This window comes from Engystomops pustulosus, chromosome 1, assembly GCF_040894005.1.
Source record: "Engystomops pustulosus chromosome 1, aEngPut4.maternal, whole genome shotgun sequence".
NCBI classification, from domain to species: Eukaryota; Metazoa; Chordata; class Amphibia; order Anura; family Leptodactylidae; genus Engystomops; species Engystomops pustulosus.
Window position 1 is genome coordinate 160,036,815 of NC_092411.1, and position 265,805 is coordinate 160,302,619.

At 39.8% G+C, this 265,805-nt stretch overlaps 2 protein-coding genes across 2 annotated transcripts; one reads left to right on the forward strand and one right to left on the reverse strand.

Annotated features, from left to right (window-relative positions):
• The first annotated feature begins 15,937 nt into the window (after positions 1–15,937).
• On the forward strand, positions 15,938–223,834 carry PTPRS (protein tyrosine phosphatase receptor type S). The gene is made up of 35 exons (XM_072113236.1): positions 15,938–16,228; positions 54,960–55,098; positions 78,549–78,694; positions 96,960–97,101; positions 100,988–101,176; positions 118,440–118,550; positions 125,497–125,766; positions 126,715–127,296; positions 129,436–129,569; positions 131,673–131,817; positions 139,297–139,602; positions 139,697–139,890; positions 143,119–143,145; positions 151,080–151,197; positions 163,133–163,720; positions 164,284–164,381; positions 164,546–164,799; positions 170,411–170,501; positions 174,572–174,787; positions 178,136–178,296; positions 188,164–188,175; positions 188,455–188,567; positions 198,082–198,123; positions 202,008–202,105; positions 208,460–208,583; positions 210,045–210,220; positions 210,984–211,103; positions 212,614–212,768; positions 213,962–214,247; positions 215,700–215,878; positions 215,954–216,080; positions 219,512–219,637; positions 219,910–220,064; positions 221,105–221,240; positions 221,950–223,834. Exons 2-35 carry the CDS (start codon positions 55,023–55,025, stop codon positions 222,016–222,018), a joined length of 5,766 nt encoding a protein of 1,921 aa, XP_071969337.1. The 5' UTR covers positions 15,938–16,228; positions 54,960–55,022; the 3' UTR covers positions 222,019–223,834.
• A 28,541-nt stretch (positions 223,835–252,375) lies between these two features.
• Positions 252,376–263,165, reverse strand: LOC140065674 (uncharacterized). Its single transcript, XM_072113251.1, has 2 exons — positions 263,030–263,165; positions 252,376–256,232 (listed from the first exon to the last, which is right to left on the reverse strand). The coding sequence occupies exon 2, from the start codon at positions 256,125–256,127 to the stop codon at positions 254,838–254,840; it is 1,290 nt and encodes a 429-aa protein (XP_071969352.1). The 5' UTR covers positions 256,128–256,232; positions 263,030–263,165; the 3' UTR covers positions 252,376–254,837.
• Between the last annotated feature and the right edge of the window lie 2,640 nt (positions 263,166–265,805).

Below are 265,805 nucleotides of genomic sequence, written 5' to 3' on the forward strand. Positions count from 1 at the left end.
ACATTAAAGTCACTTAATGCAAAACAAGAACATCTTTTCCAGTAATGCCATCTACCAACAATTTGTCTGTTATAACCCCATCCACATTATCTGACCACACCCACTTGTTTTGACTCCGCCCATAAAATGGGGCCACTTTCATAGTTTTTCCAGGGCCATTTTAAATTCCCAGTCCGCCCCTGGCGATACCTAATGTGTCTGTGATTTTAACAATTTATTATATTTTATATCAGTTCTAGGGAAAGGGGGGTGATTTGAACTTTTGATATTTTATTATTTTTTTACTTTTTTTTTTCTTTTTTTCCCCACTATTTCTTAGACCCTCTAGGGTACATTAACCCTAGATGGTCTGATCGCTCCTGCCATATACTGCAATACTACTGTATCGCAGTATATGGCATTTCTGCTCACTATACATTACAATGAGCAAGAGGCTACGAAGACCCGAGGCTACCATGGCAACCGATCGCCAAACCCCCCCCCCCCCCCCGATGACGTTCGGGGGAGCGGCGATCGGAGGTAAGATGGCGGCGCCCATGCGCCGCCAAATTTAAAGTGCCGGCGGCAAAGAAAAGGTTAACACCCGCGATCGTTGCAAGCACCGACCGCAGGTGATAGCGATGGGTCTTTGCTGCAATATACAGCAAAGCTCATCTCTGTATGAAGAAGGCTCAGCCCGTGAGCCTTCTTCATACAACCTTCACAGCTCCATGGCGGAGCGTGAAGGGGTTAATAATGAGTTCCTAATCAGTCAACAAACCATCAAGAGAGAAAACTGTCTGACCAGTGGCACACTCAACCTGATGCTGCATCAGCTAATCACCAGTAAGAACACATACCTGGTGGGCTATGTCCAACGATGCCCATAAAGGTTCAGGAAGACTCTAGATTGAGGTGTGACGCAGACCGAGGTCAGGTAAAAGAGGGTGGGAGACCAGGATGGCGGGGTGCATAACATGTAAGCTCCGGGGTTCATAGGAACAGATACTGTTGAGTGGAAACAATAAACAGACCCTAAAGCAGTGGCTGGGGCCTAGGTCGCCCTAAAAGTCCTAACCTCGGAGCCGCAGCCCTAAACAGCTGCCACCCCGACCGCAACCAGTCCCTTGAATCAGGCAAACTATCCCTGGGCTATGGCACCAAGAGAGACAGAGATAATAGTGTGCCCATATAGGGATCAGAGATTCTAAAATTCGAGGTCCGATATGCCCAGAAGTATTAGCACGAGGTCAGGGGTATGATAAATTACCTAATACACAAAGGAATATAATACTTTAAAATAGATTCAAACCATTGTCAACTGAGCCCAATAAACAAAAGTAAAGGCATAGAAAGAACCCTTACCACTAAATCTCATAGCAATAATGAGAGTAGAATGTAACGGATTGTGACTGTGTCCATGCAATCTAAGCCAAATAAGTCAAAGAAATTGCCATTAGTCACCTCATAAGCAATAACCTTATCCAACAAAACTGGATAGACCAATACAGATTTCTTGCCCTGCGTGCCCTATTGATGAGGCCAATCGATGAGCGGCACCATCACCCTCTGTGCGTTGCCTGCTGGTCCGTGGTCCATGTGTGCACTGGCTTCACCAATCACTTCCACATTCCAAACACGCCCCACCCCACCCCACCCCACCCAAGAGGACTCTATGTGAGTCCACATTTAAGAGAATAATAATGATAATGAAAAAACCTATAATAAAGTTAAATACAGTTAAATACAGTGTTTAAACCCAAACACTGATGTGGAGGGAACTGGAAGAAATCTAGAATCCAATGGATGCTGGTGCGAATCGGTGGGTGCAGTATGATAGACCAGGTGTCACACAGAGGGCCATTTTCAAATAAACCATGCAAAACTCAACTGCTCATTGAACCCCAGTCGGGCCACGGTTTTTAGGCGGTAGATCTACTGGACCTCTTTCTGAAGTAATAGGTGGTCGCAGTCACCCCCGTGGTCCAGGGGATCCACCCGATCAATGTTTCTGAACCTCAAGCCAGTGGCATCTCGATTAGGTACCTCGGTAATATGTCTAGCCAAAGGCTTATCACGTCCTTTTCATATGTCACCCAAATGGTCACCAATACGGTGACGAAATTCACGAAATGTATTGCTCACATATACTTTTCCAGATACACACAGAGCCCGTTAAATAACTCCTTTGGAGTGACATTTAGTAAAATTTCGGATAGTGTATATCTGGCCCATGATACTACTGGTGAAAGTTTTAGCACTTGTCATCACTCTACATGCCACGCAAACACTGCATCGAAAAAAAACATTTTATTTCTTTATTGAGCCATCTCGCAGAGGGTCTCTTGTAGTGGCTGTGGACCAATCTATCCTGTATATTACGTCCACGTCTATATGTGATGCTTGGATATTCAGATAAGTATGATGAAAGGTCCATTGTTAAAATGTGCCAATGCCTAGACAACATCACTCTGATCTTATCAGAATCCCCATCATATGTTCCTATGTGGTGTATCTGCGGTGAGCCAATGGGTTTTTTAGAGGGGACCAAGAGCGTGGAAAGTTCAGTTGTGAGAGCCTTCCTATATGCGTAAGATGAAGTCCGGATAGCCACGTTCAATTAGGCGTTTTCTCAGATCGTTTGCCTGTTTGTGGAATTCCTGGGGAGTTGAGCAGTTTCTGCGATTTCACAGGTATTGCCCATAAGGAATTCCCTTTTTGAGGGCTGGAGGATGGTGCAATTCCCATAAAAGAAGGGAATTGGTGGCTGTGGATTTTATATATATAGAGGTCTGAAGGGTACCTTCAGGCAACTTGGAGATCATGACATCAAGGAAGGGGAGGTTCTGGGAATGAATTTCTTAAGTGAAACTTAGGCCAAGATGGTTATCATTAAGGTCAGAAATCTTCTCTTGGAAGGCCTCCACACTTCCTTCCCATATTACGAACATGTCATCCATATAGTGAGGCCAAAGGTTTGCCATATCAATCCCACGGGCCCACTCTCATCACCAGTGAAGAGGCAGATGTGTTCCCACCAGCCCAGGAACAAATTTGCATAGCTGGGGGCGCACACGCTCTCCATTGCCGTGCCCCTGAGCTGGTGGAAGATCCAGTCATCGGTCATTCAGAAATCATGTGTGAGGGAAAACACCAATATTTGAAGGACGAAATCATTATGGGCCCTAAATTGTTTCCCTCTACTTTCCCTACTTTCATGTGGGATTGATGAGTAGAATGTCTCTACATCTACACTCACCAGCCACTTTATTAGGTACACCTGTCCAACTGCTCATTAACACTTAATTTTTAATCAGCCAATCACATGGCGGCAACTCAGTGCATTTAGGCATGTAGACATGGTCAAGACAATCTCCTGCAGTTCAAACCGAGCATCAGTATGGGGAAGAAAGGTGATTTGAGTGCCTTTAAACGTGGCATGGTTGTTGGTGTCAGAAGGGCTGGTCTGAGTATTTCAGAAACTGCTGATCTACTGGGATTTTCACGCTCAACCATCTCTAGGGTTTACAGAGAATGGTCCGAAAAATAAAAAACATCCAGTGAGCGGCAGTTCTGTGGGCGGAAATGCCTTGTTGATGCCAGAGGTCAGAGGAGAATGGGCAGACTGGTTCGGGCTGATAGAAAGGCAACAGTGACTCAAATCGCCACCCGTTACAACCAAGGTAGACAGAAGAGCATCTTTGAATGCACAGTACGTTGAACTTTGAGGCAGATGGGCTACAGCAGCAGAAGACCACACCGGGTGCCACTTTCCTGTTCAGCTAAGAACAGGAAACTGAGGCTACAATTTGCACAAGCTCATCGAAATTGGACAGTAGAAGATTGGAAAAACGTTGCCTGGTCTGATGAGTCTCGATTTCTGCTGTGACATTCGGATGGTAGGGTCAGAATTTGGCGTCAACAACATGAAAGCATGGATCCATCCTGCCTTGTATCAACGGTTCAGGCTGGTGGTGGTGGTGTCATGGTGTGGGGAATATTTTCTTGGCACTCTTTGGGCCCCTTGGTACCAATTGAGCATCGTTGCAACGCCACAGCCTACCTGAGTATTGATGCTGACCATGTCCATCCCTTTATGACCACAATGTACCCAACATCTGATGGCTACTTTCAGCAGGATAATGCGCCATGTCATAAAGCTGGAATCATCTCAGACTGGTTTCTTGAACATGACAATGAGTTCACTGTACTCAAATGGCCTCCACAGTCACCAGATCTCAATCCAATAGAGCATCTTTGGGATGTGGTGGAACAGGAGATTCGCATCATGGATGTGCAGCCGACAAATCTGCGGCAACTGTGTGATGCCATCATGTCAATATGGACCAAAATCTCTGAGGAATGCTTCCAGCACCTTGTTGAATCTATGCCACGAAGAATTGAGGCAGTTCTGAAGGCAAAAGGGTGTCCAACCCGTTACTAGCATGGTGTACCTAATAAAGTGGCCGGTGAGTGTATATTAGACAGGAAACTCCCCAGGGGGACATTAAGACTCTCTACACGTCTCAGAAGGTCTGTAGTGTCGCAAGGCACCCCGCCATCCTGTCTCTCCTATCATCTTTTCACCTGACCTTGGTCTGCATCACCTCAATCTAGAGTATTGCCATACACCTGCACTCCTTTCCTCCTGAACCTTCATGGGCATCGTTGGACATAGCCCACCAGGTATGTGTTCTTACTGGTGATTAGCTGATGCAGCATCAGGTTGAGTGTGCCACTGGTCAGACAGTTTTCTCTCTTGCTGGTTTTTTGACTGATTTTAGTAACTCATTATTAAAAGTTATTAATAGCCGCATTTAGGGGCAGACTGGGAACCGCCCTTGTAAGGGCCGGGAGCTATTCAATGGGGACATGGCGAAGATATAGTAGGGTGAACTAGGAATACGTCACAGTATATCTCCCTACTCCCAACCATGGATGAAGACAGGTAAGAGCACAACCAATCTAGTGCTGTACCTTGCTCCTCTGGATGAAGACTGGTGAGACCAAACCTTTCTTTTAACTTTAATCTTTTCCCCATATCTGCCATTGTACATGCTTTAAGCACTTGCATGCCCTGAAATACTATGCATCTGTCCAGGAGTAATTGTCCTGGTTTATGTTGACTGTCCCCGACTAGGTTCAACATACATTACAACTTTGTGTGTTTGTTTGTTTGTTTGTTCATGTACATGCTGAGACCACTTTTTAAATTTGATTTAATTAAATGCTAAGTTTTATATATTTCTTGAGGGCATTTGCTTTTGTAAACTTGACTACTATTTGTGCCTGGTCAAAGGACTGGTTCCCTGTGATTGACCAATCATTTATTGTGGACTGGTTACTGCTTTGCAGATATACCACTGCTTACAACAGATACAGTCACTTAGTGGTAACTGTTCCTCCCGTGGATGATCAAACAGGGACACCACTAAGCAAATGGTTATAAGGAAAGCAGATTACATGCTGCTGCTGGTTTACTGAGGTAATATTCGCTGACAAGATCCCTTTAATAATTTGGGGGCTTTATATAATAATAGAATCAAATGATGTAAGGGAACTATGCTTAAATTAATAAATAGGAGACACAATGTATAAATATATAATTAAGGGGTTTTATATGCACATTAATAATATAAAGGGATTGATATGTATAATAATAATTAGGACACAGGTTAAAAATGTATTAGTACACTTTGTATATAATAAATGATTATGCAGCGCTGTGTATAAAAAGAATAAGTAGATCGTTATATAACACATTCTTTAGTAGGGGCACTGTATAAAAATAATTAGAAGGGACATTAAATAGGTAATTTAAGGGGGCTATGTATTAAACAATTCACAAAGGAACCATACATTATAGGTGATAGGTATATTAGGTGATTAGGAAATTAATTGGGAGGGAAACTAATAATTTTTAATGGTATAGTTATATATATTATTATTTAGTATATTTTTTTGTATATTAGTATATATTATTTTTTCAGAGACTGTGTTATAGTAAATGTTTGCAGGTAACAATGAAATTTTTGCAAGAGGAACAGCGTATATTTTAAAGCGACAAACTAAAATAAAGTGGCCAGGAGTGGGCTGCACCTGATACAGGAAGAAAAGAAAGTTGATTGGCACTCACTAGGTTCGTTAAAATTCTTTAGCAGCTTTATTCATCCATAGTAGGTACAATACACGTAGAGGCAAATACAAGGATAAGGTGCTGTACATATCTACACTGACGTGTTTCAGACCATTAGGTCCTTAGTCATAGATCTATGATGGGCAGCATAGGAAATAATTAATGGTGGGGGTGCAGCATATGAAATAATTAATGGTGGGGGGGGGGCAGCATAGGAAATAATTAATTATGAGGGGCAGCATAGGCAATAATTAAAGGTGGGGGGCAGCATAGGAAATAATTATGAGGGGCAGCATAAGAAAATAATTAATAGTGGGGGCAGCATATGAAATAATTAATGGTGGAGGGCAGCATAGGAAATAATTAATGGTGGGGGGGCAGCATAGGAAATAATTAATGGTGGGGGCAGCATATGAAATAATTAATTGGAACCGGACATTGACCATCTTATCAACCAAAAGCAGGCTCATACTTCCCATTGAGATGCTGGTAAGTACTTGCTTTTTACTTTAAAAATTTATTTGTGTCTGCTTGGTTCAAAATAAGATATGTGCAGCGTACAGAGGAATTTATTTCTGTTATTTTTTTTCTTAAACTTTGGACGCCCCTCCAATGGTCTGAGAGGGAGCGGGAGCGGCCCCCTATGTAAAAAGTTTGGGGACCCCTGCTTTAACTGATTTGAATGGTCTTTAAAAATCCAGTTCCAGCTTATTTCTTTAACTGCCTGTATCTTTGTTTCTGAAAGATGAGATTCTTATCTTTAAAGGAAATCTACCACCAGGATGGAGGATTATAAACCAAGCACATTGACATACTGGTGTGTGCACCCTCTGACAGGATTCAATCTTCTTTTAGCTTCTTATGCCCTCATTTTTACAATAAAAGGATTTTTTAATTATGGAAATGAGCCTGAGGGGCTCCGGGCTCCATAGGTGTTAATGGAGCCTAGAGTCCCTCATGCTAATTTGCATTATTTTTAAAGCCTTCTTTCTAAAAAACAAGGACACTGGAAGCTCAAAGAAGGAAAATCCTGCCAGTGAGAGCACACACCAGTATGTGTGCTTGATTTACAAATCCATCATCCTGGTGGTTGATATCCTTTAATATGAAACTTAAGCATGTTTCTAGGTACTACAGAACTTAAGACAGAACAGTCTAAAGTGAGACTCTGCTAACAACCTCTAAACTTGACTCATCTCTTCTGTGCTAATTTTTACATCACTTTGCAGCAGAGTTTTTTTTATAGGTAATTGGGTGAGTTTTCACATAAAAGAGGGAGAATTTCATACACTACTTGAGGGGGCTATTATTATGATGAACAACATTCATCATATATGAAACTGATTGCCATGTGTCTTTTACTAAGAACCTAGGCAAATTCATTTTCATAGAATGTGTTGCCTTTCAGGTATTAGCAATTGCAGGGAAAATGTAGAATTACATGGTGATCATCACTTCATTTTAATATGTAAATGACTTGAGTCATGAGTAAATGTCATAAGAGCTGCTGCTTTTTAGTGGAAATCACGGCCTGAGAACAGGTCAACCCCCCCCCCCCCCCCTCTTCTTCCATTAGGTGTTCCTTTACCCTAATTAGGTTATGCAGCAATCGTCATAATGAAAGATTTCTTTTAATCATAAATTTTGATTTATAATTTAGCTTCATATCTCTAACTATCTATGTATTGGCTCACAAATATGTGGGTTGGTGCTGGTAACAGTGTCGCTTTACTCACAAGGAAGTAATGAATTAGTTGGTTACTGAGTACCCACCAGAGGTAGCTGGTGCAATGTTTATAACAGATTCCTAAGAGAAAAACAATTTCTTAAACATTTCTTAAACACGGTCCCCCCGCCCCTCCCCCCTCAAACAAGCGAGCACACACCCCCCCCCCCCGCACAAGCAACAGTCCGAAAGCCCCCCCCCCCCGTACAAGAAACAGTCCGACCGTCGCCCCTCCCCGGCCGAACAAGCACCCGCAACACCTCCACCCCCCCACCAGCTCGAACACCCACCAAAAATGTGCAGTTTGCCTGTGGAGTTTGCAAAGTGCGTCAGATTAATCAATATTGGCATTCGGTCTTCAATAATCTGGTGCCCCCTGCACTTCTTGGGAAGTGTGCACCATTTCTTTTGGTGCACTTTGTTCATGCTGTAGAAGTGTGGCACACGGTCTGACAAAGAACTAACATACCCCTTTAGATGTGCAACACCCTCGCCGATGCAAGGCAGAGGGGTTGTTGCGAATACGTCCCACCATGTAGCTTACAGCCTGTGTAGGGTCTGGTAAGCCCCACAGCATGTCACTACATCACACAGGGGAACACTGCAGCGGTAGAGTCTGCCTGGTAAGGCAGGAGTTAATTGTTTAATGTGATGTAATTCCAGAAACCAATCACGTGTGTTATCCTAATGAATCTGTAAGCTGAGATGCAATTGGAGGAATAGCCAACACCTGACCAGTGGGAGTAACAAAACCCCTGGTCAGGAAACTTCTAGAGTTCAGAAGTGGCTTAGAAGAGTCCAGTGTGAGGAGAGAGTTCACTCTCTCAGATCAGAGTAGAGACTCTGAAGAGTCAGTGCAGCCAGCACACCAGAAGAGAGCAGGAGAGCTCAGCTCCCTGCCTGAGTGTAGTGAGTTAGTCAGTGAGGAAAGGGGTATCATCCTACCTTCAAGGGTGATACCTGAAGCAACCCAGGACAAGCTGAAGCATCCTTCCAGGACACAGCTATCTTCCAGCCTGCCATTGCATCCAGGCTGATGATCCATCCTGTGGCTCCCTCCAACTGCATCTCCAGCATTCTACCATTCTGTTAAGGCACGTTGCTACTGTTCCTGTCGGTTCCAATAAAGAACTGTAAGTTATTTTTGTTCAACGTCTGCCTCGGTCTGGTTCCTGCTACTACGGCTGTCATCATCACGGGCACCCTATCCACTACACAGGGACTCATACTCCAGACCCCAAAGGGTTGCCCCAGGGAGAACCGCTATAGCAGCCTCTCCCTCATCATTTCTTGCCAACACCACCCTGCTGGAGACCTGCCAGGCTGTAGGACAGCCCTCCGGTTCCCCATACCAAGCAACGTGACACGAGCGTGCCTAGGCTGCAACCATCAGCCACTCAGGTACTGCGGGCCCCGGCTGACTCCAGGCCCCAAGAAAAGGCTAGGCCCCGGTGGGGGATGTTGCAGATGCATTTTTTTTTCTTGTTGGACACAGTGCAGTCTTGACACAAAACTGGCGCAGGCACTTTAGAAATACACATGCAAGGAGTTTTGCATGTTCTTTCTAGTGCAAAGACAGAAAACTGGGGCAAACACATGAATAAATGTGGGCCAGTATTTATTCTATTCACTGTCTCTTTGCCAGTTTGCACATTATAATTGCAAGTGCATCTTACCATCACTTGGTTCAGTTTGACTGAAGCCACCCTGCACACTCTTATGGGGCTTACAGTGGGGTCTGTATAACCTGACCTCTCAATAAACAAAACAACACTCAGTGAAGTCCAAGAGAGTGAGGATAGCAAAATGTCTAGCCCCTCCCCCATAATATGCTTCTATAAAGTTCAACTTAAAAACCCACACTCTACTTATGGTGCTCATTTTGCACACCTTTATCATGGAAATAATCACAATATATTGTACACTGCACAAAATTGCTATTATCCTTGTGACTACGCCACCTCCATGCCATATACAGCCTGCGCGGTCTAAGCCTCCTGATGTATCAGCTGCCCCAGTGGGGTCTTGTTTCATACGCAAGAGCGATAACCCCCCTCATATTTTTAAATGTATGCATATGAGATAACTGGTATGAGTTCTTTTTATACAATTTTGAGTGATCAAACTGACTGCCTGAAGCCACCACTATGGGAAGCTCAGTACATAGAAAAGAATACAGCTTCCATTATAATAGCAGTAAAAATCTCTCTGCATTAAACTCTCCCTCCTTAAAATGCAGCAATTAAACTCGAGAAAAGGAGAAGATCCCGGCATCAGCCATCCTTTCATGGTCTGCCTACATGACAGGTACCCCTCTGGACACAATATGACATTAGTAACAAGGGATGACATGTACAGGACACCACCAGGGCTGGCCCTATGGGTAGGCAATGTGGGCATTTGCCCCCTGAAAGAGTATAATCTCTTCTTTCAAATTAAACTAAAATTGTGTTTCTAGGTGCTATTGATCCAAAGATATTCAGGTATAAAAAGAGAATTTCAGGTGCGATTTTTATATATGAAAATCACTTCCGATGGCATTTTAACACTTAATATCTCCATTTTCCTGACACTTAGAAACACAGATTCATATAAAAGAGGAAACTCTCTTCTTTCATAGGAAAAAAGAAGTGAGATTCTAAGTGTCACAGAGCCAGAGATAAAACCCTCTGAAATGTCCCACCCTCCAGATTCTTAGCCAGCAGGCTACAGGGGGAATTTGCTGAACCTCACACAGGGTCAGACTGGGGTACCTAGGGCCCACAGGTGAAAATGTAAGAAAAAGTGATCAAAAGGTGGCACAATCCTCAAAAAAACATCAGCTCTTCTCACAAAAAATTACGCCTAAATCAGCTCTGTACACCAAAAAAGTTAATAAAAGTTAATAGCATCAAAAGATGGCGAAACAATTTTTTTTTTTCGTATACATTGTTTGAATTTTTGAAAATGTATTAAAACAAAAGAAATCCTATATTTACTTGGTATCACTGTGATTATACTAAACCAAAGAATAAAGCAGACGTGTTATTTGGAGTACACAGTTAAAGTCGTAAAAACTGAGCCCACAAGAAAGTGACGCAAATGGGGGTTTTTTTGCCAATTTCACCATGCTTGGAATTTTTTTTCCAGCTTTCCAGTACACAACATTGAATAATAAATAATGTCTCTGATAAGTGAAATTTGTTATGCAGAAAAGAAGATTTTTGAAGGTTCAAAAAAATTAACATAAAAACGCTGCGACGACAAGGAGCTAATTCTTTTATTTACATACACTCACCAGCCACTTTATTAGGTACAACTGTCCAACTGCTCGTTAACACTTAATTTCTAATCAGCCAATCACATGGCGGCAACTCAGTGCATTTAGGCATGTAGACATGGTCAAGACAATCTCCTGCAGTTCAAACCGAGCATCAGTATGGGGAAGAAAGGTGATTTGAGTGCCTTTGAACGTGGCATGGTTGTTGGTGCCAGAAGGGCTGGTCTGAGTATTTTAGAAACTGCTGATCTACTGGGATTTTCACGCACAACCATCTCTAGGGTTTACAGAGAATGGTCCGAAAAAGAAAAAACATCCAGTGAGCGGAAATGCCTTGTTGATGCCAGAGGTCAGAGGAGAATGGGCAGACTGGTTCGAGCTGATAGAAAGGCAACAGTGACTCAAATCGCCACCCGTTACAACCAAGGTAGGCAGAAGAGCATCTCTGAACGCACAGTACGTCGAACTTTGAGGCAGATGGGCTACAGCAGCAGAAGACCACACCGGGTGCCACTCCTTTCAGCTAAGAACAGGAAACTGAGGCTACAATTTGCACAAGCTCATCGAAATTGGACAGTAGAAGATTGGAAAAACGTTGCCTGGTCTGATGAGTCTCGATTTCTGCTGCGACATTCGGATGGTAGGGTCAGAATTTGGCGTCAACAACATGAAAGCATGGATCCATCCTGCCTTGTATCAATGGTTCAGGCTGGTGGTGGTGGTGTCATGGTGTGGGGAATATTTTCTTGGCACTCTTTGGTCCCCTTGGTACCAATTGAGCATCGTTGCAACGCCACAGCCTACCTGAATATTGTTGCTGACCATGTCCATCCCTTTATGACCGCAATGTACCCAACATCTGATGGCTACTTTCAGCAGGATAATGCTCCATGTCATAAAGCTGGAATCATCTCAGACTGGTTTCTTGAACATGACAATGCGTTCACTGTACTCAAATGGCCTCCACAGTCACCAGATCTCAATCCAATAGAGCATCTTTGGGATGTGGTGGAACGGGAGATTCGCAACATGGATGTGCAGCCGACAAATCTGCGGCAACTGTATGATGCCATCATGTCAATATGGACCAAAATCTCTGAGGAATGCTTCCAGCACCTTGTTGAATCTATGCCACGAAGAATTGAGGCAGTTCTGAAGGCAAAAGGGGGTCCAACCCGTTACTAGCATGGTGTACCTAATAAAGTGGCCGGTGAGTGTATACTGCCCATACTGTCCCCACCCCTTTGCTATTCATATACTGTGCCCTCTTCCTCACAGTAATTGTAATCCTGGACACCCTTCAGTATTTTCTGTGCTGCCCCCCCCCCCCTTTGTGTTCCTTACTACCCCATCTCGGGTCTCCCGGTATTTTCCATAATGCCCCTCCGCATCTCCTCCAAGTATTTTCCTTACTGGACTCATCCCTTCCTCTCCCTGTATTGCTCCCCCACTTTGCATTTTCCATCATGCCCCCCTTGCATTGTCTATACTGTCCCCCACAGTACCCCTGTATTTTCCATACTGGCCCCCCCCACCACGGTCACCATGTATTTTTGATACTACACCCCTTTACTTCCCACCTGCCCCCCCCCCTTCCCCTTCCTGTGGTCTGTCTGTATTTCACATGCTGGACCCTCCCCTGTCCCCATCCCATCGGGTACTTTCCATACTGGGCCCCCTCACACTGCATTTTGTATCCTGCCCTTCCCCCTTGCATTTTCTAAATAGGAGGTCTCCCACTCTTGGTCCCCAGCATTTTCTATACTGCCTCCTTCACCTTGGCATTCACATAAAAAAACATACTTACCTATCGCTGACATGTCCTCGCTCTCATCTTCTTGCTGCTGCTGCTGCAGTTGCACTGGCTGACTGGCAAGGCATGTGCGGCAGCGTGATGACATCACCGCGCTGCCGCGCATCCAGGGTCAAAGTGCGGTGTGTGCCGGGGATTTCTCTCCAGCCACGTCTCACTCACACAGATCTCAGCTAACAATGCCAGTCTGTGTAAGCAGCCATAATAGAACTCAAGCAGCCGGTTCCCGGAAGCATTGATTTCTATTACGATCGCCGGCAGAGGCCTCCTATGGACAGGAACGGAGGCCCCGGACATGGTGGCAGGTGTCGGGGCCCACCGGGGGATTTACCGGTCCAACGGTGGGCCAGTTTGCCGCTGACCTTACAGATAATGAAAATATTTACTTTATCTGTTACTACATTTTGATAAGAAATAATATCAACTAATATTCATGTTTTAACCCTCTCCTATCCAGAACTATCTTAGAACACACTCTCTTATAGCCTTTTATTTCGTCATAATTTTTGATAAGATGAACATTCGATCCTCTTCGCCTAATGTCGCTACATATTAACACCGCAACCCAGAAAGTGTCCATAAAGTTATATATGTTATGAGGTTCTCACTCAAATTCTTATGAAGCATGAAGGGTTCTGTTATTGCGCAGCTAATACATTGGCGCACATCTAAAAGTGACTTTTGCTATCTCATTAGCTTGGTTTATGGATATATAGTTATTTATTTGGGTTACCATTGTATAAGGGAGCATAAAATGATAGATCTGTGTGAAGCTCACGAATATACACATGTGGGGTATGTATGATCTTCTCACGTCTTGCTGTTTTAGGAAAGTATATTTTCTTTATATAAGTATCTTCATTTGTACATATTTTAGAGGATATTTAGAATTTTCATGCAATTTTTGCATTTTATTGCTGTTTGCTGCAAAGTTGCATGAAGGTGGTAGTGTGTATGAATTTAAAAGTTATTCTTGTTTACATGGTGATTTCTGGAAAAAAAAGATTTTTACAGAATAGAAGCTTTTTATTTTGTGTGTGATATATATTTTTTAAAAACATTTTGGATAGCAACGAAATATGTCACGGTTTTGTTTTAGCATTTTAGGGAGTGTAAATTCTTGATGTTGTGTATTGTGGTATATATAAATCTGCTTACTTTGTGTTATTATTTTTAAATCTCTATTTGTGCGTAAACCTCCACTTAGATGTAAGTTTTATGTTAAAAATGTGCGTTATCAAGGCATTTTCACTGCACTTTTTGTATAATAATTTGTGTTTGTCACAAACTTACATGAGGGTGGTCAAATGTTAATTGCCAAATGCATAGCCTGGTTGTCTGCTTTCAAAAATATATAGGGTTTACGGGTGCCTTTACTTTTTAATCTGATATATTGATATATTTTGCAGGTTGTCTTAATTTAGTTATATCAGTTTTAGTGATATTATGATGATTTATTCATGTGAACATATCAATATGAGGCATTTGTGAACTCTACACATGTCCATCTATCACATTTAGGAGATGTGAAGGTAAATATTTTCTGTTTTGAGCACATATTTTGCCATCAAATTCAAATTTTAAGTATTTTTAATAAAATGTTTCAGTTCGAATGAAAATTTAATGAAAGCGTCTATGTCTATATACTTCTTTAATGCAATTTTGAAAACGGGGCGGGTGTCTGCTTTCAGAAAATATGTGGTTTGTTGCGGTTTACTCTAATTCTTTTTGCTGTAATTCCCGAGTGAAGATGCTTATCATCTATCTATCTACTATATATAATCTACTTTATCTACTTTATAGTTCTGCATCTAGAAATCTCTATCATCTTTCATATTTATGCATACAGCTTACGATATCATTCCCTGACCCACGAGGCTAACAATCTAATCATCCTACCAGTATGTTTTGAAGTGTGAGGGGAAACCGGAGGACCAGGAGGAAACCCACACAAACTCTAAAAGAACATACAAACTCTTTGCAGATTTTGACCATCGCTGCAAGGCTGTAGTGCTAACCACTGAGCCACTGTGCTGCCCATCAATCTCCCTATCATCTATCTCCTATAAAATTCTCCCATATTACAGTTTGTTTTACCATACTAAAGGAGCCTCTTACTGACTGTGACTGGTCATAAAATAGTTCTATTTTAGATTGGGTGGTAGGTGGATCAATGGGACGTGAGGAGAGCCCTTTTAAGGGCTAATCCTCACGTCCCTGCACTTTTTTGATAACTTTTATTAGATATTTATTCAAATTTACTTATGCGGCTACTGGGGCGTGGAGTAGCCGCATATGAGATTACACGAGGCGGCTACTCCACGCCCCGGTAGCCACTTTACCCCTCCTACTCACCCATCTTCGGCGCGCAGCTCCGCGTAGCTGCGCGCCCTCATCCGGCGATCCTGCCCTCTGCGCATGCGCAGAAGAGCAGGCCCGCGCCTGCGCGGTCACTGCTCCGAAACAGGCGCGGGCCTGCTCTTCTGCGCATGCGCAGACGGCAGGATTGCAGGACGAGGGCGCGCAGCTACGCGCCGAATATGGGTGAGTAGGAGGGGTAAAGTGGCTACCGGGGCGTGGAGTAGCGGCCTCGTGTAACCTCAGATGCGGCTACTCCACGCCCCAGTAGCCGCATAAGTAAATTTGAATAAATATCTAATAAAAGTTATCAAAAAAGTGCAGGGACGTGAGGATTAGCCCTTAAAAGGGCTATCCTCACGTCCCATTGATCCACCTACCACCCAATCTACCTTTATAGGTAGATTTGTGGTGGTAGGTTCCATTTAACTGCAGGGTTCCTATGAGTCAATGCACTTTGCTACAAGCTGCAGGCATATTTCCATATACATGGGCTCACATTTCTGCCTTCTGATAGGGATACATTATGGATCTGAGCCAGGAAGATGACAGCAATGAGCACAGTTGAGCAGGTTACCATCCACAGCATCTCACGACGACGATGCTCAGGTGGCGACGACACAAGGTACCACACTGCTCAATATGCACACGTGGCCACGCCCCCCGGTGACAGAAGCCTTCCTCTCTTCAGTGACAGACACAACTGCACCAGCCGCGTTACTCTCTCGTTCACATAAGCAGCGGTCTGGACCGCTCCCTCACAGACGCCGCCTTTGAAGCTGAAGCTCCGCCTCTCCCGTTATTCTCTGCTGGGTCATCGCCTTCGGCACGGTATTTCCGGTCGGTGACAGCGCCGCGGAGATTGCTCTTCAGATTGATTGATGTGTGGATAGAAGACCCATGCTGCCCCCGCTGCCCCTCTGACAGTCCTCCCGATGCTGCCGGTAAGGAATAATGGTGAGCGAATTCGTGTTTTTCTGAATCCTTTTTCAGTCTGGCTCCATAGACAATAGGTGTGATCCGCTGCGGGGACTTGTTGTGTGCCATCGGGAGCAGCGGATTTCTATATGATCAGAGATGGAGACATAAAGAGAGCTATATTTTTTGTAGAATGAGATTGAATGAAGAGCGATGTGATGATGTCAGAGGGAGTCCAGTCCTAATATATCTTATATAATAATAGATGATGTGCACTGTCACTATTATATGCGGCCTGGCGGAGAGACAGAGAGAACGGTGTGCGGGGTGAGGGAGAGCTCCTATGAGGTAATGTGATAGATTATCACACATCCTATCGCGACATACATCTAGCTCTACATATGAGAGATATGCATTGTGAGGTCATGTTCATATGGATAGGTCATTGTAAAATTGGATCCATTTTATCTGTAATATAAGGAATATATAGCTTGTGAAGTAATAAGGATATCACAATAGGTGGAGGGATTGGTAAAATACATATGTATCATATGAGGAACATAGCTCATAACTGATACCCATCCATTTGTTACATGTAAGGGACTTGAATAATAAGTGTATATAATATATATATATATGTAAATTGTATATAAATGATATCAATATATATGTACAGTTAATGAATTATGTGGTAATCTATATAAAATGGGAGCTAAATAAATTGGGATTATCTCTTTGGAATATGAAGCGATACATATATATGATGTACACGGTGTGAGGTCATGACTTGAGAGGTACGCTGCCTAGAAGGTATGAGGCTTGGCTCTTGTTGTGTATGACATCATTGAAATCAACACGAGGAGGAGAAATTGGTGGATGTGGTGTGCCATTGTTTCTGGGCTTCTGTCAGGCGAGTGTGAAATGCAGCCGAGGAGAAATCCTCTGCCATGTAGGAGAGGATCCTGTACATCACGCCTGGATCCATTAGGCAGAATTACATTTGGCTTTTAATAGACTTTCTCCTTGTGCAGCGGCTAATAACCTTGGCGTTATCCATTTATTATATGTGTGCATCGATGTATGGTATGTGTTATGTCCCAGCTATCATATTTATTAAATGTATGCCCGGATTTATTTGTGAAGCCGATTAAATGCAGTTGCTGATGACGGTTTTGAGAAGAGAACAATGGATTAATTTGATTTGGTTTGTTCTAATTCGCTTGGCTAGGGGAAGATTTTATGACAGAATCTACCTTCTTGTACTCTGGAGTGGTATCCTCATCACCCACTGTGGAAGACCATCTGTTGTTCAGATGGGGGAGGGAAGTGAATGGCTGATAATTCTGGAGAGCCGCATTCCTCCTACCAGTGAAAGGGAGGGGGGAGAGAATGATTGGAAACATCTCCTCCATTGTAGGCCCTAAGCTCAGAGAAATCACTACACCTTCTATAAGAGAGGTGCTCTGCAGCCTCTCCGCACACTATTTCCATAGCTGTAGACTTGGCAACATGTTTATTCTGATGGTGGGTTTTAGTAGTGGTTTTGTCTCGCCTGTTACACAGCTATGGTGTGAATGACAGCATGATTTGTAGTGGGAGCAGCTGGCTTGGCACGAGGCCTTCTTTGTAAGCAGCTATTCCACATGCAAAGACTACTCTGAAATATTAGAGCAGAAATTATTAAAAAAAAAAAAAAAAGCCGCCAGCGGTAGTTCAGCTCACTCACCACCATTGATGCTTCTGCTATTACATAATGAATGGGAAAGGACTAGTGTCTGGATGCGCTGCTCGGCTTTTATTTGTGTTGTGATTATGTATCATGGTGCTGTATGCTGTTACAACTAACAATTCGTTCACATCAGAGTCCTAGAGTCCTTCAGTATATCTTAAATTCGTAAAGTCTTAGATCCTTTTATCTAACTAATCCATCTTAATATCTATCTATATCTATCTTAAAGGAAATTTACCATCAAAATCAAGCATGATATACCAGGAGCACTTTCTCATAGATCCAGGCAATTTCAACTTTTACAATTATGCTAATTAGTCAGAAGTGCTGTGAGGGGCGGTAAAAGAGTGCTGCAGCATTACAGGTTGTTACACTGTGCAAGGAGTACTAAACCCCCACCCCCACCTGGGTGCTAAAACTTCCTGCTATCTATCTATCTATCTATCTATCAATACATCCTAATATGTATTGATGTTTACCTTATTAATGCATTTTATATTTATGAATTCATTAGCACATGATACATAATCATTGTAAAATGGAGATATTTTTATTTATACACAAATTGTTTATATATGTAAATTTGTTATGAAACACTTCCTATATTTATATAAATATGCTATGATGTATTTCCTATAAAAACCAAATTGAATTGCTTGACAATTGTGTATTTACACCAAAAGCCACCCTTGAATAAACCTCTCCTTTTACACTGAAAACTGGAGTGCTGCCTGCCTTGTTTGGATATATCGTTTGTGGGCCCTGCCTGGACCTCCGGGCCCTGCGCCCCTCTCAAGGAGAGTTCTATTTACACAGTGCTGCCTTCCACATTCTGTTACCAATGCATCTTAATACCCATGTATTTATCTATCTTAACCCCTTCAAGACCTTTCTTTTTTTTTAATTGCGTTTCTGTTTTTCACTTCTCTCCTTCCACAGGCCATTAACTTTTAGATTTTTTTTGTTTACAAGGCTATATGAGGGCTCGCGAAACAAATTTTATTTTCTAGTGGTACAATCTCATATTCTGTGCTGTACAATCTCATATACTGGGAAGCTAAAACAGATTCCAAAAACACAATTTCACCATATTCTGATGGGTTTTATTTTTACGGCTTTCAATGTGCAATGATACCTCTGCTTTATTCTTTGGAATAGTGCAATCACAGATACCAAATTTAAATAATTTAGTAATGTGTCAATGCCTTAAAAAAAATTTAAAACACTTCCAAAATGATGCTATTCCACCATTTTATAACTCATTAAAAGTAGAATATTTAGTGATAAAGAGGTTGACATTTGTCAAAATGGAATCAATGAAAACTTGACTAATATATGAAGCTCCGTGCAGCAAAATATATAACACAATTTAAAAACTATATGATTTTTGTATTTTCCTGATTGTTTTAACATCTGAGCAAATGGCACGGTCATACAGTTAAAAATCCCATTGACATCCATTTTATGCCATCCCTTACTGTCAGTTTGGCATGGATCCGTTATTCAGGAAAAGTACTGCAGTACTTTCAGTCAAACAAACGCATGGATAACGGACCCCTGTCTAAATGGAACCTAACGGATGACAAAAAATTTACATTGATGTCCATGGGATTTTTAAGTGATACGTTAAAGCTTTAAACCTTTATTCTTTACTTTTTTGACGGAGGGAAGGAACAGAAAATAGGAACGGTTACAATCTGGTTACATTATCAGGGTATAGGTTTAGTAACACTTAACTTCTGAACATTGACAGATCAGAGATGAGAGATGATGAGATGCGTATAACACACAATGACAGTCTCCAGCACTGCTAATTCGGCTATGTCTCACAGTCAGCCCCATACCTCCCAACTTTTGGGCGAGAGAAATAGGGGCAAAAGCCCCTCCCCCTGTTTTCTAAACCACGCCTATTTTCCCTCTCTTAAAGGGCATGTACCACCAGGATGAAGGATTGTAAACCAAGCACACTGAATTACTGGTGCTTGGTTCTTTTATCTTTTTATGCCACAGTTTTTAAGAAAAAAAGTATTTTAAAATTATCCAAATGAGCCTAAGGAACCATAAGGCCCCATAAGGCTAATTTACCTAACTTTAAAGCCTTTTCTTCTTAAAAACCATGGCATAAAAAGATAAAAAAAGAGAGCATTCTGCTAAAGGCGGCACACAACAGTATATCATGGTGCTTGGTTTACAATCCTTCATCCTGGTGGTAGGTTTCCTTTAAGCATAGTATAATATCGACCTTAATGGTTCCCACATGGTACAATGCCCGTTACTTTGGACAACCCTCCCCCCCCCCAAAATACCCCCTAATACAACTCTGCAACATATAACCCCTCTTTTATTTTATCCTCCTTTTACATTTGGTCTTCTACTTTTATTTATCTATCCAAACTTACACTTAATACGATCTGTACCATCCTCCTCCTGTAGCCTCCTGTCCTCATCCTCCACCTGTAGCCTCCTGTCCTTCAGCCTCCTCCTATAGCATCCTGTCCTCCAGCCTCCTCCTGTAGCCTCCTGTCCTCCAGCCTCTTCCTGTAGCCTTCTGTCCTCCAGCCTCTTCCTGTAGCCTCCTATCCTCCAGCCTCTTCTTGTCCTCCAGCCTCCTCCTGTAGCCTCCTGTCCTCCAGGCTCCTCCTGTGGCCTCTTGTCTTCCAGCTTCCTCCTGTGGCCTCCTGTTCTCCAGCCTCCTCCTCTGGCCTCTTGTCCTCCAGCCTCCTCCTCTGGCCTCCTCCTGTAGCTCCTGTCCTCCAGCCTCATTATGTGGCCTACTTTCCTCTATCCTCTTTCTGTGGCCTCCTGTCCTCCAGACCCCCTGTAGCCCACTGTCTTCCAGCCTACTCCAGTAGCCCCCTGTCCTACAGCCCCCTCATCCTGTGGCGTTCTGTCATCCAGGCTCCTCCTCCTGTCCTCCAGCCTCCTTCTCCTGTCCCCCAGCCTCCTCCAGCATCCGTATCCTGCATTCTCTTGTCCTCCAGCCTCCTACAGTCATCCAGCCTCCTCCTCCTGTCCCCGAGCCTCCTCCTATTCCCCAGCCTCTTTCAACATCCTCCTGCCCCCCAGCCTCCTCCTCCAGCCTCCTGAAGCCCTTCAGCCTCCTCCTCCTGTCCTCCAGCCCCCCTATCCTTTAACCTCCTACTGTCCTCTGGCACCCTCCTCCTGTCCCCCAGCCTCCTCTTCCTCCAGCAGCCTCCTCCTGCAGCCTTCAGCTTCCCCTGTCCTCTATCCTGTTCCTGCCTCCTATTTTTGTGGCCCCATGTCCCCTGGTATTAAAAAAAAACCCTGTTTCTTACCGTACCTCATTTACCCACTGCAGTCACTTCTCCCGGGCTCGACTGACTCGCGGAGGCGGCTGGGCCAGCCGAGAGGTGGAGCTACTTCCTCACATGATTCGTGAAGATTCGCTGATCCCACCTCCTCCTGTTTCTGATGCTCTGCAGCTCTAATGTACAGGAGCAGGCGGGACAATGTGTGAGGGACAGGGGCGAACCCGGAAAATTCTCCCAGCCATCCCCAACTGCGAGACAGAGCCCGAAAACCGGGACTGTCCTGCTGAACCCGGAATGGTTGGGAGGTATGCAGCTCTGGTGTTACTCCTTCCCCTGATATAAAGATCTTATCTTGCCTCTATCTTGTAGATTTGCTATCCTCAGGCTGCTGTTTGCCAGCAGGAAATGTGATAGTCTGTGTGTGTGAGCTCCTCTTGAAATGCAGGGGGGAGGGGCAATGCAGAGATACTGCAGGGAGCAGACAGGAGAAAGTAGTCAGGAGAAGAATAGCTTTCTAGTCCCTACTCATACCAAGTGTACTAAACCATGCACAAGGATTAAATATTTAAAGTATTCAGTGAGGTGTGCGGGTTTCCATCGTACAAAGTGCATATCCCCTATAGGCGGATTCCTAACCATATCAATGGTCTGAACGCACCATATCTAGATATACTGTTGGGGGCTGTTAATAGATGTATTGGTGGGGCGTTGGTAGCTGTATATAAATGTATTGGTAGGGGGTGGACGGCTGCATACAGATGTATTGCTGGGGGGTTGGCAGCTGTATATAGATATATTGCTGGGGGGTTGGCGGCTGTATATATATGTATTTTGCACTGAAAAGAACGTGCTAAGTTCGACACAAGACTGTCACAAAGCCCTTAGTAAATGTGAAATTATTTCTTGTTTTGTTGAGTAGTGTTTCTAGTTCTGATTTGTTTGTTGCTTTTTATGTTTCCCCCCTACTGTCCTATATTTTTTTGACTTTTGTTGCCCTGGGCTTGTCGTTTTTCGATGCTTGTTGTGCATGTTGATTAGGTGTACTTTCAAAATCCGACAGGTCAGTATTAAGAACTGATTCACATTCTTATGAGGAAAAGGTGATCAAAAGGCTTTCACGACTGAATTTATCTTTTTTGGTTTGTATTATTTGAACTTCTAGAGTACTGAGATTTTCTTGTATTTTTTGGTGTGCTTGTTAAAAGTAACTTGATGTAGTATAGGGTTGAGGATGAGCATGGCGCGTATTAGTTTAGTCTTGTAATACATTTAGTTGTTCCTGCTCCTTTTTATTTATTAGAGCCCTATGTTGTAATAAACACCTAAACAAGATTTTGTTCCATTCTTGCTCAAATTCATTATTTTGTTGAATTGAAAGGAATTTCCTAATCCGAAGACCTCTTGGTATCATGTCTTTGAAAACATACACTCACCGGCCACTTTATTAGGTACACCTGTCCAACTGCTCGTTAACACTTAATTTCTAATCAGCCAATCACGTGGCGGCAACTCAGTGCATTTAGGCATGTAGACATGGTCAAGACAATCTCCTGCAGTTCAAACCGAGCATCAGTATGGGGAACAAAGGTGATTTGAGTGCCTTTGAACGTGGTATGGTTGTTGGTGCCAGAAGGGCTGGTCTGTGTATTTCAGAAACTGCTGATCTACTGGGATTTTCACGCACAACCATCTCTAGGGTTTACAGAGAATGGTCCGAAAAAGAAAAAACATCCAGTGAGCGGCAGTTCTGTGGGCGGAAATGCCTTGTTGATGCCAGAGGTCAGAGGAGAATGGGCAGACTGGTTCGAGCTGATAGAAAGGCAACAGTGACTCAAATCGCCACCCGTTACAACCAAGGTAGGCAGAAGAGCATCTCTGAACGCACAGTACGTCAAACTTTGAGGCAGATGGGCTACAGCAGCAGAAGACCACACCGGGTGCCACTCCTTTCAGCTAAGAACAGGAAACAGAGGCACAAGCTCATCGAAATTGGACAGTAGAAGATTGGAAAAACATTGCCTGGTCTGATGAGTCTCGATTTCTGCTGCGACATTCGGATGGTAGGGTCAGAATTTGGCGTCAACAACATGAAAGCATGGATCCATCCTGCCTTGTATCAACGGTTCAGGCTGGTGGTGGTGGTGTCATGGTGTGGGGAATATATTCTTGGCACTCTTTGGGCCCCTTGGTATCAATTGAGCATCGACAATATGTTCACTGTACTCAAATGGCCTCCACAGTCACCAGATCTCAATCCAATAGAGCATCTTTGGGATGTGGTGGAACGGGAGATTCGCATCATGGATGTGCAGCCGACAAATCTGCGGCAACTGTGTGATGCCATCTTGTCAATATGGTCCAAAATCTCTGAGGAATGCTTCCAGCACCTTGTTGAATCTATGCCACGAAGAATTGAGCCAGTGCATGTCCCCCAGAATACAGCCTGCAGCCCCTGTCCCCCAGTATACAGCCTGCCAGCCCCTGTCCCCCAGTATACAGCCTGCCGGCCCCTGTCCCCCAGTATACAGCCTGCCGGCCCCTGTCCCCCAGAATACAGCCTGCCGACCCCTGTCCCCCAGAATACAGCCTGCCGGCCCCTGTCCCCCAGAATACAGCCTGCCGGCCCCTGTCCCCCAGTATAGAGCCTGCCGGCCCCTGTCCCCCAGTATAGAGCCTGCCAGCCCCTGTCACCCAGTATAGAGCCTGCCAGCCCCTGTCACCCAGTATAGAGCCTGCCAGCCCCTGTCACCCAGTATAGAGCCTGCCAGCCCCTGTCACCCAGTATAGAGCCTGCCAGCCACTGTCCCCCAGTATGGAGCCTGCCAGCCCCTGTCACCCAGTATAGAGCCTGCCAGCCCCTGTCACCCAGTATAGAGCCTGCCAGCCCCTGTCACCCAGTATAGAGCCTGCTAGCCCCTGTCACCCAGTATACAGACTGCCAGCCTCTGTCCCCCAGAATACAGCCATCCAGCCCCTGTCACCCAGTATAGAGCCTGCCAGCCCCTGTCACCCAGTATAGAGCCTGCCAGCCCCTGTCACCCAGTATAGAGCCTGCCAGCCCCTGTCACCCAGTATAGAGCCTGCCAGCCCCTGTCACCCAGTATAGAGCCTGCCAGCCCCTGTCACCCAGTATAGAGCCTGCCAGCCCCTGTCACCCAGTATAGAGCCTGCCAGCCCCTGTCACCCAGTATGGAGCCTGCCAGCCACTGTCCCCCAGTATGGAGCCTGCCAGCCACTGTCACCCAGTATAGAGCCTGCCAGCCCCTGTCACCCAGTATAGAGCCTGCCAGCCCCTGTCACCCAGTATAGAGCCTGCCAGCCCCTGTCACCCAGTATAGAGCCTGCCAGCCCCTGTCACGCAGTATACAGCCTGCCAGACCCTGTCACCCAATATGCAGCCTGCCAGCCCCTGTCCCCCAGTATACAGTCCCCCAGTATACGATTTTGTTGTAACCCCTGTAAAACAATTAAAGGGTCAACAAACTTCATAAAAGTTGTTTTACATACGGTGTGGGGTGTAGTTTCGATAATGGGGTAATTTATGGGGTTTTACTATTACTCAATAGCGTGATTTTGTGTTTTTTATGAAAATGGGAGAATCTCACATAAAGTTCAAAGCCCCATAACATCCTACAAAAATGAGAGGACACATAAAAAACCATGTCGACATAAAGCAGATATTCGGAAAATGTTAGTTATCAAGGTTTTTTTATGTTATGTGTTGAAAAAGTAGAACATTTTGAATTTCGAAAAATCAAGAACTTTTCCAAATATTCACCAAGTACCACCAATTTTTTTTTTAACTGACATGAAGTACAAAGTGTCATGAGAATACTATTTCAAAACCACTTGGATTTGTTAAAGAGTTCCAAAGTTATAACCACTTATAGTAACACATGTCAAATTGTTGGTATAGCTATTGTTACTCCATGTCCACTGCAGGTATGCCTTTTGTGGCTGTAACTTGATGGATATTCCCAGCATGACCCATTAACATGGTAGCTACAGGACAGTTTCTAGGTAATCTCATAAACGTGCCTCAATCAATGTGATTAAAATATTTAAAATGCCTCCAAATTAATTATAGCAATTTTAGCTTATCATTCCTCCTCAAATCAAAAATATTGCTTACAGTGCTAGATTATGGTGGTCTACATTGGTCTAGACCAGTGACGGCAAACATTTTACAGACTGAGTGCTCAAACTGCAACCAAATCCAACTTAATTATCACAAAATTGCAACCCAGAAGTTAAAGCAGTAATTTATTGTTGGCTGCTCTGCTTTAGCTTTCAATCATATTGGGGACCTGAGGTTTCCAATACAATTGAATGAAAGAGGGGGAATTTGGATTATTGTTGTGGCTTCCCTCTAGGGCCTACCAAACAGGAGTAATCGCTGGGTCCAGAGCAGGTAGTCCAATGATAATCTAACCCTGTCCTTTCTTTCTCACTGTTCCTGCAGTCCCAGGATGTGACTCTTCAAAAACTCTGTGCTGGAACGACGACCAGGGTGCCCACTGAGAGGGCTCGGAGTGCCAGTGGATCGCCAACACTGGCCTAGACAATTCATTTTAGCATTTACAGTGACACCCCTTTTTAAATAAAATATGTACAGTATTTTTCAAATTACAATGTAGGGCCTTCTGTGAATTATTGTAATAGTGCAGTATATAAATACATCACCCGTGCTACCATACCACAGAAATACAGCACCAGGGCAGAGCTCAATACATAAATGGAACCATACTATGTACAGAACAGAGCACCAGGATTAGGGTTTTGACACATGTATACAGTATCCCAAATGATTTTACGTATTTAAAGAGCACTCTAATTCAAATATATACAGTATTCTCCATAATGAATACAGGCTTATACTGTGACCCCTGTTATGAATATAGATCTGTTACCCCTTATAAAGATCTATATATATTGTGCCCCATTTCAGAGACATATGGATTTACACTATGCCCCATTTCAGAGAGATCTACCGTATATCCTCGCGTAAAAAAATCTGCTGAAAAACCTCACCTTGGCTTATACACGAGTTAGTTAAAAAAAATAAAAACTTAAAGGGGTTACCCGAGTTTACTTATAGTTTAGGGCTGGACTGGGGCTGCTATTTAATAATAATTAACTCCTCCGGCGCCGCTTATGTCCCGCGCTGCGGTCTGTCTGATCCATGCCCTTGTTTGTTTACAGGGGCACAGAAGCCGCGCACAGGGAGCTTCCGGCCGGCGATGTGGCCAGCTCCTCCCATCCATCCCTATCTCTCAGCATTATAAATGCTGGGAGATGGGGTCAGATGGGAGCTTCCGGGCGACCGGAATCTTCCTGTGCGACCTTGTAATCAAACTGGCGTAAACATCAGATGGACCGCGGAGCGGGACATCGGCAGCGCAGGAGGAGGGAAGTACACATTTATTATTTTTAAATAGCCTGCCCCAGCCCTAAATTATTAGTAAACTGGGATAACTCCTTTAATACTCACCCTCCGGCTCCCGGATCCTTGGCGCGGCTCCCGGTCCTCGTCGCGGTTTCCAGCGGCTCCTCTTCTCTCTTCTTTATTCTCTTTCTTCTCTAGCCTGGCAGAGTCGCGTACATGCGATCTCCCGGCCAGTGCACACTATGATGCAGCGGTGTCGCCGCTGATGATGTCATCAGCGGGGACACCGCCGCATCATAATGTGCACCCACCGACAGATCGCATGGATGCGACTCTGCCGGCTATTATAGCAAAGAGAAGAAAGAAAAGAGAAGAGGAGCCGCGCCGAGAATTGGGAGCCGCTCCAAGCATCGGGGGTGAGTGAGTATAGCCGGAGGGTGAGTATTAAGTTTTTTTCAATAAGTTTTCCCAGTTTTTAGTGGTAAAATTAGGGGTCTCTGCTTATACTTGGGTCGACTTATACTCAAGTATTTTCTGTGCCCCCTTACAGAGAAATATAGAAATATACTATGCCCCCTAAGAGAGATATTGTTAAATACTTTGCTTCTTACAGAGAGATATAGCTATGTACTGTGGCAGGCAGATATACATTTATATGGTTTCCTATTATTGGGATCAATCTTTCTAACCTTAATGTGCTCCATTTCATAGACATATACAGATATATAAATGCTGTGCCCAAATACAGAGAAATATACACTGTGCCCCAACACAAAGCTATGAATACTGTGCCACAACATATATAATGTGCCCCAATACAGTGGTATATTCGAGCTTAAGCCGACCCGAGTATAAACCAAGACCCCTAATTTTAACACAAAAAACTGGAAACACCTATTGACTCGAGTATAAGCTGAGGGTGGGAAATGCATTGGTCAAAGCCCCTGTAGTATATAGCCAGCCAGCCCCTGTAGTATATAGCCAGCCAGCCCCTGTAGTATATAGCCAGCCAGTCCTCTGTAGTATATAGCCTGCTATCTCCCTGTAGTATATAGCCTGCCTGCCCCCCTGTAGTATATAGCCTGCCTGCCCCCCTGTAGTATATAGCCTGCCCCCCTGTAGTATATAGCCTGCCTGCCCCCCTGTAGTATATAGCCTGCCTGCCCCCTGTAGTATATAGCCTGCCAGCCCCCCTGTAGTATATAGCCTGCCAGTCCCCTGTAGTATATAGCCTGCCAGCACCCTGTAGTATATAGCCTGCCAGCCCTCTGTAATGTAAAGCCTTCCTGCCACCTGTAGTATATAGCCTGCCAGCCCCCTTTAGTATATAGCCTGCAACCCCCCTTAGTATATAGCCTGCCAGTCCCCTTTAGTATATAGCCTGCCAGTCCCTTTTAGTATATAGCCTGTCTGCCCCCTGTAGTATATAGCCTGCCAGCCCCCTGTAGTATATAGCCTGCCAGCCCCCTGTAGTATATAGCCTGCCAGCCCCCTGTAGTATATAGCCTGCCTGCCCCCTGTAGTATATAGCCTGCCTGCCCCCCTGTAGTATATAGCCTGCCTGCCCCCCTGTAGTATATAGCCTGCCAGCACCCTGTAGTATATAGCCTGCCAGCCCTCTGTAATGTAAAGCCTTCCTGCCACTTGTAGTATATAGCCTGCCAGCCCCCTTTAGTATATAGCCTGCCAGCCCCCTTAGTATATAGCCTGCCAGTCCCCTTTAGTATATAGCCTGACAGTCCCTTTTAGTATATAGCCTGTCTGCCCCCCTGTAGTATATAGCCTTCCTGCCACCTGTAGTATATAGCCTGCCAGCCCCCTGTAGTATATAGCCTGCCAGCCCCCATTAGTATATAGCCTGCCAGCCCCCTATAGTATACAGCCAGCCCGTAAAAAAAATAAACTCCTTACTCAACATTCTCACGGCCCGGGCAACTCCACTTCCATCTTCATGTTTGCTGCAGCTCTTCTTCTATCTCCATGTTTGCGGCAGGTCCACGCAACAGCGCCTCTTCTTTCTTCAGGCTGCTGCGAGGTCCACGATAGCTCTGTGCGCACGGCCCGGCCGTCACGCAACTGTGATGTCAGCCACTGCTGACATCACTGAGTGTGCCGGCTGGGCCGTGTGCGCAGAGCTCTTGCGGACCTGGAGCCGGCCTGAAGTAAGAAGGCGCTGCTGCGCGGACCTGCCGCAAACATGGAGATAGAAGAGGACCATTGGAATGGTGAGTACTGAAAAACTGAAAAACTCAGCTTATACTCGAGTATATAGGGTATATAAAGTCCCCCATTGTAGAATAGCTCTATACTGTGCTCACTTACAGATACATAGAATATATATAATATATATAATCAAAACAGCAATGAAGCAGTACTCCGTTGAATAATGTGAAGTCTATTTATTCCACCATAATAATGCGACGTTTCGTCTCTTCCATCAAGACATTCTCAAGAATGTCCATGTCTTGATGGAAGAGACGAAACGTCACATTATTATGGTGGAATAAATAGACGTCACTTTATTCAACGGAGTGCTGCTTCATTGCTGTTTTGATTCTGGATTTTTTTTCTGTATACACAGTGCTGATCCACATCTTTCCCATTGGTTTACTAATATAAATATATATATATACACTGGCCCTGGGTAGATGAATAAATGTCTTATCATTGGGACTCCTACCGATCATAAGAACAGGGGTCTGTATACTTCTAAATGAATAGCTGTGCATATAATTTGACATATGAGACAGCTGAGTTCTGCTGAGTGGTCACTATTGCCAAAATTTTCAGAGAAAGGGTTAAATTGAATACTTGATTATGGGATATTGGAAAATTGATCCCTCGGAAGACAAATAGGCTAGCCGGCAGGAAATCCATGTTGCTGCATAGTCCTTTGCAGTGAAGCAATACAGAGTTTATTTATGGTTTCATTTTTTTAAGTGCTTTACACGTTTCAACTCTAGATGCCTGGTCCCAATGGTATTCCTTTTATTTCATTCTAGCAATGACAAAAATGTGTGTATTCAACTTCTGTTTCAATAAAGAAATTAATTTTGCACTGGATATATTTACCAATTGATATAATTGATACTGACAATCATTACTCACAGTGTAAGTCTACCTGCAAATGAATGTGTGAATCATGCCTGTAAAAACAGGCGTTTTCCTCCCTTTTTTCCTGCCGCGGTCCTCATGTTGTTCAGCGCAGATCCTCATGCTCCCCTAACACCAGCAAACAGTCTCTGATGAGGGTTGGATAGACTGAAACATCAAAATATTTTTGGATTGCTATATGTACATCAATAAACCTGAATATAACTTTTTAACACATCTTGGAGTGCTGGGTTATTGTTATTTGTTTGTAATTGGATGACCTAAAGCATGTGATGAGTAACTAATGGCCCTACAGCCCCTCCTATGAGCCTCCTGTTGTCTCTTGCTGGTTTCATCTTCCATACGGTTTCTCATGGTTATCAGACAGCATGGCAAATGGAAATAAACCTGGGGTCAAGGCAAAACCTCTGCTAGCTGATAAACATCTGCAGATAGCTAATTAGAGTAAATTAGAGAATTGCTTATTTTCGCTTAGTGCAGACTTCCCTTAGGGACTTCCTGGCAGACATGAGGTGTCTTGCATTAATAACACAGACCTTTGGGACACCCTGCTCCTTAAGGCAGTGTGCCGGGTAGGCTTACAAACTTTTTTTTCTGGAGATAGGAACTATGCATTTTTTTAGTTAAAAGCAGTTTGGGCGCAAGTTAGTTTAATACTATGTTAATACTTGTTAATAGGTTTATTAATGAAAATATGATGAAACAGGTTTCCTGTTTTCAGACCCCTTTTACATTTTTCAATCTTTAAATTCACCCTCTCCCCCTTTAAATTGTTTCATTGCAGTTAATTGGTAAGATCAAAAAAGTTTTATTTTTTCTCAATAATGTACACTCTGAACCCCATCTTGACAGAGAAGAAAAACAGAAATGTAGATATTTTTTGTAATTTATTCAAGAAAAACTGAAATATCACATGGTCATAAGTATTCAGACCCTGTGCTGTGACACATATATTTAACTCATATGCTGTCCATTTCCTTCTGATCCTCCTTGAGATGGTTCTACTCCTTTATTGGAGTCCAGCTGTGTTTTATTAAACTGTTTGGATATGATTAGGAAAGACACACACCTTTCTATATAAGACCTCACAGCACACAGTGCATGGCACACACAAAAATGTGTCTTTTCTTATTTTATTTATTACAAAGATTTTGTACAAAGCCTTCACCATAATACATAGGTACATAGGGGTAAGTCAAGTTAGATCTGGCTTCTCATATGGCTGGTCTGGCTTGGTGAGGCAGTGCCTCATTATATATGTATATTTTTGGTAAGGGTAGACCCTTTCAGATGGCTAATATGGGGCCCAGCCTCTCCTAGCTACGCCCACAGCCTCTTCTAGCCGCTTAGCTGCTTTATGACTTCAGTAAGTTGTGTAGCTGGGCCCCTCTCTCACTGTAGCAGCTGCTACTGCTGCTATGGTGGTAGTTCCACCAGTACTCCTATACTTTGTACTCCTATACTTTGAAGCCGTTGGTGCTGCCTTGTCTCTGACAGAAGGAACTATAACATTTATATTACAGGTGGTCCCCTCTGCCCCCTGTGACCTCTGGTGAAGCTCTCTGAATGCTTTACTTTAGTCCCAGACTGCAATGATCAGCTGTAAGGTGTCTGTAATGAAGCTTTATTGATAATCCTTGGTCCCAATACAGCAAAAAAATTTTAAACCCCAATTGTCAGTGGGGCAAAAAAAATTTTGGTCTGTATCTACAATTATAAAATATACAGTTTCGACTTACATACAAATTCAACTTAAGAACAAACCTCTGGAACCTATCTTGTATGCAACCCGGGGACTGCCTGTATAGGTGACTTTTTTCCCCTGCTTGAGTTGCACCCGGCAGAATAGAGTTAAATCCTTAGAAAATCGCCTGCGTCTGCCTATCCTGTCCCATCTCTGGTTTGTCATGTGGTATGTTGTAATGATAGAATCTGCCTACATATTAAAGGGATTTTAGCTTAGCTTTTCGTAGACGGTGTTCAGCTGACTGAATACTATGCAATTAGCTTGATGCTATAATTCAGTTTCACGCTGTATGTACACAATGCATCTTCAGACTATCCTTTATAGATGTGTGTGTGTAAATAAATACAGCTGCACTGTGCTCAACTGAAATCTGCTTCTAAAGTCAGCGCATGAACCATTAAGTAGTGTTTTATACAAATAAACCTACAAATAAAGTGCCCCACCTAGTTGAAGTTCCCACCTACAAAGAATGGAGAGGTCTGTAATTTTATTTTAGGTACACTTCAACTTTTAGAGACAGAATCAAAATAAAATCCAGAAAATCACATTGTATGATTTTTTAATAATTTATTAGCATTTTATTGCATGAAATAAGTATTTGATTCCCTCCCGCTAGCAAGAATTCTGACTCTCTCAGTGCTGTTAGTTTTTTTTTAAAAAATAAGCTCCTCCCACTCATTTATTAAACTGGTTGTGCAGTGTTCTACCTTATTTTGCACATAGATGCATGTGCAAAGTGTTTGCATATATATTTATAAATTATTTGCGCCAGTTTTTTGTGGTGAGTGAACTGGCTTACTGACAAAATCCTCTGTTTAGTCCAAGGCTATGGTTTGTATGCATTTCAAAACACAAGTGACTTGTCTGTGCCGCACCGTTGTGCTCCTTCACAGAAACAGAGCTCAGTTTGTGTTGAGCTCACATCAGTGGGGGAGGGAGGGGCTTAAAGGAGCAAAAAGGTGGGGGCTGAGGAGGGAGCAGAATAGGCAAGTCATGTGTCGTTTTTTGAAATGCATGCAAACCAAAGCCCAACCCCTGGGACTAAACATAGGATTTTGTCAGGAAGCCAGGTAAGTTAAAACACACAATTATATTGTAATGCTTAGAGAAGGCAGAAGACCTATTTGCAATGCATGTGTAATGGTCTTCTACAACCTGTCTTTAGTGAAAATGAGGTCCTTGGTGACAGGTTCCCTTCAATACCTGCGATCGGTGCTAGCAGTTAGCGTGTTACTGGTGGGTGTTTGCTGTGAGCTCTCTCCATAGACCCGTAGCTGACGTGTGGCGTACTAATACGTAAGGAGTTATAAATAATGTTATTTGTTCCCACTATTAAACAAGGGATACACATGGAGCTGTGGTGATCCATATGGATTTTTGATGTAATATTTGCAGATTTTTCTGTACATGTGTATCCCTACGTGGGATCTAAAAGCAAGCAGACATGTCTTGAAAAATTGGGCTGCATAAACAGGGCACCACTGTTCAATCTCTCTTAGGCCACTCGCCCATAAGTGTTTTTTTCTCATGTGAGTCCAATGTGATCCGTCACTCACACTAAACTCTGACACATATCTGTACATCTTTGCATGCATCACTTTTTCTTACGCAGCCCATCTTTTTACAAAAACACATGCAGATGGATTCAGACTAAAAACCCAGTTCTATCGTAAAATTAAATAATATCATCATGTGATTTAGACAATGTTAACCCCGTATCAATGTGTGACGTAGTAGTACGCCACATGTCGGCTGCAGGTGAATGAAGAGGGCTCATGGGCTGAGCCCTCTCCATAGCCGGTAACTTACCGGATGGTTAACCTATCCATAGCTGCCCTACACATTGTATTTGCCCTACACATTGGCCTATATACAACTGAAGGTTTATAATATCTATATGATCTACATTATCCCTTGCCATCTGTACTTGGTCTCTATCACTGCTCCCAGTGTATATTGTTATTGGACCTGATGAAGAGGACGATTCGCCTGCTACTAAAAATAAAGACCTTGTAATACATTTTTGAGTCCACTTATCCATCCTAGACAGAGGGGAAGTGCGCACATATCTACCTGTGTTTTTTTTAAAACCCTCACATGTATCTGTACATTGTACCGCCAGTGAATTACTGCTGGTTGCAGGGTTGGCATACTGGGGGGGCAGGCTCGCTGCATACAGGGGGGCTGGCTGCATACTGGGGGGGCAGGTTGGCTGTATACTGGGGGGGCTGGCTTAATGCTGAGGGGACTGGCTATATACAAGTGGAATGGCTGACTATATGCAGAGGGGGGCTGGTTGTATACTGGTGGGACTGGCTGGCTGTATACTGGGGGGTGGTTGGCTATATACTGTGGGAGCAGGCTGGTTATATACTGGGGACGCTGTCTGTATACTGGGGGGGGGTGGCTGGCAGTGTTTTATGGAATAGAAGTTATATTCCTGTACCTAGGGGGAAGTATTATAGTAGTTATATTCTTGTACATAGGGACAGTATCATAATAGTTATGTTCTTGTATATAAGGGAAGTATTATAATAGTTATATTCTTGTACATAGGGGCAGTATTATAGTAGTTATATTCTTTTACATAGGGGGCAGTATTATAGTAGTTATATTACTGTACATAGGGGCAGAATTATAGTAGTTATATTCTTGTACATAGGGGACAGTAGTATAGTAGTTATATTCTTGTACATAGAGGGCAGTATTATAGTAGTTATATTCTTGTACATAGGGGACAGTAGTATAGTAGTTATATTCTTGTACATAGGAGGCAGGATTATAATATATTTTATTATTTGTATATATATATGAGGCAGTATTAAGTTGTGTTCTTTTAAAAAAGAAGCTTTATTCCTTTATAAGGGAAGCAGTATGAGTCTCTTTCGCTGCGCTTTACTTTAGACCATCTATAAAGTTTGTGTGGAGTTTGGTAACTCCACCCACATCACATGGTCATGCCTACTTGTTTTGACCCCGCCCACAGAATGGGGCCACTTTTAAATTTTTATCCAGGGCCACTTTAAATTCCCAGTCTCCCCCTGGGTGTGTGTGTATTTGTATGTGTAGCATGTATAGTGTGTGTAGAGTTTATATGGTGCAGTGTTTATATATGTGTAAAGTATATAGTGTGCTTATGTCCGTGCAAAGGATATATGGTATACTTAAATTATGAACGTGGGTCTGGTATCATTGGTCAGCACCACGTGCTTGCGATTATGTCACAGGAGGCAGGTTTAGCCCCTCCATCTTGCTGATTGTAGTTCTTTTGAGAGCTGGAAACCATGGTTGCTATGGGCCAGAAAAGGTACTAAATGAGGACCGAGAGGCAAAATACTTTGAGGAATGATTCCCTATGGGCACCTGAAGCAGAATTATGTTTTTTAGTTTTTTTTTTTGCTCAGAATGACGGGACCTGAATTTACTTCCTGAAACTTGAACAGTGTTGGTCTCATGGAGAGGAATCTACCAGTTGTTGGTGAGGCTCAGGCAGGGCAGATGTGATTACCGTATATACTCGAGTATAAGCCGACCCGAGTATAAGCCGAGACCCCTAATTTTACCACAAAAAAATGGGAAAACCTATTGACTCGAGTATAAGCCGAGGGTGTAGTATACAGCCAGCTAGCCCCCTGTAGTATACAGCCTGTCCCAAGTAGTATACAATCAGCCTGCCCCCATGAGGTATACAGCCTGCCCCCATGAAGTATACAGCCTGCCCCCATGAAGTATACAGCCTGCCCCCATGAAGTATACAGCCTGCCCCCATGAAGTATACAGCCTGCCCCCATGAAGTATACAGCCTGCTCCCATGAAGTATACAGCCTGCCCCCATGAAGTATACAGCCTGCTCCCATGAAGTATACAGCCTGCCCCCATGAAGTATACAGCCTGCTCCCATGAAGTATACAGCCTGCCCCCATGAAGTATACAGCCTGCTCCCATGAAGTATACAGCCTGCCCCCATGAAGTATACAGCCTGCTCCCATGAAGTATACAGCCTGCCCCCATGAAGTATACAGCCTGCCCCCATGAAGTATACAGCCTGCCAGCCTGCCCCCATGAAGTATACAGCCTGCCCCCACAGGGTATACAGCCTGCCCCCACGAAGTATACAGCCTGCCCCCACGAAGTATACAGCCTGCCCCCACGAAGTATACAGCCTGCCCCCAGTATAATAAAAAAATAAACTTAATACTCACCCTCCGACGATACTCACCTTTGATTTGAAGTGGCGGCTCCCGGTCCTCGGCGGCGGCTCCTGGTCCTCGGCGGCAGCTCCCGATCCTCTGCGGCGGCTTCTCTCTTCGATCTTGACGTGCCGGCAGTCGCGTCCATGCGACTTGCCAGCGGGCGCACAGTGCGATGCGGCGGTGTCGCCGCTGATGACGTCATCAGCGGCGACACCGCTACATCATATTGTGCGCCCGCCGGCAAGTCGCATAGACGCGACTGCCGGCACGTCAAGATCGAAGAGAGAAGCCGCCGCAGAGGATCGGGAGCTGCCGCCGAGGACCGGGAGCCGCCGCCGAGGACCGGGAGCCGGATGGTGAGTATTAATTTTTTTTTTTTTTATTACCTCATGTTTTTTTTTTATTAACTCGTGTATAAGCCGAGATTAGGTTTTTCAGCACATTTTTTGTGCTGAAAAACTCGGCTTATACACGAGTATATACGGTATACTACATAGACCTTTCTATACTTCCAATCTCAGGTTTAGTTAAATAATGCATTCCTTTTTTAATATGTCTTGTGTGTATACAAGTGAAAGACTAAACACTCATTTTATGATTGTAATGATTTAAAAATGGAAAAATGTATGATAAGTAACTTGCACCATGTTTTCTTATGGGGTAAAGAGGATTATTATGCTGTTTTTAATAATTAAAGCTGAGCTCTGATTGACTGCCACAGGCAACTAAAACACCTCGGACACTTCTGATAAATCTTCCCCTAGTTCCTATCCCCTAGGGCAGTGATTTTCAACCAGTGTGCCGTGACACATGGTCGGGTGTGCCGCGGGGAAAGTTCCCCAAACTATGGTGCCCCCTGTGTTTTGTTTCCCGGCAATGCGCAGTCACGGCTTCTTACAATGTAGGAGACATGTACAATAACACATGCGCAAACTTTGAACCTCGTGCGACAAAATGACGTCACCGAGGCCGGCGCATCATCCTGAGAGCGGCGAGACTCACGCATTTGCCCACCAATAATGCTGACTATATGAGCTTTTGCCTGAGTATATGAACTGTTGGCAGAATACTCAGCATATGAGCTGGTACTTTTAGTACTCCAGCAGTATACTGCATATAACAATGAGAAATACTATAGTCATGAGGCTGGAGTACTACAAGTACCAGCTCATATGCTGAGTATATGAGCTGGCACTTGTACTCTGGCCTCATGGCCATAGTACTTCTCATTGTACCCCTTTATATTGCAGTATATGAGCCACATAATAATCAGCACTGTATACTAAAAACAGGGAGAAACTGAGAACTGTTGGAGAAGAGCTTTGTGTGTCTTTCCACCATTCCTGCCAGGATATCCCTTTTGTGTTTATCGAAACAGGCCTAGGTTTCACACTGAGTAAAATAAATTTAGAATCTATATTATTAACTATATGTATAATATGACTGTTTTAGTGTCATTTTGTGCTATTTTGTTGGTGTTGTGTCCCAGGATTTTCTAAGTATAAAAAGTGTGCCACGGCTCAAAAAAGGTTGAAAATCACTGCCCTTGGGGATGAGGAGACATAGCAGTGCTGATTGTGTGTGTTATAGGTGAGATAGCAGGGCTGTAGTGTGTCATTGTGTCTTATATCACCAGTAGCCTGATCTAACCACATTGTAACATAGCACACAGCATCTCACTGTACTAAAGAGATCATGAAGTGTCTGCTTAGAGAGTCCCCCCAAGCACTCTGGAATTTTACCATCACTGAGTGATAGGAGCTAAAACAACTATAAAACTGAGTAAAATTGTAACGTAAGGGGGTTAAAAATGTGTAAACATTTTTAACCCCCTTTATTGTGTAAACATCACTAGGGGATTAATTAACATTTGAGAACTTTCTTTCATGGGCAAACCCCTTTAAGACTGGCATTTTGAATGTTTGATTGGCATTTGCTCCACAGTTGGAATGATTCCTTACAAAATCATACCCATTTAGACCAATTCTGCCAGAGACTATAGTGAATATGGCGGGCCAGGGCGTTAGAAAAGGGGCTTTTTCAACATATACTGTCATATAGAGTACAAACAGTATCCTTTTGGCCTCCATTTGGTCAGTATATTCAGTATGCTGCTGGAAATGCAGAATAGAATAATGTAGTAACCTACAAATTTAATCCTGCTGGCTGCTGTAAGGCAAAGTATCCATTTAATAATTGCCTTTGCGAGGCGGATGCCACTGTATAGCATCTATCCCCAGCCTCTTTTAAAGGGACACCTTTGGTGTTCCCTCAGTGATGTAACTCACCATTTATAGAGAGAGTCTCCATAGGGAGACTCCCTGAACAATAGCAGCAACAAATCACCGTCTTTGCTCCTAAGATGACAACCGAAGGCAAAAACGATATATGAACCCAAAATTCGTCAGCTCTATGCCAGTGTTTGGATTTATTCGACTGTTTTCCACACATGGCAAAAATGAGATGTGAAATATGACATCAACGGAGAAAACCTATGGTAGTCGCATCGGGCGCCACTAGTTCATGTAGAATGAGAACAGATACTTCTGTAAAGAATTAGAACTTACTGTAAAATGAAACATAAATTACCTTTGATCTTAATAATAATAATCTTTATAAAGCGCCATGAAATTCCACTATCTTATTACAATGTAATTGTGGTAAAATAATAAACGTACTTGTATAGATGTTTGTTTGCGTTTTGTGAAAATAAATCTTTTGATTTGCCCATACTTTTATCCAAAATCCATATAAAAACTGTTGAGCTATTCTTCTTCTCATGATTGTTGAAAATTGCAGTAGTCATAGGATTGCATATTGCAATAAAACCTGCCTCCGTTTTGTGGAATGTCTGGACAAATAAGTTGCTATAGCAACCGGTATACGTCAGTCTCAGCACTTAGGGGGAGCTGTGTCAGGGGATCGATGAGACTGTTAAAGGAAAACTAACAGCGCTCATTATCAGCTCATGTATCTGCTCTTCCAGCGCCATGTGCATCTGACTTTTCCACTCAGTCTGATGTTTCTAGCATATTTTGTGAAGTGCTTACTACAGTTTGGTGTTATTTTTGTTTCTGCTCTTCTGATTTCAAAGATTATATCAATTTTAGAAACATTCAGAAATTGCTTTTCTTATTATTTGACTATTTTTTTTTAACCCCATATTAAATCTTTCGCTGTTTTAGTTCCTTAATATATGGTAGCTTTTGCAGATTCGAGCAAAGCAGACTGAAAACAGCTAAGGGATTTTTCATTCCCAGTGCTGTTTCTCATATGATGTCTCATGGTAACAAATTAGTGGCATGGTTACTATTACCGCTTTTATTTATTGATTTTTCACATTTAAAGAGACAGCTTTCTTATCTCTAACTTGGTAACACAGTGAAAGTGTTGAAATTGGTGAAAAAATACATTTTTATATAGGTTTTATAATGTTTTCATACATTTACAAAAATAAAAAATTCTTTATTTTGTCATCTTCTAATGCTAATAACTTTTTCATAATTCAGTGTACTGAGCTGTGGTGTAATTTTGTTTGTGAGATGAGATGGCGTTTACTATGCTACAATTTTGAGGGCTGTATGTCTTTTGATCACTTTTTATTAAAGTGCTAACGCTACTTTCCACTGCGGGTTGAAATGCCAGGAATAACCATTATTATATTTTGTTAGATTACACATTTTGGGAAGTGGCGATATTTAACATGTTTATGATTTTCACTGTTTATTTATTTTTATGTCAGGGAAAGGTGGGTGATTTGAATTTTTATGTTTTTTTTTTAATTAATATATTTTATCTTTTTTCTATTATTTCTACTATTTTTCAGACCGCCTAAGGTTCTTTAACCCTAGGTTATCTGATTGATCCCACCATATACTGCCATACTACAGTATGGCAGTATATGGGAATTTTCCACATCATCTATTACAATGTGCAAATCGCACATTGTAATAGATCGGCTAAAACAAGATAGCCTTGATCTTTATATGATTCAAGGCTGTCATGATAACAGATCGACGATCCAAGCCAATATGGCGGCGCCCACCGATCACACTTGTTGCAGGTGGGTGTTTTCTGCAATGTGCAGCAAACAACCTCCCTGTTTGAGAAAGCTCAGCTTGTGAGCCCTCTCCATACACCTGCAGCCAACATGTGACATACAGATACGTCACATGATGGTAAAGGGTTAATGAACAAGCTAGTTTACGCCTTAAAAGAACACTGTCACCAGCTTTTACCCCACTTAACTACCAGTACCCCCTTATGTAGGGTTTGAAATATTCTTTCTTACATTCCCTCAGTTATATTAAAAATCACATGTTTAGTAGATAAAAAGAGCTGAAGAAGCCCTGAGAAGAGTCGCATATAGAGGCAGCTCGCTTGGGTATTGCTTTGGGGGGGGGTTGTATTTTAGTAAATGGGCAAGATTTCATATAAAAGAGGAAATACTAGAAAGGATATTTAATTGCCAAGTTATGTTAGCTATTTTCTTTGCTACATTTTAAGATGCATAGCTTTTATATTTCTCCCAGCCACATAGCTCTCTGATTTTCTTGTTTTTTTCCAATTGCTTCAGTTTGGTACATGATTACAGTACCGCTCAAAGGTTTGGGGTCACTTAGAAATGTCCTTATTTGAAAAAAAGCACATTTTCTTTGAATGAAGCTAACATTAAATTAATAATCAATACACTCTATACATTGTTAATGTGGTAAATGACTATTCTAACTGCAAATGTCTGTTTTTTAATGCAATATTTACATAGGTGTATATAGGCCCATTTCCTACATCCACCACTCCAGTGGTTTAATGGTGCATTGTGTTTGCTAACTATGTTAGAAGGCTTATGGATGTTTAGAAAACCCTTGTTCACGTATGCTAGCACCACTGAAAACAATTTGGCTGATTAGAGAAGGTATAAAACTCACCTTCCTTTGAGCTGGTTTAGAATATGGAGAATCACATTTGTTTGTTCTATGAAACTCTCAAAATGGCCAGAAAAAAAGAACTTTCATGTGAAACGCGACAGTCTATTCTTGTTCTTAGAAATGAAAGCCATTCCATGCGACAAATTGGCAAGAAACGGAAGATTTCCTACACTCCCTTCAAAGGAGAGCACAAACAGGCTCTGACCAGAGTAGAAAGAGAAGTTGGAGGCCCTGTTGCATAATTAAGCAACAAGACTAGTACAATAGAGTCTCTAGTTTGAGAAACCAACACCTCACAGGCCCTGAACTGGCAGCTTCATTAAATAGTACCCGCCAAAGGCTAGTACCAACCTCTACAGTGAAGAGGCGACTCCAGGCTCCTGGCCTTCAGGATAGATTGGCAAAGAAAAAGTCATATCTGAGACTGGCTAATAAAAGGAAAGATTAACAGATTAACACAGACATTGGACAGAGGAAGATTAGAAAAAAGTGTTATGGAAAGACGATTCTAATTTCAAGGTGATTAGATCACACAGAAGAACATTTGTGATACACAGAACAACTGAAAAGATGCTTGAAGATTCCTGACACCATCGTCAAGCATGGTGGAGGTAATTTGATGGTTTGGGGTTGCTTTGGTGATTTGCACAAGGTCAAAAGCAATTTTGAATAAGGAAGGCTATCACTCCATTTTGCAATGCCAAATCATACTCTGTGGACAGCGCTTGGTTGGAGACAATTTCATCCTGCAACAGTACAATGACCCAAAGCACACTTCCACATTGTGTGTGAACTATTTAGGGAAGAAGCAAGCAGCTGGTATTCTTTCTGTAATGGAGTGACCAGCCTAGTCACCAAATCTGAACCCCATTGAGCTGTTGTGGGAGCAGCATGAACATATGGTATGCAAAAAGTGTCCATTGTTCCAATCCAACTTGTGGGAGGGGCTTCTGGAAGCATGGGATGAAATTTCTTCAGATTACCTCAACAAATTAACAGGTAGAATATTTCAAACTTTGTCAATGTCTGGACTATATTTTCTATTCATTTTGCAACTCATTTGAAAAATAAAATTGTGAGTTTTCATAGAAAACACAAAATTGTCTTTTGAGTGGTAGTGTGTATGAATATATTTATGAATGACTTTGTTTTTTACCATAGACTCCCCAAACCGCCAGAAAGAGCTGAGAAATATAAATTAAGATAAACCATCAAATTTAAAGTTTATAGGAGAATTGTTATGCCCATTAATACATGGTGATACAAAAAGCGAATTTATCACAAAATAAGTGTTATATAATTTGCAAAACAAGTTAACCATAAAAAAGCTATATAAATTGGATATTGCAGTAATTGTGGTGAAGGTAAAAGCAACAAAATTTATTGATCAATAAGCGAAAAGATGCCTTAGAATAGGACAGGCGAAACACATGCCCCTTGCAGGGGGAACAAGTATACAACAGTCTAATTAGAAAATACTAAAAATCTTAGACAAAAAATAATGATTTTTTTAACCACTATCAAGAAAGAGTTAATAAAATGTCATTGTAAGTTATTGAAACCCCCCTAAATAATGTACATGAAAAGAGGATCCAAAAAAAAATAAATAATCCCCGATATGTACAAATTATAACAAAATAAACAACGTGACAGTGTAGACCTGCTCTAAATGGTGCTCCTTCCATTCTATGCCCGGCCGTGTGCTCATACAGAAATTTACTGTTTACCAACACGTAAAGGGAATCCACATACTCGGGAGAAATTGGGTATCAAAATTTGCGGTGTTTTTCGTCATTTCATACATTGTGACGATTTAATTTTTGGCCAAAATCAATGTATTGTCTAAAAAAATATTACAGTTTTTAAATTACATCTCCATTCTACACGTTAACACACTTCTTAAAGTTCATTTTTCATACGTTGAGGGGTGTAGTTTGCCAATATGAAGCAGACATTTTAGAAATGTTAGTTATATAGTTACTTGGGTGCTATGACTATCTGTCTAAAAAGCAGAAAATTTTGAACTTTGAAAATAAATATTTTTTAGAAATGTTTACCAAATTTCATAACTCAAATTTCATTTTGCTTACTAAACACAAAAGATATCATCCAAATTTTTCTAATAATTTGAAGTACAATGCCTCACCAGAAAAGAATTTCAAAACATGCTGCATATGTTAAAGCATTACAAAGGTATAACCTCTTAACCCCTTCCCGACGCGCGCCGTACTAGTACGGCGCGCGCCGGGTCCCGGTGCATGGAGAGGGCTCGCGGGCCGAGCCCTCTCCATAGCCGGTAAGTCTTTGCTGCATATTGCAGCAAAGGCTTACCGGTAACACCCGCGATCGGTGCTAGCACCGATCGCGGGTGCTTTCACCGCGATCGCCTCCGGCAATGCTGCCGGAGGCTTCAAAAAGATGGCGCCGCATGGCGGTGATCCGTTGCCATGACAGCATCGGGCCTCACGAAGGCCCGAAGCTGTCTCGTTTTAACCTATTCATTACAATGTGCTATCAGCACATTGTAATGAATGAGGAGTAAAATCCCCATATACTGCCATATTGCAGTATGGCAGTATATGGTAGGATCGATCAGACAACCTAGGGTTAAAGTACCCTAGGGAGTCTGAAAAATAGTTAAAGTAAAAGTAAAAAAAAGTTAAAAAAAATTATATTAAAAAAACCTAAAAATTCAAATCACCCCCCTTTCCCTAGAACTGATATTAATATTAATAAACAGTAAAAATCATAAACACATTAGGTATCTCCGCGTCCGAAAATGTCCGATCTATCAAAATATTATAACGGTTTTTCACTGCGTTTAACCCCGTAACGGAAAATAGCGTCCAAAGTCAAAAATGACATTTTTTTGCCATTTTGGAAAATATAAAAAAATTAATAAAAAGTGATCAAAAGGTAGCACAGTCCTAACAATGATAGCAATGAAAACGCCATCAAAAGTCGCAAAAAATGACACCACCCACAGCTTCGTACACCAAAGTATGAAAAAGTTATTAGCGCCAGAAGATGGCAAAATCCAAAAAAAAATTTTTGTACAGGAGGTTTTAATTTTTTTAAATGTATGAAAACATTATAAAACCTGTACAAATGTGGTATCCCTGTGATCGTAGCAACCCAAAGAATAAAGTAGACATGTCATTTGGGACGCAGAGTGAAAGCTGTGAAATCCAAGCCCACAAGAAAACGTCGCAAATGTGTTTTTTCACCATTTTCACTGCATTTGGAATTTTTTTCCCGCTTCCCAGTACGCGCCATGGAATATTAAATACCGTCACTACGAAGTGCAATTTGTTACGCAGAAAATAAGCCATAACAGAGCTCTTTATGTGGAAAAATAAAAAAGTTATAGATTTTTGAAGGTGGGGTGTGAAAAATGGAAGTGAAAAAACTAAAAAAGGCCAAGTCGTTAAGGGGTTAAAATAACACAGGGCAGATTTAAAAAATCAGGCTTGGTCCTAAAGCCCTAATATGGCTTAGACACAATGGGGTTAAGGGTAAGGCCACAAGCCTTATCCTCCGTGATCGCAGTGACCATAAGAATAAAGTAGACATGTCATTTGGGGGGCACAGTAAAAGCCGTAAAAAAAATCCAAGCCCACAAGAAAACGGCACAACTGCGTTTTTTTCACCCATTTCACTGCAATATAAATTTTTTTCCAGCCTCCCAGTACACTGTATGGAATATTACATACAGTAACTATGAAGAAGAATTTGTGATGCAGAAAACAAGCCCTCACACAGCTCTTTACATGGAATAATAAAAAAGTTGTAGATTTTTGAAGGTGGGGAGTGAAAAATGGAAAGGCAAAAGTGAAATAGGACCGCGGCGGGAAGGGGTCAATATCCTCTGTATTGTTTTACATTTATGTTTTGGTTCACTGTCCATCTGTATTACGAAACACCAACCAATCAGTTTGGCTAGATTTGAGCACACAGGGAGGGAGATGTATCAATCTGTCTACACCAGAAAACTGGACTAATTTGAACCTGAATTACTGTGCGCCACATTTATTGAAGGTTTTGGACCATATGGACCATTTGCCCTACAATGAAAAAGTTTGAAGAAGTAAAAAAAGTTAAAAACACTAAACACTACACATTAAAATACATAAAAAATAATAAAAATATAAGCCCATAAATGTCACTTTTCCATAAAAACACTTAATGAAGTATAAAAAACACAAAAACACCCCACATATTTGGTATTGCCACGTCCATAACAATCCAGAATTGTTACTGGACCCGCATGGTAAACTCTGAAAAAAAAAACGCAAAAAACTTTCTGAGAAAATAATTTTTAATTAATACCTTTAAAAAAATGCTCTAAAAAGTGATTAAAAAGTTCCGCACTCTAAAATAAGACCACTAAAAAGAACAACTCTTCTTGCAAAAAATAAGCCCTTAACCAGAGGTGAAAACCAAAAAAGTTATGCATATGAAAGACGGTGATGCTAAAATTAACAAAATTTTCGACAAATTACTTTTTATTCAGTAAAAATGGGGAAAAAAATTAGAAATCTATATAAATTAGGTATTTTTGTAATAAACTATTTTTATGGTATGGTAAACAGCCAAAAAAAACACAAAAAAATCTTCCTAAAAATTGATGATTTTTATTTCCTCCACCAATGAAGAGTTAATAAAATCTCACCAATTAGCTATAGATGCCCCAAAATTACATACCAGAAAAGTGCATCTATTGGTCCACATTAAAAAAAGAAAAAAATTATAGCCTGTACAATGTGACAATGCAAATCTGCTCTTGATGGCCGTGCGCCCATACAGCAGTATACCACCACATATAGGGTATCGGTGTACTCGGGAGAAATTGGGTATCAAACTTTGTGGATCTTTTTTTTATTTAATTCATTACAAATGTTTAATTTTCCACCCAAAATGAATGTATTGTCAAAAAATATTACAATTTGTAGACTGCACCTCCATTTTGTTTGTTAACCCTTATCTCCTTAAAAGTGCTTTTTCATATGTTGAGGGGTGTAGTTTCCATAATGGGGTAATTTATGAGTCTAGCTATTATTTAGGACTCTCGCAGTCAATTAGAAGTTGAGCAGGTCCATCTAAATAGGGGTTTTGGTGATTTGAGCCTCAAAACATTCTAGTAAAATATGTGGAATCTTAAAAAACATGCCAACATAAAGCAGACATTTGGGAAATGTAAGTTATGAATGTATTTGGGTGCAATGATTATCTGCTTCAAAACTAGAGAATTTAGAACTTTGAAAATAAAGAATTTTACACAATTTTGGCCTAATTTGTTTTTTTTCATAACTAAACACAAAATATATCATCCAAATTTTTAAACTAATTTGAAGTACAATGTGTCACAAGAAAAGGGTGAAACAGGGTGGCTTGTTTCACCCTGCATGGAGATCTCCTTTGACCGCATGTTTTCTTCACATCAAATCTTCCAGATGCAAGGACCAATCCTCAAATCTACTCCAGGCCTTATATCTACTTAAGGCCTCTTTCACATTCGTGTTTTTCTTCACATCATTTATTTTCCACTGAAGCCATTTCGGCTTACGGTCACATACTGTACAGATTGGATGTCTGTTACAGACTTCAGTGAATTTTCACTGATGCCTTACTGCACTATTGTTTTCAATGGGCTTTTTGACACTTCAGTTTTTGTCCACTGATCCAATGTTGTTGATGAACACAAAAAGAAAAGGTTCTAAATTTTCTTCCACTGACTGCTGCGAATGTGAATCCATTGTAATTGAGAATGACATAATAGGGATTGCCTACACCTTCCAATGATCGATATACCTGGAATGCGGGGGCTCAGGACACAGGCTTAAATTTTTGCCCCAATAAAACAACCGATGACTTTCAACTATTCATCGATCTTAATACGTTTATAAAAAAATAACTCAACAAAGGTACTTTCTAACCCAAAAAAACTGAGAATGTCCTAGAAAGAATAGGATCTGATTCAGACCCCTTCCTCCACAAAAATATCAGCAAAAAAATCGACCTTCAATCCAGTATCCCAGAGAGGACATCATATAGAGACCTTCTTCCCTCTAGTGCCTAGCGAACTCAAAAACATTAAATCTTTCCAGCGTTCAGTAGAATTTAGTAGATTAAGAATTTAATCAAAGGAGAATCTTGAAAAAAGCTCCAATCTTGAAAAAACTATCTGGTTGGCAGATAAAGGATGGGGAATTGCTATTCAAAATAGAACAGACTATGTAGCAGAGGCCATGAATATACTTGGGGATCCACAGTATTACAAACTGCTAAAGAAAAACCCCACAGAGTACAATAGATTGAGCAAGGAAGCCTTTGAGACTAAAATACTAAATAAGAAGGAAAAAGGCTTTCTGACAATGACACACCCACCCTTACCGACCTTCTATCATTTGCCAAAAATCCATAAAGACCAAGAACACCCACCGGGCCGTCCTATAATATCCAGAATAGGATCATAACTTGCAATTTCTCCCACTATATGGACCTGTATCTACAGCCCTTAGTGACACGATTACCATCCTATCTGCGTGACTCTAGCAGTAACAATTGGGGTTTGAAATTTACTATGAATATAGACAGGAATAAAATAATTTTTCTAGACTTGGAATTAAAGAAAGTTGAAAACTTTACTGTCCACTTTAAAACTGTGGACAGTAACAGTTTTTTAGAAGTTGGTAGTGCACATTATTCCAAATGGCTGAAAAATATACCTTTCAGTCAATTCCATCGCATCCGCTAAAATTGTACCAACCAGGAAGATTATAAGATACAAGCTTTGATCCTAAAAAAAAGATTTCAAGAAAAAAAGTACCCCAAGAAATTGATAGATGAAGCATAACCCAAGTATGCAGGTAAAAGGAATGTTTGGCAGTTTTAATTGTATTACGACTTATGACCAGGGAAATAATATCGAAACATTGGAACATTTTAAAAAAAGACCCTGCCCTCAGGGATGTTCTCCCCAGTCATCATATGATAACATTCAGAAAAGCTACCACTATCAAAAACGTGATAGCACCGATTAGATTGAGATCTAAGAAAGAAGAAACTAACAAATTTAATAAGACACCCGGAGTTAGAAAATGTAAACAGAAATTGTGCCTGTGCTGTGATACAATAAATTATGGGCTAAATCATTTACATCAAAAACCACCAACAAGACCTTTAAAATCAAAAACAGTATGTCTTGCTCATCGGACTTTGTCGTTTACCTTGTGGACTGTTCGTGCGGCAAACAATATGTGGCTAAATGGGCATCGCCACAAGACCACAATTGTTTTTTTTGAGCACATATTTCTTGAACATGGAGGGGATTTCAATTGCGTTAAGTTAACACCTATAGAACAAATAAATGAAAGAACTGTCAACTGTTTAAAAACAATCAACCGAAGAGAATCCTTTTGGATTTATAAATGAAACACACTAAACCTAAAATGGGCAAAATGAGGTTATTGAATCTGTTTAAGCATAAGTAACTTCTATTCACTTTTGCAGCCTGGCACTTTCCCGTCTTAACTAGCAATGAGTCCTCTGCCTCGACTCCCGCATCATCTTTCTCTAAAACCGCCTTGTTATCCCTCTGTGCGACCGCAGCTTCTGAAGATCGGGATGTTCCTGTGACCTCAGGATGCGTTTGATCGCCTCGCAAAGTTCGTAACTCCGATACATCAATTATGTCCATCTCTTCTAGGTTAGGAATTACCTATATTACCTATATTATGTTTTTGAAATATTTATATTTTTAGCAATTTATGAATGGTTTCCGTTTTTAATGGAACCAGGCTGAACTTTGACCTCTGGTCTCTCACGTAATTACTATCGGGAATTTCCGTTTTCCCGTTTTTTAGGATTGTATATAAAGATGTATTGTTGAATGTCATTTTATGCCTGCTGAAGGCTTCAGATCAACTTTTATACAAATCAACGTTTTTGGTTCATATTTATTGGACCGTTGACTGAATACCAAAGCGCCATTCTACACTATCAGGTCGCGGGTCTCTATACTCTACACCTTCCAATGAAGCAGACTTTGAGTCAATTGTCCAATTACCTTTAAAAACAGGGTGACCCATCTTAACCCCTTAATGACAAGGCCTGGAATGACTGGAGAATTTTTAACAAATTTTCTTGTGTAGTGGTTTAAGGGCCATGACTTTTTTTTTAATGTGTGTAACCTTAAAAAAATGTTGCTGTGTTTTTTTATCATGACACACAGGGCTAGTTAAAACTTAAAAGTTTAAGGATGTTTTGTAATTTTTAGTTTTTTCGGTGTTAAATTTACAAAAAGTGGAAAAAATGTAAAGTATATATATATATGTATATTTTATTTGCATATTAACTCAAATGAGCATTATAAAACCCTATTTTGTGTCAGTTGTTTTGATATATAATATGTATTGTCTCGGGCAAACGGAAACTATGGCAATGTTTTATAGTGTAGATTGGGATTTGTTTGGACATAGGAATGTGTGTTTGTAAATATTTATCACTCTTTGGTGTGTGTGTTGTTACTTTATATCCCCCCCCCCACCTGGGGGACATTTCCACAGTTTCTTTTCTTTTTTAACCTTCAAGAGGACCTGTCACCCCATTTATCGGCACTAGGAGCTGCTTACTAAAGTAAGCAGCTCCTAGTGCTTGAACAAACGCCGGGCGTGACTAGGGGAGGTCCGGGGTAGAGGCAGTGCCTCGGACCGCCCCCTCATGAATACATCGGACTGCTTTGCAAGCTGTCCGATGATTACACTATACCCCGCCGCAGTTTTTGATAGCGTTCCGGAGGTTTCCGGTAACGCTATCACTCTAACACTGCGGCTGCAAGCACTAGGAGCTGCTTACTTTACTAAATGATAAATGGGGTGACAGGTGCTCTTTAACAGTGCCTGGAGTAAGCGTCCCTGGTTTATCATGCTTGACTTTAATGATAGATTTCCTTTAATTTCCCTTCTCCTATAACAGTGTAGATGTGCAAAAATAAAACTCACTGGCCCACATTTACCAACGGCCATGCACCAGTTTCCTGTCGGACTTTGCACATTCTTTTCAGTTCAAACTACTTGCACCAGAAAAATGTCCCCCATTGTGAACTGGAGGGTCACTTTAAGGCCCCTTTCACACTTGGGTTGCAGATCATGTCAGAGTCTGCTCAGGGTACAATCAGGGTTTGGTCAGTGAAAAACTGACATTTTTCTCAGTCAGACCGTACGCCAAATTTATCATGCAAAGTTCGTCAGAATTGTGTTGCAAGCCTTATGTTAAAGGTGCAGCAAAAAAAAAGTTGATGCATTCCGTGGGGGCTGTGGAGGGAGCGCCAGATTCATGAAGAACGTGCGAATCATGAATCTGGCTCAGTCTGCACACTACACAGGCAAACTGCAACTACTGCAGTTTGCACTGTTTTTAGTAAATGTGGGCCACTGTGTAAACCCAGCCTCCTCCTAGACGTGCCTCTGTATGCAGTGCTGGGAAACTGAGGACAGAAGAAGCCGGAGCCGCAGGGTGAAAAGGAGCAGTGGAGGTAAGTGTTTATTATTTTTATCGTGCCTCCCCTGTGGACATCTAATACGGAGGGGAGCACCCCTAAGGCATTTCATTAGGTGTGGAGCACTGCTGGGTCATTTAATTAATAAAGGAGCATCCCTGGTGCATTTCATTGAGGGGAAGCACTGCTGGGGACATCTCATAAATGGGGGAGCACTGCTGGGGGCATTTCATTGGGGGGGGCACTGATGGGGACATTTTATTATGGGGGAGTTTTTCATTGAAGAGCGGAGACTGCTGCCATTTTATAAATGAGCAGCGGCTGCATTTTCCACCCTAGGCTTATACACAAGCCTAAATTTTCAGAGTTTTTTTGTGGTAAAATTAGGTACCCTGGTTTACACTTGATTATATGTGGTATTTATATTTTATTCCTCAGTGTCTGCCAAAAGAAAAGGGGATATTATATGTGTTTGGGGGTTGCTATACAAAAAGGGGTGTTATAATGTCCCCTTTTCTGTAGCCCCCTTCTTATCAAGACATTCAAAGGCGACTTAAGAAAAAGGGGCACTATAGGGGAGTGCTGTAGAAAAGGCGGCAGCTACAGGAAATGCTGCATTTTTGACTGGCTGCTGCAGGAAATTGTGGGTTATGGCCTGATCCCTGGAAAATAATTTTGCTTGCAGATGGTCCTCAAATACCAAAAGATTGGGGAACACTGCTCTAGCCTCCTCCTGTCCACAAGCCTCCTCCTGTGGCCACCTGTCCTATCCTGTGGCCTCTTATTCTCCAGCCTCTTCGGGTCGCCTCCTGTCTGCCAGCCTCCTCTGTGGCCACCTGTCCTCCAGTCCTCCTGCTGCTCCTTGTCCTCCAACCTCCTACTGTGACCTCCAGCCTCCCTCCTCATCACATTTGGCCTCCCTCCTCTTAATATTGTGGCTCCTGTCCTCCATCCTCACTTACTGTGGCTTCTTTCCCCTCCTGGTTATTAAAAAAAAACCTTACTTACCTTTCAATTGTTCCCCCGCAGTCCTTCTTCCTCTTCTCTCTGGGGCTCCGGGGTGACTACGAGGAGGGGGTTGGGCCCTCTGGCGGTAGCCCCTTTCCTTGGATGACCCAGTCCCCTTCTCCTCAGCACCTTGTAGACCCAGGGAGATGGCAAGGTAAGTAAAGTAAGTAAAGTTCTTTTTACTTTACTTAGAGAGGAGGTCCCACCTCCAGGTCTCAGCTCTGCAACCTCTAGTGCAGAGGTGGCGAACCTATAGCACGGGTGCTAAAGGGGGCACTTAGAGCCCTCTCTGTGAGCACCCAGGCAATCACAAAAGAGGACGCAAGGTATCTTCATGGATTCCCAGATAGCCCATGACTTGCTGCACTCAGTGCTATCTGAGACTACAGGAGGAATGGGAAGGGGTCAGCACATCTGCATTATCATTGTAGATCCTGCTCTAGGTCTGAAAATTCTTCCTATTCAGGGAACCTGATTTTGTCACTCCTTCTTTCTACTGCATTGGAGTTCTCAGGATACTGATACGATTGAAAGTTATGACAGAGAAGGGGGAAAGAAGTTACTGCTTAAATTGCCATGTTGGCACTTTGTGATAAATAAGCAGGGTTTGGTTGTAGTTTTGGCACTCATTCTATAAAAGGTTCACCATCACTGTTCTAGTGTTTTAGGAAGGAGACTGGGAGGCGGGACAATACGTGACGGCGGGACAGTGCCCAAAAACCCAGGACTGTTTCGTCAAATCCGGGATGGTTGGGAGTTATGTTTGCATAATGCAGGAGTACACAAACAATGTTTCAATTTATCATACCAAAGAAAAATGCCTCTTATCAACTTTCCTTGCTAATTTTACTCTCACGTTTGTGATCATTTCAGTTTGCCAAATGATAGTTTATTGCATTGTAAACTAAATATCATTAAAATGTTGACATCTTCCATAAGTTTTTTGCCTCTTTTTTCTTGAATGGAAAAAAAGGACATGTATGAGTTTCTTTCCCTTCCTTTCTGTAGATGGGAACTTGATGAAAGTAGAACTGAAGAAATAAGATGCTGAAAGCCAATGTTATATCAAGCCTTATACGCTAGCTTTCTGGCGTAGAAGGCAGGAAAAAGTGGCCAGTCCAGGAAAATGCCATACATTTCATGAGTGTTCTCCTCTTTTGTGCTATGCATACCACTATTTTAAAATGCTTGTGGCAAAGCACTAGGTGGGACAGGGGTCTAGGATGCCCTTGCCAGATAAATTCACTATAACCTGATGCTGCTTATAGAATAACCAACCTGGTGTACGTAGATTTCAATTCCAGCACATAACTGCTTCACTGGGATTACCAAGAGGTCGGAAACTCTAAGTAATTCCAGTGTGTTATATGGCGGCTGTGCCAATGATTAAAGATTGCCGCACAACCCTCCAGTCTTAATACATCGGCCCAAATATGCCCAGTCCTTTTTCTAACCATCGTTATCTACGGACATTTGAGAAACCTCCTTGTGCATTAGATAACTGACAATATTGGCAGGTTCTTTTAATGTGCTGCTACAGCCTGATGCAACATGAAGCTTGTATTGTACAATACAATTCCATAGACTTTTATTGTAAAAATAAATAAAGTAAAAGAATTTGGGATGATTGAGACAAAAATAAGTATCTTAGTGAGTTAAAATTTTCTCACAACTTATTTTGACATCTGAGAATGTCCTTATTTCAATACAAACAGATAACGTCAAATTGCTGAGCCAGTTCAATACTTCCCCTTATTGTTGAGCAATCTGCCAATGTATTACTGAAGGTTACTGACCTAAAGTAGACATCATTCCAATGTCAAAACATGTTGTCTTGTTTAAATAAAACTAAGATATTTGTTCCTTTTATCATTGTACTTTTGTATCAAGGCAGAGTGCTGCAGAAAAAAAGTGAACATCACAATTCGCAAGTATCTACTCAAGGTTCTGCACAATATTTTTTCACCCCAAAAGTCAGTGGCAACAGAATGCATTTTCCTAGCCATCCTGATGCATCCTTAGTTTGTATATTGCAGTTATTTAAACATGTAATGTCTGGTGCGAAGTGACTGGCGCAAGGCAAATGTTGTGCCAATATTTAATAAAGGCTCTAGAACTTTGCCAGGCAATTACAGGCCTGTACACTTAAACTTCCATTGTGGGGAAAGTATTGGAAGGGTTAGTAAAAGACTATGGGGCAAATTTACTTACCCGGTCCATTCGCGTTCCAGCGGCGGCTTCTCCGCTCTGGATTCGGGTCCGGCCGGGATTTAATAAGGTAGTTCTTCCGCCGTCCACCAGGTGGCGCTGCTGCGCTGAAAGTAAACTCATCGCGCCGGAATGCACCGAGCTGGACCAGGTGAAGGTAAGCGGTCCTTATGCGACACATTTTCGGTTTTTAAATGCGGCGGTTTTTCCGAATACGTCGGGTTTTCGTTCGGCCACGCCCCCCGATTTCCGTCGCGCGCATGCCAGCGCCGATGCGCCACAATCCGATCGCGTGCGCCAAAATCCCGGGGCAATTTAAGTACAAGCGGCGCAAAACGGAAATATTCGGGTAACACGTCGGGAAAACGCGAATCGGGCCCTTAATAAATGACCCCCTATATACTGGATTATGTGACATCCAATAGCATAATAAGTGACAGCCAGCATGTGTTTACTAAGAATAGAAGTCGTCAGACTAACCTTATCTGCTTCTATGAAGAGGTGAGCAGACGCCTGGATGGAGGAGCAGCTGTGGATATTGTGTTCTTGGGTTTTGCAAAGGCATTTGACATTGTCCCTCATAGACGCCTGATGTGTAAAATAAGGTATATTGGTTTGGTAGGAATCATTTGCAACTGGATTGAAAACTGGCTGAAGGATCACATCCTGAGAGTTGTGGTTAATGATTCCTATTCTGAATGGTCACCAGTTATGAGTGGTGTACCCCAGGGTTCTGGCCTACTACTATTTAATATATTTATTAATGATATAGAGGTAGGAATTAATAGCACTGTGTCTATTTTTGCAGATGATACCAAGCTGTGTGTCACGGGTGCTCCCGCGATCCCTGTCTCGGATCAAGGGTGCACCCGTGCCTCCCCGGGGGCCGGTGGCCGGCATCTCTTACCTTCCCCGGCTCCCGCGGCATCCTCTGCTGCTCTCGCGGCTCGGTGCGCGCGTCCCTTATGAGCTGGATAAGGTTCAACGAAGAGCCACAAAAATGAGGGTCTCAGGGGTAGGGAGGGTCTCAGTTATGAGCAAAGATTAAAAAAACTAGATTTATTTAGTCTGATTAACTTATATAAATGTATGAATGGTCCATACAATAAATATGGTGGTAAGTTGTTTCAGATAAATCAAATCAAAAGACAAGGGGCCACTGTCTCCATCTGGAGAAATTAAGGTGTAATCACCAGAGGCGACAGGGCCTTTTTACTATGAGAGCTGTCAATCTGTCGAATAGCCTGCCTCAGGCGCTGGTCACAGCAGGGACAGCAGAGAGATTCAAGAAGGGTCTAGATGCCTTTTTACAACAAAATAAAATTGATGGTTATGTTATATAGAATTGTTTCCCATAAATCTCTTCCTTATTCAATCCCTTCCCTTCCTTGGTTGAACTTGATAGACATGTGTTTTTTTTCAACCGTATAAACTATGATACTATGTAGCTTGAGTGCAATATTTACTCACTACCAGGTTTAGGCACCCTTCCAGTAAGTGATTTATTATTTTAACTTTATAGGGGTAGGAAAAAAATGTTACATCTTACATTCACATAGAGATAAAAGGATAAAAATTCAAACTGAAATGAAAATAAGTGCAACACAGATGTTTGTTGTTTTCTGGCCTATTTTTTTTTTTTTTTAAATAAGTTTATTTGAGTGATTTTCCTCTTTTTATTTTCAGTTGCTGCATCCAGTTTGAATTCAGGATTTTGGCTGCACTAAACCAAGGAGAAGTTGAGAGATCATGTGGAATCCCAGCATGGTTATCTTGGTGTGCATCATAAGCCATCTCCTACTCCTTGCCGGACTTATGGCTGACAGTAAGTAAACTGTTGTTTAGCTTTCAAAGCTTACAAATACTTCTTTTAGACAGGCATTATTTAACTCTTATTTAACTTATTTTACTCTTTCACTATAAACATCCCCCCAGTAATTAATATATATATATAACATCCAGTAATATATGCAGCCCCCCAGTAATAAATATATGCAGCCCCCCAGTAATTAATATATACAGCCCCCAGTAATATATATAGCCCTCCATAATATATACAGCCCCCCGTAATATATAATCCCTCAGTAATATATGCAGACCCAGGTAATATATACAGCACCCCAGTAATTAATATATACTGCCCTCTGTAATATATACAGACCCCCAGTAATATATGCTGACCCCCGGTAATTAATATGTAGCCCTCAGCAATTAATACATATAGCCCCCTCCGTAATTCATATATACAGGCCCCAGTAATTTATAAATACAGCCCCTTCATTCTGGAGTATGTGACATCAAATAGTATAATATGTGACAGCCAACATTTGTTTACTAAGGATAGAAGTCAGACTAACCTGATCTGCTTCTTTGAAGAGGTGGGCAGATGCCTGGATGGAGGAGCAGCTGTGGATATTGTGTTCTTGGAGTTTGCAAAGGCATTTGACACTGTCCCTCATAGACGCCTGGTGGGTAAAATAAGGTCTATTGTTTTTGCAGGAATTATTTGCAATTGGATTGAAAACTGGCTGAAATATCATATACAGAGAGCTGTGGTCAATGATTCCTACTCTGAATGGTCACCAGTTATAACTGGTGTACCCCACACATCTAATATTTAATATATTTATTAGTGATATAGAGGTAGGAATGATTAGCACTATGTCTATTTTAGCAGTTGACGCAAAGTTGAGTAGTGTAATACAGTCGATGGAGGATGATCATAGGCTGCAGGGTGACTTGGACAAACTGAGTGTTTGGCAGCTTGGCAAATGAGGTTCAATGTGGATAAATGTAAGGTTATGCCCTCTCCATAGCCGGTGGGCGATTGCTGTATATTGTAGTAAACACCCACAACTAACACCCTCTATCGGTGCTAACATTAAAACGCTGTGTGGGTGCCGCCATATGTGCTTGAATCGTTGCTCCCCGTGACATCTTTGGGTAGCGGCTATTTGTTGCTATGACAGCCTCAGGTCACACAAAGACACAGGCCTGTCTTATTTCACACCATTTATTACAATGTGTGATTTGCACATTGTAATAGATGATGTGGAAAATGTACTGCCATACTGTCAACCTAGGGTTAAAGTATCCTAGGGGGTCTGAAAAGTAGCAAAAAAAAATGTAATTAATAAAACCTAAAAATTCAAATCAACCCCTTTTCCCTAGAATTGATATAAATATAAATAAACAGTAAAAATCATAAGCATGTTAGGTATTGCAGCATCCCAAAATGATCGATCTATCAAAATATAATAATGGTTATTGCCGGCGTTTAACCTGTAATGGAAAATAGTTTCCAAAGTCAAAAATGACACTTTTTTGCCATTTTGAAAAAAAAAATTCTATAAAAAGTGATCAAAAGGCTGTACAGTCCTAAAAATGGTAGCATTGAAAACATCATCAAAAGTCATAAAAAAGTTATTAGCGCCAGAACGTGGAAAATTAAGAATTTTTTTTGTACAGGAGGTGTATGAAAACATAAAAACTTTATATAATTTTGGTATCCTGTGATGGCATCGATCAAAAGAACAAAGTAGACATGTCATTTGGAACCCACAGTGAAAGCCGTAAAATCCAAGACCACGAGAAAATGGCTCAAATGCACCATTTTTCACCAATTTCACAGCATTTGGAATTTTTTTCCCACTTCCCTGTACATGGCAGGGAATTTTAAATAATGTCACTATGTAGTGCAATTTGTTATGCAGAAAACAAGCCATCACACAGGTCTTTGCATGAAAAAAATAAAAAAAATTATAGATTATTGAAGGTGGGGAGTGAAAAACGGAAAAGCAAAAATGAAAAAGGGCCTGGTCGTTAAGGGGTTAAAATGTAATTGTGTGTTTTAAATTACCTCGCTCATTGCCAGAATCCTTTGCTGAGTCCTGGGGGTTGTTTTGGTTCAGATACATTTGAAAAAAACACGTGTTTTGTCTGTGCTACTCACTCCTCAGCTCTCAGCGCCCACCTTCCTGCTCGTGTACAACTCCTCCCTCCTCCACTGATGTCATCTCACCACATGGTGATCTCTATCCCGGTGTGGGTGAAGGAGCAGGAGAGAGGATTTGTACATTTAAAAAAATAAGTTGACCCTGCACTTTTTCTTTTTCCTGCTGTTCCATTTTTGGAAATGTTATATTATGAAAAGGTTTGCAACAAAAGCATTTGGCGTGTCCCGATGAACAAAACTGGTTGCATCCTGTATGGGTTAAAAAAAGTTGAGAGTGAATGTGGGGTTTTCACTGGACTTTGGCCAGAAAAATAAAGGCACACAAAGGGGGCATGCATCTTTAGTGGGAAGTTTTGGATTTGATTGTTTAATCAAACAAGGGTGATGCAGCATCATTCATTACTCTTCAGATCTTCATTACTCTTGCAAGGTTATACCAGCAATCCTGTAAAAAAAAAGTCTAATCTGAAAATATACTAATTAGCTTTGGGTGCTCTTTGAAATAAATAGAGCACCCAAGGCTTACAATTATGCACGCCTTCAGCAAAAATGGTTACCTCATTACTGGTTAATAAATCTTTATTTCACATTACCTGGCTCCCTCTTAGCAGAGTGTGGCAATGCCGGGTTAAGGGGCTGCTGCAGCAGCCTGTGTGCATGTGAAGCAGTCTCCTTATGCATTCTTCTCTCCACACCATACCCCTCCCCTGCCTGCTCAATGATCATGACAGGGATAGGTTAGGTGCCAAGGTAGTGTGGAGTACAGGAAGAATACACGAGGAGACTGAGAAACAGGCAGACAGGGTGCTGCAGCTGCCCCATATCCCCCACCTTCCTTTCCCCCAGGACTCACAACTTTCTGCTGGAAGGGAACCAGGTAATGTAAAGTTTTATAATGTACTGAAATGATTCAAAAGCATTTTTAAAATCAGCACAGAATATTCTATTGGAACCGGTCACCAGCTAAAAATTACAATACTAGTGTCAGGTTCGCTTTAAGACTTAGTGTATGATGTACGGTAAAATTAGAATTGCATGCAGTGATGCATTGAAGAAGTAGTAGTAATACCGGTAGTTTCCCTGCATTAAAATATATTTATGTCTATGTTTTGTTATTTTTTATTGCTGTAAATTTTGAATGCCTCCTTGGCTAGAGACATTGGGGGATATGTTTTAAAGTTTCTGGATACGTCAGTGCAGAGTTCGACAAGACTAGTCCTCTGTTGCTCCAGATTTACCACTGTGTTGATAAATCTGGTACAGTGTAAGGGCACATTCACATGGCCGTCTGCGGGGACGGCAATAGCGGCGCGGCGCAGATGTGGTGCCACACATGTGTGGCACCGATCCAGCCCGCACACTGCAAAAAGATAGAGCATCGGGCATACCGCTGTGTGAATGTACCCTAAGACTGTGAAGTCCTATGTTTGCACGAGGAAAGTGTCACTAGAATACAGAAGTAATGCATGATATTATAACAGCAATCAAGTGATCAAATGTGCAAGTAAACTAGTAGGAAATTACTAATCAGTTAAAATAAGAAATATGAAAAATACACAAAGTATAAAAAGTTTGTCCTTTTCTTCATATGTAATTATTTACTGTGTAGAAAACAAAGTAGGTATTGCCCTGTCCATAACAGCCGAAGATATTGGGGGTCATTTACTAAGGGCCCAAATTGCGGTTTTCTGACGGGTTACGCAAATTTTTCCGTTTTGCACCGATTTTCCCTGTATTGCCGCGGCATTATGGCGCACGCGTTCAGATTGCATGCAAGCCTTTCTATGAAGGGCATAAAAAATATTGCCAAGTCGTCACTTCGGGAGCACATATGCTAAAATGGGGAAGATACAGAGAGGAGACATATTTATTCTATCATGCACTCTGACCTCTTTGCTTAACCCCTTCCCGAAGCAGGACACAATAGTATGGCACTGGCCGAGGTAACTTTCCAACCCTTGGGCACATGATGGTTTCCTTAGGACGTAACCATAACGGAGCACCTAGGGGCACCTGCACCAAGCACATTGCTCAATCGAAGGCCATTGAGGTAGAGATACTTTTCTGTGCATAACCACCAAAGGCGCTAGCCTAGAGATGTAATAGGATTTAAGTATGTTCTGTACCCCTAGTCCTCCTTAATTTAGACTTAATTTAGGGCCCCAAATGAATTTATTTATATCCCTCTGGTAGGACCTCAAACATGAAGGAGGTAAATCAATATGCACAGATTAGAAACAGTAAAATAATCATGGTCGGTGGGTCATCTTCACAGCCCATTCATGACACTATAAGGGCGGCACAATGGTACATGGTACTTTATTTCTTGTGAAAGTTTAGCAAAATGCTAAATGTTAAAAAAGTTAAAAAACAAACAAAATGCTTTTGTCCTAAATAAATTTGAATAAAGTTATTGACATCATGCCTAAGGAGGCTATGGCAGCTTGGGCTGTGTCAAGCTCCAGGGGCAGTGGACCCACTGGACCACCGCGGACGATGACTTTAGCGACACCTGGGACCGGAATCTAAGTGGCACCAGGTTTTCACCAGAACCTGCCGCAAAGCAGGTTGGACTTTCTGCAGTGTGGTACCACCTGGTCATTCCACAGGTGTGACTTTGTCCGCGGTGGCTCCAAGTCGAGGTACAAAGAGGTTAGGCAAAATCGTGGTCGGGGACAAGCAGGAAGTCGAGACAGGCAGCACAGGATCAACGTCAGGAACTAAGTAATATAGTAAATATCTCTGCAGGCAAATTGAAGAGGAAAAGGAATGGCACTCATTGAAGTCTTCTTAGACGTTTATTGCATACTTACAAAAAGACATGACAAAAATGTCATTTAGTCAAGAGGGAGAGGAGGAAAATAAGTACAGGACATCACAAGAAACTTAACACTTAACTGTTAAATTTCTTGTGATGTCCTGTACTTGTTTCTTCCTCTCCCTCTTGACTAAATGATATTTTTTGTCATGTCTTTTTGTAAGCATGCAATAAACGTATAAGAAGACTTCAAGATGGTGAGTGCCATTCCTTTTCTTCTTCGATTTGCCTGTATATGTATCAAGCTTATCATTTATGAGGAATAGAGCACCGCAGAAGCCTTTGTTACTCTCATCTGTCACATTTATGTTACACCATACTCTGAGATACAATCTGAGACTCACTAGCGTCTGATGCAGTAGCCAATCCACATATCCCTCTCTCCTCTATTATAGTAAATATCTCTTCCTGAACACACTCAGCTTTCCCTACATTTGTATATAAACAAATAATACACAGACTCCCCTCCCCCCTTCACCTTATGGCAGCAGGAAATGGCAAACAGGAGAGTGAGAGCAGTGATAAACTGTGCCTATGCAAATCTTCAATCTGTCCCATGTTCTGTCCATTAGATAGATATATATAGATGTACATAAATGTATATACATACCATATATACTCGAGTATAAGCCAACCCGAGTTTAAGTCGAGATCCCTAATTTTACCACCAAAAACTGTGAAAACCTATTGACTCGAGTATAAGCTGAGGGTGGGAAATGCATTGGTCACAGCCTCCCAGTTTATAGCCAGCAATCCCCCTGTAGTATTTAGCCAGCCAACCCCCTGTAGTTTATAGCCAACCCCCTTTAGTATATAGCCAGCCAAGAAAGACTATCTTGATATGGTCTATAGACTATTATCAGACAAAGTAACATACAGGAACATCTTTAATGACCCAACAGATAGATATTTAAACGAGCTAACAGCAATTATATTAGAAGCCCCCCAAAAAATTGGATATCGAAAGATGAATTTAAATACCAACTAAACCCTAAACCGACTATTTCAACTTTTTATGCACTACCCAAAGTGCATAAACAGATGACCCCGGTTCCTGGAAGACCAATAGTCTCCGGAACCAATAATCTAACTCAAGGGATCAGTGAGTACTCAGACCTAATACTCCACCCATTTGTGACAGCTTTACCATCCTACCCTAAAGATAAAAAAAAAACGTTATTTCCAAACTATAGGACATAACATTCATGTCACATACTTTACCTAGCAAGTCTTGACGTCGAGTCCCTCCATAGCAATATCCAACATCACCTTGGCGTTCAAGCAATAACGCATTACCTAAACATGAAAAGGATTCAATATCAAAAACAGTCAGTTCACAATTGCACTTTTACAGTTTCTCCCAACACACAATTATTTTTTTGTTTGATGGTGATCGCGCACCCTCTTACACAAATTTATTTTAAGGGTGGCGGGAAGAGACCATACAACTTTGCAGAATTCACCAAATGTATCCTTTTTTGGGGAAGATATATAGACGAAGTCCTTGTCCTTTGGGAGGGGGACAAAGACATCTTCTACCAATTTGTTCAGATGCGGCCCACGCCAGAAATACACAAAAAACAAATTCACTTTTTGGATCTCACAATCAAAAAAGATGACACAGGTCATCTTCAGACAACTATATATAGAAAGGAAACAGCCTCCTGGAATGGCGGAGTTGGTACCGGGAGCCTCTTAAAAAGGGCATACCGGTAGGCCAATATCTCCGAGCCAGGAGGAACTGTTCAAATGAGGATGAATTCATTAAAGAATGTGGAACACTATATACATGGTTTGTTGCTAGAGGATACCCCAAAAAGGTCCTATATAGGGCCTTCAACAGAGCAAAATCAACAAAACGGAAACACTGTTACAAAATAGACATACCCAATATGAGAAAAGACCAATTAGATGAAAATTTTACAGAAATACTGGCCGTTTTTGACAGCAGACGAGGACATCAGAGAAATTATTTCATCATACCCCAGTATAACATATCGAGGGGGAAAAATCTCAAAGATATGTTAGTTCATAGCCACTATACTGAGAAGAAAATTTGAATTGGTTAACACCTAGAACCACTGGATCCTACCCATGTTGCGCTTGTTCATTCTGCCAATTTATGTCAAAGAAATAGATGTTTTCTGACTCTGAGGGACAAAAAAACTACGAGATTAGAAAATATATCAACTGTAGGTCCACTGGAGTGTTGTATGTGGCACAGTGCAAATGCCCGAAGCTGTATGTGGGTAAAACAGTGCAGGAACTAAGGAGAAGGATATTCTACCACCTAAGCACAATAAGGACGGATAAAGATACCACACTAACAAGACATATGAAATTAGCACATAAAGGAGACCTACAACAACTGAGGTTTTGGGGAATCGCCCAACTTAAAAAGGGTGCGAGACGTGGTAATATAAATATACAACTGGTGCAGATTGAAGCACAATGGATTTACGGTCTCTGAACATTGAGCCCTAGAGGACTCAATGAGGGTTTTACCTTTGTACCCTTTCTCTGGAGAAACAAATACACCACTCCAGAAGACCTAATACAGGGTCCCAATCCCCCCTCTACTTTTGAAGAGACAATAAATCTGATATTTAAAGAACATAGAGATTCAGGATAACAAATGCTGTAGAGGACCCCCAAATTTGGGGTTTATCAGAATAAATAAATACCTGCTTATGCACAGATTCACATTTTTTTCACTTTCTGACTTTTCCTATATAGAAAAATATAACTAAACTGACAACCAAGGGTTGACTATTTGAGAAACTGTAAAAATAGTATGGATACTCAATATCTTGTACAGCAACCGGATGCAAAAACACTATGTGTGTGCGATCCATATGCCTGCATCCACATCCAAGAGTGCAAATTACTTTTTTCTACTGAAAATTTAAATAGGCCTCATCCTCAAGGTGTTAAAACACTTTCCCCACTTCATCAAAACTTGCTTCTGATGCTTACTTGCTAACATTTGTGTCCATAACACTATGTGATAAAATACTGTTAAAACTTTAGAAAATGTCACATATAAAACATAATCCATAGATCATCTTGGAATCATTTTGGCTTCTGCCATAAACCCAGGTTTTCAGGTAGTTCAGATGAGGACGAAGAACATCCTTTGTGCCTTGCAGATATTATACAGTCTCCTTCCTCAGCGATTAAAATCCAAGAAGGGGAAATCAGTCATTAAAAATGACAGACGTTTCAGAGAGATGATATTCCTTGGGATAATAGCCAAAGTAGTCCATTAATGAGTGAATTTTCACAGAACACTACTAACTGTAAGACTTCAGATGAATCATGTTACATTAACAACTGTATAATACATGATATTCCCTCTCAATTCTCCATTCATTGGAGAAGGATGAGTCACATAATTTTCCCAAAAGAACAGGATGAAAACTATTTATTGATAATATTACTGACTGTAATAACAAAAGTTTTGTATGATCAGAAAATATTCACAAATAATTTGACATTGTACAACATATTGAATCCCAATTCAGATTTTTGGATGACAGACTACTCCTTTTACTGTTAACCTCGCAGTCTTTTACTATATCTCTAAAATATGAAGGCATATTGAAAATCCTTCCTGGAGGCGATAGCTTTTGAGGTTCAAAATGGATTCTCCATAGATTCTCCTGTGAGTTGGGTCCTGCACTTTCAGGTCTGTGTTCAGAAGCATTGACAACATTGCAGAAAAAAATATATTGCAGCAATATTTTGAGAGACAATTCTGGTCCTCTTCACTAGGCCAGCACCAAAAGAGAAAACAACAACAAAAGTTATAATAAAAAGTGAGGAAAAAGTATTTAGTCAGGCACCAATTGTGCAAGTTCTCCCACATAAAAAGACTAGTGAGGCCTGTAATTGACATCACAGAGAGACAACATTAGAAAACCTGTGCAAATTTATGGTGGAAAATAAGTATTTGGTCAATACTAACCTTTCATCTCAATACTTTTATGTACACCACGTTTCAAATTGTTATGCAAATGATATTCATCTCTGGTTTTCCTAAATGGTCAATGCAAATGACAGCATAATAAAAGTCATCACTCGTCAGAGTATAAATCAGTTGTTCTTGTGATCATTATTGAACAAACCTCCCAATGATAACAGTTTATTCTTCAAAATAAAAAAAATAAAAAATAAAAATGCACAGTTCCAAATTATTATGCACAGAAGAGTTTCAAAAAATTGTATAGCTTGTAAAGAACTGAAAATGGTCAGTTTTACAGCATTAATGGAAGAGAGCAGCTGCTAAAATGCCTTCAAAAACCAACAAACAGAAATTTGAAGCTGCTGGTGCCTCTGGAATCCCACGAACTTCAAGGTGTAGGATCTGTCAAAGACTTACTGTGGGGCATAAACCGAATATTCGGCCACCCCTAACCAGTGCTCACAAGCAGAAACCAGTGGGCCAAGACATACATGAAGACTAATTTTCAAAAATCTTTATGAGTGTTGTGCATCCCTTAATAGTCAAGATGGATGGATTAGTGGATGGCCACCATGACCAAACAAGCCTGTGTCATCAGCAAGAAGGTCAGCTGGTAGGCACCTTTAGGGTTCCTGAAGGTGTGAAAATGACCTCGACAAAGTTAATAGAGTTTGTGTCTGACCACTTTCTTCCATTTCACAAAAAGAAGAATCTCCCCCTTCAGAGTAAAATCTTTTTCATGCATAACAATACACCATCTCATGCTGCAAAGATACATCTGTGTTATTGGCTGCTATGGGCATAAAAGGAGAGAATCTCATAGTGTAGCCACCAGCTTCTCCTGACCTCAGCCCTATAGAGAACCTTTGGAGTATCATCAAGCAAAAGATCAATGGGGGTGGGAGGCAATTCACATCAAAACAGCAGCTCTGGGAGGCTATTCTGACATCATGCAAAGAAATTCAAGCATAAACTCTCCAAAAACTCACAGGTGCAATGGATGTAAGATTTGTGAAGGTGTTATCAAAAAAGGGTTCTTATGTTAACATGTAACTTGGCCTGTTAGGATGTTTTGGATTGTGTGGAAACAGCACCTTCTTTATCGTCAAAAGTGGCCTTGTCTCCTTCAGTTTTTGGTCGAAGCGGTCCAATAACTCACTATAGTATTGTCCAGTGATCGTTCTTCCTTTTTCTAAAAAAACCACGAGGATGACGCTGTTCGCATCCCAAAAAATCGTCGCCATGACCTTTCTGGCAGATGGGACCGTTGAGAGAAGTGTATCTTTCTAAAAGGGGACAGTGTTGAAAAATAAAAAAAAATATTTTTGATAAAATGGTGTCTTCATTTCTATCATGGGTACTTATTGAACCGCCATCGTAATATGTGTTTGCTATATAAATAAAGCAATTATTATTATTATTCATGTACACGGATGAGTCGTCCTGGTCCCTTTGCAGAGAAACGGCACCAAAGCATCATGTGGCCACCCAATCCTCCGCAGTAGGCATGGTGTTCTTTGAACAGAACTCAGCATTCACTCTCCTCCAAACACGATGAGTTGTTTTTCTACCAAACAGTTCTACTTTGGTTTCTTCTGACCATATGACATTCTTCTAATACTATTCTTGAACATTCAAATGCTCTCTATCAAACTATAGATGGACCTGGATATGTACTGGCTTAAGCAGTGGGACATGACTGGCACTGCATGATCTGAGTCCCTGGTGGTTTAGTGTGTTACTGACTGTAGCCTTTGTTGTGTTGGTCCCAGCTTTCTGCAGGTTATTCACTTGTGTGGTTCTTGGATTTTTACTCACTGTTCTTGTGATCATTTTGACCCCATGGGGTGAGATCTTGCATGGAGCCCCTGATCGAGGGAGATTATCACTAGCCTTGTATGTCTTCCATTTTCTAATTATTGCTCCCACAATTATTTCTTCACACCAAGCTGCTTGCCTATAGCAGATTCAGTCTTCCCCGTCTGGTGGAGGTCTACAATTTTGTTTCTGGTGTCCTTTGACAGCTCTTTGGGCTTTTAGTCACAGTGGAGTTTGGATTATGACTGTGTGAGGTTGTGAACAGGTGTCTTTTATACTGATAACTAGTTTAAACAGGAGCCATTGCTACAGGTAATGAGTGGAGGACAGAGGAGCCTCCTAAAGAACAAGTTACAGGTCTGTGGGAACCAGAAATGCTAGTTTGTAGGTTACAAAATACTTATTTATCAACATATTTTGCAAGAAGGCGATGCAAAAACAATTGGTTTTTCCTCACATTAGGTTTTATTTAGCAAATTTAGTAAAACATAAGAAAAGAGAGTATAGAGAAATATCTAAGTTTGTTATCCCTGTAACTGTATTGACCCGTAGAATAAAACTAACATCTTTATTAAGCTGTATGGTAAACACCAAAAAAGGGCAAAAATCAATTACTGTATAGAATTGCATTGCCTACAAAAGGCAAAAGGGCACTATTGAGGAAACAACTAACGTATATACTCAAGCATAAGCTGGGGTTTTCAGCACAAAAACTGTGCTGAAAAATCCAAACTCAGCTTATACTGAAGTTAATGAAAGAAAAAACTCTGTACTCACCTTTTGCCCCCCCCCCTTCCTCCGGCTCTGACCTTGGCACCCTGCGTGGTCCCGTTGCACACACCATGACGTCAATCGCTTGCTGACAACATAGTCTGCTGATGATGGCACACGAATTATGATGTTGGCAAGCGGCTGATGTCATTGTTTGTGCAACTGGACCGTGTGGGGAGCCGGAGCCAAAGCTGAAGACAGAATAAGACCTGGGGGGGGGGGTGATGGGGTTTCTTCGGAAAGGTGAGTACAGAGTTTTTTTGGGCTGGGCAGGTGGCTATATACGGGGTGGGGGGAGGCACTGGCTATATACGGGGGGAGCAGGCATTGGCTATATACTGGGTGGCAGGTACTGGCTGGCTATATACAAGGGGGAAGGGGCTGCTGGCTGTATACAAGGTGCTACCGGCTTTATACTAGGGGGTAGGGGCTGGCTATATACTGAGGGGCTTCTGGCTATATAATGGGGGGCATGTGACCAATGCATTTCCCACCCTCAGCTTATACTTGAGTCAGTAGGTTTTACCAGTTTCTTGCGTTAAAATTGGGGCCTCGGCTTTACTCAGGTTGACTTATACTCAAGTATATACGGTATATTTTATAGGGCAAAACTGGCAACTGCAAAAATTTGTTTCCAAAAACGTAGAAATTTTGAAAAAAAAACCCTATAATCTCTGTTTGATTTGTAAGCTGTGTAACATTGTATTAAAATAAAAGAACATTTTATAAATGATGAAAACATAAATTTGAAATATATGATATGTCAGCAAGTTTTACCACCCAATCTCAAAAGCAGATAATTTCTAATTTTGAATATGACAAATTTCTAAACAAACTTCAGCTAATTTTTTTTATTATATAAATAAACAGAAAACATCTCAACCAAATTTTACCAGTAAGGCTACATTCACACAGCTGTTGGGGGACGTATATATGGCTGCTGTAAATACGTTCCCCATAGGCTGGTAAAGGGCGCACGGAGCGGTACATGTGTACAAAAGAGGCTGAGCCTTATTGTACAAACAGGCTATTTCCTGAAGAGGTTAAAGGGTGAATATCAACTATTTCAAACTGATCATGGGGCGATATACAGTAGGGGTAAGAAAACATATCTGGCTACAAATGATGTGTTAGAAGCCCTTTTTTGTATGTACAGGTCAGCAGTTAGTGTATCGATCTTAAAGACAACCTGTCACCCCCAAGAAATCACACCCTGTACCTTTTAGATGTCCTTATACATGCTCCACTGATGCCTCTATCCATGGGATTAGATCCACCATTCTTCTAAAAATGACTTTTATCGATGTCTTCTGTTATAGTCATGGAGGTGGGGAGCTGCAGTATACAGTCAAGCTACCCGCCTCCCCCCTGTGAGCAGAGAGCTAATTGTGGCTGTGGGAAGAGAAATCAACAGTGTCAGGAGGAGGATAGCCTGACTGTATACTGCAACTCCCTGCCTCAATGACTGAAACAGAGGACATAAATAAAAGTCTTTTTTACAAGAATGCTGCCTCTTATTCCATAGATAGAGGAATTAGTGGAACATCTATAAAGACATCTAACAGGTGCTGGGTGTTGTTTGTGGAGGGGGGGAGGGGTTCCCTGGTGACAGGTTCTCTTTAAAAGTCATAAAAGGATTAGGCTAAGGAGGTGGCGTAGGTCTACGGTTTATGAAAACTGCTGTTCAGGTCAATCCTACAATACCCATGCTGCAGACTATTACAGGCCTATTAGAGAAATTTGGAAGTTAATATACTCCAAACTTTACTTCTCACAAATCAGAATTTCAGAAAAAGTATTCTATAGATGTACGAGGGCAGTTCTACCCGTGTTAGAAATGAAGGCACCATTTAATTAAAAAAAAAATGTATTATTAAACATAGTCCCCTTTTAGAAACATACACTTCTCCCAATGTTCCTGCCATTTTTTTAACCACTCCACAAAATAGGATTTGTCGAACTCTTCAAAAATTGAACGCTGCCAAATGCAAACTAACCTATCCATCAGTCTGCAATTTGTTTTGCTGTCGTTTGATAGATGGCAGCACACAATGATAACGCCTACTTCCCTCAGGAACGGCCTCTGTTGTCAAACATGTTTACTCATTGAACCGTCCTCGTATAGTTTAAAAACATAAGATAAGAGGAACCTGCAGACGTGTCACCATGAATCCTTAGGTAGCTCGTTATAGGTTGATTTAGTTTGAATAAAGACACAAATGTCTTGTGTTGCAGCTGGCTACATCAATTAAGAAGTTGTGATGATAATTTATAACAAAATAATTATTTAGTGACTGTTTCATGTTTACTGTACTAAATACTAAACTGTCACTAAATAATTTCATTATGCATTATTGTAAAATAATTGATGCAGCCATCCAGATCACAAATGCATTAAGGCCGTGTCACCAGCTAAAATCACATTGCTGATGACAGGTTTCCTTTAACCCCTTAACAACCTTTTTTTCATTTCCATTTTTAACTCCCCACGTTCATTTTTTATTTTTACACGTAAAGAGCTGTTTGATGGCTTGTTTTCTGCGTAAAAAATTGCACTTCAGATTAATGGTATTTATTATTCCATGCCATGTACAGGCTGTCCCCGGGTTACATACAAGATAGGGACTGTAGGTTTGTTCTTAAGTTGAATTTGTATGTAAGTCGGAACTGTATATTTTATCATTGTAATCCCAGCCAGAACTTTTTTGGTCTCTGTGACAATTGGATTTTAAAAAAGTTGGGTTGTCATAAGAATCAGGATTAGTAATAAAGCTTCATTACAGACACCTGTGATAACTGTTACAACTGATTATTGTAGCCTAGGACTAAAGTACAATAAATTACCAATATCCAGAGGTCCGTTTGAAAGTCGAGTGTTCTTAAGTAGGGGACCGCCTGTACTGGGAAGTGGGAAAAAAATTCCAAATGCTGTGAAAATGGTGAAAAAACGCATTTGGGCCCTTTTCTTGTGGGCTTGGATTTTATGGCTTTGACTGTGTGCCCCAAATGACATGTCTACTTTATTCTTTGGGTTGGTACAATTACGGGGATACCAAATTTGTATAGGTTTTATGTTTTCATACATTTACAAAAATTAAAACCTCCTGTACAAAATGTTTTTTTTTTTTTTTGCAATCTTTGGCCACTAATAAATTTTTCATACTTTGGTGTACGGAGCTGTGGCTGGTATTATTTTGTGCACCTTTTGATGATGTTTTTAATGCTACCATTTTTTTGGACTGTGCTACCTTTTAATTAGTTTTTATTTAATCTTTTATATTTTTCAAGATGGCAAAAAATTGCCATTTTCATCGTCGCTATTTTCTGTGAAAAAATGAAAAAATGTTGTTATATTTTGATAGATCGGGCATTTTTGGACCTAATGTGTTTATGATTTTTACTGTTTATTTTTATATCAGTTCTAGGGAAAGGGGGGAGGATTTGAATTTTCATGTTTTCTTATTATAATTCTTTTTTAACTTTTTTTTATTTTTATTATTTTTCAGACTCCCTAGGTTTTCTGATCAATCCTACCATATACTTCCATACTACAGTATGGCAGCATATGGGGATTTTCCACCTCATTAATTAAAATGTGCAAATCGCACATTGTAATGAATGGATTAAAACAAGACAGCCTCGGGCTTTTGGAAGACCCAAAGCTGTCATGGCGAACCAATCGCCACTCTCAAATGCCATCACGTGGAGTGACGATCGTCACCAAGATCTTTTTGAAGCTGCTGGCGTCGATCGCGGGTGTTACAGGTAAGTGTTTGCTGCAATATGCAGCAAAGACTTACCGGCTATGGAAGGGCTCAGCCTGTGAGCCCTCTCCATTTGCCCACACCCGGCGTGCGCCGTAACAGAACGGCGCACGTCGGTAAGGGGTTAAAGCTGAGCTGTAGTTGGTTGCCATGAAAAACTAAAACAGTTTTGCTCTCAGACCCTTCTGATAAATCTCCTTCTATGTCATGCGTGGTAGTTTTCATCATGCTCTTCCATTATTTCTAGATTAAGAAAACTCACAAGCCTGCGTAATTTATTCCTCTATAAATGAGTAAGCATGTTGAATGCTATGCTCACGTATATGGAACCCTATTGGGACTTTCTGGGGCATTTATGAAGAGCTGGCAGAAGTACAAGTCTTTACAAATTTCCCCTTCTGTTCTTTCCCTCCTTCACCTAAGGATCAGTAAAATATGGATGCCAGACAGATTCCAAGTTGAACTAGTATTAGCATAGACTTTTGATTAAAAAAAGTACTATTTCCCCCACTTCAGTACGCAAGAACTATCCTCTTTATATAAGGACAGGAGGTAAGAGTTTTCCTAACTGAGACTTTTAAGGCCTCCTTGTAGGCCTGTAGAAACTTAAAGCCAGTGATCCTTCACTAGGGGATTCTGGCTTAGTTTTTGTTGTGTATCTGTAATGAATGTCAGTGGAGGGGGATTGCAACACAAGAAGACCCTCTCCCCCATTATTCACGAGCCCTATGGGGCCAGACTGTTACCCATCTTACTGATTTAAAAGTTTGATTTATTGCATGGAAAACTTTTACTGGAAAGCCCCTTTAACAGGCTTTTCTTACTTATTTAAACCTCTTCCTTGGAATTTGGCAGCTGGTAAGTCTTGTTGATAGGCAACAGCTGAGGCTACTTTACCCATACTAGACGGGTTAGGTTACAGTTATTTTAAACCATTACTGTGCATATATGAATAACACAGTGCAGCCTCTGCTTTTTCGTTGTCTCTTTTATTTATTATTTATATAAATCTTAAACTATATAGTGACATCATATTCTGCAGCGCTTTACAGATCATAGGTTACATATACAGGCAAAATTGAACATTACAAAATAGTAAAAAATTGATCTGTTTAAAGCAAAAGAGTGAGGGCATTGCTCACAAGAGCTTACATTCTATGAGAAAGAAGAGGTGACACAGGAGGTCAACTGTATAATGATGTTTGGTGAACAGATTGTTAAGTTATTTCTTGATGCACTGGGCAGATTTTAGTCTTCTGCACATGAGTCATGTTGCCATATAATCTATATAGGTTTTGACCAATATTTGTGAAATTAGAAACATACAAAATCGAGAGCACATAAATAATCATGTATTGTGGTTCTGTACAACTAAAGACTTAGGCCACATTCACATGACCGTATTGCAGCCAGATCACGGCCACATTGAGGTCTATGACTCCCGGTCATGGTGTGTTGAGTACACGGTGCCTCACCACGACTGAGATGGGCAGCCGCGGATTATCGGACATGTCATCTTTCAGTGGAGAGAAGCTCTCACTCCCCCTCCATTCTCCACCCGGCCTTGTGAAGGAGCTGTGTAAATGTAGTCTTACCTAGAAACTTGTAATGTAATGTTACATGTCACCTAGAGACAGGCAGCCATTTTATAGGGCACTTAAAAGCTAGATGTGACACATAAGTCCAAGAGACAAACTTCTATGTTATAAAGGACCAAGAGACAGGCATGCCAAAAAGCACCTACAGACAGTGGCATTGTAACTATATCACCATGTTGTCTCTTTTTTTTTTTAACTGCTTTTTGAGTCTCAACTGCAACAAAAAAGTCTCAAAAGTTGTTAAACCCTTTACAACTTCCATAAATCTATATATGTCTTGTTTTCACATACATGCAGATTTTCTAGACATCATGACAGTGACAACAATTAAATCGCCATATCTCCTGTACCCTGGCACCTAGAAACACAATCTATGTGTCATATTAAACGGGAGAATGTTCACTTTAATATCATTGTGTATGAATGCTTCACAGAAGAAGATATTTCTGGTTCACAGAACCAGAGCTATCCCCCAGTAAGTTTTCTATTTACGACTATAAAATTAATTGTGCATATCTCAGTTTCTGTAACACCTAAAAACTAAAAATACACATTCTGTGTGTGTAGTTGAATGTGGGAAAGGGTGATGGAATGATGCTGTACATATGTTTTGGTAAAGGTTTATTGAAAAATAACTTTAATATAAAAAAAATCACAAAAAACATATTTAATAAAGCTAATTTAATAAAGAAAGAATAGGTTATTAACCCTTCCCGACATTTGACGTAATAGTACTGCATCGCGGGAGGTGCGTTCCCGCAAAATGCAGTATTATTACCTGAACGGAGCCGGCGCCAGAAGCTGAAGGTGTCAGCTATATATTATAGCTGACACCTGCCTCTAACACCCGCGATCGGAGATTTCTCCGATAGCGGGTGTTAACCCCTGACAGGACCCGGCTGTAACACACTGAGCATGCGTTACATTACACAGTGTAATACATATGTATTACACTGTGTAATGTGAAGAATAGCTTGAACAAGTGATCAGTGGATCACTTGTTGAAGCTAACCTGTAAAAGTTAATAAAAAATGTTAAAAACATTACATAAAATAATTTTTTAATAAAAATAATTAATTAAATAAAGTCCCCTAAACACAAATATTCCCTATACACATGCAATAAAGTGAAAAATAAACAAAATCGCCAAAAAACCCACATATTTGGTATCGCCACGTCCGTAACAATCCGTACAATAACTCAGAAACATTATTGGACCCGCTTGGTGAACGCCGTAAAAACAAAACCCGAAAAACACGCCAAAAATTTACATTTTTCATAAAATCTCTACACCAAAATGTTCTAAAAAGTGATCACTAAAAGTTATGTGCGCAAAAATGGTACCAGTGAAAAGAACAACTCAACACGTAAAAAATAAGACCTAAACTGGCTCTGTCAACCAAAAAATATTAAAGTTACGTCTCCGAAAAGATGGCAATGCAAAAACAAATGAGATTTCCTCTATATTTATTCCTCTAGTTTTTATCCAGTAAAATTGTAAAAATAAATGAAAAACTATATAAATGAGGTATCACCGTAATCGTAGTGACCTATAGAATGAAGATAATATAATATTTTTAGTGTACGGTGTACGACCCCCAAAAAATACGAAAAGAAAGTAAACCAAAATTGACAATTTTCTTTTCACCCATACATTCAACAGTTAATAAAATCTCATCAATAAGCTAATGACCCACTAAAATGAAGTATTTGTAAAGTGCATCTCATGTCGCAGAAAATAAGCCCTTATATGTCCAAATTGCCAAAAAAATAAAGATTGTGTAGCCAATAAAAAGTGACAATGCATAATCTGCTCTGAATGGCGAAGCTCCCCCCTCAATGCCCTGGCGTGTGCCCATACAGCAGGTTATCACCACATATGGGGTATTGTTATACACGGGAGAGATTGGGTATCAAATTTTGTGGAGCGTTTTGGTATTTTATCCACTGAGAATTTGTACATTTTTTGAAAAACACATTAATTTAGCCAAAAAAAATGTACTTTCAAAATTGCATCCGATTTTGTTTTAACCCCTGTAAAACAATTAAAGGGTTAAAAAACTTCATAAAAGTTGTTTTACGTACGTTGAGGGGTGTAGTTTCTATAATGGGGTAATTTATGGGGTATTACTTTTATTTAGGACTCTCAAAGTGATTTGAAACCTGAGCAGGTCCCTCAATAGCAGGATTTTGCGTTTTTTATGAAAATGTGAAAAATCACACCTAACGTTCAAGGGCCCATAACATCCTACAAAAATAACAGTATGCATAAAAAACCATGACCACATAAATTAGACATTTAGTGAATGTTAGTTATTACATTTTTTGCGGTTATGACTACGTATGGAAAAAGTAGAACATTTTGAAGTTCGAAAATCAAGAATTTTTCCAAATTTTCACCAAATATCTGATTTTCTCATAAATAAATGCAAAACATACCACCAAAATTTTTCAACTAACCTGAAGTACAATGTGTCACGAGAAAACAATCTTTAAATCACTTAGATATGTTAAAGCGTTCCGAAGTTATAACCACTTGTAGTGACACAGGGCAGATTTGAAAAATGGGCCGTGTCAGGAAGGTGAAAAGTGGCTTCAGCGTTAAGGGGTTAATAAAACAATCCTATCAAGTTAGTCTCTTTTGTCATATAAAACAAAGAGAAAATTGTAATGATATGTATAGCTTTTCCAATTATATTGTCATTTGAAGAAGCGCATAACAGAACTTCAAAACGTGGACCTTTATTTTACATGTCCACTTATGAATTTTAAGATATATTAAGTGACATTGGAAAAAGGTAGCATGGAACTTTGTTGGGTGGGTTGAAAAAGTCAAAAGATTTTTGCATAAATATTAAAATGCGCCAAAAAAATAAGAGAAAAACTAATGTAAATGACACTTATGAGTTTTTTATTGTTACATTTTTTTAAATAACAGGAAAAGAAATATCACTCTCATACACATTTAACCCCTTAATGATCACCCTATCGGCTTTTTACGTCGGTCATTAAGGGTACTTCTGGTGCACTGCCTTTCTACGTCTGCCCGGCAGAAAAAGATTTCGAGACATCGGGTCTCGCCAGTGTCGGGCTGTGGCATCACAGCCCAGACGCAGCACTAACACCAGGGATCAGAAAAACTCAGATCCTGGGTATCTAACCCCTTACACGCTGCAGTCAAGCAGGACCACGTCGTGTAAGTGCGACCCCGTGGATCTCCCCCCCCCCCCTAGTTCTTACTGGGGGATCCGATCCATCCTTCCGCAGCCCCGGGGTCCGGTGCCCTGAGGCTGTCAGCTCCTCTTTCCGCCGGGTTCCGCCTCCTGGCAGGACCCGGCTGTAAGTAACTGAGCATGTGCAGCATTGTAAGGGCTTGAACAAGCAATCAGATGATCGAGTTCAAGCCCAAGTCTGGAAACTTTAAAAAAATGTAAAAAAAAAAAAGGGAAAATCATTTTCTAATTAAATAAAGGTCCCCTAACTAACACAAAAAATTTCCCGTAATATACGATTTTTATTCAAATACCCACACAAAAATGTTTCTAAAAAGTGATCAAAAAAAGTTACGTGCCCTAATATGATACAGCTGAAAAGAACAACTCTTTTGGCAAAAATTAAGCCCTCAACTAGATCTGTCAACAGAAAAAGACAGAAGTTATGCCCCTGCAAAGTTGTCGATAGTAAAAAAAAAATGTGATTGTCTCCAATATTGGCTCTGCTCAGTAAAATTGAGCAAAGATAAGAAAAACTATATAAATGAGGTATCACCATAATCGTAATGAACCAGAGAATAAAGATACAATATTATTTTTATGTTATGTCAAGCGTGGGAAAAAAAGTGCTAAAAATTCAAAATGAAAATTGCAAATGGAAAGTCCGGGCAGCACGTGCAAACAATTGTGGGTGCAAGCTAGTTAGGATTGGGTAGACGATCCTCCATGCATAAAAAATAGATAAAAAGCAACACTCCAAACGGTCAAATCAGGAAAACGTGGTCCTTTTTATTTCATGTGCGACAGCGACGTTTCGGCTCGCTTTGAGCCTTTCTCAAGCCAAAATGAAAATTGATAATTTTGTTTGTGTTCCCCCTTGAAATACTTAATAAAATCTCATGAATAAGCTGTAGATCCCCCAAATTAATTATCTATAAAAAAATTACAATTTTACAGCCTCTACAATGTGACAATACAAATCTGCTATGAATGGCACGGCTTTCATTTTATGCCCAGCTGTGTGCCCATACAGCAGTCGACCACCATGTATGGGGTATCACTGCACTCGCGAGAAATTGGGCATCAAACTTTGCGCAGCATTTCATCATTTTATTCATTATGAAACTGTCAGTTTTGGACTAAATGAATGTATTCAAAAGTTTTAAATCACACATCCAGGTTAATAGACTTAATAGAAGTTTACATACCTTTAGGGGTCATGTTTCTAAGGTGGGGTCATTTATGTGGTGTTACTACTATTTAAGCCCTTCAAAGTCACTTGAAAGGTACGTTGTCCCTCAAAATGTGAGTTTTGGCGATTTTAATGAAAATTTTAAAAATCGGACCTAAAGTTCTAAGCCTCATAACATCATAGAAAAAAAGAAGAGGACGCATAAAATAGCATCCTAACATAAAGCCGCAACACCCCGGACCCTGGGGAATAGATCAGGTGCACTCAGACTAGAGCTCACTGAAGGGGCTCAAACCTTATTAACTAAACGGTCAGGTTTGGGTTATAACGAGCCGTGCACCTGTGTGACCATGGTCAGATTTCTGTCCACTAGAAATAAACAATCAATTTTCTATAACAGGACAACAAGCAGAGATCTAGAAAACTGTGAGCAATTGATACAGAAAGTATATAGGAAAATTATATAACTTTTCATTATACAAACATTATAAGGTACTAAAGTTGTATGCGAATGACCTGTGAGATGTCCAATGAATCATTATCATATTCAAGCTGTCCAGCTTATTTATGAGTGGGAGGCACAGCCACACACCCCAGTGTTTGACTGTCAGCCTGTATAATGATGTAATGGCTCCTCCATGTGCTTCTTGGTGCTGGTGGCCATGCCCCCTGCATCGTGTGTGTGTATAGGAGAGATACAACAGCTCCAGGCAGCCATGTTATAGCAGAACATGTCAGGTACTTGTATAGCTGATGTGTCTGTGTCTCACACATGTGTATTAGGAGGGAGAGCAGGTCAGCAGATAAAGCACAGGAACACAGACCTGAGCAGGGTGAGGGGTAACAGGGGTGACGTCACTGCCTCTGACCATGTGAGGTTAAAGAATAGATGATTTTATAATGATTAATGTATGAATTGACTAGATAAAGGCTGTGATGAAACCCTTGTGAGCTGCTCCAACAGGTAGTGGTGACAGAAAAAGTGACACTTAAAGTGTCCTTTAAGCTGAAAACAAGCGTCGTTGATAAGGGGTTAATTCCAGGTGCATTTCATACACATTTGGGGGCTTATTTACTAAGGGTCCTGAGGCCGCATTTCCGTCAGGTTTTCCGACTTTTCAGGGATCGCGTCGCCGGAACAGGGATTTAGAAGGGCATTGGGAGGAGGGCCGTCAGGCGATCCGTTGGATTCGCACAAACCGCAGGATTTAACTTTAAAATTGTGTCGCAAGCCAAGCACTTACATGCACCGGGAAAAGGGTGAACTCCGGCGGACCTGAGCTGGGAAGCGACACATACAGGATATCGGGCGCACGATCTTTGTATATCGAGTTTATCCACGTCGGAAATTCCGGATCAGGGATCACGCAGGCACCGGGTAAGTAAATGTGCATCATGGTGTCATGCACATACACAAACAAAAATAAAACTCAACCATATGAAACAAAAAAAATACCCCTGCCCAATAGCTAAATCTGTCATGTATTATACCTGTAATATTTCAGAGAGTCTACCGCAGTCACTCGGCACAAATTCATCATTGTATTCTCTGTGCTAATACTCCATGTTTAATCCTATTTATACCACTGGTACATAAAGTGGGACTGTTCCATGACCCTGCAACCCTGTACCACTCTTCTGTAGATAGGGAATCTACTGTTCAGATATAAAAAAAAGTGTGCGAATAGAATTCCTGTATTACATTTAAAAAATGTGTGATTTCCTGTTCTATTAACTAAATCATAAGCAAAACATTTTAAAAAACATTCTAGCTCACAAACGTTTAATATAACAGATGATGTTCAGCTACATGGAGTTTTAAAAATGAAAAAGTCTCTTAAAAAGAATACTGGCTTACACAGCTCTTAACCTTGTTTTACCTGCCACTGGAATTATATTACACCTGCTGACAAGTTTCACTTAATAGTTAAACATTTTAGGGTGCAGTTGTATTTTAGGCACATGTTCAGAAACCCTAACACGTCTTATTCAATTGCACTACCTTACATTTTTCCCTAAGATAATTTGTGGCTTCAAATCAACGTGTTTTCCATTACCTGTAGAGTGTGCAAGAGCAATGCTTTTTTAGCTAAATATGTAATTACAAGTATTTCCACTGTAACTTTCAAATACATAATGTTACTAAAGTGCCATTACTTGAATCATGTTTTGTTTCTTCTTAGGTGTCCCAGAGTTTATCAAAAGGCCCACTGATGAAATTGGTGTTTCCGGAGGTGTGGCTTCATTTGTGTGCCAAGCTACTGGTGATCCGAAGCCTAGAGTCACTTGGAACAAGCGAGGCAAGAAAGTAAACTCCCAGCGATTTGAGGTGGGTGTTTTTATCCTTTTTCACTGACACCAAGTTATGCATTATCCACTAGCTAAAAGATAGCTGCTAGACTGGTCATGGCTATTAAATTAGGGCTCCTTATTTAAAAGAAGCAGTGGTTGAATATGTACGCTCATGCTGCATTTAATAGCTGATGCTTTCTGCTGTACCTGGATATTGACTTCAGTCTTATCCAAAGTGAACAGAGCAGTAGGACTCGGGCCAAACCACTGTTATGTTTATTGTGGGGATCTTGCTGATTGGACCCCTAGCTATGTAAATGTATTTTTTTGTTTATTGAAAAATGGTTGCAAAATACAGAAAAAAATTAAGTCTACTCCTGAATGGATTTCCTATAATAGGAAATGGTATACTCCCTCTTCTATTATGGTGTCAGTGTATTTTAACACTTCTGATCCAGCACTTGTTCCAGCACCTTTGCAAAAGCAAACTCTGCCTGAAAATAATTTTGCCATCATTTATTGGCCATAGTGCATAGGTAAGTCATTCTGTAAGATGAGGTAAGGTAGAGATGGGCATTACAGTGTGGTACTTTGGGAGGGACAGCATTGAACCAGGTAAACCAACTGCATACCTCCCAACTTTCCCTGATCAAGCGGGACAGTCCTAATTTTCGGGCTCTGTCCTGTTATCACAGCGGGAGGCATGTGCCGACGGAGCTGGATAAAGTGATAGTTCAGAGAGCCAGCAGCCCCCTGTACTATCACTGTTCCCCTGGTTCTGTTTTTTTGTGGGGGAACTGATGGGGGCACAACAAGAGGGGGAACTGCTTGTGGGGCACAGCAACAGGGGGAGCTTTTAGGGGGCTAAAATAAAAGGGGTAATTGCTTTGGGGGCACTATAAGAGGGGAATCTGCTGGCTGGGCACTATAGTAGGGGATCGCTGCTGGGAGGGACAAAATAAAATGGGAGCTTCTGGGGGGTAAAATAAAAGGAACTGCTCAGGGGGCAAAATTAGAAGGGGATTGTCTGGGGATCAAAATAAGAGGGGGGGGCTGCTGGGGTTGTACAATAACGGCTTGAGGGTGGGCACAATAAGATGGGGGACTTCTTGGGGGCACAGAAGGGGGTTACAGTAAGTGGGTGAGCTGCTGGAGGGCACAATGAGAGGGGGATCTGCTGGGAGACACAATATGAGGGGGCACTGCAAGGGGGGCTTTAGTACTGTATGAGGGGGAGTTACGGACACAATATCAGAGGTGCTACAATGTGAGGGAGCTGAGGGAACACAATGTGAGGGGGAGATAAATTATACAATGTGAGGGTGGAGTAAGGGGTGGAACAAAAGTAGCTTGAGGCAAAAAAAAAAAATGGGAGGTATGCAAGTGTCTAATTTGCATGTGGCATAAAATTTATTTTCAGAAAATAAAAAAAAACATTTCTAACATTTTTGTAAAATTCCTTAAACATTTTTGTTTTTACCTTGTGATGTATGCCTTGATGTTATTTACTTAATTTTCTACTATTATATATATTTGAGTATAAGCCAACCCGAATATAGTATGAGCCTAGGGTGGGAAATGTATTTGTCAGTCTCCAGTACAGTATATAGCTAGCCAGTCCCCTGCCCACCCGTATATAGCCAGCCCCCTGCCCCCCCCCCAGTATATAGCTATTCAGCCCCCTGCCCTCAGTATTCTGCTAGCGAGCCCCCTCCCCCTAGTATGTAGGCAGACCCCTGCCCCCCCCAGTATATAGCTAGCTAGTCACCCCATGCCCTCCTGAATATAGCTATCCAGCCCCTTCCCTCCAGTATATAGCCATCCAACCTGCCCCCAGTATATAGCCACCCAGCCTGTCCCCATTATTTATCCAGCCAGCCCAACCCCAGTATACAGCCAGCCCCAGTATATAAAAAGGAAACTCAATACTCACCTTTTTTGTGCTGAAAAACTCGACTTATATTCAAGTATATACAGCATTTATTTACCCCACTGATGTGACTGTTAATAGAGAATAAGAGTCTGTGGTGGGACAACTCCTTCAATTTCTAACTTAAAATCTATTTCAAATGCCTAGGTATCTTCCTAATTTTATATGGACAAATAAAGTCAAAATGACTAAATGAAGAATCCGCTTAACCCTATATAACCATATATTTTCAAAGTCATTATTTCAGCTCAGAGGAGTTAGAAGAGGGACAAGCTCCTGAGGTCCCAAATGTTAGACCCTCTGCACTTTGTCTAGAAATGGCTACAGCCGGATGTCTGTCCCCCAGCAAAAATGGTGGAGCGCGTGGTGATGGACCGCTGTGTGCCCGCTCTCCCCAACCAGGGTTGCACAGGATAATCCCCACACAGCAGATGATTTAGAGGGTCTGGTGGAGAGATATGTGGTTGAGAACTTTATTGCTGACCCAGCACCCCTGACCTCTCCTTACTAGTGTGCCCAAAGTGACTCTGAAGGCCAGAGGAAGGGAGCCAAGTCCCCTTGTTAAGGACATCCCAAGGTTAAGAATGTACTAAAAATGATGTCCTTACCCACCTTGAGAGAGCTCAAATGCTGTAGATGCCATGTTCCAGGTCATATGGCGGCTCAGTGCCCTCTCAGTGCAGAACCTATGGGCTGTTCGACAGGGAGACAGAGCTCTATGTTTGCACATCCTGCATGAGCCTGGTAATACTCATGACGGCCTGTATATCTCATGAGTTGGTTCCTGGAAAGACTTTGGCCATCACTTGTATACATGGGTATACCAAGGTATGCCCCGTGGCGCACATTGCCTTAAAGACAGATAGGGGTACAATATCCCACCAATCGACTATTGGTCGGAACTGAACTTTGGCATAGGGCAGTACAACAGAAACTCCTAGAGGATGAGGACAGCAGCTTGTACACTGATCCTAAGGTAGTCCCCGAATTTCCTTTTTCTGTCATGTTAGGGGACAGCGAGGAGGAGTCAGCTGTTCAAGATTCTGTCCCAGACCTGGAGGTGTCTAGGGGAAACTTTGGGACAGCCCAACTTAAAGATGAAACCATTAAAAGTGCCTTTATAATAATTCTTTATTTTATGATGTGGTCATTATTGTGGTTCCCCAAGAGCTAGGGGCAGACAAAAGATTTCCTCTCGTTGCCATGAATGAGAATATGTTGTACCGAGTGACCAAAATCTGTGAGGACATAGTGGAACAGCTCCTTGTCTCCAGACAATATAGGCACATGGTCATGGATCTGGCACATCACCGTGTGTTAGGAGGTCATCAGGGAGCAGATAATACAATACAGACAATTGTACTTAGATTCTTCTGCTCAGGATGATTTTGGGAGGTCAGAGATTGCCAGCTGTGTCCTGTCTGCCAAGTAACCTCCCTAGTTGCAAACTTATGCAGCCCACTAATACAATTGCCAATTATGTCAGTACCCTTTGAGAGAGTAGCCAGGGATTTGGTAGGGCCTTTGGTAAAATTGGCTAGGGGTCCCCAGTATGTACTAGTACTAATGGATTATGCCACCATGTACCTAGAGGCAGTGCTCCTGAGAAAGACATCCTCCAAGGTTATTGCCAGAGAATTAGTTCAGATATTTTCTAGAACAGGGCTGCCTAAGGAGATTCTGAACGACCAAGGGTCCCTGTTCATGTCCATGGTAATGCAAGATCTCTGTAAGGTACTGAAGGTTACTCCACTATACGCCTTTGTTTACCACCCACAGACAGATGGGCTGTTGGAATTGTTTAACACTGGAAGGCTACGTTAAAGAAAGTGGTTGAGAAAGATAGTTGGGATTTGGATTACCTGTTACCTTACAGTATTTGTTGTTTTCCATTAGGGAGGTACCTCAAGTCTTTTGAGCTGCTGTTTGGCCAACACCCACAAGGTCTGTTAAACATACCAAAGGAGACATGGGAGAGCGAAGTTACACTCTCATTGAACATATTGTCCCAATTACAGGAATGACACAGGTCATTCCTGTCGTCAAAGAGCATCTCCTCCAGGTTCTGGGGGCACAGGCTAGAGTCTTAGGTCTGAACAGATCGGCACAACAGTTTAGTCTGGGACCACGGGCTCTGGTACCAACGGTGGAGAGCAAATTCTTGGCTAGATGGCCCTTTGATGGCCTATCATGTCTATCATGTTAGCTTGCTTAAGCCCCAGAGGCATCTTGCCTGGTTACTAAACCATAGATCAACACAGAGAATGTGAAGATTGCAGAGACGCCAGGACTAATTAATGTAATCAAACACAAGATCATTACTGATCCTTATGAAAGAGTGAGCTTAAATCCATATAGGATTCCTGAGGCCTGGAGGGCAGTCATTACCAAAAGTGGGTGGTCCAGTCCCATAGTGTTAGTCCCAAAACCCAACAGAGAGTGGTGGCTCTGTAATGATTGTAGCAAATTAAATGAGCTGTCAAAGGTAGATGCATACCCCATGTCTCGGTTAGATGAACTTATTGAGAGGCTTGGTCCAGCCTAGTATATCACTATCCTAGACCTCACCAATGGGTATTGGCAGATTCTAAAGAAGCCAGGAAGAAGACAACCTTTTCCACACCAGAAGGTTCCTTCCAGTACTTGGACAACATAGTGATCTTTAGCCGTGATTGGGAGAGTCACCTTGGTAAAAATCCAAGCTGTCCTGGATGTGCTAAAAAAGTGCAGTTTTACTGTAAATCTATGTAAGTGTGCCATTTGAATGGAAGAAGCCAGATACTTGGGATATATTGTGGGGAGAGTTGAGATTAAGCCTTAGATAAATAAAGTAGAAGCCATCCAGACTGTCCCCGCCCACTAACGAAGAAACAGGCGAGGGCATTTCTCGGTATTGTGGGATATTATAGGAGATTTATTCCCAACTCCCCTGAAATAGCAGTGTCCCTGACCAAGCTAAGAAAGGTAACAAAATCAATCATGATGAAGTACTCCCCAGAGGCTGGAGGGGGTTTCCAGAAGCTTATCGTGGCCCTCTGTAGACAGACAGTATTAATAGCTCCTGATTTTTTGGGTGAGTTTGTGGTGCTAACAGATGCATCTAGGGGTTGTAATATCACAAGTTGTAAATGGGGAAGAACATCTGGTGTGCTATTGATATGTAGAAAGCAGAATGCAACTATTCAATTATTAAACGCTTGGCCATTAAGTGGGGGCTAAATTTGTTCCAATACTACCTCTTTGGTCAAAAATTGAGGCTGTTATCAGTTCATTGCTATTCGAGATAAAAGATAACAATGCCGTGTAACCATAGGCCAAGCATAGGCCAGGCAAGTTTTAAGCTACTGCAGATGCGCTGTCTAGGGTTTATTGCATGATGGCGGTGCCCAGAGCTCTTGTATTGGGTGAGGAGGGGAGGGTGGATTTTGCAATAGGTCATTAATATGAGCTCTGCGCTTTGATTGGTCACTATATGCAATGACTATAAGATAGGTTATATGTGAGGTAATATGATAGATAGAAAATATTTTTTTGTTAAACCATTCTATTTTATTTTCGCTCAGAGCAGTTATTTACTATCCCTGGTAACACCAGGGACTACAGTCAGTATGTTATACAATGGAGGACATAGTCACTATACTTATATTTCAATTAAATTCCACTCATAAAACCTCAGAAATAAAAGCACTAATACCTATTAAACATATATATCAGTTACACGCTTTGCCAGAAATAAAATAAGAATAATGGTGTAGAGAAGTGAATGTTTCAGGATACAGCATCAGTTATAAAGTCCAATACTCAAATATGCTCTTGTACAAATTAACAATAAATGACATATAGAACAAAGGTCAATGCTTGCATTTTGCAGTTAAGTGAACTGAGGCATCTGTCATAGGTTATAATTCTCTTTCATTATAATGTATTGTACAGGTTTTCAATAACAATTGTAGTTTCAGCATACAATATTTTAATATACTCCGACATTAAATCCTTACTGTCAATATCTTTTTAGAACATTGATAATTATATGAATTATTTTTTCATTGATTTCTTGTGCATTGATTTTATTTAATTTATTATATCAACTTCAACTTCTGACTCTTACAATTTATGACAGTTTTGCAATTATCCATTCTTAAAAAAGAAGACCATAAGTGTCAGCACAGTCATAGATATTTTTTTTAATTATCCATTCTTCTATACTGCATTATTTATTACCTTATATACTCGAGTATAAGCCTAGTTTTTCAGCACAAAAAATGTGCTGAAAAACCCAAACTCGGCTTATACTCGAGTCAAAAAAATAAATATATCTAAACCCACCTTTCCGGTGACCCCTGTATATCTTCTGTGCGATCTGTCCGGCAGCGGCGGCAGGCTATATACACTGGGGCAGGGTCTGGCAGGCTCTGGCAGGCTATATACACTGGGGCAGGGTCTGGCAGGCTATATACACTGGGGCAGGGTCTGGCAGGCTATATACACTGGGGCAGGGTCTGGCAGGCTATATACACTGGGGCAGGGGCTGGCTGGCTATATACACTGGGGCAGAGCCTGACTGGCTATATACTGGGGAGGCTGTAACCAATGCATTTCCCACCCTCGGCTTATACTCGAGTCAATAGGTTTTCCCAGTATTTTGTGGTAAAATTAGGGGCCTCGTCTTATACTCGGGTCGGCTTATACTCGAGTATATACGGTATATTCTTCTATGTAGAACATGCTATCAGTTTTTCTTCCTATAACTTATACTACCCCTCTCCTTAAGGGTGCTGTCACACGTCGCGTTTACTGCATGCGTTTAAAAACGCATTGCTACAACTGAAGGGAGATTTGCCTAATTAAACAGCTGTTAACACCCGCGTTTACAAAACGCATGCGATAACCGCAATGTTAACGCATGTGTTAACAATGCATTAACAACCGCATGCGTTAACCGTGATGTTAACGCATGTGTTAACAATGCGTTAACAGCTGTTTAATTAGGCAAATCTCCCTTCAGCTGTAGCAATGCGTTTTTAAATGCATGCAGTAAACATGACGTGTGACCGCACCCTAAGGAAAATATACAAATACATCATATATATCAAATTCATCATGATAAACCAAGGGCACTGACTCATAGATCCTGGCACTGACTGTGGTAATCTTTTTATATTTGTTGCTTCTAAGTTTTAACCCCTTACCGACATGTGACATTTAACCCCTTACCGATCCCTCTCCATAGCCGGTAAGTCTTTGCTGCATATTGCAGCAAAGGCTTACCAGTAACACCCGCGATCGGTGGCGGCACCGATCGTGGGTGTTTTCCTGTGGACCGCAGCCGGCAAAACTGCCGCCAGCTTCAAAAAGATGCGCCGCCATTTTTCCGAGGATCGTCGCTCCCTGTGACCTCAACAGGGAGCGGCGATCCGTCCCCATGGTAGCCTCGGGTCTCACGATTACCCTAAGCTACTTCGGGTTGACCCATTCATTACAATGTGCTGTCAGCACATTGTAATGTACGAGGAGTAAAATCCCCATATACTGCCATATGGCAGTATATGAAAGGATCGTACAGACACGTGTTCTCTTGAGGGATCTCAGACAGCAGGTGTTCTCTTGAGGGATCTCCTCCAAGATCTGGATTAAAGCAGTAGTCAGCTCTTCAACATGTGTTTAATTGCATGTTGGAATGGGGACCAGGTAGGAAAATCCATAGCATCAATGCTTCATCATGGAGGAACTACTGACACACTACAGCCACATGAGGCCTAGCATTGTCATGCATCAGAAGGAACCCTGGGTCCACAGCACGTGCATATGGTCTGACAATGTAAATTTGTGAAATGTAAATATTTTTCTAATTTATCAAAATAAAGAAAAACTGAAATATCACATAATCATAGGTATTCAGATCCTTTTCTCTTTACTGAGTAGAAGAACCTTTTGAGCTAGTACAGCCATGAGTCTTCTTGGGAATGATGCACAAAGTTCTTCACACCTGGATTTGGGGATTCCCTGCCATTCTTCCTTGTAGATCCGCTCCAGTTCCCTCAGGTTGGATGGTGTGAGTTGGTGGACAGCCATTTTAAAGTCTCTCCAGAGATGCTCGTTTGGGTTTAGGTCAGGACTCTGACTGGGCCAAATCATGAATGGCAGTTGTTTTGAAGCCACTACTTTGTTATGTTAGCTGTGTGCTTAAGTTTTCTCCGAAGTAATAAAGTTTTGAGCCTAAAGAAAAGAACATCCTACATATGCATTGCAACGCTGATTTGTGTCTGACTTCAGCTGAAAACTAGCAAAGACAAGTGGTTGGTTTCATTTAACCCCTTAAGGACGCAGGGTTTTTCCTCTCATTTCTCGCTCTCCAACTTCAAAAATCCATAATTTTTTAATTTTTACGTGTATAGACCTGTGTGAGGGCTTATTTTGTGCGTAACAAATTTTACTTTCCCGTAATGTTATTTATTTTTACATGCCGTGTACTGCGAAGCTGAAAAAAATTCCAAATGTGGAAAAATTAAAAAAAAAACGCACATGCGTCACGTTCTTGTGGGCTCAGTTTTTTCGACTTTGACTGTGCACTCAAAATAACACCTCAGCTTTATTCTTTGGTTCGGTGCGATCGTGGTGATAGCAAATTTATATAGGTTTTATTGTGTTTTAATACATTTTCAAACATTTTCAAAAATAGAAAAAACATTTTTGCCATCTTCTGACGCTAATAACTTTTTCATACTTTGGGGTACGGAGCTGTGTGAGGTGTCATTTTTTGCGAAATGAGGCGACTTTTTCATTGCTACCATTTTGAGGTCTGTGTGATATTTTGATCATTTTTTATTTCATTTTTTATGTGATGTAAAAAGGTGTAAAAGTCGCATTTCGGACATTTCCCGCCTCGGAGGTCACCGCCGGCCGTAACCGTTTTTATATTTTGATAGATCGGGCATTTTGGGACGCGGCGATACCTAATATGTTTGTGATTTTTACTGTTTATTATGTTTTATATTTTAATATTTTATTATTTTTTTTTTTTTTTTTAACTTTTTTTTTTTTTTTTCCCCACTATTTCTTAGACCATCTAGGGTACATTAACCATAGATGGTCAGATCGCTCCTACCATATACTGCAATACTTCTGTATTTCAATATATGGCATTTTTGCAGGTCATTCATTACAATGAGCCACTGGCTCATTGTAACGAATCTCCAGAAGCCATGTAGCCTCGTGTCAAAAGAAGACCCGAGGCTACCATGGCAACCGATCGCCGCCCCCTGATGACGTTCGGGGGCGCGGCGATCATAAAAAAGCTGCAAAATGCAAAAACCCCCACCTTTGTGTGAAGAGGACTCAGCCTGTGAGCCCTCTTCATACATTCCTTATACCTCTGCGCCGTAGAGCTACGGCGCAGAGCGTTAAGGGGTTAAAGGGGTTTTCCACCATACACATAAGATTTTTAAAAATGTCCATTGTTGTATACATTATAATACATACCCCATACCTTTTTTTCCTTTTTTACTGGTCTTCTTTGTCCCCCAGAGTAGTACACAGCATTATTTATCTTCTACATTTCCTATCTCAGACACTTTCTGTGTATATTGACTACAAAATCCAGCATGGGTGTGCAGTTCTGCTACCTGTCCTGCTCCTCTACCAGCCAGTTCACACCCACAATTGTCATAGTGTAAAGGCCAGTACCTCCTCCTTCCAAGTCCAACCCTGCTAATGCCTTTGTCTCTTCGAGCTAAATGTTAAGATGTGAAAACACTCCACCCCCTTCACACATACAACATTAATAAACTATATCTCCTAACCTTGTCTCTTCTTCAGCCTTGATCTATTCCAAAATCAAATGCAATCCACCTTAGTTTCTCTTCTCAGTACACATCCCCGTGGTGCCATTACTACATTTTTCTACTCCTTAATTTTTCCTCTCGTCAGTGTACATCGCCATAGTGGTATCACTACACGTCTACTATACCCCACTAGTTCCTTCCATTGGTGCACATCCCATAGTGTCATCACTACACTTTTTCTACACCTCAGTAGTTCCTCCTGTAAGTCCAGTCCCGGGCCATTCTCAGGCAAAATGTCATTGGTGGAGGCAGTGATGTGAAGGAACAGACTAATTATTATACACATGCCTTCCTGAACAGGGCCGATTCTAGAATATTTGCTGCCTGAGGCAGGAGAGTGCCTATTTGGCTAACTGACAAGTCTTTGTGCCTGCACTTTGTTCAATGAATGCTGAAAACTTTACTTACAATTTTTAACATCCCCACAGGCATGCTCACTGGCCCTCTGTGACTGACTACAGATTCTGAGAGTCATTGGCAGCATGTAGGACATTACAGATGACAAGCTTTTCCTTCAGAAAGAGCCATCCATGATGTATCACTGCTGAATTCACAGCCAAACATCCACTTGATTATATAGTCTACTGGAATATTAGAACCCTCTAATTATAACGTTTGGATCACACAATGCAATTGCATTGTGTTTTGAAATCTAGTGTAAGCGTATCAGGTTGAAATGAATCCCCAAGTAATAATGACTAATAATTAGAGATGAGCGAGCACTAAAATGCTCGGGTACTCGTTATTCGAGACGAACTTTTCCCGATGCTCGAGTGCTCGTCTCGAATAACGAGCATTTTTCAAGGGGACCAAGGCTCTACACAGGGAAGCTTGGCCAAACACCTGGGAACCTCAGAAAAGGATGGAAACACCACGGAAATGGACAGGAAACAGCAGGGGCAACATGCATGGATGCCTCTGAGGCTGCTTAATCGCACCATTATGCCAAAATTATGGGGAACAGCATGGCCATGACAGAGTGACCGAATGAGGCTAGATAGCATCTAAAACATGCAATAATTGACCCTGACACTATAGGGGACGGCATGCAGAGGCAGCGGCAGCAGTGGCAGGCTAGAGAGTCTCATGGCGACATACCCTAAATGGACTCAGGTTTCACCAAAGGAGGTGAAATGATTTCCTATGTGAACAAAAGGTTGACGGTATATTTAGTCGATAACACAGCATGGTGGCGACATAGTGACCAAGTTCCATAACGTATCTGGTGAAACACCCGAAAAATTAGCCTGACACAGCTGTTTTGATAAGGGGACGACATGTGGAGGCAGCCATGGAGACGACTTCCATGATTAAGAGCGACAGTATGGGGCATTCATATTGCGTTGCTATGATTGCAACTTCAGGTCTCCAGCATGGCGGCGACAGATGGGCCGAGTTCCACTATGTATCTGGTGAAACACCTGAAAATTCTGCCTGACACAGCTCGTTTGATAAGGGGATGATGTGCTGCATATCCTCTCGTGCTCCAGCATCTGGGGTATAGAGAGTTGAAATGAGACATTGGTGGACGCTGTGGAGGATCGTGGAGGCAAAATGGACAGGAAACAGCAGGGGCAGCATGCATGGATGCCTCTGAGGCTGCCTAATCTTGGGATGGAGCTGGCGGTCCACTGCCAGGCGAGCTTTCGCCTGTCCAAGCCCCTGTCTCTCGGCTCCTCCCCACCCAAAATGGGCCTGGGGGCCAGAAGCGTTTACTTTGAAAAAATTATAATTTTCAAAGCAGGCCGGGTCGTTTGAATATTTCACCTAGGAATAATGGAATAGCATAGTGGTTCTATTTTTAATTGTTTTTACGGTTCCATGATTAAGAGCGACAGTATGGGGCATCCATATTGCGCTGCTATGATTGCAACTTCAGGTCTCCAGCATGGCGGCGACAGATGGGCCGCGTTCCACTATGTATCTGGTTAAACACCTGAAAATTCTGCCTGACACAGCTCGTTTGATAAGGGGACGATGTATGGAGGCAGTGAACTAGTAGTAGATTAAAGGTGCTGCAGTTAAAACTATGTTAGTTGGATCTTGAGATGGAGCTGGCGCTCCGCTGCCAGGCGAGCTTTCGCCAATCCAAGCCCCTGTCTCTAGGCTACTCCCCAAACAGCACTTCTAAGAACCTTTTGTATAAGATCAAGTGTAGTAGCGTTCTTATAAGTTTAGGATATGGCGGGTGAGGGGAATGTAAACAGATGCGCAAGAAGCGCTGAAATAATATTGGTAAATGATAAAAGTTTGCCAGTATATTTTGTGGATTACACAGCAGGGTGGCGACAAAGTTAACAAGTTTGATGTGGAAGCCATGAAAACAACCCAAAATTCTGCCCGACACAGCTCGTTTGATAAGGGGACGATGTATGGAGACAGTGAACTAGTAGTAGATTAAAGGTGCTGCAGTTAAAACTATGTTAGTTGGATCTTGAGATGGAGCTGGCGCTCCGCTGCCAGACAAGCTTTCGCCAATCCAAGCCCCTGTCTCTAGGCTACTCCCCAAACAGCACTTCTAAGAACCTTTTGTATAAGATCAAGTGTAGTAGCGTTCTTATAAGTTTAGGATATGGCGGGTGAGGGGAATGTAAACAGATGCGCAAGAAGCGCTGAAATAATATTGGTAAATGATAAAAGTTTGCCAGTATATTTTGTGGATTACACAGCAGGGTGGCGACAAAGTTAACAAGTTTGATGTGGAATCCATGAAAACAACCCAAAATTCTGCCTGACACAGTTCGTTTGATAAGGAGACAATGTATGGAGGCAGCTATATGGACGACTTTTGGAGGCAGCTATGGCGATGACGTGTGGAGGTAGCAATGGAGACAACGTGTGGAGCCAGCTAAAAAGACTACATGTGGAGGCTGCTATGGAGACAATTTAATTTGGATAGTGCCTGTATGTGGCAGTCCAAAAAAGTTTTCAAACCAGAGGAGCAGGTAGGTGCTCCTCCAGAAAAATAAAATAAATTGAGTGCCTGTATGTGGCAGTCCAAAAAAGTTTTCAAACCAGAGGAGCAGGTAGGTGCTCCTCCAGAAAAATTAAATAAATTGAGTGCCTGTATGTGGCAGTCCAAAAAAGTTTTCAAACCAGAGGAGAAGGTAGGTGGTCCTCTAGAAAAATTAAATAGATTGAGTGCCTGTATGTGGCACGCCCAAAAATTGCTTAAAACAGAGGACCGGGTAGGTGGCCCTCCAGAAAAATTAAATACATAGAGTACTATAGCTAGAGCCAGTTGGCCCTGGCAAAAAATAGCCAGTTTCCTATGCTTTAGTGTACAAAGAGGAGGAGAAGGAGGACAATGAGGAGGAGGAGTGCATACATTATTCAGGTTGAGCTTCTTTCACCTGGTGGAGAATGAAAATGCGGAGAAATCCAGGCTTTATTCATCTTGATAAGCGTCAGCCTGTCAGCGCTGTCAGTCGACAGGCGTGTACGCTTATCGTGATGATGCCACCAGCTGCACTGAAAACCCGCTCGGACAACACGGTAGCGGCAGGGCAGGCAAGAACCTCCAAGGCGTACAGCGCCAGTTCGTGCCACATGTCCAGCTTTGAAACCCAGTAGTTGTAGGGAGCTGTGTGATCATTTAGGACGATGGTATGGTCAGCTACGTACTCCCTCACCATCTTTCTGTAAAGATCAGCCCTACTCTGCCGAGACTGGGGACAGGTGACAGTGTCTTGCTGGGGTGACATAAAACTGGCAAAGGCCTTGTAAAGCGTACCCCTGCCAGTGCTGGACAAGCTGCCTGCTCGCCTACTCTCCCTCGCTACTTGTCCCGCAGAAGTACGCCCTCTGCCGCTAGCGTTGTCAGACGGGAAATACTGTTTCAGCTTGTGCACCAGGGCCTGCTGGTATTCATGCATTCTCACACTCCTTTCCTCTCCAGGGATGAGAGTGGAAAGATTTTGCTTGTACCGTGGGTCCAGGAGAGTGAATACCCAGTAATCGGTGCTGGAATAAATTCTTTGAACGCGAGGGTCATGGGATAGGCAGCCTAGCATGAAATCTGCCATATGTGCCAGAGGCCCAACGCGCAAGAATTCACTCCCCTCACTGGCCTGACTGCCCATTTCCTCCTTCTCCAACTCCTCCAACTCCTCTTCTTCTGCCCATACACGCTGAACAGTGAAGGACTGAACAATGGTCCCCTCTTGTGTCTCGCCAACATTCTCCTCCTCTTCCTCCTCATCCTCATCCTCCTCCACCTCCACCTCCTCCGATATGCGCTGAGAAACAGACCTAAGGGTGCTTTGGCTATCAACAAGGGAATCTTCTTCCCCCGTCTCTTGTGACGAGCGCAAAGCTTCCGACTTCATGCTGACCAGAGAGTTTTTCAACAGGCCAAGCAGCGGGATGGTGAGGCTGATGATGGCGGCATTGCCACTGACCATCTGTGTTGACTCCTCAAAGTTACTCAGCACCTGACAGATATCAGACATCCACGTCCACTCCTCATTGTAGACTTGAGGAAGCTGACTGACCTGACTACCAGTTCTGGTGGAAGTTGACATCTGGCAGTCTACAATCGCTCTGCGCTGCTGGTAAACTCTGGATAACATGGTTAATGTTGAATTCCACCTCGTGGGCACGTCGCACAACAGTCGGTGAGCGGGCAGTTGGAGGCGGCGCTGCGCTGCCCTGAGAGTGGCAGCATCTGTGCTGGACTTCCTGAAATGCGCACAGATGCGGCGCACCTTCGTGAGCAAATCAGACAGATTGGGGTATGTCTTGAGGAAACGCTTAACTATGAGATTTAACACATGGGCCAGGCATGGCACATGTGTCAGTCTGCCGAGTTGCAGAGCCGCCACCAGGTTACGGCCGTTGTCACACACAACCATGCCTGGCTTCAGGTTCAGCGGTGCCAGCCACACATCAGTCTGCGCCGTGATGCCCTGTAATAGCTCTTGGGCGGTGTGCCTTTTATCGCCTAGGCTCAGCAGTTTGAGCACCGCCTGCTGTCGCTTAGCGATGGCACTGCTGCTGTGCCTAGAGCTACCTACTGATGGCGCCATGCCCACGGATGGTAATTCGGAGGAGGTGGAGGAGGGGTGGGAGGAGGAGGAGGCATAGTAGGCCTTTGAGACCTGGACCCAGGTAGGCCCCGCAATCCTCGGCGTCGGCAGTATATGAGCAGCCCCAGGGTCAGACTTGGTCCCAGCCTCCACCAAGTTAACCCAATGTGCCGTCAGCGATATATAGTGGCCCTGCCCGCCAGCACTCGTCCACGTGTCCGTGGTCAGGTGGACCTTGTCAGAAACGGCGTTGGTCAGGGCACGGATGATGTTCTCTGACACGTGCTTGTGCAGGGCTGGGACGGCACATCGGGAAAAGTAGTGGCAGCTGGGGACCGAATACCGAGGGGCGGCCGCCGCCATGAGGTTTCGAAAGGCCTCGGTCTCTACCAGCCTATAGGGCAGCATCTCCAGGCTAAGCAACTTGGAGATGTGGACGTTGAGGGCTTGGGCGTGTGGGTGGGTTGCGCTATACTTCCTTTTGCGCTCCAGCGTCTTGGGTATGGAGAGCTGAACGCTGGTGGATGCTGTGGAGGATCGTGGAGTCGAAGATGGGGTTTTCGCACGGGAGGTGTTTGGGCCGTGGTCCTGGGCAGGGGGCTGACTAGCAGATGACACAGGGGAAGGAGCAGTGGTGTGCCCGGCCGGAGGTGAACGGGCTTGGTGCCATTGAGTGGGGTGTTTAGCATTCATATGCCTGCGCATACTGGTGGTAGTTAAGCTAGTAGTGGTGGAACCCCTGCTGATCCTGGTTTGGCAAAGGTTGCACACCACAGTCCGTCGGTCATCCGGTGTTTCTTTAAAGAACCTCCAGACTTCTGAAAATCTAGCCCTCGCCACGGGAGCTTGACTACGGGCAACATTTGGCGCTGATGCACCAGCTCTGGCCCTGTTTCTCTGTCTGGCCCCACCACTGCCTCTTCCAACCTGTTCTGCTATAGGATTCGCCTCCGTCTCAGAAGCACTGTGTTCACCCGGCCTATCAACCCAGCTTGGGTCTGTCACCTCATCATCCTCCGATCCCTCAGTCTGCTCCCCCCTCGGACTTCCTGCCCTGACAACAACTTCACCACTGTCTGACAACCGTGTCACCTCATCGTCCGACACCTCTTTACACACTTCTTCCACTACGTCAATAATGTCATCATCACCCACAGACTGCGACTGGTGGAAAACCTGGGCATCGGAAAATTGCTCAGCAGCAACCGGACAAGTGGTTTGTGACTGTGGGAAGGGTCCAGAAAACAGTTCCTCAGAGTATGCCGGTTCAAATGCCAAATTTTGCTGGGAGGGGGCAGACGGGGGGGAAGGAGGCTGAGGTGGAGGAGCCGGAGGAGTGCTGATTTCGGTGACATGGGTGGACTGCGTGGAAGACTGACTGGTGGACAAATGGCTAGAAGCATTGTCCGCAATCCACGACATCACCTCTTCGCACTGTTCTGGCCTCAACAGTGCTCTACCACGAGTCCCAGTAACTTGAGACATGATGAACCTAGGGAGTGTAGCTCTGCGGCGTTCCCCTGCTCCCTCATCAGCAGGTGGTGTCTCACCCCGCCCAGGACCACGGCCTCTGACCCCTGCAGTAGTTGGACACCCACGTCCACGCCCTCGTCCTCTACCCCTAGCCCTCGGGTTAAACATTTTCCAAATTAAAGTGTAAACTTTTAATTTATTTTTTTATTTATTTATTTATTTATTTTTTAACAAAACGATGCTATCCTATTGCTACGGCTAGTTTCTAACCTACACTGACAGCACACAACTGGATTTTGTGCTGTGCCTGATGACTTTGAGCTATAAAATGAAATAAAGGTAAAAAAAATAAATAAATCAGCAGACTCTGCCTAATTCTAATCAAACCCTTAATAAATTGTCCCACTTCGGTTTTTGAGGTGGATATGCGTGTCACTAAGAGCTAAACACAACGGTCGCAGGTCTCCCAGCAAATTCCTCACAATATGGTACTAGCTGCACTACTAATGCCAGCAAGCCCAGCCACAAGCAAACAAAAAAAAGGAAAATATAACGCTATTGTAAGCCTAAGTAAGCCGTTGGGGTTCTCCTATGGCTATTTTGTAGCCTACACTGAAAGCACACTGCTTTGCAAGATGAGTTTGAGCTATAAAATGAAATAAAGGTAAAAAAAAAATAAAATCAGCAGACTCTGCCTAATTCTAATCAAACCCCTAATAAATTGTCCCACTTTGGTGTTTGAGGTGGATATGTGTGTCACTAAGAGCTAAACACAACGGTAGCAAGTCCCCCTGCAAATTCCTCACAATATGGTACTAGCTGCACTACTAGTGCCAGCAAGCCCAGCCACAAGCAAATAAAAAAAAAATGTATAACGTTATTCTGTTGGGTTCTTGTAGAGTCACTCCTGCCTAACACTATTCTAATAGAACAGCCTAACGCTTTCCCTGACCAGCAGCAGCTCTCTCCCTAGCGGCATCCAGACACATAATGATCCGAGCAGCACGGGCAGGGGCTAGTCTATTCCAGGGTCACCTGATCTGGCCAGCCAACCACTGCTATCGACGTGTAAGGGTACCACGTCATGCTGGGTGGAGTGCAGAGTCTCCTGGCTTGTGATTGGCTCTGTTTCTGGCCGCCAAAAAGCAAAACGGCGGGAGATGCCATTTTCTCGAGCTGGCGAAGTATTCGTCCGAGCAACGAGCAGTTTCGAGTACGCTAATGCTCGAACGTGCATCAAGCTCGGACGAGTATGTTCGCTCATCTCTACTAATAATGCTTAACAATATAAACACAAGTTACAACTTACAACACATGCTGCGTTTGATTATTCATTTTTCCAGATGCGTTTCCAATGCCTTTCAAAACACATCATCTTAACTAATATATGCTACCCTGATAGTAGCAAAATTTTCATCTCGCCTCATTTGGCCATGTTTCTGAACTCTAGTTGCCTCCTATGATGATGACACTGCTTGGAGGGGTGCGCGTAATCTATGAAGTGTGGATCTCCATTTGCTACCCTTCCCTCACAGGATGTCCTCCTGGGAACGGAATGGCAATGGAAGCTCCAGAAACAACTCAGAAGCCAGAAGGAGAATGTTTATCAGTGTAAGCACAGCATGGATTACACTGTTAAGAATTGTACTAACACTGGTAAACTTTCATTTTGTGACCAACCCATTTTAATGTCCTTTAAAACAGACATAATAACAGGAAATGCAGATGAAGAAAGGGGAGGGAGCAGTTGTTCAGGATCACAATACCTTTATTGAGAAAGCACACAGTATCGTAACATTAGAAAGCTTATATGGATGATATACAGACTAAGAAAGTGACTGTGAGGGAAGTGGGAGTTGAAGAAGCATAAGTACATTTATTTTTTGTTTTTTTTGGAATATTTATTGCTTAACATTTCTATAATTTTCCCATCTATCTTTTTCTGTTCAACACTTGAAATACTTGACCTCATTAAGTCACGTTGTCTTCAAATATTAAGCTCAAGGTTTCCTGGATTCTGTTTCCTTCTAGACAATCGAATTCGATGAGGGAGCTGGTGCAGTTCTACGAATTCAGCCTCTTCGGACGCCCCGAGATGAAAATGTGTATGAATGCGTTGCTCAGAACATTCATGGTGAAGCTACAGTCAGTGCCAAACTTACTGTCTTGCGAGGTACGGAAGCTACACGACTGATACATTTTGTTGTCAACTTTTGTAAATCACACCTCTCTATTAATCACTTGTAATAATGTTTTCATTATAATTTCTCTATCACATACAAACAATTTGAACAATTTCATAGAAAGCCAATAAGGTCATCCTTTCTTTGCTTAACTTGAGAACTGATTGGAGTAGCAGTAGAATTGTATCATGTAATTACAAGCATGGTGAGAATGTGTAACTTCAAAGCATATGCTGCCCTGGATCACATTATATCCTAGGATCCCCACGCTTAATACTGAGCCACTTTGCTGTTCTAATTGTTTTATTTTATATAATTGTGTTTTTATTAAAGAGGTATTCCAGGAATAAGCATAATTTCTATATAAATGGGTCCTTAAAATGTAAGCAAAAATGTAATTAGATGTTATTTAAAATTCTCCTCCGCTTATCAGAAAATTGCTGTTAACGTATACTGTAATGAAGAATTAATGTGATATTGGTCCTTTAATCAGTCCGTTGATTTTCTCTACGTGGAGCAGACACAGGACAGAAGATGGCCCTGGTCACATGTCCACATCACATGCCCTACATCTGCCTGGGCAGGTCATGTGATCACCACTACGTTTGGCTCTAGTCGGTTGGTTGCAGTGCATCCAGTATGGCCAGCGTTGTGGTCAGGGCCGGTTCTAGACAAGGTGGGGCCCTGGGCAAAACTAAAAGTGGGGCCCCAAAATAAAACAATTTTATGACCAGTCACAGCCAGTAAGAGGTCCCTTTAGTATCGTAAAAAAAACTGTAATATGGGCAAATTTTATAGGAGATAGATAGATGATAGGGAGATGATGGTCAGCACCGTGGCTCAGTGGTTAGCACTATAGCCTTGCAGCGCTAGTCAACTTCTGCATAGAGTTTGCATGTTCTCTCTGTGTTTGCGTGGGTTTCCCCCGGGTCCTCCGGTTTCCTCCCACACTCCAAAAAATGACTGGTAGGTTGAATAGATTGGGAGCCCCATGGGGACAGGGACTGATCTGGCAAGCTCTGTGCAGCGCTGCTTAATCTGTGTGCGCTATATAAATAAAGAATTATTCATTATAATCATTATGATAGAAGATAAATATGATTTCTAGATGCATAACTATAATATAGATGATATATATATATATATATACGCCTTCATGCAATTTCGATTCAAACTGAAACATTTTATAAAAAATACTTAAAATTTGACTTTCATGGCAAAAAATGTACTCCGAACAGAAAATATCTCCTAAATGTAATCGATGGACATGTGTACAGTTCACAAATGCCTCATATTTATATGTTCACATGAATAAATAATATCACTAAAACTGAAATAACTAGATATCTGCTTTTCAGCTAGAAATTTTAAGACAGTCACAACTTGCAAAATATAACAATAAAACAGAATAAAAAGTAAAGACGCCATAAAACCTATATAGTTTTGAAAGCAGACAACCAGGCGATGCATTTGGCAATTAACATTCAAAATTTCCTCTAAAATATGTACAAATCCAGATACTTATATAAAGAAAATATACTTTCCTAAAACAGTAAAATGTGAGGAGATCATACATACTCCACATGTGTATATTCACCAAAATATGCAGCAAAGGGAACGTTACATCCACAGGAGACACCAAACTATTTTTGCAGAAAATTGCACTGAGCTTCACATAGATCTATCATTGTACGCTCCCTTACACAATGGTAACCCAAATAATAACTATATAACTGTAAACCCCTCTAATGAGATAACAAAAGTCACGCTTAGATGTATTATCCGACAATGTATTAGCCGCACAATAACAGAACCCTCCGCGCTTCATAAGAATGAGAGTGAGAACGTCATAACATAGGTGTAAATAATGAAGGATGGTGTGATATAAAAAGTTTATTCCAGAACATGTTTGTGTGTTTGGTGTTACATATAACTTTATGGAGATATTCTGGGTCGCAGTGTTAATGTGTCGGCACATTAGGTGAAGAGGATCGAACGTTCATCGTATCAGTCAATTTTCTCAAAAAAAAAAAAACTATCACAAAGTAAAAGGCAGTAAGAGAGCAAGTGTGTTCTTAGATAGTTCTGGATAGGAGAGGGTTAAAAACATGAACATTAGTTGATATTATTCCTTATCAGAATGTAGTAACATATAAAGTGAATATTTCCATTATCTGTGAGGTGCAGCAGCTCCTGTGTGCAGCAAATTCTCCCTGCAGCCTGATGGCTAAGAATCTGGAGGGGGGGGGGCACACTTCTGGGGGCTGTATCTTTGGCTCTGTGACACATAGAGCCTTCACTTTTTTCCTATGAAAGAAGAGAGTCTCCTCTTTTATATGAATCTAAATGTTTCTAAGTGTCAGGAAAACTGAGCTTTTAACTGTTAAACTGCCGTCGGGAGTGATTTTTATATATAAAAATGGCACCTGATATTCTCACTTTAAACCTGAATATCTCTGGAACCATGGCACCTAGAAACACAATTCAAGATTCACTTCAAAGAAGAGATTCTCCTCTTTCAGGGGGCCCTGGGCAATTGCCCACTTTGCCTACCCATAGCGCTGGCCCTGGTTGTGGTGAGATGTTATCTCAGTGCGGCAATGTGCAGTGATGGCAGTTACACATCATTACCATGGTAACAGAGCAGGACAGTCTGAGCATAAGAGGGAGGAGGAGTGACTGAGAACTAAAGGATCATGTGGTAGTTTCCAATGGTGGTCATCTTGGTGATAACTCCACCTACTTTAGAAAGCCCATAAGATTTTGTAAATCATAAAATCAAACTATTTAAGCCCATATTTTGTGACTAAAAATATTGAGTTTTGTTATATTAATTTTTGTATTACATATCAGATGTTCATATTCCCGGAATACCCCTTTAAACATTTTTCAACATAACTACACACTGCATATTGTTCAAAATGTTGAGAACATATATTTCTTTTAGAAACAAATTTGATAGCTCAAGACAACATTCAGTTGCTAGACAATATAAACATTTGGAGGCAAATGATCAGTGCTACTTCATCCTTAGTTCAACAAAGCAAAAAATAAACAGGGAGGGTTCAGCTCATGTCTCGATCACACTCCTCTCTACCTCAGTTCCAGAAACAATCCCACATTTCCCAAATCTTATCAATAAGTGCAATCTGGTTGTTTAATGAGGCTGTCGGGGATTCCATACTGTCTACTAGATCCAGGACGAAGAGAGGCTGCAGTTTTCCAAAACTGCGATATCAAACACCTCGCAGCTGTGAGGATTTGCAAACTTTTCTTAGTAGCTCACTTTCCCGTAGGTTGAGGGGATGTAGTCAACAAGTAGAACATCTACCACAGTAGCGTAGAGTAGAGAAGGGCCGTGCCTCCTGCCAGTAAGGCTCTATCCAGGAACATGACCAAAATATATGCTGCACTACAGAACCAACATACCTCTGGTGTGTCGGGGAACAACCTGTGTACAAGAGAGGTCATATGATACCAGTGCAGCATTATTTTATACTGATTTCCCTTGTATGTGGTGCATAAGGAGTATTTAGCTGCTCTTCGCCCGATCACAAGCCATGTCTTCTGAAGTATAGGTTCTCCAACTATCTGTTCCCCGCCATATATGAGTGTGAGATAAGTGCGTCCCGATCAGGGTGTAACAATACCATGTAGATGTCAAAAATTAGGTCTGAGGTGGCAGACTTGCATATATCTTCAAACAAAGTGGGCTTAGAAACTTCTTCAGAGTTGTGAAGTAGTAGCAAGTGCCTAATGCTTGTGTAGTGGAAGTGAGTTGAGATCGGGCACTAAAGGGGAGGATCCGTCTTTGTCTAAATATTATCTTTGTACTAAGAATCTATTCTAAACTGTTTTTCTCAATATTTAACACAGAGGACCAGCTCCCCCCAGGCTTTCCAAACATTGATATGGGTCCACAGCTCAAAGTTGTAGAACGTACAAGAACAGCTACAATGCTGTGCGCAGCCAGTGGAAATCCAGATCCCGAAATAACCTGGTTCAAAGACTTTCTCCCAGTAGATCCTGGAGCTAGTAAAGGAAGAATCAAACAGCTAAGATCGGGTAAGAGGAATAATAGTACTGGGAATTCACAACATAACTGACAGTATTGTATTCCAAGTAATACATATATATGGTTCTTTCTTTTTAATAACAAATTGGCCCACATTTACTAAACAGTCTGTACCAGTATGGTGGCATAGACTGCACATAAATACATGAGCAAACTGCTTGCTTGCACATGTATTTATGAAGTGTTTCCGTCATGTATTTTGTTGCTGCCGCACTATGTCCGCTGCAACACAATACTGTGCACATAAATGAGTGTACCGGTGTGCATTCGCACCATGCACCACATTTATGTCAGAAGTCTGACATAATTGTGGCGCGCACCTGTTAAACTGAGTGCACCAGAAGAAAACTGTTTCCAGTCTTCATAAGTCGGGTGCACAATACGGAGACAAAATTAATAAATGTGGGCCATTGTATTGTTTTTGTGTGCCCTTTATAAAAATATAAATATATGGTAATATACCACATCTATGGTAATCCTGTGTTATTCATGTCAAACTTTTTATTATGCTCTTTAATTTAATCAACATATCTTTCCCATAACCTACTCAGATCTTTATATGCAGCTTACATTTCCAGTTATGGGGCAGATCTATTAAACTGGCTGCACCAGTTTTTTTGTCTGACTTTGTACTAGAAAGAATGGCCCAGAGTTATCAAAAATAGTTCCAACTGCACTATGTGCACTTTGCCTGTAGAGTGTGTAGAGTATGCCAGATTCATGAAATGTGTTGCATGTTCATGAATCTGTTTCTCCCTGCAATGCTCTGACAGAGTTTGCCAAAAATTTTTTGGTGCTCCTTTAGCATAGGGTGTGCGATACAGTTCTGCATGGTAAATGTGTTGCATGGTCCAACTGTGCACAAGAACTCCCCTTTATGCGCATAATTTTGTGTCACGTCAGGAATAGTGCAGCTGCAACTCAAATATGTATGGAGTACTTTACATGTGCAAACAGTTTGCATTAAAAAGAATGTGCAGACAGAAAACTGCCGCAGGGACTTAAATAAGTCTGGGGCACATTTATTAAGGCTGTGGGCACGGGCGTTTTGTTTGCATTTAACGCATGCATTTTTAAACAGCCGAAGAGGAGATTAACCTAACTACATTGTTGTCAACATTGCGTTTACAAAACACATGTGTTATCATTTTGTCAACACATGCAACGGTTTTGTGGCAGACTTTGCACATTCTTTTAGGTGCAAACTGCTTGCACAGGTATTCAAGAAGTGCCTGCGCCACAATTGTGTCACACGGAACCTTTTTTGGCTTAGCTGCACTAGACTGATTTGGCAAGCTCTGTGCAGTGCTGCGAAATCTGTGTGCGCTGTATAAATAATAATTATTATTATTACAGTATTAGTCATCATGTGACACAAATTAGGGGGTGGTCCAGTGCTCAGTCGGACCACCCGACAGAGTTATCATGTGAAGTCCGCAAGAATTGTGTCGCACACCCTATGTTAAAGGTACACCAGAAAAAAGTTGGTGCACTCTGTCGGTGAAGTGCAGGAAGCGCCAGAAATCCTGAATCTGGTGCACCCGGCACACTACACAAGCAAACTGCATTTAGTTCTACTACTGTAAATGTGCCCCAATGTCTTTGTAACTTGCACGTGTATTTAAGAAGTGTTTGAGCCAATTTCATGTCTGACAAGAAAGTAAAAATGTGCACCTAAAGGGGTGTGCTTGCAACATGTTTAATACAGTGATTCGACACTGTATTTTAAAGGTGCATCTTAAAACAGATGGTGCATACCTCCCAACCAGTGCAGGGTGCGCCTGAAGACCGATAATTGAAGACTGTGTGCTGCAGCTGGATTTAAAAAGTGGAATCAGGTTTTTATTTGCCTCAGTCCTTAAAGGGTTATTCTCATCTGGGCACTTACATTCAGTTTGATAAATCTGACATATATAAACATTTCTTCAATTGGATGTTATTAAAAAAAATGTTCCTGTGTGAAGATAATTTCTCATAAATGTAACCATGTCGTCCCTTAGAAACGAGATGGCTTCCTCGGATACGGCCACGTCTGCTGGAGGGATTGCACAAAGAAACAAAAGGTTATTGTATATAAAATGTCCAGGAGTTACTACATGTCGCACAGCCGTCCTGTGGTAATGATCGCTGAATCCTGGTGGTTTGGCAGGACTCAATACTGCATGTCTGGCCACCGCTGCCAGAGTATGACGTGGTCGTATCCGAGGAAAGTATCTCGTTTCTAAGGGAAAGAATAACTACATTTATGAGAAATTATCTTCACACAGGAACATTTTTTTAATAACATCCAATTGAAGAAATGTTTACATATGGCAAATGAATTTAATTAAATGTAAATGCCCTGATGAGAATACCCCTTTAAGGGCAACATAAAATGAGGTGGTGTGTAGGATTCCTCCAGCAGGCCTTCTGATTAACATGTGTGCCATATTACTTCCAAGTACTAGTTTCTGAATGAAATAGCCACTTTAGAGTAACCTAAATTTTATCAATCACTGGATTAATGTCTTTGTGAAAGCTGACCAGACACATGGTGCCCTATTAAAAATGAATATTTTACAGATAAGCCTAGACTAAGAAGCTTTCTGTAGACTTTTCTTATAGACTGTACAGTGTTTAATAGATCCCCAGACTTTTTTCTCAGTGCTAGTGAATCCAAAGTTGTCTTCCCTGTCCATACAAGATCTATTTCATACATTTGACAGAGGGGAAATGTAGTAATCGATAAATGTGGTCATGGGAGAGCGGCGTCAAGCCTAGTGCTGTGAAGAAGACTGTTATCCAGGATTTATTTAAAGGGGATCACTATACAGCTGGTGAAAAATGACATAGCTCATAGGTGACTCAGATAGGGCACCATGTGAACCATGTCTGCTAGTTCCATTTATTATGGAACACCGGTCAATTTTAAGTTCCTTTAACTGTGAAAATGTTTTAATGAATTTGAATTATTGTTCTGTTTTTTTTACAGCTCTACCCACAACGTATTTTTACTTTTAAATTATATTTTCTCCCAAGGCAAAACCAATGAATGTGAACCATTTACATCTGCAATGTATGCATTTTCTGTGTAGGTGCAAAACCATGCAAGCCCAGTTTAAAATGCAGAAAGGGGGCATTATTGTATGGAGATTCTTCATGTCAATGTGTAATTTCCAGGGCTTTCTTGTGCAAATAAAATGCCTGAAACTGAATCATTTATTAAAATCTGCACCTGCCATCTTTATGCTTGTGTGGGTTAAAATAGGCTAAAATGAAAAAATGTGGAAGATTTGTACACATTCAGAAACTCCTCATTAAATAATATGCAGCATGTTTGTATGGCACCTGTTCGGATGCATCAGGCATTAGCGGGTAAAGGTGCCCATAGTCAGCCATAGTCTTTTGTCTATCCCAAATAAGAGAATGAGCTGATAAGCTGTATGGATCGCAGCTTCTTTACTAGAATTACTAGGGAGACATTTCATTCTCAGGGAAACATTGCAGGTTTGATTAGTTTTTTTAACCAATATTTATAGTCAAAATGAGGATGAAATCGCAGGAAACACAGTGGAAATATAAAAGAATAATGATTCCCATTTTACTTATTTATGTCCACCAATAATAGTGATGTACCGTATATACTCGAGTATAAGCCGACCCGAGTATAAGACGAGGCCCCTAATTTTACCACAAAATACTGGGAAAACCTATTGACTCGAGTATAAGCCGAGGGTGGGAAATGCATTGGTTACAGCCTCCCCAGTATATAGCCAGTCAGGCTCTGCCCCAGTGTATATAGCCAGCCAGCCCCTGCCCCAGTGTATATAGCCTGCCAGACCCTGCCCCAGTGTATATAGCCTGCCAGACCCTGCCCCAGTGTATATAGCCTGCCAGACCCTGCCCCAGTGTATATAGCCTGCCGCCGCTGCCGGACAGATCGCACAGAAGATATACAGGGGTCACCGGAAAGGTGAGTTTAGATATATTTATTTTTTGACTCGAGTATAAGCCGAGTTTGGGTTTTTCAGCACATTTTTTGTGCTGAAAAACTAGGCTTATACTCGAGTATATAAGGTATGCAATTTAAATGGGATATTCTACTTTAAAATTAGTTATAGAATAAGGTAGAAGTGATTAATGGTGGGGTAACCCATATGAACGGAGTGCTGGTGAGTTATTCATTCACTTCACTGAGAGGCCTGGAGATAGCTTGCCCGGTAGTCCGATGGAAGGGAATGGAGTTCTAGTTAGGTATGTGCATTAGCAACTCATTCACATGAGGCACTCCTGGACCCTACTCTCATGATCCCTGGGAGTAACAGTAGGCAGCCTCCTATAAGCCACTTTTCCCTAGGAGATACCAGGGAGATGTCCATAGGAAATACAATCCCTTTCATCTTTATATTATTCAAAATAAAGAGATGGTGTTGATTTACATAAATCAAAATTTCTAATTCGGAAATGTCAAGCACTTTGGACTCCTAATTTTATATTCAGCCATTATTTGTATTCTTATTCTAGGCTTATACAGTGCTCCATTGACGATAGCTATGTTACATTTACCGCCTATTGCTATGTGAAAATATTCATAGACTGAGACATTAAGACTTTCTATTGATCCGTACATTTGGAGCACAAAGAATTTGACCTTTTACAAAAAAGGAAAACATCCTTTTATACAACAAAGATTGAATTATGTAGAAAGTGTTGTGAGATTGGGAGACAGTATAGTCATCCAAAAATCTCTCCTGTAGATATTTTGTAACAATGAACACCATTTGTTTCTTTAATATGGGCAAAATGTAACTGCACAGACATGGTCCTTAAAAGCCAACTTGCCACTAGTATAGTGCAGGGGTGCAGATGTGTGTTTCCAGATTATACCCATATTTATTGGTTTATAACAAGGAACTGTTAATTTTAACAAAAGTAAGGTTTAAAGAAAATAAATCCTTAAAAGCCAGAGTTCCCAGAGCCCCTCCGAGTTGCAGATTCACAAGCTTTCGGACAGGCTTTTAGACTGTCTCCCCCTGTCCCCTGCTCCTGCTTGGCACCCCCCTTCACTCTTGCTGATGTAATCTCACAAAGTGGGAGGGAAAGTGCTCCTTTCACACTGTAACAGCCTATGAAGCTGCAGGATGGAGATGCTCTGGTTATGTCCCCAGAGCCCTTCCAGCTCATTAGCATGATTTATAAAAGTTGATTTTAGAAAGAAGGATAACATGGAAAACAAATATAAGAAGCTTACCACAGCCACAGTGCCTGTCTCTATTAATAAGTGTTCCTGGATTATCAGGCTTGATCTTTATGATAGATTTTCCTTAAGTATGGACAGAGGCTCTCTCTTTATATAAATATACACCCTTTTGAATGACCATCTGACATCTAATCACCTGTGAAAGTGTTATCTCTGCTTGGGTGTTATACAACATGATTCCTATAATGTGGCATCAAGTATCTTCCTTTGGATGTTTTACCTATCTTAAGTGTTTTAACTGTCAAAATTCAACATATCCTAGGTATAAGGGCATTTGGTTGTTGAATTCCAGGGCCAATTAATAATAATAATAATAATTTACATAGCGTCATCATATTCCATACAACATATTCCTATGATTACAAATCATTGGGGACATATACAAATAAAATACTACATTACGGAGTACAAACAGTCATATGGAACAATATAACTTGTAATGGTCTGCTGTTTTCTGTTTTATACTATTACAAAAATAATTTATACAGGCGGTCCCCTACTTAAGGACACTCGACTTACAGACAACCCATAGTTACAGACAGACCCCTCTGACCTCTGGTGAAGTCTCTGAATGCTTTGCTATAGTCCCAGACTGCAATAATCAGCTGTAAAGTGTCTGTATTGATAATCCTTGGTCCCATTACAGCAAAAAATGTTTAACCTCCAATTGTCACTTGGGCCAAAAAATTTTTTATCTGGATCTACAATTATTAAATATACAGTTTCGACTTACATACAAATTCAACTTAAGAACAAACCTCCGGACCCTATCTTGTATGTAACCCGGGGACTGCCTGTATACCAGTTTTCTGTGTTGCAGCTAGTTCTCCAGCATTAAAGTATTATTCAGTATTACCTAAATTCTGCTGCTTCAGAAATCCTAAATTTTTCTTGGTTCTCCTGAGCAAATTCATTGGTCCTAACACTTTAAAATGCCCTTACATTGTATTCCCCCTTCATATTATCTTTGATGACTTTTTGTATTGTAGCCATGTGGTTCTTCCTCATTTTAGACAGATTGCCCCAGGTCCTTCTGTCTGTGTCAATGTATAGGTTGTCATTTTCCTCTTTTCCTGTGCTGTAGAATTCTTTCACTTTCTGTCTTCACATGGCCTTATCGCTTTGGCCCTGTGCCCTGAAAATATCCCTCCTCTATATGTTAACTTTTTATTCTCGGCCTCCCTTGTAACAGTTGTATGCTGCTGCACCACATGCTTTTCAAACCTTCGTTCTGAATTACTATATGCCAGATTAATGGAATCATTATACATACATACACAATGTTTATCTTAGGCTGTTATGAGAAAAATAAAGTAAATCTATCATCAAAATCAAGCATGATAAACCAGAGGCACTTACTCATAGATCTATGCAATGTCACTGTGATAATCATTTTATATGTGTTTTCCATGGCCCCTTCTTTCTAAAATCACCAGAGCCCTTTTGGCTCATTAGGTTAATTTTTAAAGTAGATTTTAGAAGCAGGGAGGCCATGGATAACAATTATAAGAAAATTACCACAGTCACTGTGCCTGGATCTATAATTTATTCCCTCTGGTCTATCATGGTTGATGGTAGATTTTAGTTAAATATTATGGTTTTCTGTATCAAGACATAATAACCAAAAAAACCTGTGGTCCTTAGAAGCCTTTGAATTTATCAAGAGCTGGTGCTTGATGTCCGAGAAGTTTGCCTGATATATTAAGAGGCTTTGTATGCCTGTGTGCCTAGATCGGTTATATGACAGGTTTTTCTTGTCACAGAATTGTACTGTAACCTGCATGAGAAACTGTTGCCTCCGTCCTGCGACCGCCTACTCCATGCCTCTCTCTGCCAATGACTGCATTGTGCCAAGTTCCTAAGGCTGCTAAACATACCTAGATCACCACTTCTCCACCACCAGTGTGGGAGATGTCTGTTCTGATGAGTTGTGTTTAGTTTTAATATAGGTATTCTTTTTTATTCCCGTCTTTTTCAAGAAGTCTTGTAGTCAAGTAGTTTGTTAAGATGCTACTTAGCAAACTTAAGCTGTACTACCATGTTCTTTTTCAGAAGAAATTGCTTTGTCTTCACAACCCTTCCAGACAAGCCATACTTGTTCATTCTTTTTGGACTGCCTCGAGCTTGAACATTTACCATGTTAACTGAGGCTTGTAGAGGGTTGGATGTAGGTCTTTGTATTTTTGCAATTTCTCGGAGCCCTGCATACTGACTTTGGCTTGAAATTACTGGGACATTCAGTTTGGGAATAATTTCAATGCTCCTAAATGTTTTCTACCTTTGAATAACCTTTCTAACTGTAAAATGGACTTACTGTTAACACATTCCTGAATGCAAATGACAAAACTGCCATTGTTAGATCCCAGGACATTTCATTATCAGCACCTTGCTGCTACTTGCCCTCTTAATCCCTATGGAAGCAGTATTTGGGCCTATTTGTTGTTAAATTACGAAATCTGTTGTAGATCATCTCTGGTTATATTTCTTGATTTTTAGACCATCCTAAAACATTTTTTGTTTTTTAGTAGGTCCGGGTATATAATACCATAGAATCTTTTTTTCTGATGACTAAATATATAATGTTTTTAATGCAGTGCTTTTCTTTCTTAGTTGGCATTCTTTTTGAACTGGTAACTAGGGTCTTTCCATTTGTGATAACGCTATAATAGTTCAGACTTTCATTGCTTTTGATGATAAATTTGACTTATTCATTAATAATTTAGGCCTCGTGTCTGGTATGACAACAATCCATAGGTAAATGATGTAATTTTGCCTAAAACAGTAAAGTTGCGCGGTGAGAGTTGAATTGGCAAAATGAAAAATGTTATGCCTTTAGCAGCCAATTACAGTGCAGCTTTTGGTTGTTTAAGACTATGCAATGAAAGAAGTTGTATGATTGGTCGCTGTGGGAAACAAAGGCTTATAGGTTTTTCTTTTGGGCAGCCCCCCTGTTGTACATTTTAAGATTGCTGGTGTAGTTCTAGTTGATGTTTTAAGGTCATGTAATCAATCCTAGGCCTTCTATTACCTTTCAGACAATTTGTGTGTTGGTTTCATTGTGTCTGTGAAACCAACAACAATGGTAAAATAAATGTAGCATCATAAATTCACAGAATGCTTTGTTGTGTAATGTTTATCTGAGGATTTAAAGTACAGAATAACATAAAATGTATGTTCTCTTTTGGCATTGTCGTTTCATTCCTTGTGGTTTAACACAAATTGTAACAAATTGTTAACTTTTTTTTCTTTTCCTTTGTTTCACTCTTTTTAACAGAGACTTTTGGTAAGTTGGTAAATAAACCATAGACCCAACCAAAGCCAATATGCCCTGAACTAATTCTAACAAGCTTTGACAATGCATGCTTCGCCTACAATACTAACACCCTAAATGGCTGCACTACAAAAGCAAAACAACCTCCTCTAACTAACACAATAACACTTAATACATGTGTTAATCTATGCCTTCTACTATTAACTGAAATTGCCCATTTACTATATCAGCTAGAAATCTTTACCACATTTGGTGAAATTTCTTCCTCTTGTTTGGGATGGGAGATTTCAGAATGAAGTAGTACAATTTTACTTTGCTTTCCCCTTAGTTTTTGTGAGTTTGAAACAATCTTATGACCTAGGTACTTAGAGATACTCCATTACTGAAATCTCACTTCAACACATCAGCAAATATAGATATTTTAAATTAATTTATCAGGAATCCTGGAAAATTCCCTGAAGGCCAGCATGACAAAATATCAAAGTGTACTTATCCTGCTCTGGCTCTGTTTTCCCTATAGCACAGCTTTTTCAGTCGTAAGCCGTGAGTGTCCTCCTTATATCTTGAGATATCACTTCCTCTTACATTATAATTTTTAATTCTTTTAAAAATCTATCTGTCATAACTTTGTGTATGTTAGTGGCAGCAGCTTTTCCAAATACAACAGGGCATGGTCTTGCATTTAGCTGTGTGCATTAAGCTACTCCATAGCCCCACCACTTTGATCTGAGCAAGAGCCCTTGCAGACCTCTGGTTAAATACCACAGCAGTTACTCATAGCAGAGGGGAGCGGCTATGGAGTGGAGTAGCGTATAGATGCAAGAACAGTAAAATTACAATAAAATACAGTAGAAAGGCATTGTATTATAATGTATGATGGACAATTTAATATGTTCAAAAAAGTTGTTGAAATATTAAAAAAAAAACATGAAAATAAAATTCAAATCCCCATATTTTTCATATATTCTAATAAATAAACAATTTACATTATGCATAGTTGGTATGTGGTGTGTGAAAACTCCTAAACTAATTTAAAGCAAATGTACTTATAATGTACCATAAACAGGACTACAAATTTTAAATACTCAAAACTCATCATGCCCTTTCCTCTGAAATAAAATCAAAAGAGATGAAAAGGTCAGTCATATACTCCATAAAGCACTACAGCATGTCCCACAAATTGGGGCCTTTACCCAATTCCCCAAACGGAATGTTATATGTCAGATTGTGGTGGTGCATAGATTGCTCTTTTACAATTATTATTGTTTATATATATACATAGTAATCTATATATGTATTGAGCCACAGTATAAAGGTATGAATGTTGTTACCAAAAAATAAACTTTATATAAATACTGTAGTTAAATGATGCCATTACAAAATACAACTTTAGCACTATAAAAATAAGCCCTTCTATAGCTATGGTGACAGACAAAATGTGGCTTGTGATAGATGAGGGGGGAAAACTAAAGCAGAAAACTAAAGGAGCCTGGATGCTGAATGAACTAAGCATTGTTCATGAAAGGGAATAATCTTATGTGTTATAAATGTGTATTAGTCATGTTTTCAAATGTTTGGCTGTAAACACTAGTAGATTTATATAAGAAGTTATGTGAGAGTGTGATATTTTTTACTTATCATAAATATAGATCATAAATATCAGAGGTCCAACATCTGGAAGGGGTGATGGATCTCTGCAAATTTGATATTGATTACCTTTCTTGAGGATGCATACTCATATATCTGGACAATCCATTTACATACTGTTATAGTAAAGATGTCCCCTCAATGCATTAGATCCCTTTCGGCCATCAGTGGCAATAGAAATAGAAATGTGCAACTGTTATTGTATGCAAATTAAAGATTTCTTACATTTTTATTTAGTTTAAAATAACAGTTTTTCCAACATTTTACATTATCATTTACATTTTGAGTATAGTGAACTGCTTACATAGGTGACCAACTTAATACATGCATCTAACTGCAGTCTTTCCTCTTGCCATCCCCAAATAATGCTTTTTATCATCAAATCTACTTACTATACTGTTCATCTATGAGTAAAATGGTATAATATTCCATTTACTAGTAAATAAGATTTGTGATACTTTTTCTGTATCAGATTTTTGCTATGAACAACATACAGTAAGTCCCAGTATATGTGGCCACTGGCTTGTAACAGACCTGCCCATGTGTGTCCGGCCAGGAAGCCAGGCTGAGGACAGCAATAGACTGGAAGTTTTGGAGCCAAGGAAGGCTTTTTGAAATGGAATTCTCCATTTTTGTCTTTATTATGTATTTCGTAATAAATGTGTACATTTTTGTTTTTAAACATAACTGGTTCTGTAATTGATACAAGCCTCCCCATTTTCAAAGATGAAGTAGGTGGTATAGCTGAGTTAAAGGAAATCTACCACCAGGGTGAAGTATTGTACACCAAACACACTGACATGCAGGTGTGTACCCCCTCTGGCAAGAACTTCTCTTTTTTAGCTTGTTTTTCCCTCATTTAAATATTTTTAGAGCCTTTTTTACTTAAAACAGGAGCATAAGCAGCTAAAAGAAGAGCGGATCCTGCCAGAGGGGACACACAACCGCATGTAAGTGTCCTTGGTTTACAATCCTTCACCTTGTGGTAGATTTCTGTTAAAGAAAAAAAAAAGAGAAGATTGGTAGTATATCTCATTGCTGAATCAATTTTATTTTGTGGTAAATCTGAAGGTATGTATCTTGTATATGTGGGGCACACCCCAAATAGAGAGTCCTACTTATCCCCCACTTTAGGATTATGTATTGTCTACATTACAGACAATCTGTACTGCATACCTCTCAAATTGCCATTATCAAAGCATTTAATACCAAGAAAAGAAAAATCATTTCCATGTATAATAAAGGTGTGCCGTGTGTTTCTCAAAAGGTTCTCCCAATCTCCCTTCCTTATGGCAGATCTTCCACCAATTGTGGATGGGCAACCAATTGCTTTTTTTTCTTTATAAAAACAACTGTTCCTTAAAATATAGATGCTCTCTTTAAACTCCTTTATCCTTCTATGCAGTATTTTTCCTTTCAGCCTAATTATTCCCTGCTTTATTAACTATAGCTTTTCCCTATTAGTTTACAATATGCTAACATGAAGGCAAATAACACCGGAAGCATCACATCAGTGACGCAAATGGCTCAATTCCTTTTTCTTTAATTTTAAATAAATAGTTTAATATGAACCCTATTTCGTGGTAGTGGATATTTTGGACTATTTTTTTGTAAAAATGAACAATGCCTTGCAATTTCTGAATTTGGGAAGTTACCTATCCTTTCTAGCTGTGTATCTTGGCCACAAGAAAACAACATTGTTTTTAAAGGGACACTATCATCAATAAAGTGTGGAATGAGTTTTAGAGAAGACTACATTATGAAGATCCTACTTTTCTATGCATGTAAATATTGCTGAAATGGTCCACTGGAATTTTCTAGCATACATGTCAGTGGAGCTAATTGTACCAGAATCTATTGACATTAGGGGAGATTTATTAAACTGTTTCCCACAGAATTCTGTTCTGTAATTTGTGGCAATAAATTTTCTAATATCCTTTTTTACTAAGCAGACCATGGGTCATTTTATATCTATCAGTAGTCTTTATATTATTTCTGTCATTAAGCATATCAAGAACGTTCTGTGAGTTTAGTTGAAAGATGAAAAATGTTCCTAGCCTTTTAACAAACTTTGCATAAGTCAAACATGTACAGTTTGTGTACATGAATAATCCATACATCCTGGCCATTATATGATCCTGGGAGGAGCCTAGCTTACACCTGTGTTGACCAGTATGAAGTATTAAGGTATCAACAACTATGACTTAAGGCGGGTTCACACACCAGTTTTTTAGATGCAGTTTGAAGACAAAAGCAGGTGTGGATCATAAATGTCTATGAAAGAAAAAAGTTGCCACCAGCTCACCTTGGGCTGCACGGATCACTCGGCTGCAAAAGATAAGCAAACCCAAGCTTACATGTTTCCTTAAGAAATATAGTCTTCTTTATTTAGTTCACATTAGGAAAAGGAGTTTAAGAGCAGAAATCAAAACAAAGCTCACTCTCTCTGACGTGTTTCTGGTAAAACACCCCCTAGTCGTAGAAAGTGAGAGGTACATAGGTGGAGAAATTTGAGCTTCAAACTCTAGATAAGTGCCCGTTGATGTCTAAAGTCAGAGGGCGAGCGGAGAGGAGTTAAACTGCTGTTCCTTATGTGGACTAAATAAAGAAGACTATGGGGGACATTTACTAAGAGTAGTGCAAACTGCACTATAAGTGCTCTGCCTGTGTATAATGCTCGGTGCCTCAGATTCATGAAAACCGGGCACCGGAAATCATGAATCTGGAGCTTCCCTGCACCAGCCCAACAGAGTTCACCAACCTTTTTGTGGTGCACCTTTAACATAGGGCTTGTGACACACTTATGTCTGACTTTGCATAATAAAACTGGCACAGGGTCGGAATGAGCTCTGGAATGCCCCCTAATTTGTGTTGCATGGTGCCTAGTACAGTGTGCGCCACAATTGTGTCAAGCGGAACAGGCAATGTCTGACAGAACAGCCCTTAGTAAATGGAAATGTGTAAGTTTGCTGGACATTCTGTTTGTTTGCTTGTGGATCATAATGGTTGAGAACATATTATTGAGAGAAGCTGCTCCTCCTCTTTTTTTCATTCCACTCCTGGTTTGGACATCAAAAACTGCAACAGAAAAACCGGACGTTTGAAGGCAACCTAAGGTCACTTTCGTCAGTATTTCACTTTAGTGTTTGAAAACAAAAACAGGTGGGACCTATAAGGAGAAAACTCGTATCTCGTGTTCTGATCCACCTCCATGTTTTGGCTTAAAAATACCAATGCAAAATTCTGGCAGCCTGAAAGTGGCCTTAGGCACTGGCATGAGAGATGCCCCCTTTATTTTGCAATATCAACAAGGCCTCTGCCTCTGTCTGTGCCTGGCCTACTCCAATTCCACACAGCCCCAACTTATTCCTCATTTCTGTAATACTGTAATAATTTTATTCTATCGTCAGGGCAGATGGATAAGAAAGTCGAAAATATATCACAAATGTTTTTTATATATGTCTTTGCTATTGATTTATGGAAAATATATTAAAAGGCTAGTGACCATTTAATTATGTTATGTTTGTATGTTGTGTAGGTATTTGTGATCAGAGAAGAATCTCACTTTTATCATGATGGTGTCACTTTTAAAAGCATCACAGTATTTTTAAAATTTGTAAACTCAGCACAAAAAAGTAAAATATTGTAAATTAACAAATAATTTAGTAATAATTAAGCAAAATGTATTTTCTCTTGAAATGACATGCTACATTTTATATCTTTTACACCACATTACCAGTTAGCAGTCATTCAGCTTATGTGTTGGTAATGATTTTATATAGTCATTATTATATATTTGAAATAAGACCTGAAAAGGGTCCTGCGCAGCGCTTATCTCTATAAATAAACACAGCCAGCAAATTTTCACATGTGAAAATTCACTGGCTGGAGTGAGGGCGCAGGAGGTGGGGACAGTAATTCTCCACATGCCTGGTCACCTTACCTCCCCCCCCCCCCCCCCCTTCACGCCCCACTGGCGTAAAGGTGCCGGATTTGGGAAAACAATCGCAAGTGTTAGCAATAACCTAGTCAAGGATTGTTGATAAACAAAATAATCTTCAAAGCTGGATGAAAAAGGAGGTGTATAAAGGAAAGATTTCACCCTTCCCAGCTGCTCAGGATTAAAGGAAACTTGTCAGGGTGATTTGGGTCGTTAAGCCGGTCTGTGCTTTGGTATCTCAAATTGCCCTATAAGACTTCAGCCCGTGACCTCTATTAAAAAAAAAAAAAAGCAAATATTTACAGCTGCAGCTTTGCTAAGTTTTCTGCCTACCTAAGCCCCACTACATTCTACCAAGAACTGTGGTTGCTAAGGACAGTCTTTTCCACTCCACAGATCTGAGGGTCAGAAAAGGGTGAGCGGTTGAGGCAATGCCATCTGCTCCTCTCTTTCTGCACAGTGATTACAGGAAGCAGCTCCTTCATGTCTGCTATGTGTGCACTCTGCTTTCACCTTCCAGCTGCTCAGCTTAATAATGTAGTGGGCAAAGAATATCATCCATTAACCTGCTCTGCAAACCACTTCTCTAAAAAGGCTGTACTGTGGTTAGTGAACAGAATGAGGTACAATCAGCACAGCAGTCTTATACACAGGATGACGACTACAGAGGGGAGAGTGAGGGCATCTGCTGAACAGCCTGACACATCCATCTTAGCAGGTAGTGTGTATAGTAGCCATAAGGGTATATTAGATTATAAGTCTATCTTTGTAAAAGTGTATAGCTGGATTTGTATGTACAATCTATGTGTATAGGTCACTGTATCTGTAATGCATGTTAGTATGGATGTGAGGATGTAAAACTTAAATTTTTCAGTTAAGTTGCATATCTGTGTTTTACAGCAGTAATGCTGAGGAGATGATTCAGCCTAGATTCTGTATCCTGATTGCCTAGGGTGCTAGTGGTAGAAAGGAGAGCTCAGTATAATGGGAAGTGAGGGAAGTCATTCTGGATTCAGTGCCCTTGCTGATGTCACACCCAGGAAGTGCCCACCCACTTTAGGAGACGCTGAAGATTTTTTTATTAGTAGGGCTGAAATATCAGGATGAATCTCAGGCTAGGGAGAAGCAAGCATCCTGACATTGTTGGAATTGTTGTCAAAGGCTCTCTCCAGCTGTGTTAAAACTATATTTGGCCAGGTAACTTCGGGGTAATGCATTAAGTTTCTACAAACAAAGATACACATGACCGGCTATATAATTTACTAGAGTTTAGCATTTTAATTTATCACATCAAGCAAAGTGACTGCTTACTGTCGTATAAAGTAACTGGTACTATTGACATTTGCAATGCTGCCAAGAGAACATACATATTGGTTACAAGACCACCAGGGTTTTTCTGCTAGATAAAATAAAGAGAGCCTTTTTGTGGTCTGTATCCTTGGTCAAGAGTGAACCATGTAGTACAGTTCCTACCAGTTCCATCTGTATGTCTTGAGATAACTTTCTAAGCACGCACAGAAGTTCTCCTATCATGGCACACGGTTCTGCCATCTCTGTTGGACACTGTTGTATACAGACACAATTCTTTCTAGTCTGTTACAAAGGAAATCAAATCCGCTCTTTATCCTTAGTGTCTATATATGTCATACTATACCTACTGACTGGTTTCCTCTTACTGTGAATATAGAGCACAATTGATTCAAGATTGTATAGTGTTAAGTAAAATTAAGGCTTTATGTCACAGTCAAATGGCTATATTGTAGATTTACTATAGTCTGATGCAGAAGACAGATTTGAAGAAATGCCAATGGCACCACTTTTCTCTTTCAACAAACTTTTCATTTACTATGATCTATTGACAGTGCTTGGGCGTTCACTGATATTTCTTAAACTTGTTGCATCATTAGCCCATCATTTCTACTAAATATTATGTTTCTGCATTTGTCCAAAATACTATGCAGTCCACAAAATGGCTTCCTTTATTTTATTTAGGTGGAAGGTCTATTCACGTTGTGATTAACACAAATTGAATCGAGTTGAAGATGTGCTTACTTTTTTTTTTTGTGTATGTGGCTTGAAGAATTTCTTCCTGAGTACGGGGCCCTTATTTTTGGCTATCTGCCTGCTAACTAAATATAATTCCTCACCACTGTCACTTTTTTCCTTTGCTTTCATTACAGAAAATACACCAATTCGAGGTAAGGCATTTTGTAACCTGAAAATGCTATTTCCCTTTAAGTTTTGGACTTCCCTTACTCGTTTTAGTCTTCTAACTAGATCTTCTTGTTCCTTGTGTTATCTCAGTATTTTTTATTTTCATCTTGCAGAGCTTACAAATATTTACCTCCTCTAGTTTAGAATAACCCATAAGAAGACTTCTTCTGCTTCTTATGCTTTTAACATCACAATCCAATTTCAATATGAAAAAACATTCACAATTAGCTCATTTCCATTTTCTGAACCTTTATGTATTACTATTGAAAAGTAAACTTTTTGATGTACACTGAGATTTAATTAGTTTCAATAGGCTAAACATGCTACTATTCTTGCTTCTTTTGTCACCAAACCATCCAAAAAGTACATTTATTTGCTTAAGATATTTTTAAACCTCCCTCAACATGATTGCGTGGCTTATCAAGAAAGCTTAAAACACACCCTTTTAGTGTAGTGTTCAAAGACGCACCACGTGTAATATCCAGCCTGGTCCTGTGCTTATGATCTCTAAAGATAAGACACATGTAGTAAATCTGCCCCAATGTGTTTACTGCCAAACTATCCTGATCTAGAGATGGAAAAAGTCAACATGTAGGAAGCAAACAATGCATAAAAAATTCAAGTAGGTTTTCATTGCACCAATTGCAAGAAATACTGTTTCTTCAACGTCTGGATGGGTCTCAAAAGTATGGTCTTAGTGTGAGAGAAAATGTAAAATGAAGTATTTGTTTGTAACATGTTCACTTAAATTACTTATTACTTTCTGTGAATAGGTTCTTCAGTTCTATGGCTGCCGACAACATAAATATGTTCTGACCGCGGGTTTAGCAGAAGGTTCCTCCAACGGTACCTCCCGAGTAGGATAGTAAAATAAAGTACACATAAGACCTGACCGTAATGTTTTTGTTTTTTTTTCTTTTTCTCTTGTTTTTTTTTTTTTAGGTGCCTTACAAATTGAAAATAGTGAGGAGACGGATCAGGGGAAATATGAATGTGTGGCAACAAATAGTGCTGGAGTTCGATATTCATCACCTGCTAATCTTTACGTGAGAGGTAGGGAGCAGCAAAGCTCTGCACACTGGTAATATGTACAATCTGAGGGCTTCACCTGCCCTTCGGTCCCAGAATCATTAATGGATTTACCTCTTTTTTTTGTTTTAGAAATAATAATACATTAATGTGTATCTGTTACTAATTTACTAATTCAATAAAGTAGTTATTTGTAGATATAAACAATTATTGATGACTCCCCTAATACCAGTGTATGACATTTAATAAAACAATACATACATTATTGTGATATTATAAGTGCTACATAAACATGTTAAAGTGTTCATAGGTTTTACAATAATCCACAAGGTGTAATCTTTTCAGATTTGATAAGGTTGCCAGCTATTTAGGTCACCTCAACATTAGGCCTTATACACATGTGCATTTTGTGCGCTTCAAACATGGGGACGTGATTCCCTGTTTGTGGCTTGTATGACATCGGAAGGTTAACACTGCTTACACCATCAATGTCAACAGAAAATGACTACCCAGACTGCAAAGATAGGATAGTAGACTCAGGGCAGTAGACTCAGGCAACACACCACGCCAAGCCCAACACATTTGTGTGAATGAGGCCTTAATTTTATTCCAAATTTAGAGTCCCATTATATTAATAAAGCATTCCAACAGTGGACAATACATTTATAGTTTAGGTATAAAATAAATGTAGGGAATGTTATTTGCAAAGACTCTTGGTAGGTATGAATAACTTATGGTATCGACTTTTCTTGTATGTCAAAATTAAAATAAAGTTTTCTATGTGGGATTATTCTGTAGGAAAAAAAAATAAATATTTCACATAAACATCCTTTATTTGAATATTTGGTCTCATAAAACAAAAAGGACAAAGAAACAGACTGTGAAGGGACAATATTGAATAAAGTAGTTTTATGCAAGTAGTGTCCCATCTTGTGGGGTCTGCTTGTGATGCTTTCACTTACTTCTTGTGGCACAGGGAGGAATCCAATGAGGGCAGATTTCTCATGACTGTGAGACATCTTCCTGTTTGTGGCTTTATTACCTGTATCTCTACCATATGTAAATTGATGAATGTATTTCTAAAATGAGTTACTGGTAAAAGTCTAGCATATATAGTTATCACATAAAAAGTTGTGCTATAGGTGTTGTTATATTGCCTAGATAAAACCAAACTAAAATGTATGTATACATATATGTCTATATGTATGTATATATATTTATTAAAAATAAAAAGGCTAGTTAGATATTGCCAGAAGTTAATTTAGCATGTGTTAGAGGAGCATGGTTATATGTAAGTGGTCAGAAACTGAAAGAATGAAAGAGATGCATTACTGACTTGAGTTGGATAACCTTTCAAGTCAAAATAAAAGGAAATTCATTTGTTAATACTTGAAATATATATTGATGGATTAGTCGCTTTGCAGCTGAAAGCCTGGAGAAGGTCTTTTTTTACTCTCTCTGTGTCTCCCCTATTTTTTCTCTTCTCCTCATGTCATTGTGTTCTGCATCAAACCCCTTAACATCCCTCAGAGCTACGAGAAGGTTGGTGTGTTTTTTTTTGTTTACGTTCTTTACCCACATTTTTACATTCTTAAAAAAAAAAAAAGAAAAATGGAAAAGAATAAAAATTTATTTTAGTGACGGACAGTGCTGCTGTCCATGGGCTTTGGGGATTGAGATGATATTGCATTGTGAGACCTCTCTATGCATCCTTTGGTAATGTTGCTGGGTTTTTGCACTTTTCGTCGTCATGGTTAATGGGTGCTTGGGCATTGAGCCTGATGCATGATAGAAGAATGCAACTATATTTGCATGTATTTTAGTTACTTTATCTCTTTGTGTGTATTTTTTTATTGTGTTTACTCGTTATAAGTTAGCAGATTTGTTTCAGTTTTGTGTGGTATATAATGCATATATTTCTAGAGTTCCTGCCCTATGTCTGGATCAAGCTAACCGTGCATACTAGTTCTTTCAAGTCTTGTAAAAGTATCAATGTAGTTTAAAATAAAATTGAACTTTTTAAAATTTTTACTTACAAGATAGCATGGAATATCATGAATTTGTATTTTTATTTTACTTTTAGTATCCAGTGGCATAATAATAAAAATAAGATTGTAATATATAAAATATTAATAATAATGAATGAAATAACATTATAAAATATAATTAACAGTAAGTTTATTATGTGTAATTGAAATTTTTTGCCATTTCTAATGTTAAAAGTTTTGCACAGGGCAGGAACAAATTACAAAGAAATTTAGCTACGCCTGTATCAGTGCTCTACACTATAATAGTGTTGCTTTGTATTTGCTTTAGAGGCATAGTAGATTACACCTTTTTCAGCTGCTTTAAAGTTGGTAATAATATTGAAATCTCTGCCAATCACACCATTTATGTTAAATTATTCACTTTAAATTTACACAAATCCATAATTGTCAAGCATTGCACAATAAGGTGTAATCTATGCCACAGTTATTTTGTACAGGCTGCACATTATTTTGGCTCCCCTCCCTACATCCCTTTCTTCGGCATTTTGGAATAAGACGGAATGATTCCTGTCTCACCAAAATGGTATTATAATATTTGTCTTCTCCCACCCTGTTTGGAGCCGCCGCTTGCTGACTGTTGGAGTGCAATGAAATAATTGGATTATGTTAGTGCTTCAAATGCTCATATCACTATGTTTTTTTGTAGTTTATTATATTTTTCCATTTATTTCTTTATTTTATCTAAATCGGGGTTTGAAAATCAGTGGTTTTAATATAAAAAAAATACAACCTCAAATGTTATGTATATTAAGAAGCACTCACAGAACATACTTCTAAATATAAACAGTAGAACTGCTATTTAAGTTATTCTACCAACATTTAAAGCAACCATGCAAAATAAGGGTGACCTAAATAACTGCATATCCACTTTCACATGTGCGTTAGCAGGTTCTGTTTCCCGTAACGTTACATGCACAGGATCGTAACTGTTGTTATGATTACAATATACATATAGCAGAAAAAATAAGGTGGATGGCATCATTTTTTTTTCCCCACTATTGATAAAGTAAGAGCATAACAGAAGCCCAAAAGGCACATGTGAACTAAACCGTAAAGAGATAAAACAATCACCGTATTTAGTTATTTTAATACATTGTTCAAAGTGAGCCTTTTACATAGAAAATGTAGTATAAATTTTTCATTTATTTATTTATATTTCTGCTCTTTCTAGAAAAAATTAGGGGCCTCGGCTTATACTTGGGTCGGCTTATACTCAAGTATATATGGTAGTTTATTTATAAAATGTATCCTAACAACAAAAGAGGCTACATAATTGTTATTTAATTGAAAATAAAGCTACTGATCTTTTTATGAGGTCTTCCCTACTATTTATAGAAAACTCTGGATTTGATAGAGTTGTCTCCAGCTCTTTCACACACCCCCCCCCAAACACTCACACACACACTTTGACTCTCTGTTTTTAAAAATAGAGGCTATCTAGTTCAGACGCTACTGTATAGTAGACTGTAATAAATCTCATGAGGGAAAAGTGCTTCTTCCTGCACTTGTTTTTTTTATTATGATCCTTCCTTCTTCAGTCAGGTCTCCACCCATCAGCTCACAGTGCAGACAGAGACTACAAAGGGGAAATGTGTTAGAAAAGAAAAAAAAAATATAATTTAACATGATAACCATTAAAGTCTTAGGAAGGTTTCCCACAAGCAAGTCCGTTCTGACAAAATCACTCAGGGGGAGTAATTAATCAGGAGCATCTGTTGCAACAGATATACTAAGAGGCTTCTGTCTCTTGATATATCTGCCACACTAATGTGACATTTGCACCCATGCTGATGGAGTGTATTGATGGAGGATTTATCTTGAAAAATGAAAATAAGGTTACCAGAAATTGTTTTTTTTTAATTGTTTTTAAAAAATATTTTAGCAATTTTTATGCATACAGTTATCAGAAGGGTGAATTCAATCTCTGACAGCCTTAAAAGTTTGCATTCTATAGTAAATCAGCATGCCTTCTGCCTAAAAAACAATAAAACTGCCCACTCTTTCTCTGTGCCTTGTTGGTAGACTTTGAGTGAGTAGTTTGTGCAGTCATGTCTAGTGTATAACCCATTGTCTGATGATAATCCATTAAAGTCTATAAATATACCTCCCCAAAGAACTTTCTAACAAGCATATCCAACATTAAAATTTTGTGGATCAAGATGTTTGGACAGCTAAGCAAATTTTATTAAAATATTATAGAAGGTCAAGTGTCTTGACAATACCAAGAAAGGGGGTAGTGCACATACAGCACTCTATTATCTTTTATGGGAGAGCCAAGACTTCCATTTTTTGATACTCCCAAAAAAGAAAGATATGTGCAGATTTAATCCTTGAATGGAAATATACAATGCCTAATTTACATCCAATACAGGTTCTTTTTGAAATCAGTAAAACTGGATTTTAGTTTGGAAATTAGTTAAAATGCATATCTCTGTGTGAACATGGTTTTATTTTTGGTCTTTAAAGCGAAGCTGTAACCAGGAATGTAATTTTTAGTTGGTGACAGGTTCCAATAGCTTATGCTATGTTGATTTTAAGAATGCATTGTCAGCATTCCTCCACACTCATCCAGCTCCCCTCGCACCTCCTCTCTTCCTGTCATGTGCATTGAGCAGGCAGGAGAGGGAGGTGGATAGTGTGGAGCTTAGAAAGAATGCATGAGGAGACACGGGCACACAGGCTGCTGCAATCCCCTCTTCCACAGGCATTCACCACATGCTGCTGGCAGTGAGCCAGGTAATGTGAAATAAAGTTTTCTAAAGTAGTGTCAGTATTCAGAATGCTGAGTCATTTTTTAAATCAGCCTAGCATAGGCTATTGGAAACTGTAACCTGCTAACCAGGTGACAGGTGCTCTTTAAATTCATTTTGCTAGTGCTTTCCGTCAGTCTATGTTTACTTTTGCAAAGATGCGGCTTACATTAGCAATTGATTGCTATAGCCCAATACTACCAGTTAGCAAGGTTAGTGATTGCCACTGACTAGAAGTACTATAAGAAGGACAGAGAGCATTAGATCAGTGAGTAGCAGACACATATTGTTTGCACTAGTTTTCGTATATAACCCCAGCACCTTGAATAGAATACCCGTGGGACCCTCAGCTCTGTGAGTGCCTCTTCCCTGGTTAAATGCTTAAAAGTAAAACTAATATCAAGATGATTATTGCCCTGTCTTTCAGACTCCGATGTAAGATATTTATTAGAACCAGTCGTACATTTTTAGATTCAATTGTAACTCTCCTCTTTGTATTTAGTTCTTCTCATGACAACAGAGTATATGCATCACATGCTGCTGTTTGTCTGTAAATGTGTTTGCTGACTAAATTTTGTCAGTCAGCTTTTGTCCCATTCCTACTCTCTGCACTCAGTTATTTGTTGGCCCCATCAGAAGAATTGCACTACTCTGTTCTGTCCGCATGTTACTTTGTTTACTCCACTTTTATTCATTGTATGTTAGGTGTGCCTGAGGATTTGGTGGAGCCTCTGTGACTCTGTTCTTTGGAACAGATTCTATCGTGTCAGAATTCCGTATCTAGGAATTAGTGTAAAATAACATGGACTGTATTTTCCATTAATACCATTTGCTTACACATTTGTTGAGAATTTTCACCTCTCACCTTTATCACCTTTATGGCATGTAATATGCCAAAAACAAAAAAGAACAAATATTCACATATGTTTATATGTGTATATATATGTACATATACTTATATATATGTACATATATATATATATACATTAAAATATAGAAAACTATTTCTTAAGGATTTTTTTCTTTGCCCTGGATAACTGACCTGCCATTGTATTGGACTAATACTTTCAAATATAAGATGATAGTAAATTTATCACAATATTGTGAATATTTACATTTAGGTTTTTTTTTTAGAAACTTTGTTCAAGACATTGCCAAGAACAGAGTCACTAAAACTGGGGCTGCCTCAACCCCTTGATCCATGTTCTAACTCGTGAGGTCTGAAAACTGCATCCACCTATCAGCAAGGGGGATGCACAGAACATGTCACTGTTACTCTCAGCGTTAAGTCCATCACTTTGTTTTACTGCAAATAATCTGTTTAATATCCCACCAGGGCTGGAGGTGTTCATGTTTAACACATTTAGTTACATATGCTGTAATAAACAACTTTAAGTGGGTTCTCTGCCCTTAATCCCCTGATGCCTTTTTCTACACCCAGTATTATTGCGGGCATTTGCTAGTTGCCCTTATGTTATACTCCTCTGCATTTTCTGTCTTTCCCTTCCCTTTTTGTCTTCTCTCCCGTTTTTTTAGTTTTTGTTTTATTTTCTTTATCAATTTTATACCTCTTTTGCATGATGTTTGTGTTTCTGAGAGCTGCATTTATCGATGAAACCGTGTCAGATTCTAAAGAGGCTTCGTTAGGGTTTTTACACCCCAAAACCACAAAAATTTCATTAGAGTTTCTCATCTCTGCTGCTGGTACGCTGTGCATAAAAACAGTAGTTCTACATAATAAACTGTTTTGTATGATACTGGTTATTAAAATGGTTTGGCTATGTTGCCAATGAGAGGCATCCATCATAGCCAACAAATGATTTTTGTTTAAGAACAGTTCTATCAGGGCCGGATTCCTAAAGAGCTTTTATTTTTAGAAAATAAACTCTGTGAAACACATCAGTTTAATTTGGTCTTCATACCCCGTATCTGTTGTTAAAGATGAGAAATTGCTAATAAATTTTTGTGTATTATCTGTGCTGTGATGGGTGTACTCCTGATCTATGGAACCCTTTTGCTATGAATTATGGCTTAATGTTTCTATATCCTCACTTTTTGTTTGTGAAGTAAGTTTTTTTATTTTAAAGTCTTTTTATACACTTTTCAATTTTTACGCTACATAGTTCCTTTTAAAGTCAAGTTCTTTTTGTATCCTTGTTAATTTACCTACAGTTCGTCGTGTTGCTCCTCGCTTCTCCATTCTCCCTGTGAGCCATGAAATTATGCCTGGAGGTAATGTAAATATAACTTGCGTTGCGGTTGGTTCACCCATGCCATATGTCAAGTGGATGATGGGTGCTGAAGACCTAACTCCAGAAGACGACATGCCTGTGGGCCGTAATGTTCTGGAACTTACCAATGTAAAGGAGTCTGCTAATTATACCTGTGTTGCCATGTCAAGTCTTGGGGTTATTGAGTCTGTAGCCCAAATCACAGTGAAATGTAAGTATTGTTCTCTTTAGATGATGCCAGAAATAAACACATATTATCTACAAGCATTGTATTTCTGTAACTATGATTTTTAAAAATGCCAAAAAGCCTTTAAAAAAAATGCTCTAATCATTGGGAGTTTTTTTTTTTTAAATCTGCAGCTCATTCTCCTTCTGACACTGAAGAGGTTATAAGATTTTTTTCTTTAATATACCAATAACAACAGCAGAAGAATGAGCAATTTTATTTGTAGATGCTACATTATAGCTGGCAGTGATCTTAAAGGTTCTTTACTGGCTATAAGATGGGTCGTTACTATGGGATTGATACCAAATGCCCCTTGCCCATTAGCTCATAGTAGCGGTTTCTACAGCACCATTACACACCGGGTGGGGTAGAAAGCAGACAGCTCTGGCCATTGTGAGACCACCATACCTTTCACTGCAAGCTCAGCTACTATTCACTCCCATGCTGTGGCTGATGCTGGATGGTAAATCTGATGGATTTGTATACTGTCTAGTCAGTACTACACCACCAATTAGTTGTTTTCTGATAAGCCCACCCCACATGTCAGACATATCAGAAAACACATAATGAATGTGATTTTCAGCATGTATCCATTCTGCTTCTGGTAGGTTCAGCTTATCTTTCCTGGTGCTTTATGCATATTATTTTTGTTACATTTTCCATTTGACAAACAATATTAAAAAAAGATCATTTTTTTTTTTTAACTCAAATAGTAAGATATTGTATGACCTAGCAAATTTAGGTTTGCGATTCTTTACATTACAGGCGACAGTTAATGTTTCACCACTGTTTTCAGTGTTTTCCTTTGTTTAGTCTTATGGGAGTACAAAAAAACATATTCAGTTGATTTTTTTATTTCAAAAAACAAGTTTGAAATTTTATTTCAAACAAGTTGTTGTTTGATTATTTCTTGTTTGTTTCCTAACATGCTAGCCCTTCCGAAGGCACCGGGAACTCCTGTAGTTACAGAAACCACCGCTACAAGCATAACAATCACATGGGACTCAGGAAATCCTGATCCTATCTCTTACTATATAATAGAGTACAAGTCTAAAACACAAGATGGACCATATCAAATCAAAGAGGACATCACCACTACAAGATACAGTATTGGAGGCTTAAGCCCTAACTCTGAATATGAAATTTGGGTGTCAGCAGTAAATTCTATTGGCCAAGGACCACCTAGCGAATCTGTTGTTACACGTACAGGGGAGCAAGCACCTGCTAGTGCCCCACGAAATGTGCAAGCACGAATGCTTTCCTCCACTACCATGATCATTCAGTGGGAGGAACCTGTGGAGCCTAATGGTCAAATACGAGGATATCGTGTTTATTACACTATGGAGCCTGAGCAGCCAGTGAGCAACTGGCTAAAATATAATGTGGAAGATAATCTTTTAACCACTATAGCAAATCTATTAGAACATGAAACCTACACAGTCAGAGTATTGGCTTTTACTTCTGTGGGAGATGGTCCACTCTCTGATCCAATTCAAGTGAAAACACAGCAAGGAGGTAAGCTGTTACTTTACATACTTAGCATCTGGAAACATTCAAATTTGTTATTGGTGTACTAAGATTTTGCTTATGTATCTGAAATACCTACAATAGAAACAATAAAATAATAATTTAACAAATTCTGTAGAAAAAAAAATACTGGGTATGATCACCAGGCAAGGCCTGGTGGACTTTGCAATGTACTTTGCAAAGGGCTTTGCAATGTTTTTAAGCAACAGATTTTAACTAGCAGGTATTAGAATAGAATAAGTCTTACAAAATGGAGTATTTATAAACAAGTTTTTATGTAATACATATTTTTTAAATATTTTTTTTTTAAAATGTCCCTACCTACAAACATTTTATATTTAATTGTTTTCACTATTTTCACCTTTAGAATTAACCCCTTCAGGGCTCAGCCACTTTTGGCCTTTATTTTTCCACATATGTTGTTGGTTGAGGGCTTGTTTTTTTTTTAAACAAGTAGAAATTTTTGGAAAGGATGACAAAAACAACACTAATTTTGGAGTGTATTAGTTTAATTTTAAAAAATGTTACCGTTTGCAGTATGGCAAAAGTAATATGTTATCTTTATTCCGCAGTACGATTCTGAAAATGATATATACTGTTTGTATGTTTTGTTTTGCTCATATTATACAATAAAAAACACTTTTCTGTAAAAATGATTAGTTTTTGTATTGCCATCTACCTAAAGTCATAACTTTTTAATTTTTCCACTGACAGAACTAGTTAAGGGCTGTTTTTTGCATCATGAGCTGTAATTTTACCTGGTAATTTTTGATCAATTTTTGTATCTTTTTTTAAACAGTAAGGGTGCTTGGGGGCGTGCGGCCAGCATTTTGGAGAGGAGCCAAATTCAATGGAACTAAAGCTCGGGAGCAATGAATCAAAGAGACACAGAGTTGTTTCTGAAACTAGCTCCCAGTTTATTCAAATATGAGGCTTATTATAATCTTACAACAGAGTGGTTACTTCATTAAGTGATTTCACAACCATTGGTCAGTTTCATTGTGAAATGAAGTCAGATAAAAAAAAATTGCAGGTCATAATGACATGAGATGACATATTGGTTGTTAGCTTACAAATGATAAAAAGTAATAATAAAATTAATAATAGCCAGTTCATACTGACCTGGGAGAAACAACTAATTGATTATATCATTTATTACTGGGGAATGACATCAATGTTATTTCCATCAAACATTGATAACAATCTTATATTCCACCAAGCTCATATATATATATAAAGAATTATTATTACAACTGTCGGGCATTGAGGTCTTGCCACAGGGTTAACTCTGGCAGCCTCTAATCGTGGCACAGGGGAGAGCAGTGAGAGCATCTTAGACGCTGCAGATGGCAGTATACGGTAGGTTCAATCAAACAACCTAGGGTTAAGAACCTTAAAAAATAGGTCTGAAAAATAGTAAAAAATAAAAAAGTAAAAAAAATTAATAACTAAAAAAAGACCTGAAATTCAAATCATCCCCTGTCCTAGAACTGATATAAATATAAATAAACAGTGAAAATCATAAACATGTTAGCTCTGCCACGCCCCAAAATGTCTGATTTTTTAAAAATATAATAACTGTTTTTCCCGGCATTAAACCCTGTAGTGGAAAATAGCGCCCAAAGTCGAAAATTCCATTTTTTCATTATTTTGCAACATACAATTATATCCCTGTGATCATACTGACCCAAAGAATAAAGAAGACATGTCAGTGGCCCACAGTAAAAGCTGTAAAATCTAAGCCCACAAGAAAATGGCGCAAATGTGTGTTTTTCACGGCATGGAAAATTAAATACCACCACTATGAAGTGCAATTTCTGAAGCAAAAAACAAGCCCTCAAACAGTTCTTTACATGGAAAAATAAAAAAGTTCTAGATCTTTGATAGTGGGGAAACTTGAATACAAAAAAGGGCCCTTCAGACAGCTCAGGTGTCAACTGGCCAGTGGGAACCAACAACATAACACTTATAATTATTGCACCAGGAAGTACTTTCCATGCATGAAGAGGTATTGTACTTTTTAACAATAACGGTAGCTTTGCTTTGAATGTTCATTTAAAATAATAAAGAATTATAGATATTAACTATGGCATGTTTACTTTGTTTTCTGCACTGAAATATTAACAGTCCCTGGTCAGCCAATGAATTTTAGAGCTGAAGCTAAGTCAGAAACCAGCATTAGCCTGACATGGAGTCCCCCTCGTCAAGACAGCATTGTAAAGTATGAGGTTTGTTATAAAGAAGGAGACCGAGGGAATGAGGTAAGCCATTTTACATAGGAAATATTAGTACAGTATATCTTGTATTGATGTAACAAATATGAACCTTGACAGCTATATTCCATCATAACAAAGTATTCTCTTCTACTATAACAAAATCTTCCTTTAGCCTGGAAGACTGACTGGAAGATTGTAACAACCCCCATAGCATAAGCAAACAGAGTCCTAATAAAATTGCTAGGTACCGTAATTCTCGCATATATCTGGATGCACCTTTGGACCAGATGTGCATGTAAAATGTGAAAAAAAACTCCAGTGAATCCACATGTGATATGTAGGTGAATTACTTCTGGATAGCAGGCCAAATCCAGCTACAGTTTACATAGGATTTCTACTCACTAAAAAAAGAGATCTTCCATGAAGTGATAGGAGAAAATTGACAAGCTATGGATGATAAATTTTGCAGCCAAATATCAATTTTCTTGTGGAAATATGTACCGAATTTTATCATGAAAAAGTGGGAAAACGTATTGACTCGAGTATAAGTCTAGGGGGGAAAATGCAGCCGCTACTTTCTAATAAAATGACCTGTAGTCTCCCCTCATCAATAAAATGTCCAGTCGTCTCCCCTCATAGATGAAATGTACACAACAGCCTCTGCAATTAATAAAATGTCCAGCAGAGTGCCCCCATACTGGTAACGTCCAGTAGAGTGCCCCCATGGATGTAACATCCAGTAGAGTACCCCCTGGATGTTATGTCCAGCAGAGTGCCCCCATAGAGGAACGTCCAACAGAGTGTGACGCTGACCCCTCCAACGCTGACCCCCGGAATTCTTTTCTCTCCACAGCACGTCTTAGGGTTCTTGGCCGGGCCGGCAGATGCACATCTACGCGGGCTGCCGTCACACAAACTATGACGTCAGCAGGTGGCGATATTGCAACGTCATAGTTTGTGTGCCAGCAAATCGCATAGATGTGCATCTGCCGGCCCGCCTTGGAACCCAACAATGTGCTGTGGGTAGAAGAGGATGCCGGGGGTCAGTGCTGGAGGGTGAGTACTATGTTTATTTTTTTATATACCCAAGTATAAGCTAAGTGGGGTGCAAAGTGCAATCTGTGCTCCATGAGGAAAATCAGCTGTGGATCCAGACTGTTTGCATCTAACCTAATAGCAAATCACATCCATCTCTAACAGAGACAACCACTGCTCACCAATCGCCATGGCTCCAGTAGTAGCAGTCAAAACTCTTCTTTTTAGTTAGCCATGTGTTAGCCATGATCTATAGGTTTATACATAAGCATTGAAACTGTTTTCATAAATTCCAATTTTATGCTAACTACAGACTTAAGAACACTCGACTTACATACGACCCCTAGTTACAAACGGATCTCTGGATATTGGTAATTTATTGTACATTAGTCCTAGGCTACAATAAACAGCTATAACAGTTATCACAGGTGTCTGTAATGAAGCTTTAGTGTTAATCCTGATTCTCATGACAACCCAACATTTTTAAAATCCAATTGTCACAGAGATCAAAAAAGTTCTGTCTGGGTTTACAATGATAAAATATACAGTTCCGACTTACATACAAATTCAACTTAAGAGCAAATCTACAGACCCTATCTTGTATGTAACACGGGGACTGCCTGTATGTCTAAAATATTATTTTTAACTATGAAGAAAATTGTAAGGGTATGTTCAAACTTAATTTTTCAGTAAATTGCTTTAAATAGACATAACATTAATGTGATTGTACATTGTCTCTACAAAATAAAGTCACATTGGTGTGTTGCAGTTTTTGTGTATAAGTGCTCAGTCAAAGATTTCTATGTATTCAAAAACACAATTTTTAAATCTATTTCTGTTTACGGTGTGAACATTCCCTAAAGCGTCACATAATTTAAATTAACTTATTATTAACATAAGAGACCTCTACATTACTATTTACTTTTGAAGAAAAAACAACTTGCTGCCCTAAGTCAGTATAATTATGTAACTATTTTATGACTATTTTTTTATCTTAATGTTGTTTATATGGAATTACTGATGTATATTATCTTTTGCTTTGTGCTCCTCAAGTTGACATTCCTTATTTACTGTACAAGAGTAACCGTGTGCTGATACTGTATTTTTTAACAGATCAGAAAAACATTTGATCCTGCAACATCTTATTTAGTAGAAGGCCTAAAACCCAACACGGAGTATATATTTCGCCTTTCTGCTCGCTCTAATCAAGGCCAAGGTGCTTGGACATCGGATGTTAGAGAGCGGACAATGCAGTCTAGTAAGTGTCCTCTTCTTAATCTCTGTGGGAATAGGGTCAACTTTGTGTGGGTAGATGAGACCAAGCATTTTTTTCTGCATTTCAGATTTTATATTTGAGAGCTTTATAAAATAAGTATGTATTTTTTTTAACTAATGTCAAGGCCCTTTCATTAAAGTTTTCGCAGATATTGAGTTTCATCACAGTTTTATTAGTGAAAAATTGATGACTGTCCTTCAGATGACTGTTTTCTGTCAAATTTTTTGTGTTGGCTTTTCATGTCAGTTTTGAATCAGAGTTCCTTCTCACACGCGTTATAAACCTTGGTAATTGATGTATATGGATTACTGAAAAACTGAGAGGACTTGAATAGTGTGCAAGTACAGTCAGATTATTTTCACTGACACACAGACTCGAATAGATCTTTTTTCACACATCTCTCTCTCAAAAAAATCAGAGCATTCTGCAATTTCCTTGCAGCACTGGAAGCGTGTGTGGAAAAAAAAATCTTCCTATTTTCTGTCTTTTTTGAGACTTTTCTTGGCGCCTTTTTGGTGACTTTTTCAAATCTGCACTGAAGTCCACCACACATTAGTTTATCGTCAGTAACACACATTAATATTCCAGATGTGCTAAATGTCGTAATTGTCATTAATAAATTACCAAAGTAGCAGAGGGAAAAAAGACAGGCAAAAGCAAGCCAAAACAAACAGAGATAAGATAAATGACCACCTTTGAGTATAATGGGTCAATGCATCCCTCACAAACTTAAGCAGGAATTGCAACTGAAAAGCTGCCGAGCTATACAGTCACAACCATTACATCTCTTCAGAAAAAAATACACAGAGTAAGCAACATGACCTGAACAGTTGTAACATCTCAGATGTCAATGACATAACCACAGTAGCAATGCTACCTAAAAATGTGTGTGGTTCCACATTAAATTAAAGTACCTTTAAAATCAATATGATTTCCCAGATAATGCACACATCCTGGACGGAAATTGTTATGAGCTGCAGATTGAAAAATCTGCAGCATGTAAAATAAAATCTACCATCAAGCATGATAAACCAAGGACACTTACTCATAGATCCAGGCACAGTGACTCTAGTAATCTTTTTTATATTTGTTATGTATGGCCTCCTTCCTTCTAAAATACCCTAAATACTCAAGTGTAAGCTGAGTTTTTCAGTACAAAAAATGTGCTGAAAAACCCTTACGTATAAGGAGTCAATGAAAAAAAGTCTGTACTCACCTTTTGATGCCCCCCGCAGGTCTTCTGTCTTTCTGTCTTCAGCCACGGCTCTGGCTCCGTCTTCAGCTCCCCTTGAGATCCAGTCGCAAACACCATGACATCAGCTGCCTGCCGACATCAAAGGGTGTGTTCGTGCCATCGGCACACACTATGATTTTAGCAAGCAGGGGGAGTGCATATACTTGGGGGCAGGCACTGGCTCTATACTGGGGGGCATGCACTGGCTATATACTGAGGGGCAGGCACTGGATATATACTGGGGGGCTCTGACTGGCTACATACAAGGGGCCGGCACTGGACGTATACAAGGGGTTTCTGGCTATATACTAGGGGGCTTTTGGCTTTATACAAGGGGCAGGAACTGGCTATATAGAAGGGGGCTGCTGGCTATGTACTGGGGAGACTGTAAGCAATAAATTTCCCACCCTCAGCTTATACTCAAGCCAATAGGTTTTCCCAATTTTTTGCCTTATACTCGGGTCGGCTATATACAGTAAACCATTCAAAATATGCTTATTGACCTGAAGGGTTTTTCAACCAACTTTTATAGATTATGCTAATGAGCCTGAAGGGTTCTGGTTGTTGTTTCCAGAGCCCCTAAGTGCTGTATCTTCACATTCTGTTACAATGAACAGAGCAGGTCTCCCCTCCCCCTGCACTTACTGCACAAGCAGAGGGAGGAAGGAGATATCAGGGGGTTGGTTGAGACATGTTCTGCTTATTGTAACAGTCGGTGACACTGCACCACTGAGCCCTTCAGGCTCATTATCATAATTGTAATTATGATAAAAGTTGAAAAAATGGATGGAACAAAAACCTTGAGGTTCATTGGTATAATTTTCAAAGTTTATTTTAGAAGGTAGGAGGCCATAAATAACAAATATATAAGAAGATTACCTCAGTCACAGAGCCTGGATCTATGAGTAAGCCTCTGGTTTATCATGCTTGATGGTAGATTTTCTTTTACATGTTGCAGATTTTTAAATCTGCAGTTTATATCAATTTCTGTGCAGGATGTGTTCATTAATCTGAAAATCATGTTTTTAAAGGTACTTTAATTTTTAGTACAAGAGAGGTTCTTCAGGTTTGAATTTGTAGGTAAAACATAGCTGATATTTTTTGTTAGCGGCTTTATCAAGCTAAGCTTTCTTAATTTTTTTTAACATATAATTGTCCAAACCTGCACTTTGCATTCGAGATGATGCCTAATAATTTCTAATATCACCATCATTCAATAATTGGGTATAATATAGGTTAAAGATCAAATACAATACAGTGTGACAAGCTGTGCATATATGCAATAAGCCTTGCACCAATGTGTCCATCACATGACTAGAACATCTGACATACTATAAAATGAATCATACAGGGAATTGCATAATATGAAAGATGGATTATTATATAACTTTTTATTATAAAAATAATAAGCTAAAAAGCAGGACACTCTTTTTAATCTCTGGCCTGTTGTTTTCCATATTCAGACAGAACTGTCATAACTGGTTGTACTTGTCTCATGGGTAAGGAGATCAGCCCTTTGACAACAATGTCACTTGTCATTAGGGATGGAAAGCTGAAGAGCTTTTTTGAGTCACATAGCCGCTATGTCATTAATTTCTGTTCCCTTAACATGGCTTAAGCTTTCGTAACATGTGTAGACCACTGCAAAGTTTACCAATATGTGAGTCTGGGTTTATATTCTGAGCTTTAAATCAATGCCAGAGAGCATTGTATTGTGTTTATTCTCATGTTACCATGTTATCCATCCAGGGATTGGAACATCACTGGAGAATGGCTAAGTCTGGGAGTGCTTTGGCCTCCTATGGCCTGACAGATTTGAGTTTATTAATAGATGCATGCCTCCTAAGTTAGGCACATGTTTGTTTTAGTGCAGGAGGAATTGGTTAGACTGGTGAAAGAAGTTATACACTGGTTGCCCAGGACTATGAGAGCCTAGCACCCATGAACAGCAGACTCACAGGATTGCCTAACAATATGTAGAGAATAATGTTTAAAGTGGAGTCAATTTACATTCTGTTTTTAAGGCTATATTCAGACAAAGTTTAATTAAAAGCTCTTAAAGTGAAATTTTGGTACAGTTTTTTGTTTTAGAGGTGAAAAGGTTTTTTTTGTCAGTGTAGTTTTGATGCAGCTTTAACTGCACAGCCTGAATACACTCATAGGCCACAGACTCACCGGAATTACTGCGGACATTCTGTAGTGATTCCGACAAAAAAATCTAATACATCGGCAACATAATTAATATGTAGCATTATTCACAAGCTGCAGATTCTAAATCCTAATATCTTAAATCATTTTGTGTTATTCCCTTCTACTATGCTGTTCTTGCAAATCTATGCTGGTTACATAGCGGCTATTCCATTGCAGCAAACTCACAGTGACTATGCCACATATGCCCCCATTCTTATCTATGGGAGTCCTGGAAATAGCCAAGCACAACCCTCACCTATCTTTGACTTTTGCAATTATGCTCTATGTGCCATACTCCTCTACTCCCAGCATTTCTTTAGACATTGAATGGAGGAGCAGCTGGATGAATACTTTGCTTTGACGCTTCATCTGTTAGGGGGAATGGGACTCACCAGTCAGATTCTTAAGGAATCCAATCAGTTTGGATAGGAGATAACAATTCAATTAGGGTTCATGCTGCTCGCTACTTCTCTGGCCAAACTTCACACACAGGAAATTCCCCCTCAACCATTCATTGAGAAAAGCAATTGATTGGTAGAACGGGCATAAGTGTGGGAAGGAGACACAAGAAGCTCATGAACATGAAACAAAAACTGCATGGGTTCAAAAAGGAAAGTAACATATTGTTTTCCTTTTTTAACACGTAGCCTATCATTTTTTATTTTGATTTCATAGTTTTTCTTTTATGGTTTCATGGTTTCTTTTATGGTTCATAAATATAGTTATGAGTTTCATGATATCGCTACATAGGAATCAGAGAGGCCTTTTTTATGAAGAACATTAATCCTCAGAATAGACAGAAATTAATGGATTAAATGGTGCCATAAAACTATATTGATAATAGTTTCACTCTTAAAAATATAGTATATAATCAAAATAAGATAAAAGCATTCATCAGGACATCATATTGGAATACATTCAGAGCTCAGCCTTTGCCAGCAAAATGCTTTCTTACCATAGCAATTGTTAGTCAGGTGTGGAACTGTCACTTTTTGGGGTTTTGTTCATGTAGTTTTTAGAACCAAAATCCTTAGTATATTTAGTAGAAGAAATTAGTATCTGTCCTAACTCATTTTATTATCCATACCTGGTTTTGGCCTCAAGAACTGCAGTCCCAGAAATGTAAATGCCTCGTGGCTCATCTCCACAATGGTTGTTACACTTCAAGATCACTATACTTTCTGTCACCTTTTAAGGCAAAATGTAATATTTGTTTTGTTCTCTTTTTTTCTGTATACTGATCTCTTTATACTGAAGCAGAAGAAATGATAACTAATACCTCATGTTGAAGGCTAAGAGCAATTCTTTTTTCTATATATCTTCCATCTGACATGGCAAATGAGCATCATCTTCATAAATTGTCTCACTGTAGTCATAGATAAAAATATAATAATACATAGAAATTATGCTTCCCCTCTGACCAACATGAGAAGGTCTTGTTGCTATGACATTGGAATGAAGTAGTCCGTTCTTCCAATATCCAGAAACCCCGTCCCCCCCCCGTCCCCATTATTTGGGCCTTGTTTTTTTCCTGGGGATATCTCCTATTTAAGCAGTAGAATATTTATCAAACTGCGGATGTGGTATGGCCTATCCACTACATTAATCACAATGGAGTCTTGATGCTGTAAATTTTGGTCATTTTAGTTTAATGGATTGGAATGTTGCTGTTACTGTGGTAATAGATTTCCCTGTTTGGCAATAAACCTGAACTTTCACAGACCGTTGCCTTTGTATGAGTTGTTCTTCACTGCATGAGTGGCTGTGGCAGCTGTTCTTTTCGTGTCTTGTCTTTTTTCACCTCTGTAAATCACCCAGCTACTTTAATACCTAGAATATTTCACAATTTAGGCCACCATGTCTTAAGTATTTGTTTTTTTCATAAGTTCAGTTCTGTAACACAATATATGGTTTTAAGCCTTTTATTTTGGGTTGTCATGAATGCATTTTAGGGATGACTGTAAAATATTAATGTTTGTTAACTTTACCCACACTCTGCTTCAGGTCCCTAGAACCGATACTGGTTTTCCTTTAAAGTACTTAAGACAATAAATCATGGTAAATATCAATAATTTAAATAATCATTATACATTAGTTTCAAGCTTTCTAAGGTATCTTTGGTTGGAAAATCCTTTTTGGATGACATCTGGATCATCGAGACACCTCTTGACTGGAAAATGCTGGTGTAGCTTGGTACAGACCCCTTTGTTCTTCCTCTTTAGGTTTTGGTTCACTTATCACTGTTTACCTTGTATGTATGTGTTGTGATGGAAGAGTGTTCTGTCCATTTTGTCTGTTCTTTTTTTCACAAATCATTGCTTAGCTTTACATGCATGCCATTTTCCATCTTCCCTAACACACCTTCCCTTCCATTAGTTTGCTTTATGTGCACTCTGTGCCACTTTAAGAAAACGTCTTTGTCCTCAAGCCTCACCTCAAATATATCTGCTAGGCTGTAAGCTCTAACAGCATCAAAGCTTAAAGTTAAATCCATTAAACTAAAGGTAAAGTATCTCTATCTTTTTTTATGAAGAAGACGTCTTTTAACTCTTTAAGTACCAATAACGGAAAACAGAACGCTCATATAATTTCTTTTTCGATATCAGTTATACACATAAAACCAAATTATATTGTTAACTTTAAAAATACAAATCAGATGGTACTTCAAGGGTTAAATGCACAGTAAAGCTTTTTCTTTGAGTATGGACATCAGCCAGATTGCTGTAAAGCAGAAGAGGTGAGTAAAAAGTGAAGCTCCAGAAATATTCACAGGCTGACCCATTTGAGAGTTCAGGAGGTTTTTGGGGTTGGATTTTCCCAAGTTCATCTGTGTCTTGAAGCAAATTACGGTATACATACAGGTTTGCACTCTTTTCAAGTTTTAAACATAGAGTGACCCGTGGGTATGGCCATAAGCAGTCAAAAGGGCCTGTGTTGAACTAAGCAGAGTTGAAGAATTGTGACATTATAATGATGTAAGCTGACCTTAAGGATTTACGAGATCAGAAAGCTTCCAGTGGATTGGTTTTTTAAATGACTGTGTAAGGATAATACAGCACTTTCCTGTTTTCCTATTTAATCTTAAAAACTATTTTGAAAAATATTCCAAAGTTTAAGTAAAATTTTATCCATTAGTAAATTATTGAAAATATAAAAGATCTTCATATTGTCCACATGGAATGTACAAATCAGCTGTAACATGGTGCAATTGACTTTATGATGTGAACCAACCACAATAGTTGAGTCTGATTTCGTTTTCCTATTAACTATTGCCAGAAAGTCTTATATAAATATTCATGGTGTAAAGGTAGGTGATCAAATGGAACCTTAACAGATTCTAGTGTTATTTTATTCATTTTTATGTAGTCATTCATTTTCATTTTATTTATTTCATCATTTCCGTTTTAAAAATTAACATTTTTTAGTATTTTAGTATTTAGTATTGTGACTGATCCTTTGGTTTTAGTCACATAGTTTAGGCAAAGTGAAAACCTAAAGTTTTTCCTTTCAATTATTACAATCTGCCTCTAAGGCTTTTAATCAGGTCAGAGGTTTACAAACCTTTTGGCACACAAGTCAGAGCCAGAATTTGGCTACACAAAATACAACAAATGGTGCCCATGTTGTAATAGAAAAGATAATAACACAAGAATAACACCTAATAGAGGAAATACAAATGTGAACATGAAACATTGCTACTAGTCAATCCATTTTAGGTCTTTAGAATGCAGACTCTCTTGTTCCTTCACTGGTGGCTTATTTATAGTCATGCACTAAAGACCTTTAGGTATGAAAGCATTTTATCTAATTTACAATATAAGTCCAACGAGCATGAACATTTAATTAAAGCCTTACAAAATTCTTTATAATTTGTCCTTATGTTCCATTCTTTTTTTCGGTTAAACATTTGTGTTTTTGTGTTCTTTTTATTTTTTTTTAGTTATTTTCCTTTTTTTTTCTGTTCCATTTTTTTATCTTTCCCATCTTTTGTTTCTCTGCTTGCCCTATCCCTCCTGCCCTTAACTGTCCTCTCATAGAACCGTCTGCCCCCCCTCAAGATGTAAAGTGTGTCAGCACAAGGTCCACCACAATACTGGTAAGTTGGCAGCCACCCCCCGCAGAAAGTCACAATGGCATTCTTGCCGGATACAGCGTGCATTATGGTGCTTTGGACTCCGAGGACCCTGTACCTAAAGAAGTGAAGGACATTCCACCTCAAACAACTGAAATCCTTTTAGAAGCTCTAGAAAAGTGGACTGAGTATCGTATCACCGTTGTGGCGCATACCGCTGTGGGACCTGGCCCCGAAAGCTCGCCCGTTGTTGTACGCACTGATGAAGATGGTAATTTAATGCATTATTTTTTAATATCTCAACAATCTATTTTGTTGCATAAATGTTTTCTATTCTGTGAAAAAAAAATGATTTTCCTCCTCAGTGCCTAGTGCTCCACCACGAAAAGTTGAGGTGGAAGTGCTCAACTCGACCGCTATTAAAGTATTCTGGCGTTCTCCTGTTCAAAATCGTCAACATGGGCAAATTCGAGGCTACCAAATTCACTATGTTAAAATGGAAAATGGAGAGGCTAAAGGACTTCCCCACATAAGAGATGTTATGCTGGCTGATGCTCAGGTGAGAAAGAAAACATTATTATGCAATCATTTGATATAAGATCATGCTGTAGTCTTACCCAAATTTTACCAACCTATTTTAATTAGTATAATATGGGATACTTAAATAAAATATTCCATTGAGCATGTATAAACCAGGGGCACTTACTTACTCCTTGATCCAGACACTGACTGTGGTAATATTCTTATATTGTTATCTATGGTCACCTTCCTTCTAAAATCAACATTTAGAATTATGTTAATGAGTCTAAAGAGCTCCTGGGGCTGTTACCAGATCTGTTTCGCTGTGAAGGCTTAATGACCGTTAGACTGTGTAGGAGCAATTCTAACCCTCCTTCCCTCTGGTCTCTTAGCACTACCCCCTCCTTCTACCTGCTGTTATCTTACAGCAGCAGAAGAAGTTTTAGCACACTGGGGAGGGGGAAATGCTCCTATACAATAAAACAGCCTGTGAAGCTGGAGTGGTAATACTTATGAGAATAAAAAGTTATACATAACAAATATAAGAATATTGCCACAGTCCAAGTGCCTGGATCTATGAGTGTGTCCCTTGTTTATCATGTTTGATTTCGATGCTAAATTTCCTAATATCCTGATAGATTTTCCATAATATATATTATTATATTATAATAAGCAGTTTCTTTCAATGTTTATTTCAGGACTGAAAATGAATGTTCCATAGGGCTACCTAGACTGTTATATTTTACCATTGTTTACTGCACATGCCCTGAGTTTTTCATTCCACAGTTAACTGTTATTTACTGTATTTGGTAGCATACTGATGTTACCATTAGCACATTGTCAAATGTTTATACTATTATAGAATCGATGACAAGGGTGCTCAAAGGACCATATTGGCCCAGTTATATTAATGTGTCTGCGCCAGTTTTTGTCCACATTTGCATATAAAAAAGTATCTTTGAAGCTTGCATATGTATTTATTATGTACTGTGCACTTAAAGGGACGTGGTGGTGTGTGTTCCTTGTTTGCAGTACTTTTATTTCTTTGGCAACAGCATGAAGCAAAGTGCACCAAGAAAAAAATAGGTGCAACTAAAAAATGTCCGATCAACTAAGAGCGTGCATCACAATTAAATAATGTGGGTCAATTGCAAAAAATAATGCACAGTGCACCATTTTAATATATTTGGGCCAATGACTTGCCAATAGGATTAAGCCTTCAATTACTCCAAGTGTAATTGCACAGGACAGTTACTTTTATTGGACTGTGCAGCTGATGCGTTAAAATGCAGATCATTCCTCAGAAGAGTTTCTCACAGATTACTCATAAAGGGGTCATTTATCACTTACCTGCCTTTTTATTTTTATTTTTTTTGGTAAGGGAATAGGGTTTGGGTTTGTTTGATTTATCTTAAATGGTGTTAAATCAAGCATTTCAGTTTAATCTTTTTACTATGCAGAGTATAGTACACTAAGTAAGGGAGCAGAGTTTTTGGAGACAAAATTTTTTATGGATTCCAAAGATAAATAGCGCACAGCCCTGGGTGTAAAAGGCACAAATCCACCAATGCGGCCAAAAAAATTTCAAAAAGAAGTTCAAAACAGGAAATAATGTGATATATCCCCCCATAGACGGTTGTTTATGAGGGTCCTTAAAATGGATTCTGGACATAAGCAAAATGGGCATAGAAAAATGATGATAACATTCCCTTTTCATGGTAAATTTTGCCCACCTACATGTGCAGGTAGTCGATTAGCTGAAACTTTGTTCCATTTTATTTAGTCCAGAGAAACCCGAGATGCATTTTACTTAATCTTTTACCCAACCTGATACATTGTAGAAACTCTGAAGTGCATCAGCATGTAAGTACAGCAGTGGCATATATTTGAGAATTTCTCAGCATGAAATGCCTGCACTAAATACAAGGTTCCCTTTAGTTAAATAAAAAGTTAACCCCCCCCCCCCCCTCAAAAAAAAAAAAATACAGTGCCTTACTAAAGTAATTGGCAACTTTTCTACCTTTTTCCACATTTCAGACATAAATATGTAAAATTGTAATTTTTGGTGAAGAATCAACAACAAGTGGATTGTGAAGTGGAACAAAAATGAATGGATATTTTAAACTTTTGTAAAAAATGATAAACTGAAAAGTGGGGCTTGCAATATTATTCGGCCCCTTTACTTTCACTGCAGCAAATTTAGTCCAGAAGTTCAGTGAGGATCTCTGAATGCCAATGTTGTCCTAGATGACTGATGATAAATATAATCCACCTGTGTGAATAAATACGCCTGCCCTTTGACAGCCTCAGGGTTCTGCATCATGAAGACCAAGGAACACACCAGGCAGGTAGGTGTTACTGTTGTGGAGTTTTTCTGGAAGAAAACGTGTTGGAGTGTGCAAAAGACCTCAGACTGGGCCGAACATTTATCTTCCAACAAGACAATGATCCCAAAAATAAAGAAAAATCTACAATGGCATGGTTCACAAATAAACGTATCCAGGAGTTAGAATGGCCAAGTCAAAGTCCAGACCTGAATCCAACGGAGAATCTGTGGAAAGAGCTGAAAGCTGATGGTCACAAACGCTCTCCATCCAACCTCACTGAGCTCGAGCTGTTTTCCAAAGAAGAATGGGCAAGAATTTCAGTCTCTCGATGTGAAAAACTGATAGGGACCTGATACCTTAAGCAACTTGGATCTCAGAAAAAGGTTAACTTAATGTAGCTGAATAATATTGCATGCCCCCTCTTAAGTTTATTATTTAAACAAAAGGTTAAAGTATCCAATAAATTTCATTCCACATCACAATTGATGTTAATTCCTCACCAAAAATGTACAATTTTATATCTTTATGTTTGAAGTGTGTCAAGAAGTAGAAAAGTTCAAAGGGGCCGAATACTAGACCTTTAGTGAGATAAAGAACATAAAAACAGTGCAGATTATCTACATTCTCATCTTCTCCTGTACTACATAACCAGGACTTTTACTTGCTAAATGTTCATATCTTATGTTTCTGCCTGCATTTAGTTTCTCTATTCATTCTTCTGAGATGCTTTGCGCAAGTCTTATAGGATAATCCTAAAATGAACCAAGAAAAAACAGCAAACAGTGTACAGAATTGTATGGAAAATAGTTCTTCTTCAGAGTGCTTATTGTATCTTCAGTAGTGTAATTATTCATACCTCTATTGTTGTTTTAAGAACCACACTCTTAAACACATGCAATTCATATCACTATTTCTTCCTCTATTTGCTTTTGCTTAATCAGTGGGAGAAGGATGATACTGCTGAATATGTAAGTATTGTCTTATACAGATCTAACAACATGATTCATTTAGTGTTGCTGCATGACCATTGCAAAAGAAACTTATGGTCTAACATTTAACATATATTTATCTTTATTTTTGTTTGGATTTTCTCTGCTTATAAGATCTGAGCCAAAATTTTAAACAAAATAATTCAACAATAACCGGCGTATACTTATTTTAAAATTTTGCTCAGTTTTATTTCCATATTAGCTTCTATCACTCACTAGGCTGGTCAGTGCAAAATCCCCGAGTGTGGGGGGGACACTCCAAGCAGACACATTGTGACCCATCTAGTTCTGTGAGCTGACAATGTGGTTAGATTATCAGGGTACAGGTTTATATACACTTCCATTTACCTTCTGAACATTGTACTACATTCTGAACGTTGTACATCTGACACATAGAGAGATTAGACAGATCAGAGATCAGAGAATAAGATGCATGAGATGCCTATTACACACTGTGCCTGCCTCCCCCTTCCCACAGATAACTTATCTGCCAGTAGCGTGCAGCTTCTCTCTCCTCACAATATGTTGTTTACTGACAGAAAGTGAGTGAGTTTCAAAATATTGTTGATCAGTGCAAATCTACTCCAGCTTGAGGAAGAACCTGCAAGGATTTACCCTTCTAAATGAATCCCCCATTAGGCTCAATTGCTCAGTTTGTTGAACCCTCTTAAACAAGCTATTTTAATTTCCATAGTTTACTGGCCATCATATTTCACAGCACTTTACTTTGTGTAAGGCAGGATTTGGGAATGGACAGGTGACAGAGAAAGTGGACCCTAACACTAAACCCCCTTCCTGTTGTCCCAGCCTGATTTTCTCGCCTACTCTAAGCAGTAGAAGACAACTAGCCTTTGTTCCCTACCTGTGCAAAATTGCAGTGCATGGAGACAAAACAGCTAAGAGAGGGATTGAAAGCCAAGACTTACACAGTAAAAAATCACTTAGGAGAAGGGATGGTCAAAAATACAGGCAAGAGTCAGAAATACCAGGAAATAGGATGGCAGAATACTACAGGCCTACTAAGTATGAACGATAGTAGGCAAAGTGTAAAGGTTGGGAAGGGCCTATATACAAATGCATAGTTTTTTATAGGGGTATCCCTCACTTAATAATACACACCTTATATACAAAGGGAATTTTACCACCAGTTATGATCAAAAATAATGTATTTTTATTTTTATAATACTTAAAAACACATACATATATACACAGACATGATTTCTTAAAAATGGTCCTAAGGACATAGGTGGAAAAAGGTACAGCAGTGTGCCAAGGCATACAACTTCAATGCTAAATTCTATATCAGTATCTTGCCTTTGTCTCTAAATGTTTCCAAAATACAATGCATAATGTGTTTCCGATGTATGTTGCATATAGAAATATATATCTGTGCACTACGCTGCCGTTTCCCCCTCTCCCCAATGCGCCTTTTCGCTTGTAGCTTCTTCAGGAGGCGTGGAGGTTCACTCCCTGATGGCGATATTGACACAACTCTAGAATGGATATCCAGTTATCCAGGATATCCAGTTAAAAAATCTTCAGTGCACAGGAATAACTTGCTTGTCAGTTTGTTCTTTTTTTAGAACAGAAGCAGCATGTTATAGCGCAGGAGGAGCAGGTCGACTACTAGTTTATGAGAAAAGATTCACTATAATTTTTTATTTATTAACTGCTTACTGACCACAGTCTATAACCATTAAAATGGATGCTAAAATACCACCTCAGTGAATAGAATTATTCAGTTGCAATACTTTGTTAATTACGTATTGAAATACGTTGAGAACAAATTAAAAAAAAATTACCATTGAAAACCAAAATTTATATCCCATGGAGGTCTGAATTTGGAATGTGTCAACTTCACTGACTTGGGTTCAGGAATGTGTCTGCCAGGTTACATTGGACTATCCTCTGAAATGTAAATCCTAAGAAATGCACAAATACACCATAACACTCACTAGTTAAACATTCAATTTAGGTAACGTCTCTTCTGAGTTTATGGAATCATTAGAAGATAAGAAGGCTCTTATTAAATTGCAGTTTTCAGATCAAAGTGCCTACAAGAAGAGGTGTGATCCTACAAAAAGACAACATAAAATAAACATCCATAAACATACAATGCAAAAATAAACAGTTTGGTAAAATAAAAGGGATAAAACACACAACTTAATACATCTGAAATACGCATTCAATCTATCTGCTAGGGATCCCCAAAGAATGACCATTTTCTGCAGGAATATTTCCAAAATCCACCCTAGCCACCTTGCCTGTGATGACAAGAAGGCTTGGTGTATGTTAATGTCCTTTTACCAAGTGTTTTTCAACACCTTTATGCCTCAAAATCTTTATATAATGATATCTTGCCATGCTGTCATCCTTTGATCTTAGTCTTACACCCATTTTTACCCTCATAATGTCCTTGATGGTAACCGTGATAATATTTGATTAGTTGCTCAGGGGCCATACTAATGCTTGTTGATACAGTAACAGCAGAGACCTAGATGGAGTTATTAGGGAAAAGCACACAGCCGAAATATGAATTATGCCACATATTTCTTTGATGTGTATAGCATGGTGAGGGTTTCTAGTTGTGACCTCTGCTATACAGGATATCACCTTTTACTAACCTCTGGAAAGGATGTGGATTGAATCCCGCTCCACAGAGCATTCGGTCTGGTTCTTGTGGTTATGACACAAGCATCCTGGCTTGGTTTAGGGACAAGCAGAGGAATTTTAACAGAGGGGGAGTTTATGTTCTCTTTTAATTTTGATGTTTCCCTATCTTTATCACTCAAAATAAAAGTGTAAAATTAAATTGCAGGCTAATTCAACATCAGCGGAAATACCTCAAGACAAGGAGATGAGGCTCAGGAATATCTTTGTCATGCAGGAACTGCAGGCACACTACAACTACATGAGGCTTAGTGTTGTCATCCATTAGAAGGAGCCCAGGGTCAAGTGCAATAGCATATGGATCTCATTCTGATACCTAATAGTAGTCAGGATACTGCAAGGTAGCACATGTAGGGCTGTGCAGCCCTCCAAAGAAATGCCTCTCCTCACCATTACTGATCCACTGTCAAAGCAGTTATGCTGGAGGATTTTGCATGCAGCAGAGCATTATTTCTTCACGGCATTCCAAGACACTTTTGCATGTGTCACATGAGCTCAGTGTGAACACTCGCATCCTTGAAGAGCTCATGGTGCCAATGTTGAATCTTCCTATCTTGGTGTTCTCAAGCAAATGCCAACCTCCCTGGGGGCTGGCTGCATGGGGTATTTCATCAGTAGGGTGATGGCTGGCTGCATGGCGCATTTAATAACTGGTAGAGGGGGCTGGCTGCATGGGGCATTTCATTACTGGGGAGGCTGTTAACCCCTTAACGCTCCGCGGCGGATATATCCGCCACGGAGCGCAGTGACTTAGCGCTCAGTGGCGGATATATCCGCCACGGCGCCTATGCCGGCTCGGCTCTGGATCAGAGCCGAACCGGCATCGGGAAACACGGGGTGCCGGCTGTAACTAATAGCCGGCACCCCAGTGTAACACCCGCGATCGGAGTTGTCCCCGATCGCGGGTGCTTAACCCTTTAGATGCCGCGGTCAGCGCGACCGCGGCATCTAACAAGCATCTGGGGTGTCTTTCCCCCACGATCGGCCCCCCCGAACCGTTTTCGGGGGGCGCCGATCGTTGCTATAGTAACTCTGGGGTCCGATCTGGACCCCAGAGTTACTAGCAAGAATTGCCAGTAAGATGGCGTCTGTGACGTCATCTTACTGGCAAAGTGCCAGCCTATGCAAGTGCATAGGCTGACACTGATAATACTCTGCAATACATGAGTATTGCAGAATATTATCATGAACAAGCAATCAGAGGATTTCTTGTTCATGTACCATGGTATAAAAGTAAAAAAGTAAAAAAAAAAGTTATTCAATAAAAAAATAAAGCCATAAATCACTAAAAATGCCCCAAACCCCCAAAACATATAAAGAGACATATAACTCAAAAAAAAAGTCTAAATCATAACACAAACCCCACATATATAGTATCACCGCGTCCGTAACAACCCGTAGAATAAAAGTAAATCATTATTGAACCCCCACGATAAACGCCGTAAAAAAAACTGTTATAAACCCTCCAAAAATTATGATTTTTACCTTTTCAATCCCACAAAAAATGCTATAAAATGCGACCAAAAAACCATATGTACTTAGACATGATACTGGTGCAAAGTACAACATGTCCCGCAAAAAACAAGCCATCAACCAGCTCCGTAGCCAAAAACGTAACAAAGTTATGCCACTTGGAAGACGGCAATACAAAAATTATAGATTTTTCCCCACATTAGGGTTTTGTTTGACAAATTTAGTAAAACGTAAGAAAATATATTCATGTCTGGTATCCCCGTAATCGTATCAACCCATAGAATAAAGCTAACATGATTATTAGTCTATACGGTGAACACCAAAAAAAAAAAAGTCAAAAATCCAGTACAGAATTGATGCTTTTCTACTCCTGCCCTCAAAAAAAGTTCCTAAATTTTCAACAATAGGTGATACCAACCCCAAAATGGTAACAATGGAAAAAGCATCTCATCCCGCAAAAAAAATGCCGTCACATGGCCCCAATAACGAAAAAGCGAAAATTTTATAGCCTTCAAAAGGGGCCAATGAGGAAACTAAAATCCTGGCAGCTGCAGGGCTCTCCTTCCCTTCTGCGCCTCGCTGTGCCCCCATAAAACAAGTAACGGCCACATGTGGGGGGTCTTTGTACTCAGGAGAAATTGCAGAACAAATTGTATGGTGGGTTTTCTCTTTTTATATTTTGGAAATGTGTAAATTTTAGTGCTAAATGAACGTATAAGGGAACAATATGACCATTCTAAATTTCACCTCCATTTTGATTCAATTACTATGAAGATCTCAAGGGGTTAACAATCTTCGTAAAAGCTGTTTCTGATAGATTGAGGGGTGCAGATTTGAAAATGGGTAGATTATATAGGGGGGTTTGATGCTAAATATGTAAAATTTCATTCAAAACTGTATTTATCCCCAAAATAGTCAATTCTGAAAATCCGGAAAAGCGATATTCTATTTGTAAGCCGCGTGACATCAAAATAAATTATCCAGACATTTCAGAAATTATGAAAATGTAAAGTAGACAAATGGGAAATGTTATTCAGCAACTTATTTAGGTGGTAAATCTATCTGCCTGAAAACGCAATGATTTAGAATTTCGAAAATGGCAAATTTTTCAAAAAATTTATCATATTTTCTTTTTTTTGTAAATAAACGCAAAACTTATCAGCCAACATTTACCACTAAAATGAAGTACAACATGTGGGGAAAAAACAATCTCAGAATCGTTTTGATAAGTAACAGTGTTCAAAAGTTATAACCATATAAAGCGAAGCAAGTCAGAATCCAAAAAATCGGGCTGAGCCTTAAGCTGTAAAATGGCTGCGTCCTTAAGGGGTTAATAATGCATTTCCCACCCTAGACTTATACTTCAGTCAATAAGTTTTCCCAATAAGTTTTATCTGTCGCAAAATTAGGGACCTCAGGGCGAATTATACTCAAGAATATATGGGATAATTTACAATTATTGAATGGACAGGTTGATTTTACAGAAGCGTGATTGACTTGGATTTATATTGGGGGAGTTGTATGAATGTGTCGGTCTTTAGACCAGTGCAGAGTAGAACTAGACAGTTCTCTGCTGCTCCAGATTAATCATTGTCTGATACTTGATGATTATTCTGGTTCAGTATAAGACAGTATACGTTGGTCTAGTTTGCTGTTTCACAGTATTGAATTTTGTGGTGCATGGGTAAATTTCTGAGGGGCCATACCCTCTATTTACCAAGGGCTCGCCCTTTTTTTCAAAGACGAAAAACAGCCTAAAAGTGAGCTAAAATGTGGTGGACACCATGTCAGGTGCAAATTACTCCAGTTTTCTGGCATAGACAGATTAATACTTTCCTTTTTTAAAGAGTGTATATATACTTAGCGTATATATTCAAGTATAAGCCAAGTTTTTCAGCACAAAAAATGTATAACATAAATTATACTCGAGTCTATAAATAAAACAAACTATGTACTCACCTTTCTGATGCCCCACACAGGTCCTCTTCTTTCTTCTGATGCTCCGGCTGCATGCACGCTGCCGCTTGCTGACATCATAGTGTGCGCCGAAGGCATAGTGTGGCATGGGCTGACTATATCCTAGGAGCATGGGCTGGCTATATACTAGGGGACATGGGCAGGCTAGCTATATACTAGGGTGCATGGGTTGGCTTTATGCTGTGGGGAATGGGCAGGCTCACTATATATTGGGAGCAGGGGGCTGGCTGGCTTTATATACTAGGGGGCTTAGGCTGGCTTAATATACTTGGGGGCTTAGGCTGGCTAGCTTTATACTAAATGTCATGGGCTGGCTGGCTATATACTGGGTGAAGACTGTGACCAATGCATTTCCCACCCTAGGCTTATACTCGAGTCAATAGTTGTTCCCAGTTTTTCGTGGTACCATCACACATGGTAGATTTTTAGGAAACGGGAAGATATGTTTAGAAAATTTTAAGTGTCCAATGCATGGCTTTATTTGTGATGACTTGGAAGGTGACATTTTTATGTTTATTTTAATGTTTAATGTTTTGGCAAGTTTAATACAAAGTCAAAATGCTGGCCAAACATAAACCGTTGTGATACCGGTAGCAAAAAATCTCTGACTAATGGAAAATGACTAATGCTGAGTATCTTCATATTTAGTACAAGCAGCTGAATCATTTTTAAGGTTCGTTCCATGTATTTTGCACTAAAGAATTATTACTGTAAATTGATTTTGATGGTTCCACGACTGCTAACAACACTGTCCCAGTGGGGGGTGCCAGGGAATCCACCACTGCCATCTTTTTTTTGTTCACATTGGGGCACATTTACTTACAAGGTCACAAGAGTGCAGCGATTCACTAATAATTGGATTATACTGTCTATACATTGTGCAGCCTTAACAATGGTGGCACTGGTTTATTGCTGGTCCTCACCTATATGAAATAATATTTGCGTTCACAGTAGGTGTTTTGAAATGCAATACAACGGCTGAAGATGTAATGTAATTTTAACAATTATGTTTTGTAAAAACAAATGTTAAGAGCAATGTAATTGGGCAAATCTTTTCTCCTCAGCTGTTGTGTTACATTTGATAATGCAATGTAATCACCACTGCTGGACAGACAAATAGGGGGAGATTTATCATTAGGCAGGATTTTGAGCAGTTGTCTGTGTGTTAGACTGGCAGGTTTCCACCAACTGGAGGCTGGGCTCATACATTGCAGTTCAAACTGCATCATACAAAATTGCATTCCATGTTTATGCTTCTTTAAGGTTGCATTCACATGTATTTCAAACTTTGTCAAAAATAACTTAATTTAGTTTTGAGGCAGTTTGTGAATTTGCAGGTGAAACCTGTTAATTAAATGTGTCTCACCTCTACAATAAAAGTATATAACCTTTTAAATTAAGAACTCGTTCTCGTAACCTATCCCTGAAGCCCGTTGCTCACTTTGGTCCGACAAGGATTTACCAGACCAAGTTCAGTTAAGTAATTTTACTATGTCTAGTAAATCCATTAAATCCTCACAGAATGAGCTTGTGGGACCAAACTTGCTCATGGGTTTTAAGCCATGTTCACACAATCTGTGTTTTAAAACACATTTCAAGCGTATCTAGAGTTACTCCTCCCCAAACGCAAATGCATTTAGACCTAAGTGTTTGCATTTGGTAAGTAGCAAGACGTGTTTTGACTTATTAACCAGCAACAAGGCATATGCATGCAGCATTTATACAGGTATAAGTAGATATTACTATATCTGCAATATATTTTGACCAACATTTTTTTTCTTGTTAATATACAGGAAATGATTATAGATGGACTTCAACCTGAAACGACTTATTCTATCACTGTAGCTGCATATACAATGAAAGGGGATGGAGCTCGTTGTAAACCAAAAGTTGTAACTACACAGAATGCAGGTGAGCCATACAGAGGCATAAGGAGGGAGATTTATCAGGGCAAAACTGTTCTAGTTGCACATGGCAACCACTTAGAGTTCAGCTTTCCCACTGCTGTGGAAAAATGAAAACAGAGGTCTGATACTTCTGATAAATCTCCCCCAGTGTGTTTTATTTAAGTGACATGGTGAATAAATCAACTGCCAAGACACCCGACATCTGTTGCAAATGTGTATGGACTCTAAATGTATTTACTTGATATTTCAATTGATATTGATAACAAGATTACATAGATATATTATGGGGGACACTATGGAGAGATACTATAGGGAACATTTATCATATGCCGATGGTCATGAGCCATAGTATGATAAAGTCTCAATCCATCCAGCTTCGCCAGAAACATCAGCAGGCTCCCTCCTGCCTGGCAAACATTTCTACACCGGCTGTAGCCAGTGCCCGACTCTCCTGTCTGTACTTGGCCACATTCATCTTTCATTAAATTAAAACCAGTAGTCCTGTCCCTGCAGCTGAAAAACACCCCATAGCATGATGCTGCCACCACCATGTTCCACTGTTGGGATTGTATATGTCAGGTGATGAGCATTACCTGGTTTTCCCCACACATGGCACTTAAAATTAACAGCAAAAAGTTTGATCTTCATCTCATCAAACCAGAGAATTTTATTTATCTTAATCAGGGAGTCCTTCATGTGTTTTTTTACAAACTGCATGCAGGCTTTCATGCCTATGTCTTGCACCGAGGAGAGGCTTTTGTTGACACACTACTGCATCTGCGAAAGTAATCTTGGGGTTCTTCTTTATCTCTCTGAGCAAGGCTCTTCTCCCACAATTGATTAGTTTGGCTGGACGGCCAGGTCAAGGAAGAGTTGTGGTCATCCCAAACTTCTTCCATTTAAGGATTATGAATGCCACTGTGTTCTTAGGAACCTTGAGTGCTGGAGAAAGTCTTTTGTAACCTTGGCCAGGTCTGTGCCTTGCCACAATTCTGTATCTGAGTTCCTTGGGCAGTTTCTTAGACCTCATGATTCTCATGTGCTCTGACATGCACTGTGAGCTGTGAGGTCTTATATAAACATCTGTGTGCCTTTCATAATCAAGTCCAATCAGTTTAATTAAACACATCTGGACTCCAATAAAGGAGTAGAACCATCTTAAGGAGGATTAGGAGGAAATGGAAAGCATGTGAGTTAAATATGAGTGTCACAGTAAGTGTCACAGCAAAGGGTCTGAATAGTTATGACCATGTTATATTTCAGTTTTACTTGTTTAACATCTTAGCGCTCTGTGCTGTAATAGTAGGGCTGGTAAATGCTGTATGAAGAGGGTACTAGCACCGATCGCAGGTGTTAACTTTTTGTTTGCCGGCGGCATTTAAAATTTGGTGGCACGTGGGCACAAGTAAAAAAAATTTTAAAAAATAAAATCACACCCTTTTCCCTAAAACAGATATACAATATTAAATAAATAGTAAAAATCACAAACGTTTAAGTATTGCAGCATCCCAAAATGTTCGATCTTTCAAAATATAAAAATTTGTGCAAGGGGCCTAAGACTGACAAGTTGTACTTGCCCCTTTTTTGGACAACTGCCTTAAAATTATTAAACCTTCAATAAATGTGGTGCATAAGTGGTGCAACATTTCAGGTGCAAATTACTCCAGTTTTCTGGCATAAACAGATTAATTCATCTTCCCTATTGCATTTACATTCTGCTAACATTCTGTTAACATTGCATTTACAATACGTTTACATAAACACAATGTTACGGAATTGCAATACAAACAGGATGTACGGTAAATGTGATGTAGTTGCTAACATAAACAAAATGTATACCAAAATTCTATGTAGATACAAATGCGATGTAGACTCAAATGCTATGTAAACTCTATTTAGACGCAAATCAAACAAAGAAACAATGTCAACACAAATGCAATACAAACACCAAGGCATTTTTACCACAATGCAATGTTAACACAAAAAAACTATGTAAACATAGAGGTGATGTAAATGTAATGTAAACACAATGTAAATATATAAGTGATGTAAATGTCATGTAAATGCAAACAAAATGTAAACATGGAAGTGATTTTATTGCAACTACAATGTAAATGCAAACGCAAATGTTCCCCCAAAATATAATGTTAATGTGATGTGAACACGATATGAACGCAAATGCAATGTAAATGCATGTACTGTAAATGTAATGTACATGATGTTAGAACATAGGCAATGTAAAAGCAATGTGGCGCAAATGTGATTTTACCTCTATGTTAATGTAAACTCTATGTATGAAGTGTATATTAATAGACCTTCCGTATCGATTCATGTCAGTTTTCTAACTATCAATTATTTGCTGAAAGTGAACTAACCCTTTAACTTACCTTTTTCTTCAAGTGGCATACATGAAATACATGAATCTACTGAAGAAAAATATTATTATTATTATTATACGGCACTATTAATCCATAGTGCTGCACATTCAATGGGAGGTTCACAAACCTTACATTAAGAAGAAAACAAATGCAAGTACAGAAACACAAAAGCTTGTAACCGGATTGGTATAGGTGGTAGAGAATAAAGAAAGCAGCATAACGTAAGGATATAGATGAGCCATGCTACTTCCAAAGGGTCCGTTAGAGGGATAAAGTTTTCTCAAAAGTGGGGGATCCCCTGCATGACAATATTTATGGATTCCATATTCTGTCCTAATCACATCAATTCTTTCAAACAACTTGGCTGACTTTGCACGTTCTTTACATTGGAAAATTACTGGGTTCCAGTTTTTCATCTTGGTGGAGGCTTTCCACTCATGCAGGGTAGGATGGACCACAATCAGGAGAAAAAAGAGAAAGCGCAAAGAGACTCAAGTGATTTTTGACTATATGCGGTGAAAGGTATGTGGTGTCCAGTCTCACCTGGTAGCAGTAGAATCTAGGCGTATCAGAAAACAAGGTCCCTCTTAGGTCCTTGAAGGTCGGGAAACGCTGCTGGCCACGAGATTCTTTTATGGTCCGCTCACCCAGAATGGCAGACCAGCAGGATTGAGCAATGCACGAGAAGTAGATGGTCTCGTCTGTGATGGCGCTGCGTCGTCCAGTACAGTTACTCAAAAGGAACTAGGAATTAACTATTTTTATTTTTATTGAAGAGATAGTCCACTAACAAACAAACTAATTTGCTTATAACTTTATTACTACTTTCAATAAGGGGAATGCAGCAATTAGGACAATTCTACAAAAATACTGGTATATACTATTACAAGATCCAATTCTATAAAAAGAACTACCACCGATGCCCAAAATCACGTACCGCAAGGCTAGATCTATAAAAAAATATTCTGCCACCAAGTTAGTATTTTTTATAGTAGGCAGCTGAAAGGCCGTGCAGGCCTGGAGATTAGCCTAATTTAAGATTTTCACTCTCTTTGATTTCCTCGTCGGTAATTGGTGCCAAAAGGATATCACCTGCCAACAATGGGAGGGAGGGTAAATTAATCAAATTATGTAAGCTGTCTATTCTACAGTGATGAGGTTGGGTTGATGGAGTGTAGCATGATTGGTAAAAATGGTGGATCGTTCTGCATGTGAAGTGACATTCCCACTCTGTGTCTTAATGGAGTAAACCGCATTGATGCATTATTTTTGTTGTAGGATGTGCACTAGCATTTGATCCATTTTGTTAGCATATTTAGAAAAAAAAGGTCTTTCTGTTCTAGTAGTAGCTTTTATTGAGCTGGATTTTCTTATCATATTTACGATTGGTAAGGTACAGGGTGGGTTGCAGTTGATTAACCAGTTCTAGTCAGAGTATTTGATTTTCTAGTGTATTGCAGCTTTGTGCACTCTCTTTTACGCTGCTAACCTTTGTATGGCATTAGATATGAACTGCTAGATATGATCCTGCGGTGTCCCACCGGCTGATTGGTGCTGGCTGTAGAGGAAAAATATGAGTTAAGTTCTGTTTCTATTTCTCAGCGGACGTTGGGATCTACCAATAAAACTTCATTCAGTCTCCAACGATACAGACCAAACCCTCTAATTTTAGAGTTTATTTTAGCCTCCATTCTTTTGGATATACTTTCCAAAATATTTTGGAACTTGGCTGTCCCTTCAGTCTAAAATGCATTATGTTAGATCAGGCACCATTTTCTAAATCAGCAGTTCAATTTATCCCAATTTTGGGGCAGATTTATCAAGCTGTCTGAAAGTCAGAATATTTCTAGTTGCCCATGGCAACCAATCACAGCTCCCGTTTAAAATATTCATGAGCACTGGTGAAATGAAAGCTGAGCTGGGATTGGTTGCCATGGGCAACTAGAAATATTCTGACTTTCAGACAGCTTGATAAATCTGCCCCTGTGTTTGATCTAGTTTAGGTCATGGCCCTGCACAAGGCACATGAGTTTCTCCACATCAGATCAAGCTTGCCTTGTGCACTGAAACACAGAATGGATAAGTGCTTTTCTTAACCCGTTTCCACGAAGATCTGTTTTAATATCTTTGTATTCTGGATAATAGACTGAAGAAAGGGCAAAGGGACACTGTCACTGTGTTTTACCTACAATTTACCCCTTATGGACGCAGGGTTTTTTTGATTATTTCTCGCTCTTCACCTTCAAAAATCCATAACTTTTTAATTTTTCCGTGTACAGTGTGTAAGCCTGTGTGAGAGCATATTTTTTGCATAACAAATTTTACTTCACAGTGACATTATTTATTATTCCATGCTGCGTACTGGGAATCTGAAAGAAAAATCGGCAAAAAAAATGCATTTGCGTCACTTTCCTGTGGGCTCAGTTTTTACAACTTTCACTCCCTCCAAATAACACCTATGCTTTACTCTTTGGTTTAATACGATCACGGTGATACCAAATTTATATAGGTTTTATTGTGTTTTAATACATTTTCAAAAACTAAACAAAAGTGCATGAAAAAAAAATTACCCATATTTTGACACTAATGTGTAAGGTGTCATTTTTTGAAAAACATTTTTTGAGAAACAAGCTGACAACAAGCAAACATTGCTACCATTTGGAGAACTGTGCGACATTTTGATGACTTTTTATTACATATTTTTTATGGGATGTAAAAGTGGTGTTTCGGAAATTTGGGCACTTTTATCCGTTATGGGGTTCACCGCCATAATCAACCATTGTTTTTTAATGTGGGACCTAATAGAGTGGCATAAATTCGTACAGTGTTTTGAAGCTGTGCTACAGATAAGGATCCCAGGCAGCCATTTGTTGGTGTGGTATAAGTCTATTGGCTAGACATCTTAACCCTTGTGTTTCATTTAAAGCCATTGCCTCTTTCTTTCAAAAGCTGTCCAAAACAAGGTAATAACTCTATAAATGTATGTAAGTCGGAACTGTATATTTTATAATTGTAGCTACAGACAAAAAAATTTTTTTGTCCTGGTGACAATTGGATTTTCTAAATTTTTTGCTGTAATGGGACAAAGGATTATCAATAAAGCTTCATTACAGATACCTTACAGCTGATCATTCAATATGGGACTAAAGTAAAGTATCCAGAGAGGTTCACCAGAGGCCATAGTGGCCAGAGGGGTCTGTCTGTAACTAGGGGTCGTCTGTAGGTCGGGTGTCCCTAAGTAGGGGACCACCTGTAATCATAAATCCTGTAAATATATCTTCATTTGCAACAGATAACCTTCAACGCCATTCCTGTGTTATTTCTCCCCTATAGAACACACTGCCCTAAATAAAATTCAAATAAAAGGCTGCAAAAAGTGATGCTTTGGTTCATGCAATCTTGAGCAAAAATGGAACACTTTTTGGTGTGTTTTTGTTTTTTAAAAGAAAAGTGAATAGGGCTTGGATGGAGGAGCCATAGACTAACAGAGCTCAACAGAATTACTACAAGGCAAAAAGTATCATAGATTATAAACCCAAACTACTACATGAGTCTTAAATTTTACTTTTTACAATAGAGTAAGACCGGAAGTGAAGTAAAATGGCAGTGTGAATTAAATTCTCACCCTAGTTAGTTTCTGCACCTCTCCTACTATTAGCTAAAGGGAATGTGCAGCACTGAGTGATCAGAAAGAGGATTGGCTGCTACAAAAAATATAGCATTTATCCACTAATATACTGAAATGGTGGAAAAATGTTCAGTGGATAACTTAATGGTTACACATACACGAAAGGGCCAGAAAACCTGGTGTCTCCTAACAGGGCCGGTTTTAGACAAAGTGGGGCCCTGGGCAAAACTAAAAGTGGGGCCCCAAAATAAAACTTTTATGAACAGTCACATTCAGTACAGTATACCAGGAGGGGCTCTGGACAGGACAGGGGGCCCTGGGCAAATGCCAAGTTTGCCGCCCCTTAGCGCCGGCCCTGCCTCCTAAGAAAATAGACATTTAGTTTATGGAAAAAGACATCTATTTAACTCATCCTTTCCTTTTAAAAAAAACATCACAATTGTTTTCAATTGTTTGTACAGGGACCGCAAAATACCCAATGGACCATTCATGGGATAATTTTCCTGCATTAAACTGAAATACCCTAGAATCATAGTCTTCTCTTCTTCCGCTGTATAATGTGATGAGTCTCTATTTGGTTCCACTGAGAATACAATGAGTTCAGTGTCCTCCAGTGACCTACTTGGTGACTAGTGTGTAAATCAATACAGGACCTTTGGGATGTCATTGCACAGAAGAGTTTCAGCCTGAATAAGCAGTTGAGAAGTCTGCTGGAGCTGCATGATCCCATTTGTGCGGCACCAGATCAATTACTCATAGCCTTTCATTGAGCGGCTACATAAACTTACATACTAGAAGCATTTTTTTTTTTAATATTGAATGTCGTTTATAATACAATAATAAAAATGTCCTAGACAGATCCACTGTTGACTGCTTTCTAAAACCGCAGTTTTGAATTTTGTGAAATTTTTTTTTACCACTGTCCACCAGGAAAGAGATATTGAAGGATGATCATACTGGAAAGATGCTTTATCTTTACCTGTGACCTTGTATAAAGAGGAGAATGGTAACAAAATGCATTTGCATAAGCAATGTATTTCACAATATTTTGTTACTTTGCAAAATCCAGCACTAAGAAGATGAAAAGCTTGTAAAATATTTTACTTTTTGTCATTGGCACTTGTTGGGAAAGAAATCATGGAAGGGAATATTGGATCGAAAGATGCTCATGTAAAAATATATTGTGTGGGGGGGTCTTTTTTTGTCAACACCAAAGGTAGATCTTTTATATATGTAAAATAGACAGGGTTGCATGTTATTTATAAAGTAGAAAGGAATATGTGATGGGAACATACATCCATTTTGTTTGGGTTAGTAATAGGGTTACCATTGGGGTGCATCATACCTCTACTGTACCTAATTAAGTATCCAATATTATTTGGAGGCATAACGGTATTTTTTTACTGTAGGAATTTTGGATGAATACAAACAAAAAGAAAAAAAAAATTGTGGCATGTTACACAGAACAATATTACTTTACTTACATGTATTATGGAACCTTAAAGGTATATTCCCATTTCGGCAAGTAATTGATATTGTTTGAATAATGAAAAGTTATACAAATTTCCAATATACTTTCTGTATCAATTCCCAATGCTTTTCTAGCTTCACTGCTTGCTGTCCTTCTATAGAAAGCTTTATTGTTTACTTTCAGTGGATAGAAATCTGACCATGGTCACACAGATGCACAGCTCATAATATCACACAGCTCTGAATACTCTCTGTAATACTAACAAGCCGTGCACCTGTGTGGTCAGATTTCTGTCCACTGGAAGAAAACAATGAGGTAGAGATCTAGAAAATTGTGAGGAATTGATACAGAAAGTATATTGGCAAACTGTGGCATTTTTCATCATACAAACAATAACATGAATTTGCCCAAATGGGAATACCCCTTTATTGTGATTTTCTTGATCCATGTAAGAAATGTATTTTCAGCTAGAAGAGCCAATACCTTATTTGCTTGTTCTGTAGGAAAGGACAGCTAAAGAGCTGAAGATCCTGCTAAACCCTTCCATAGATGCCGGCTGCTAGTGGCAGTTTGTTAACTAAAATTGTAGATTGTGGAGTAAAAGTTGGCTTTTTAAGTTTTTGAAGGAAAAATACACAGCATATCTAGGTGCCTGCATTTCTTCCAGTTTTAATTTTAGAGTGCTGAAGGCCATTTATATCTTGTGATGAATGCTTCTTCTCCCTAAATCTCCTTTCTAAAGTGCTTTATTCAGCAAACTTCTTTGCCTCCCCAAACAGCACTTGCAAACAGCACTTGCACACCATATGATTTCTACCGAAGCTGGATGATCTGCAAACAAATGAGTATTAGTCAGTTGAGGTAAGGTTTAATAGAAGTTACTCAAATCAGGTGCATCGGTTCTTTTAACCAGAAAGAACCAGGAGAATATGAACCCTATAAACTCTTGTAATCTCAAAAATATTGATTCATTACCTCTATTATTGCATTAATGCATAACTAGATGCTGTGCAGGCACTGTAAGTTTTATGGCCCACATTTATTATTACACTAAAGTGCAACGTTGCACCATATTCATGAAGACTGGAGCATGGTCTTCATGAATATGGCGCGCGCTGCACGCGCCCGAAATGCATGAACTGAGTGCACCAGACTATTTTCTGGTGCTCTCAGTTTAAGGGGTGTGCGCCACATTTCTGTTGGACTTTTGACATAAATGTGGTGGATGCTGTGAATGTACACAGGAAGGCCCCTTTCTATGCACAGTATTGTGTTGTGGCTTGCACAGTGCAGCACATGTATTTACGTGCAATCTACGCCACTATGATAATTTGCCTTATAATGAAGATAAATTAAATGCTCTTACATGCTAATAGTTACAGTGCTCAGTCTTAATCCAGACTAGAAATACTATTGCTGTATTGAAGTTTTACAATGGTGTCCTTTGCATATATATTTGTGGCATATTTACTCACATAAATGCCTGAAAAGTGTTGTATTGACTTTAGGTATTTTCTCCTGTTAGGAGCTGGTCACTTTCTTAGTACAGTTTGATAGAAATACATGTAGTCTCTTCTATTGTTCGCATGTTCTTTTTGTAGCTTGTAGCTTTTTGTGGCTTTAACACCTTTGTTGAAGAAGCTGATGCATAATTGTGATAATTTCTATAGGCTTTAATAGAAAGGTTTGGTACACTTGTGGTCACTTTCCATAGACCTTAATGCAGAAATTAGGCAGTTTGTATAGCCTTTGATGGAAAGGGTTATGCATGAGCATGACAATATATACAAAAATATGGAATATCTCTTATTATTTAACAATAACCTGTTGTCAGCAATTGGCCTAATAAACCACTACCAGAATATTGTCAAGCAGTGTAACACATTTTAGTTTTTGTTTCTTTCATGACCCAGTGTGGTGGCATCATCCTGAAAATCTACTTTGACGTGAGCTATAAATTGGTTGTATAAAGTCAAGGAGAAGGAGAGTTTAACACTGATGTTAAGGTGGGGAGTTCCGAACGCCTCATCCTCTTTGATTGACATCTTGCATAAATGTTTGACTGGACATGAAGGGACACAAATGCAGAGTTTGCTGCAGATTTGTGGCAAATTTCACATAATAAAATCTTGTATAAGATCTAGGCACATTACCGCTGGGGCTAAGTGATTGGCTGCAGCAATCACATGCTATCACACTATATAATTCAATTCCACTGACATCCCAATTGATGTCCCAACTGACGTTCCCTTTTCCGAGGAAGACAAGGGTTGGCCGAAGAAAATCCTGTGTCCCCACTATGAACATCTGGCTGGCCACTAGTATGACAACTGGAGCAGGGTAAGTAAACTTTTTTGCCGCCACAGCTCTGGCACACAAGAGATTTTCAGGATTCCTTGAAAACCCAAATAAAGACTGAGGATAAATATCAATAAGTACAATTTTGTGACGTTCAAAGGAGTGTAAATAATACTTGTGTATACAATTTGTGAAATATATAGCAGCAGGTTGTGCAAATACAGTGGGGGAAAAGTATCTAGTCAGCCACCAATTGTGCAAATTCTCCTGCTTAAAAAAGAGAGGCCTCTAATTGATCACATTCAAATACACTTCTTCACAACCTCAAACAGTCACACTCCTAACTCCACTATCGTGAAGACCAAAGAGCTGTTAAAGAACATCAGTAACAAAATTTCAGATCTGCGGTCTGGGAAGACTGAACCTGCAATTAGCAAGCAGCTTGGTGTGAAGAAATCAACTGTGGGAGCAATAATCAGAAAATGGAAGACAAACAAAACCACAATCTTCTTTGATGAGGGGCTCTATGCAAGACCTCACCCCATGAGGTCAAAATGATCACAAGACTGGCAAGCAAAAATCCCAGAACAACACAGGGGATCTAGTGAATGACCTGCAGAAAGTTGGGATCAACATAACAAAGGCTACTGTAAGTAACACACTATGCTGCCAGGGACTCCTGCAGTGATAGACATTTCCCCCCGCTTTAGCCAGTATATATCCGGGCCCGTCTGAAGTTTGCTAGAGAGCATTTGGATGTTCCAGAAGGATATTAGAATTTTATATAGTCAGATGAAACCAAAGTAGAACTGTTTGTAAGAAAAACTTGTTTGGAGTAAATGCTGAGTTGCATCTGAGTGGGAACATCATTACAAGGGGTTGTTTCTCTGCAAAGGGTCGATTGATCCATGTACATAAAATAATGAAAGAGGCCATGTATCATGAGATGTTGAATGCAAACCGACTTCCAAGGCATTGAAGATGAAACATAGCTGGGTCATTCAGCATGACAATGATCCCAAGCACACCACTAGGGCAACGAAGGAGTGGCTTCGTAAGAAGCATTTCAAGGTCCTGGAGTGGCCTAGCCAGTCTCCAGATCTCAACCCCATAGAAAACCTTTAAAGGGAGTTGAAAGTCCATGTTGCCCAGTGACAGCCTCAAAACATCACTCCTTCAGAGGAGATCTACATGGAGGAATGGGCCAACATACCAGCAACAGTGTGTGCAAACCTTATAAAGACTTACAGAGAATGTTTGACCTCTGTCATTGCCAACAAATGATATATAACAAAGTATTGAGATTAACTTTTGTTATCGACCAAATACTTATTTTCCACCATTATTTGCAAATAAATTCTTCAATGTGATTTTCTGGATTTGTTTTCTTGTTTTGACTCTCATAGTTGAGGTCTACCTATGATGTCAATTACAGGCCTCTCTCATCAGTGGGAGAACTTGCACAATTGGTGGCTGACTAAATACTTTTTTCCCCACTGTATATCTATTATAAAAGGTCATGCTTGTTAGAGTTTGGCCTATTTACATAAGATTTTCTTCAGAAGAAAAAAACAAATTTGCTTCCCATTTTTTCAGTGGGATCAAAGAATTATTTTTCCTCTTGCAGATAAAACAATCCCCTTACTTTTCTGTTGCTCTTCTGTGTTTCAAGGACATTGATGTAGATACTTATCTTTAAAAAGGCAGATATTTTATAAATATGAAAGTACAGTAGGTTTCCCATTTGAAAAATTTGAACCTAATGAGGTCTAGTTTCAAGCTGGATGCTTATTTGTTGTGAAAAAATTAATTCAGGACTTTTTCATGCTGCAAAATAGCATCCAAATACCAGCCAGATGAAAGCCAGTATAGTCAATGGCACTCTTTGGGCTTTGTTGAAACTTATTATAGAACTCATTGTATAAAGCATCTCACCCTTCCAATAATTGTATTGCAAATGTGAAAAAAAGCCTTAGGGATCACAGTTTAGCTACATCTGGTTACAAGTTCACCACAGCACCATGCCATTTATCTATTTTCCATTTCATTTACTATCTGTTGGTGCCCCTGACTTTATCTTTGAGTATATATTACCATTGGTACGATTTTAATTTTGTGAAAGAAAGAATTTGTGTATGCTATCTAATATTCTCTTTTATTATAGTTTCAGGAAAACCTGACCTTTCTATCAATCAAATTTTGGAGAGCAGTCTGCTATTACAATGGGAACCACCAAGTGAGTCAGTTGGACAAGTCCTAGGTTACCGTCTACATTTTGGGCGTATTGATGCTAAAGTTCTGTCAGTGCTAGAGTTTGGAGCTCAAGAAAAGAAATATACAGCCAACAATATCCATAAGGGTGCAAAGTACATCTTTAGATTGGCGGTCAAAAGCCGGGCGGGCTTTAGTGAGGAGGCAGTGCAAGAGTACATGATACCGGAGGAAGCGCCAAAAGGTTACCCTCGATTAACTGATCCTAGCAATATCACCTCTGTATCTATCCAGCTAAACTGGCTGCCTCCTGTTCTTGCTGAACAGAATGGTGCTATCACCAAGTATACATTATCCTATTGGTTAGCCGACTCTCCAGACAAAATGCTGGAAATGGACCTGCCATCTTCTGAAACTTCTTGCTTGCTGAGCAACCTGAAGCCTTATACTATTTATGAAGTCAAAATACGTGCACACACCAGTAAAGGTCCTGGGCCTTACAGTCCAAGTGTCCAGTACCGCACTTTTCTTCTAAATCAAGGTAGGCCTTATCAGTCTTAATTCCTTGGCTTTAATTTTGCTTCTTGAAAGCAAGCAGGTAAACTACAGAAACTTTCAGAAAGTGCAGTCATGATAAATGGGATGGTGGTCTTTCTGCCTTGTTTTTTTCTGTATATGAGTGATTCTGAAGGTAAGTGTTTCCCCTTATTCAAGTCTAGTTAAGACACTTCTCATGAGTTTCTGGGTTCACCAGGCATCACAGGTGGGAAACTCCTCTGCATCCTCTTCCTTTCAGTGTGTTCTTTGTAATTTACATGTTGCCATCTATCATGCTTGAATATTCTTACCCCTTTACTCTCATGGTGGTGTAATGCCTTGAAATGTTTTTTTAATGCCATTTCTGGTTTTGGAGTCATGAAGCAAAGTGTGGGATCTTTTAGTATTTTAATTTAAATAATACTCTTATTTTAAAACAACCAATTTATTTCCTTCATAGTGTCACAAAAGTCCTCTGTCCTCTTGAAAGTGGTTCCTAAAGAGTATATTCTGCTTGAGTAACTTAGAGTCCTGGCCCTCTCCTCTTTTCTTTTTACTGTTTTTCAGTATTGCCCAAAAACTTTAAGGTCAAAATGGTCACAAAGACTTCAGTTCTCTTGAGCTGGGAATTTCCTGAAAATTACAACTCTGCAACACCTTACAAGGTAAGAGCAAAAGTTTATATTTTAAATGAAGTATGATTTCCAGGTAGTTTGTATGCTTATTTTTTTCTCGTTTTCTTTTAAGTCCTTATTTTAATAATTGTAGCAAGCATTTTTTCAATTCTTGTTAACTCCTGTAAACATTACTATGTCTCTCTTCTCCTAAGATTCAATATGGCATGCAGACAGTGGATGTCGATGGACGAACAACAAAGAAATTGATCACCAACCTTAAACCGAAGACCTATTACAGTTTTATTCTTACTAGTCGTGGAAATACTATGAGTGGTCTTCAGCAAACTGTTGCCGTTCGCACTGCACCTAACATGTTGGGTATGAAACCTTTAATGAATTGGAAGACAGATTCAGATGGTCGCATAACTGTAACTTTGCCAAATGTTGGGACAGCAGAGGCAGTCAGGTAAACATTTCTATATTTTGTGTCCTACAAAACAATGTCACCTTTTATTACAGTTTAATGAAACCAGTAAAGTGAATTGAAATAACACTACATTTATTTTCTACAATAGCTTCTATATCTGTCTGATTTGTAAAATGAGATTTACGATACAAACCGATATGATAGTACTTTATTGATTTGTACAGTGTTCCGGCAGTTGTTACACACAGAGACAGGATTAGCGTAACAGTTACATACATACACTATAAGAGGCTGGTTCTTACACATTGCTAATTCCTTAGTTGCAAACAAACTGTTCAGGGCAGTACAGGTTAACAAGACCACATTACATTATGAACAATTACAGTCCGAAATACAATAGTGACAATAAAAAGCTAGACAGGCATGCATAGGGGGTACTACAGAAGGGGTGTCGGTGCAGTGGTAACAGTTGGGGTGAAACAGAGCTGCTATTGATTTCGCAGAAGAGACACTGCCTGTAGCCATGCAACATGGAGCACCTGCTGCTGCTGATCGGCTGGGCACTGAAAGGGGAGTGACAGGCTGAGAGTTAAGCTGGTGCCACAGGGCAAGGGGTGTGAGCCAGAGCTGATGAACAGACAGCCACCTACAGCGGCACCATTCTTGACAGTGAATTCTGCAAGTCAACAGATTTAGATTAGGTTAATCATTGTAGTTGAATGGTGTGGCTGTACTTTTTGCAAGTGTAAGATGAGTGTTAAATGAATTGGAGTTTGACAAGTACCGTATATACTTGAGTATAAGCCAATGTAGTATACAGCCAGCCCCAAGTGGTATACAGCCAGCCCCAAGTGGTAAACAGTGAGCCCCATATAGAATACAGCCATCCCCATATAGTATACAGCCAATCAGCCCCATATAGTAGACAGCCAGCCAGCCCCATATAGTAGACAGCCAGCCCCATGTAGTATACAGCCAGCCCCATATAGTATACAGCCAACCAGCCCCATATAATATACAGCCAGCCAGCCCGATATAGTATACAGGCAGCCAGCCCCATATAGTATACAGCCAGCCCCATATAGTATACAGCCAACTAGCCCCCTTATAGTATACAGCCAGCCCCATAAAGCATACAGCCAGCCTGCCTCCTGTATGTTAAGCACATTAAAAAAATAAACTTTATACTCACCTTCCGGCGATACTCACCCCCGATCCTTGGCGCTGGCTCCCGATCCACGGCAGCGGCTCCCGGCGGCTTCTGTCTTCTTTATTCTCTTGCCGGCGGAGTTGCATCCATGTGATCTCCCCGCCCGCGCTCACTATGATGCGAGTACACGAGTATATACGGTACTTAGTCCTTTTGTTCACTTCTGGTTGTGCACTTATAGATGATGACAGAAGATGACAATGAAGATGATGATGGATTGCAAGGTCATATTCCATAATGCTACATTCATTGAGGTTATTGCTCTTTTCCAAGGGACCAGAGGTAGTTGGAGGGTTGTCTCAAAAGAAATCAATGGACTGCATGGACTATTGCCTTGTTAATCCATCATCAATAAAGCAGATAAAAGGGCACAAATTGATTCTTGGTATGTGATACAGACCATTATTAGGCTGAAAAAAGGGGAAATCAATAGTAAAAAAATTATGAGTGAGCAAAGGAACTGTTAGATTGGTAACTCTTAGAAGCCTGGATTTTCACAGAAGACAGCAGTGGTGGATGGGGAGATGCGCAGAACTCCTAATGGAAGCAGAAGCACATAGCCATGTTTCATGTCCAATCATACTGGGGCTGGAATGGTTTGCACCAGTACCACCACTCTATTATCTTCATTCACATATTCCATGTTATTGCTCTATACATATAGGTTACTTGGGCTGGCTACTAGCCCAATATAACAGTACAGTACAGACTGAGCTTATATCTAACAAGAAGCTAATAGCTGGCTGACAGAGCTCACATGAAATGGGTCTCTCAGCCTTTCAGGGATGCGAGTGATTGTGCCACGCTGGAAGGTTGTGTGGGCACTTACTTTCTGTGTCCTCAGCCTGTGAAAACAATACTTAGCTGAACTTACGTACCAACTTTGTGTGCTGGAACACAATCCAACAATAAAAAAAAGGTAAAAAATATAGCTGCAGTAAAGGCCTCCAAAACATCACTAAGGAGGAAACACAGTTTTTTGCAGATGTCCATTGGTTTTAGGCTTCAGGTACAGACATTTACCAGAAGAAATTCTTTACAAAGTAGTCAGACACCTACACCAAGGATTATAATCCGCTGGCTACCTTTAGTATTACTGTCCATTATGTCCATTCCACGAAATTCCCAAACTATATACTTTTCTCGACCAAATGCTTCTTATTATGTTTGGGGAGGTGGTCAACTCCCTGAAAACTTAAAGGGGTATTCTCATCTGGGCATTCACATTCTGATAAATCTGCCATATATAAACATTTCTTCAATTCGATATTATTAAAAAAAATGTTCCTGTGTGAAGATAATTTCTCATGAATGTAGTCATTTTGTCCCTTAGAAACGAGATAGCTTCTTCGGATACGGCCACCTCTGCCTGAGAGATTGCACAAATAAACAAAAAGGTTTTGTAAATGAAGTGTCTGGGAGTTACTGCATGTCCCACAGCCGTCCTGTGGTATGAATGCTGAATCCAGGTGCTCAGGCAGGGCTCTATAGCACATGTCTGGCCACTACTGCCAGAGTGTGAGGTGGTCGTAACCGAGGAAGGGACAACATGGCTATGTTTATAGGAAATTATCTTCACACAGGAACATTTTTTTAAATAACATCCAATTGAAGAAATATTTATATATGGAAGATTAGTGAAATTGAATGTGAATGCCCAGACGAGAATACCCCTTTAACTTCCGAACTATAATTAGCATCAAGTAAACAATTCAAATTATATTTTTGTTTAACCTCTTGAATTAAATCTGAAAGTGTACATTTTAATTGCATCAGAGATCATTAATTTCAAATACAATGTCATAAAGACTTGGTCACTGTCAAAATATTTTTGGACCTACTTGTGTATACATAAACTGTATGAAAAACGCATCTGTATACCACTTCTGAATGTCCAAATGGACCTTGCAACTGTTGCATGATTTTAATTCATCATCTTTACCCAACGAGGTGAGATCTTGCATGGAGCACCAAACTGTGGAAAATTGACGGTCATCTAGTTTTTTCCCATTTTCGATAAATTGTGCCAACAGTTGCTGTCTTCTCACCAAGATTCTTGCCTATTGTCCTGTAGCCCATGCAATGCTTGTGCAGTTCTACAATTTTGTCCTTGGTGTCCTTAGACAGCTCTTTGGTTTTTCCCATGATGGAGAGGTTATCATGTGGTTGATTGAACATGTTTCCTGTATAAGACATCTGTCCACACACTGAAACAGGTGCAATTATTAGAGGTAAATGAGTGCAGAGTAGGAAGAGCCTCTAAAAGAAAAACTAACAGCACATAGAGAGCCAGAATCCTTGCTTGTTGATGAAGGATCACATACTTATTCCATGCAATTATAATTATTTAAAAATCATACAATGAGATTTTCTGGATTTTTTTTAGAATATTTCTCTCACTGTTGAGGTGTAGCTACAATTCAAAATGACATTCATTGTAGGTGGGAAAACTTGCAAAATCGTCCTGGGATCAAATACTTATTTTCCCTGCTGTACATTAAAACTGTTTTGTGATGTTTATCGTTATAAATAATTTTAGAAGAAAACTATATTGGTGACCTATCCATAGTGGATTTTCACGCTACTGAGAACGCATGTTTAACAGAGCCTCACTAGAGTGAGATGCATGAGCATCAATGTATCTATATGAGGGTTTGATTTTTATTGGACAATTTGTAGTGTTTAATCCTTTTTAGCCCTTTTCCCATTTGTGTTTCTCTTTTTGTACTTGTTGCATGCTGAAAGCCATACATTGCTTTGTCCTAATGGCTTTCATTTGCTGTCCAATCACAGGTAAAACTAATTTATATAGCTTTTGTTATAAATGTAAAAAAATCTGAATTTTTTTTCAATAAAAACCTATTTCCATATTCTGACACCAATATCTTTTTTATATTTTGATATATGGAATTGTGGGGTCATTTGAACTAGCTGATGCTTTAATTGAAGCAATTTAGTAAAATTCCTTTCAATTAAAGCATCAGCTAGTGAAAATGGCAACTGAGACATTTAACCTTTTTCTTTTTTTATTGTCGAGATCACCACATCGGTTAATTATTTTTATATTTTAATAGATCAGAGATTTTTTGGATAACACTCACAGAACAGACAGTGCATGGGTTACATACACGATAGGTTCTATGGGGAAGATTTATCATCAAGTTTCTAAGGTAAAACTGTTATAGTTGCCCATGTAAACCAGTCAAAGCTCAGCTTTAATTTTATAAACAGCTGTGGGAAAATGAAAGCAGAGCTCTGATTGGTTGCCGTGAGCAACTAGAACAGTTCTGCTCTAAGAGACATATGAAAAATCTCCCCCCTATAGGTTTGTTCTTAAGTTGAATTTGTATGTTGGAACTTGTATATATTGTAAGTGTAACTCCCTGTGACAATTGGATTTTCAAAATTTTAGGCTGTAAAAGGAAGAAAGATTAACTATAAAGCTTAATTGCAGAAACCTTACAGTTGATAATGGCAGTTTGGGGACAAAGTTTAGTAAATTGTAGAAGCCAGAGAACTTCACCAGATGTCACAGTGGCCAAACTAGGGGTCTTCTGTAAGTCAGCTGTTCTTATTTTGGGGACTACCTGTACATAGTTCTAATTCTCCATTAGAGGGAAGGTTAAATTTTGTATCTCACTCACATGTCTCCTGGTCTCAACCTCTATAAGTTTTGTCAAGGGACAGTTCATGCTTCCACCACACATCCAGGGGGGAAAAAGAGGTAAGTACATGCAATACCCGACTTACAGAAATCCCTCTGGTGGTAGTTTCATGTACCTTACCACATGCTGCAATTGGCAACTGTAATATTTATCAAAGGTGTGTACAATGAAGCCTACAAAACCTATCTTGTAAGTAACCCACAAACTGCCTGTACAGGCGGTCCCCTACTTAGAACACTCGACTTACATACGACCCCTAGTTACAAACGGACCACTGGATATTGGTAATTTATTGTACTTTAGTCCTAGGCTACAATAAGCAGCTATAACAGATATCACAGGTGTCTGTAATGAAGCTTTAGTGTTAATATTGATTCTTATGACAACCCAACATTTTTCAAATCCAATTGTCACAGAGACCAAAAATGTCCTGTCTGGGATTACAATAATAAAATATACAGTTCCAACTTACATACAAATTCAACTTAAGAACAGACCTACAGACCCCATCTTGTATGTAACCCGGGGACTGCCTGTACTCTTCATTTTGTTACAGGTCATCCTTTTGGAGTCAAATTAAAAAAATATATGTATTTAATTAACACTACCTGGTTAAGGTGAAAAGATGATTTGCTGCCTGCTTAAGAATACCCAGTGATTATAGGCAAAAAGATATATATGCATAAAAAAATTGTGCACATTTTTTAATGTTTTCCATCCAAAGTGTTTTATAAATTCTAAATAAGTAATACTCGCAATCACTTCTATTTTGCAGGAGCTATTATATTGTGGTAGTGCCTTTGAAGAAGTCACGTGGACAATTTCTTAATCCATGGGGCAGCCCTGAAGAAATGGATTTAGAAGATGTGAGTGACATATATATATATTTAACCTCTTATCAACCAAGTTCATTATAACCTTGATGACCAAGCCTTATATTTCAAAACTGATTAACTTAATCCAATAATAACATTGAAACGCTTCAAATTTCAAAGTTTTGAGATTGTTTTCTTGTAACATGTTGTACTTAAAGTTAGTAAAAACATTTGGCTGATATGTTTTTTAATGTAAAATTGTAAATTTCCCAAAAGATTGCCATTTTCTAAAAGTTCTGTTTTTTTAAACAGATAGACCTACTACCCAAATGATTGTTTATCTAACATTAACCACATCTCTACTTTGTGTTGGCATTATTTTATAAGTGTCATTTTGCTTTATTATGATTCTAGAAAGATTACAAATCGAACAGCATATTATGAGATTTTTTCCATTTATGCCTTTAGTTCCTCACATTGAAAAATCCATAACCATGTACAGAGCTTTATTAGGTTTTCATAGATTAAAAAAAAATAAAGATTATTGTACAATTTTTTTTTCTCATTTTGCAATATTCTAAGGGAAAGAACTGTTTCATACCTCGATGTATGGACCTGTGTGATTAGTCATTTTTTTTGCAGGATGAGCTAATGTTTACATTGCTACTACTTTAGGGAGTGTACAATCTTTTAAACACTTTTTATTAAATTTTTTATGTGTGAAGATATGGTGATAAAAGTGGGGATACGGACATGTATTTCTATTACAGGGTTCACAACGGATAATAAATGTTTTTATATTTTTTATATGGAGAGAATTATGGGACAATATCTAATATGCTGTAAATTTTTACTGATTTCCACTTTTTAATCATATTTTTTATATGATTTGGGGGCTTTTGTAACATTTTAATTAATTTTATTACAATAGATTTCTTATTTTAAATTTATTTATTTTTCACTTTTTTAATTAGTCCTCTAAATGGACATGAGCAAGTGATTTTTCATACTCAATAGTAATGTGAGTCTTGGCAGGATGACAGGCAGACTGCTCAGTCTGATCCAGACTGTTAGGGAGATCCATGCTACGCTTAGACTAGACTGACAGAGACCCATTAGTCTAGGCTAAGTCCCCTTTTTAACAGACATAGAAACCCATATGGGTGGTCACTAAGGGGCTAACTGGTGTCTGGTTTCTTAGACAGGGCATGTAGGGGCAGCAGAGTGGGGGCTTGCTCTTTTACCCCTTGCCGCACCATGCCGTCCACTCAAACAGTGATGTCATTGAGGGGTGTCGATCCATTGCTCTTTGTGAGACTTCCTGACATGTCAATCAGCACAGTCTATAACAGTGTGGCCATGCCCCTAAGGTTCATGTACCCTAGCGAGTCTAACATACAGTAGAAAAATTACAAAAACTTTTAAATAATTTATGAATTCCTACAAGTTCAAATCACTCCCCTTTCCTTAGAACTGATATAAAAATAAATGAATTCATAAACGTGTTAGGTATCATCGTATCCCAAAATGTCTGATCTATCAAAATATAAAAACTGTTATTTCTGCGGTGAACCCCATAGAGGAAAATAGCCCCTAAAATGTCAGTATTTTGCAACACATAAACATTTTTATAAAAAGTGATCAAAAGGTCATATAGTTCCCTAAAACACCATATCCCACAAAAAAATTACACATCTTACGACACATATACAGCTCCGTACACCAAAATATGAAAAAGTTTAGCCACTGAATATGGCAAAATTAACAATTTTCATTTGTACAAAATATTTTCATTTTTTAAACCTACTAAAACATAATAATACTTATATAAATTTGGTATCTCCATGATCATATGGACCTTATAAAAGGGAGGTGTCATTTGGAGCACACAGTGAAAGCCTAAAAAGCAGGACCCAAAAGAAAATGGTGAAAATGTGTTTTTTGTCCATTCATTTTATAATGCATGGCATGGAATATAAAATACCATCACCCGCAAGTTCAATTTGTTAGGCAGAAAGCCTTTACAAACCTCTGAATACGTAAATATAAAAAGTTAAGAAATTTTGAAAGTGGGGAGTGAAAAATGTACTTGTTAGTAAATCCCCAGGTTCAGAAGCAGAGCCATTCAGAAGCCTGTCTGACCACTGCAGTTACCAGGCCATTATTGATGGCGTATGATTTTTAAAAAGCAATAGTGGGACTGTAATGAAAAAAGTGGAAATCTTTACATCCTGTACATTAAAATTGAATAATTACTGAAACTTCATGGTGAAAAACAAAAAAAGTTTTTTCCCCCATCTTGCCTCATAATGGAAAAATCAATTTTGAAAAAAATTGATTAAAAAGCTACTCAAAATGTCTATTGTGTGTCATCCTCATTGCAGGACAGCTGGGACCCAATGAAGGGGTATAGCTCTCTTAGATGCTTCATTCGCTATGCCAATGGCATCTGATAAGATCGTTGTGGCTTTTGTTCTCCACCTTCACTCTCTTACCCAGCTGAGTGCTTGCTGATAACATAGTTCTTGCTGTGAGTAGTGTAAGAGAGGTATCACCTAGAGATTGCAATGCCCTTTCATGTTCTTTTTGGCTTCTGGCACAAAAAATAGATGCAAGCAGTTACAAGAATATGCAAGCTTCCTAAAAACTCTGAATAGCTTAAGGCAATAGGCTTTTCAAAGTCAAATAGAAAATCATTTGGCATCAAAACAATTGATACTTAAATTCTTTAGAAAATTAGCAAAATTGTTTTTTAATTTGTAAGCCTTCTAACTTTCTAGAACATTAAAAGAATATTAAGAAACGATGCCAACATAAAGTAGAAATTGGTAAATGTTAGTAGCTCATTTGAAATATAAGGCTTGCTTCCATAAATGTTGGCTTTTCTGATCATCTTGCATCATATCTGGCACAGCATAAGACTGTGTCTCTTTAATTCACAACACTGTGATAAATCTACCTCAATGGGCCACATTTACTAAAGCCCCTATGCCAGTTTTCTGTCAGACGTTGCACATTCTTTTATGTTCAAACTGTTTGCAAATGTCAGGGCCACATATGTGGCCCACATAAAGGGGCGTTCCGGTGCACAACAGACCGTGTGGCACATTTAACATGCAACAGAGAGTCCAACAGAAGTGTGTCGCACGCCCCATGTTAAAAAATGTTGGTGCACTCAGTTGGGGTAGTGCAGGAAGCGCCAAATTCATGCAAAACAGGCACCACAATGTCTGAATCTGGCGCACCCTGCACACTTCACTGGCAAACTGCACATTGAAAACTGTTTTTGATAAATGTGGGCCAATGTGCCATGAAAAACTCAAAACTAACAAATGAATGTAGCCATATGCTACCCATGCCATACCGTTTTTATATGGGTAGCATAGGGCCACATTCATTTCAAAGGGGTATACAGCCATCTATTTACATGGCTGCATTGTCCACCATACTTTGAGCAAGTAAAAAAAAAATAGAGCATGTCCTATTTTCTCCAGTTTTTCTGTTCCGTATGCCCCATTGAAGTCTATGGGAACATTTAAAATATGTGTTGTATACATGCTAAATACCATTTTGCACTGTATGCTGCTGCATATATGTGCAGTATCCATGGAGACAAGAACATGTAGGTGGTGCAGTCTCCCCTCCCCAATAGTTAGCCAGCCATCATTTGCCAGCCCACTATATTTTGTAAAGATACAGTACGGATATGGTGACATACATGCACTTATAGATTAAATACATCACGTATATACAGATTCATGCAACACGGAAATACAAGACAGGAAAAATTATACGTTTGTGTGAAAAGGCCTAACTAGGGTAAATTAAAGTGTTTTAAAGTTATTACAGCAAATAAGATATGTTAGAATTGAAAAATGGGTACTAGTGCCAATCATGAAAATTATGTCCTAATGAGGTTAATGGATTTTAAGACATTTTTGGTAATTTCTTCTGTAACATGTGAATTGCCCTTGCAAAATTGTAACTGTTAACAACAAATGCAGAGATCATAGTGGACAGAGAGGTCTGTCTGTAAGTCGGCTGTCTTTAAGTAGGGGACCGCCTGTATTTACAATATAAAATGCTTATTATTTCTCTCTAACTGTGCTTGTGTATTTCAGCTAGTTCATAGTATTGCAAAGTTGCATCGTCGGAGTCTGCGTCATTTAAGGCATGTGGAGTTTCCCAAACCATATATTGCAGCACGTTTTCAGTCTCTGCCCCTGGAATTTACTCTCGGTGACCAAAAAATTCATGATGGATTTGAAAACAAAGCTCTAGAATTTGGGCAAAGATATGTGTTCTTTATCTTGGCCATGTTGGAAGGTGCAGAAGCAGTAAGTAGTATTATTTTTTTTTAAATTTTACTGTGTAAAAAAGCACAAAGATTTTAATACCTTGCTTAGAAACTATTGGGTTTAGTTGCAGTCAGCCTCCAAACCAACATGTGTCCGGTGTTAGGACTTAAGTACTACTCTATATCCTTAATTTTGTACTGTTTATAAAAGCAATTTAATGATGAACTACAATTGTGCTCTTATAACCCATCTATTTAGAAAAGCCGAACATTCCTGCACTGCATGAAACACCACCACCCCCCCGCCCCCGACTACCGTCCAGACCAGATCTTCCAGGCCTCTGTGCATCCTGCAGCTGAACTCCCCCTCATATTCTAAATACGCACGGATTACCAAGGGCCCCTGCCAAACCAAAGGCCCTGGGCGCCAGCCCACCCATACCGCCTATATGAAGATCCGCCATTGGTTGCAATGCAGCTTTGAAAAGGAATATATTTTCCTTTTTTTTCTTAAATAGAAAGTTTGTTGATAGTTCATAGAAGATGTCACATACTGAGGCTACATTCACACTGCCGTTACCCGCTGTACCGTAGTAAGGCAAGCACATGGCGATGCACTGCTCACCCCCGCCCCTCACCATAGAGGAATATGGCGCAAAGCTCCGTATGCCGAGTAAAGATAGGACATGTCGTGCGCCCATTGTCGTCAATGGGGGACGTATATAGGCCGTATATATGTACCCCATACAGAAGTGTGAATGTAGCCTAACTATTGCGCTAACTGTTGCGCTGTGTCCAACAAGGCAGAAAAAATGTGCACCTAATGCTTAGTCGGACAGTGCACCACAATTCTGTCTGACCTGTGCCACAATTGTGCAGCATGAACAAATGTTGCACTCTGCCGGAGCAGTGCAGGGGGTACCAGATTCATGAAGAACATGCACCACAATTCATGAATCTGTTGCACACTGCACACGTTACAGGCAAACTACACATAGTGCAATTTATTACTGCACTTATTTTTGATAAATGTGGGCTAATGGCTTCCATTTACAACGGTGGTCAATGGATTGTTCTTTTGTCCTCTGAAAGAAGGTTTACACTGAATGTTCTGTTAGGGATGCTACTGTAAGGCATTTGTAACAGGCCCTTCTTTCACTTATGAACAAAGAGCTTTTCTGCCACATTCTGTAAACATACATGGCAGACACAGAGAGGGACATTTATTATGCTGGACCCGCTTAGTAGATAAAAGCAACTGAGCAGCGGTGGGGGTAAATCTCTCATTGTGGAGATTTAGCATACCTTCTGCGCAGGTTGTCTTATAGAGAAGGCATGCAAATTCGGTATGAAAACAGTGTATACCCACCCTATATAAATACATATACAGCATGTACACATCACCATATACAGACATACAGCATATACATACACATACACATCCAGCATATACACTCCAGGTGCCGGGGCCCCCTGACACTGCAGACCCGATAATAGCTTTGATGGCTGCTACCGTTGTAGTTACTCCCCTGCTATAGTAAAATAAAGAAGAGTAATGCAAATACAAATGTGCCTTTGTTGGAATTTTGGAAGGATTTGCCTTACATCTTCAAAAAATTTTCCCACTTGAAGTTGGGGAAATGGAAAAATTCCTGAGGTTCAGACTTGAGTACTTATCTAGGCAGAGTGTGATCCTGGACAGTACTGAAAACAGGTTTATCAAAAAAGGTACACTCATTTGGAGTGTCATTTATATGGATTAGGATTAATTGCTGTGGCAGGTTGGGAGTTACATTGTCGGCGGAAGACTGGAAAAAGGCTTTCCTGTTGTCACACAAGCTCTCAGTTGCAAGTTCGATGCAAGAACGCAGCTATAAAATTTTATCAAGATGGTATAGGGTTCCGACCCTCTTGCATTCGATCTACCCCTCGCTACCGGACACGTGCTGGAGGTGTGGTGTGGAGAAAGGAAACATGCTCCACATATGGTGGTCATGTAGTAAACTTCTCCCATTTTGGGACCAGGTCTGTGAGATTTCTAAAACTCATCTTAACGCCCAGATCATGGGCGGACCGGAAAGTGCCTTGCTCTCCATCTTATCAGGGGAGATTAAGAAAATAAAGCGCAGTTTACTTCCATTTGTCTTATTAGCAGCCCGTTCAGTAATCCCCAGAAAGTGGCGATCCCCCAGCCCTCCTTCAATCTCTGACTGGTTACAGGAAATGATGCAGATCTTCCGCATGGAAGAGATAATGGCAGACATCAATTGCTCTTCAGTCAAATTCCTCAAATTATGGCAGCCTTGGGTGGTGTTCAGAGACACCCCAACATTTAGAGGGCTCCTGGGGTCTGGATGAGGTGGAGAGGGGGGAGGCCCGTGTTGGCCCTGGCTTCCTGGAATAACCCCCTGCCCTGCGTCCATCATTTCTGCCCTACTTGTATCCCCTAACTATCCCTCCTTGTCGCCCCAATCCCCCTGTTAGTCTCCCCTGTTACGTTATCTTCGTCAACACGCTATGTCTGATCTCCCGCCTAGAATGTGGTCTGGAAAATGGTATCGAGATTACGGGGGGACGTTGCTTATAAGCCAGTACCTAATAGCTTTGCATACCCTTCATGGTGAAGATTCTTTTAGATAACCAAAGGGTACAAATCATCTGATGATCAGCCCAAATGGGAAATTGACAGCAAATAAACTCTGGTCCCTTGACGACATAGATACCTAAGCATAACTACGGAGTAATTATATGGCGCAAGGAATCTAATTGTTTCTCCAACATATATATAAGTACTTATGATGCATAAATATTGGAACATAAAAATTAGGCTCCCTTGAGTTGACGATGGAGACTACAGCAGACATAGCTTATTGTCATCTGTTTATCTTGTATCTGTTATTTCTCAATGTATAATATGTTTAGTTGGAAAATGTAAAACTTCAATAAAAATTGATTGAAAATAATTGCTGTGGCAGTGGAACTCTAAATCTGGGATGCCAAAACACAAAACAGGTTGCAAAGAGCTTGAAGGGAACTTGTCACCAGGATTCACATATCAGGTTTATGGCATACTGCTGAAGGTCCCATTATACACAAAACGTGTATTGGTCTAAGAAATCATCTGGTTCTCATTTAGAAAAGGTTCCTATCTTTATTCAACTGTAGGCGTATCAAGCAACAGCCTGAATTATGTAGTCACCATTGAAAACATGACCATGTGACGCTGGCTCTAGAGGTTAATGCATGTTTGTGTTGTGTATAATGGGACCTTCAGCAAAGTTTCATTATCCTAATGTTCCCTTTAATAGGGTAAAAAAAAATCCTTCTATCTCTAATATGTAAGAGAATTGATAAAATACATATTTGTACATATGTTTTTCCTTTGCAGAAAATGTTTGCTGCAAGCCCATACTCTGAGCCTATTTTTATAGAAGATCCAGATCCACAGCCAATTATTGATGGTGAAGAAGGCCTGATATGGGTTATTGGACCAGTCTTAGCTGTTGTTTTTATCATATGCATTGTCATCGCCATTCTTCTCTACAAAAAGTAAGTTGTTTTAAAGTATCAATTAGACACCAGGAATAATGTAAATTTCCTATTTAATGTTACCCAGGCAGCGACAACTTTATAAACCATTATAATCACCAGGTCTGGGTGGCATACATTCCATGTTCTGCAGAAATTAAAGTGGTTGTCTGGGATTAAAAAAAAATATATATAAACCAATAAACCACTTACATTCAGCCCCTTTTGGGCCCCTGTTCATCCACATCCTCTTCCATCCCATCAGATCTCTGTTTGTTTAAAGCCTGAAACTCAAACAATAGCAGGCGCACAGTCAGGACAGCACTACCATCCTATGTAAACAAACAGAGATCCAGCAATGAAGTGCAAGGGCGCCAGAGGTGAGCATACCCAGTTTTTGTTTTTTATATAGCCCCACGCTGTATATACATTTTTTAAAAATCACAGACAACCCATTTAAGTACTGTCACAAGAGAGCTGTTCTGTCATACAATAAAAATAATGACATGAAAGACCAACTTCCTGACTTCTGGACATTTTGTAGGAGAACATAGTCAGACAACAGTATGTACAGATGAAAACACCTCTAGTTGCCCATGTGATTCTAAACTGATGTATTAAGGGTAATCCAAGCACTGTGTTTTTCTTCTTACATTTCTATCCATTGCCTCGTTCCTTCTAAAAGTTAAAAAATTATGGTATTTAGCCAGAAGGGTTCTGCATGGAATTACGAGAGCCCTTCAGTGCTGCAGCTCCACAGGCTGTTACACTGTGCAGGAACACTCTCTCCCCCTCCCATTGTGTTCTGAAAGTTTCTCAGCTGCCATCAGATTGCAGCAGGCAAAAGGAGGGGGAAGTACTGAGGATGAGATGTGATAACAGCCTATGAAGCCATAGCATAGGGAGGATCTAGTAACCCCCCAGACCTCTTCAGACCTCTTTTTACATGACCATAATGTAAAAAGTTGATATTAGAAGGAAGGAGTCCATGGATAACAAATGTAAGAAGATTACCACATCCTGGATCTAGGAGTAAATGTCCCTGGTTTATCATATTTTTGTTTTTATGGTAGATTGGGGGGGACATCTGTTGTACAGAAAATATTTGAGGCATTACTGCTGACCTGGAGTATCTCAATGGTAATAAACTTGCAACACGCCATCAGCATAAGTTGTAGAATGAAGATGTGGGAGGCTTTGGATGTTGCTTTTGCAAAGTTTTCGAGGCAGATAATACTGTACCATATAAAAGGTTGGTAGAAAAAAATGAGATTGCTAGAAACACTGTGATGGAGACACTGTCATCAGCTTTCTCTAAACTAACAGCTCCTTCCGAGTGCTGGTTATGAAATATATAAATACCTATATGTAGTTATGATAATGCTTAAATGGTTATGCAGTATACAGGGATATTTTTAGAAAATGTTATCAGTTATCCATGCGCTAAGTTACAATTGAGTATTACTTCATGTCATATAATCATGTATACCCAGAAAGCTCAAACTAGTTAAGAGATTTCAGGAATGATCTAGATTATTTTTCAAGATTGTATAAATGAACAAAGATGGGTATACAGTAATGCCAGGACATCTGGCTATATACTTTTCTAATTTGGGAAAACATTTAGCGTTACTGCACTTTTTCCATTAACTATAGACCATGAGAAAGGAATGTCAACATAGTGCAACTTCTTTTCTATAGTTTTTCAAATATATTTACATAATTAATGAGAAACAATTCAACTGTTACATGAAATATATGAATACATGGAAAAAATATTATCTTAAAATTTAACTCCTTCATGTGATTCCCCAATTGAAAACAAAAAGAATTATGCTACTTACCTTTTTTCCAGATTTTTATAATCTTACTGTTCTACCTTACGTCCTACTTGTCAGAAATCTTCTTCAGCAGCAATGAAATGGGTGGAGACTAAACGATTCCTGTCTTTGCTTTAGAGCTGAATTGATTACTAGTGGCCTGTAGTTTCTGTGATGCTTTGTGTTCTCTAATGAAGTAACTTAGAAACAAATTCAATGGCAGGTTTCATCACAATGGCAATGGCAGGTTGCAGCATCACATGACCTCCCTTTCCTTCTACAGCAGTGGTTTTCAACCTTTCTAATGCTGCAACCCTTCAATACAGTTCCTTATGTTGTTGTGACCCCCAACAATAAAATCATTTTCATTACTACTTCATAATTGTAATTTTTGTACTGTTATGAATCATAATTGTAGTCCTCCCCAATAGCCAGTGATCCCTCCAGTAGTGCCTGCCCCCAGTAGCCAGTAGTCACAGTGATGACCCCAGTAATCACAGGGATGTCCCCAGTAGTTTTAGGAAAGTTGCTAGTAGTCACAGGAATACCCCAGTAGCCCATAGTCACATTGCCTGACCCCAGCAGCCATTAGTCAAAGTGATGCCCCCAGTAGCATATGGAAAAATACATACTTACCTTGTTCCTCTCTGAGCCTTCTCTCTGCTTTTGATTGCCTTCTTTACTCCGATGTTGGAGCTCTGACACAGGCAATGTGTTATAACATCCTGCGAGTCATCTCTGGCCTATGCAGCCTTTGATCTGACGCAGGCGGAAGTGTCATCAAACGTCTCCTGCGCCTACCATCATGTTGTGCAGTTAAGGTCTGTGTGATAGATTTACATGGGAGGTGGGAGCTGGCACTCTGCTCTGCCATGTGAGAACAGATGCTTAATTTTAGTTCCTTGGAGACATATTGGGGCAAATTTAGTTATCCAGTCACTGGAGTTCACGTAAACTGCATTGTCCGACTATAATGCACAGTGCAGTGATTCACTAAGATTGTGCGCCCAATATCATGAATGTGTCGCTTCCCTGCTCAGGTCTGACAGTGTTCACCATCTTTTGGTGCATCTAAGTGAATCAGTCGGACCGTCCAAAGACATACCCTCCAAAAAAAGGATTGCATGAGCCACAGTCCCAACACAGACACTTCTTAAATACCTGTGCAAGCCATTTTAACCATGAAGAACGTGCACTGTCCAATGAAAGTGCACAGCGCGACCCTTAGTAAATTAGTCCCATTGTCTTAGCTCCAAGGGAAATGTCTGTGAGCTCAAACCATTGATTTGTGTCACCAAAAGCAAAACACTGTGTAAATATCTTTTGTATAGGCTTGGTGCACTTGAGCAGCTTGTTTACAAATAACCAAAGAAAAGCTTGAAACAATAACTGTATCATTTCAGTGAGCCATCCTCCGATACCCAGTCTAAAGGATTTGACCAAGAGAAAAATCATAACCAATAAGAATTATCAGATGCTTGTTCTTTACGCCATTCTTACTTCTGTTCTTTACTCTTTTCTATTGCTGGATCAACAAGAGACAACAAGTAGGAGTGCCTTTGAGCGTTGTAAGGTAGTAAAGAACTACCACACACTGATTTGTAATTAATATAAGTTGCTCCTGAATCACTGTGGTCCTAATGAGGATCTCAAACATCATATTGGGGGGAACATTAAACACGTTTCTTAATTCAACTAGTTTATCCCAAAGAGCCATTATCATTGGGTACAATACTGTACTTTTCAAAACTTTTAAAATTTGCCCACCTGAATAAGATGATAAGGCTTCCCATTTTTATGAGTTTTTATTGTCTGCTGCTCCTCCATACAAAGTATGCTTGGAAATCTGCAAATAAGTATCTGAAGTAGGTGCAATGAGCTGAATCTAGAAGAAGGCAGTTGTTGGTGGAGAAAGGTTGCTGCATTTTATATATATATAGGCCTACTCAACAGGAAGAGCTATTTTGGTGGCCCGATCAGACTTGATGGTACTTTACTTAGCAATTATAGTATAATTTTAAAGTAGACCTATCAACCGAATAATCCAGCTGCTTACTCAAGTTATTACAGTGTTAAATTGCTAGCTTTATTGTAACCTTCTGATAAAGTTAGCAAACACTTCACTATGTATCCCTCAGAATTCAAGAGGCGGCAAGAATTCAAGAGGGGGCTCCTCTGCAGACTATTCCTCACACGCCATAGGCCAGCTTCATGCGGCAGTCACCATTTTCTCAGACCGCCCCCTAATGAGGGCTACACAGTGCAATGTTTGCTAGCTTTATAGGAATGCTACACCTGGGCTAGGGGTTGGCTAGATAGATTATTCGGGTGACAGGTCCTCTTTAAAATTATACTGTAATTGCTAAGAAAAGTACCGTCAAGTCTGTCTTGGCCACTGGTGTTGAGTAGGCCTGTGTTTGTATAATACGTTTGGTTTCCCCTGAAAACAGAGTAGACAATCTTATATATATATATAAGATTTTATATAAATATATAAAATCATATATCAAATGTCCTTGTTATGCACTCCTTATTATCGGTTGGTGCTTCTGGAAGGGATCCTACCCCATTACACGTATAAAGAATATCCAGGCACACACAATTTAAGTTGAAGTTAATGAACAAAGTTTTATTGTGGTTATCCAAAATGTAACGTTTTGACTAAAATAAGCCTAATAGTCTACCACTGTAGAAAAGAAGTAAGAAAGAAGTCCGGCATTTATGTGTCTGTAGTGCTGCGTGGTATTGCACGTCTGAGAGAGCCATCCACAAGCACAGACGTGCAATTCCATGCAGCGCTACAGACACATAAATGGCGGACTTCTTTCTTCCTTCTTACTGCAGTAGACGTATTTGACAAAGGCTTATTTTAGCCGAAATGTTATACTTTTGGATTACCGCAATATAACTTTGTTTATTAACTTCAACTTAAATATTGTGTGCCTCGATATTCTTTATATACACTCACCGGCCACTTTATTAGGTACACCTGTCCAACTGCTGTCCAACACTTAATTTCTAATCAGCCAATCACATGGCGGCAACTCAGTGCATTTAGGCATGTAGACATGGTCAAGACAATCTCCTGCAGTTCAAACCGAGCATCAGTATGGGGAAGAAAGGTGATTTGAGTGCCTTTGAACGTGGCATGGTTGTTGGTGCCAGAAGGGCTGGCCTGAGTATTTCAGAAACTGCTGATCTACTGGGATTTTCACGCACAACCATCTCTAGGGTTTACAGAGAATCGTCCGAAAAAGAAAAAACATCCAGTGAGCGGCAGTTCTGTGGGCGGAAATGCCTTGTTGATGCCAGAGGTCAGAGGAGAATGGGCAGACTGGTTCGAGCTGATAGAAAGGCAACAGTGACTCAAATCGCCACCCGTTACAACCAAGGTAGGCAGAGGAGCATCTCTGAACGCACAGTACGTTGAACTTTGAGGCAGATGGGCTACAGCAGCAGAAGACCACACCGGGTGCCACTCCTTTCAGCTAAGAACAGGAGACTGGGGCTACAATTTGCACAAGCCCATCGAAATTGGACAGTAGAAGATTGGAAAAACGTTGCCTGGTCTGAGGAGTCTCGATTTCTGCTGCGACATTCGGATGGTAGGGTCAGAATTTGGCGTCAACAACATGAAAGCATAGATCCATCCTGCCTTGTATCAACGGTTCAGGCTGGTGGTAGTGGTGTCATGGTGTGGGGAATATATTCTTGGCACTCTAGGGCCCCTTGGTACCAATTGAGCATCGTTGCAACGCCACAGCCTACCTGAGTATTGTTGCTGACCATGTCCATCCCTTTATGACCACAATGTACCCAACATCTGATGGCTACTTTCAGCAGGATAATGCGCCATGTCATAAAGCTCGAATCATCTTAGACTGGTTTCTTGAACATGACAATGAGTTCACTGTACTCAAATGGCCTCCACAGTCACCAGATCTCAATCCAATAGAGCATCTTTGGGATGTGGTGGAACGGGAGATTCGCATCATGGATGTGCAGCCGACAAATCTGCAGCAACTGTGTGATGCCATCATGTCAATATGGACCAAAATCTCTGAGGAATGCTTCCAGCACCTTGTTGAATCTATGCCACGACGAATTGAGGCAGTTCTGAAGGCAAAACGGGGTCCAACCCGTTACTAGCATGGTGTACCTAATAAAGTGGCCGGTGGGTGTATATATATATATTTGTAACGGCCTGAAAAGATGAATTTTTAATAAGCCAGCTTAATATATACAGTAAAAAAACTAACATTTGCCAAAAATGATGATTTTTCTTTATATTGCCAAAACAAGCAAAAGACAAAAAAAAGTACATAAATTCGATATTGTTGTATGTAGGGGTCCATAGAATGAAGGGAGCATATCATCTCTTTAATTGCCCACAAATGCAGTGTAAATGACAAAATTAGCCATCAAAAGTATAAAGCTCTCACTTTCGTGGAGTTTTTTTTTGTTAAATTTGATTTTCCATTTTTGTGGCCCATATGATACATCATTAAGTTTGCAAAAATATTGTCGTTTGTTGGGGTTTCCATTGTTGCACCAAAATAAATCTGCTCTCAAAAGGTCCAACAGCATATCTTCCCTTCTCTTCCTTCCCTTATTGTGCCCCTAGAGCAGTTTACACACGTGTGTGAAGTAAAAAAATATAACATTTATCTACATTTAACCTCCATTTAGTTTTAGTCCTCCCTTAATGCTGTTTTGAATACTTTTAGAGGTAGACCTAAAAACAATAACTCTTAAATGTACAAGATTCCAGACATCCTAAAAAAGAAAAAAGGATGCTTAAAAAGTTATGTCAACATAACATATGGTAAATGTTAGTTTTAAAACATGTTGAATTATTCAAATTTTTCACCAAATGCCTTTTTTTAAATGAAGAAACCCAAAACTCAAACGCAAGTGTCTACACAAAAAAAAATAACGCCTCAGGAAGGTAAAAACTGGCTTCAATGTTTAGGAGTTTATAATGACAGGATAGTAATGCAATATCATATTTTATGAGGCATTTTGCTCAGCCATTTGGAGTATCTTTTTGCTTTAACAACATTGAATAATGGATGACCGAGTACAATGTTTGTCTTTTAGGACAGCTGCTGCTGGTCCCGCTTTGATACAAGAGGGAGACTTTCTGATGACTGCATCTAAATGCACAGAGTAATACCCAAGACACTTTTGCTTTGTACTTTGGGTTTGTGTGAGAAACCCCTGTGCATGTCCTTGAGTCTCGAGGCAGAAAGGCCTGATGCTGATCCAGACAAAACCTATTGGTTGAACTATTGAAATACTACTTCTTACCCTGTTGTGAGCTCAATTGGATAGTTTTACATATTGTGTGTATTTACTTAATAATCAGATATTTTAGCAAAATTTTTACAAATTATATCTACTTATTCTGGCATAAGAAAGATGTCTTTTGATTAAGATAGCATTTACACTTCATTAAAAGTATATAAATTTTCCAATTTTAGTCTCACAATTCGAGATTTTACCTTGAAATCTTTATGTTATCTCCCGTACCCCTCCTCACTCCTACTGTAGAATACAGAATGTAACTAAGACACCAAAGGTGGCAGTTTACAATGTCATCTGTGGTTGTAGAGAACCTCCCATATGCTATAATGCAATGAATTGCTTGCTTCATCACACTCCTCTGTTTCTCTCACATACTCAAATTGTATATCAACTGCAATCCAAGCAGTCACTTATTTCTCCACTACTACTTTTAAACAGTAAACATTTACCGCCTGGAGTCCCATATAGTTGAACCTCAAAACCAGGGCGTCTCTGTGTACTCCATATACACTCCTATGGAAGAGAAGAAACAAAGAGAATGATAAATGTGTCGCAGACTCTGACTGTGCACCGGCAAACCCCTTTATGTCGAGTCGGCCATAGTGTAGCCACAACACTTAATAAATACATGTGCAAGCAGTTTGCATATTCTTTTCAGGGCAAAATCAGACATAAAACTGCTGCCTAGGGCTTTAATAGATGTGGGCCAGTTACTTAGATCTAGCGGTTTGAAGTTGTTCAATAAGTTCTTCTATTTCACACAACCACCTGCCAACAGCCAACCGCAATGAATCCAAACGCATAAAAGTGTGACTGCACTCTGGACAAACCAATGACAGCAAAGTGTTAAAACCCTAGACACAAAACAAAAAACTCATATGTGTACGTGTCTGATCCCTATCTCTGCTTTATGACAACTAAAATTGGAACTGGAGAAACTGTGACTCCAATTCCCAGAACATTTATCAAAGAAAATGTGGATGCTATTCACACACCATGTGATATTTGCAGTTCTCGTTGGATCTGATGGGTGTTTAATGCCAATTTTGGGGTTAAAAAGATGCAGATCGTGTAATGGCCCTGGAGAACTATGTAAACATACTTTTGTCTGTGTTGCAGCATGACTTAAAAAAAAGATTTATATTCTAGGATTGTAACTGGACTTGGAGGACTGGGGGTACCTTCAAACTGGTGTGTTTTGATCTCTGCAATCAAACAGTTTCACAGCCTCTCCCCTGCACTGTTCAGTGAAGAAATCTCACACAGCTGCACCACAGTGCTCCAGCTATAATCCAGGAATATAAAATTATTTTTCTCATTAATGCAGCTACTAACAACATACACTTAGATTTTTTCCACTGCTCTTCAGGGCTGCTAAATAACACTGCCGGTTTTTATGATAAAGATTCCCGTCAAATTATGAGGCACATTTACTAAGAACAGTGCAAACTGCACTAAATGCTGCTTGCATGTGTAGTGTGCAGGCTGCGCCAAATTGAGGAGTTCTGGTGCTCATTCTTCATGATTCTGACGCCTCCCTCCAGTACGAAGTGTACGAAGTTTCCTTTTAGAGGACGCTGCTGATTGAAAGCCTTCACCGGTAAAATACTGATGGTGCCGTTCTTATGACGCGGTCACCTGATTATGGAGGCAGAGATGGATCACACAGCCCTCGTTACTGAACATGGAGAGGACTGAGAAGCTGGTAATTAGGGGAGCAGAGTAAGGGGCATTGCAAACCACATATGCTGTGCACATGCTGTGCCTAGCTCTTTCAATAACTCTGGCAACACGTACACCCAACTATTCGCCGATTTGCTGGGTTTCGCCTCCTTTTCAACCACTTTTTGATTCATGGATGACCCTATTATTGGTTGAAACAAAACAGGAGTTCTCTGTATATATCCTGTATACTGTACATGTTGTGCCACATAGGTCACTTTTGGACCCTCTTCTTTTCCATGTTTTTCTTTATGACCTCAAAGAGGGCTTAGACAATAAAATTGTGATGTGTATGGATGATGCTAAGGTCTGTAAATTAATTAACAAAGAGTAACATAGTATTACATTATAAAGATACATATGGAAGCTGAAAGCTTGGGCTGAGAACTGACATTTCATCCCAATAAATGTGACGTTGTCCACTTATAATTATGTCATCAGTTTTAATGTATTACATTCTTAAACACTAATTAAAACTGCAGCATAAATTTACTTAGTGGTTTAGAAAGACAATTAGCTGTAGTGACCATTGCATGGCAGCTGGTGCCAAAGCAAATAAAATAATAGGATTAATCAAGAGAGGATCATGATATATGCCACTCAGTGACAGCTGGTGACAGTGTCCCTTTATAGGATGCAAAAAATTGAGTTGGTGCTGGGGTGTTTTTTATTCCTAGCCAAACAGCAGCAGTCTAGAAACCACATACGGTAAGGGTCCCAAGCCATTGTTAGGATGCAACGCTGTATGGTTTGGCAAGAAAAATTGTGGAAAGTTTCCAAAAGGATGGGCACCAAATGAAATAACTATGAATATGGAGGTTAATTTGATTTAACATTAGATTTGATGGATGTTTTTTTATGGAACTATATGTAACAATTATATAATTTATATAAATACTGAATAGTACAAAACCTTGATCAAATGGGTGGAAATTAATTCCACTGGTATTTTATATTTTTCATATTGAATTGGTATTATTATTTTGTTACACATCTTGAATTATATCTGTTTCTCTTCTCTTTCATCTGCCTCCAAAAGCAAACCAGACAGGTAAGCATCTCATTATTTTACCTTTACATATACATTTAAAAAAAGGATCCCACCAAAACAATGTACCATCCACATGATAGGTGATACAGTAAAGTGTAAGATGATGGTCACCTTGCCTGCTTTCCCATCATTTATCACTATGTGAGATGCCCAAGTATAGTATTATAGATAGTTTGTCTCATAAGCATTGTGGAGACACAACCTCTTAAATGCATTCTATGAATAGTTTTCTGTTTCTTTAGAAGGGAAAAATAATGTCTCACTTCTCATATTTTTAAGCAAAAGGAAAAACTCAGAACCCAGGACCAAATGTCTGTTGAACAATGCAGAGATACCACCTCACCACCCTACTGATCCAGTGGAAATGAGACGCATAAACTTTCAAACCCCAGGTAATGGGAAATACGTTTTTCTGAATGTGAGAAAAGTTAGCTTTTCAGTTATCAAAAATGAATCAATGTTTCACTTCAAAAAGAGAGAAAAAGTAATTAGTGATTCTATCTTTTTGTCCTTTGTGATGAGATTGCAGTTTTGTTTTGAAATATGCAGCACATCCTCCTAATTTATTGGCTGGAAAAATGGTTAACTCAGGGGCCTAACTAGGAAAGGCTGGGTCTTGTAGAATATTTGGGGACTCAAAGGTATTTTTTAGCCCCAAAACTATTAGGGCACTTGCACATGTAGCGTATTTCCTGCAAATTTGCTGTGCAAAATTTCCGTGTGGTAAATCTTCAGTGTAATACAGTTGCAGTGTAGTGTATGGGATTTAGGACATTGTGGAAAAAATCTGCAGCGAAAAAGCCAATTTATGAACCACAGAAATTAAATGACATGTCCCTTATTGCAGAGAATCTCAGTGCTGCAATGCTGTCTGTGGCATTAAATAATTCAGAAACGTGGTTATTTTGGATACCAAATGAAGTTACATATATACAGGTCATCCCTATTTAAATCTTTCATATATATGTTGACCCCTAATTTACATATACAGAGGGACCACACCTTAACCCCTATAATGAATATGCATACATACAGTCCCCTTTATGTAAAATAATAAAAGCACTTGCCTAACGCGCACTCCTGTCTGGCTGCTGCTGTGGACACAGACGACGTTAGTGATGTCAGAGGAGTCCTGAGCTGCATTCTCATAGTCACCAGTATACGTGTCTTAAAGAATTTTCTCGTTGTACAAATAAACAACAACATACTGTACACATAAATTGTTTGATATATATAATATGACATTTTAAAATGTCATATTATATATATATCAAACAACTTATGTCTACAGATACAGATATATATAAACTTGATATTTGCTTACTGAAATGTCCTTTTCCTTGACTCTCTGATGCAGCACACATGGGATGTTATCCCCTAGATACAACTCAGAAGAGAACAGGTTAACAAAGCAGTAGTAGACAATTAATCAATTAATGTATTTGCTTACTCCATGTATATAAGGCAGGAGCACACACAGCTATTGTATGGTATAAAGCAAATAGTATTTTTATCAAAGGGTGGGACAGTTCGGCTGCCTCACAGACTCAAAGAAAAGGAAATTTCGATAAGCAAATTTTATTGTTTCCTTATCATCCATTTGGCAACACACATGGGACTTAGAAAGCAATACATATTAGGTTTAGTCGCCTGTTGAAACACCATTTTGTAGAAGGCTGAATCCTTGGAGGCAGAGATGTCAATCCTATAGAGATTTATGGTTCAATAAAGTTTTATTTCAAGGTAATAACAGCATTTACAAACAAGATAATGAATGCCACTACCAGATACAACAGTGAAAACAAATATGGATGCATCTCCGGATTATCGCACACACTACATAACATGTAGGTCTTGCTCATCTTCATAACTTGTCAGACCTGGATGAAAGCTAGGCCACAGGCTTGGCTACTTGAGATCATCCCTTAAAAAAAGTACATTTAGCCCATAATAAAAACAGGGACCATACAAAACAAAAAATCAGACTCACATATACAAGACGAAACAAACAGGCTCCAACGGACACACACAAAAAAGGAGGGTGGGGGCAAAAGAAGAGGGACTGGCAGTTCTGCCGTATCTTGGAGCCTTATTCTTTAATTTGAGGTACTTCCGGTGTGGAGGTAGGATGTTATATGAGTATAGCCGTTTATCCTCACCCTGAAAGATCCATACCCTGAAAGTGTTTAGCCAGTGCCTTCTTTAACTGTAGACCCATCATTTTCAGACTGAAAAAAGGTCAAAGTGCAAAATGTCCTTTTTCTGGAGTGTGCTTATTCCAGAGCTTGATCCTTAGAGCTCTTCTTTCCACATTTGAGCAACCAAGGCTGTAGAGATTTTGAAGATGTCACATAAATTCTAATGCATAATATAGCAGAGGCAATGATTGCAGGATTTTCATCCCTAGGGACACCATGTGGATTGTGCCATATTCTAACACTATATACAGTGGGATTAAGGCTAGAAATAAATTTCTAGAGGAGCCAATGGTGAAAGATGTTTCAGAAATCAACCTGCCCTTCCGTGAACTGGGTCTGTTAGAAGCACCATCTATTCAGAGGGAAAAGCTTACTTTCCTGTAGCAAGTTGTCTAGCAAGTTGAAAGAATTTTTTTTACACCATTCCTGTCCAGCGCTGTGGATTCATCTTTAAAAGACCTGCAAAGTGTGACCAGGATAAAATAGTTTATCTGGACAGGTACATCAACGCTGAAGGTGGGGACTGGGTGACTACAGAGGACGTCATCCTCCGAGACAGTAGAATGATCTTTTCCTTCCTAATATGGGACATTAGATTTATCCTCCAGTGAGATAAATTCTCCCACTAGGCTGGAAACCACAGCATCATGGGATATCCTTTATTCTGGAATAAAACACAGGAGAAACAGATATTAGACTCATACTCAATAGGCAACGGCTGAAGACATTACCTCTGCCTAGCTCTCCTTTTCCTCTTTACAACTCTCATAGGGTTCTGTGACAACCGCTCAGTAGAAGTAGAAACACAAATGACACATTAGTATCAGGTATACAGCAAGCCATAGAGATGAGAATCTTCACCTTGGATATGAGATTATTCTACAATACTGTTCATACAGCGCAGTTTATGGAGGACGTGCACATATAGACAATTTATATATACTCGGGTGTCAGCAGCTCTGTGACGTTATTATGCTGTTTTATTCAAGGGCTCAAGCTCTGTGAGCAGCTCCGTCTCTATGGAGGAGGCAGGGCACAGTGTATAACTTACAGCTTCCATGCTCATTACATACCTGATATAGGAGGGCACATGCCCTTTACACCTGATAGATAAGGCCAAGTAGATTATATAATACATTATATACTTAAGTACAGTTATACTTCACTTTTCTCATAAAGAAGGGGATGCAGTTCTATGACTTGTAATGCAGAGCTTATCAGTAACATAGACATGAGCAGCCAGCAGCCTGGTGCACTGGAGAGGGATCTCTGCTTCTTTCACCTACTGTAGAGAGAAGAAAAAAATTGTCACGTGTGTACAGGAGGATTGAGGACAAGTCTCTGCAGGTGATAACAGATAATAATACTGAGTAACATGCAGTCATCTCTGAACACCAGGTGATAACAGATCATATCAAAAGTTATGGGTCTTCAGAATGAGGGACCAGGGCACCTGGTTTACAGCCTGGAACATACTCACTGATAGGATGTGCTGTCTCCATCCAGATGAATGAATGCAGTGGCAGACTGGAGTACCTTGGGCCCACTAGAGAAAAAATATTTGGGGGGCCAACTCTTCATGTAAAGAGAAGGAATAGCAGACTACTCCTAATTAAAGTGTAAAACATGTAAATGACCTGGTACGATATTAAACACGTTTGAGCAAATTTATTAGAAGCCTCTAACATTCAGCCTTGTGCTGCACCATATTCATAACAGTGTCTGATGCCGGATGATACATCTGGTGTATTAAAAATATGTCTAATTATACTTTGTACCACCTATGGGTGGGTTTAGATCAGGGGCCACCACGGACTTTCGACAGTCGGGCAAGGGCCTCCATCTGTCCGGACAGGAAGCTCCTTCCCATCACTGTATAGTGCTCGGATGCGGCCGGAAACGGCTGCTCAAACACTTATTACTGGAGCAGTGGTCAATATATGAAATAATTAATTATTAGGGACAGAATAGCAAATAATTAATGGTGGGGGCCGCATAGGAAATAATTAATTATGAAGCAAAGCATAGGAAATAATTAATTATGAGGGACATGTATGGCTGTGTACTGCTGTTGCAGCTCCATGTATGGCTTTGTACTGCGGCTGTAGCTCTATAAGTAACAGTCTTATTTTCTCCTCATAGTAGAGATGCTGCAGTATTGAGTGTTGGGGAAATACCAACATTTACTTTAAATCTGTCACCTTACAGATATGGTTTGATATGTGTAGTCTCTTTCATCTTCCATGATTTAGTCCGACCATGTTAGCATATTGAAGTCGCCAGGACTTGTCTCTGCAGATTCAGCAATACGAAAAATTTAAGTTCAATACTTCATAAACAGTATCCAAAACATTAACAGTGGCCCCACAGAATCCAAAATAAGCACACAGTACTCAATATACTAATGGTGTTCCCACAATTAGGCACAGTGCCCCTACAGTAGCCAATACTGTAACAGCAATACTGAAGTCAACATAGTCATTATTCAGCCATTAGTTAGACAGGGTGCTTCACAGCAGCCGTTAATGCAAAGGGCCCCCATAATTAGCCAGTATAGTCACAGGGTCTCCATCGTTAGCCAGTATAGTCACAGGGTCCCCATAATTAGCCAGTATAGTCACAGGGCCCCAATAATTAGCCAGTATAGTCACAGGGTCCCCATAATTAGCCAGTGTAGTTACAGTGCCCCAATAATTAGCCAGTGTAGTTACAGGTCCCCCATAATTAGGCAGTATAGTCACAGAGCCACCATAATTAGCCAGTATAGTCACAGAGCCCACATAATAAGCCAGTGTAGTCAGAGGGCCCCCATTATTAGCCAATATAGTCACAGAGCCCCCATTATTAGCCAGTATAGTCACAGGGCCCCCATTATTACCCAGCACAGTCACAGGGCCCCCATTATTAGCTAGTACAGTCACAGTCCCTCCACCCCCACCCCCAAGCACCCAGTATAGTCTTGGACCTCTCCCAGCTCATGGGGCCCCCCTTCTCCCAGCACAGTCCAAAGTCATCCACCCAGAAGCTCAGTATGGTCCTGGTCAATAAAAAGTTATACTTACCTCTGTTCCGGCGAGGTGTGCAGGCAGACGGATGCAGTAGCTCACAAGACACCCAGGTGCAGCCTGCACTGGCCTTACCAGGCAGTTGCCCTCAGATGCTGGCGCAGACGTGATGGCTGCATGCATCAAGTTAGGTCGATCGCAAAAGAAATCGGTCTGGAAGGTAACTAATAGTTCCAGCGGCGGAACAAATAGCATCGGCACTGGAACTCAGTCATCGCGCCCACGTCGAAACACGGGAAATACCTGATAAGGTGGTTTCCCCCTGACACGGGCGACATACAAAGTGCAGAATCCTCTGGTGGGCCAGTCCGATGCTGAATGAATGGTTAACACCAGGAGCCGCACTCCATGGGGGAGATTTATCAGAAGTGTCTGAGAGCAGAACAGTGTCAATGATAGCAGGTAAATGCATGCCACAACCAAAGCTATGAACCAATGCAAGACAAGGAAAACTGTACAGGCTCTTCCAGGACAAGGACGACCATGAACAATGGTATACAGACTGGGTAGCTGTTCCTGCACGTCATCAGGCTGGGCAAACAGAAAAGAGACAATAAAAGAAACTAAGGCTTGCCAGTAACCCAGGGTTTGCCCCCTCCCGAGGGCTGTTACACGCTGCAAAGCAGGATAAAGTGGACTTATGTCATGGGATGGCAGTGCGCTACACAGACAATACTAACAAGCACCACGCCACACCATATTCAGCACCATCATAAAGGCTCATGACCAGCACGCTCTGAAAATTTATACAACCTCAATACAATGTAACAATATGTACGGAGGTAATGATAGAAATGAAACTCACCTGATAATTATGCGATTATGGACCCTTCGACTACCACTGCAATTAAACTATCAGAAAAAAGAAATACAAGTGTTGGGGGAGATTTTATGCCAGTTTTTGGCGTGGAAGCACTGATATAATTGCAATTTCTTGTGCAGTGCAAGAAATTAGGATTATTTTGGCAACTATGCCACCTCCATGCCATGTGGATGTTGAGGGGCGCAGCCACCAGGGGAGTGAGCAATTTTTAAAAATCGGCTACCATTCACCGTACATAGAGCTGGCGTCGTTTGTCTGCCAGCCAGAATTCTTTAGGTCCATTCTACACCATTATGTTAAGTCTTTTTTTCATGTATTTTGTGAGATTGGCAACTGTCTGTCTGTCGCTAGTCATGACTTGCCGGGATCATCTAGAAAATAAATGTATAATTAGCTTCACAGAGCGCGGCAACAAGATGTCTGGTGCTCCGGGCTGCTAATTATGCACGCACCCGCACCTCTCGCTTTCTTCCATGCAGGGAGAGGGAGGTGACGTCATGCAAGCGCGGGAGCTTGCATAATTAGCAGCCCGGAGTGCTGGACATCCTGACGCTGTGCTCTGTGCTTCTAGTTATAATTTTGTAACTAGTTATAAGTTGTGAGTATTTCTAGCATTTCTCTGTATTTTTAAGTGGTTGATTTACGTGTAAATGTATGAGTTTATAGTCCCCAGTGGAAACAGCATGGAATATTAAAGGAAATCAACCACTTGATTTATTTAGCCAAGGTCACTTACCAGCAGGTAGATCCGTGGTGAGAACGGATCCTATCTATATAAGTCCCAGGAGGGCGCATGGCAGCAGAAAAGCTGTTTTAAGCAATGGCTGATGACAGGCTGGAGCACTGGAGAAGAGGGAAGAAGCGAACACTTCTATCCAAAAACATAAGTCTTATCCAAGAAACGCAACAAGGAGCTTCTTCCTTCCTAATCCTATTACTTGTGTAGAAAAGAGGCGTGAATAATTATGTTTTTTTTTTTTTTTATTCACTTTAATGATGTCCAGAATGCTTACAAAGCGTGCATAATTAGGTAATGAGCGAGCGCCAGAGCTCTTCTTATTTTTTGGGAAACATGGAATTATATATATATATATACATACATACATACATACATACATACATATATAACTGATTCTGCAAAAATCCTCATATCATTATGCTGACAGACCTCTTTCCAGTGCTCAGGTCCAGTGTGGTGTCACCCATCACCACTGACCTTTGCTTGCATACAGTGGCTCAGCAGTTTTGTTAGGTCAACACTGTATGCCTGCTGTAGCGGGCCTTTGCGGTTCACATGACGTCACCACTGAGCCACTGTCAAAGGCCAGAGAGCAAGAGAAAGGCAAATATTTTATACACTACTGAGACCTATTTATGAAAAGAACTCCACCGTAGACAACCAGTTTAACCCCATAAGCCACAGCAAGTTTTGGCCTTGAGCCAATAACCAGCTAACAATTGTTAAAGGGGTATTCCCATCTGGGCATTCACATTTAATTATATTCATTTACCATATGTAAACATTTCTTCAATTGGATTTTATTTAAAAAATTTTTTACTGTGTGAAGATAATTTCTTATAAATGTAGCCATGTTGTCCCTTAGAAACGGGATAGCCTCCTCGGATACGACCACCACACATTTTGGCGGCGGTGGACAGACATGTACTATTGAGTTCTGCCTGACCACCTGGCTTTTTGTTTCCACGGAGGTGGCCGTATCCAAGGACACAGTCTTGTTTCTAAGGGATCATATGACTACATTTATGAGAAGTTATCTTCACACAGGAAAAATTTTTTCTATAACATCTAATTGAAGAAATGTTTATATATGGCAGATTAAGGAAACTAAATGTGAATGCCCAGAAGAGAATACCCCTTTAAATTAGACCTTTTTGGTCAATGTAAATAGTTTGATTTTGTTGTGATTTTGGTCCGACTTTAGTCCTAGTGCTAATCTATTGATAGCCATTTATACATTTTTGTAGTCCTTGTGTCATCTAAGTTTTGTCTCAGTTTTTCACAGCTGTGAGCTACTACCTCTATTTTTAAGCATGCCATCACAACATGTGTGAAAAACTGACTTGTATCTATTGACTTCAAAAGGCAAGTTTCACGCACAATTCGGCTCAGAATAATTCATATTGTCCATTTTCAGACCATGCAAAACATTGAGCGTGAGCCTAGCTACCGTATTTATTATCAATGTGTTACAGTTCTATCTGACTGCTGTCCAAGTGTACAATTCCTATCCAAGAAAATTTTTGTGGGTAAGGGAACTTGTAGGTAGGTGTGGTGTTCCTAAACTAACATCATGCCTACATACAACTGGGGTTTAGAGCCTCAAACCATTTTCCTTTACCTGTGTTAGTGGCCAGGTTCCCAATATTCCAGGTGGAAAAGGTGACTTACTATGGGGACTTTAACTCCTAACAATGTTAAAACGTTTGGGACCCTAAACCGCAGCTGCATGAAGGCTTCCCTTTGAGGCTCGGCCTCATTTTTTGTTTTACTTTTATTTATTTATTATTCATTACAAAAACAATAATATTTATCAAAAACAATAATAAAAAATTTAAAATTTCTTAAATTATACATTTTGAAACTTACTGTATCATTTACCATATTTGCTGCACAATAAAAGTTGCAATTTTTCTACAGTTGCCATTTCAGTGGCCAATATGTTATACCCAGCTGACGTCACTATGAAAAGACCTCTTTAGTTATTGTGCCACGTTTCCCAATTTCACACCCTACATGTGACCCTAATCCTTTACTAGGACAGGGCTCACTATGGGCATTTGAGGCTTAATGTGTTGATTTAAACTGGTTTTGAAGGCATGTGCAAAGACATTGAAGTGATATAACAAAAAAGTCAACCCCATATTGAAAACTTATGTGGTACAAAGTGAAGATTGCACTTTTTCTTCAAGTATGTCATTTTAGTCTCCAATATGTTGTGCCCAGATCATGACCCTGTAAAAATGCAGCTAAATATTGGATGTGGTTTCTGTTTTATAGAAACATGCTACATGTCACCCTAATTTGTTATGACATGGTTCAGGAACATGTCCAAAAACAGTCCAAAAATCTGTGATCCAGAAGCCAGACAAGTTCTTCTGCACCTCTGTTGAGCATCAACTAACATTAGGGCACACAGCAGTAAACGGAAGGAAAGAAGCGCTTTTGACTTTTGGAGTGCAGATTTAAACGGTTTTGGTTTTGGATGCCATGTCACTTTTGCAAGTTTTATGGGGTGCTGCAGCAAGTTTTGCCATATATTGTATGTGGTAACTTTAAGTTTTTTTGTCACATTTTGTCAGCTATAAGTTTTTCTGTCACTGTGGCCATGTGAAGATTTTTTGCATGATGAGATTTTCTGTAACAATGAAACAACAGGGTGCTATGCCGGGGGTACACATAACTCTAATAATAACTCTAAATTGATTTTTACCTGTTTATTTTTATTCATGTTCACTGTAAAGGAATATGTTACCTTTGCTTTTTAGGTCACTATGATTAAGATATCTACTTTTATCCTTTTTATAATCTAAGTAAAAGGCAAGGTTTGGTATTGAGAGGCCCATCTTATAGAAGCCTAGACAATTTTTGGATCATTTGGAAAAGTTTTAATGATGTGCTTTGTCATCTTATATAGCGTTTTCAGATGCCATCATGTGCTAGTATGACACAAGATCTCACAATAGACAGACACAAAGTGAATGTCCTTGTTCTTACTGTAACCCACTATGTGTTCTTGTGAATGTGAAAAAATACATTAAAACAAGTTGTTTTTATTTCTTTATTTACTGTTCTTTGCAGATTCTGGTCTCAGCAGTCCCCTCAGTGACCATGAATTTGAAAGTTAGTTCCTGTCTGTTTTGTTTCTGTTTTTTTGGTGCTTCAATCACTGTTCTGCTTTTTATTTATTTTTTTATTATGTTTTTCTTTTCCTTAAATTTCTTTTTGTTATTTATTTCATTTTGTGTCCCTTAAGCTTTTCACATAACATCTTCTTACCACAACATTTCTGTGCCTGTCTTCAAAGTTGTGTAGTTTAAGATAACATGCTTTGTGCAGCGCTTGCATAATCTGTAGGCGCTATATAAATAAAGAATTATTATAACACTGTCTATTGTGTAGATTGATGCTATTTTCTCCAGTGAATTTAATGTCTGAAAGCATAAACAGATCCAGCATTTCCCATTTATGTGTGATATTTCTAATTAATTTCCATTATATCACATTTTCATTTAAGACATTGTGCTGCGGAAAAATGATTGACATAAGTCATACTGAAAACATTGTTGTTATAAGTTCCTTACACTATTGCAGTACAGTATATCATGTATAGTATTTTGTTTCCTAAATGAGGTTTACATTTATGTCCAGTGAACAAGCTCCAGAAATGTGAACGTTTTAATTCCAATTTAGTTATTTTATTAGTTCATTTCATTTCAGTTTGTTTTAATTTGTTGTGTTTTATTTAGTATTTTCATTAAGTGTCCTCCTTTTTTGTGTTTGTATCCAGTTCACTGGCAGATTGTATATGTAATTGTTTGTGACCATGTATGTACTTGTTTAAAAACACAGGGGCAGTGTCCAGGATATTGTGTTTTCCTTAAGCTGATAAAACTGACTATAATTTGCAGAGTGTAGATATCATAGTTATTTTGATATCCAGCAGAGCTTTTTGAATGCATTAGACTTTCTTAAGTGCACAACTGATTGAAGTAAAGTAAATCTTAATATGCTAGGCTAACTGAGCGGCAAGGATCACAATAGAGAATATCTCTTGTTAGTTGGTATCCTGCCTATTGATTGTCTTCTAAATATTAAGTAGGAAAGATAATGAGACAACTGTTGGCTAGTGTTGTAGTCGGTACTGTATAATGCCTATTGTTGTAGTAAATGTTTTCAAGTTGGAAACTGGATCTGTCTATTGATTGTTACATTTGCTTTTTTGCATCCTTTTTTCAACATTTATCAAATTAATATCCCATGCTGACATTGCTTGACTTTATTACTGCTGCTTTGTCACAAAACAGGGCTCGAAATTCTCTATTGAAAACATTCTCTTCCATTTTTGACATGCAGTTATTTTTGTATTTGGGCCCACTTCTCATCTGAAGTTTAACTTTTTAATAGCAGAAAAGCGCTAATAGTCTTGGAAGAAATGGTTCCAAGTCCATTTTATGAGGTCTCACAGTGCTATGTGAAGTGAAGCAAAATATAAGACTCTCATAGTCTTCAGGGTACACTTTCCAGACACATTTTTAGAATCTCCTTATCTGGGTGCCAATAGGTCCATTACTGGTTAAGACAGGAGGTGTGGGAAGTAATGTGATCACTAATTAATCCAGCTGTGCTGAAAATTAGGAGTTGTTTCAAGAAGCATGCCAATGGGTCTCTCAGGTCAGCCATTTACACTGAGCACAAAGTATTGACCTGTGGAATCCATAGTCTCCCCTGTCCTGAAATGTGTTCCCCAGTTCCTGATAATTCACTAGATCCATGTACCAGCCCCCGTGCCTTTAATTGATGTCATTTGTTTGTGGCGCAGTCCTTCTTAAGTTAATGCATTGCATGCTCTGGATTGCAGAATAGTAACTGCAAAGCGCCAGGAGTGAAAATAAGCTAGTTTAACCTAAATAGTTCAATTTAAACTGCTCTTGATACAAAAACAGGTACATTAGAATCATGGCACCAGTAAGCTTGTTATATCAAATCCAATTTCATTCCAAGTCCAGGGTTCAGTGTGGTTTAATAAAGCATATTACTTCAAAATTATGTAGTGATGTGATCAATATAAGGGTTAATCAGATGCCTAATACTGTAATCCTCCTAAATATAAGCTGTGCGTCCCTATTAAGCCCCCTATAAGGTCCCCTTAGTACAGGATTAAAGTTGCACACTTATTCCCTGTCTACAGGATAGGGATTTAGTAGTGGCCACTGAGGATTTGAGCAATGTTATGAGAATGGGGAACTACAAGTGCTATCATGTGCTTTATATGAATGAGAGCTGATGCTTGGCTAGTGCTCCATTCATTTCCCTGGGACTCCCTGAAAAGTGGCATCCTGTAGTCCCTTACAGGTGAGTGGAGAACTAGCGGAAATGCTGTTAGGCAACAATGAACACAATTTACCCTCTAAAAAGATCTCAAATGTAATGATAAAATCACACAGGAGTTGAAAATGTAAATATAAATTTTGCATTTACTTTTAGTTAACTTGTCGTCAGACCAATAAAGTCTGTTTGGAGCCACAGCCTTATCCAGATGTGGTGGAAAACTACCATTAAAATCAAGAATGATATACTAACTAGGGGGTCTTACTCAGAGAGTCAGACACTGTGACAGTGATTATCTTCTTATATTTGTTATCCATGGCCTCATTCCTTCTAAAATCAACTTTTATTATTATGCTTATGATCCTGAAGGGCTCTGGTGGGTTTTCCTGTGCCCTCCAGTGCTGTAGCTTCACAGTCTGTTACAATGAGCAAAACAGGTCTACTCTCCCCCTGCATTTCCTGCTGCTGTTGGATTGCATAGGCAGAAAGAGGATGGAGAGAGCAGGGTGAGGGTTACTCCACGGCTCCAGCAATGCTCCCAGAGCCCTTTGTCCTCATTAGCATAAGTTTAAAAGTCGATTTTTGGATTTTAGTATGGAGGTCATGGATAACAAATATAAGAAGATATACCACAGTCACCGTGCCTCAACCCATGAGTAAGTGTCCCTGATATCCATGCTTGATTCTGATCGTAGATTTCCTTTATCTCATTTCTGTGAAATTTAGTTAATCAAATAGGTAATAAGTACTGTATAATAGTCAGTCTTTATTTATATGACAGCACCACTAACTCCCTAAAGCATCATGTGACTGATTTCCAGCATCTCCATGTCATTTTTGCTGCAGTTTTTGTTTGTTTTTTATGGGTCTCGTTACACACTGCAGGTTTTAAAATTGGATGTGGCATATTATACCTGTTCACATTAGCCTTAGCTAGCCATGGGTTACATTTATTGCTTCACAGGAGAAGGTTACTATGCCATTAAGTTGTGTGTCTCCAATTCAGATGTTATGAGGGTATGACAAATGTCTGTGTGCCAGTTCAAGGACAATAACAGTAATATGCATTTTCTGGGTCACTGTAATTATGAGTCAGTGGATAATTATTGATTTTCAGATTTTGGATAAAGTTTTTTATTATGGTTTTTGTTGAATTGCCAGTAGTAATTGTGTTAACAGTGGGTCCCTTTCAGTGCTTGAGATAGAAAGGGTTCTTCAATAAAGTGTTATATCTGCTTAATCTGGTTCTGATGATTACCTTAAAAACTTACCACATTCTTAAGGATCCATTTGTGTTATGCTCATTTCTATATTTCATCTCCAGGATATTGCCCCTTTTTACAAACTTATGCTATAAATGATTTCAACTAGAGATCATACTTTTCTGATTTTGCCATTCTGTTAGTAGGTACTATTGGTTCTGTGTTTTTGAATTACCCCTTTCCTTTCCCCCCAACCTTTAACCATAGTATCTCCTGAATATGGGTATCAGAGGAAAACATAGATCTAATTTTTCTTTCAGGATAAAATTTCGAGCCCTGCTTCTGATCTGATCTAACCTGTGTCCTTTTATTGCAGATGTTACATTAAAACATTTTTATTATTTTAATGTTATTTATATGTTTGTTTTTGCTTTAATAAAAGGTTAATATCTGTTCTTTTTTATCTCCTTCTAGGTATGCTTAATCATCCACCAATACCGATTGCAGATCTTTCTGAACACACAGAACACCTTAAGGCTAACGATAACCTAAAACTATCTCAGGAATATGAGGTGAGAAGTTAAGCTTTTCTATATTTATCTGGTTTATAGAGTGTTTTGAAGCTTGAATAAATATTTGAAAAAATTTTGAGCCCCCTGCACTGCTGTGGAAGTGTGCACCAGTTTTTTTTGGTGCACTTTGTTCGGGCTGCTGAATTGTGACACAGACGCACCAAACACATCCTCTTTTGGGGAAGGTACCTAGATGACGTGCTGGTCCTCTGGGAAGGTGATATCCCCACCTTGCATGACTTTGTCCACAGACTGAATAAGAACGACATAGCCATGAGATTTACCTCAGAAATTGACACTAACTCCATAAATTTCTTGGACTTAACTATCACAAAAGACCCAACTGGCCGCTTACAGACAACAATTTACCGAAAAGCAACAGCCACTAACAATCTGTTAAGCTGGAACAGTTGGCACCCACAACCCCTAAAGAAGGGAATTCCTACTGGACAGTACATAAGAGCAAGGCGGAATTGCTCTACCAAACTTGAATTTGAAAAAGAATCTCAGAGACTATACGAACGCTTCAGGGAAAGGGGTTACCCCAAAAAAACTCTTCACAAGGCATATCAAAGAGCCAAGGACACAAAAAGGGAGGATCTCCTAATAACAAGAACAAAACAAAACGAGCAACATCTAGTAAGATGCATAGGCACCTTCGATGCATGTTCACAAAATGTGATGGGAATATTGAGACTACTGTGGCCAATTCTTAGTCACGATAAAGACCTTAAAGAGGTCTTACCAATCTCCACCAGTATCACCTATCGAAAAATCTAAGGGATCTTTTGGTGCACAGTCACCTAACAGACAAAGTCTCTGAAGGCAGCAATTGGCTACAAAGCTCATTAAAGGGCACTTTTCCCTGTGGCACTTGTATTTTCTGCGAATAAATTCAAAAAACAAAAACCTTTACGAATCCAGTTGAAAACAGGTCATATGATATCAGAAAGTTTATTAATTGCAAAACCACAAACGTAATATATATAGCAAGATGTAATTGTCCCAAGCTTTATGTGGGAAAAACAGTGCAAGAATTGAGGAGAAGGATCTCAGCACATCTAAGCGCGACTAGAACTGGGAAAGACACCTCCCTAGCGAGACATATATGCCTGAAACACAATATGACACACCTAAAATTTTGGGGGATTGACACCCTCAAAACGGGCCCCAGAAGAGGAAACACAGATCGCCATTTGATGCAACTTGAAGCCAGATGGATATACCGTCTCAAAAGCCTTAGCCCGCATGGATTGAATGAGGGCTTTACATTCACACCATTTATATAGTGACATGCAATCCACCAATAAATTCATTACAGTAGATCGCAAAATAGATCTCGAACAGTCAATGGAGAAATACACTTCTGATACACTTTAACTGATTCCTCCACAATGATGTGTTAACAAGCAATTGATTGTCCCATCGAGAAATACACTTTGGAAACACATATGGGATCTACCTAAGTATTCTCATAGTAACTACAGATATGATAGAATACTATAAAATATGAAAGTTGGTTTGGTACAGGGCCACCCCTCTGGTGATCCACAATCAGAAAGCGACTACGACCTTTAAGATTCCCTCACAAAAACATGGGAGACACTTCTTTTTTCCCCCTATCGAGGCCCCCCAATATGGTGACATCCAGCTCCCTAATCACAAAAATGAACAGGATTGATCTAGCCGGCATCTTAATATATTGCACTACTACATTGTAAACAATGTTGTAAACAATATTGTTTACGCTGGATCAGTAAACACCTGCCGAGTCAAAAATCTGCTGTAAATAATAACAAATACTAAATAAGATGCAGCGCGTTCGTAACCACCATGGTGACTCTCTTAAAAAGAACAGGCACTGTCCGATTTTCAGTGATCTCTAATACTTACCGCTAGCTGTTTATGTTACCATGACCACAGCGGGCGCACAATGATGATGCAGCACCATACACATCCTTTAGACCAATTGCAGAGGCAGACCACAAAAAAAAAAAAAGGCGGTCCAACACCTGTGATGACAGCCCGACGTAGTTGCAACCTATTGGCCAACCTCTAACACCCCCCCGTCCCATGACATCACCAACCAAAGTTATAAAGCTGATGGGAGCACGCTGACAGCCTCAGATCAGCCCCGTTACCCCCTGAAGACGCCATCTCATGGCGAAACATGTCGGGGGGGCTGTTTGAATGTGTGCCAATTTTAGATTGAATGGTGTTCAAGGAAATGGATTAGATAGCTAGTAATGCCAGAAAACCGAGGTATTGAATAGTAGCAAGATTAGCAAGATTAGCAGCAATAGGAGTGTGAGTGTATTTGTGAGTGAATGAACAATTGAAAAACATCCAAGGGAGCGAACTCTATGTGTGTTTGCAAATAGAAAGCCAGTACTTAGCGCTGCCCCATTCTGCGGTCACCGCAGACCATTACGCATGGCTAAGACAATATCATTAACACTATGTACATCCAGCAAGTGACTGCAGCCTAGGGAATTATATGGTCTAAACACCCCGAAGTGTGAGGGGGTAGCTTTTGAGTGTGGACATACACTCCTAACAGTCAATACTCACCCTAATGCAAATGTGGTCAAGACTTGCTGTAAAATCCAACATTGTGTAGCCCCTAACTACCCTAAAAGGGTGTAATTAGCACAGGGAACCTTTCAATACTTACCTGTGTGCAACACAGAGAACTCTCCAATACCTACCTGTGGGTTCACAACTCCCTAACTTATACACAAAAAGGTAGTGCATCTCAATTCCTCACATTCCTCTCCTTGCTCAAAAGGAAAAATCAACATCTTCTCCCACCATTCCTATTTTTAATAAAAAAAAATTTTGTTTGTCTCTACACACTGGGAAAATATTCCCCATGGTTTAAATGAACGATTAATAAAAGTTATATTTTAACAAAATCATTACCAATATTGGTTGAAGGACCTCCTTGTTTGCAGAAATGCAAAATTTGTAAATAGACAGACGCAATTATGGCGCATAGTCCAACTAAGCACTGATACTCCTCTTTAATTGTCAATAAATATGGGCCAATGTTTTTCTTTTGTTGCAGAAATGAATATTGCAGATGATAATAGAAATCTTTGTAATACAGTTCATTAAGTAAAACAGTTTTTTGTGCTCCTTCTTTCTCCTTTCGTGTATTTGAAAGCTTTTGCATGTCCCACAGACTAATCACTTTACGATTCAGCTTATCTTTATGAACAGATAAGTCTTTTCAGTGATGGTCTACCACTAGATTTCAGCTGCCCTGTAAGCCGATCAGAAGCCCCAGAAATCAATGGAGTACCAGAACAGTTTTGGGGAACTTGCGATTCCCGTTCTGCTGATTGCAGGGGTCCAAGACTCCACGTGGATAGGGGATAAATATTATTAATGACAAATCCTCTTTACAAAAAGCTGATATATACAAACTGCTAAAAGTAGAAATAAGGGCAGAGAAAAAGGACACAGGAACAATTTTCTTTACGAACATATATAATAAAGTTTACTATTATCATCTGCATGATGCATTTCTTTAAAAAAATAGTTAAGTTTCACTTTGATTTTTGTCTCCTTCTGTAAACGTATGAGAAAAAAAATGTTAAATCATGAATGTTCTTTTTACTTTGGAATACCGTAATTAACATGAAAGACACTGTAACGTCTTTGAAGTGGTCTTCTCTGAGACTGCAACTACCTCTAAAATTAAGCTGAAACGCCACTTGTCACTGCTTCTGTGCTGAGGAATGGTCAGTATATTGAATGCATAGAACTCAGTAGTGAAAGGTCCTCTTTAAATGACATCTACCACATGCAAATGAGGGGCTCCAGGAACTATTAACACATATGGAGTCTGGAGCCCCTCAGGCTGATTTGCATAATTTGAAAACATTTTTTTTTATAAAAACCAGGGCATAAGAAGCTAAATGAAGAGCAGATCTTGCCAGAGGGAGCACTGACCAGTATGTCAGTGTGCTTAGTTTACAATCCTTCATCCTGGTGGTAGATGTGTATTAAAGGCAATCTACCATCAAAATCAAGCATAACAAACCTGGGACTATTAACTATAATTTTTCTCATGACCCCCTCCTTGCTGTAGCTTCACAGACTCTTCCATTGTGCAGGAGAATCTAACCCCTTTCCACTGTGTGAGATTAGAGCAGGCAGAGGGAAGAGGAAAGTGTTGAGGGAGCAGTGGGGGAGGGAGAGGCAGTGTAACAGTCTGTGCAGTGTTACAGATTTAGAAATTGATTTTGATGGTAAATTTCCTTTAAGTATTTAACTTTCTCTATTTATGGTTACAATTTTAATTTACAAATCTCAAACTGGAAATGGGGGTCCTGAAAGCCCTAATTTCTAGTAACAATGTTGGTTCAAAATCCTTTAGCACGTCAGCTGTTGGGAAACTACAACTCATACTTGTCGATTTGGTAGGTAATACAAGCACATAGTTGTTAATGCTGCTTTAGGCAACATGCATGTAAGGTGTTCTCTTCACTGGTCGTAAACAACAGATCCACAGCTTATTTGTCATCGGCATGTGAAGTATGCTCACATGCTGATGACAGCAATATATACAATACCTTATCATTAAGCTGTACCTGGAAAGTTGTCAAAACAATATCCCTTTCTGACATAACCTCTACCTACTGCTATTTTGTAGATATCTACTGTAAATTTGGCAGTTTTACATGTATGGTTGCATTCTGTTCTACTTAAAGGGGTTTTCCCATGAAAGAAAATTCTCAAATTTCAATCCCCTAGTGATGTTAAAACAATAAAGATAATTTTAAACCCTTTACTTCACAATTTAACTAAGTTTTATTGCTGTTTTAGCTCCTATCACTCCCCAGGCTGGTCAGTGCTGAATTCCAGGGTGTGGGCAGGAATTCTCTAAGCAGACACATTATGATCTATCTAGTTCTGTGAGCTGACAATGTGGTTAGATTATCAGGGTACAGGTTTATGTACACTTTAATTTAGCTTCTGAACATTCACTAGTATCTGACACATAGAAGGAGCGAGATGAGACAGATCAGAGATGATGGGATCCATTAGATGCCTATTGCACACAATGACAGCACTTTATCTTCCCAGATAAAGAACTTATCTGTCTGTAGCTTGTCGTTCTCTTTATGCTGCTGCCACCGGCAGTGTCAGTGTGCAACAGTGAGTGAGCTCCGTCCTGGACTGCAGGGGGTGGGCCTAGAGTGCAGAGAAAGAGAAACTCCACGGTCGTCACAGAAATCCAAGATGGTGTAAGTCAGAAGTTACAGGGCCGTGTCTAGGGGCAACTGAAATCGTGTACACCAGGAGTGATAGAGACAGGTTGGACTTATATATGTGAAATGCTGTATTTTTTTAATAGCAGTAAATTAGAAAATGTGTTATTTTGTTATCCTGAGAACATTTAAGAATCTTGTCTTCATGGGAATACCCCTTTAATAATCTATAAGCAAAGTGTGGAAGATTTATCAATCATGAACTGAATTTCCAGTAGTCTCATAGATCAATTCTCACAGTGCTCCCTATTTACTGCAAAATAAAACTATATTTCTGTGATAATGTCATATTTATCTGAGGTGATTCTTACTTAAACACATGTGATCATGTCAGCGTTCAAAGCAGTAAGGAATTTGGCCATTCTATGCTTAGAAGCAGTTCAAGGCCTCATACACATGACTGTATATGGCAGGAAAATGTCGGGATAGTTCACAGACGCAATTGTGGTCTATTTTGCACAGTCACGGTGTGTTGAGCATACCTTGTCTCAGCCCAGACTAGCTCCAATGGAGATTGGAAGTATGAGGAGTTCTTAACCCTCCGATCTCTAAAGGCCTTAAGGTGCTGCAAACTTTTGCGGCCCCTCCATGTACATGAGACCTGATTATATTGATTAGGCTGTATCAAAAACTCTAAATTCCCCCTTTTCAAACCTACTTAAAGGGAACCTGTTACATCTGCTGCCCCCCAAAAACCCCAAACAGTACCTTGTTCACCATTTAGCAACTATCCAATTTGTACAGGGCCAGCCCCGAAATCATAAGCACATTGTGCAAGCGCAAGATTGCCAAGAAAGACGACAGTAACGTCAGAGGCTTGTGGGTGGGTTAGCAGTCCATATGGCCATGAGGGATGAGAGGGTATGATTGAAAATGCTTATTAAAGGAATACATTTTCTATATATAAAAACTTCAATTAGACACTAGGAAAGTGATGAGCAAGGTTTGTGGCATTTGGGAGGAAATGGAAGTTACAGTTTATGCTTCCATAATTCAAAAAGTTTACGGGATATTGTGTGGTCGGAAAGATTACACATGCATAGAATTAATTTTCAGATTTTTTTCTTTATTCCAGTCCATTGATCCTGGCCAGCAATTCACTTGGGAACACTCGAATCTTGAAGTCAACAAACCGAAAAACCGCTATGCTAATGTCATTGCCTATGATCACTCTCGTGTCATCCTCATGCCAGTTGAAGGTACAAAATTGTTTATACCCATAACACATATGCTTTGTAAAATGTTAATATTTAACAAAGTGTATTCATATTATCTTGTTTCGATTATATTCTGTGTTTACCTACTAGAAAATTTGGTAAAAACAAAATCACACAAAAATTCAACCTATAATTCCCACAAGTTCTATTTAACATATTGTTGTTTGATACATCCAAACAACAATGAATACATTAACAGGCTCAGCAAAGGCTTACCGGTATCAGTGCCAGCAGCGATCGCGGGTGTTTTCTTGCTGATCATCGGCGGCAAAGCTGCTGGTGGCTTAAAAAATATGGTTGCGCATGGGCGCCGCCATCTTTCTGAGGATAGTCACTCCCCGTGACGTCATCGTAGTTTGGCAGTATATGGTAGGATCGATCAGACAACCTAGGGTTAAAGTACCCTAGGGAGTCTGAAAAATAGTAAAAATGAAAAAAAAAGTTTAAAAAAAAAATTATAATAAAAAAACCTAAAAATTCAAATCTGATATAAATCTAAATAAACAGTAAAAATCATAAACACATTAGGTATCGACACGTCCAAAAATGCCTGATCTATCAAAATATAATAACGGTTTTTCATTGCGTTTAACCCCGTAATAGAAAATCGCGCCCAAAGTCAAAAATGGCACTTTTTTGCCATTTAATAAAAAATAAAAAAATTCTATAAAAAGTGATCAAAAGTTTATAAAGCCCTAAAAATAATATCATTGAAAACATCATCAAAAGTCCCAAAAAATGACACCACCCACAGCTCCGTACACCAAAGTATGAAAAAGTTATTAGCGCAAGAAGACGGCAAAATAAAAAAAAAAATTGTAAATGTATGAAAACATTATAAAACCTATACAAATTTGGTATCTGGGTAATCGTATTGACCCAAAGAATAAAGTAGACATGTCATTTGGGTGTGAAGTGAAAGCCATAAAATCCAAGCCCACAAGAAAACGGCGCAAATGCGGTTTTTCACCATTTTCACTGCATTTGGAATTTTTTTTCCCGCTTCCCAGTACACGGCAGGGAATATTCAATGCCACCATTTTGAAGTGCAATTTGTTACACAGAAAACAAGCTGTCACACAGCTCTTTATGTGTAAAAATAAAAAAGTTATAGATTTTTGAAGGTGGGGAGTGAAAAATGGAGATGAAAAATCAGGAAAGTGCCTGGTCCTGAACCGGTTAAATTGTATGTAGAAATATAGTAGTCATATATTCTACATGGAAACTAGTACTCCATAGCTATAAAACATTAACATAGTAAATAAGATTGTAGAAAGATGCAGGTTCACCTTTACTAAAGTAAAACTCCTGTAACTCAGCAGCCGCACAGCATAGATAATCTCCCTTTCTGGCTTTATATCAGGTGACCCTTTTTAAGAGTTGTTTTTTTTTGTATTCTTAATTAGGTATTTGTTTTCTAATTATTACCTCTATTTACTTTAGGAATTCTTGGCAGTGACTACATAAACGCCAACTACATTGATGGTTACCGCAAACAGAATGCATATATAGCAACTCAGGGACCCTTGCCTGATACATTTGGAGACTTTTGGCGCATGGTATGGGAACAGCGCTCTGCTACTATCGTTATGATGACACGACTAGAGGAAAAGTCCAGGGTAAGTATTTCAACATTTGCAATTAACCTATTTTAATTTTGTACTCTTAAAGCATAACTAATCTGTAGTGGTTTGTAAAGAATGCAGGCCACATGTGGGGAGTACACAGCAGGAATTAGAGATGAGAAATACCTAGTCCTGTTGTTCTGCTCTCCCCTCGCTCTTCCCTCACATTTCCTGCAGTGTTGGAATTGATTGATGGTGCACATCCTCCATTCTTTAGTGTGTCAGGTCGGATGCCAGGGCCCCCTGACACTGTGGGCCCCATAGCAGCTAAAGAATCAAAAGTAGATCCGCTAGTAGATTCCTGATGCCTAGCTTTGCCCTAATCTTTATTTAACTAATCTGGAAACCTGACCTAACTTTAAAAAAACGTAATCAAAGTAATATGTAAATTACCTGCAGAGAGTACTGGGGCGTGGAGTTGCCTGGCCAGGCACCATGTGCAAATTATGCTCAACGCCCCAGTAGCCTTTGCAGGGCCACCCACTTACCAGTCCTTGGCATGCATCCTCTATCCCTATATGAAAATAGCCATATGCTATGATTAAGGGACATGTAGCCACCAACACAAGTTAGTATGTTTAGAGAGTCAAAAAGAAATCACAGGTAGAAGCACAGTAAAATAGGATGTATAAGGCTGGGTTAGACAAGTGAAAATGCTAAAGTAACACCTAGAAGATAGCCAGAATAAATGCAAGAGGATCAACCTAACCTGCATGAAAAAATGGTAATAACTCACAACTCAATTCCTTTCCTACAGGTGAAATGTGACCAGTATTGGCCAGGTAGAGGAGCAGATACATATGGAATGATTCAAGTGACACTACTGGATACTATTGAGCTGGCAACTTTTTGTGTACGAACATTTTCCTTACACAAGGTATGTTAAATGTCGAAAGCATATTTGGTTATTAGCCACACTGTAGGTAACAGTAATACAACAGGAAAAACATCAGCAGGAGCAGTATACACTATGGGGTAGATTTATCCTTTTTTTGCAATATTTGCAGCTTTTTTTGAGACATCTTATAGACTTTTCAAATGTAAGCGGCGCAAAGTACGCCTTATTTTGTTTAGGAATCCAGATGTTTTTCCTAATTTATGATATGCAACTTTTTTTAAGTGTATCAAAAAAGTCTCAAAATTGCACCTTTACAGAGGAGGCGTAGATGACCAAAAATAAAAACAATCACACATGTGATAAATCAACTTCTTTTTTAGTTCTAAAATATAGGTAAAAAAAACTTCCTGCGTATCTGTATATGTTGTGGATTGTCATGAGCAAAATCTGCCTCCAATATGAGTGGTTCTTATCCAGATTTTCTCCATGCGTTTTTTTGGCTGAGGAAATTCTGCTTGGAAACTGCATATTGATGCAGATTTTCACTCTCCCATGTTATAAAAATTGTGTGCAAAAATGTGTGAGGTAGCAAAAGAAAAGTAACATGATCATTATTTTATTTTCCGCGCTGAACAACAATTTCACCGAAGAAAAAAACACATTGGGGCTCATCTACTAAGGGTTCGCGGAGTGCATTTTCGTCTGGTCTCCTGACCATTTCCATTTTGCGCCGCATTGCACGCATTCAGATTTTGGCGCATCGGCGCTAGCTTGCTCACGACACAAATCGGGGGGGGCGGGCCGTCGGACAACCTGACGGATTCGAATTACCCGTGGGATTTAACATTTAGAATTGTGTCGCAAGACACGCACTTACAAGCACCGGGAAGAAGAAGGTGAACTCCGGCAGGGAGGTGACATTTTCGTCGGACCGTCCGAATCGGAGATCGCGACAGGACCAGATAAATAGTAAAATAAGTTAATTTGCCCCATTGTCTACATAACTTTTACCTAATCACATTCACTTTAATGCTAATATATTACTTGGTAAATTTTCCACACCAAAATCTGTGTGTAAAATCCACATGGAGCCTGTAAGGTGTGGAGATAGCCTTTTTACGAAAAGTCACAAAAATATGAAAGTCTCAAAAACAAGCCTCCAAGAATGAACACATCTATGTAAGCAAATTTTGACGTTAGACTATTTTGGTGTAAAATAGAGACATTTTAGGCAGAAAACAACCATGCAAAATATAAAAAATTAAGATAAATCTGCCCCTACATATTTACAGGCAACATTAACCGGCTGATGAAAACCTGTTTTACACAAATAGCACTGGGATAAAAAAAAAAAGATTTCCAAAGAGTTAGGTTCATGGTACTGTATGTTGGAATCCACATACAGTATAGTATATTTAAAATAATTTTTGCCCAGTTTACATGAGCAACATTTTAAGGTTAGGATAGTAGTTCTGCTAGTTCTCCTATAGGCTGTTTCTCTTTCATTGACTGTGGAACAGATTACCACTAAAATAGTCCTTCTTTACAGAATGGTTCCAGTGAGAAGAGAGAGGTACGACAATTTCAGTTTACAGCTTGGCCAGATCACGGAGTCCCTGAATACCCAACTCCATTCCTGGCATTCCTCAGAAGAGTAAAAACTTGCAACCCACCTGACGCAGGACCCATTGTTGTACACTGCAGGTATTAAGAAATTGCGATCTGAAAAAATCTTTCTGCTGTAGGTTTTTTACACACTGGACAATTCAATTTATTATGGTGCAATTGCATTAAAGGGAACCTATCACCAGGGACCTAATTTTTACTAAAGACAGATTACAGAAGCCCATTACACCTCCATTGCATATATCCCTTTCTGCCTTCTCCTAGCACTTGCATTATAATATAATTGTGTGTTTTAACATACCTGGCTTCCTGACAGAATCCTCTGTGTAGTCCCAGGGGTTGGGCTTTGGATGTATTTCAAAAAACAACATGTAACATGTCTGTGCTGCAGACTGCTCAGCTCTAAGTCCCCACCTTTGTGCATGGAGGCTGCATAGTCACTTAGTGAAAATTCTTGCGCAGTCCTTCACTGCTTCTACACCAGAAAAATATGCGTTTGTGTAAAACTTTAACAGAATGTTAACACAAAATTCATTGTGTTAACATTGTGTATATACATATATATATACCGTATACCGGACTATAAGGCACACAAAAAATCCTTTGATCATCTCAGAAATCAAAGGTGCGCCTTATAGTCCAGTGCGCCTTATATATGCACAGGTCTGCCACCTGCTGGTCATTCATCCTTACAATCAGGTGCCCCTTATAATCCGGTGCGCCTTATATATGAACCTAGACGTTTTAGCAGGCATTTATTGAAGGTGCGCCTTATAATCCGATGCGCCTTATGGTCCGAAAAATACAGTATATATAATATATATACCACATGTGAAAGCAGCCCAAGAGCGCAGAGACCGAAGCTGCTGGAGCCAAAAAGTAGGTTTCTGTCATCCAAAATGCTTTACTCATATTAATACATCAGTACCCCTCTACTACATAATATAAACCTTATTCTTTCGCCCCTAGATAGACACATCTATCTTTAGGTGCACCTAGTGAGCACCAGTCTTTTTTTCTAAATAGTTTTCTGATTGTCAGATTCATCATAGTGGGTTAGCCTTCTTGTTAAAGGAAATCTACCAACCATGATACAGTAGGGTCTTGTGTAATGTATCATATGGTCATGCATAAAGGAAATTAAAAAAAACAAATGGGTTTTGTAAGGAACGGATTAAAAAAGCAGAAAAGGTTTTTTTCTCTTTACTTTTTTACTCTTTACTAGAAGAAATCTGGATTTGGCTAAAGTACGTAATATCCTTTTCTTCTAGTGCCGGTGTTGGGAGAACTGGCTGTTTTATTGTCATTGATGCAATGCTGGAGAGAATAAAGCATGAGAAAACTGTCGATATATATGGTCATGTGACATTAATGCGCTCACAGAGAAACTATATGGTCCAGACAGAGGACCAATACAGCTTTATTCATGATGCCTTGTTTGAAGCTGTGGCATGTGGGAACACGGAAGTCCCAGCGAGAAATCTGTACACATACATTCAGAAACTAGCCCAGATTGAAACAGGAGAACATGTAACAGGCATGGAGTTGGAGTTTAAGGTAAGAACCACTGTACACCATGGGAGTCATTTACCGTAGAATTTATTTTTTTTGTTTGTGCCTAAATTTGCTACTTTTCCTCTCGCCTAGCAAAGTCAGTATTGCGCCTGGTATATCTGTAAAATCCACATGTGATCGTATTAAAAATTTGCAATATTGGCTAAAATTGTGGTTAAAAGGTCGCAAATAAACTAAAGTCTTGATCAGACATAGGAAAATCTTTTAGAGGAAGTTGTAGAAGAGTTTGAGACTTTTGTGCGACTTTTTAATAAAAAGTTGCAAAAAACCCATAGAATCAGCTGCCTGATATTTTAACCTCTAATATAACTCAAACAAGTCCAAAACCTGGAAAAAAAATTAAAAAGACACGCATGAATGTTTTGACTAAAGATAAATGAACACCCCCCCTTATGAGTTATAATCTGAGCATGTTCCTTTACTCATAAAACAAGTGGACTGACCTAATCTTCCCACATACATAGCATCCCAGGCCATTAAAATTAACAAAAAAAAGCATAACATATTTCACATCAGCATTTTGGAATGTATGTCAAGTCAGAAGGAAGGATCATTAATCAACTGGCTTTCACCATTGCACATATATAGGCCTGGCTGCAATATTTGTCCTAGCTTTTACCTGTAGACTCAATAGGGCAGATTTAATAAAGAGGACCTGTCACCCATAAAAAGGCACTCGGAGCTGCTTACTGAAGTAAGCAGCTCTTAGTGGTACAACAGATGTAGCAGTGTTACACTGCAGACACTGACGAACTGTACAATAGAAACGACGGACCGCGCTGGAAGCTGCTTCTCTCCCGGACCCCTTCCCACTCCATAGGCCGGCAGTGACTGCTTCATGCGGCCCCCTCATGGATACGCCCGAACGCTTATAGCACAGTCTTGTGTTTCTATTGTACAGCGCTGCAGTGTCTGCTAGCATTAACTGAGGTTTCTGATAAAGCTAGCAGTGTGACACTGCTACATCTGTTATAGCACTTGGAGCTGCTTGTGTCTTTTATGTGGTGTTTTTTTGTAGTGCAATAATGAGGCATCTCTTTTCTGCACTATTACTGTTCAATGACAATATTCATGGTTATGTTTAAAAGTTAAAACAAGGCTAAATAAAGCTTTACACCTATTACAAAAGATACTATTTAGGGTATGTTTACACCATATGCAGATTATGATGAGTATTCTGCAATATATTTTGTTGGTCACCTATCATTATTATAGGTGATCAAAATCAGATCGGCCATGGGGGGGAGGGGGGGAACTTATATTTTATTTTATTTCGTACATAGATAGTTGTAAGATAGAATTCCAAGTCAAGAAATATTTTTTAAAAAATCATAGATTTGCCAATTCTTCTTAATGCAGCTGTTATCAGATTAGTGTAGATGAATCCATAATTTTTTGTTAATGAAGTAATGAATATGTTTTATGCATTTTCAGCGCCTTGCCAATTCAAAAGCTCACACTTCCAGATTCATCAGTGCCAATCTTCCATGCAACAAATTTAAGAATCGCCTTGTGAACATCATGCCATATGAAACGACAAGGGTTTGTCTGCAACCAATCAGAGGAGTTGAGGGGTCAGACTACATAAATGCCAGTTTCATAGATGGATACAGGTATGCTGGTCTTTGTATGCCACCCAGTCATGACTTTTATTTATTTTTGTACTTATACATTGTCTTTCATTATAGGCAACAGAAAGCTTACATTGCAACACAAGGGCCACTTGCAGAAACCACTGAAGATTTTTGGAGAATGCTATGGGAAAATAATTCCACAATTGTTGTAATGTTAACAAAACTTAGAGAAATGGGCAGAGTAAGTTACCTATTATTATATAAGTGAACCTTTCAAAAGCCGTACTAGGGGCCCCAGTATAAAAGATTACCTGTGTTCGTCAGATTCTGTCAAGAAATAGCGGAACAAATAGCGCAGTAGCCAGCTTTTTTTCCACTAATATAAGAGAATTGTAACAAAAGGCAACCTTCTTTACATTGCAGTCAATGGGGAGGGAATGTGAACAGAGAATTTCTGTTAATCTGCCTTTCTTTGTTTCAGTCTCCTAAAGTGGACCTGAAATGGATACTGTAGGGCTACAATACATTATGTCACTCCACAACAAAATCTTGGGTTTAGGACAGGTTTAATTTTCCTTCGCAAAGTTTTTGCTCCTTGCCTCTCAAATTCTGCAGCAGAGAAAGTGCCTACGGCCGCCTTTTGCCCCCCGCACCTAACTCCACCACCTACATAGTACAATACCCCCATAACTGCCTCCCATTTTCCCTTCACATTATGCTCCCAACTCACATAGTGCTACCAGCTCAGTAATGATGGGAATTCCGGCTCTTCTAAGTGAGCTGGCTCATTAGGCTTTGCTCACTAAAAAGAGCCAGCTCTTCAGGCTCGTGAACAATTCTTTATTAAATGTATAATAGGGAGCCGCAGACCAGTCAGTCACCCCACACCACTTTTAACCCGATTTTATCAGGTTAAAGGGGGCATGGTAAGCCATTTAGGGCGGGATTTGGGAAGCTAATAGCTCACTGAAGTGAGCCGGCTCACGTTGTTCATGCTAATGAGCCGGCTCTTTGAGCTGTAGTGATGGTTCGTTCATGAACGAGCCGGCACAGTGTCTAGACTTGCTGTAGCATTGTGAACTACATGTGCTGTACTGTGCAGGCAGCAGAGCTATGTCCTTCTTTCTGAGGCTTCTGCTTTTGATCCACTAATAGTAGCATAAAAGAGGTTGGGGTCTCCTACATTATTAAGGTCACATCTGCAGCTAAGTTTGTCAGGTTCTGTCAAGCCAGCAGTCCAAGTTGTTTTTTCCACTAAATAATATGGAAGCATGACGGAAGCTGCCCTGCATACAGCATATACCTATTACACACATATAAATGTACTCACATAAATACATTGCATAAAGCATATGCCTATTACACACCCATATGGATGCAGCATATACCTATTACACAAGCATATATGTACTCAAATAAATACATTACATACAGCATATACCTATTACACATGTATATAATACATACTCACGTACATAAAGTATACACCTATTACACACACACATAATATGTACTCACATAAATACATTACAAACAGCATATACCTACTACACATACATATAATAAAGACACATGTACATAGTAACCCCACATACTGCATATCCATATAATTACAATTACATACATCTATTACACATAATTAACATTACTCACACATATATTCCCTTCACACAAACACATTATGCATATTTAGCAGACATGCTGTAAAACACAGACATACACATATAATTGTAACACCCCTTTGGCCACCCTCTGTAGGCTGGTTGTGTAGTTCTCAGCTCGATATGATGCAGTGGCTCCGCCAAGTCCTGGTTTGATTGGAGCGCTTAAGGAATGTAGACGGGATTTCCTTTACTGCCAGGGGTCGACTTGGGAAACCCCTGCCTAGCTAAGATACACACTCACTCCAGATTTATTAAGGAAAGGGGGACACACCGGAAGATATTGACTGGATAAAGGAACACACAAGTAAATTAATTGCTGGGCTCTCACTTCTCTGACTTCAGGACGAGATGGCTCCTGCCTCCCGTCTATGGTTGCTGTCTCTCTTTCTTTCTCCCACAATTCCCAGCCCCCCTCAGCCCCTCCTCCCCCTGCTATATATCCTATAGGCTGAAGCTTAGGGGAAAAGAAAGAGCAATTGTTCATGGGAGATGTAGTCCAACTTCCCTCAGCACCATTGTCTGCCGCTGTATACTCCTGTCTGTAGTCAACAGCAGCAGGACCGGTTTCCTCTGCATAACGTACACAGTCACACATATACTCATGTATATTAGTTCACACACATGTACAAATACATACATACAAATACAGTTACATACTTACCTCTCCTGTTGATAAACTGTAGGTGGACCTGTGTGGATCTTTCACAAGGGGCACAGGGCTGCTCCAGCAACTAAGTCACTGCACGGCTCCTTCCTCACCGTCCCGACAGCTCGCTCCTAGTAGCTGGAATCACAGTGCACACCAAGGGCCTGTAGCATTTCCTCCATGTTAGTGGGGTGTCCATACCTCCCAAGCGTCCCGCATTCGATGGGACAGTCCTGGTTTTTGAACCTTGGTCTGCCGTCACAGACAGCTGGGAGAATGTGTCAGGTTCCCTGTTTTTCCCCTGCATTGTTCTGCCTCCTCCTAGTCCCGTACATAAGAGCTGCAGAGCATCGAAACCAGGAGGAGGCAGGATCAGCCTTTGCTACCTCCTCACATGATGTCTGCACGAGTCATGTGAGGAGTCTGCTCCGCCCCTTCCACGAGTCAGTCGGAGCACAGGAGAAGAAGTGACTGCAGCAGGGGCAGGGGAGGCTACAGGAGGAGGCTACTGGAGGAGGAGGCTGGGGGACAGGAGGAGGATAGAGGACAGGGGGCGGGCTGGAGGACAGGAAGAGGCTGGAGGCTGCTGAAGGACAGGAGGAGGCTGGAGGACAGGCGGCTGTAGGACAGGTAGAGGATAGAGGACAGGGGGCTGGAGACAGGAGGAGGATGCTGGAGAAGAAGGAGGCTGGGGGATAGGAGGAGGATAGAGGACAGGGGGGGCTGGAGGATAGGAGGTGGCCTGGAGACAGGAGGAGGATGCCCTAGAAGAAGGAGGCTGGGGAACAGGAGGAGGCTGGAGGACAGGAGGAGGCTGGAGGACAGGAGGAGGCTGGAGGACAGGAGGATACTGGAGCAGGCAGGGGGACAGGAGGAGGAGGCTGGAGGACAGGAGAATGCTGGAGGAGGCTGGGGGACAGGGGGCTACAGGAGGAGACTGGAGGACAGGGGCCCACAGGAGGAGGCTGGAGGACAGGGGGCTACAGGAGGAAGATGGAGGACAGGAGGCCACAGAATGAGGAGGATAGAGAACATGGACCACACCATGTGAGGAGGGGTATGGGTAGGAGAACATATTGTATTATGTATAAATTTGGGGAGATAAATAAAAGTGGAAAACCAAATGCAAAGGGAGGTGAAAATTAAAGAGGGGTTTTACATGCCCCCCGCCTCAAGTAGGCCCTCCCAGCAGCTTTGGGCCCTGGGACTGGCTGGGGTAGGCTATACATAACCATGATGCCAATACTTGTTGTATTCAGAGATTTTAAAGACAATATAATTGATGAATAGTTGAGTTTAGTTTGTCTTTTCCTGATCCCTTTATTTGCTTTGCTTCTAAAAATGTTTGTTTATTTTTTGCAGGAAAAATGTCATCAATATTGGCCTGCTGAGCGCTCTGCTCGTTACCAATATTTTGTAGTCGACCCAATGGCCGAATATAACATGCCCCAATATATCTTGAGAGAATTTAAAGTCACGGATGCGAGGGTAAGTTTACAAGATGTTCAGTGACTCGGTGTTCAGTACATATTTTGGAACTTCTCATAATTTGTGTCATAGGTAAAAGTATAATACGATGATACAGCCGTGAGTGTCGGTGGTAGCTAAATGGATTCAGATTTCTGTTGCTGTTTTAAGATAACTGCATTTCACATTTGATTTATCGAAAAATGCACGCCCACATTCATAGTTAGTGAAATATCCAATAACAAATCAAGTGGTTTCACAAGTGTGTTTGTTTTATTTCTTTCTTTGTACAGGATGGCCAGTCTCGCACAGTACGGCAGTTTCAGTTCACTGATTGGCCAGAACAAGGTGTGCCAAAATCAGGTGAAGGTTTCATCGATTTTATAGGCCAAGTGCACAAAACAAAGGAGCAGTTTGGGCAAGATGGTCCTATTTCTGTTCATTGCAGGTATAAATAAAAACAGACATTTAAAAAATGTTTTTGATTGCCGTTATTTTTACCATGTCATAAACAGCAAAACAAATAAATATGTTACTGCTTCTGGAAGAGCAATTAAAAAGAAGAAGGTAGTAGTCTAGCATGTGACCTCCATAACCAGGTCACATATCTGTAGACCAAAATCTGGAGAACCAGTTGAGGCGTTTAACTTTTATCTGCACCACAATAAAACTGTACCTCATGTTGTCATTCAGGATGTACAGGGAGGGTGTCTGCTCTAATTAACAGTAGTCATCTGCTTTTCACTGCTGTGATTGATGCTGACACTAATCATGGCACATAACCTATTAGGTGCCACATTTGACCCTGCCCACTGCACCTAAACATTGTCAGCGTATTGCGGATGCTGATTGGTTACCAAGACCACCAGGAGTGTCCCAGAGCCTTTCAGGCGTGTCATTTAGGGGTTTTCCGATCTGGGCATTCACATGTAATTTTATTCATTTGTCATATGTAAACATTTCTTCAATTGGTTATGGTTATTGGTCTTATTAAAAATAACGTTCCTGTGTAAAGATAATTTCTCCTAAATGTAACCATGTTGTCCATTAGGAACCAGATAGCTTCCTCTGATACGACCACCCTGCACTAGACATACGCTAATAAGTCCTGCCTGACCTCCTGGCTTCAGCAATCATTACCACAGGATGTCTGTGGGTCATGCAGGAACTCCTGGACATTTCATATTCAAACACCTTTTGTTTCTTTGTGCAATCCCTCCAGCAGAGGTGGTCGTATCCAAGGAGTCAGTCTTGTTTCTAAGGGACTATATCACTACAATTATAAGAATTCACCTTCACACAGGTACATTTTTTCAATAACATCTAATTGAAAAAATGTTTATATATGGCAGATTACTTAAATTGAATTTGAATACCCAGATGAGAATACCCCTTAAATGTACAGCTAAAATACATAATAACTCTGCATACCAGTTATTTGCACTTTTTGTTTTTAAAGGTTTAATTGCATTTTACCTTTTTTTCTAGTGCTGGAGTTGGAAGAACAGGGGTATTTATTACCCTTAGTATAGTCCTAGAAAGAATGCGTTACGAGGGGGTGGTAGATGTATTTCAAACTGTAAAGATGCTGCGAACTCAAAGACCTGCAATGGTGCAGACAGAGGTATGATTGGGAAAGTCATCTTTTGATTGTATGTCTAAAAGGTTTTTTTGATGTGTTTATACAGGACCGTTTCCTACAAAAAAAAACAGGGGATGCCACTGTCCAGGGTGCTAGCCACCACAATAGTACTCTGTGTAGTCAGCAATGGCCGCTTAAAGGGAGTCTCCCACCTCCCTTAAGCATTTAATTCAGAAAGGCAGGGCACATACCTCTTTCTTATGAATCATTACCAAGACTGAGGTATGTTCCTTATAAACATTACAGGTAGCACAATATCTGTGCCTAATTATAATATGTTTTTTTTCATTATGACTTCATGGAGAAGGCTAGATTTTAGAGAAATATTTTTACACTCTGTAATTTATCAAGAATTCATCAGGAAGGGGGAGGCCTGTTTTGGTGCAAGGCGCTATATCTATATAATTCAGAATTTAATACAATGGGATGCACTATATTATCATTAATACAGTGCATCCCCATAATAACAATATTTTAATTAATTTTGGGGGCACAGTACATAATTTAAAATGGAATGGTCATTATATATACTATAAGTCATTCTGGGGAAGCACCACCTATACAATTTCAGGGGACGTGGGCCTGCGTATATTCACTCTCCTTGGTGATTTCCCTGGCATGTCTCCTGTATTTAAGTTGTGTGGTGTACGGCATGCATTCATTCTAATATTTAATATCATCTCTGTCTTAGGATGAATACCAGTTTTGCTACCAGGCTAGTTTGGAGTATCTGGGCAGCTTTGATCACTATGCAACATAAGAAGCCATCTAAAAGAACACGGTCAACCACAGACGTCATTGCAGTTTCTGCTGACCCCTTTTAAAGGCCTGAACTCATAAACTGAAAGACTCTCGCACCAGGGGTGGGAGGATAACACATTTTTACAGATGTCACATTCAGAACTCTATGGTGTAAAGAGACTTTCTCAGACTTGGGTGACTTCTATTTTAAAATGCTTTTAATGTGATACTTCAATCACTGTTCTTGAATATACATGGATCTTGTACCAAAAGTGGTAATCCCAGCTTGTGTAACAATGTATGTTCTTTCATAAGAGGATAGCAGGAACTGATGTTGCATCCTTGAGGCTCATCTTATTTTCAAACTCTTAAAGTAGAACTGTTCAGACAGAATAACTGCAATGTTTGTGATCTGGTAAACTTAGAGTTATTTATGCGTGTGTTGTAACTTTACTAAGAGCCCTTGAAGAAAAAAGATGAAATTAAACAGACTCATGGTGGAAACCATGGCTAAACAAATTGATATTTACCCAGTGAGCCACCACTACCGGCCTCTGCCTTGCAACATTCCTAGAAATTGTGGTTGTTTTTATTACTAACAATTTGCACATATCTTTATTTAAGCTGTAAAGAAGGTTTCAGCCTATCTGATCTCTCCTAGAAGATTTGACATAAAATGCTTAATTTTCTTAAAGTTCCTTGGTTGGTTGTATATTAGAGAGGAGATTGGGTAGGAATCTGCTGCACCCAGATGTCCAGCAGTTGAGTGACTGTGGCCAATTATGTGTTTTTACTTATTTATTTTTTATTAATATCATTTTTTTAACGTCCACAATGCAGTGTGTTCTAAATCCAAAGTGCAGCTTGTATATTTCAAAGTTTCAGTAGCTTGCTTTTAAGTATTGTATCTGTATCCATTCAAGTGACATTCAATTAGACCCCTTTTTATATTGTATTGCCTTTTTGTAAAGAGAAAACTATCAATGTAATGAAGAGACATTCTACAGTTCATATTCTGTTCAAAGACTGTCTATTTTTTCACTGTAGAGATGTAATAAGCGATGGCTACTAAACACACCAGTGAGCTGCTCTCCTTCAGTCTACTTTTTCTACTCCTTAATATAAATTCCATCAGATTGTTCATAGAGATTAGAGACAATTTAGCACAGCATTCCACTTGACTATGGAACTTGGGCTTATAATAAATGTACCAAAAATATTTATTTACTTAAAAAGAAAAGAAAAAAAAAACTAAAGAAAAACAATGTAAATAGAATCAGATACAATTCAACTCACAAGCCCCTTCACACTTTTGTCAGTGCACTTCATTTGTGTGGCTCATAGAAGTTTTTAATGTCCTTCTTTTAGGAGAGAAGAATTGAGGGGGAAAAAAATCGGTTCTTTTAGATAATCTTCTAAATCCTTGAACTGTAAACATTTGCAGGCACTCAATTATAAATGAATCGACCAACATTTAAAATAATGCAGGAATGTGTGTAATGCAGAAATGTGCGTATTTTGTAAGACTTCTTTCAATGTAGAACAATCTGCTATTCCCATAAAATAAGGAACCACTGTAACTTCAGAAACAACACTCAGAATGTACAGAATGGACATTGAAAATAATTATTGGGGAAGAGACATAGAGTCACACGACAGTGGTCGCTGCATTCAGAAACACTGCAACTACATTGGAAAACTAAATTCAGTCCTCTGTTCATCTCGTAAAGTGCAACTGTCAAATTTATAACTGTAATTGAAACAGCAATGAAATGTGATTTACTCACCATAATGTATGTAGAAATATCAACTTTGTATTAAAGAAGTCAAAATGATTTATATGACTAGTATGCTTTCTGCTAATGTGCTTCAAATGACAGGCAAGAACATGATACACGTGGCCTAGAAAAGCAAAGTATGTGTTTTGTACACAGGAATCAAGGCCCCAGTTCCCACACTTGGGAATGCTTGGTAGGAAGAAATCTTTATGTCAACAAAGTTGAAAACTTGATTGTTCTCCTTAACCACTTTCTGCAAATGGATGTATTTGTATGTCCAAATCAGCAGGAAATGTATCTATAATAAAAACAAAATATTTTGTAAAATGTTTTAATAATAAATAAATACAGGCAGTCCCCTCGACATTTGGATTTTCAACATGTTGTGCTGACATGGGAACAAGGATTATTAATAAAGCTCTATTACGGAAACCATACTGCTGATCGCTGCAGCCTGGGATTAATGTATGTAAGCATCTAGAGAGCTTCATCAGATGTCACAGTCAGCATCTGTAAGTAGGAGTCATTTTATGACAGGTGTCCTCAAGTTGGGGACTGTCTATATACACATGTTTGCTATTGAGGTGCCCCAAACAACCTTAACCCTTAAGGACGCAGCCATTTTGTAGCTTAATTCCAAAAAGTATTCAAAACATATTTGGGGTTTTCTATTTTTTCTTGTTTTGGAATTTTCTATTTTTTCTTGTCTAGTGATACTCTAAACTACCCAACAGCACAGCTTTCAGAAATCATCTGCAGGTGGGAAGTGTTTGTTGAGTAGCCCCAATTATTTCTATTTTGTAGCTTAAGGCTGAGTCCCATTTTTTGTATTCTGACATGTGTCGCTTTATATGGTTATAACTTTTGAACACTGTTACTTATCAAAGCGATTCTGAGATTGTTCCCCCCCCCCCCCCATGTTGTACTTCATTTTAGTGGTAAATGTTGGATGATAAGTTTTGCGTTTATTTACCAAAAAAAGAAAAATGATGAATTTTTTAAAAAATTTGCCATTTTTGAAATTCAAAATCACCGCGTTTTCAGGCAGATAGATTTACCACCTAAATAAGTTGCTGAATAACATTTCCCATATGTCTACTTTACATTTTCATAATTTTTGAAATGTCTGGATAATTTATTTTGATGTCACGCGGCTTACAAATCGAATATCCATTTTCCGTATTTTCAGAATTGACCATTTTGGGGATTAATACCATTTTGAATGAAATTTTACATATTTAGCATCAAAATCCCCCTATATAACCAACCCATTTTTAAATCTGCACCCTTCAAACTATCAAAAACAGATTTTAGGAAGATTGTTAACCCCTTGAGATCTTCATTGTAATTGAATCAAAATGGAGGTGAAATTTAGAATGGTCAAATTGCGCCCTTATACGTTCATTTAGCTCTAACATTTACACATTTCCAAAAGATAAAAAAAGAAAACCCACCATACAATATGTGCAGAGACATGTGGCCATTACTTGTTTTATGGGTGCACAGCGGGGCGCAGAAGGGAAGAAGCGCCCTGCAGCTGCCAGGATTTTAGTTTTCTCGATGCCTCCTTTTGTAGGCTATAAAATTTTCGCTTTTTCGTTATTGGGGCCATGTGATGGCATTCTTTTTGCGGTATGAGATGCTTGTTCCAGTGTTGCCAATTTGGGGTTGGTATCATCTATTGTTGAAAATTTAGGAACTCGTTTTTGAGGGCAGGAGTAGAAAAGCATCTGTACTGGAATTTTACTTTTTTTTTACGTGTTAGCCAAATAATCATGTTATCTTTATTCTATGGGTCGATACGATTACGGGGATACCAGACTTGAATATAATTTATTACATTTTACTAAATTTTACAAATAAAACCGTAATGTGGGGAACAATCTATCATTTTTGCATTGCTGTCTTCCATGTGGCATAACATTTTTACTTTTTTGGCTACGGAGCTGGTTGATGGCTTGTCCACTATCATTCTGGAGTATATATGTTTTTTTTTATCACTTTTCATTGCATTTTTTGTAAGATTGAATAAGTAAAAATGATAATTTTTGGTGGGTTTTCAACAGTGTTTTTTTTAACGGCTTTCATAGTATGGGTTCAATAATGATTTACTTTTATTCTCCGGGTTGTTACGGACGCGGTGATACTATATATATATATATATATATATATATATATATATATATATATATATATATATATAATGTGGAGCTTGTGTTATGATTTTGACTTTTTTGGGGTTATATGTCTCTTTATATGTTATGGGGTTTATGGGCATTTATATTGATTTATTACTTTATTTTTTATTGAATAACATTTTTTTTTTACTTTTTCACTTCTTCCACCATGGGACATGAATCATCTGATTGCTTGTTCATGATAATATCCTGCAATACTCATGTATTGCAGGGTATTAGCAGTGTCAGCCTATGCATTTGCAGCTTAGGTTACCTAAGCAATACAGTGCATACTGTACACAAAATATTAAAGACCATCAACAAATCTAATATGCTCAAAAAGTATAAATAAAAACTCCATCTTGTTCCTCAAAACTAAGCCTAAAGCTTTAAAACACCATGACTCTTAGAAAAAAACAAGATAACACTTCTTGTTATATTCAGGGCCACTTCAGCCATAAGGTGAAATTATTATTTCGTCTCAGGCACCAGATAACAGAGCCCTGAGGGGGCAGCAGAATGGCTGATTACAATGTGGATAATTTGGGCAGCACCTCATGGCCTCATGAATAACGGACCAGAAGCTGACTCTTGTTCTAATGTCATTAATTAATGTCATTAATTACAGGAACGCCAGAACATAATAATGGAAGTATTCTCCACTGCACATGAGCAGTACATTGTGGATGCTTGTTTTCTGCCAAGGTACTGACTGGCAACAGGCGGTCAATGAAGTGCTTGCGCACCAGTGTCATTAAGGGTAAAATATATGTATGGGGCAGTATTGACATGTATGAGCATTGAAAACCACAGAAATGAATATATATCAGAATATTTATCCCAGAGCATAAGTTATAGTGAGGTAGGTGTCCCAATTGGCAGGAACCTATCCAGTTAGGATGGTTTCTGCTCAATGGGAAGGGACTATAGTAAACTTCTGGAAATATGTCCCATGGTGAACTCAGTATGTCCCAACCAAGACACAAGAACCATCTAGTTAATAACATACCCAAAATCTGATCTGTCCGTTGTCCTAGAGTAACCAATAAAAATGCAAACAAATCAGGTGCATAAATTGGCAAAGAATGTTTCACACTATAGTCAGCATGTAGCAAAAATTGTGTCTTACCAAAACATATATACACTGGAAATCAAAGTTAAAGAACAATGTACATTCTACATTGATCAACATTTGAAGGATGTTTTGTAAGGGGTACACCAGGCTGCTAGAACAGCGTTTTATAAGATTACCAAAGTAATCAACATAAAAAAACAAAAAACATGATGATCATGATTAGAGAACTGGAATGACTGTAGCACAGAGAACAGGCCTTTGCTTTGAAAGACTTCAGCAAATCAGCAGCCACAGGAAATCACTAATCTCTCGCACTGCTCTGGTGGGATTTTGATCCACTCTTGTTCCAGTGTCTTCCACAGTTCTGTGACTGTGGCCATATTTTTGTCACCACCGATTCTCCAGAGGTGTTGGGTTTAGATTAGGACTTTAGGACTTTAATTTTTTCAATGTTTTTTGTTTCAAGGACCTGTTTTACCCATTTTGTTTCATGACAGGGGGCATTGTCCTGCAAAACAATTGCTGGCTGATTGAGTGAAGAACGCAAGGAGGGCACTACATGTTAAAGAAGGTTCTGAAACACTCTCAGGACTCGGAGTCAGTGGACCCTCTGGGCCACTGCGGGAGATTGTACTAGCCGATACCTGGACACGGAATCTTATTGGCACCTGGTCTTCACCAGAGCCGCCGCAAGGCAGGATGGTCTTGCTGTGGCAAGGTGCCACCAGGCCGTGCCACAGCCAAGGTCGAGGTACCAATACAGGAGACAGTCTCGTAGTCAGGTACAGGCTGGAAGTCAGGCAGGCAGCAGAGAGGCAAGGTCACGGTACAGGTCCGAGGTCAGCAACAGGAGATCAAGGCAGAATGGGACAGGAACAAACTCTGGGAACAGGAATACTCTAGGAAGCTTTTTCACTAATCGCAGAATAGCTCAAAGATCCGGCGGGGAATGATGGGAGCTGCCGTTCTTTGTGGAAAGTGCGTTGGCCCCCTTAAATCTCTGAATGCCGGCGAGCGCCCTAGGGAATGGGGGCGCACACAGGCGGCCTAGCCAGGATTGTGGAGAGGTAAGTGAGGGTCCGGGGCGCTGCGGCACAGAGAATAGCAGAGGTGTGCTCACGATCCGTGACATGGATCACAGGGGGCACTTGTGACAAACACACTTGCATATAGTTGTATGAGAGATCCAACTACTGCTGTAGAAAAGATTCCATTACACTCCCTCCACAACGTTTCACAGACTTCTTTACACACTTTGCGTTCAGTCTTCCCCCTTTAGTTCACTGAAAGTGCATTGTCCAACGATAATGTACTGCGAATCACTAAGATTGTGCGCCTGATATCCTGCATGTGTCACTTCCCTGCTCGGGTCTGACAGAGTTGATCATCTTTTTAGTGGTGCATGTAGGTGCTTGGGCTTGCGACACAATTTGAAAGTTAAATCCCGCGCTCAGTCCAAATCTGTCTGATTGTCCAACAGCACATCCCCTAAATTGTGTTGCATGGAAGCCAGCGCAGCTGTGCCAAAAAAGGATCATGTGCACCAAAATCCCAGCGTAGACACTTGTTAAATACTTGTGCAAGCAGTGTAATCCCCCAAAAAGGCACACAGTCTGACGAAAGTGTGCTCCACGACCCTTAGTAAATGAGCCCCATTGTTTCCCATTAGATTCATACTAATTAAACTTGCTTTCATCACTAAAATGAACTGTCAACTTTTTCCTCTGCCCACACAAAATGCTCCTCAGCAAAGATGAGTGTAGCCTTTTGATTATTTCTTCTTATGAGAGGTTTAGTCACTACAGAGTGGGCTTTCAGTCCAAATGTTCTTAAACATAGTAACACTGTTGAGAACATTTGAAGTGTTGAAACAAATACCCATGGAGATTCTCTGCATTATCCTGTTTTCTCTTGCATTTGTTTTTCGAGGGTGACCAGACTTTTTGGGGGACTTGAATGAGTTTGTGATGTTGTAAAGATGCAATATTATAAAATTCACAGACAAGAACAACCAAGTTCTCTTGCTATGGCTGATAAGGTTACCCCTCTGACCTTCATCTGGACAATGTGCTGCAGTTTCACTGACTTTGGAACGGCATGTCATTTTTGTAAAGTCAGCAAAAACTGGAAAGTTAGGCTGCCAGTAAAATAGGGGTTGCCAGATTATCAAGGATTAGCACCAGATGCCAGATTAACACCATAACTTGCAGGTTTCTGAAAGGTTTTTTTATCAGTGTTCTTTCACAATTATCTCCTTTACATTTTTATTCTTTGCTTCACAATATTTTTTTACAATTTATGAAATAAACTTAAAATACTGCTATTTTATTCATGTTAGGATTTATTCACATACACAATGATCTTGACATTTAGGAAACTGAGTGCTGTTCTATCATTTTGATTTTCAGTGTAGATGGCACCAGGACTGTGGAGTTGGTAAGCAAAATTTCCTACTGCGACACCTCAATTTCCCTAACTTCAACTTCAGCTCCACTAAAATGGTCACCGACTCCACAGGCCTGTTTTTCTGGTCACTCTGTGACCTTATCTGCAGAAATAAATGAAGGCAGTCCTTCTCAGTGCCTTATTCCTCTGATCTGCAGCAGAGGAGCTGCACTGAGCATGTACACATTGTAAAGTGCAACTCACATTCATCTCAACTAAAAGCCTACATCAGGGGTGCACAACCTACACCGACAATTAGTTTGTCAAGCCATGGGTTGCAGTCTGCTCCATGGTAACAAAACTTTCAGAAAAAGCTGATACCTTCAATACCTTAATGCTCCAAAAAGTTATTAATTTTTACGTGCCCCAAAATAAAGTGGCTAAAAAGAACAACTCTTCTCACAAAAAATAAGCCCTTAATTAGATTTGTCAAATAAAAATTAAAAGCTGTGCCTCTGATAAGATGGTGATGCTAAAATAAACCAGATTTTCTCTAAATCAGTTTTTATTCAGTAAAATTGGGAAAAATAAAAAGCTATATAAATGAAGTATTGCTATAATTGTGGTGACCCATAGAATAAAAATAACATTTTTATTATATAGTGAACTGCCAAAAGCTAAAAAGAATTAAATCAATAGAATTGATGATTTTCATTTTCTCCACCAAGAAAGACTTAATAAAAACTCATCAATTAGCTATAGATTCTCCAAAATGATTTACCTGAAAAGTGCATCTCATCCAGAAAAAAATAAGCCCCCGAATATCCACATACAAAAAAGTATAGCATGTACAATATAACAATTCAAACTGTTATAAATTGCGTTCCTTCCATTCTGTGCCCTGTCATCTGTACATACTGCAGTTTACCAACACATATGGGATACTTCCTGAATACTCGGGAGAAATTGCTTATGAAACTTTGTGGAGCTTTTTGTCATTTAATCCAGTGTGAATGTTTAATTTGTGTGCCAAAATTAATTTATTGTCCCAAAAAAATTACAATTTCTAAATCTAACCTCCATTGAAGAACCTGCCAGAGAACCTGCCATTGAAATCAACCCACCCAAAATAAACACTTCATTTAATACTAGAATTAAAAAGCATTGCCTTATCCCTAAATGATTCATTTCCATGGCTGCATTGTTCAAAGAAAAGTTTGTAAATGTATATGCCACTCACCTGATGTGAGTCCAATGACACTAAATGTGTCCAATGAGGCACTGCATAGTCAGTGGTTACTGCACTGCCATGCCTCCCTTTTTTCGGATTGACAGTGCTATGACATGCCGCTGTATGAAACATTGAGAGAGAGCTGTGTTACATCATTGGGCAATTAAAGTCATGTGGCCATTGTGATGCCATCTAAGCTCCTGTTACATCTGCAACAGCATGCCTCCATGAATTTCTACTCAGCCCCATGTCTCCATGGACTTCTACAAATTGGAAGGAGGACAGCAAACCCAGGTCTTTCACTCTCAGAGACTGCTTAGATTGGGTGGTCGTCACTGATGATCCAGGAACAGGGATCTACAGGCAACAGTGTATTTAAAAAAGTAATTCCTTAGCAATCATGCTTGATAAAGACTCATGTTGAGTCGATACATTGCTGCTATGCCATCAGGTGAATAAAGGAATTACTTTTTTCTAAATACACCGGAGTTCTGGGCTGAATAATTAAAAGAGGCATGGGGTGGAGTAGAAGGGAGGGAGCTACTGATGCTAGGTAATAAGAGATAAAGTTAATGTAATGTTTGTTTCCCTTATGTAAGGGAAATTATTTTTAGCTACAAGAAGCGTGTTTTAATAGGGCTCTATGGCAACCTGTCACTAGCTGTATTTGTGGGAACACCTAAAGGATTCAATGGATTAAAGGAATAATGGGGTAAATTATGGTGTCTTTCCATTATTTAGGCCTCTTAAGTCCCTTGAAAGCTGAGCAGGTGCCTCTAAATTCTAAATTCAACAGCCATTCTAAACTGAATGTGCTTAAGGAGGATGAGGGCTCATGATGTAAGTGAGCGTGGCGGCCGCCCCTCCCCAGACACCTCTTACCTCAGACCCTGCCTGCTCTGGGTTTTTGCCCGATGGATATCATTACCTGGTTTATCGGCTGTGCCTTTGGAGGAGACTATATGACGGCGGCAGCTGTCTGAGGGTCTGGTGTGGCTGGCAGACCGAATTTGGCTTCCCGGTGCCCGAAGAGAGGAACGGGACTGACCACCTGCAGCAAACGTGTGTCCGCGATCCGGCTTTCTGGTGCCTCAGACTATTACTGAGTGTGGTCATTCGCTGCCCGCCGCCCTTGACTTTGCACTTCTCCTTCTGGCGTGTGGTCCGTTTCCGAAGAGGGATTCTGACAGACGGAGGGTGCTACTTAGGTGATGTGGCAGATGTGGCCAAACATCGTGGAATCAAGTGGGTGAGAAACAAAAGTCCCGCGTAAGCAGTTGAGTAATGCTAGAAGTATAATAGGTGGGGTACACAGGAGCAGTAGGCTAATACGGATGATGGATTTTGAGGCATAGATGCTCTCGGTGTCTGATCCAGTATATTACTACGGGTAGGAGCTAACCTAACTAACTATGCATTCGAAATATACCAAATATAGCTTTTGGAGGGCTCTCTTTTAGAAGGAGAGATATAGAAGTGTATGGTTTCTTAAATGACACCCCTCTTTGGTTTAATGCAAATTTGACTGGAGTAATGAACCTACCAGAACAGAATTTTTGGTGGGGAATGGGTATTTGGTATATATCACAAATTGTGATAGAAGGACACTTTATATCACTTTCTCTGATGCTAAGGTTATATGGATTAAAGAGAACCCGTCATGCAAAATAACCCCCTAATCTAAATATATTTTCATAAACTGCCATTAGAAAGCATTGCCTCTAACCTCATTGTCCCTCTACATGCCTGTCAACTTAAGCAATGAGGTCCTAAAGCTGTATGCAAATGACCTGTGAAATGTCCAATGAGACATTAGCATTTTCAAGCTGTCCAGCTTATTCATGAGTGGGAGGTACAGCCACACCCCCAGTGCTTGACTGACTGTATAATGGTGTAATGGCTGCTCCATGTGCTTGCTGGTGGCCATTCTGGTGGCAGAACATGTCAGGTACTTGTGTAGCTGATGTCTGTGTCTCACATATGTGTATGGGAGGACAGAGCATGTCAGCAGATAAAGCACAAACACTAGCAATGCTTTACTATACATTACACACAGACACGAGCAGGGGGGCGAGAGGGGAGGGGGAACAGGGGTGACATCACTGACTCTGTCCATGTGACCAGCCTCATTTACATAATAATGAAAAGATGATTTTACAATGATTAATGTATGAATTGACTAGATAAAGGCTGGGATGGGATCCTTGTGAGCTGCTCCAACGGGTAAGCTTCACATCAACATGTGTTCTGTGTGGCAACGGGTAAGCTTCACATCAACATGTGTTCTGTGTGGCACCTGAAAGGATTATTTTATGAGCAAGCACGTATTCTTTATTGCACTACATCTTCTGAATGAAAAAGCTAATTTCCTTCTAGGATTATGCAGGATGGCCATGAATAGATTTTATTTGAAGATGGTAACTTGAATAGAGCTTCGGCTGGCAGTGATGATCTTAGGAAGAACTCAACAGAAGTAAGCTTCAAAGCATACACCCATGTGCAGCATGTGCACTGGACTTAAGGAAGGATAAAAACTGCAAGTACTCTAACTGCTGGGATATGTTGCCCAAAGGAAGGTGAGTGAACAGGGCTGTGAAGTTGGAATAAAATACAATAATGGTTAGAGTTATTTCACTTGCAGTATATGCTTTTTTGTTTTTCAATATTTTTCATTGAAATTTGGTGAAATTATGGAATTTCTGTTACATACCTTATCCAATAATGTAGGCTTTTGTTTGAGATGAATGTAGATGCACTTTTTTTTGTTCACACTCAAAAGTGAAGCTCTTCCCCTACAGATCACAATAAACAGGCAGTGGGAATCCTTGTACTCATCTAGCACTTCTAGAGTGACCAGAAAATTAGGATTAAGGTAAATACTTAGCATAGCTTAGCATAAAGTTTCAATAAACTGTGCATAAAGCAATCGTCCGTGGATATTCTCTCTGTACGCTGCTTTACATTTTACTTATATTTGAGGTAAATGTGACTGCACATTATGTACATGCATTGTAGTGAAGCTGCCCCCCTGCAGATCAGCCGGAAAGGAATGTCTGCACTTATCTTAGAACTGCTAGAGTGATTAGAAAAACTGGATTAAGGGAGGACTGTCCAGTGTTTTTTCTCTCTGAATGCTTTACTTTAGTCCCAGACTGCAATGATCAGCTATAAAGTGTCTGTATTTAACTTTATTGATAATCCTTCTTGCCATTACAGTAAAAAATTTTGAAAATACAATTGTCTCTGTTGCTCCAAATTTTTTTTGTCCCAATTAAAAAATATACAGTTTCGACTTACATACAAATTCAACTTTAGAACACACCTATCCTGTACGTAACCTGGGAATGGCCTGTAATCATAATAATCAAAGTTTTCTAGTTTTCCATTCTTTGGGGAACAGAGCTGTGTAAGGTATCATTTTTTGTGAGATGAAGTGGCATTTTTATTTTGAGGACCGATGACATTTCGATCACTTTTTTATTACATTTAGTATGTGTTGTAAAATGGTGACACATATCAGATATTTGGGCGTTATTTTCCATTGCAGGGTTCAACGCTGGGAATAATTGTTTTTATATTTTGAGATTGGAACTTTTGGGACGGGGTGATATCTAACATGTTTATGATTTTCTTTATTTTTATATCACTTCTAGGGAAAATTAACCTTTAGGGTTTTTTCATTTTTTTAAACTAATTTTAGACTTAGCTACTCTGATTGCTTCTACCATATACTGCAATACTACTGTATTTCAGTATATAAAAATTTTTATTTAGATCAGTGTGCCACTTCAGCAATGACAGGTCCTGGAGTTTTATTAAGACTACAGGCTGTCGCTCACAGATGACATAAAGGGGAGCACCGATCAGAGCCAACATGGCGCCGCCAATGCGTCACCAGTGGCTTTCTTTGGCTGTGGCAGTCAAAAGGTTAAAATCTGCTGATTTGGGGCATTTGCTACTATATGTTTGATGCTTTTATGACATTTAATGGTATTCTGCTGGGTCATACACTGGAAAGTTTTGTTGTTCTGCTTGTGAACTACAACCACTTCACATCTCTTGTGTGTATACTTGTTTCATTTTCGGTTTGTTCTTGAACTCTGTTAGTCCCACAGTGGATTCATGAGGAATTTACAAATCAGGTGTTTTACAAATCATCAATACTGTGTACTTCTATAGTTGCGGTGGAATCTGTACAGCATCTGTTTCAATGGGATGTGCTCAAAGGGTGCATTCTCACTGTCAGTTTTTGAGTGGAGTGAAAAAAAGAGGAGCAGCTTGGCTGGACTGCTGAGCTGCGCAACATGATGGCAGCAGGAAGTCTTTCTCCAACTGCACAGTGTTGCCACCCGCATAGGAGTGAGCAGAGGAGGAGCAGCCTCCTTAGGATGTCTCTGTGTTCCATAAATAGCAATTAAAATGCTCCAATTAAAAGTTGGAGCATACTTGTAGGGTACTATTTTTCCATTTTTAGGTCTATATTTTAATCTAACCCTGACATATTATTTTCTTTATGCATACTGTGGATAAGAGCATTGTTGTCAAACCTGCAGATGAGTTTAAAAATTGCCATATGTATTGAGATCTGTCTCTATTTAAGAAATTATAACATCAAATACTTATTTTCACAGATACAGAAAAATGTCTGATGGAAGAAAGTGCCTGTCCGGAGTAGCATTTCCTAGTATTGCGTGGTCCACAGGAAGTAAAACGTTTTAGATATCCCAATGCAAGTAAAAGAAGCTTTGACAATAAGCATTATTATCGAGAACTTCCCAACAAGGAGATAGCAGAAAGGCAGTTGCTCATGTATTCAGTAAGCAAAGATGCAGTTTATTGCTTTTGCTGCAAAGTCTTTTGATAAAGGGGAGTTGGGGGATTGGGTTTTTGCTCAGTTCCTCTAGGTTTCATTGGTTCTGTCCAGCCCCTTAGTCTGTGCTATTTACCATAAGCACCCACTCCAGTCCTTCATATATCACAGGAATAACATACAACCCTCGCAGATACTTTTATACAAAAAGACTTTACTAACAACATACATGTGACAAAGTAACTACATACAATACAGTACAAAATACATGGAGAACACAACTACACACAAACCTCCTTTTCTGCCCCTCCTGGACCCCCAGTAATGTGTATGTATATACAATATATTCTAACACTACAGCCGCTCCTGGATATACCCTGAAGCAGGAGTCACATCCAGTACCTGACCATATACATGTACATATAGAGACTCATGCACAATAGCATCTATATATCTACTCCTCCAATACACGTGCAGGGCACAGATCAACGTGTGAATGGGATACGGCTACAGGTTATACATGTAGTTACACTAATATATACACACTCACTGTAAACACTTAGCTATGTATATAGAAGGTAAAACACATAACACCTGGAATATCTAGAGGTACACGTATAAATTCTACTATATTATAATAAGTACTATGTTATAATTACTTATAAAGTTATATACATACACAGACAGCACACACAATATATGACCTGGTTCCTTAAGTGCTGTTCATCCAGGTGGGGGTCAGAAAGCAAGAGCGAGATTTCTGGTTCTTCCACCTTAAATATCCCAATGTGTAGTCTCTGCCCACCGCCTATAACTCCGTTCTAAGACCCTCTCAGGATAGACCCCAGTAGTGTGCAGGCAATCTCACACCTGGTTCATGGTGGCTTCTTACTGTTCAAAGCCTTTTGATATGTTAATGAGCAATGGCTTTGGTACACACTGACATCTCACCCCAGAATATCAGTGACTGTGGTCAGTATATACTGTATCCATTTACACTATATGTAACATATATATAATAATAGAGCAGAGGGTCCAGTTATGAATAATGTTCCCCTGTAACATCTTTCCTCACCAATTTATTGTAACTGCCATGTGTTCTACTGGAACAACCGATAGGAAGAACTTGGCTCGAAATTTGGCTACCCATGAAAAAAACCAAAATAAGTTATTGAAGCTGAAACTCATCATTGGCAAAATGCTTTAAAAAGATTGATTGTACTTGTTAGAACATTGACTATGTAAAAAACTTAGATTTCCGTGGTACATACAATAAATTATTTGAAAAAAACAATGGAAACTTCCTGAGGTTTGTGGATGTGATAAGTGAATTTGATGAGGTCATGAAGAAACATGTTAGAAGGGGTAACCAATCATTAAACTCACAATCATTATCTTGGAAGTGGAATTCAAAACAAGATAATCCAATTACTGGTGCAACACGTAAGGCATAAGATCTTAGTGTAGATGCAAAATAGTACTCACTTAGACTGTCCTCTGGGCATCAGCCGCAGAGAACAGATGACTTTAATGGTGCGCTTTGTTTGGTTACAGGAAAGTGATACTACTGTGGTGACCATTAAAGAGCACTTCTTGGGTTTTACTGAAATGCAAAGCATAACTGGTTCCAAAATGACAAGTATCCTTCTTCAACATTTGGAAAAACTTGGAATTGACTTCAAAGATCTGCAAGGTCAGGGCTACGATAACGGCTCCAATATGAAAGGCAAAATCAGTGGTGTCCAGACTTGTGTGCGGGAACTAAATCCTTGTGCTTTAATGTGATTCAAAGCCTTTGCATGTTTTTTTTCTGCATCCACCCAATGATGGAACATACTAAAGAAAAATTTGGCAGCTTCACAACAGTATTTAACCCTAAAATGATTGAGTACTTCATGCTGTGAAAGCTGAATAGATGCTATGAATGCTGTCAGGAACAAGTTGCCAAAAATAGATGATGCCTTGACTGCAGTTATGGAGGAAACTACCTTGACAGGCACAGCTCATTCAAAGACCGTTGCAAAAGCTAGAGGCATTCAGAAAAATGTTACAGAATTAAACATTTTTTGTGGCCTTGTACTGTGGTTCAACATAAATCTCACTGGCAAGAGACTCCAAGGCATTGAAATGGACATTTCTGGGGCCATAGAACAAATGGAGAAAACCAATTTGTACCTTCAAGAATATCGTTCTAATGCACATTTTGAAAATGTTCTGAAGGATGCAAAGATATTAGCAGAAGAATTCAATGTTGATGGAGATTTCCCAGCATCCAAGGAAGAAAACACAGCAGAAGAAGACTATTTTATTACGAGGCAGATGATGAGCAGCTTACAGATCCAAAGAAAGTTTTCAAAGTTCAGTTCTTCTATCAGATTTCAATCCAGTCAGTAGAGGAAAGTTTTTGTAGCTTCAGGAGCACAGCAATGTCTTTGGGGTACTGTATAAAATTCCCCAAATAAAAGATTGGACAGTGGAAGAAATGAACATTCATTGGGATAAGTTATGAGAATTTCTTGCACATGGCAAGCAACGGGATATTGATGCAGGAGATTTATGCCATGAACTAAAATCAGTCTCCAGATAAATTCCCACTCATTGTACCACACCCAAGATTGTTTTAGAGTACATTGCCAAAACAAAAATGCCCAGCATATTTCCTGAAGTCTGCATTGCCCTTCGCATTCTCCTTATACTTCCAGTAACCGTTGCAAGTGGTGACTGCAGCTTTTCCAAATTAAAGCTCATCAAATCATATTTGCAGTCAACTATGACACAAGAAAGATTCATTGGCCTGGTCACAATATCCATTGAGCATTAACTTGCCCAAGAATTCAACCTGAAGCAATACATATTGTCAAAGTTTCAAGTTGTAGTTCATGACTTTCAAGTTAAGCTAAGTTGACAAGTTATCAAGTTTTTGCTGTATAATGTTTCTGATCCAGAGGGAGCGTAACCATTAATTCTTGCTGGTAAGTCAATGTTAGCAAAAATAACGACATCTTTTCATGATCAAGATCCTAATTATTTGTTTGTTTTTTTTATCTTTAGTATAATTTCAAAGGTTTAATAATATAAGGGTTTAGTATAGGGTTTAGTATAGGTTCAAGGGTTTAATATATACTCGAGTATAAGCCTAGTTTTTCAGCACACTTGGGTCGACTTGGGTCGGCTTATACTCGAGTATATACGGGTACTTTGATTACAAAGATTTGATGACTTGAAGTTTCAGGAAGAAGTTTAAAAAACTTGAGCCTTTATCCAGATATCCTGGTAAATTACTATTTTACTACTTAAAATCTTTATTTATTTGCAGTTCCAAGATACACTCACCGGCCACTTTATTAGGTACACCATGCTAGTAACGGGTTGGACCCCTTTTGCCTTCAGAACTGCCTCAATTGTTTGTGGCATAGATTCAACAAGGTGCTGGAAGCATTCCTCAGAGATTTTGGTCCATATTGACATGATGGCATCACACAGTTGCCCCAGATTTGTCGGCTGCACATCCATGATGCGAATCTCCCGTTCCACCACATCCCAAAGATGCTCTATTGGATTGAGATCTAGTGACTGTGGAGGCCATTTGAGTACAGTGAACTCATTGTCATGTTCAAGAAACCAGTCTGAGATGATTCCAGCTTTATGACATGGCGCATTATCCTGCTGAAAGTAGCCATCAGATGTTGGGTACATTGTGGTCATAAAGGGATGGACATGGTCAGCAACAATACTCAGGTAGGCTGTGGCGTTACAACGATGCTCAATTGGTACCAAGGGGCCCAAAGAGTGCCAAGAAAATATTCCCCACACCATGACACCACCACCACCAGCCTGAACCGTTGATACAAGGCAGGATGGATCCATGCTTTCATGTTGTTGATGCCAAATTCTGACCCTACCATCCGAATGTCGCAGAAGAAATCGAGACTCATCAGACCAGGCAACGTTTTTCCAATCTTCTACTGTCCAATTTCGATGAGCTTGTGCAAATTGTAGCCTCAGTTTCCTGTTCTCAGCTGAAAGGAGTGGCACTCGGTGTGGTCTTCTGCTGCTGTAGCCCATCTGCCTCAAAGTTCGATGTACTGTGCGTTCAGAGATGCTCTTCTGCCTACCTTAGTTGTAACGGGTGGCGATTTGAGTCACTGTTGCCTTTCTATCAGCTCGAACCAGTCTGCCCATTCTCCTCTGACCTCTGGCATCAACAAGACATTTTCGCCCACAGAACTGACGCTCACTGGATGTTTTTTCTTTTTCGGACCATACTCTATAAAACCTAGAGATGGTTGTGCGTGAAAATCCCAGTAGATCAGCAGTTTCTGAAATACTCAGACCAGCCCTTCTGGCACCAACAACCATGCCACAACCAGGCACTGAAATCACCTTTCTTCCCCATACTGATGCTCGGTTTGAACTGCAGGAGATTGTCTTGACCATGTCTACATGCCTAAATGCACTGAGTTGCCCCCATGTGATTGGCTGATTAGAAATTAAGTGTTAACGAGCAGTTGGACAGGTGTACCTAATAAAGTGGCCGGTGAGTGTATACCAAGTATATGTTAGTATAGAGGAAATGGTAATATCACATATTTTCTATGTCTTTATTATAGTTAGATGTCTGCACGTGAGTGAAATATTTACTGATGTGAAATTTGCTGAAAGAAGCTGGATATACATTTTTCTGGTAAGTTATCATTTTCCTACTTATAGCTATGTCAATATTCACATAACATAACATGTATCATGATATCTCAATGTTTAATTTAATTGTGGATGATTCAATTCTAGAATGCTACTGGGACTTTTTTACCAATTTTGCGGGAGGAAGGGCGGCATTTCAATTTTCGCCTCAGGAGGCAAAAAGGCTAGAATCGGCCCTTGCATCAGGGCTATGGAGTCGGTGTTAATTCGAGTTACGTACAAGATAGGGTCCATAGGTTTGTTCTTAAGTTGAATTTGTATGTAAGTCGAAACATTTGGAGTTTCAATTTTCTTTTGCTGTAATGTGACCGAAGATCATCAATAAAGCTTCATTACAGACACCTTACAGCTGATTATTGCAGTCTGGGACTATAGTAAAGCATCTAGAGAGCTTCCCCAGGGCTCATAGGGGGCAGAGAGGTCCGTCTTTAACTATGGGTCATCTGTAAGTCGAGTTTCCTTAAGTAGGGGACTGCCTGTATTATTATTTATTTATTTATCCTTAGTGCTGTACAATCAAGTAAGGGGTTCACATATATTACATTAAAACAAGAACAAATGCAAGTACAAATACAAAACAAAAAGTGATCAGGAGACAAGCGAAAGGAGTTACCCTGCCCGTCAGTGCACACAAACAATCTATATGGGAGGCACGAGATGAGGGAGCAGAGCACTGCAGTTATTGTACATTGTAGGCGATTTACGCTTGCAGGGTTTTCAGATTACATATGAAGGTTTGGAAAGTGGGGGACAGTCTGACACATTTTGGTAGAGAGTTCAGTACAGGAGAAATCCTGAAAACTGTTGTAATTATGAAATCTCTGTTCTATTCCTGATCTAAGGATGTAGGCTATGGGTGAACAACATTTATTGGTTCAAGGGTCATACTACAAAGGGGCCAAACAACCACACACAAACATGCACAACATGATACACCCTCTATTATCATAAATAGAAAAAGAGAAAAGAACCCAAAGAGTGGGCAAACAAATCCATAAAAAGATGTTGTTAGATGATCCACTGTACATTACAATTAAGGTACAAGCAGCAGGATGAATATCAATGTTCTTCAAGCAATGGTAATACTGGTGGTATTACTAATGGTGGTAATACTGGAGACTCCAGAGCAAAAAAATTCTAATACTGTAGACCAATGAAAAGTAATCCAAGCACCAAAACTTTAGTTTGATGCCAAGTGAAAATTTATTGGTATCAGTGCAATTGAAAAATCAGTCAGTGGCGTTTTGGCTCCACATAGGCCTTTGTCAAACACTATAAGACATAAATAAACCAAATGAGAAAGTAAAATAGCAAGTAATGACAAAGGAATATAATGAGAGCTATAAGGATAATGAGAAAGCTAATGTACTCAGAGTGATCAAATTCATAGTCAATAGTTGCAATAGTCTTTGTCAATGTTTGTCAAACATAATTCAAACAGTGGTCACTGAAAGCCTACTATATACATAAATCTGCATAATATATTCTCAAATATGCTAAATTTCCAGAATGTGCCACTGATAAAATGTCCCCAACATGCTTAGGTGGCTCTAATACATTATCAGATCAGCTTAGTCTATAAATATAACCTCTGTATATCACAGTTAAGTTGAGACACAATGAGCAGTAAAACAGGAGATATAATGTTCCATATTGTCCCTGAGGAGAAAAATAAGACAAAGTTACCAGATCACATGCAGTAAATACCGTGCTTACCGTGCGCGCGGCTACATAGGAAGTGAATGAGAGCCGCGTGCACGGTAAGCGCCGAGCGCGTACCTGCCTGTGCCGGCTACAACGTTTAAAAAGTGTTTTAAACCGCGATACCGCAGTTTAAAACACTAACTAAAATGAGCTGGTGCCCGATATTGCCATCGGAAACCTGCCACTACAAGTGGTAGGTTTCCTTTAATAAGATAGGACTGACCTGTGTGGGGATGAAAGAATGGTCCCTTCTTTAGCACATTAGTGCACTAGGGGCAGGACAGATAGGGGAATTTACCCTTCTTGGGTGTTCACAGAAATTGTTGGCGCACATTAGAGCCTATATCTACTCAGATAAGAGTATCTTTTACATTCTGTGGGTGTTTGCAACAAGGTAGAAAGGGTTTTGAAATACAGGGACCTGTAGTAGGGCTGTGGATAAGACTGACCAATGTTGTAAGATTTTGTTGGATGCTGGGTGGTAAGTGTGTACAAAAGGTTTTCTGGGATTGTAGGTATTCGCTGACCAGAAGTCTGACTCCGATGAATTGGGATTTAGGGATTGCCTTTTTGGTAGCCAGAGAGTGACAGCTGGTGAAATGTAAGAAGCTGCTTCGGTCAGTGTTTTTGTGAAAAAGGTCAGTTGTGAGGTGGCCTGCAGAATCTTTTGTAACCATAGTGTCTAGAAAGCTAATGGTATCTGGATCATGATGTAAAGTGAATTGGAGTTGGTAAATGGAATTTCACAATAGTTGTGAAAGTTTAGTAGTGTATCTTTTTGCCCATCCCAGATGCAGAATATGTTATATCAATGTACCTTTTGTTTACAATGATAAGTTGGTTGAGTGTTGGTAAAGAAACCATCTTTCATACACGTCCATAAAACAATTGGCATACGGAGGTGCAATGTTCGATAACATGGCTTTACTCTGGAGCTGCAAAAAGAATTGATCCCGGAACAAGTAATTTTGCTCCAGGACAAGATGAGAAGATCTACATAAAATAAAATTTTTGAGGGTTCAATGTCATGTCCGGTAAGTATTTCTCTAACAGCCTGTATAAAATCTTTATATGTTAATGCATTGGTCTTTTTCCATGCATTAACGTTTACAATTATCTATTTTAAAGAGAACCCGTCATGCAAAATAATCCCCCTAATCTAAATAGATTTTCATAAACCGCCATTAGAAAGCATTGCCTCTATCCCTTCCTTGTCCCTCTACATGCCTGTAACCTTAAGCTGTATGCAAATGACCTGTGAAATGTCCAATGAGTCATTAGCATATTCAAGCTGTCCAGCTTATTCATGAGTGGGAGGAACAGCCACACCCCCAGTGATTGACTGACAGCCTGTATAATGATGTGATGTATAATGGTATAATGGCTCCTCCATGTGCTTTCTGGTGCTGGCCATGCCCCCTGCAGCCTGTGTGTGTATATAGCAGAGATACAACAGCTCCAGGATGCAGCCATGTTATAGCAGAACATGTCAGGTACTTGTGTAGCTGATGTCTGTATGTCACACATGAGTATGGGGGGAGAGCATGTCAGCAGATAAAGCACAGACACTAGCAATGCTTTACTATACATTACATACAGACATGAGCAGGGGGAGGAGAGGGGAGGGGGAACAGGAGTGACATCACTGCCTCTGACCATGTGACCAGCCTCATTTACATAATAAAGAATAGATGATTTTATAATGATTAATGTATGAAATAACTAGATAAAGGCTGGGATGGGATCCTTGTAAGCTGCTCCAACAGGTAGTAGTGACAGGACAAGAGACAGAGGCCTGATGACAGGCGTCCTTTAAGGATACATTTTAGTCAAATGTATTGACAAGCACTTTTAAAAGTATTGCAAGGGCCCTGCAAATTGTTCATTTGTATTTTTATGTGATTTTTATGTTATTAAATGTTTACCATTGTATACATGTGATTATAAAAGTTGCTTAAACCCATCTATTGCAGTACCAGTATCTGGTTTTATTTATATTAAAGAAATGGTGTCAGCTTATTGGTTTGATAATAAGGGTTGTGATTTATTGTTGTGCCATATCCGGAGGTTGCGTGGGCAACTCTAAATCTCTTCCTGCACCTGCCAGAACCTGCGCCTTCTGAGAGTGTCTGTTTTGACCAGCGTTTTAATTGCGTTTGAAATGCATATACAACAGCTGAGGAGGGGTGATTTGCCTAATTACATCACTGTTAACATTTACGTTTACAAAACGCATCGTAAATGTAATGTTAACACAAACGTAAACGGTAATGTAATTAGGCAAATTACCTCACATCAGCTGTTGTATATGCGTTTCAAACGCAATGAAAACACAACCAAAACGCAACGTGTGAAGCGCCCTAGAAAGACAAATTCTTTGAACTTGCAAGGCCCTCAGGGGTCCTAAACATCACATTTACCTTCACAGTGTGCGACACAAATGTGGTGCAGACACTTCTTAAATACCTGTGCAAACAGTTTGCACCTAAAAAAGCATGCAAAGTCCAACAGAAAACTGGTGAAGGGGCCTTAGTAAATGTGCCCCAGTGTCTGTTTCAACAGTATCCTTGTTCTTTAAGATTGCATCTATTGCCAGCTGGATCAGTTATTGCTGAAAAGACTCTAGGCTCTGTAAGATCTGGTAGCTTGTTTTCTTCATTTTGTCTATGTAACTAATTTTATCCAAACAAAAAGATTTTTGTGCAAGCGGTCTTTAGTACTGTTTTCATCTTAATATTTATTGTTGACTAAGATATTTACAGATGCTCCAGTGTGAATATAACACCTGGAGACTGCAGTGGTTTGAGTGCAGAGGTAATGAAGACATGGTTATTATTCAGCCTGGTGTAATACTTGTACATTAGCCTGTTTTGCTGATTTTCAGGAGGCTTGGTAAGAGCTGATTTACCCACAGATGCATAATGGTTCTCCTAAAGCTGGACATTTGTTTGTATGAGAAAAGTCTTTTCCACATCAGTAACATTTCTTTTGTTTCTAAGTATGGTGGTCTACTGTAGATTTTAATTTTATGTTATGTATCTGGAAGTCATCGCTTTTTTCCATTGTAGTGGCCTGATGATCTGCAATTTCTTTTGCATCATGTGGGCGATTGAGAAAATCATGTAGTTTTGCTGCAGTGCTTTGCGTCTTAAAGTAGAAGATGTGCAAGAAACAATTATTTGTCTTGAAGAAAATCTACCATCAAAATCAAGCATGATAAATTAGGGATACTTACTTATAGATCCAGGCACCGTGACTGGGGTAAACTTTATATTTGGTATCCATGGCCTCCTTCCTTCTAAAATCAACTTTTAAAATTATATGAATGATCCTGAGGGGTAGCACATCATGCTCGTTACAAAAGTGCTGAGGGAGCAGGGGGGAGGGTGATACAGCATCGCAGTCTGTACAGCAAGATCAGAGAGAGACCAGGGTAGCCCCTCAGGCTCCTTAGCATACATCTTGGGACTGAAGCCCCTAGTTTTTGCACACTAAGTTGATGCAAGCGCCCTGCTGAAGACTTCATTTAACTCGGCTGTGTTGAAACCTAGCTTGTCAGGCAGTCAGTTAAAGAGTAACAATGTCTTGGTGTCAGTTATAAGTTTTCTCCTAATGTAATTTAGTTTGTATCCTGTGAATGCGTACATCAGGAGCAAGAAACAAAAAGTAGACAAGAACAAGTCAAAAGTCAGAGACAGAGGAGACAGTAAGCAAGTCAGAATGAAGATACCTTTACAGAACACTAGCAGGCATGTTATCACCAGGGTGAGGTTATTAAAGGGGCCACTTAGCAGAGGGCAGCTGTAACATATGCAAAAAAATGTTGTAGATTAAGATTAAGTCTTGCAACAGAGGAGCCTGAGGGTGCAGTCACACGTTGCAGTTAAAACTGCATTGCAATCAGCTTTGAGGTGGTATTAGGTGCAGTTTTGTCAATTGAAAAGGTGAAAGACATGAACTGAACAAGTGAATGACATTTGTGGAGAAGTTTTCCCCTTCACAATCAAATTCACTCGTTCAGTTCATGTCTTTCACCTGTTCAATTGACAAAACTGCACCTAAAACCACCTCAAAGCTGATTGCAATGCAGTTTTAACTGCAACGTGTGACCGTACCCAGAGGAGCCAGAGGGAATCCATTTTTTATAAATAAAGTAGTAGCCTGATCTGATGCAGTGGATTTCTGAATTAAAATGCTTGTACTTTTCAGACATAAGCTGAAAGTCCCTGGCTCGCCCAGTAACAATAGCGCTGGCGAATTATTGAAAAAAAAAAAAAGATTATAACCCCTACATATGTGGAATTCATCCAGTACTATAATCAAGCTTTTCAGAGAATGGAGGATACATCATTTTTGGCTGCTTTCAATCTGTGGTTTCAGGACCTACAAAAGGTCCTGAAATGACTCCTGTGTAAATGTGTATTGAGAGCAGGAACAAATGTACAGGGATTCATGGGTTAAGGTCTTTTCATATTTGGTGGGTGGGTAGGGTGGCCATGGGCTTAGGCCCCAGGCTACCGCCCAAACTGTCTATATTATAATCCACTACTGCTCCTTACTTGCCAATAATGGTAGACAGCAACTAAGCAGAATAGAGTATGTATTATGTACATCTGACTGGAGAGAAAGCAGACCTGCATCACCTACAAGTTCATCATTATTTGTTTCCGCCCTACACTCTGAATGCAGTCTGCCCTGTGCAGCTATTGCTGCTACCTTCTCCGCCTCCCTGTCCATACACTATAACTGCAGCACATCTGCTTGGAGCCCTGTACTGCAAAGCAGGCAGCACAGGGATCGGTGACAGTAGGCCACTGCCACATGCTGCAAAATAAGCTTCAGCAGTTTTGGTTTTCTCATTAAGGGTGCGTTCACACGTGCCGTTGTTTGAATGTGTTGTTAAAAACATGCGTCTGAAATACATCTGTTTTTCCATGTGTTTAGCATTTTTCTTCATTGCTGAAATGTAAGCAGTAGTTTTCCTACGTTAAACACAGCTGATTACACTTCCAGCAATAATGAACATGCTTTCACACCAGCCAAACGCATGGTAACATGGAAAAACGCATGCAGGTATGCCCAAAAAAACGCATCCAAAAAACCCTGCATGTAAACACTTGAGTTTGTGTCCACATGTTGCACTTAAAACTGCATCAAAATCAGTTTTGAGGTGGTTTTAGGTGCAGTTTCTTATTTTAACAGGTGAAAGACATGAACTGAACAGCTGAATCGCAATTGTTGAACAAGTTTCCCCTTTAAAATCAAATTCACCTGTTCAGCTCATGTTTTTTACCTGCTAAATAGTCTTTTAACTGCACCTAAAATAACCTAAAAAACTGAATACAATGCAGTTTTACATGCAACTTGTGGACACACCCTCAATGGGATGTACTACTCTTTTCTGAGGTCATGAGCTGATTATCATGTCGTTTACATTTTTTTACCACGCTAATAGGCTCTCATTTATGTTGGCTCTGTGGTGTTCAATCCACAGTGATAGTGATCAGTCCGCAGCACGGCACTCTTCACAGCCATGTTCACAGAATAATGTGAAATTGTCTGTTTAACATCATTGCACAATAAAGAAATCAGTCTGTACGACTCCAGTAGGTCCGATCCAAAGTAATGTTTTATTGAAAACAAGAATTTAATTTGGAAATTATTAATATATGAAGAAGGTTGAGGTGGCCCTCTATCTGACAAACTAATATAGCCAGTTGTCGTGCTGCTGTAAGGATCGATACCAAGACCAAAAATTAGAGGTAGAGTATATCTAAACAGGCACTGACAATTAGTCTATTTACCTATAATTTTTATATTCATAAAAATGCATTAAAATATTTAATTTAAAATCATTAAATGTAATAGAAATATATATCTGCAGCTATATTTAAGTATATTGAATACTCATCCAATAGATTCATAAACTTATGATAAATATTCATATACTTAATACTACAGACAGCTGTGCAAATTTTGCACCCCACATGTGGGGTGTTTTTGTATTCATGAGAAATTGTGTAACAATCAATGGGATTCATTTTCTCCTTCCAGCATCAGACACTTTGATAAATCTGGTGCAGTATAAGACAAGACCACAACCCTTATTTGTTAGAATCCCAGCTGCTGAAATAAGAATACAGACAAAATTAAAAAGTAGATATAGAGTAGAGTACAACTATGCAATGTATTAACTTAGATAAAACCTGATACAAAAAAACAAAATGCTACAAATAAATGAATATAACAATGTCAAAATGAAGCTTAAAGGGAACCCGTCACCCGTCACCACATTTTTCACAAATACAGGTAGTGACAGGTTCCTATAGAGCCGTAGCAACTAACTGACACCCTTCTTTTAGTTAAAAATGATTCCCCTGAGCAGGGGTGGACTGGCCATCTAACCCACCGGGGGAAATTCCAGTGGGGCGACTGGTCTGTGGCCTGTCCTACATCTTTAAGGACGCAGGGTTTTTTCGCTCATTTCTCGCTTTCCACCTTCAAAAATCCATAACTTTTTCATTTTTACGTGTACAGACCTGTGTGAGGGCTTATTTTGTGCGTAACAAATTTTTACTTTCCCGTTATGTTATTTATTTTAACATGCCGTGTACTGCGAAGCTGAAAAAAAAATCCAAATGTGGAAAAATTGAAAAAAAACCCTGCACGTTTTTGTGGGCTCCGTTTTTACAACTTTCACTCTTCACTCCAAATAACACGCCTACTTTATTCTTTGGTTCGCGGTGATACCAAATTTATATAGGTTTTTTTGTGTTTTAATACATTTTCAAAAATTAAACAAATGTGTACAAAAAAGGAAAAAAAATTCTGTCATCTTCTTAAGCTAATAACTTTTTCATACTTTGGTGCACGGAGATGTGTGAGGTGTCATTTTTTGCGAAATGAGCCGACGTTTGCATTGCTACCATTTTGAGGTCTGTGCGACATTTTGATAATTTTTTATTCCATTTTTTATGTGATGTAAAAAGGTGTAAAAGTCGCATTTCGGATATTTGGGCGCCATTGCCCGTCTCGGAGGTCACCGCCGGCCGTAACCGTTTTTATATTTTGATAGATCGGGCATTTTGGGACGCGGCGATGCCTAATGTGTCTGTGATTTTTACTGTTTATTATGTTTTATATCAGTTCTAGGGAAAGGGGGGTGATTTGAATTTTTAATATTTTATTAATTTTTTTTATTTTTTAAACTTTTTTTTTCCCACTAATTCTTAGACCATCTAGGGTACATTAACCCTAGATGGTCAGATCGTTCCTACCATATACTGCAATACTTCTGCATTGCAATATATGGCATTTTTGCAGCTCATTTATTACAATGAGCCACTGGCTCATTGTAATGAATCTGCAGAAGCCATTAAGCCTCGGGTCAAACGAAGACCCGAGGCTACCATGGCAACCGATCGCCCGGCACATTGAAAGGGTTAATAGCTGCAATCGGTGCAAGCACCGACCGCGGTTATTAGCGGTGGGGGTTTGCTGCAATATGCACCAACCCCCACCTTTGTATGAGGGTATATGAGCCCTCTTCATACATTCCCTACACCTCTGCGCCGTAGAGCTATGGCGCAGAGCATTAAGGGGTTAAATAATCAATTGTACCTGCAGGTACAATTAATCAACACGGCACATGCAGACACAGCGCAGCACAGTTGTGTCTGTGTCGGAGTGTTACTGATAAACAGGCCGCCACGCGTCATTGCACAGCGGCCTGTAAAGAGGAAAGAAGCATAGGCTGCGCGGGCTGAGCTGATGGAAGAAGGAAGGAGGCGGCCGCGGGAATGACAGTGAAGGTAAGTGATTTTATTTTTTTTCTTTATAAACTACAATGAATGCTATTTAGAATTGGGGACCACTTTTTTCCTTGCCAGTATTTAGGGGGACACAACTGTGATTGTTTTTATAATTAGAAGCCACTTTCCTTCCCTGAAACTACATATGGGGATACTACCACAGGTGCTGTTTATAACTGGGGACCACTAAATTTATTTTGGGGGAGCACTGCATGAAAAAAAACAAAAAAACCACCGTACTGTGAACAGCTATGTCCAAATTGCCACTTTTTGCCATTTTTCCATCGAATTTTAAAGGGGTGTTACCACAAACCAAGTTAAGTCCTATCCACAGGATAGGGTCTCAGGTACCTCAGTCAAACCCCTCATCTCTCCTGGGGATTAATGGAGTGGCACTTGGCAATTTTCGGCAGCTCCAGTGAGCTGAATGGAGTAGAACGGTCATGAACGACCGTCTGCTCCATTAATCTCCAGGAGAGACAAGGGGACCAACTGAGGAACCTGAGACCCAATCGGACCCCTCATTCTCGTGATCTGTGGGGTTTCATCGCTGAGACACTCATCCGAGCAGCAAGTTAGATCCTATGCTGTGGATAGAACCTAACTTGGTTTGTGGGAAGACTCCTTTAATAAAACATGATCTAAGTCATGTAGGTCCCAAATTACGTCACTGTGTCCTGCCAAAAATGACACCTTACATAGGTCCGTATACCAAAGTCTGAATAAGTTATTGGCTACAGAATTTGGAAAAATGGAAAAAAAATTTTTGGTATAAAATATTTACCTTTTTTAAATGTTCTGAAACATATTAACACCTATATAAATTATCCATGTGATTGTACCCACCCTGAGAATAAAGTACAGCTTTCATTTTGAGTGTATAGTAAAAGTTGTAAAAACAAGAAAATGCTGCAAATGTGTTTTTATGTCACTTTCACCCTACTTAAAATGTTTTTCCAACTTTCCAGTACACAGAATGGAATATTAAATGGCGCCACTAAAAAGTACAATTTGTCCCACAGATCACAAGTCCTAACACATCTGTAAACGGAAAAATATGCCTTTTGAAATGAGGGCAGTAAATTAATAATCTAGTTGGCACATAATATTTATTCTAGGGGCGCTGTGAGGTCAGTTGTGGTGTGAGGGGTATATTATATTATTTAGTAGCATTTTGTTATTATCCAGGTGATATTATAAGTGACTGGTATTTTTAGGTGGCCACATCTGAGGCCAAATTCTGCATCAGCTGAAGAAGTCACCCTGCACTTTTATACCTGATGTTCCAGAACGCCACCTGTGAGTTGCTGAATGTCACTTATGTCAGTCTGGGGAAGGTAAGATACTCTGCATTACACAGATGTGGAAGCAGGCGTCCTATGCAAGAAGAGATAGGGGTGCATGCGCAGAATTTTTGCATATACCGCGGGGTCACGAGGTGCAGCAGCCATGTGAACAGATTACACAAGACTACTGCAACCAACAGTTCCTAATTTTACATTGGCCTGCTGCAGCCTGAACCCTTTTTATTTCTTAAACAGGACTTCCTCTCCCTCCATGTTAAGCCCTCAGATTTAAGTTATTTAATTCTTTAAATAAAGAGGCAGCAGTCATATTCTAGGAGGGAAGACTGCAGCAGCCCTGCAACAATGGCACAGTTTTGTCTTATAATGGTGTTACAGTCAAACGACTGCTGCAGATTTTTGTGTTATGCATAGTTCTAGTTATATTCCTGTACATAGGGGGTGATATTATAGTAGTTATATTCCTGTATATAGGGGACAGTATTATAGTAGTTATACTCCTGTACATTGGGGGTCAGTATTATAGTAGTTCTATTCTTGTACGTAGGGGCAGTATTATAGTAATTATATTCTTCAACCTAGGGGGCAGTATTATAATATATTTTACTTAGGGACAGTATTATAGTGGTTACATTCTTGTTTATAGGAGAAGGTATTGTAGTAGTTTTTTGTATATATAAGGAAGTATTAAGTTGTTTAATCCAGTACCTCCTCCCCTTGCTATCTCTGTTTGCAGCTATAATGTCATGTAACCAGGGTGACATCATCACAGATCCTATAGCTTTTGTAGCATTAGAAACTGTACACTGTTTGATGTGGTCAGATGTGTACATGGGGTCAGGTTGATGTGACCCTGGTCACATTACATTAGACCACACCCCTTGACTTGCTCCAAAGATGCATAGATACGAGGCAAGATTATAACTCTGATTTTCTGGGGATCTGAAGGAAACTACTTTTATCTAAAAGCAGGGGGTCAGATAGTTACCAGGGCTCTATAGGAACCTGTCACTAAATGTGGTGACAGGTTCCCTTTAAAGGAAACCTACCACTTAAAAGTGGTAGTTTTTCACACAGATACATGGCACCAGCTGAGGGTGAGCTGTTGCCGGAACATATTTTCATTAGTATAATAAAGCCACTATGAAAGATTTTAATGTTAATATAACTTATATCTCGGCGCACCGCACCATGCGCCGGATTCTGAAGTGCTGGAGAGCCGGTGACATCATCGAGCTCTCCGGCACACTCGCGCCTGCGCAATTTAGCACGGCCTGTTTCCCCGTACGAAGTTGCACAGGCGCGAGTGTGCCGGAGAGCTCGGTGACATCATTGGATCTCCAGCACTTCAGAATCTGGCACATGCACGGGCGCGCATGGTGCGCCGTGCCCTAGTGCAGTACACAAGATATAAGTTATATTAACATTAACTGTGCCATGTATCTGTGTGAAAAACTACCACTTTTAAGTGGTAGGTTTCCTTTAAATAGTTTGATTTTATCATTTACAAAAGTTATGGTCTTTCTTAAGTAGACAGCGTTAACAACAAAATGGCCACCACTGGTAACTACAAGTCCCATGATCCTTTAGTTCTCAGTAACCCTGCCTCCATCTTATGCTCTGCTCCCAATGATGATCCTACAAACCGTCCTGCTTTGTTAGCATAGTAATGATCTGTAACTGACATTACTGCACATTACCTCAGAGTTGATGTCTCATCACAATACTGGCCATACTGGAAGCACTGCAACCAAACATAGTGATGATCACAAGACCTGCCCAGGCAGGTGCAAGACATGTGATGTGGACATGTGACCAGTGGCCATCTTCTGTCCGTGTCAGCTCTGAATGCCAGTGGCATTTTAATTTATGGTTATATTACATATTAGCTTAAATCTTAAGAACCCATTTGTATATGCTTATTCCTGGAATACCCCTTTAAGTGCACCTGTCTCCACTTTTAGCTAGTGACAGGTTCCAATAGCCTATGCTATGTTGATTTTAAAAATGCATGTCAGCATTCTGAATCATTTTTTGATACTTCATAATAGTTCATTTTACATTCATTGTCCCCTGCTGGGGGAGGTGTCAAACTCCTCTGCTCCATACTAATCCAACACCAATATCTCCCCCACTTTCTGTCATGTTCATTGAGAAGGCAAAGGAGAGAGGGGGATGGTGAGAAGGAACAAAAAATGCATTTCATTATTGAGGGGGCTCAGCTGGGCATTTCATTAAGGAGGGGGTCGCTGTGAACATTTAATTGATTAGGGCTGCTGTGGACATTTTATTAATGAGGGGGGGGGGGGGGGCTGTGGACATTTTATTAAAGAGCAGCTGCTGTTTTCCCAGCCTAGGCTTATACTTAAGTCAATAAGTTTTCACAGCCTTTTTTAGTAGAATAATTAGGTGAGTAAGCTTATACTCGTGTCTGCTCATATTTGAGTATATATGGTACGTCTAGCCTTTATTGACTTGTTCTGCGTGCCACACGTGACCATTGCAGGCAAGCATTTGCCTAAGTGGTCTAACACCTCCTGTACTCCGGCTTCCTCTTTTCCCTGTGGCTTCCTGGTAGAGCAGGCAGAGGCAGGTATCAAAGTTTGATACCCAATTTCTCCCGAATATGCCCATACCCCATATGTGGTGGCAAACTGCTGTATGGGCACATTCCATGGTATTATTGTATCCCCATAAAATCTTCTTTATAATCTTGCCTGGTATCCAGGGATATCTATAGTGAGTAGGGGGGGGGGGGCTTGTCCTTCACAGGCTGAATTCAGCAGCTCCTCCTGCCTTTTTAGCATTCAGCAAGTAGTGTCATGTGACCTAACATTAGCAAAGTGTAACCAATGCATATATCTGATCACATGAAATCACAGTAGAGGCTACTGTGATTTCATGTGATCAGATATATGGGGTAAAGCAGATGTTCATGAACATGGCATGCTGTAATTTCATGTGATCAGATATATACATGGGGTACAGTTTGCTAGTGTTGGGAGGCTTAAGGACCTTACATGGTGTCATCCTGGTCACATGGCATTACTTATAACGTTTTTTGAAAACTTAGTGTTAGTGAGAGGATTTGATGATAAATTAAATATTCTCAAGATTTTTTATGGCGTTCAATGTTGGTGTTTAGGGGACTTTCTTTTTTTTTTTATTTAAAAACTTTATTAATTGTTTTTAAACTTTTTTTAACAGTTTGGCTAGAACAAGCGATGTGTTACACAAGGTAACAGATGTATTACACTGTGTTATGTCATCCACAGGGTCCAGCGTTCAGTGCAGCCCTGGGCTGCTATAGGAGGGTCGCAAACCCCCTCTCCCGATCATGCTTGACCGCAGAGTGTAAGGAGGTAAGACCCACGATTGGAGGAATTTCAAAACATGAGTTTTACAAGCGGGAACCAGTGCCAGAAGCTGGACTTAATAGTACGGCACAGGTCGGGAAATTACCTGGGCTCATGCATAACTATTACATACAGAGTCGGGAAGGGTTTCCCACCGTAGGCTTATACTCGAGTCAATAGGTTTTTCCCAGTCTTTTGTGGGAAAATTAAGTGCCTCGGCTTATACCTAATATACTTGACTATAAGTATTTCTTTCCTTTATTGACTTGTTTTGCAAGCCATAAATGCACACCTTTGCAGGCAATCATTAGCTTAAGAAGTGGCAGACAGAATACAATAGGTGAGGAATACTGCCTTAAACTCATCTTATTTTAATTGAGGGCTTCAAAGATTTTCATGTTAGGGCTAATCAAAAAATAGATGAAGTATTAAGAATGAAATTAAAACAATTTTGGCAAATTAGTTTTATAAAAGTAAAATTAGCCCTGAAATATGTTGTCACATTATTAAGAAAATTCCCCAGGCATTTGTGGTACATTTGTTGTTTGTTGAACATTCATTAGATTTTGGTTCCCTATCTGGATATTACTTGCATTATTTATCTGAATAACTGGACCATTTCCAGCTAATATTTGTTGAGACAGCAAGGTAAGATTAGACAGCAACGCTGACATATCCATGGCGAGATACTGTTGTATCTTAAGAGCACTACTAGATAGGTCTTTAGCATCTTCTAATTTTCCTTTTAACCATCTTAAAGCCTGCTCTCTTGTCCAAAGATCTTTCTGTCTTTTGATGAAATCGGGTTTGAATGTGTTCAGGGCTTGTTTTTCAAAGACACGGGACTTCTCATTTAATGGGGTCAATGATTTAAGACCCATAGGTATTTTACCAATAGGCACTTTTATCTTTGGAATAAAGGGAATTACTGTGCCAGATTTGTTTTTATCATCTATCGAGTTCATTAGAACTGTATTGGTCTGAAACTCACCCCATATTGACAAAAAGCCAGTAGTGAGCAAAAGAACAATGTAAGCAGAATTTTCAACAGCATCTTCAAGACACTTAAGGGGACTTACTCCTGCTGTCTCAAACCCTTCACAAAATGTTGTACCTTCTCCAATCTCAAGGCTGTTAAGAACTCCACATACCCTGTCAGCTTCTTCTTGATCTTCTGGAACATGGAGTATGACAAAGCTGAAAAACTTTAAGGAAGAAAGTAAATCAGGAGGCAATACCATTGGAGATGGAGCAACACATTTTATAGAAGGACTGAAAGCTTCATCTGAAAAAGGAGTGCTTGAATCACTGTTCTCAGCATGGGGTGATGTATTGATCGAGGTATCATGAAATAACCCAGTGGATAAATTTGAAGGTGAAACACTGAAGTATTCTTTAGGTGTAAGCTTATGTTCTTGCTTCTCAACTTCTTCATCAGTATTTTTGTTGGAAACAAGCATCTCCTTCTCCATGGTCATAGTCTCAGCAGATATGCTTGATGCAAATTCGTTCTGATTTGCTGAGTTAAAAGGATTAGATTCTTGCATTGGAATTGACCCACAGGTAGAAATTTCATTTTGACGGTCATCATTCATGCCTGACACTTTGTACTGACTCTTGCGTTCCTCTCTAAGAAAGCCTATAGTAGGTGATTGACTGATTTGCAGAGGATTAGATGCCAGGGACAGAGAACTCAGGTCGTATGGTCTGCAAACTGGAATCCCATTACTAGCTAAATCAGAGCGCAAAGTTTGCGGCTCATTATCAGTATCTGAAGTCAAATTATTTTTTAGCATAATAATATACTTGATGATTAACAAAAGTATTGCGTTTTCAATTTATTTCTGTGAAGCGCTGATCAGAATCCAATAGCCCAAAGACCGATGCATCGTGTCTTGATTCTAAAGAAAAAGAAAAAACACAAATCATCTATGGTCATCAGTATGTGTTCATAACAAAGTATCACTACATTTGTACCGAGAAAATATATTTTAAAGGGATTGCGCAAACATACTCTACACCATAAAGCACAATAGAAAAAAAACCTGTCTTGACCAACATGCAGTGAAATCATCCCAGCCATGAGAGTTATTCACAAATTCTTATTGAGCAGGATCTCTGGGGATGTATAACTAATTAAAGAACTGGACATTATAATTGTGGATCCTTAAAAGAGTTATAAACAGTTATTCAATGGTCTCCACCAAAATACAACATATAGTAATCATATAAAAGTACAGGCAGTCCCCGGGTTACGTACAAGATAGGGTCCGGAGGTTTGTTCTTAAGTTGAATTTGTATGTATGTCAAAACTGTATATTTTATAATTGTAGATCCAGACAATTTTGGCTCCAGTAACAATTGGAGTTTAAAAATGTTTTGTTGTAATGGGACCAAGGATTATCAATAAAGTTTCATTACAGACACTTTACAGCTGATTATTGCAATCTGGGACTATAGTAAAGCATCCAGAGAGCTTCACCAGAGGTCACAGTGGGAAGAGGGGTCTGTCTGTAACTATGGGTTGTCTGTAAGTTGGGTGTCCTTAAGTAGGGGACCACTTGTACTATTTTTACAACTAAAGTACTATTTTATTTACTAGTGTTGGAAGTGCTGCGATTCTTTCCTACATAGCCTAAAGGTCCAGTGAAATAGAATGCAATATCTCTTTGCACCCTGAGCAATTATCAGGACAGGAAACCTGAGCATAAAACGCATACTCCTACCTAAATACCTTATCGGTTTAGGCGGTGTTTCCACATTTGGCTTCAAAAATTGCATGAAAAAACCTAAAGCAGATGTGGATTGTAGTGGGTCGGAACATTCAATTAAGAGGCGATACTCCTCAATTGTTCGTTCCATTCCTTGTTTGGACTTCGTCATGCAAAAGAAGAAGTGCTTTGGCCATGAGCTAGGCATACAAATAGTGGCTAACACACGATCCCACTGATTTATAAAGGGCATGTTCACAGTGCAGTACATGCACAATGAGCCACTGTGGAAAAAAAAAACAAAGCAAGTCCTATTCCTGCCTGTGCTTGTGGCATAGTTAGTCATTTCTCATGGACAATAGCAGATGAGCGTAGCACACCATCCAATGTCAGATGGGTTTCATGCAAGGGATTTTGTTTCCTTCCTTACGTTCAGTAAAATGTACGTTTGGACATTAGAGAGCAGTAAATTTAATTTGTGTGAGAAGAGCGATGGATTAACAAAACCAGTTATCTTCTGGGGTGGCATCCAGGAACTCCTTAAAAGACATGTAGTATCAGGTTTACTGGTGATGGACTGCCCTCACTCAACTACTCATTACCTGTTCCAGGGAAAGGCACTGGTTTTCAATAGTTCCGGGATGGCCGTATTGCTGAGAAAATAACTATTTTAATCAGCCTGAGGCGATCCGGCTGACGTACCGTAACACCTCATGACTCCAGCCGCTCGTAGATTATGCACACCAATATTCTCCCCTGGTCTGGCCACCTGCGCCGCAGAAAGCCAGCTTGATGCTTCTTTCCAACCCAAATTGTTTGTTCTACTAGTCTCTCGATTCTTTACCTCACCACCATCAGCAAAGAGCTTTTATAATTTTTTAAATAGTAAAACTGACTTTTTCCGAAAAAAAGGTAAGTTAGATCGAAGTTACCCTTTCTCTATGCAGAGCTGTGTCCCTAGTCCCATGGGAGTGGCCAGTGAGGAATGGTTTCCCCCACCACCATCAAGAAACCAGTCAGTGATGCATCGGGTTCAGATAAAAAAAAAACTCCCATGTCCCCCATATCTCTCCTCTTTCCTGGTCGCTTCCCCCCTCAGAACGTCATACATGTTCGCCCCACTCCTCACTGGCCACTCCCATGGGACTACGGACACAGATCTGCATACAGAAAGGTAAACCTTGATCTAACAATCTTTTGTTTCTACTATAAAAACTCTTTTGTAATCTGTACACTAGTCTCTATGGGGACAAGAGGGAGCTAAAAATGGGGCTACTGATGACAGGTTCCCTTTAATGGATACTGCTTGAATCTCTTCTAATCACCTGGCCATAGTTATGGCTATGAGAAATGCAATTTTTAGAGTGAGGTTCTTAATAAGTCTAGAAGATTTACCCACCTGTGTTTGACTAAGGAAGTGTCGAAGACACTAAGGGACGAAACCTGGACTTTTAATGTAATCCTTTTAAGACCTTTAGCCAAGCCCGCCTGATGAAATTCAAGCATCTACTGAATTGCTGAAGACTGGTTAAGGATCTCTGGAACGCAAAACAAAGTAAATTGTTTTCCAGATTTTTTTTTAAAAATAGCAGAACTCGCAGGTTTCCTAGTTTTCTGTAAGGTAGCGATGACTTTGTCCGAGAGACCTTTTCCTTTCAACATCTGTTTCTCAAGATCCAAGCTGAACCAACAACTGAAACATTCGTGGATTAGGGTGGAAGACAGGACCCTGATGCAGAAGGTCCTTCCTCAGAGGGAGGAGGATCAGATCTAGTAGAGCTACACTCCTTAATGCTAAAAAGCAGCTTTTTGGCTACAGAGGAACTATTAGAATAATATTTAAGTTCTCCTGTGCAAGTTTTTGAACAGTCCATGAAAAAATAAAGGAAAACACAGATTTGCGTTCCAGTTGTGGCTGAAGGCATCCAGAGGTTGTCAGGGCCCCTGAGTCAACTGTTGGAATACATCATCATTTCGACAACACACGTGTGAATCTATCATGTTCTCAAAGTCAGCTATATTGTTCTCGGCGCCCCGGAGGTGGATTGCCGTTAAAGATAAGACATTGTTCTCTGCCCAGTGGAAGATCTTTTTTGAGAAATGGAGGACATCCGGAGAGTGTGTCCCCCCCCCCCTTCACCTCACATAGGCCATTGTTGTCACATTGTCCGAAAGGATCTTGTGGTTCTGACTTTGGATTTGGTATGAGCATGTCTTTAGAGTCTCTCAATTGCCACCCTCAATTCCCTGAAGTTGGAGGACTTCATTTGGGTTGCTGGAGGCCAGAGTCTCTGGACAAAATATGATGTAGGTTTTGCATCTCAGCCTGACCAGCATGTGTCTGTCATGATTGTGATTACTGGCCAGTCATTCTATTTTCGATTTTTTTCATCTCTAACTGCCTGTTTAGGGAGCTCTTATGTAAGGTGGGATTTGTACTTTCCCCTAGAGGCATTTTTCGATATTTTGGCTGCATCTGAAGATCCCGTTCTGTAAGCCTCTTGTATGGACACCAAGAAACACATACTATACAGGCGGTGATAAGTCCCAGGAGCTTCATGGGATCTCTCATGGAACTGGTTTGTTTCCTATAAAAGGGTTAAACCTGAAGTATTAAGTTTAGGACTTTTTCTTCTGGAAGGAAGGAGCATTGAAGACCAGTAGAATGCCTAGGAATTTCTTGAGTAAATTAATAAATCCGAAGTTCACAATCCAGCCTAGGTTTTCTAAGGTCTTTATTGAGCTGGCCACTAGGAGAAGATCATCCAAGTAGGGTATTATTGATGGAGAGAAATTGGTTATGAAACTTTAAATCATTTAATCCAATGTGACTTTTAAATTTTTGGGCCAAAATTTATGAAATTGTACAAAAAAGTTACAAACGGTAAATCACAATGTAGTTTTAACCCCTATAAAACACCTAAAGGGTTAAAAAAAACTTCTTAAAGTTGGTTTCTAATACATTTAGGGGTGTAGTTCCTATATTGGGATAATTTACGGGGTTTTACCATCTAAAAGTCACTTAACCCCTTAAGGCGCAGGGTTTTTCCGCTCATTTCTCGCTCTCCAACTACAAAAATCCATAACTTTTTCATTTTTACGTGTACAGACCTGTATGAGGGCTTATTTTGTGCGTAAAACAAATTTTACTTTCCCGTAATGTTATTTATTTTAACATGCCGTGTACTGCGAAGCTGAAAAAATATTCTTGTGGGCTCAGTTTTTTCGACTTTGACTGTGCACTCAAAATAACACCTCAGCTTTATTCTTTGGTTCGGTGCGATCGCGGTGATGGAAAATTTATATAGGCTTTATTGTGTTTTAATACATTTTCAAAAATTAAACGAATGTGTACAAAAAAGAAAAAAAAATTTGCCATCTTCTGACGCTAATAACTTTTTCATACTTTGGCGCACGCAGGTGTCATTTTTTTGCGAAATGAGGCAATGTTTTCATTGCTACCATTTTGAGGTCTGTGCGACATTTTAATAATTTTTTATTTCATTTTTTATGTGATGTAAAAAGGTGTAAAAGTCACATTTCGGACATTTGGGCGCCATTTCCCACCTCGGAGGTCACCGCCGGCTGTAACCGTTTTTAAATTTTGATAGATCGGGCATTTTGGGACGCGGCGATACCTAATATGTTTGTGATTTTTACTGTTTATTATGTTTTATATCAGTTCTAGGGAAAGGGGGGTGATTTGAATTTTTAATATTTTATAAATTTTTTTTATTTTTTAAACTTTTTTTTTCTTTTTTTTCCCCACTATTTCTTAGACCATCTAGGGTACATTAACCCTAGATGGTCAGATCGCTCCTACCATATACTGCAATACTTCTGTACTGCAATATATGGCATTTTTGCAGGTCATTCATTACAATGAGCCACTGGCTCATTGTAACAAATCTCCAGAAGCCATGTAGCCTCGTGTCAAAAGAAGACCCGAGGCTACCATGGCAACCGATCGCCACCCCCCCCCCCCCCCCCCCCGATGACGTTCGGGGGCGTGGCGATCGTAAAAAATCTATCTTCATAGATTTACAAACATTAAGTCTCATGTACAAAAAGTCTTCATTCCCCATCCTAGGCGCTAATAACTTTTACATATTTCAGTATACAGTGTAATTTTTTGCGAGATGAGATGACGTTTTTAATGCTTCCACTTTGAGGACGGCACGACCTTTTGATCACTTTTACTTCAAATTTTTTATATGTTGTAAAATAACGATAGTGGCATTTTCAAATTTGGGCACTATTTTCCATCAGGGGGTTAAGCACAGGGAATAACATTTATATTTTGATAGAATGGACATTTTGGGACTCAGTGATACCTAACATGTTTATGATTTTTACTGTTTACTTATATTTATATAAGTTCTAGGGAAAAGGGAGTGATTTGAATTTTAGTTTTTTCTTTATTTTTTTAATAATAATTCTTTTAATATCGCACACAGATTACGCAGTGCTGCACAGAACCTGCCAAATTGGTCCCTGTCCCCGTGGGACTCACAATCTAAGCAACCTACCAGTATGTTTTGGTGTGTGGGAGGAAACCTACAAACTCTTTGCAGATGTTGACTTGGATGGGACTTGAACCCAGGACCTCAGTGCTGCAAGGCTGTAGTGCTAACCACTGAGCCACTGTGTTTTTGTTTTTTACTTTTTTTTTTTTTTTAGACCCCCCCTTAGGGTTCTTTAACAATAATAATAATAATCTTTATTTAAATAGTGCCATCAAATTCTGTAGCGCCTTACAAACTCAAGGTTGTCTGATTGATCCTACCATATACTGCCAAACTACAGTATGGCAGTATATGGGTATTTTCCACATCATCTATTACAATGTGCATATCACTCATTGTAATAGGCTAAAATTATACAGCCATAAAGTCTTTGTTTGAGCTGAGGCTGTCATGGTAAATGATCTAAGCCAATATGGCATTTTTCATCCTGTAACGGTAAATAGCACAAAGTCGAAAATGCCACTTTTTTGCCATTTTGCAACACACAAAAAATGTAATAAAAAGTGATCAAAAGGCTGTAGGGTCCTCAAAATGATAGCATTGAAAATGTCACCACACACAGCTCCATACACCGAAGTACGATACAGTAATTTGCACCAGAAAATGCCAAAGTGAAGAATGTTATTTTTGTACAGGTCTAATTTTTATAAATGTATGAAAACATAAAACCTATATAAATTTGGTATCCCTGTGCTTGCTCCTACTTAAAGAATAAAGGAGAAATATCATTGTCTGTTACGCACAGTGAAAACAAGAAAATGGCGCAAATGCATTTTTTTTACCAATTCCACAGCAATTGTAATGTTTTTCCTGCTTCCCTGTACATGGCTTGTAATATTAAATAGTGTGACTATGAAGTGCAATTTGTTCTGCAAAAAAACAAGCCCTCACACAGCACTTTACATGGAAAAATAAAAAAGTTAGGATCTTTGAAAGTGGGGAGTGATAAATTAAAACTCAAAACAAAACAGAGCTAATGCATTCAATTTAAAGGAGGTTCTGTGTTCTGTCTCCATTTACTTTACATAGGCTGAAGCTATCACAAGGAATGTTTTGGATTCTACATGTTGAATAAATGTTTCTCACATGTTAAAACAAAAAACTAACGCAAAAACCCACAGGAAAACGGAATCCTGTTAAGCAGTTTCAGCTTATTGTGAATGCACCTTAATAGACAGGTGCCAATCCATGAGAACAATAAAGTGCGGACTAGGACTACTGCATGACATGAGTCCAATCCTTAGGCATAGAAATTGCCAAATCCAAAGTGACTTCCGCTACAAGGCTCTCCGGTAGTTTTACCAGTCCCACCGGGTAACATGGCGACTAAGGAGGAAGTGAAATGCATGGAGCGGCAGTGCAGAGGAGCGCGCCGCCCTCACCATATGTGAGGCGGGCAGCACGCTGCTGCCCCTGGCCGCACAGGCACTAGGACTGCTATGGACTTATGTTAATTCTTACTTCAAGTTACACTGGAACACAGCGGACAGAAGGCGCCATTAAAATCCGACGGCACTATGGTCACGTGAGCGCGCGAGGTCACGTGATAGTGTACGGGCGTGAGCGTACAGCAGCAGGAAGCTGTCTCCGTACAGTGCCAGAGGATTGGATGACTAGGCCTGGTACATACTGCTGACAGTATGCTATATAGCACAATGTGGTTCTGAGGCTACTACTAGCACTCTGTCTATGTCTGTGTTTACCAACCAGTAACCCAACGCAGATATAGATATCATGTTCTAACACCTGTAACTTTTCAATGTTTCAGTACAGTCCCCTATTTAAGGACACCCGACTTACAAACGACCCTTAGTTACAGATGGTCATCTCTGCCCCCTGTGACCTCTGGAAACTTTAGTTTAGTTCCAGACTGCAATGATCAGCTGTAAGGTGTCTGTAATTAGGCTTTTTTTTTTAAATAATCCTTGGTCCCATTACAGCAAAAAAAAATGTGAAAATCCAATTGTTACCAGGACAAAATTTTGTGTGGAGCTACCATTATAAAATATACAGTTCCAACTTGCATACAAATTCAACTTAAGAAGAAACCAAAAGAACCTATATATTATACGTAACCCCAAGTTATACTGCCTATATATGACCTTTTGATCACTTTTTAAACCAATTTTTATGGGTGGCAAAAAAAGCAACGCTTTAGATGCTTGGATGTTCACACCACGGAATAATTATTATTAAATTTTCCTTGATCAGGTATTTTGGGATGTGGTGATACCTAACAACATTCATGATTTTATTTGTAAATTTTTCTATGTTTTTTAGTCTAGACTTTTACCGGGAAGCAGGAAAAAAATTCAAAATGTAGTGAAATTAGTGAAAAAAAAAACACATTTGCTGCGTTTTCTGGTGGGCTTAGAATTTACGGCTTTCACTGTGCACCACAAATGACATGTCTACTTTATTTTCTGGGTCGGTGCGATTTGTACCAAATTTGTATAGGTTTTATAATGTTTTCACATATTTACAAAAATTAAAAACTTGTGTAGAAATTTTTTTTTCACTTTGCCCATCTTCTGGCACTAATAACTTTTTCATACGTTGGTGTACGGAGCTGTGGGTGGTGTCATTTTTTGTGATTTTTGATGAAATTTTCAATGCTACCATTTTTAGCACTGTACAACCTTTTGATCACTTTTTATTATTTTTATTTTAAATTTTTTTTTAATATATATATTTTTTTTTTTCAAAATGGCAAAAAAGTGCCATCTTCGACTTTGGGAGCCATTTTCCGTTACGGGGTTAAATGCTGTGAAAAACTGTTATATTTGGATAGAACGTGCATTTTCGGATGCGGCGATACCTAACGTGTTTGATTTTTACTGTTTATTTATATCAGTTCTAGGGAAAGGAGGGCTGATTTGAATTTTTAGGGTTTTTTTATTACAAATTTGTAATTTTTTTTTTTTAACTTTTACTCCCTAGGGTACTTTAACCCTAAGTTTTCCGATTGATCCTACCATATACTGCCATACTACAGTATGGCAGTATATTGAGATTTTCCTCCTCATTCATTACAATGTGCTGATATTTTAATGAAAGGGTTAAAATTAGACAGCCTCAGGTCTTTCGCTGCCCCCCGAGGACGCTTTAGTGGCGCGATATGCGGGTGTTGCCTTTAAGTCTTTGCTGTGATGTTGAGCAAAGACTTACCGGCTGTGGAGAGAGCTAAGCCCGTGAGCCACTTGTGAAAAGATAAAAAAGTATAAAAAACTTTAGCCTAAATATGCACCTAGCTAAAATAAGAAATTAGTTATCAGCAGGTGTTTGCTTGCTTGCAGAGTTTTTACCTTGTCCCCCTTTGGTGCTCTCCCTGCCTTTATCTTTGTTTATCCTCGTTGCCATGGAAATCTGTATCTGTAGCTGGAGAGAAGCAGAGGGTGGGTGTATCTTCTTAGGAGGGGCACTAGCAGAAATGCACGCTTCCGAGTTGTCGCTGCTAGGTGTAGGAGGATAACAGTCCTGATAATTACTGGCAAAATGAAAAAACCTCCAGGATCTTGTGTGTGGTCACACATTTCTTACTATGATGCAGAGCTGCAGTCACGGCTCCGTGCTGTCAGCTCTGTGTCTTCCCTGCCTTTCTCTGCACTAGATCTTTGTACAAGCAGTAACACTGATTCTGTGGTTGAGCTGTTCATACGCACTGGGGGACATTTAAATAAAGTGTCGATGTCTGCATTGGCTTTGTTACCGACCTGCTCTCGGAAAAAAGATACACATTTAATATCATGGAGCTGTGCAGATACATTTCTGGCGCCGAGACCATTTTCTGTCCCTGGGACCAAAATCTGTCCCGAGCACCAGAAATGTGTCGGAGAAACAGTCGGAGAACAGGCAACAGTGCAATAGCACTGTTTTGTGTCCCTGCTAGACAAAATTTCTTTTGGTCTACTTTCTGCCAGTTTACAGCGCCCAAAAATGGCTGCGCCACATATTAATTGTGTCTAAGTTTCCACTCTGCCAAAGCCATGCCCCTTTTCGCAGAAGAGTCGGAGCAGGCGGACAACAGTCATTTTTTCTGGCGCCGCAAGCTAATAAATAGGTCGGAGAGCAGAACATGCAGTGAGAGCGCCACAAAACTCGGGGAAACTCCATAGTAAATATCCCCCATTCACTTGAAGGTCCTCAGTTCTGTGGCCTAACTGCCCTTAGCTGTTGTCACAAACAGAAAGTCCCACCCACATCTGCTAAAAGCTAAGAGGATTTTACAGATAGGTTA

Coding starts and splice junctions, on each gene's coding strand:
- PTPRS (XM_072113236.1), top strand. CDS start 55,023: ATGTGGAATCCCAGCATGGTTATCTTGGTGTGCATCATAAGCCATCTC. Junction 118,551..125,496: donor TGCTAATCTTTACGTGAGAG/GTAGGGAGCAGC, acceptor ATTTACCTACAG/TTCGTCGTGTTGCTCCTCGC. Junction 174,788..178,135: donor TGTTGGAAGGTGCAGAAGCA/GTAAGTAGTATT, acceptor TTTCCTTTGCAG/AAAATGTTTGCTGCAAGCCC.
- LOC140065674 (XM_072113251.1), bottom strand. CDS start 256,127: ATGCTAAAAAATAATTTGACTTCAGATACTGATAATGAGCCGCAAACT.